Source organism: Nyctereutes procyonoides, unplaced genomic scaffold (assembly GCF_905146905.1).
Source record: "Nyctereutes procyonoides isolate TBG_1078 unplaced genomic scaffold, NYPRO_anot_genome, whole genome shotgun sequence".
Classification (NCBI taxonomy): Eukaryota; Metazoa; Chordata; class Mammalia; order Carnivora; family Canidae; genus Nyctereutes; species Nyctereutes procyonoides.
Window position 1 is genome coordinate 59886593 of NW_026575126.1, and position 240849 is coordinate 60127441.

The window sequence follows — 240849 nt, forward strand, 5'->3', positions numbered from 1 at the left end:
AAATAAAATAAAAAAATAGACTATATCTTTTGGGGCAGCTTGAGGTTAAAATTTTTTTTTTAATTATCTTATAGGCTTTGGGGAATGAGGATACTGAAAACACACAAGGACTCTGGTTTCTTAAGTTCCCCTAGAGGATCAGGCATTGACTGATAAAGTAAAAACTACATTTCCCAAGGAGCAGCGCGACACGTCACAAAGGAAGGACGGCGCATGCGCGGAAGGGTTCGCGCTGCGACTAGCTCATAAAAGGGAAAAAGCGTGTGTGGTTCTCGACGTGCCGCGAATCTTCGAACGCAAGCGCTTTACGGTCCTCAGACTTTGAAAAACATTCGAGGGACGCGCCCGCGGCTGCCGTCGTAATTTCCAGCTCGACGTGCCTATTCCGTGGCTTGGCAGGTGGGGATGGGTCGCAGTCTGGGGCCCCCGGGGAATGGCGGGAGCGGAGGGCCGGGGTCGCCCTCGGTACGTCCCCATTCCCGGGCCTCGCTGGGGCGACTCTCGAGGGGCGGTGCGCACGCGCCCTGGGCGGGGAGAGGCGGGGCTCGGGGAGGGGGTGGGGCTGCGGCGGCGGTCTTTGGGGTCTGCGCATGCGCTGGCCGGCGCGGCTTGGAGGGGAAGCGGGCGTACGCGGTGCGGGGCGCAGAAGCGGCGGCGGAGGCGGAGTCCTCAGCTCAGGTGCGAGAAGACGGCAGCGGGGTTGAGCCCCTGCTAACGAGACAACTTTATTCGCCCTCCGGAGATTTCCACTTGCCTCCTCATCTCTCGGCGCCCGTTTGCAGCGTGAGGCTTCAGCCTCTAGCTGGCGCCTCATCTCCAGGTCTCTTTCGAACCCGCTCTAGCCTAGGCCCCCAGCGCTCCACTAAAATAGCACTTGGTGGAAACCGCCAGTGATCTCTCGGTCGCCAAATCTAGTGTTCACTCAGTTCGTTCTCGCCTCTGTAGCAATGGCTGATGCGCTTCATCACTGCCCTTTCTTGAAGCACTTCTTCGTTTGATTCGTAGGACATTCTCTTCAATTTTTTTTAAAGGTTTTATTTATTTATTCATGAGAATACACAGAGAGGAGAGAGAGAGAGGCAAAGAAGCAAGGCTCCACGCAGGGAGCCCGATGTGGGACTCCATCCCGGGACTCCAGGATCACGCCCTGGGCTGAAGGCGGCGCTAAACCGCTAAGCCACCCGGGCTGCCCAATTTTTTTTTTTTTTTTTTTAAGATTTTATGTATTCATGAGAAACACAGAGGCAGAGACCTAGGCAGAGGGAGAAGCAGGCTCCCTCCCTGCGGGAAGCCTGATGTGGCACTGGATCGCAGGACTCTGGGATCACGACCTGAGCCGAAGGCAGACACTCAGCCACTGAGCCACCCAGGCCTCTTAAACATTCTCTTCTTTAGCTTCAGCTCTCTGGTTTCTCCTCTGCTGATTTCTTGTTCCTCGTCCTTATCTTTAACGGTTATACTCCCCCTCCCCGCCCCCGCCCCGCCCTCATCCTAAGCTCTTCTTTGTGTCCACTTCCTAGGAGCTATCCATTTCAAGACTTTATTTTCTTTTTAAAAATATTTTATTTATTTATTCTTGAGTGCTAGAGAGAGAGAGGTAGAGACAGGCAGAGTCTTGTAGGCTTCCTGCAAGGAACCGGAGGCAGGACTCGGTTCTGGATCCCGAGATCACGCCATGAGCGGAAGGCAGACGCTCAACCGCTGAGCCACCCAGGCGTCCCTATTTCAAGGCTTTAAATAGAAATACTATCTATTGTGCTCTCAAATGTCAATCTTCGACCCAGTGCTCTACCTCCAAAACCAGATTTTTATATTCAGCTTTCAAATGACATCTCTTAAAGTGTCGAGTCAGCATCTCAAACATGTCCAGAACTGAAATTTTGAGTTTTACCCCTCACATACCTTCACCAATTTCCCCAGTCTTCCCATTTTTCCAGTTGCTCAGGCCAACTCAGGCCAAATACTGATATATTCTTGGTGTTTTTTGCAGCCTGGCCCTGCCTCCCCCCCCCCCCCTTTTCCTTCTCCAGTGTATTAGTGTGTATGTGCCCTTAAGGCTTTGAAGTTTCACTACTGAGTGTTCTGTGGATATTCTCTTTGGCACTTGGTCATTTTTGCCTGAGAATTTGTGTTTTCCGTTCTTCAACATTGCCTGTCATTGTTTATTCAAATTTATCCATGTATCTATTCTGTTTTCTATGTCCCTTTTAAGGTATTTACTTCACCCACAAATAAGTATATGGAACTACTTGTTTAATGTCTGTTCCTTTCTGGACTGTGAGTTTTGTAAGCAAGACAGGGACTCTTTGTCTCATTCACTGATGTATATTTCTCATTCCTAGCATAGAGTAGGTATTTGACAACTATTCATGAGTGCATTTATAGAGGGAAGTATCTCTATAATAGCAACTAATTGGGGTACCTGGGTGGCTCAGGTGGTTAAGCATCTGACTTTTGATCTCAACTCAGGTCTTAATCTTGCAGTCATAAGTTTGGGCCCTACACTGGGCATAGAGCTTACTTTTTAACCTGCCCCCCCCCCAAAAAAAAGGGGGCAATTTTTTTTTTTCCTGGGGTTTGAGGGAAGATACTGAATAGCCCAACTTAAGAATTGTTGAGAGACTATTTTAAGAGATTTCCAGGATTCAGTTTGGTTCAGTAATGTATTCTGAAGACTTAGTAGGTGCTAAGCCCTGGGCTAGTTTCTGGGAATATAAAGACGAATACAACTGCATGTCAGTCTTCTAAGAGCTCGTGGTCTGCAGGAGAGATAAGTAAGTGAAATAGTCTCTCAATGTATGTGTGACAATGCAAGAATAGAAGTTTGTATACCATGCTTTGAAAGTTTTGACTGCCCTTGGCATCAGGGCAGATGAGTGGGGCCTGGGGCAGCCAGATCCCCCTGCCATACTTTTCCAGCTGTGAGCAGCTTTGCCTTTTACCTGAGTGTGCCACACAAATGTTACCAGAAGTATTTTGTACTGTGTGTGCTGTGGTGTGAGAAGGTTGACAAGTACAACTCTTGAAGTGTTAACTTTGCTGCCAGTTGATTTGTACCTTGAAAGATGAGCAAATTTGAGACCCAGGGGGAAGTGGGGAAAGGATCAAAAGGCATTTCAGGCAGGCATAACAGAAGCATGGAAGTCTGTGCTTGTTTGGGATGCGGGCACTGACATTGCTTAGTATGATTATGTGGTATTGCTGTTTGAGAGGGGCTGGCTATCCAGGATCTGAAGCATTGCCTTGAAATTGTTTTGTAGGGGCGCCTGGCCTGCTCAGTCAGAGAAGCATGTGGCTCTTGATCTTGGGGCCCTGAGTTCAAGCCCCATGTTGGATGTAGAGATTGTTTAAATAAATAAACTTAAAAAAAAAAAAACTTAAAAGTATTTTGTAAACTACAGTGTATCTTTTATAAATAACTGGCCCAACCATGAGGCACCCTGTTCTCAGTGGGTAGGGTCCATCAGCATCCATAGTTTTAGTGACCCAAATTTCTGGGGCTGGAAATGGGGACATGTAGTAAGTCACAGGCCTTTTTAACCTCATTTCTTAATTTGTATACAAAGACTCTTAAAAACAACAACAACAACAACAACAACAAACACTCTTAAAAAGATTTTATTTACTTTTTTGAACTATTTTATTTATTTATTTGACAGGGACAGAGAGCGTGCACACACGGCAGTTAGAGGGAGTGGGAGAAGCAGGTTCCCCACTGAACCAAGAGCCTGATGCAGGGCTTGATCCCAGGACCCCGGGATCATGACCTGAGCTAAGGGCAGACACTTAACTGACTGAGCCACCCAGGCTCCCCTTACAAAGATTTTAAATGAGTCTTTGAAATGAAATGAATGAAAATAAATCTCCTATAGAATTTGATGTATCAAAAAAAAAAAAGAATTTTGATGTATCTTCTGCATTGGAAAAAAAATACCCAGTTTGCATCATTTTAGGATTTGTGGTCTTGGGATGCCTGGGTGGCTCAGTAGTTAAGCATCTGCCTTTGGCTCACTGCGTGATCCCGGGGTCTGGGGGTCTGTGGATCGAGTCCCCCACATCAGGCTCCCTGTGAGGAGTCTGTTTCTCCCTCTGCCTATGTCTCTGCCTCTCTTTGTCTCTCATGAATAAATAAATAAAATCTTACAAAAAAAAAAAAAGATTTGTGGTGTCTCTGTGTCTGTGGAGTAGAAGCTAGTTTTTTGAACATTGAACTAACAGGATTTGGATGTTGATCATACAAGGGCTGTTTGAGCCTTAAGAGTTAGGTCATAGAGTCAGACAGATCTGGATTTGAATTCTACCTCTGCCACTTATTACTCGTGTGACCTGGATAAAGTCCCTGATTTCTCCAAGACCCTGGCCTCCACAGTGCTAAATGAAGAGTACAGCACTTACTCTGCAGGACTGTTAGGAGAGTTAGATGGAGTCATCAGCATAAAACTGCTTAGTACATAGTAGGTAATTCAGTAAGAAATAACTATCATGATGACCTTTATTTTTCTACCTCTTTTTATCAGATGCTACTATGAATCATCATCTTCTCGGTGATACTCTTTAAGTGCAATCTTAATAACCTAACAGTTGATTGACAATTTCCAGTAGACAAAATGATTCTATTTCCATGATCTCTTTTGCTACTGAATAAGCTGAACTTGTTACAAAGCTTGAAAATGAGAGGGAGAGCACAGATTTTAGAGTTTACAGCTTTGCAACTCCCTGTATTTCCCAAGTCACCTGGCATAATTTAACCAATCTGAACTTGTTTCCCCAGCTATAAAGAGGGTGTGCTTATGGGATTGCTCTAAGGTTTCAGTCAGAAACTCCCTGTGTAAGCTTTGGTCTAGAAGCATGGTAGGTACTAGGGGAAAGGAATCATCATCTCCTTAATTTTTTTTTTCAAACCAGACGATGAAAGTAGATCATTGTTGATGATGGCCAGATTAATAGTATGGGATCTGAGAGTAGGTCTTAGAGGACTTTCTTCCCTTTGATTCAGAACAGAACTCTTATTGTCTTGAGCCCTGTAAGATTAATGTTAGAGGGGTTTAAGTGCAGGATGTTTGGATTTGTTTATATTAGGCTTTGGCTTCTAGAAAAGGAGCTACAGAACAGGTTTTGCCTGGGTGATTAGCAGGTAATACATTCTTTGTCCCTAGAATTACCTATTAGACATCTCAGTTGCAGTTAAGAAAAAGGGAACCCAGACCAGTCCAAGCAGAAAAGGAGTATCTGTTAGACTTAACTGAAAAGCCCTGGGCATAACAGCTTCAGGGACGGTTATATCAGGAAACCTAACTAACGTCACCAGGATTTTTTAATATCTTTCAGCTCTGTTTCTCTCCATGTTGGCTTCTTGGTCAGGCAGGCAAAGGCCTCCATCAGTTCCAGGCTTCGCTGCTACTCTCTTGACAACCAGCTGAAAGAGGTATTACTTTGCAGATGACTCCTAGCTAAAGATCTCAAGTTGATTTGGACCAGACCTGGGTCACATACCCCTTCCTGAGCCAGTCATGGTGGTTAGGGAGAATGGAATACGCTCATGTACGATCATGTACCCATCTTTGGAACCAAGGTGAAGGACAGTTTCCCAAAGAGAAATTGGAGTACTATTACCAAAATGGAGAAAAGGTGATGGGCAGTATGCTCAGAGGTCACTTCCTATAGTGGTGGAGTAGCTTATATCAGGCCAGCCCTTCCACAAATAATGATTATAAACTGCACACACATGCATGAAAACAAACAAACAAAAAACAGCCCACTAACTGGAATAAGTGGAAAAGTAGTTGATACCCAGAAGAAAGGAATGGCACTGATGAGTCTCCTATTTGTTTGTTGTTGTTTCCTGTTTTTTTTTTAAGATTTTATTTATTTATTCATGAGAGACAGAGAAAGAGAGGCAGAGATATAGGCAGAGGGAGAAGCAGGCTCCACGCAGAGAGCCTGCCCGATGTAGGACTCCATCCCAGGAGTCCAGGATCACACCCTGAGCCGAAGGCTGACTTAACCACTGAGCCACCCAGGTGGCCCTGTCTGTTGTTGTTTCTAATGCCTTGTCACGTGATAAAGACTCTTGGAAACAAGATAGCCAGCAGGAGTTCCAAATTTTTTTTTATAAAGATTTTATTTATTTATTTATTTATTTATTTATTTATTTATTTATTTATTTATTTATTTATAGAGACACAGAGAAAGAATGAGAGGCAGAGACACAGGCAGAGAGAGAAGCAGGCTCCATGCAGAGAGCCTGATGTGGGACTCGATCCTGGGTCTCTAGGATCACGCCCTGGGCTGCAGGCAGCACCAAACCACTGCACCACCAGGGCTGCCCAGTAGTTCCAAATTCTTGATATAAAAGTCATTTTACCTAAATGTTCCATCAACTGATGAATGCAAAAACCAAATGAGGTCTGCCAATACAATGGGATATTATTCAGCCACAAAAGAAGCAAAATAGACATGTACAGCATGGATGAACCTTGAAAATATTGTGCTCAGTGAAGGAAGCCAGTCTCCGCAGGCTACATGCTGTGTGATTCTGCTTCTATGAAGTGTCCAGAAAAGGCAGATCCATAAAGTCAGGAATTAGAATAAGCAGTTGCCCATGCGTGAGGGGAAGAGGGACTGAAGAGTGACCACTGATGGGTACAGGTTTTGGAGGTCATGAAAATATTCTAAAATTAGGTAGCAGTGATAGTTGCACCACCTTGGGGATATTCTAAGAAGCCACTGAATTGAACATAAAGGAAGTCGAGTAAGTGCAGAGGTAAGTGCTCAACATCATTAGTCACCAAGAAGTCTGAATTAAAACTACAATGAAAAGTGCTTCACTCTAGCTAGAATGGCTAAAAAAAAATTTTTTTTTAATTTTTATTTATTTATGATAGTCACAGAGAGAGAGAGAGGCGCAGAGACACAGGCAGAGGGAGAAGCAGGCTCCATGCACCAGGAGCCCGATGTGGGACTCGATCCCGGGTCTCCAGGATCGCGCCCTGGGCCAAAGGCAGGCGCCAAACCGCTGCGCCACCCAGGGATCCCAAAAATTTTTTTAATAAAATGAAAATGACAGCACTGTACACTGGCAAGGAGGTAGAGGTACTGGAACTTCTGTACATTGTTGTTGGGAGTGAGCACTGGTACATCTCAGGGAAAGGGTCTGTTCCGGCCCTTTCTTGTAAAATTAAACATCCACCTCAGACCTAAGTACTTAAGGAAAGTAAGTCTACAAAAAGACTTGACATGACTACATGGCAGTTTTCTTCACAGTGGCCCCAAGCTGGGAATAACCCAGGTGCCATCAGGACGGAGCTAGCTAAACAGATTTGTTCAGAGGAGAGAATGCTGCTCAACAATAGAAAGGGACAAACTCCTGATACTTGCACCACCACTGATAAGTCTCTGAAATGAGAATCCGGATGCTAAAGAATGTGGATGGCATGATTACATTTTTAAAAAATTTATTTAGAGAGGGAGTGCATTTGAGTGGGAGGGCAGGTAGCAGGAGGGAGAGTCCCAGACTCCACTCTAAGTGGAACCCAACATGGGGCTAGATCTCAACCTGAGGCAAAATCAAGAGTCAGACACTCAACCTACTACTCAGTCATCCGAGTGCCCCATGATTACGTTTCTGTGAAGTTCTAGAACAGGTGGAGCTCATCTATAGTGAAAAATTTCAGAATGGTGGTTCCCTCTGTGGGTAGAAATAGAAAGTGTGGCTTCTAAATCAGTGGGAAGAAGAGAGTGCCAGGAACCAAAAAGTTGAGAGTGTTGGTCCTTTCCTCAAAATTTGTAAGAAAGCCTAAAACCTTGCAGGGGTTGTCTGGCCTCTGGAGGTTGAGAATCGTGATAGGATCACCAGGGGCCCTCAGACTCTTATAACGGACAGCTTGGACTAGAAGCCACTTCTCAGCTGGGAGCACCAGCCTTCTGGTCACATATGTTTCCAGTGCCCGGTGCTTTGTTCCCTTGGGCTTTGGCATTGAGGGTGTTTTCAGGGGAAATTCAAGTTCCTGACTGAATGGATCTGGAGATAGCAGTAGTTTGTTGTAACATAAAATGCGGTGGTTCTCCCAAGCCAGGCACTACCCAGTGGTATGATCTTTGCATGGCCTATCATCTCAGGGTTGCATCCCCCAGGCTTCCGTGGGTTTTTTGTTTGTTTTTTGTTTGTTTGTTTTGCCTGTGTTTTTGCTTTGCTCCACTTAGCATCGTCCCTGTTTCTTTCCTGGTAGTTCCCTGACCACATTTCCAGATAAGGAGGGGGCAACTCATGTTTACTTAGCATACACATCGCGCCAGACACTGCCTGGACCTTACCTATGTTGTTAATCTGGGTACTCGGTTGAGACTCAGAAAGGTTCAGGAGCTCCCCAAGGGGAGTATATGGCCTCATGAGAACTTAACAGCTGTTCTGCCCCTGTTCCCCTTCTTGGAACATTCCTCAAGTGTGCATGTCAGTTTATTTCTCTGTTGGCCATTTTGCAAGTTGTGTATTTCATTTCTTTATATGACTTAACACTGCTGTGAGTGCTGGGCATGCTGTTTGCCTCTTCCTGTGTTTACCAGAGCAGTTTCTGACAAACAACTGCCAAGCCCTCCCTATGTTCTCGGCTTTATTTTGGGTGCCAAGATACAAAGATGACTATAACTCAGTTCTTATACTCAAGGGGCTGGAAATATGAGAAGTGGACTCCCTCACAAATAGAAAACAGTTTTACAAGAGCATGTGTACTCTGATAGCAATGACATTGCATGTACAGAGAGTAGCACACAAAATGAAAATTGTTTTAGGTTGCTGGGATTTGCTTTAATAATTCTTTAATATTGTTAGACTATTTTTTTTCCTGCTAAATTAGGAAAAAGTAGAAAGAAAAGTGTGGCCAGAGTGCTCTGGGAAGCCAAGAGAGTTCTGACTGCTGAGTGGTTAAAGAATGCCCTCAAGAAAAGTGGGCATTGAGCAAGGAGAACATGAGGTGAGGTTTTCGCATGCCAGCTGCTACCCAGTAGGCAAGGCAGCCCTTCAGAACGTTGTCGCCCATGTCAGCACTTCACAGTATTTCACACTGGAAAGAGACAAGAGGAGATGAAACCATTTTAAAAACCATCAGTAACTGTTCACATGTGAGGGGATCCTGATAATTGGTGTAGGGGCTAAGTGTCAGGGGACGAAGGTCTCCAAAAATGAGGCCCAACAACCCCCCTCCCCCCCGCCACTGCTGCCTGCTTTGGTATTTGATCTACTCACCCTGCCCCAGACCATGTGGGTCAACTTTTCCGCCCAGTGCTGCACATGCCAACCTCCATTTCTCGCATGTGTGTCTGTCTGTGCATCTTCCATTTGTGAAAGGTTTTAGGAAATAACTTGCTTTTCCCCCCCTGTGTATCCATAGGAGATCTCTGGAGAATACCCAAGAAATAATAGCGGTTGCTTCTATGGGTAGGAGATTTCATTGTATTTCTGGTATCATTTGAATTTTATTATTTGCATATGTTTAATACATATACATATATATTAACTATATAAATATAACTATATAGTTAACATGTATGTACATATTTCTAAATTTTTTTTATCTTGAGGGAAACAGGCTTTGTGTCCAACCTCAGTGAGTCACAGAGATAATACGATACTGTGATAATGTGATGAGAGCCCCAACTAAGACAGTGACAGGTGTGGTGGAAGGGAGGGGCTGGGTTTGAGAGAAACTTCTGAGGCAAAATCCCTAGAATTTGAATGAGGTGGACCAAAGAGGTGGGGAGCTGTAGATGATTAAGAAGGGGGAATGGATGACTGGAATTTGCAGCCTGGGAAGCTGGCTGGACAGTGATGGATGCCATCAACCCACCCACATTTGGAAGGCAAAGCAGGGCAGGAAGTATGAGGTATCTAGGGGCATCTTGGTTGAGCTATTGGGTGGCAGCTGGAAATCTGAGTTGGGAACGTTGGGGAGAGATCAGGGCTGATGATCTCCATTTGGAAATTTCAGAATATGGGGCCTTACAGCTGATGAGATGCCCAGTGAGTACCTAGAGACAGAGAAGGGCTTCCTGGGGTGATCGTCCTCTGGGGTGGAGGAGGGAGCAACAGAAAGACCGTGCAGGGCGGTAGGAGAAATAGAGGGGACTGGAGGTCTGGAAATCCAAGGAGCAGGGCTTTGAGAAGCAGTGTGTGGTCAAGTATCAGTGCAGTGGAAGAGTCCAGGAGCTGGCAGGAGATCACTGGGGTCTGAGGGAGAGCCATGCTGTGTTGGGTTGAGGCATGAACACGAGTAGAACTAAAGATGGTGGATACCATGGCCCAGCTCTGTGCTGAGTATGGAAGGTAGAGTGATCCCCACTCTCAGAGACTAGGCAAGCTGGAGAGGAGACAGAAACACACAAAGAATTCTAATATGATTTGGTAGGCACTGTGGTAGAGAGATGCATAGAGAAGGATAACTTTTGAGGACACAGAGAAGGGTAACTTAACTCAGCCTAGGAGACTGGGAGCAGGGGGGGTTCTGACCATGGCTGGTGGAAAGAGAGGACTTGGTAAGCAAGCCAGGTCTTAGAGACTAAATCAAGCAGATAATTAGGGGTGTCCTGTTTGCAGGAAGGGCATCCCAGATAGAGGGAACAGCATGGGGCTAAGAAATCAATCACGTGGTGTATAGTCAAAAGCAGAAGAGTTTTTTTTTTTAAAAAAAAAAGCAGAAGAGTTTGGAATGGCTGGAATATGAAGTATGAGGTGGGCAGTGATGAGAGGAGATGGTATGGGTGGCCTGTGGGTGTAGGTGTGGGAGTGGGATGGTAGGTGTGAAATGGGGATGGAAGCCCCTTCATTGAGCCAGTGTCGTGTGTTAAAGGGCTGGACTTACCTCAAGGCAGGGGTCGAAAGCTTTGTTAGGAGAACATGACTACACTTGCCTTTTTTTTTTTTTTTTTACACTTGTCTTTTAGAGGTTAGTTCTAGGGCCATGCAGAGGATGGATTTGATGGAGAGTAGAATGCAAGAGGGCTGCTGCATCAGTTACAGGGAGACCATTGGTATGGTGGGAAACAGTGTCTGAAAGCCAAGAAGGAGGGGATGGGTTTATGGGCAGTAAGTCAACAGAAGTGGTGACTGATTGGACATAGGGAGATGGCGGTTCGAAACTCACTCTCTTCCCAGCACAGGCCGCTGAGTGGGTTATGGACACATCAACAGGGAAGGGGAGAACTACCACACAGGAGTTTCGGGGGTGGGGAGGGAGAGAGGGTTTTGGACATACTGATTTGGTTTTTTTAAGTTCTATTGAGATATTCACATAGCGTACAATTCACCCAAAGTACACAATTCATTTTTTGTTTTTTAAAGTATATTTGTAGACTTGTACAACCATCTGTTATTTAATTTTAGAATATTTTCTGGACACATTGATTTAAAATCTTTTTCAAATTGTAGAGTATTTCTAGCATATAAAAGTAGGGGGGCTCATGTAAGGAGTGTCTTTGCCAATAGGGATTTGGGGTCTTCTCTGATAGAGCTGTCTAGCTGGCATGAAAATAAGATACTGAATCTTGGGGAAGTCATAGGGCTGGAGGTAGATTTGGGAGTTGGTACCTTGTGTTCATCGTTGATAATGAGGTAGCCTACAGGAGCCAGAGGAAAAGCCTCTCGTTAACAACAAAGTTTGGAATAATTGATATGGGAAATTCAAAATGGACCTAATGGGAAAGATGGGATGGGGGATTAGGGCAGGAGAGACATGGTGTGTGAAGTAGAAAAAATAAAGTTCCTGCCAAGTCCTTGACCCGACCTATCGGTGGTTCTTGGTGTAAGGGGATTGTTGATCAAAGCAGAGGTGTGTGTCCTTGCCTGAGGAACTTCCAGTCTGGTTGGGGAAGAAAAAGCATTTATAAAAGTAGGTTGGAAAGTCTAGGTAGGTTCCAAGAAGAGTCCAGCAAGAGACAGGTTTGGTTTACTTACGGACAGTCCAGCAGGATGCATCTTGAGCTAACATCTGTATCCTTGGTGAGGAGGGAGGTGCAAGCTGGGGTGGAAGGGGAGGAGTGGAATGAGACAGGACAGCCCTGCTGTGTGCGTGTATGTAAGACAGGAGAGGAGATAGAGCAGATGATGAGGGCTGGTGCTGCATGTGTCTCAGGGCTGGAGCCCATTGCTCACCCACCTGTCTCTTCTTCAGATGCAGCCCAGTTCTCAGGTCCCTGATTCTCAGCATGCTCCTGCTGCTCAGCCAGCATATTCCTGTTTCCCCACCTGAAAACCTCCGTCTGCTCTGCCTCCCCCTCAGGCCTCCGCTCTCTCTGGTGCCACAGCTCAGCCAACAGGAAATTCTTATGTACATTTGCTGCTCCTGTCTCTTCCACTGGAGACGTTTTCCCTGAGGTCCTCAGTTCTGTCAGGCTCAGGAGATTGCTCCAAGTCCTTTTCTGTGGCACCTGGGGGCAGGGAAGGGGGAAGCGAGGAGACTTGGAAGCCTGTGGGGCGTGCCAGTGTTTGCAGGACAGGCAGGTGAGGGGCCAGCCCCAGAGACTGGAGGAGCCAGAGTGAGGTGCAGGGTGAAGGCCCTGAAGCCAGAGGTGGTCGCAGTGGGCACCTCTGTCAAGTGAGAAAGAGGCAGGTCAGGTGGGCTCAAGCAGGAAAGGATCTAATGCTTTGACCTGTATTAGCATCATCACTGGACTGGTGAGGACAGAAGCTAGACTGAAGTGGGTTGAAAAGTCAAATGGGGGTGAGGACAAGGGGCACATGCTTGGACGACATCAATTTTTCTGTGAAGAAAAACAGAGTGGGGAGCTGGAGGTGAGTGGGAATTGGAAGCTCTTAGTCTTTTTTAAGGTAGGCTCTCCTAAAGTATGCTCATTTTGCTCATACAGCGCAGGAAAGGGGTATCAGGTGACCCAAGAGGAGACGAGTTCAGAGCACACATGAGGGGCTACTTTTCAGTAAGTCAGGGGAGTAATTCCTTCTCGAGGAGGCAGAGGTGGCAGGTGCTGCTGCATGTAGCCCAATGTGTCGATGGTGGTAACAAGATTTCTGGCTTGTGAGCAAAGTAGAAACCGGGGCTTCAGCTAGCCAGGGCCCAGACCCAGGTCTGAGGGCAGCAACAAACACATTAAGAAAGTTTGAAATGTCTGACAGATTTACTGGGAAGGATAACTGGTTTATGTGACAGCATTGTGGGCACACCTGCTGCCAGTGTTTGTGATGGTGCAATGTAAAGTGTCCCCCCCACACCCCTGTCCGTCCACTGTGGGGCATGCCCCAATTTTATTCTACATAGGTGTGGGCAAGTAGAAGGCAGGTGGTTCTACCTAGAATTCCTGCTTTATTTAGCAGAGGAGAAGAACCTTCTTGCAGAAGAGAAGAACCTTCTTCCATGCTAATCCTTCCCTTCCTGGGATCTTTCTACTGAGCTTGGGGTAGTCTTTCCTCCTTCCTCTTTTCTCACTCAGCAGATCAGTTCCTAGAGTTTAGCAAGGAACTCCATGCTGATAATTCTCAAATTTTACACTTCTAATCTCTAAACCCAAGATCCATCATTTTATGTGGTTTTAGCTCATGCAACTAGACTTCTTTTTTTTTAAGGGACACGTTCTTTATACTGAAACGTATTATATAAAGCTGTGGTGTTACAAATAGTGTCACACATGTGAGAAGACAGGTCTGCGTCCCAAGCAATCAAAAATAGATAAATTGGATTGCATAAAAATTTTTAAAATGTGTTTCAAAAGATAAAACTGAATAATAAAAAAGATAAAAATAACTCAATAAAAACAGACAAAGGGAAGTTCTCCAAAGAAGACACACAGATGGCTAATAAACGTGAAAACATGTTCAGCATTATTAGCCATTGGGGAAATACAAATCAAAACCACTAGTTAACATTTCACACTCCACTAGAATGGCTGGAATCAGACAATAACATGCATTGGTGTAGAGCTGTGGAATCCTCATGCATTGCTGATGGGAAAGTAAAATGGTGCAGCCACTTTGGAAACAGTCTAGCAGTTCCTCATAAGGTTTAAACATAGAGTGACCATATGACCCAGCAATTCTACTCCTAGTTATAGATCCAGAAAATGAAAACGTGTCCACAGAAAAACTTGCCCACAAGTGTTCCTAGCAAACAAAATTCTTTTTTAAAAAAATATTTTATTTTAAAGTAATCTCTACATCCAGTGTGGAACTCAGACCTACAACCCTGAGATCATGAATCTTGTACTCTACTGACTGAGCCAGCCAGGTGCTCCTCAAACAGCATTATCTCAATAGCCAAAAAGTGGATGTGACCCAAATGTCCATTGGTTGATGGACATGTACAAATGTGGTATATGCAAACAAAGGAATATTATTCCACAATAAGAAGAAAAGAGGTACAGAATAAGCAAATCTATAGAAACAGAAAGTAGATTAGTGTTTGCCTAAGGCTGAAGGGGTAAGGGTAGGGAGATATATCTAAAAATAACAAGACTTTAGATTTGGATTCTGGTTATTTCATCTAAATGGACGTAGACAATATTAGTTGTGTGTAGCTTTTACTTAGCATAAGGTTTTCAAGATTCACCTGTGTTGTAGCACACAACAGTACATGACTCCTTTTATTGTTGAGTAACATATTCCTTTGTGTGAATAGAACCACTCTTTATCCCTTCATTTACCCTCCCCGACACTTGTTATTATTTCTCTTTTTGATTATAACCATCCTGGTGAGTGTGAAATGATACCTCCTTGTGGTGTTGATTTGTATCTGCTTGATGGCTAATGATACTGAGCATCTTTTCACAGGCAGCTTGCCCATTTGAATATTGTCTTTGGAAAACTATTCAGGTCATTTTTGTATATGGTCTGAGATCAGGGTCCAAATTCATTCTTTTACATATGGATATCTAGTTGTCCCCACACCATTTGTCAAAAAGACAATTCTTTTCCCATTAAATTATCTTGGTATCCTGGTTGGAAATTAATTGACGGTGGGTATGAAGGTTTATTTCCGGCCTCTCAATTTTGTTTCATTGATGTTTGGGTCTGTCCTTATGCCAGTACCTCAGTGTGTTAATTACTGTAGCTTTGTGTTATGCATTTTGTAATTGGGAAAACTTTATTTTCGAGATTGTTTTGTCTATTCTGGATCCCTTGAATTACTGTATAAACTGTATGATGAGCTTGTTAATTTCAATGATGAGGGACAGGAGCAGGAAGATGTTTACCCTTAGCCGGGAAGGCTGACTTAAGCCTGCACACTTTTGATAGGGATCAAATACGTGCTGGTTGCTACGTTTTTTGTTTTTGTTTTTTTTTTTTTAGATTTTATTTATTCATTCATGAGAGACACAGAAAGAGAGGCAGAGACAGGCAGAGGGAGGAGAAGCAGGCTCCACACAAGGAGTCTGATGTGGGACTCGATCCCGGGAATCCAGGATCAGGCTCTGAGCCAAAGGCAGACGCTCAACTGCCAAGCCACCCAGGTGTCCCACATGTTTTTTTTATTAAATTTCTTTATTCATGAGAGACACAGAGAGGGAGGCAGAGACATAGGCAGAGGGAGAAGCAGACTCCCGACAAGGAGTCTGACACAGGACTGGATCCAGGACCCTGGGATCTCGACCTGAGCCAAAGGCAGACACTCAACCACTGAACCACCCAGGTGTGCCCCAGTTGCTACGTTCTTTAAGGATCTCATGACTGCCTGTACACCTCACCAATAGTTCATGTCAAACTGAATGATAAACACTAGAGGAATCTTGCAAAACTAGTTTTTTGAGTAGAAATTTGAAGAAACTTTTGTAATCTGATACTCCCTGCATGCTTCTTCCCATTGATTGCTGAGTGTATAACCACCAGCCTCACACAGCAAAAATGCAGCTCTTTCTGCCCATAGGTCCTGTCCCTGTGCTACATTTATTTATTTGTTTGTTTATTTATTTATAAAGATTTTATTTATTTATTAATGAGAGACACAGAGAGAGAGAGGCAGAGACACAGGCAGAGGGAGAAGCAGGCTCCATGCAGGGAGACCGATGTGGGACTCGATCCTGGGTCCCCAGGATCATGCCGTGGACTGAAGGCGGCGCTAAACCGCTGGGCCACCTGGGCTGCCCCCCTGTGCTACCTTTAAATAAACTTACTAAGTTGCATTGTCATCAGCTCAAGAATTCTTTCCTGATAGTTGCGCTGAACAACCCCCCACGTAATTTTTGGTGGCCTGTATGGGGACTGTGCCAAAAGAAATCCAGGAGATTCAGTGCAACTTGGTAAGTCTTCTTTACACACACACACATACCTGTCTTTGTTTCTTACCTGTTCTTTTTTGGAGCTGTCCTCACAATAGGACCCTTTGGAACATGCCTTGTCTGAGTGCTCGAGAGAGAACCTCTGTCCTGTGGCTGCAGTACAGGAAGGAACAAACTCCTGCCGCTCAGCTGGACACTAGTACCTTGGCCATAACAGTGTTGGGCTCAGGCTCTCCCTGTTGTGCCTATTCTTTCAATACTCATGCTCTTCTTGGGCACAGGATGGCTATACATTCATTAGGATGGCTGCTGCGATCTTAAAAGACTTCTGTGTAAGGTTTCCTTCTAAATAACCCAGTGTGGTCCCTCTATGAGCATAAAATCTAAGATACATCTGACCATGTGCTTCTGAAAGGAATGGGTGGGAGCTGTCTTACCCTGTTGGGGCACTCCCCTGACAGGGGACCACTTAATCTGAGAGCAGGACCAAGGATGCCAAACAACTCATGGGTAAGCACAAATGAGAGACCCGAAGAAACAAAAGTTTGGGACCTCTCCCTAATCCGATCAACTTTCTCATGAGCTTTAGCCTTAGTCCAGTCCCAAGGGAGTGATCCCCTGTCAGTGCCTAGCACACCTCCCCAAGAGGTCCTGTTTCTTGTGTACTCCCCCCTCCTTTCCTGTAACCAGGTTGCTGCCAAGCTCCCAAACCCTTTGTTTACGTCTTATTTTGTGCATTGGATCTGACGTGTTGTGAGGATTAGATGAGTGGTGCCTGTTTCTTTCTTGTATGTGGGGGCCCCTCATTCATTTCCATGTTGATGGCTATAATTTCCGGTTGTCTGTGGTTAGTCTAACCTCTGGACGGTGACTTTAAGGAGTATTCCCAAGCAGCTGCTGAAACTCCTTTTGTTTCGAGGAGGTTCCCTGTATTCTCACCTGACATGGATTGCCTGTTCCCACTTTTTGTTGATGGGAAGAAAATGTGCATCTGCTCTTCTCCAGGCTGATTAGCTTTAGGACCGGAGTCCTATTTCTTCTGTTTGGGCTTTTATCACCTCCAGCCTTGTTGGCAGCACCTCTCCTGCCACACCTTCCCCCCTGCCCCACCCTCCCCTCTCAAGTTTCTCCACCACCTTCTGGTGAGGCTTACAAACCTGCTCTGGTAAATCCTCGCCTTTGGTGCCATTGGCTCCTGCTCCTCTTACTCGCTATAGAGGAGCAAAGAGCACCCCAAGCTGTTGAGCTATCTCCTCATGTGGTTCAAACTGAAGCACCTCTTGAATCTGCATGAAGAGGCCCAGGAGTTCCCTTGGATTTAACCATTCCCTTCAGATTTCCCCCTGGGTACCCCAAGGAAAATTGACAGTGGGGAACAAATTGACTTTTAATAGGCACAGGTACCACATATTCTGTATTTTTTTTTTTTAAGATTTTATTTACTCATGAGAGACACACAGAGAGAGGCAGAAGCATAGGGAGAGGGAGAAGCAAGCTCCCTGGAAGGAGCCTGATGTGGGACTCAACCCCAGGACCCCAGGATCATGACTTGAGCCAAAGGCAGATGTTCAACCACTGAGCCACCCAGGTGCCCCCATATATTCTGTATTAAAGCTAATTTAAGTTTGTTAGTTTAAGATGTGTCTTTAGACTTATCAGTGTTAAAAGTAAAACTTTTATTCTGCCGAGGTTTATTAAAGGTCAGATAAGCTCATGTTATTTTTGCTGCAATTTGTCAGCAAAAAAATGGCTTAAAATGATGGTTAATTTTACCTGTCTCATAAAGCTTTCGTGCTAATTGTTAAGGGCAAGTAGGTTGAATAAATAAAAAGGTTTCTAGGTTGGGGTGCCTGGGAGGCTCAGTCAGTCAAGTGTCCAACTCTTGATCTCATGGCTGTGGGTTCTAACTCTATACTGGGCTCCATCCTGGATGTGGAGCCTACTTTAAAAAAAAAAGTTTGGGATGCCTGGGTGGCTCAGTGGTTGAGCATCTGCCTTTGGCTCAGGGTGTGATCACAGGGTCCCGGGATTGAGTCCCACATCAGGCTCCCTACATGGAGCTTGCTTCTCTCTCTGCCTGTATCTCTGCCTTCTCTCCATCTCTCATGAATAAATAAATAAAATATTTTAAATAAATAGATAGATAAATTAATTAATTAATTAATTAAGTTTATGGGTAAAACTTTTAAATGGCTTTCAAAATCTTTGGTAACCTGAACCTTTAAAGTTTTGCTAAGTTAAACAATAAATTGGATTGAATTCATTGGCATAATAAAATATCAAATTGGCATTAAATGAACGTAGGTTTGTGCTTCTGGCTTCTTATCCTGGAGAAACTGATAGACTTGCTTTCCTTATCATTTCCATCAGCCTTAATTACATTTAACAGAATTTTAACTTAGAAACCTTAATCTCTAGTGACCCGGGATCAAATCCCACGTCGGGCTCCCGGTGCATGGAGCCTGCTTCTCCCTCTGCCTATGTCTCTGTCTCTGTCTCTCTCTCTCTCTCTCTCTCTCTCTCATAAATAAATAAAAATTAAAAAAAAAAAAGAAACCTTAGTCTCCAGTGAAAATCAAGCAGTAACCAAATGTGAACTGTCTGCTATATCAGAATTCTTTAGATTGGCAAGTTTATGAATACAGTTCATAATTTCTAAGAGCATATGTTTTCCCATAGCACAGTCTTTCAGTAAAAAAGCATATTTACCAGTAGACTCAATTCTGTATTTAGGAAAGTAGGAAAATGTAAGAAAGGCATAAGAAATGAGAATACATTTTGTTGAGGGAAAAAGAAAGTGAATTTGTCCTAAAATGAGACTAGTTAATTTAGAGAGAAAAGACTTAGGACAAAATCTGAATGAAAAAGAAAGTTGTAGGAAGTTTGTGAAGGTCAATCTTTGAAAAGAACTTTGTATGTGGTCAGGACTAAGATTGATAAAAAAGATTTTTTTTTTAAGATTTTATTTATTTGAGGGAGAAGGGGAAATACTCTCCAAGGGGCTTTGATCCCAGGACCCTGAAGGCAGATGTTTCACCGACTGAGCCACCCAGATGTCCTGAAATAAGTGGATCTTTAAAAGTACACTGTATAAGATTGATATTCTGCTTTTCTCTCTGTTAAGAAGATAGTTTTCTTGGATTGTTGGTCTGCTCTTGAGAAGAAATTGTAAACAAAGGTTTATTCTTCCTTATATGACCTGAAAACCAAGGCTTCTATGTTTTATTTCTGTTGGGTCTTTGATTAAAAATTAAAAATTCTCAGGTGGCTCAGCGGTTTGGTGCCTGCCTTCAGCCCAGGGTGTGATCCTGGAGTCCTGGGATTGAGTCCCACAGGATCAAGTCCCATGTCGGGCTCCCTGCATGGAGCCTGCTTCCCCCTCTGCCTGTGTCTCTGTCTCTCTCTCTCTGTGTATCACATAAATAAATAAAATCTTAAAAAAAATTTTTTTTAATTCTCAAAAAAAAAAAAAAAAGAAAAGAAGACTTCTCAATATTAAAGGAGCTAAGTTTTGCTAACAACTGTATAACCTTCTATAGAATCTTACTTCCAGGGATCCCTGGGTGGCTCAGCGGTTTAGCACCTGCCTTCCACTCAGGGCATGATCCTGGAGTCCTGGGATCAGTTCCCACATCAGGCTCCCTGTATAGAGCCTACTTCTCCCTCTGCCTGTGTCTCTGCCTCTCTCTCTCTCTCTCTCTCTCTCTCTCTCTCTCTCTCTCTCGGATAAATAAATAAAATCTTAAAAAGAAAAGAAAAGAATCCTACTGCCAGCTTGGTTAACTAAATACTGAATCTTATAATGATCTGTGATCCTAATTAGGCATGTACTTTGAAACTTTGCGAGATTCAAATTCTGAAGTCTTTTTGACTAGTAAGGCTTGTTTGTGTGGTATTTTAAGTTATTCAGGAAGCACTGTCAAAAAAATGATGATAGGGCACTTGGGTGGCTCAGTTGGTTAAGCGTCTGCCTTCAGCTCAGGTCATGATCCCATAGTCCTGGGATCGAGTCCCATGTTGGGCTCCCTGCTCCATGGGGAGTCTGCTTTCCCCTCTGCTGCTCCCCCTGCTCATGCACTTGCTCACTCTCAAATAAATAAAATCTATTTTAAAAAAAATGATTCTGTTGTTTTGTAGGTTCTGTTGTTTGGGTAAATGCTATTATAACTATTCTAGAAATTATGTGAAATTCCTAAAGTTTTAATATTTTCTGGTATAAGGTCATCACCTGACATTCTAATGATCAACATACAACAGCCACTAGCAGGGTTCTCTTCTGTTCGCCTCCACTCCAGGCACCGCAGACACAATGGCCCTGGTGTCAGCCGATTCCCGCATCGCAGAACTTCTCACAGAGCTTCATCAGCTGATCAAACAAACCCAGGTAAGAAGCCGCAGCCCTTGGCTCCTGGAGGGCCGCATGTGAGCTGCAGAGGGGCGGGTACAGGCAGTGCAGTTAGAGACTTTGGACATTGCAGGGACCCAGGTGACTGATGAATGAGAGAGGAGGAAAATGTGGGGTGTGACTATCCCTCCTGCTGGATTTTCTATCGGCAGCAGGACTTTGTGATTCTCTCTTTTCAGTAACAGCTATATTGAGATAGGATTCACATACTGTATAGCTCACCCATTTGAAGAGTACGATTCCATTGGTTTTTAGTATATTCAGAGTTGTGCAGCCGTCACCACAATTTCAGAACATTCTGATCATCTGACCTTGACACCACAATTTCAGAACATTCTGATCATCTGACCCTGTACCCATTAAGGTCACTCCCCTTTTCCCTCCATCCCCTTATCCTAGTTGAACAAAGATACTTTTATCAGGCAGGATATTCCAAGTGTACAGAGGTTCTCTCCCAAGAGCTGGTCAGGGGCCTTTTCTGGAACATGCAAGATCTGAAAATAAGCCTATCGAGTTCATCTTTTACCTCACAGCCTCTCCCCTCCAAACCCTCTGCCTAGGCTCCCTTACAGCAAAATGGTATTTATTGGAGCATCTGTAGTTAGTGTAGCATTTATCCAGCAGGTACAGCAACCGCATGAGTATGAGGATGCCCAACATTTGGAGGAACTAGTGCAGTGAGGGACAGACTCCAAGAAACAAGCAGTCTGTCCCATAGAGCCATTCTGTACATTTCCATATTTTTATACTAATCTGATTACCTGTTTCCCCCCATTTATCCAGTACTGTTTGTGCCTTATTATAAATTTGTGTAAAACTCTTCAGCATAGAAATTAGTTAACGGTTAGCTAAATCCAGTCCTTTGGGCCAGTTGTTTCCGATCAGTGTTCCAATCTGCAGAGGCTCTGGCTCTGTCTCCCAGCATCAGTACTGGTCATTAATACTGGTATTAGCATGCGAAATCTTTATGTGAGGCAGCTGAATCTCACTAGCCTTGCCAGTGTATGGCACCTTGTTCAGCTATAGTCATGGTAGAAGTCAGTTTCATCATAGAAAAAGTTGGTAAGAATTCCAGAGCTATTTGTGACCCTTCCCAACAGAATTAGCCTTGCCCATTTGTCAGGCATTGTTATGGATGATATTTTTACTTTACAGTATTTTTACTTCAGAACATTTGCTTTCTTCTAGTTGGCCACAATTCAGTCATTTCTGGGTTCTGAATCAGCTGGGGACAAAGCCAGTCTCCCTGTTGCAGCTCACAGGCTTGTGCTCAGACTGCTTTTCATTGTGTGGCCACCTCCTACCTATGGAGAGGACCCAAGTGCTACTCAGAATAATAGTCCATCTCTGCCAGCTATAGCTCAGAATGTCTTAGTTTGATCTGTTCTTGGATCAGGGCAGTCATAGTGCATTGATTTAGATGTGCATAGTGCATTGTAGTGCCCTTGAAGGGCTTCCACACGTTCAGAAATCCTTGCTTACCACAAGTGTGTTCTTGGGGCTCAGTGGCTGTGATGGAGGGCCATGGCCCCCTGGCTGCTTCAGCCTCTGTTGTATTAAAGTAACCCGAGGTCCTGGGGGGTCAGGATGGTAAACCCTTTCCCAATAACAAAGACGTCCTAGAATTATCCAGCACTATTTACTGGGTTGGCCTGACCCACTGCACTAACTCCTCATCGTCTTGGTGCATTGATACCCATTTCTTGTCTTCTTCCTTATAAGAAAACTCACCTCATTTTGTTCATTCTAATTAAGAAGTCTTCCTTTGGGGATCCCTGGGTGGCTCAGCGGTTTAGCACCTGCCTTTGGCCCAGGGTGCAATCCTGGAGTCCCAGGATCGAGTCCCACATCGGGGTCCCGGCATGGAGCCTGCTTCTCCCTCCTCCTGTGTCTCTGCCTCTCTCTCTCTCTCTCTCTCTCTCTCTCTGTCTCCCTCCCTCCCTCTCCCTCTCTCTCTCTTTTTCTATGTCTATCATAAATAAATAAATTTAAAAAAATAAGTCTTCCTCTGAATGCTGTTCATTAAAAGTGTATTCAGTTGTCCCACAATGCATATACCAACACCTATCTCTCTGAAAACCTTTTCCTGTCTGTGGGACAGTGTACTTCCTCCAGCCTGTCTTTTGCTGCCATTGTGTCCAGTGACCCAGATGCAGTTAGGAGACCTGTTTTGTACTCTAGCATACTGGGTGCCCTATACTGGCTGAGTGGTAGTCACACCTAGATGTGATTTGGTTTCTCAGAATCTTCCTTGCCTCAGGGTGGAAGTGTTCCCCAGGGGAATTTGGATCCACCATGTGGTGCTTGCTGCTTTGATCGTATTAAAAAGCCATTTTTTCCTGTTCTAAAAAAATAGCTCTTCATTCATAAAAATAAGGATGATATATATTTGTGCATGGCATATCAGGCGTGCTGCTCCTACACTTTGTCCATTATTATCAGGGACCTTTCTAATAAGCATTCTGTCATCCAGGTTTTTTTGTTGTTATTGCTGTTTTAAGTAGGCTCCACACCCAGTGTGGAGCCCAGTGTGGGGCTTGAACTCATGATCCTGAGATCAAGACCTGAGCTGAGATCAAGAGTTGGGACACTTAACCAACTGAGCCACCCAGGCACCCCTACCCATGTTTATAGTTACATAATGACCCATCTCCTGGGAGTCATATACCACACAGTCCTGTGGCCCAAAAGGGAGCAGTCCTGGAAATTCCTTCCCAAATGATGTCCTTTGTAGTGGAATGTAACCTGAAAAGTAAGGGTCAGGAGATGCTGATAGACATATTTCTGGGGACTCTGGCCTGGGTGCAGGATGCTACAGCAGGATAAAGGGCCACCTCGTGCCCCGTTGACCTTATCCCTGCAGGAAGAGCGTTCACGGAGTGAACACAACTTAGTGAACATCCAGAAGACCCATGAGCGGATGCAGACAGAGAACAAGAGTAAGTCACTGGGCTCAGAAGAGAAAGGGGAAGAGCAAGGGGGGAATGGGCTGAGACTGGGGAACGTGGCTATTAATTAGTTTCAGACAGGACTTCTGCATATATCTACATAATCCAAAATGAACTGCTCCTCAGCCAGAGGGACGGTTTTTCCTTCTGCTGAGTAACTAAAGGTGACCCAGGAAACAGATGACAAGCTACCTAGCACTAAAGAACCTTAAAGTCCCCCAACTCTAGGCACTGGGAAGTCAGTGTAATGAGGCTGCATTTAGGGGAACCCCTTTGAGTGCACAAGCACCCCCAGTTAGCTGGTGTTTTCTAGAAAGAGAGCTTCACTCCCAGCATCTCCAGCACATGCCCCAAAGGCCCTCATGCTCAGCCTACTGGGTAGGTGCTTTCCGACTCTGAGCAGCTTGGAGAACTATGGTCTATTTTCCTATGTGCTGAGAAATATTTTCTTAATGTGTTATGCTATGGCAAAGGTTAGAAAGCCCTCTGCCAAATACAGTGATGGCATCTGTGCCATATGAAAATGAGAACTCGTTAAACACAGGGCATCAGCCTCAGGGGGCACTTCCCAGCCACTAAAGCTCATGTCTCGATCCATGGCCTCTGTACTCTGGAAGTCCCAATTCAGATGTATGGGCAGCAGCACCATAGGACTGCCAGCTGCGCCTTGCCACGCCTCTTCCTCTGCTTACTTTGCAGTCTCTCCCTACTACCGGACAAAGCTGCGTGGGCTCTATACCACCGCCAAGGCTGATGCAGAGGCTGAGTGCAAGTGAGTAGTGTCCCCTCTCCTTTGTCACCCACCCATGTGCTGAGCCATAGGAGCCCACAAACCCTCGCCCCTACTGCCTTTCCTGCCACTTAGAAGCAGATTTCCAGGCAGCCCAGGTGGCTCAGTGGTTTAGCGCCACCTTCAGCCCAGGGCGTGATCCTGGAGACCCGGGATCGAGTCCCAAGTCAGGCTCCCCGCATGGAGCCTGCTTCTTCCTCTGCCTGTGTCTCTGCCTCTCTCTTTCTCTCATGAATAAAAAAAAAAAAAGAAAAGAAAAGTAGCTTTCCACTCCGTGGGCTGTCTCTTGGGGCCTCCTCTTCCCTCCAGCTCTGCTGTTTCCTACATGACAGCAAGGTGGGGGCCAGACCCCAGCACAGCCTTTTACTAGTCCGGTGACCGTGAAGAGTTCATTGCTCCCACTGAGCCCCAAGACCCAGTTATTCCATCATTAATTACAACAGGGATCATAATTACTACAGATTTGTCAACATAGCACGAAATAATATATATAAAGTGCCTAAGACCAGTGATTTTCAAACTCTTGACCATAACCCATGGTAGGAAATACATTCTCTGTTGTAGCTTAATCGTGATATTAAAGATTTAGTCATCATTGCCATAGTAATACTAATAAGGACTCTTGTGTTGTCGTACTGTGCCAGGTACTATTCCAAGTACTTTATGTATTTATCTCCTGTAATGCTCAGAACGACTAAAAGGTGGACATTACCTCCATTTTACGGTTGAGGACACTAAGACACAAGGAGTTCCTGTAATCTGCTAAAAGTCACATAACCAGTAAGTCGGGGAGCCCAGTTGTAAACCAAAAGTCCATATTCTTTAATACCATGCTAGCATGGTGTAACAGTCGCCTTTCCACAGCACACACATGCATTTCATATGTACATATATCACGGAATTGGAACAAGAAGTACAGTTTTTACTGTTACTGGTTATATAGTCTGGTTTTGTTTTTTTGTTTTTTTTTAAGATTTTTTTTTAAGATTTTATTTATTCATGAGAGAGACAGAGATACAGACACAGGCAGAGGGAGAGAAGCAGGCTCCATGCAGGGAGCCCTACATGGGACTCGATCCCAGAACTCTAGGATCACGCCCTGTGCTGAAGGCGGTGCTAAACCACTTAGCCACCCAGGCTGCCCTTTTTTTAAGATTTTTAAATTTATTTATTCATGAGAGACACAGAGAAAGAGGCAGAGACACAGGCAGAGGGAGAAACAGGCTCCATGCAGGGAGCTGGATGTGGGACTTGATTCCGGGTCTCCAGGATCAGGCCCTGGGCTAAAGGTGGCACTAAACCGCTGAGCTACTCGGTCTGCCCTGTTTTGCAAATCTTTGCTGGTATTTACCCTGTGCCTGGTGCTGGGCAGTCCCCATACAGGCACATGAGGATAGAGAGGACCCTGCCTACAAGGGCACACAGTCTGGAAAGGAGAGGAACCCTAAGAAAACAGTGACCAGGGCAGTGTCGTTGGTGGGCTAACAGAAGTGGGCTCACTGTGCCTGGGGCCCTGGGATGGCCACAGGGAGGAGGAGAGACTTGAAGTAAGGGTCAGCAGGTGGACACGACAGAGGCTGTGGAGGAGTATGTGCCACATGTGCACACTGGAGGAATGAGAACCAGTCCTGTGTGACTAAAGAAGGGCAAGGCAGGAGGTAGAGGGCTTCCAGTAACTGGACTTTATCCTGGAGGCCATAGGGAGCCAGCTAAGGTGTAAAGCAGGAGAGAAACCCTTGGCTGTTGTGTGGGGTTAGATGGGGTGAGATTCGAGCTAGTTAGGAGGCCAGACAAGAGATGGTGATGGAATTGAGCCAAGTTAGTGGCAGTAGGGATGGAGAAGCAAGGGTGGGTTCAAGTGCAGGTTCTGGAATAAAATTGGGCGACCATTTGGAAGAGGGGGAGCTGAAGATTCCAGGCTTTATAATTTAGACAGAGGGACCTGATGGGACTCCCTGTGCTGAGCTGGGGTGGAGTTGGCATAAGCAGGAGGAAACACGTGCCTTTTGATTGCTGATGTTGCCTACTGGCTTCCCAGCCCACCCTTCCTGCCCCCTCTCTTCCCTGATTTGCAGATTTGTCATCTGGCCACAGTCAGGCCCTTTCCCACTCATCCATGCTAGAGCAACCTAACTGCTGGCAAACTGACTGCTTCTGAAACTAGTTTGGTGTAAGCTGTCCTCTGGCACTGACCTACCTGGAGTTAAACATTTATAAGCTTAAGAATTGCAGGGGCCAACCCCTTAATAATTCTCCTGACATTTCACTTTTTCAGACTCTCAAAAGTTCATACATTTGTCACTAGAGTCCCTGTCAGCACCGAGTGCCATGCTGGGCATGGGAGCAAGTGACAGAGCAAAGCACCACCTCTGCCCACAGGAGGCTCCAAGTCGGGATGGGAGACACATGTCGCTGTGTTCCTACAGCACTCTTCTTCACCACACATGTCTTAGTAAATTAATTAAAACCCTCAGGAAGGGGCACCTCAGTTGCTCAGTAGTTAAGCGTCAGCCTTTGGCTCAGGGCATGATCCTGGGGTCCTGGGATCAAGTCCCACATCAGGCTCCCTGCAGGGAGTCTGCTTCTCCCTCTGCCTGTGTCTCTGCCTCTCTCTCTCTCAGTTTGTGTCTCTTCTCATGAATACCTAAAAAATAAATAAGTAAGTAAATAAATAAATAAAACCCTTAGGAAACTGAAAGGGCACCAAGAGCCAGCCTCAGGAGCTAGCCCAGGTCCTGTGATGCTCTTGCACATGCTCCAGGGCTTCCCTGGCTGGTTTTCATCCTGCTTTGCAGCAAATGGAAAAAAAACCCCTTGTGTCTTCATTTAACAATTTTGTCTCTCTCTTTTTTTAAAAGATTATTCCCTTTTGGGGGGAGAGTCCTCAAGATCTAGGATGAAGAAACTTTCCTCTAGTGAGGATTGTGTTCACTCCTGCTGGATTGCTTGGGCCCTGGTCATTCTGGAACCCCGTAAACTAACTCTAGAGGTTTCCTGGCGCTGCAGCCTTTCAGAGACAAATTAAATTCCTTTCATCCTTCAGCCTGGTTTGGAGCCCAGAGAACTCCCCACAGTCTTCTAGGGTATCTCCTTTCACATGTCCCAGTTTGGGCAGACTCCGAGCTTTAACTTCTGTCCTCTACATTTCCACACTGTTCCAGGCAGCTACCACTGCAGCGCAGTTTCTCCAGGCTCTGTCAAATGCGTCTCTCTCTGCTATGGTTACCACTCTGGGATCCTCTTGAATTCTTTGCGCCTGCAACCTCTCCCTACCTTGTCAGTTTCTTTTTTTTTTTTTTTTAAGATTTTTTTTTTTTTAAGATTTTATTTATTCGAGAGACACAGAGAGAGAGAGACAGAGGCAGAGGCAGAGGGAAAAGAGGCTCCATGCAGGGAGCCCGATGTAGGACTCCATCCCAGATCCTGGGATCATACCCTGAACTGAAGGCAGACGCTCAACCTCTGAGCCACTCAGGCATCCCCCTATCTTGTCAGTTTTAAGGACCTTAAAATGTAAAAGAGCACAGGGGCCCCTGGCTGGCTCAGTGAGTAGAGCATGCAACTCTTGATTTTGGGGTTGTGTGTTCGAGTCCAGCATTGGATATAGATGTTATTTAAAAGATTTTATTTATTTATGAGAGCCACAGAGAGAGGCAGAGACATGGGCAGAGGGAGAAGCTGGCTCCTCGCAGGGAGCCCAATGTGGGACTCAATCCCAGGACCGGGATCATGCCCTGAGCCACCCACGTGTCCCTAAAATCATAAATATCTTAAGTAATATCCTAAATAAATAAATATCCTAAATAAATAAAAAATGAATGAATGAATGAATGAATTGAAAAAGTACTTAGGGTTTATAGTTTTGGCAGTAGGTCTGGTCTGTTACTCAGCCTACTATAAGCAGAAAAGGAAGTCTGTGCTTTGTGCTTCATCCAGATCTCTTCTCTCCCTTCTCCCCACCCTCAGTATCCTCCGGAAAGCTCTAGATAAGATAGCGGAAATCAAGTCTCTGTTGGAAGAAAGGCGGATTGGTGAGTGGGAGACGTTTGGCACTTCTTGGCCAGGCGGAGTGAGGCCTCCTGAGAGCAGCAGTCATGGCTCCCTGCAGGAGGGAGTCCTGCTACCTCAGCCCCATGTGCTCATTCCGTGGATTTCTGATGGGGAAGCACATCTGGGCAGCCTGGGTCTGGGAGGGGTTGGAGGTCATTACCAGCGCTCAGAGGCAGGGGCTCCCAGTGATCCTCTACAGACTTGGAAGATTGTGCCCCGTCCCCTAAGGCTTCTCTCCCCCTTGTACCTGAGGCAGTAGCCTCCTTCCTGCTACCCTCCCCCACTCACACTTCTTGCTGCGGTAAGCAACCTGCTACTTTGTGAGAACCATCCTTCAGATGGGAGTTTACAGAGGGTGTTGGCTTCCAAATCTGAACTTTTAGACTGCCGTGGCTCTCCCACCTCTCTTACCCTTTCAGTGAACCCACAGTAGGTAGGCTGCTTGCCCATCAAAACGTCACACTGCCAGTTGGCTTTGTGCAACTTTGAGTGTGTTGAGCCATGCCTGAGAAGGTCAGGAGACTGTCCACATTCTTTTTTTTATTGAATGACATCTACTCAGTAGAGAACTGACCTAACTGTACAGAGAGCTTTATGAAATTTTCACTAACCAAGCAAACCGATGTGACCAGTACCTCAGAACCCTTCCTTTGCCCTCTTTGGTTCCTTCCCTGCAAGGGGATCTTGAGAGCAACATCTCCCAGATCTGTGATCTGTGAAAGCAGATTGGGCCTCTGACGGCAAGCATCTGCTGGGGGGCCCTTGGTGGTAATTAAGGAGGTGGGCCCCAGGCTGAGCTCCACTGATGGCGCCGTGCACTGGTACAAACAAGGGTCCGGGGCAGGAGCCCCATCTCTGGGGCCTCAGGGGCGCGCTTCCTTCCTGCAGCGGCCAAGATCGCGGGCCTGTACAATGACTCGGAGCCCCCCCGGAAGACCATGCGCAGGGGGGTGCTGATGACGCTGCTGCAGCAGTCGGCCATGACCCTGCCCTTGTGGATCGGGAAACCTGGTGACAAGTGAGGGCAGGCCCGGGTTCAAGGGGCGGAGCTGATAGGAGGGAGGGGCCGGGACTAACCTCTCAGTCCATCCTCAGGCCCCCGCCCCTCTGTGGGGCCATTCCGGCCTCTGGGGACTACGTGGCCAAACCTGGAGACAAGGTGGCTGCCCGGGTCAAGGCTGTGGATGGGGATGAGCAGTGGATCCTGGCTGAGGTGGTCAGTTACAGCCACGCCACCAACAAGTAAGTGGACACCCGGCCCTCCGTGCACTCTACCATCTGTAGGCTGGGAGAAGAGCCCCCCCACCCCACTCCAGGGTCCCTGTGGGGACAGGGATGATGTGCGACTCCCGCTCCCTGGGATGCTTCCCCTCCTCATCGCTCCCCGGTTCGGACTGTGCATCTCCCTGCATCCTCTGTTTTCTCTTTGTTCTCCAGGTATGAGGTAGATGACATTGATGAAGAAGGCAAAGAGTGAGTGTTGGGCAGGGAGGGACCATGGAAGCTGCTGGGAAGGAGCCCCCCACCTGGCTGTGGGTTGATCTAAGCCCCACTTCCAGGAGACATACCCTGAGCCGGCGGCGCATCATCCCTCTGCCCCAGTGGAAAGCCAACCCAGAGACAGACCCCGAAGCCTTATTTCAGAAGGAGCAGCTCGTGCTGGCCCTGTATCCTCAGACCACCTGCTTCTACCGTGCCCTGATCCACACGCCCCCACAACGGGTAAGGCAACCCCTGCAGGAGAGACAGACCATGACATCAGGACTGGGCTAACTGGATGGTCTTGGGGTCACCTTCCACTTTTTCCCCTCCTGTCCTCATCTGACAGCCCCTCTGAGCTAAGAGAGTCCTGCAAGTTTCTCCCTCTCTCCTGCTTACACTCTGCCCCATAGGGGCCCTCAAGCCCTGTCCCCTAGGGCAGTGCCAGCTAACCCTCAGAGTCCTAGCAAACCCCGAGTGGAACGGAACCAGTGTATCCTCTAGTCTCACCCCACTTTTGCACTGAGATGAGCAGCCCTGAGGTGGGAAGCACTGTGCCCAGGGCCTGTCTTCCCTGCCTTGACTCCTCCACCACTGGCCTTTCTTCATCTGAGGCCATGCTCCCTTTTGCTGGTGACCCGACACCTGATGGCAGCTTCAAGGCTGCTCTGCCTGCTTCCTCCAGGATCCCTGCCTGCTGCCCTTGGTGTTTTCCCTGATCTCCTTCTTAGAAGGTCCCCAAAAGGTACCATACTCTCCATGTAGAATCCCCCCAACGTAGACCGCGAATCTCCCTCCTCCCTGCTCTTTGTCCCCTGGCACTTTGTTGCTGAGAATAGGGTTCTGTCATAGCAGGAACTAAATTCTGAGTGAAGATGGGGACAGGAGAGGCTGGGAGCCCGTGTACCAGAGGTTTCTGTCAGTCTGGGCTGGGGGGCCTTGCATGGGGGTCTCTGACTAGCCCCTCCTGTCTGCCCCCTGCCGCAGCCCCAGGATGACTATTCAGTCCTGTTTGAAGACACCTCCTATGCAGATGGTTACTCCCCTCCCCTCAATGTGGCCCAGAGGTACGTGGTGGCTTGTAAGGAGCCCAAGAAAAAGTGAAGTGGGCTGGCAGACTCAAGATCTCCTGCCACTCCCCCAGGGGAATGCAACAAAAGATTGTGGCAAATAAATATTGTTCCCCTTTGCCCATGTCTCCTCGGTTTTGTTTTTCCAGGCCCTTCTGCCCCTCCCCATACCAGGGCAGGTTGGGGAATTGAAGAGCTGGAGGGAGGGAAGAGAGCTTCATTTGATCCCAGGGGGAATTCCTTCTAGCTCAGGTTTGCTCTTTGCTTGCATTAAAGGCTCTCAGTGTAATACCAATGGAATTTTATTTTTGAGGCTGGGGGCTGGCTGTGTCAGAGCACGGGGCCTTTGGGTGCCTCCTGGGGGCACTGCTCACAGCTGTGTGCGGAAGCTGAGGCCACAACCCTCCATCTTCTTGGCATAGTCGGCATCAAAGCGCTCATTCTGGGCCACAGTGAAGGTGGTCTTCCAGTCCCCCGAGATGCCTGTGGGTGGAGGGGAAGATGGCTGCAGGTCCCGGCTGCAGAGCAGGCCCCAGATGGCCCAGGCCAACTCTTGCCTCCGTTTTCACGTTTGCCTCCCCAGATGGCCATCCTGCATGGGTACTCACCTTTCCTCATGAAGGCAGAAATGCTGTGGTCCATGATGTCAGGAGATAAGGTGCAGTAGTTAGCCATGGAGTTGTTCTTCATCTCCTTGAAAGACGTGTGCTGGACGATGAGATCCACAGTCTCCTCTGGCAGGGAGCGCCCCACAAACTTCAGGATCTTCTGAATCTCCCTTTTGGGGTTCTGGAGCAGCAGAGGGGCTTTTCAGTGGAGATTGGGCTTGCTTACTGAGCAAACAAGAGGAAGGCCACCCAGCTCCTCCCCAGGGGATCTGGCCACTTCCACCTAGAGATCTCTCAGCCTCAGGCTCCTTGACTTGGGTTGTCTTTCCCTGGGGCACATTAGTTGCCCCTGCCCTGTGACCCTGAAACAAGCTCTTGTTTGGGTACTAATGGGTGAGGGCAGGGACAGTCCTCTTTAATAACTGTGGCCCCAGGGAGAGCAACAGCAGGGAATGGCCGGTGTCAATCAGGTCTTGAGATCTGAGCTCCACAGTGTTGCTGCCCAGGTAACACTGTAGCCCCAAGTCTCGGGCAGGAAGGCGGGTGGGGGGACCAGGGCACTGGCTAAGGCAGGTGGCTGAGAAGGCCTCGGCAGGTCCCTGCCTCTCCACATGGGACCTGGAGGGAAGCAGCAGCAGGTAGCCTCACCTCTTTCATGTCCTCATAGAAGAGGTAGAGAACAGGGTGAGTGTGACTCAGCTCCCACCACTCCTGCACATGCTGATACCAGGACCCATAGGACACTGGGGGAGGGGGAGAGACGTGGACACAGAGGCTGGTATTAGTTTTGGTTGGCTGCTGCTCAGCTCCACCCCACTCCTTCCTCCAGACTCAGGCTCACCTTCCCCAGCCATGAACTTCTCCAGGAAGCTGTCCCAGGTGTCAGGGTCAGGGTGCACCTTGGCCATGCGGTAGAAGTGGTAATAGGAGACAGCTACATCTTTTGCGTTGCGGGCGACGTAGACCACCTGGAGGACATCCCACACACACACACAGCCCCCCCAAGCATCATCAATACACAGCAAGCCGGGCAGTTCCACCCTTCAGCGCATCCCTATGAGGAAGTTAGCTCTTGGTCTGGCAAAGGGAGAAACAGGCTTAGAGGCTGACTTGCTTGTGGTCCCTGGAACCTTATTTTATGCTAATCTAATCCCCTCAGTGCTGCCATACCCAGATTTGGAACAAGGTGTGCCAGGTTTTCACCAGCCCTCTCTTCCATGGGCCTGAGGAGGCCTAGAGAAGACTGCCTTTCTCAGCTCTGCACAGAGAAGTCTCACTTCCACTGACTCCCACCACAGGATGAAGCAGACAGCCACCCCCCTTACGGTGAGACCTTCCCAGCAGAGAGGGCCAAAGCTAAGATGGCCCCAGTGGCCTCCTTCCCTAGATTCCGCTGCCACTCACCTTGACCTTCTGATCCAACAAGGTCTGGGGGAGCAGGGCCAGGGGCAGGTGTGTCTTGATGAGTCGTGGGGCTGGTGTATCTTTTAGAACCTCCAAACCTGTGCCATAGGTAGAAAAAGGTCTGCTGAGCTAGAGCCCAGTCCTGCCTCTTCCCTCTGCTCCACTCATCCCCAGAGCCCCACCACACACCTGTGGGAATCCCTGGAACCTTGAACTCAAGGAAGGGTACCCGGATGAAGACGGGGGCCCTGCGACACTTCTCTGCATCACCGTCTTGGTAGATCATGTCCAGGATCTCGCTCACCCAAGTGGTGCCTGGAGAGCAGGCAGAGGGGAGGTGAGCAGGGCCAAGGGCAGGCCCCTACTGGCCCAACGCAGGGGACTGTGGCCCAGGAGAGGGGTGGGTGGCCCTCATCACCTACCAGATTTGGGGTATGTGCTGATAAGCAGGTCGTCAGGCTGGGCTTGGAAGTCCTGCATTGACTCCAGTGCCTCTGCAAAGTACTTGATTAGAGGAATCCCCTTCACATACTTCAGTGGTGGGCGCGAGGTGTCAGGAATGTCCTCCATGCTGCGTCAAGGACCAGAGTGTGGTCTACTTGCCTTAACAACATCACAATATGCCATGTGTTGAAATCTTGCTGTAAGATAAGGAACTGAGGCTGACTTGCCCCTGCTCACAAAGCTAGTGGGTGGTGGGAGCTGGGGTTCGAGCCGAGATGTGACATTCATGCAGTGGGTCATGCAGTTGGCTGCACCTTTGATTTACCTGCAGAGCTTTTTAAAATCCCTGTGCCTGGATCCACACCCCAAACCAATTAAATCAGTCTCTCGGGGCCCAACCTGTTTTCTGGAAGCTTTCCAGGAGACTCCACTGTGCACTTGAGAGAACTACTCTAATGTCTACCTGGCCTAACTCCCCGCCTGCCAGCTTGCTTTCTCCCACTACTTTCTCTGGCAGCCCCTGGCCTACAGTATCAGCCTGCTTTCCCTGCCATCCCCTTGGGCCCCTGGGGCCCCTCACACAGGGAAACATTCCAAAGGCTAGCTGAGCCTGTGATCCCTCCTGCCCAATCACACTCCCATCTTGGCTTAAGGATAAACAGGCAGCTGAGCAACTGAGCTTGTTTGGGAGCTAGAGTCTGGTATGCAGATAAGCAAAAGTGATGAGTCACCAGAAGAAGGGGGTTTCGGTCCAGATTGTGGTTGGCAGATTGAGATGCCCCATAAAGAGAGAAAGGGCAAGGAGGCCAGTACAGGCCAGAGAGAGAGGAGCTAGCTGTGCAAAGGGAGGGAAGCCTGGCCCAGCCCACCCCACCCCAGCACTCACCAGATCTCTTTGGGTCTTGGCCTCCTGACTGCTTTGTGCTGTGGCTTACTGGGGCAGTGTGGGGAGTGCAGAACTGCTTTCTGAGTTGAGGGTTTATAAATCCAAAGTGGGAGGGATCGGAGCCAGCAATGGATCTGGCTGTCTTCCAAGAAGGAAAGGGTGGAGTTTAGAGTGGGAAGGTCCCACTCTGCTCCCCTCCTGAGACCAGCCCTACCAAAGCCAAGCTTAGACTGGCCTGAAAACCCAAGATGTGGGTTTAGGATATAGAAAATAAAAGGAAGACTGAAACTAGGCAAAAGGGCCCAATATGTTTTCATTTTTATTTTGGGAGTGTTTTTTGAGCTGTAATCCTGGCTCCTGACCTGCCCTCTAACTCCACCCCTGCAGGTCGGGCCAACTGACACTTTTTCTAATGGAGCTAGCCAGATTTGAGAGTGCAGAGTGGAGGGGAAAGGTGGCATGCTTGTGAGCAAGCCACTCAGCTTCCTACTGGCTCCAGGCCAGTTTTGAAGATATCAAAGGTTCAGGCTGGGGGTGGCCCCCATGCCCCCAGCAGTTCAAGCATTCTAGAACTGCCACTCTGACCTCTGACCACAAGGCCACTATGGAGCAATGGGAGGGGTGGGGGTGGGGGGGCAGGAGAGGTGGGGCAGGAGGAAAGAGCAAGAACCCTGGGAGTGAGTCCAGCTCCACGGCTCCCGAGGATTGCATGGATTCACTCACAGTGGGTAACAGAACCATGGCCCCCACAAGGTACTTTTCTTTCACTGGGTTTGAAGGGGCTCCGCACAGAGACCAAGAGTTGGGGCCTGGAGAGCCACAGGGCCATGGGGTCGTGTATCCCCCTACCCATCCTGCTCTTGGCGTTTGTCCTTACTATTTGGATTAAAGTTCAAAAGTCAGGGCACCTGGGTGGCTCAGTGATTGAGCATCTGCCTTTGGCTCAGGTCATGGTCATGGGGTCCGGGATCAAGTCCTGCACTGGGCTTCCTGCAAGGAGCCCGATACAGGACTCGATCCTGGGATCACACCCTGAGCTGAAGGCAGATATTCAACCACTGAGCCACCCAGGTGCTTCCCAGTAAGTAAAATCTTAAGTAAATAAAGCTCAGAGTCAAGCTGGGCACTGATTTTGTGTTTTTAAAGGTGATTTCTTTCAGGATATACTTGTTTTTGTTTTGTTTTTTTTAAAAGATTTTATTTTATTCACGAGAGACACAGAGAGAGAGAAAGATAGGCAGAGACACAAGTAGAGGGAGGAGCAGACTCCCTGCAAGGAGCCCGATATGGGACTCGATCCTGGGATCACACCCTGAGCTGAAGGCAGATGTTCTACCACTGAGCCACCCAGGCATCCCAGTAAGTGAAATCTTTAAAAAATGTAAATAAAGCTCAAAGTTAAGCTGGGCACTGATTTTGTTTTTTTAAAGGTGATTTCTTTCAGAATATACTTATTTTTGTTTTTCTTAAAGATTTTATTTATTCATGAGAGACAGAGAGAGAGAGGCGCAGAGACACAGGCAGAGGGAGAAGCAGGCTCCATGCAGGGAGCCTGACTTGGGACTCGATCCCGGGTCCCCAGGACCACGCCCCGGCCAAAGGCGGCACTAAACCGCTGAGCCACCCAGGCTGCCCTGGGCACTGATTTTAGATGGGCTCTAAGTCTCCCAAGTACTCAAAGGACTCTGTGCCATCACAAGCATGCTGGGAAAAGCTGAGGTGTACAGACCTCTAGGAAGAAGAGAGGCTGGTCCACGCTGGTGAGTGACCCCTCCCAATTCTCCTCTTTTCCTCAGGCCCCAGTGACCCGCAGGGCCTCTGCCTCCTAGCACCAGCCCCCCCAAACACCACAAAGTTCCCTTAACTCAGACTCTTTATTGTAATCAAGTAAAAACTGCCCAGACCCCTGGGTGGGGGGGTGGATGGCACAGACGGAGTGGGCAGAGGGCTGGGGCTGCTGAGGTGAGTCAGGGTCAGGTCCCCAGCATGTCCGTCCAGTGTTCCTGTGGAGACAAGAGAACTGGTCAAAGGCAGCCTCGGGTATGGGGTGGGCTAGGGAGTCTGAGGCCCAAGCCACCTCTCACCTCTTCTAACTCCAAGTCCTCCTCTTCCTCCTCGTCGCCCATTCGGCACAGCCAGATCAGGTCTCCCCACAGCACTGAGTTCTTACAGCTACCAAGGGGTACGGTTGGTAGGAGATACAGTCAGGATCACAAGCTGCCTCCAGGCTAGGCCCTGGGTGCCAAGATAAGGACTCAGCTTATCTCAGCTTCAGGCCTGGGCCTGGACTTAGACAACTGGCACCATCTTCCCAGAGCTAGACCAGGCTGGGGTGGGGGTGTTGGACTCACCCAGGGCATTGGCCCTCTAGGGGCAGAAGCTGCCCTGGCTCCTCTTGCAGGAACTCCTCAGCTAGGCAGATCATGTGGGCCCTTAGGCGGCAGCCAGGGTGGGGGCAGCACAGGGGGCCCTCTTCATCCTGTCGGAGGTGGCAGGCGGGTGAGAGAGAAAACCAGCTAACACTCAGGATTTCTATGGACCAGACACTGTTGCAGAGGCTCTACATTAACAACGCTATGACACACATACTATTATTTGCATTTTACAGATGGAACTGAGTCATGGAGTATAATACTTGTCCACAGGGACTAAACCAGCCAATTTTCTCTGAGCATTAGCAGTGATTATATAAACAGCATGACCACTGCAGCCAGACCTATAATTCTTACATGCTAAGTGATCTCAGGCAGGTCACTTAATCTCTGAATGGCAAGTATTCAATTTACACACTTCCTGAGAGCTCAGAAGTCAGGCCCATCATCCCAGTTAATTTGTTAAATATTTATTGGCCACCTGCTCTTTGCCAGACCTTTTTACAGCAGTGAACAAGAACTGCCTTGTATTGGGGCAGGGGAGAAACTGACCATACGATCTAAAAAAAAAAAACATCTATGTTAGTAAGTCCTTAGGCTTTAAAGGAAAAAAAAGGGGGGGGCAGGGGAGTGTACAAGAAAGAAGTGCAGTTTTAGATGGAGAGCCAAGGAAGACCTCGTGGAGAAGGAGAAGGTGGCATTTTATAAAGACTGAAGTGAAGGTCTAGGGCAGAAGCTAACAGTCAAAGGGGAAGAGCAGAGGCCCTGAGCAGGACGGTGCCGGTTTCGAAGAATGGCAGCAAGTACCATCCCCATTTTAGCGAGGACCAAGGTTGTCACTGGGCCGCCCGGTCCTTCCATGAACAGCTGGATCCCAAGCCGGCCCTGGCGGCCAGGTGGGCGGCTCACCTGGAAGGAGCGCGCGCACAGGGCGCAGGAGGCGTCGGCGTCTCGGTCGCGCTCGGGCTCCGGGTCAGCCGAGGGCCCCGCGCGGCGCTCCCGGGCGCGGGGCGGCGGAGGCCCGAAGGCCAGCGGCATGTGTGGCGGCGGCGGCGGGCACAGCTCGCGGCGGAAGTCGGCGCGCAGCCAGCGCACGGTGAGCGGGAGGCGCGCCCAGGGCGGCGCGCGCAGCATGTGCGCCAGCACGCGCAGGTGGAAAGCGAAGGCCGCCTCGCTGCGCAGGCGCGGGCCCACATGCGCCAGGCGGCGCGAGGCCCGCGGGTGCTGCCAGGCCCACTCGAACTGCGGGCGGGGAGTAGGGGCTTCAGGGCCGCCCGGGGGAGGCGCCAAGCCCCGGCCTCCCTCCCACCACCCTCGTCTCCTTTCTTACCCGAAGGGCGGCCACGGCGGAAGGGAAGCCGTGCACGATAAGCACCATCTCCCTGGGGACAAGAACGAGGCCCGTGAGACCCCGCCCCAGCCCGGGTCAAGCCGAATCCCCTCGCCATGGCTCAACCCCAGTCCGACCCGAGAGCGAAGGCCTCACGCCCACCCGGCTTCAAACCCAGTCCGCGGGGCCCTGCCGCCTTCGCGGTCAGTCCCTTCGCACCTGCCAACTTCAGGCCCCACCTCCAGCGGAGGTACTTAAGAGCCCTCCTCAGCTCCTCTCCCTTGGGGGCTCTCTTTTCTAACCCCAGCCTTGCCCATCAGCGTGCTGTCGCCGGGCCAAGCCCAGATCATCGTCCCACAGCTGTTTCACAGGCTCCGCCCCCTCGCCACGCTCCTCCCCTGTGGTAGGCCCGCCCTGCTCACCGGGGCCCCACCCCCGGCCCTGTAGCAGCCACCACAGGGCTCCGCCCCCTCGGCAGGCCTCTCCTCCTTCGAGCCCCGCCTCCTTCTTGAAGCCCTCCCTCCGGATAGTAATCCGCTCCCTCTTACCAGGGCCCGCGTCCGCTGGTCCGCCAGGCCCCGCCTCTTTTGCGGCCCCCGTTGTGCTGCTGGACCCGACGAGCAGGGTTGACGGTGAACCCCACGTAGACGCGACCCCGGTGCCGAGGGTTCAGGCAGTAGAGCAGGTAGACGCCGAAGAAGGGCCCGGGCCTGGCCGCGCCCCCCGCAGGGCCCATCGGGATTTGTGGGTTGACTGCTGGGCCTGTGACCTCAGAGCGGGCTGGGCTGCCTGGGCCGCAAGATGCTTGTCTCGGGGAGAGCGTTTGGGGGCGAGCCCGAGGTACCTTAGAGGCCGCAGCAATGCAGGTTCGCGCACCCTCTCCTGGCTGGAGTAGGGTGTTCAAACCGGCTCGCAGAACCCAGGCTGCGGTGCAGGCGGCTGGCCCCAATTAGCGCCCGAGTCCGTCCTCGTGCAGACTCTGATTGGCTGCTGGATGGTAACCGCGGAAAGCCGGGCTTACGTGAGGGCGGAAGTGCTGAGGTTACGGACGCCCTAGTAAGGGCGGGAGGAGGGACCTCAGCGGAAGTGGCGTCAGTAAGGGCGGAAGGAGTGTGGCTGGGGTCGAAGCCGGGGTTCCGTCCCGGCTGGGCTGCCGCCCCTTCTGGACTGCTGCAATGGAACTCAGCGCCGAATACCTCCGGGAGAAGCTGCAGCGGGACCTGGAGGCAGAGCATGTGGTGAGTTGAGCGGCCTGGATTCGCCCAACGAGGGGGAAAGAGCGCCTGAGGGGAGGGCTTCACAGCCTGCACGCCGTTCTTTCTGCCCCATAGGAAGTCGAGGACACGACTCCCAACCGTTGCGCGTCCAGCTTCCGAGTCCTGGTGGTGTCAGCCAAGTTCGAGGGGAAGCCGCTGCTTCAGAGACACCGGTGAGGCCCCGGGAATACCTCGCTCAGCGCCATCCCAGCGCTGGAGTCACAACCCTGGCCCCTCCCCTAACCCTGACTCCCTCGCCCCAGCCAGCGGGCCCCGCATGGTGAGCCACGGCCCCAGGGATCCCTGTGCTGAGACCGAGGCCCTCTGTCCCTTTGGTTCCCAGGGCCCGGGGACCTCCAGCGTCCTGGGTCACCCTGCTTTCTGGGACCACCACTGAGACTCCGGCCTTCCATTTCCTCGCCCCATCTCTCCCCCAGGCTGGTGAACACGTGCCTGGCAGAAGAGCTCCTGCACATTCACGCCTTTGAGCAGAAAACCCTGACCCCAGAGCAGTGGGCCCGTGAGCGCCAGAAATAAGAGCCCAAGGCCCACACAGCTATTAAATTATGAATCAGGACCAGCTTCTGTGTCAGCGTGTTGTATGTGGGAGGGTGGGAGGGGTGCTGGGCTGGAGTCTAGAGCCTGGTTTCGCCCCGCCCGCCCGCTCTCCATCGTCTTACCTCGGACGAGTCCTTCACACACAGGCCTCTGTGTCCCCACTTACAAAATGGAACTTCCATCCTTAACGTCTTTTTCAGGGCAGGGAGCACCGGCCTCTGTAATTCCTGGCACAGCCCTATTCATTGGCCATTGCTGGGGATTCGTGGCCTCTCTGTCAGTCTTCGGGACACACAGATGAAAAAGTACCCGGGTTTCAGGGTGATGGCCAATTTAACAAACTTCCCCCACTCCAACATCGCCTGATGTCAGAGGCATACTGGAGGATTCGCACTTCCCTGCAGGTTACCCGGCCCTTCAGGGTCTTGGGGTGTGGTGCCCCAGCAGGGACGCCACAGCACCTGGAATGTGGATGCTTTCTGGTCCACTGGAGGAAGTCCAGTGACCCTTTAGCCCAGGGCTTGATGTGGCCACATTGCCCCTGGGCAGACCATGAGGCCTTCAGGAATGGAGCTGTGGGCAGGAGATAGGGATAGGGTTAAAGTGGGAAAACAAGGCCCCTTGAGCCATAAAATTGGGGCGCATGATGCCCCTAGTATCAATCTTTTTTTTTAAATTTTTTTTATTTTTATTTATTTATTCATGAGAGACAGAGCGGCAGAGACACAGGGAGAGGGAGAAGTAGGCTCCCAGCAAGGAGCCCGATGTGGGACTTGATCCCATGATTTGGGGATCACGCTCTGACCCAAAGGCAGATGCTCAACCACTGAGCCACCTGGGCTGCCCCTAGTATCAATCTTAAACACAGGTACCAGGATTGGTAAGGCCTGGCACAGATGGGGTCCCTCAGACCCAGGAGGGCAGCAAGAGACCCAGATGGGGCCAGGGCTCTTGGGTAGTGAGGGTTTGCAGTCTTCAACCACTCCACCACTTTGATCCCGTTTTTCAGGGCCAGTTTTTTGACCCCTAAATAACCATCCCACTTCCTACCTCTCTCTTGTTCCTGTCAGAGGGAGAATGGGCTAGTAAAGCTGTAAGTCATGGTGATAGTGGGTTAACCCTTCTGTGTTCCTAGGATCCTCTCCTGAACTTTCCTCAGTTCCCTTGGGCCAAGAGGAAAACTAGTGGCTAAGTATCCTCAAGTACTACTTCGCTATAAGGGCTCATATACTCACCCACCCCTGCCCCACCCCCTGCCAATGTGCAAGACAGGCTCAGGGAAGGAATGTCACTTTAAGAGGCCCAGGGTCCAGATTTTTGCTGCTCTCTTTTATCACACCTCTGATTGGATCCACTTACTGCATTCAGAGCTACAGTGCTATCCCTTTCCATTCTATAGAGCAGCTGAGACCTGGAGAGAAGTGACTTGCCCAGGTCACATGGCTTGCATAGAGACTGAGACTCAAATGGTTGTTTTTCTCCCTCTTGCTGAAGCAGGGCAGGGGGCCATGAATGAGGCACTTAGTCCTGCTGTGGTCCTGTCAGGAATGAGGGAAGCTCTGCTGTGGCCAGGACACCCATCCCAGTCACCCTGTCCTAGCTTGGGGTCACACACTGAGCTGGGCATCAGAAGCCCACTTCTAAGCCCCGACTTGACAGGGCCTGACGGGTCTCTTCTGTCTGGATCCGAGTAAGGGACTGCAAGGCGGCCACACTGCAGGGAAGACTGGGAACCAGGAAGGGGAGATGGTTCCTGAGCCCAGGTCTGCCTCCCACAAGCCCCTCTACTGCTCTGTGCCTCAGTGTCCTCACCTGTAAGCTTTTGCCTCACAAAAGATTCCCTGATTTTGCTCTCTTGGGCTTGCAGTTTGAAACATGCCGTGCAAGCGCCAAGTGTCATGTGAGTTTTGTTTCCCCACAAGTGACAGTGACAGTACAGTCGTGTGCAGCCTGTTGTGGTTGCCCAAGAAAGGCAAATTCTGAGTAACCGTGGGAATTTCTGAGGCCCCAGGCAAGGGGCCTGAGATGCTGCCAGCTCTCAACCCACAGGAACATGGGGTGGTCCCCGCCTACCACAGCCTGTTCTTGTGGCATCCCCCAGCTCCTGCGATGGACCAATCTCATCAAGGTAACCAAGGGGGAAGTTCGAGGGCAAGTCAGTTCAGCAGACCCACCATTCATGTGACCATCAGAGTCAGAGGTACCAGAAAATAAAGCCATTTTATTATTATTTTGTATCTCCATTGTGGCCTGAGGAGAAGGGTGTGAATGGAGGGAGGGAGGTGATACCGTGGCCCCAGCTGAGGCCCTAGGGTCCTCTACTTGGCCTGGACTGTCTCCTCCAGCCTATCCAAGCGCTTCTGTAGCTCCTGCACTGTGGCTTGGAGCTTCCTCATCTCCTCCTCCAGGCGGGATATGGCATCCTGGGGGATCCAGCGCCACATCAGTATCAGCTCCACCCTGGGCTCCCTCATGCAGGCACCCCCCTTCTCCTCTACCAGGAGCCCCAGGGCTTGGCCCTTCTGTCTCTCAGTCAGCTGCTGCCCAGACAGCTGCAAGCCAGTAAACATGAAACCTGTTCTCTGGGGCCTCAGGATTACCCACAGAGGATCCCCAATGTGAATGTAGCATGGCCCAAACATCAGCCTCCTTCCAGTGAGACAGTGACCACCTCAGTAGCAGCCCCTGCCCTATCCATCTTCCCGTCCTGACTCCCAGGTCCCCATCCACTTCTCACCGAGCTGGGGGTCCCACTGGCCTCTGGCACTATCCTCCTGCGCCCGGTATCCAGGCCTCGGTTGACCCTCAGCTCCCGGCTCTTTGGGGGCACGTAGCCATCCTTGAGGGAAATGAGGAGGGGCCCAGCATCTCGGCCCCCCAGCCACTCCTCAGCCGTGAGGGCAGCATCAGGCCCAGCGGTGGGTGGGTAAAGGTCCTCCTGGAACAGGTCCGACTGTGGGCAAGGCCAAGGCTGGTTAAGAGAGCGTTTGGGCCACACGGCTACCCTGCACCTGTGCAAGCTCAGTGCCTGGCCCAGGGCTCAGGAAGGGACATGGGGGCATCACCTTTCTAGGCACGGTCATGGCAATGGGCTCGCACCTCCGCTCATGCAGCTTGTAGAATCTGTGGGAATAAGAAGGTGAGCGGTGCCCACAGCATGCTCGGCTGGAGTTGAAGGTCCGCATGGGGTCAGCACTGCCCAGGGAGCATGCTCAGGTTGGGGTCAGGGGTCAGTCACCTGGCAATCTCACACTTGTTCACCTCCAGGCCACGCTTGGGCATATAGCCCATGCCCCGCTGGGACTCCTTGGAACTGAACATGGAGAGATAGTGCAGGAATGGGGCTTCGGAAGTGATCTCGAAGTACCGGATAGAGCTGTCTCCCTGCAGGCGGTGGACGCACACCCCAGGATCAACACCAAGATTCCTCCAGCCTGCTCCTTTCCCAGCCCTCCTCCCTCCTCCCTCCTCCCTCCCTCCGGCCGCCCCTGCCCGACTAGGACACCTTGCCACAGAGGTAGACTATGTTGGTGTCAGGGTCAAAGAAGGGCAGCAGGACGCCGCTGCTCGTGTCCAGTTCCTGCAGGGACAGTGGCTCTTCCAGGTGCTTCTGTAGAGATGGATGAGACAGAATGATGAACTAGGCCAAGTCGGGCCTGTGAAGAGCTCTGGGCAGGGACTCAGGGAGGGCCTCACAGAACAACCAGCGGAAACCCCATCCCACAGAGGGTAAATTGAGGCCCATGGCTCTATAGGATCAGGCAAGTGGCAGGGCAGGGATTAAGCCTCCAGCCCAGCCTGATGGCTGCTCCCCACTCGACACTCACCGTGTCCCACAGCGCCACCTGCCGCTCACTCATGCGGCTGAAGCCGGTGGTCAGGATCTTTCCATCAGATACAAAGACAGCACGCACAGGCCGGGTCCCCTCATGGGGACGGTCCTTCTCCTGGAAGGAAAGGGAGGTGGCCAGTCAGGTACACACATCCTAAGCACCAGACTCCAGCTGAGGGCAAGAGAGGGCAGCATCTAGGGACCTGGCTGATGGTATGTGGGAGGGCAAAAGTCTTAGGGTCAGAGGTCACGATTCATGGCAACTCACAGCCACAACAGTGCCTTTGCGGGGCTCGATGATGCGCACGCGCTTGTCGCGGCAGGAGGTACAGATAAGAGCGCCATCTCGGCTCCAGTCCACGCTGTAGATTGTGTCCGGATGCACATCGGAGCCCAGCGTCAGCACAGCTGCACCGGTGCCCACGTCCCACACCAGGATCACGTTGTCACAACCTGGGTGATATCCCCGGTGTCAGAGGCCATGAGCCTCCCACCTTTGCTGTCAGGCAACCAGCCCACCCCTCTTCTCCCCACAGGCACCTGCACTGAGCAGCACATTCTGGGCTGTGGGGTGCCAGGCTACGATGCCCACGCGTTTGGTGTGGCCCTCCAGCGTGACGACAGGCTCCCGCAGGGGCAGTGTCAGGCCCCCATCAGGGATCTCCCACACCTGCAGAGAAGGGGCGAGTGACACATGGGGGCTCCAGATGTCAGCTCCAGTGCTATAGCTCCCCCGGCCCCCCACTACTCACCATGACTGTGCAGTCCTCGGAGCCACTGGCAATGACGTTATCATTGTGCGGGCACCAGGCAATGTCCAGCACGGGGGCTGTGTGTCCACAGACCGTGGGTGCATTCTTGTCCACACGTCCAGTCTAGGGAGCACAGCAGAGCCTCTGAGGGAGGGGCTTTTGCTCACCGAACCAGATCTAACCTCCCCACACCCCTCAGAGAGGCCCAGAGAGGAAGGCAGTGGAGTCCCTGGGAGGTGGGACAGGCCCTAGGGTGGGAGGGTTTGGTCTTCCACCCCCATCCCAGAGGTGTCAGGGCAACTCAGAAGGGCTGGCCATGAGAAGTGCACAACGGGAGTGCAGGGCTGGGTAGCAGGGACACGCTGGGCCCCAGTCCTGCCTTACTGGCCAAACACCTGACATCTCTACCCCCACTTTCTTGCCGATGCCCTGAGGGTTGGCACTCCCACCCCAGCTTCCTTGAACCAGGCTTCCCAGGGGATGATAGGCCAGGGCCCTGGGCAGGGGAGGTTGTATTAAGGTTAGGGTTCCCCAGGAAGTGTGGGAATGGGGATGGGTCCTTCCAACAGGATAGGGACAGGGGAAGTCTGTCATAACTGGCCCCAAGCAGGAGCAAAGGTTTGGAAATGGCTGCTTCCGGGGACAGCTGCCACCACAGGGCTTCCTGTGTGAAGAGCTCACCCAGCTCTCGCCCCACAACCACTTCCTCTTCTCTTGGCTTTCATCAGCCCTTTTAAGGTAACAATTTAGGGCCCATGTCCCCTTCCTGTCTCACCCCTCAAGGCAAAGGAGTGTGCTGGGGGTGGGGGTCAACAGAGCGGAAGGGGGGTTGTGAGCAGCAGGAGCAGAGGGAAGGCAGGTTTGGGGGAGGGGAGAGGGCCTTTCACGTCCTCCCTGCTTGTAGCCGGGGCCCAGAACTGGCTGGAACTCTGGAGGGTGATGGTGGCTCAGACTGGCCTGGCCCCAAGCCCCTCCCACCCTGTGAGCACTGCTGGGTCTGCCCGACCCCATGGAGCCCAGGCTGTACTCCAGAGGGGAGAAGTCCCTGGGCTAAGACTTGGGACACCTGGCCCTGGGTCTGCAGGACTCGCTATATGACCTTTCTGGTGTCACCTGAGCTTCAGTTTCCATGCGACCACTGCATGTTGGAGCTGGAGGAGGCTTAAGGCTCATGTGGCCCAGCTCAGTTTTACATATGACAATGCTGCAGCCCCAGAAGGCCTGGTGACAGTCACCTAATCAGGACCAGAGGCCCCTTCAAGTGGAAGACTACTGCCCCAAGGACTCCAGGGGCTCACCTTGCCCAGGGGCAGCACCAGGAAGGCCCCTCCGCCACTGGCCTCGCAGATCAGGGCCATGAACTTGGGGTTGACAGCACAGAAGCCACTGTCCCAGGTGGTCTGTGAGACACGCACATCCTCATAGCACTGGTCAGCCTTGGCTGGTTGTCCAAACACATGGCGGAACTTGCTGGAGCGGACCACCTGCCGGCTCATCCTGGGTGGGTGGGGGGGGGACGTGGGCTTAAGGGCCTTTCTCCCTTCAGGTTGACTCTGACCTTAGAGTGTTCCCCAGTCCCCCCAGGACACCCCTCAGCTGGTGTTTAGGGTCTCAGCTAACTTCCCCAGCATCTTCTCCCTGGGCTCCCCGCTCCGTCCTCTGTAACTACCATCCTGTTGCCCTCACGCTCACCTTCCTCACCCCTTGTCACTCCTGGAAAACCTGCAAGGCCTACCTTCTCTGCCCACCCAGGCCTCTGGCCTGTACCCTCAGCCTCTATGGCAGAGCCTGGGTGGGGGGCGGTAGCACACCAAGAGCCCATCTGTCGGCTGCTGCCAGACACAGCCCTTCCTCTCCGATGGCTCACTCTCCCACCCTCTGGGGGCACAGCCTGGAGGGTAGCTTCACTCGGTCACAGCAGCCACAGCTCACATTGCTCACACCCACACAGGGAGCTTACTGAAGGCAGGGGCAGGGCTGGCCTCCCTCACCTCCTGGCACAAGGCTAGGCATCCAGGGGGAAGCAGCACGTTGACTGGCCAGGAGGCAGGTCATCAGAGGCAGGGTGGCCTCCCCAGCAGGTGTCTGGGCACCAGAAACAGGCAAATGGCCTGGGTCCCACTCTCTCCTCCCCACACCTCTGCCTCTGGAATCTGCCTGAGCAGGTGCCCCTAAGTGCCATTTCCACCAGCTCTGGAACTATGCACAGGGAGAGGTGGCACTGATTTCCCTGAGGTCCAGCGGGGCTTCCCCCACCTGGCTGGTCAGAGAGCGATTGAAAAGGATGGTGTTGCCTCTGGCTCCCCAGGCTCCAGGCTCCATCCTGAAGCCCGACTGCATCACCTCCCTGCTCAGCGTGGGCGCCAGGCCTCTACCCCCTCCTCGATTTCACCCCTTAGACTGCCTTTGGCCCTGGCCCTTCTCGCGGGGCACCCCGCTGCCCTGGTCGGCCCTGGTCGGATCCGGGAGGCTCCGGGCCCACCTGCCCAGACAGCAGGTGAGGAGCATGTGTGAGGAGAAGCAGTCCGGGGCCAGAGGGATCAGTCCCGGGCCAGACCCTGGGCCTGGAGCGAGGGTAGCCCCAAAGCCAAGGCTGGGGAACAGGAAGCCATCGCCCCACCCCGCCTCCTCCCCCACTGCAGGTACCAGGCCCAGAAACCGCGGAAAGGGGAACTTGGTCTTTTCTTGTTTTGCTCTCAACCCCTTCCTGTCTCGGAGCTCAGGGCAGCCGCTCGGCGCACCCCACCCTGCCCCCACCCCCGCCCCCGCCGCCCGTTCCGGCGCGAGCCAGCCCCCCGCCCCCCACCTCCATCTTGGCTGCGGTGGTCCCTCACCCCCTGCTCACGGCGCCCCGGACGCGCAGACGGACCCTCCCGCGCCCCCGCTGCGCCCCCCGCGAGTCCCCTGCACGCGCGGCGCGCACGGCCCCGTCCCCTGTCCCCGCCGCGCGCTGACAGCCCCGCCGCCCCCGCGGCCGCCTCCCGCGCGGCTCACGCCTGCCCCACAGGTGGCCCAGGGCAGCGATGCCCGGCGCCTCGCCCGGGGACCCGGGCTTACCTGCCGCTGAGAGAGGAGGGACCCCCCGGATAGAGGAGGGAGAGGAGGAGGAGGAAGAGGAGGAGGAAGGCGCTGGCGGAGCCAGAGGCTGCCCGCTGAGGATGCTCTTGTCAAGACAATGAATGAGAAGCGCCGCTGCCCGCCTCCTTAGGGGTGGCAGCGCCCCTTTGGGCGGAGCTCCTGAAGGGGCTAGCCCTCCTCGGGGCGGAGGCACCGCCCCCGCCCCCCAGCCCGCGGCCGCCCTCCCTCCGCCCCGCTCGGCCGCGCCTGCCAACTCCCAACCCAAACAGATGCTGCCGGCCACTCGCTGACAATCTAATCGGCACTTTTGTAATGTCAAAATGCAAAAATACCCTGTTCCTTCTTCCCTCCTTCAGTCCGTCCCCAGCCCACTCACCATCCTGTCCCTGGCGTTCGCAGAAGCGCCCATCAGGCCCCCACGCCCACCCCCAGTTAAGGCTGAGCTGCCTTCCTCCCCCCCCACCCCACCCCCGACGAGGAACGGAGAGGAGGGGAGCCCTGGGGTCTCGTCTAGGCTCCTCCATTTACAAACGGTGGCCTCTGGAGAGTCACTTCTCTGCCATCTCAGGTCTTCACCCTGGAGCACCTCTGCCTCGCCTACCTCACAGGGAACAAATGAATTACTCTGGCATTCTGGAGGCTTCTTCCTGCAGGAGTGGCAGAGGTCAATGAGTCAGGGTCAGGTTCCTGCCCCCAGAGGGCTCTCAGCCTCCCAGAGGGAAAGGAGAGAAGGAGGGCTCCAGGGATGCCAAGCAGAGTAGAAGCCAGACTGCATACTCAAGAGGAAGGAGGAATCCATCGTCGCCCTTGGATTTGTAGAAGGCGTCAGGGAGGTGGCAATGCAGAGGGCAAGAGAGGCATACTCCAGAATCAGAATGCTTTCTGAGTTTGGCTCCTGGTTGTCACACTACTGAGTGACCAGGGCAGGATACTTAACCTCCCTCAGCCTGTTTCTCCCTCTATAAGAGTCCTACCTAACTCGAGAGGTTATGGGGGGGGGGGGGAAGCAAAGCTTTATGCACCTCCTCTTGGGTGTAGCAAGTGCTTAATAAATGTTGGCTCTCCCCATGATCACTGGGTATTTGGGCTGACAGCTCCGTATGAGGGGTGCTGGGACAGTGTATCTGTTGGGTGTTGCTAGCCCACCATCTTACCAAACCCTCTTTACTGATGGCCACCTCTGGATTTTCCTTTGGGGGACCAACCTTTCCTCACTGGCAGTCCCTGAAGTTCAAGAGGGGGTCCAGGGTGGGCACAGGGCCACAGTTCCCCAGCCAAAGCAATCTTTTTTGATTGGTTTAAGGATGGGCACTTGATTCAAGGCTATGTAATCAGAAGCAGACTGGTTGAAGCTGCAAGAAAAAAAAAAAAACCCTCTTTCCACTGGGGGTTAGTAAGCTGATTGGCTATAAGACCGGCACTAGTAGTGACCATCTGGTCACCATCTAGGAAAAGCTGGCAGCAATCATCAGCCCACACAGCTGCAGAATCGAGATATGAAGACTGACATATTCTTTTTTAAAAGATTTATTTATTTATTTATTCATGATAGACACACAGAGAGAGAGAGAGAGAGAGAGGCAGAGACACAGGCAGAGGGAGAAGCAGGCTCCATGCCGGGAGCCCGACACGGGACTCGATCCTGGGACTCCAGGATTGCGCCCTAGGCCAAAGGCAGGTGCCAAACTACTGAGCCACCCAGGGATCCCCAAGACTGATATATTCTTGACATCAGTTGAGTACCTGGATCAAGCTGTGCCTGAACTCCTTAACCTTTCTGTCACAGTGCATATTCTGGCACATAAATTTTTTTTCCACATAAGCCATTAATTTTGAGTTGGATTTCTGGCACTTACAACTGAAAGAGTCCTGATGGGTACATCCACTATGGAGATAGACAGGACTGCCCTCAAGAGGCTGTAGAACATGATGGAGTCAGAGCCGGACAACTGTAGCTTCACAATGTCCTGCTTTCTGAGGAAAGTGACATTTCCTCATCTGTAAAAGGTGGCACAGCGTTGTTCACTTTCTAGAATGTGTACCCATCCCTCAGCTTCAACAATTATCAACACATGGCCAAATGTTGATTCATTTCTTCTTCCACATTATTTTCTTGGCATCCATCAAAACAAATCCTGACACCACAGCATTTCAACTTAAATACATTAGTATTTCTTTCTAACAAATAAATACTCCTTTAAAATCTCTTAGAGGGTAGCCCAGGTGGCTCAGCAGTTTAACGCCGCCTTCAGCCCAGGGTGTGATCCTGAAGACCTGGGATCGAGTCGCATGTCCGGCTCCCTGCATGGAGCCTGCTTCTCCCTCTGCTTGTGTCTCTGCCTCTCTCTCTCTCTCATGAATTAATAAATAAAATCTTAAAAAAATAAATAAAATCTCTTAGAATTTTTCATAAAATTGAATTAACTTTATAAATTAATTGAGGAATGATATTGAGATTTCCATCCATGAATGTAGTACATTTGTCCACATATTTATGTCTTCTGTTATGTCCTTTAAATTTTTTTTTAATTTTTATTTATTTATGATAGTCACAGAGAGAGAGAGAGAGAGGCAGAGACATAGGCAGAGGGAGAAGCAGGCTCCATGCACTGGGAGCCTGATGTGGGATTCGATCCCGGGTCTCCAGGATCGCGCCCTGGGCCAAAGGCAGGCGCCAAACCGCTGCGCCACCCAGGGATCCCCTGTTATGTCCTTTAATATAATTTTATAATTTTCTCTGTAAAGATCTTATATTTCATTAGATTTTTTCCCCAATAGGCATATTATAGTTTTGTTGCTATTTTGAATGGATTCTTCTTATTTGGGTTGTAACCATTTTTTTCCTTCTAAAGATCAACTTTGTTTACAATAAAATACATCTTTCTTTCCATACTACAAAACACACTCATTTTAAGTGCATGGTTCCATAAGTTTTGACAAATGTATATACCCAAGTAATAGTCACCGTAATCAAGATCTGAAATATTTCCATCTCCCTAAAATTTCCCTCATGCCCTTCTACAACCAATCCTTATCCTCAGCCCCAGACAACCACTGATCTGCTTTTTGTCAGTATAGAATTTTCTCTGCAAATAAAATCATACAGTATGGGTCTGGCTTTTTTCATTCAGCATGTTTTGAGATTCACCATGTAACTGTATGTCACATAACGATTTTTATTTTACCCAAGCACAATACCATTATGTAATACGTAATTACACCTAAAAAATGTTAGCAATCGGGATCCCTGGGTGGCGCAGCGGTTTGGCGCCTGCCTTTGGCCCAGGGCGCGATCCTGGAGACCCGGGATCGAATCCCACGTCGGGCTCCCGGTGCATGGAGCCTGCTTCTCCCTCTGCCTGTGTCTCTGCCTCTCTCTCTCTCTCTCTCTGTGTGTGACTATCATAAATAAATAAAAATTAAAAAAAAATGTTAGCAATAATTTCTTATGTTCACCTTTACATGATTACCTAAAAAAAAAAAAAAGACTCAGCAGTCAATCTTAACATCACTTAAAGTAGGATAAGCAGACATTATGTATCTCCTATAAAATGATGCAATAAGCATGTAGTACCTCTGTAGTAGTGTTACCAAAATCATCATTATCATCATCACCAGCATCTTGAATCTAATCAAGCCTCTAGCTCTAACTATTAGCCTGTATGAAATAAGGGGGATAGAATAACAGGTTAAATAATACCATGAGGAAGCAATTACATCTACAATGTGAAAATGTGTGGATCTAGAAATGTGTCAAAATTTTATAGGACAAATTACTTGGTTTCAACAAATAAATGGCATTAAAAGAAAAGGAAGGAAAACAGTAAGTCTTTAAAAATGTCAATCAACTGTCATATTTGGGCTTTCTTTGGATCCTGATTCAACCATAAAAGAAGATTTTTTAAATTAGCATCTGTCACTTAAAACCAAAAGAGTCCTGACTTCTCCAGGCAGCACTAGGTACCCGGTGCAGCACTAACATTCCATTGCTGGGGTCTCAGGAGCCCTGTGAGCTATTTTACTGTTCCTCTTTTCCAGGTGACGAAATTGAGGTTCAGAGGAGATGAATGACTTACCTAAGGTCATGCAAACTGGGATTCAAATACAAATATGTTGACTCTGGAACCCAGGAGTCCATTCAAACTGTCCAGGCAACCCTCTCAGAGCAGATGGGTTTACAAACTGAAGGGCAGGTGGGACGGCAAGCCAGGAAGAAGCACGGTGGACACTCCATAGGTGATGCAATGGATGAATGACGCCATATTAAAACTGGGTCTTAAAAAAGAAAAAAAACTGGGTCTTGGAGATGCCTGGGTGGCTCAGCAGTTTAGTATCAGCCTTTGACTCAGGTCATGATTCCAGGGTCCTCGGATTGAGTCACACATCAGGCTCCCAAGGGAGCCTGCTTCTCCCTCTGCCTATGTCTCTGCCTCTCTTGAATAAATAAAATATTTTTTAAAAAATAAAAATAAAATTTGGTTTTGAATAAAAGTTTGCCAAACAGAGAAGGGAAAGGAGAAGGGGAAAGTAATTCCAGTGAAGGCAAGGAAGAGACAAGGACATTTTAGGGAATGGTGAGCTCTTCACCTTGGCCAAAGCCTCAGGTGCCTGGGGTGAAGGGGAAGGTGGTAAAGCTGGGAGGATCAACAGGAGGCAGATCAGGAGGGCTCTCAACCCATGTCTTCTCAAGGAGTTTGTTCCTAAGACAAGGAGAAGTGCACACAAGTCTCTAAGCAAAGAACTGATGGGGTCTCGCGTGCAAGGGGTCCCTCTGATAGTCTGGTCCCTTGCTCCTCTGGCTCCCCAGCCTCCTCTCAGCTGGTCTTCCAGCTGCCTGTAGGTTCAGCTCTGACCCACATTCAAGAACGAGTCCCTGCAGGAGGCATATAAGGACTAAGCCTTTCCCACAGGCTCAGACCTAAGCCAACCTTGCCAGACGCTTCTGGCTGGCCGTCTGCTCAGGCTGCCTTCCTCACATTTACGAGATTATCATCACTCCTCTTTTATGGAGAAAAGAAGTGAGAACTCCTTCAACCCCTCCACTCCCACCAGCAACAGCACCTCCAGTCCCTATAAATAGTCAGAGACTGTCACCACAGAGATGTCCTACTTGGGCCCTGGGCTCACTCCTCCTTCTTGGGACACACCCCATTTCTTCAGCGGCCTCACTCTGTCCCTCAACCCTTGCACTGCCAAGTTCTACTCTCCACGGACCCCTTCTCTTGGGTGTGTACAAAGGCTCTGCGCCTTTGGGGGAGCCTCTTTCAACTTGGCAGCTTCAAACCACTTCCCTATCTCACTCCTGCCCTTCACCATAAAGTTTCTTGAAAGAGCTGTTTACACTTACTGCCCTCACTTCCTCATCTTCCATTTACTCCTCCACTTATGTGAGTCTGGCTCCAGTTCCCACCATCAGACACAGACTTGCCCTCACCAAGACCACCGATAACCTCCTGATCATGAAATCAACTGTTTTGGTGATCATCTGATGTCCCCTGACTACTTTTCTTGGTGTCCCTCTCCTGCTTCTTTGCGTTGCTCTGCAGCTCTCTCTCTCAACTGCCTGCAGAGCAACTCCCTTTGCTTGGCTTGTGGAGTGCTCCCAGGGCTCTGCTTCTTCTGGTTCTCAGAATCCCCACACTGTCTCATCCACATTTGCAGCTGTGTTCCATAGTTCTGACGTCTCGACCTGCACATCCTGTTAGCACTTCAGGGAGGGCCTCCCAGGGGAAGAGGTCTTGACCTCGAATCTCTCCTTTTCCCTCTGTGCCCAGCACCCCTGTCTGAGTTGTGTTGCTTGGACCATTGCACTAGTTCTCTGACTAGTGACCACACTCTGATTCCTCTTTTATGGCATGGCCAGAGTCACCTTCATGATCATAATATGCCTACCCAACAAAACCCTATCAGTTCCTCAAACAAAAAAGCTGAAACTCCCCCAGCACCATGTATAAAGCCCATCCTGATCTTCCTCTTCTGGTCTTGCTATTCATTGTTACCCAAACCCAACATGCTCCCTCACTCCTCTGGTCCAGAGGCTGGACCCTCAGATGTCTACAAGGGGAGGAGAGAAGGCAGCTGGTCCAGTTACCTGTTGCAGAGTAAAATACTCCAAAATTTAACACTATTAGTGCTCAGAGTTAGTGTTAGACTCTCATTATTCTAGGGTTTTGAGAGGGAGTGTGTTCTAGAGTTTTGAGAGGGAGTGTGCCAAGAGAGAGCACCTCAAGATGGTAAGCCAGGTGATGGACAGGGGTCCTTCTACCACATTCTACTATTAAGCAGTCACATGACCAGCCCAGATTCCAGGGGAGAAGAATTTGACTCTTCCTTTTGATGCAGTGGAGAGTCAGAGATTTTGCAGCCATCTTAATGAATGGGGTACAGAGGACTGGAGGGTAACATGAGCAGTTAATGTGGGTCAGGTGAACTACAACAGACAGTGGAGGGGCTGTGGCTGCACTAGCCCTTTGTTACCACTCAGGAATGTGGGCCCTGTGAAGCTAAACCCAATTTTTCAAGACAAGTTAGAAATATGGATTTTTATATGAAAGCTCCAGATCTTTCATGTTGGCAGCTAATTCAAAAATTTCTAAAAATGTTATATGAGCAAAATTAAATATGTCTTTGGTTTGGATGTGTTTTTTTCTGGCTAGCAATTTTTTGGACTCTGTTCTTTGCCCTTGGCACAGGACTGAAATCTCTTACTCTGTGTTTGTTACCAAACTCTTCTGTACCTTACTTATCCTTTTAAGACACGGGTCCAAACTCCTTTCTCTGTGAAGCCTTCCCCGCCCCACCCTCCCCCACACTGCCACTCCTAGACTGGTTTCTTTTCTCCTCTGTGCCAGTGACCCCTGGTGCCTTTCTCTATCAAGGTAATTCATATATTGGAGTTTTATTTCTCCAGCATAGGGCCCATCATTCAATAAAAAAAAATCTTTCTTTCCCAATACTGCTAATCAACCACCAACTCATATACACTCTACCGTCACCATTTTTCTTTCCTGGCCGGTCCACTGCCATTATCCCTGTTCAACCCCTCCTCACTTCTGCCCAGAATGATTCCAAGAGCCTCCCCAATCCCAATCTCCTCCACTGCCTTCAATCCCTGTCCCTTAGCCAGACTCCTTTTCCTAATACACAGCTCTGACCATGTCAGTCCCATTTCCTTTATTCTTCAGAATAGAATCCACTCCAGGGACTGGGTTAGAGGACCTAAGTTTTGTGCCTGTCCATTATCTCTGGTCCAGGAGTGGAAGTAGCACCAATCAATGTCAGCTTTGGGTGTTTTTCTTCTGGAGTCATTTCTGTCATTATGTGAGGAAAGCCTTCCTGAGAATGAGGCCAACGAAGGAAAACCAAGTGGGAGTGAGGTGTGGGGACAAAAATGATACAGAGTGATTTGATGATTTTGCTGAGCCCCTTGATCTAATTGTGCCTGAAGACAAATACATTCCAGGTTTTCCAGTTCTCAGAGTCACAGTGAGATAAACAGCCTGCTGGCTAGGCTCAGGGGCCTGCTTTGACTAATCTGAAAAGCAGAAGTGATGTGCACATAAAGCAAAGGACATTCAGCAAAGAAGGCCCCAGCTTGATTTATTTATTTCCAACATGCTGCATTTTCAAAGAACCAGACCCACCACGGACCAACTTCCATTTTGGAACCAAATTCACCACACATGGGAGCTCTAGGGAGAATTATTTTATTTTATAATAAAATAGAGAGAGAGAGAGAGAGAGAGAGAGGCAGAGACACAGGCATAGGGAGAAGCAGGCTCCATGCACCGGGAGCCCGACGTGGGATTCGATCCCGGGTCTCCAGGATCGCGCCCTGGGCCAAAGGCAGGCGCCAAACCGCTGCGCCACCCAGGGATCCCTAGGGAGAATTTTATTCCAAAGCCTTGTCAGCCCCAGGTAGGGTCTCTTCAACTGATACAAATCCCTCCTGTAGTCTCCTTTGGAGGTTCTTCAATAGAATTTTGGGACATTAACACTAGAAGGGACCTTTTCCCCTCCTTCTTTTTATGGGTGATGAAACTAAGGCCCAGAGACCAATTAGTTAGAGTCTGAACAAAACTTTCCACAAAGTAAAATCAGGGTGGAAGAAAGAACAGTGCCTGGCAGGTAAAAACACACATGAAACTGCATGATTTAGGTAGGTACAGTCACTGAATCATCTATGTTTCTGATGATATAGGAGTCTCATTGTATATGAATATTAGGGTAATGAGATTTTGGATTTTTTTGGTTTTAGATTTTTTTAAATTTATTTATTCATGAGACACATACACACACACAGAGAGAGAGAGAGGCAGAGACATAGGCGGAGGGAGAAGTAGGTTCCCTGCAAGGAGCCCAATGTGGGATTCAATCCCGGGACTCCAGGATCACGCCCCTGGGCCGGAGGCAGGTGCTCAACCCCAGGTTTCCCATTGGGTAATGAGATTCTGAACGGTAGTTACAAAAGTTGTTCTTATGTTGTTATCAGAATTTCAGAAAAGCATGTGTGCCTTTTTTCATTGCTAGAAGGCAATGTATAAAAATATAAATACATACGTAAATATTTACACACACACAATTGCAGTACTATTTAAAAGCTAGAAAGATAAAAAAATTTTTAAAAAAAGCTAGAAAGACTAAATCCATTTGAAGAAACTGAGGGCTAAAGAGTCAAGTAACCTCTAAACTCACCAATAAGTTAGTGGCAGAGTCCAAAATTCAAGTCAATGATTTTTCTCACCATATCCTAGCTGTTTCTGATGGTGAAGTAGACATTTGTTAGTTTTCCCCGATCATTACCATATAGAATAGATGTGATTCTATTCCTATTCCTAGTCTATACTCTAGTAACAGGAACCAGAATTTCCTTTGGAAGTCTGTCGTGGTGCTATGATGGTTGCCTACCAAAACCCCCATTTTGGGAATCCCTGGGTGGTTCAGCGGTTTAGTGTCTGCCTTTGGCCCAGGGCGTGATCCTGGAGTCCCGGGATAGAGTCCCACGTCGGGCTCCCTGCGTGGAGCGTGCTTCTCCCTCTGCCTGTGTCTCTGCCTCTCTGTGTGTGTGTGTCTTTCATGAATAAATAAAAATCCTAAAAAAAAAAAAAACCCAGAAACATTTTGCTCCAAACGATTCAATCATGGAAACCCTATTGTTCCTGCTAGTGATTGGTTCACAAATGATCATTTGTCTCAAACTAGCCAATAAGACCAGAAGTCATTAGGGGTGGCTTCATGGAAAGATGTCCTTACTCACAAGAAAAGATACACTGATGGGATCCCTGGGTGGTACAGCGGTTTAGCGCCTGCCTTTGGCCCAGGGCCTGATCCTGGAGACCTGGGATCGAATCCCACGTCGGGCTCCCGGTGCATGGAGCCTGCTTCTCCCTCTGCCTGTGTCTCTGCCTCTCTCTCTCTCTCTGTGTGTGTGTGTGTGACTATCATAAATAAATAAAAATTAAAAAAAAGAAAAGATACACTGGTGATTGCTTTCTTCTAAAACTTGTAATTATTTGACTCCTTCCTTATAGTCACCTTAGTAAGTGTGAAATGGAGTCTCATTGTACTTCTCCTTTTTTTTTTTTAAAGATTTATTTATTTATTCATGAGAGAAACACAGGGAGAGGCAGAGACATAGGCAGAGGGAGAAGCAGGCCCTCGCAGGGAGCCTGATGCAGGACTCGATCCTGGACCTCGGGATCACAACCTGAGCCAAAGGCACACGCTCAACCGCTGAGACACCCAGGCATCTCTTGTGCTTCTTATGTTCATTTCCCTTATGTACTTATTGGCCATTTGTATATTTTCTTTTCTTTTCTTTTCTTTTTTTGCATATTTTCTTTGGAGCAATGTCTATTCAGATCTTTTGTTTACTCTCAATTGGCCTTTTTATTATTTTTTAAAAGATTTTATTTATTTATTCATGAGAGACACAGAGAGAGAGAGTCAGAGACACAGGTAGAGGGAGAAGCAGGTTCCATGCAGGGAGCTTGACATAGGACTCGGTCCTCGGACTCCAGGATCACACCCTGGGCTGAAGGCTGCGCTAAACTGCAGCCTGAGCCACCCAGGCTGCCCCTGGCCTGTCTTTTTATTTTTCTTTTATTATTATTATTATTATTATTATTATTATTATTATTTTAGTCTTTTATTTATTTATTTTTAAAGATTTTATTTATTTATTCATAAGAGACACAGAAAGAGAGAGAGAGAGAGAGAGAGAGAGAGAGAGAGAGAGAGAGAGAGGCAGAGGGGGAGCAGGCTCCAAGCAGGGAGCCCAATGCAGGACTTGATCCTGGGACTCCAGGATCACGACCCGGGTCGAAGGCAAGTGCCAAATCACTCAGCCACCCAGGGATCCCTGGCCTGTCTTTTTAATACTGAATTTAAATTTTAGATATTTGGATATATTTTGGATATAAATTCTTATAAGATGTATGATTTGCAAATTATTTTCTATGCTATGAGTTGTTTTCTCACTTTCTTGATGGCATCTTTTGAAGATCAGAAATTTTAAATTTTCATGAAATCCAAGTTATCTGTTTTTTCTTTTGTCGCTTATGCTTTTGGTGACATGTCTAAGAAACCACTGCCAAATTCAAGGCCATGGAGACTTATCCCTATGTTTTTCTCCAAAAGTTTTACAGTTTTAGCTTTTACATGCAGGCTTTTGATTGATTTTGAGTTAACTTTTGTATATGGTATGAGGAAGCATGTCTAAATTCATTCTTTGCATATGTGTATACAATTATGCTAGAACCATTTGTTCAATGACTCTTTTTCCTCCATTGAATTATCTTGCATCCTTGTGAAGAGCCTATTGACCATAGATATATGAGTTTATTTCTGGATTCTATATTCTATTCCATTGATCCATACGCCTACCCTTATGCCAGTACTACATTGTCTTAATTATTGTAACTTGGTAGTAAGTCTTGAAATTGTGAGTCCTCAAAATTTGTTCTTCAAGATTATTTTGGCTATTCTGGAACCCCTTGAGTTCCCATGTGAATTTTAGAATACACTTGCCAATTTCTATATTAAAAAGCCGCTGGGGTCGGGGTACCTGGGTGGCTCAGTCACTTAAGCTTCTGCCTTGGGCTCAGGTTATGATCCCAGGCTCCCTGCTCAGCGAGAAGTCTGCTTCTCCCTCTCCCTCTGCCCTCCTCACGCCCTGCTTGTGCTCTCTCTTTCACTCTCTACCTCAAATAAATAAAATCTTTAAAAAAAAAAATGTGTCTCTCATTCATGAGAGACACAGACAGAGGCAGAGACGTAGGCAGAAGGAGAAGCAGGCTCCCCGTGGGGAGCGCGATGCGGGACTCAATCCCCAGGCTGGGATCACGCCCTGAGCCAAAGGCAGACGCCCAACTGCTGAGCCACCCAGGTGTCCCTCAAATAAATGAAATCTTTTTTTTTTTTTTAAGATTTTATTTATTTATTCATGAGAGACACACAGAGAGAGGCAGAGACATAGGCAGAGGGAGAAGCAGGCTCCCTGCTAGGAGCCCGATATGGGACTCAATCCCAGGACCCCAGGATCATGCCCTGAGCCAAATGCAGACACTCACCACTGAGCAACCCAACCATCCTTAAAAAAATCTTAAAAAAAAAAAAAAAAGCCACTGGGTTTTTTTTTTTTTTTTGCCACTGGGGTTCTGATAGGGTTTGTGTTTAATCTGTAGATCAATTGAACAACATTATGTCTTCTGATCCATGAGAATAGAGTGTCTTTCCATTTGTTTAGATCGTCTTTAAAATCTTTCAAAAATTATTTGAAGTTTTTAGAATATATGTTTTATATTTCTTTTGTTAAATTTATTCTCGATTATTTTATTCTTCTTGGTGCAATAAATTGATTGTTTCCTTAATTTCCTTTTTGGATTATTCATTGCAAGTGACCATACTATAATTGATTTTTGCATATTGACATTATATCCTACAGCTTTGCTGAACTCATTAATTAGTTCCAGGGTGGTTTTTTTTTTTTTTATATATAGTGAAAAAGACATAACTAATGAGACCAACTGTTAACAAATTTTAAGTATATAGTACAATATTGTCAATTGTGACCACAGTGTTGTACAACAAATCTCTTTTCACCTGTATGACTGAAATTCTGTACCTATTGAACAGCAATCCCCTATTTTCTACTTTCCTCAGCCCTTGGCAACCACCATTCTAATTTTTGTTTCTATGAATTTGATTACTTTAGATATTGCATTTAGTGGAATCATGCGGTATTTGTCTTTTGGTGACTGGTTTGCTTCACTTAATGAGTTTAATACCCTCAAGTGAATATAATACCCATGTTATAGCATGGCAGGATTTTCTTTTTTATGGATGGATAATATTCCATTGTATGTATATACCACATTTCCTTTTTCCTTTCATCCATCAATGGACACTCAGGTTGTTTCCATATCTTGGCTCCTGTGAATAATGCTGCAAATGGACTTGGGTGTGCAAATATCTCTTCAAGTTCCTGATTTAAATTCTTTCTGGGTAATTACCCAGAGATGGATTGCTAAATTGCTAAATCATTTGGTCATTCTATTTCTTTTGTAACTTTCTTTTAAATTTTTTTTAATTTTTATTTATTTATGATAGTCACACAGAGAGAGAGAGGCAGAGACACAGGCAGAGGGAGAAGCAGGCTCCATGCACCGGAAGCCCGATGTGGGATTTGATCCGGGGTCTCCAGGATCGCGCCCCAGGCCAAAGGCAGGTGCCAAACCGCTGCGCCACCCAGGGATCCCCTTTTGTAACTTTCATACTGTTTTTATAGTAGCTACACCATTTTACATTTCCACCAACAATGCAGAAGAGTTCTAATTTTTCTACACCCTCAACAACACTTCTCGTTTCCAGTTTCATTTTTTTATAATGATCATCCTAATAGGTGTGAGGTGATGCTTTACTGTGGTTTTGACTTGCATTTTCCTGATGACTAGTGATGTAGCCCTCATTTCTTAGTGGATATTTAAGATTGCCTATATACAAGATAACGTCATCTGCAAATAGAGATACTTCTTCCTTTCCAATCTGGATGCCTTTAATTCATTTTCTTGACTAATTTTCCTGGCTAGAATATTCAGTACAATATCAAATAGAAGTGGCAAGAGTGGGGATCCCTGGGTGGCTCAGCAGTTTAGCGCCTGCCTTCGGCCCAGGGCATGATCCTGAAGTCCCAGGATCGAGTCCCACATCAGGCTTCCTACCTGCATGGAGCCTGCTTCTCTCTCTGCCTGTAGCTCTGCCTCTCTCTCTCTCTGTGTTTCTCATGAATAAATAAAATCTTTAAAAAAAAAAAAGAAGAAGTGGCAAAAGTGGATATCTTTGTCTTATTCCTGAACTTTCACCATTAAGTATGATGTTGGCTGTAGGATTTTCATAGATGCTGTTTATCAGGTAGAGGAAATTCCCTTTTATTTCTTTTAGTTTTTTTTTAAAAAAATATTTGATTTATTTATTCATGAGAGACACACAGAGAGGCACAGACACAGGCAGAGGGAGAAGCAGGCTCCATGCAGGGAGCCTGACGTGGGACTCGATCCCAGGTCTCCAGGATCAGGCCCGGGCTGAAGGCAGTGCTAAACCACTGAGCCACCCAGGCTGCCCTCTAGTTAGTTTCATGTTTTTATCATGAGAAGGTGTTGGATTTTGTCAAAGTCTCTTTCTGCATATATTAAGATAATTATGTGAAGTATTCTCCTTTATTCTAATAATATAGTATATGATGTTAATTTATTTTCAGATGTTAAACCAACCTTGCATTCCTGAGATAAACCTCACTTGGTCATATCGTCTACTATATATTTTTTTAAGATTTTATTTTATTTTTTTTAATGGTTATGTCTTTTCTCTCCCATTATTTTTTTTTTATTTTATGATAGTCACAGAGAGAGAGAGAGAGGCAGAGACAGAGGCAGAGGGAGAAGCAGGCTCCATGCACCGGAAGCCCGATGTGGGATTCGATCCCGGGTCTCCAGGATCGCGCCCTGGGCCAAAGGCAGGCGCCAAACCGCTGCGCCACCCAGGGATCCCTAAAGATTTTATTTATTTATTCATCAGAGAGAGAGAGAGACAGAGACACAGGCAGAGGGAAAAGCAGGCTCTATATAGGGAGCCTGACATGGGACTCGATCCCAGGTCTCCAGGATCACACCCTGGGTTGAAGGCAGCACTAAACCACTGAGCCACTCGGGCTGCCCAACGAATGTTCAAGCCTATATTTTTTATAGTTGCTGGATTTTGTTTGCTAGCATTTGTTGGGATTTTTTTTTTTTTAAGATTCTATTCATTTATTCATCAGAGACAGAGAAAGAGAGAGAGAGAGGCAGGGACACAGGCAGAGGGAGAAGCAGACTCCATGCAAGGAGCCTGACGTGGGACTCGATCCCGGGTCTCCAGGATCACGCCCTGGGTCGAAGGCAGGTGCCAAACTGGTGAGCAACCCAGGGATACCCCCATATGTTGGGATTTTTGCCTCTAAATTCATAAACAATATTGATGTATAGCTTTTTAAAATTATTCTGATATCTTTGTCTAGTTTTGGTATCAGGCTAATACTGGCCTTTTACAAAGAGTTACCAAATGTTAAAAAAAAAAAGTTACCAAATGTTCTCTTCCTCTTCTATTTCTTGGGAGAGTCTAAAAAGAAACGGTATTAATTCTTCTTTAAATGTTTGGTCAAGGGGATCCCTGGGTGGCGCAGCGGTTTGGTGCCTGCCTTTGGCCCAGGGCGCGATCCTGGAGACCCGGGATCGAATCCCACGTCGGGCTCCCGGTGCGTGGAGCCTGCTTCTCCCTCTGCCTGTGTCTCTGCCTCTCTCTCTTTCTCTCTCTGTGACTATCATAAATAAATAAAAATAAATTAAAAAAATAAATGTTTGGTCAAATTCACCATTAAAGCCTTTGAGCCTGGGCTTCTTTTTATGGGAAGCTATTTTTTTTACTAATTCAATTTCTTGTTATAGGTCTATTCAGATTTTCTATTTCTTCTTTTTTTTTCTATTTGTTCTTGAAATTTGGCAGTTTTTGACTTTCTAGGACTTTGTCCATTCCATCTAAGTTATCTAATTTGCTAGTATACATTTGTTCATAGTATTCCTGCATAATTTTTTTATTTCTGTAAGGTTAGTGGTAATGTCCCCAAGGTGTCTGTTTTTTTTTTTTATGATAGTCACATACGAGAGAGAGAGAGAGAGAGAGAGAGAGAGAGGCAGAGACACAGGCAGAGGGAGAAGCAGGCTCCATGCACCGGGACCCCGACGTGGGACTCGATCCTGGGTCTCCAGGATCGCGCCCTGGGCCAAAGGCAGGCGCTAAACCGCTGCGCCACCCAGGGATCCCTCCCCAAGGTGTCTAATAACAAATTAGCTCTAAATAAATAGAAGCTGTAATAAATCAGTTGATCCTCAAATAACTTTTCTGGGGCCAGGCACTATGTTTTAAATCTCTTTCAGTTTGCTGATAAGAAAAGCTATCTGTAAAAATAGACTCGAGGAATTACTAATCAGGTTTAGCAAAAACTTCCATCTGGCTTGTCCAGAATAGGCAAATCTAGAGACAAAAACTAGGTTTCATGGTTGCCAGGGATGAAGGGTGTAGGAAAGAGATAGGGAGTGACTGCTGATGAGTGTGGGGTTTTGTTCTTGGAGAGATAAAAATCTGGAATTAGATAGTGGTGATTGATACACAACTTTGTGAATACAGTGAGGGACAAAAACCACTGAATTGTACACGTTAAAAGGTAAACTTTATATAATATGTATTATATTTTAATAAAACTTTTTTAAAAAGATTACATGTGGTCTTACTCTGTTCCGAATTTTTTTAAAGATTTTATGTATTTATTTGAGAGAGAGGGAAAGAGAGAGCCAGAGAGAGAGCACGAGTGGAGGCGTGGAGCAGAGGTAGAAGCAGATTCCCCATTAAGCAGGGAGACTGATTCAGGGCTACATCCCAGGACTCTGGGATATGAGCTGAGCTGAAGGCAGACACTTAACCAACTGAGTCACCCAGGCGCCCCTCTCTGTTCCTAACTTTAAGGAAGTAAATATTTTGTTTTCCTTCTATTCAATGAAAAGACATAAGCGCTCTCTTGCTGTCAACTTATTTTGTTACCATTTAAAAATATAAAGCCGGGATCCCTGGGTGGCGCAGCGGTTTGGCGCCTGCTTTTGGCCCAGGGCGCGATCCTGGAGACCCGGGATCGAATCCCACGTCGGGCTCCCGGTGCATGGAGCCTGCTTCTCCCTCTGCCTGTGTCTCTGCCTCTCTCTCTCTGTGTGACTATCATAAATTTAAAATATATATATATATATATACATATATAAACCCTTTTTTATAAGAACTATGGAATATGAGGCATCTGGGTGGCTCAGTGGTTGAGCATCTGCCTTTGGTTCAGATGGTGATCCCAAGGTCCTGGGATCAAGTCCTGCATCGGGCTCCCTACAGCGAGCCTGCTTCTCCCTCTGCTGATGTCTCTGCCTTTCTCTCTGTGTCTCTCATGAATAAATAAATAAAATCTTTGAAAAAATAATTATGAAATATATATGAACCTGATTTACAATTAAATTTATGAGATTCCCCATTCAAAATTTCTTTAATTCCTTCAAACTGTAAAAAGCTGGTACAGTTTTTAGTTTTTGAGATAGCCAACACAATTTTCTATCTTCCTTCTGCAGAAGTTAAAAAAACAAGCTTAAATTAAAACAACAGAAACAGTACTTACAGCAGTTTCTAAACCTAAACATATCTTGGAAATTTGTTAATATTTCACGACTACTCCATTCCAATATTTTGTATTGGCCTTGCCAATATTCCTATAACTGGTTTTTTCTTGAAGCTTCTATTTCAAAGACTCAACTAAAGAAACAGAGTATGTCCCCCAAGCTCAAACCCTCTGGTGCTATGACCAGCGGTGGTGCTAACATCAGGTAACTCCCTCTCAGGGAGGTTGATGACTCAGGTCAGGGTGATGACCAGAGAAGTATAAGAATGGGGGGACTTGGTACCTATCTGAGTTGAGGGACATTTCATAAAACACTGGTGCTCCTGTTTCTTTGCATTGGAAGCATTTCTTTAGTTTGGTCAGCCACAGAATAGAAAAGAATTTCTCATGTTTTCACAATGCAGATTTTCTAATCTCAAAAGCAATACATGCTCATTGTATATTAAATTCTGAAAGGGACGCCTGGGTGGCTCAGCATTTGAATGTCTGCCTTCAGCTCAGGGCGTGGTCCTGGAGTCCTGGGATTGAGTCCCACGTGGGGCTCCCCTCAAGAAGCCTACTTCTCCGAACTCTGCCTATGTCTCCGCCTCTCTATGTCTCTCATGAATAAATAAATAAAATCTTTTTTAAAAATAAATACATATATAAATCCTGAAAGACCTGTAAAGAAAAAGTTAATCATTCACCACCAATTGCTTTCTCATTGCCCTGAGGTAACCAGTGTCAACAATTTTTTTCTAACCCCCCCTTTTTTTTAGTATAGTTGACACATGAAGTTAATTTCAAATGAAATGACAGCAACTTAATGTGTATTCTTGCACACCTGGTAAAGAATATCCTAATGTATTTCCCAGATAGCTCCCAAAAGTCCTGGCCAACATAAGCATTCCAATGAAGATAAGCCTAAACAAGAGAATAAAAAGAGAAAGCCAACAGACTGGGGCTCCTGGGTGGCTCAGTTGGTTAATCATCTGCCTTTGGCCTGGGTCATAATCCTGGGGTCCTTGTACCTGCTCAGGGGGGAGTCTGCTCCTCCCTCTCACTCTGCCACTCCCCCTGATGCACGTGCTCTCTCTTTCTGTAAAAAAATAAAATAAAATCTTAAAAAGAAAAAAGGGGGGCATCTGAGTGGCTCAGTGGTTGAGCCTTTGGCTCCGGTCATGATCCCAGGATCCTGGGATCGAATCCTGCATCAGGCTCCTCATGGGGACCCTGCTTCTCCCTTTGCCTGTGTCTTTGCTTCTCTCTGTGTGTCTCTCGTGAATAAATAAATAAAATCTTAAAAAAGGAGGAGAAAGAAAGGAAGGAAGGAAGGAAGGAAAGAAGAAAGCAAGCCAATGGTGTGGCAAATCTTTCTGAGGTGATGGAAATATTCTAAAAGCAGATTGAGGTAATGGTTGCACGACTCCATGAATTTGCTAAAAGTTATCATTAAATTGAGGACATAAATGGTTGAATGTAAATTATACCTCAGTGAAGCTGTTTTTTCATTTTTGTTTTTTAAAGTAGTCAAGGAGATAGGAGGAAAACCAGCATGGATGTGAGAGAAGGACTGCCCTTTGGAAACTACAGAATAATGCCCCTTCAGGGATATTCATACTCAACCCTGGAACCTGTGAATATGTTATCTTACATAGGTAAAAGGACTTTGCAGATGTAACTAAGTCCACAGACATGAAAATAGAGGCATTATCATGGATTATTCAGGCTAATAATGGATTACATTATTCAATGTAATCACATTAGCCTGTAAAAGCAGAGAATTTTCCCAGCTAGAAGCCAGAGAAATGTGGCAGAAGGAGAAGTCAGAGATCCTACATGATGCTGGTGGCCCTGGGATGGAGGGCTCTATGCAAGCATAGGAGTGAGTCCTCCAGGAGATGAGGGGGCTGCCAGCAGCCAGGAGCCAGGGAATGGGGGCCTTACCCCTACCTACAACCACAATGCCATTGACAATCTGAATAAGTGGATTCTTCACAGAGCCTCCAGAGTACAGCAGGCCGACATCTTGATTTCCACCTGGTGAATCCCAGAGCAGAGAAACCAGTTGAGCCAACCCTGACTTTTTTTTTTCACTTTAGACTTTTAATATTTCATACAGCGATTATGGTGCATTCAGGAACCTGCCCCCCAAACCCCACTAGGAGGGCCCCCACCCCAGCTTTCCCACCCCATTTGAGGGCCCTGGATTTAGAGTGGAGGATGGGGAGGTAACCACCTCATCTGGGACTGACCCCAGAGATGTCCCTGCCCGGCCTCACCCTCCCCAGGAGTTAGGGGATAATCCCTGGGCACAGAACCCCATGCACCCCTCTGCCCTTGTCTGTGTACATATACACACTACGGCTCCTTAAAGAGTTGGTCAGTTCCTGGCAGGGCTCCTACTCAGTGGCATCAACCTTGAACTATAAAATTTGTGAGGCAATAAATATGTGTTATTTTAAGTCTTTAAGTTTATAGTATATTGTTAGGGTAGCAGTAGAAAACTAATAGAATACCTAAATTATACATCTGATGGCAGACCCCATTTCAAACCTTTTAATGACTTCTATTGCCTAAAGCCAAGTAAGTCTAAACTCCTTACTGTGGTATGGATGGCCCTCCATGCCCAGACCTTTGAGTCACTCATTAGCCAGAGGCTATATATCCACCCTGCTCGCGCTCTGGTACCTCTCATCTCCCTTCTTCTCCCCCCACACCTTTCTCATTCTTTTGGAATACACTCAAGCATCACCTATTTATTCCAGGAAGACTTTCCTGTCTGTGTTCCATAGCACCCTCTGGATAGTTCCATCATTATAAATAATAATAATAATAATAATAATAATAATAATAATAATAAATAGTATAGTGTATATCTACACTTATAAAGTATTACAATGAACTATTTACGTACATTATTCCCCCTTTGGCTGTAACTTCTTCAGGGCAGGGTCAAGTCTTACACCTTTGCTTCCCCAGGGCCTTGTACACTGTGGATGCTCACCAAATACCATTTACATGTCCCATTTGGAAGAGAAAGTTTTGGTAACTAATAAAGAAGCTCATTATTCTAGAAACAGCTTAGATTCTGAAGTGCTATTCACATATCCATTCATTTGTAAGGAAGTAAGTGGGGGTTGGGCTAGCATTCCTGAGATACATTTCCATGAAACTGGACTATGAGCTTGTTAGAACAAGCCCTCTTATCCTCCTTGCAGATGTCTTTACAGAACATTGTTGTTGACATCTGTGGCAGAAGAAAACCGCCTTCCTTGATATCTTGGGGTCAGAGGTATCTCCCTGCAGCCACACCCATCCACACTTGCCACCTGGTTTTTCATTTGGATGCTGCCTGTGTCAGAAGGGCCTTGGTATATGAACCTACCAGTCAGATGACTAAAGTTTCCACACAGAACCTTAGCCAAGCCAAGCCTGTAAGTTTGCCTACCTAATATCAAGTGAACAGGCCTTGGAGGCATTTGACAATTGCCTTTCCTCTTCTCTTGATGATTAATATGAGTGACCCATTTCTACAGGTGGCATCATTGGTTCATTGTTTTTCAGGATGGATTTCTACTGGGGAGAAATTCATCCCACATACACACTATTCTCCATTCTCTTATGACTTATGATTATTAATTGCTCCCAGCACACTTTCTCCTTAGTACTTTTAACAGTGATGAGGGATGGCAGGGTTCACAACATTTGTAAAACACCTCAAAACCAAGCACAAACCCAGGAAACACACCAAAGATTAAGAGATAATGCTGATGCTGAGTAATGCTAAAATGCTCACACACAACCACTAATCCCATCTGTTGGTTCAAGCAGAGTTGGCACATGCTTTTTCTCGGGTACAGCTTGGTTTTCCCTATAAAGGTTTAGAAGTTGAACAAGTGGAGAAAACTTTGTGCTTCCACTTGAAATTAAAATTGTGTTATCATATTATAGCATGCTCATTTAGAGACAAATGTTCAAAACATTCACCATTAGCTTCCACAGATTGTTGAGAATGATAAATCCTGAACTGACAAGTATTTTGTTTTCTACGCTTTCTCTCTGATCTCCCCTTTTCAAAAAACTAGCAGCAGATAAGCTCTGTCTCAAATCTGTCGTGTAATCTAAAGGTGGCTGCACATGTTGGTAAACGAGTTTCATATTTATGGCTCTGGTATTGCTGAGCCCTTGGAAACATTTTCCTTTTCCTTCAAACGCATTTACAGTGCTCAAACATCAGGTACAATCCTGAGATCCTGAACTTCTACCTTTTTACTCACACTATACCTGGTGCAATCATATGACATCACTAACACCAACCAAGAATGTTCTCAGGAAATGGTACAAATTATCACATTTTATCTATTTTTGTAAATGTCCTTATCAACATTCAAACGTGTAAATGTTTTCCTGCAACACTCTGAAGCTGAGTAACATGATAGGATACTCTCATCTGGCACAAAATCCAATCTTATCCTAGCCCTTGGGATTTCTTTATAATCTGTCCCTTGGGGTCTTCTCCACACGACTCTTATTCCTGACCCCTTCATTTCAGGCAAACTCACAGTCTCTGGCATTTGGTTTTCTCATCACTTCCTTTTACCTATTCCAACCCAGCCCATATCCCTGAGGTCCCAATTTTACCAGAAAGCTATTCCTCTTCTAAACTTCTAAATAATTTATCAAGAATTAGACAATTTGGGATGTGTGGGTGGCTCAGCCAGTTAAGCATCTGCCTTCAACTCAGGTCCTAGGGACAGAGCCCCACGTTGGGCTCCCTGCTCAGATGGGAGCTTGCTTCTCCCTCTCCCTCTGCCTGCCACTCTCTCTCTCTGCTTGTGCTCTCTCTCTCTCTCTGTCAAATAGATAAACTCTTTTTTTTTAAGATTTTATTTATTTATTCATGAGAGACACACAGAGAGAGAGAGAGAGAGAGGCAGAGACACAGGCAGAGGGAGAAGCAGGCTCCATGCAGGGAGCCTGACGTGGGACTCGATCCTGGGTCTCCAGGATCAGGCCATGGGCTGAAGGTGGCACTAAACCACTGAGCCACCAGGGCTGCCCAATAAACTCTTTTTTAAAAAAAGAATTAGACAATTTACTCACAAACAAATTGGATGTCTGCACCTTATACTTCAAGAAAAGGTTTACTGTTAAAAATCGGATTAAAATCAAAATGACATGTTAAATACAGGTATTTACCTCTCTGGTCCTGCCAGATAATAACTGCAGTAAGAAGATTTTTCTAATGCCACAAGCCTACAAGCACAATAAGAATGGAAAAGACGGGATGCCTGGGTATCCCTGAAGGGGGAACCTGAGCTTCTTTCCACCTTTGGCTTAGGGTGTGATCCCGGGTTGGGGGATTGAGTCCTGCATCAGGCTCCCTGTGCCTTCTTCTTCTATGTCTCTGCCTCTCTGTCTCTCATGAATAAATAAATAAAATCTTAAAAAAAAAAAAAGGCTTCAGAGCAGGGTCTTTAGGAAAATAAAACCAATAGAAAATCTAATGTTTTTGAGTGTAATGAGATATTTATACCGCAAAGCAGAGTTTAAGATGGAACTACTGGGGATCCCTGGGTGGCTCAGTGGTTTAGCGCCTGCCTTTGGCCCAGGGCGTGATCCTGGAGTCTCAGGATCGAATTCCACATCAGGCTCCCTGCATGGAGTCTGCTTCTCCCTCTCTGCCTCTCTCTCTCTCTCTGTGTGTGTCTCTCATGAATAAATAAAACCTTTAAAAAAATGGAATTAGTGTTGTACATACAAAGCAAACAAACAAAACAAGAACAGGACATAATTATTAACTCAGTAGGGAAAAGAGGAACAAAAAGTGCAGGAAAAGAAAAGTAACTACCTGGGTCAGCTGTGGATACATTTACATAGTTACAGTGATGTCAACTGGGAATATCTATGTAACTAAAACTGTGTGTGATACAGTAACATGATGGGGGGTGGGGGGAAGACAGGAAGTGAAGGAAAGATGAGTTAGTTTCAATCTCCAAAATGATCATAAAAAATACCTAAAACCAAAAAAAAAAAAAAATCAAGAAACAGCAATATGCACATGCTATTTGTTTTTTTAAAGGTTTTATTTGGGGCGCCTGGGTGGCTCAGTTGGTTAAGCATCTATCTTCCACTCAGGTCATGATCTCAGGGTTGAGACTGAGCCCAGCATCAGGCTCCCTGTGTGTTCAGTATAGAGTCTGCTTCTTTCTCTCTCTCTCTCTCTCTGCCTCTCTCCCTCTCCAAAATAAATAAGTAAATCTTCTTAAAAAAAAAAGAAGAAAGAAAGAAAGAAAGAAAGATTAGTTACTTAAAAAAAAAAAAGATTTTCTTTATTTAAGAGAGAGAATACAAGCGGGGGAGGGGCAGAGACAGAGGGAGAAGCAGACTCCTCACTGAGCAGGAAGCCTGAGGCAGGGTTGGATCCCAGGACCCTGAGATCATTACCCGAGCCGAAGGCAGATGCTTAACCAACTGAGCCACCCAGGCACCCAGAGCATGCTGTTTAGATATTTGGAGACCATAAAGGAATTCGCTAATGAGGTTGAATATGGTGCTTCTGGAGAAGAGGAAACAAGGGATGGAGGACCCAGGTTTTTCATAATAAGCCACACAGAATTCCTAAACATGTACATATGTAACTTTAGAAGATAAGAGCTAAAAAAACTCAATTGAGATGGAGGAGAATTTTCTCACTTGCTGTATGTCTGCATTTTTATAAGAAGCATAGATTTATTTTTATAGATGTTTATAAAGATGCTTTTATTGATCAAAAGAAGAAATTTGTTGAAAATAAATATTTCCAGGGGTGCCTGGATGCCTCAGTCACTGGTCAAGCCCACATCGTGCTCCCTGCTCAGCCAGGAATTCTGCTTCTCCCTCTCCCTCTGCCACTCTCCCTGCTCATTCTCTCTCTCTCTCTCAAATAAATAAATAAAATGAAAGAAAGAAAGAAAGAAAGAAAATAAATAAATAAATAGATAGATAGATAGATAGATAAATAAATAAATATTTCCAGTCAGTGGTTTGGCAACCATACATCCAGAGACATATACTTCACCTTTATATATATATATATATATATATATATATATATATATATAATATATATGTATATTAAAGATTTTATTTATTTATTCATCACACACACACACACATACACACACACACACACACACACACACACACACAGGCAGAGACACAGGTAGAGGGAGAAGCAGGCTCCATGCCGGGAGCCCGACGTGGGACTCGATCCCCAGACTCCAAGATCATGCCCTGAGCCAAAGGCAGATGCTCAACTGCTGAGCCACACAGGCATCCCATACTTCACCTTTATAAATTATTATTTGTAATGCTGAGGCACTTTTAAAATATGGCTATAAATTTTTTAATGGCTTGAAGCAATAACCATTTTATTGAGCTTATAATTCTGTGTCTTGGCTGAGCAATTCTTCTGAACCATAAATTCTTTGACACTTCTCCTGTCATAGGGGTGGTCTAGGGTCTTCATCTGGGCAAGCTGTGACTGCTTCAATAAACAGAGGGTGGTGGAAGGGATGCTAGTGACTTCCAAGTATGGGTCATTAAATGCCATGCAGTTTTTACCCTGCTCACTGGAATGCTTGTTCCTGGAATCTGGAACTTCCAGGTAAAAAGTCCAACTTCTTGGACTTCTTCAAGAATTATACCTTGCCATAATCATGCTAGTTAGGATAACCATTGACACCATGGTTGACAGTCCCATTTGAGCCTGCCCCCAACCATCCTAGGCCAGGTGACCGATGAGTTAAGAAGCTATCTTGGAAGTGGGTGCTCCAGCCATAGCTATTCCAACCCTGGTTGGAAGAGTCATCCCCAGCCATTCAGGTCATTCAAGTTGAGGCTGGACATTGTATAACAGGGTATAGCTTTTCCTGATATGCTTTTTCCAAATTCCTAACCCACAGAATCAATAAGTAAAGTTTAAAAAAAAAAAGTCATTTTATGCTACTAAATATTGTGATGGTTTGTTACATAGTAGCAGATAAATGCAACAAAAGCTAAGTGAAGGGGCCTTTGGCTGGCTCAGCCAGTAGAGCATGTGACTCTAAATCTCAGGGTGGTAAATTTGAGCCCCATATTGGGCATGAAGCCTACTCAGCATGAAAATGACAATGCTTATGACTATTACAATACTAAACTGGATGCTAAATTGATGATGCATAAATTAGATACTGAACACGAAATTAATGAACAATTATCTCATTACATGTACTAAATCTCTTTATCTTCTAACACTAAATTAATATCTGAGTTTTTTTAAGATTTATTTATTTATTTATTTATTTGAGAGAGAGAGAGAGAACAGGAGGGGCAGAAGAAGAAGGAGAGAGAGAATCTCAAGCAGACTCCTCACTAAGCATGGAGCCTGACACAGGGATCCATCCCATAACCCTGAGATCATGACCTGAGCCAAAGTCAAGAGCTGTTTGGTTAACTGACTGAACCAACCAGATATCACAATATGTGCGATTTTAATGACCATTTCAAGAATATCTATCTCTTCCATCTCCTTCATCCCTTTTAGATCTTGATGAAGAAGCAATGGCGGAGCGTTTAAAGGAACAAGAGTGGCTGCATAGGAGACTATAACAGAGACTAGAAGAAGAGCCACCTACTCAGGGATAAACACAAAAAACTATATAAAACTATAGGGCTAGTGTCAGGATGGCTATAACTCGGAATGAGCTGAGGTTGTGAAACATACTATAGACAACAAACAGTGTTTTTATAGCTATATTTGGAGCAAGAAAAAGGAAGAAATGGGCCCATTGCTTAGGGTAGATGGTGTAATATTAACAGATGACCAAGAGAAAGCAGAACCTCTCAACTTTCATTTGGTTTGTCCTCTATAAGAATGATGCTCAAGATTAAAATTGTCAAAGGTTGTAGTGGAGGATAATGACGTCCCAAAGAAGTGAAGAATGATAAGAGAACATTAACTCAATTAAAATGTTAAAGACCTCAGATTTGGATGCAGTCCATTGCCCAAGATACTGAAAGATATGGTTTTGGAAACATTGCAGACAAACTCTGAGAAATTTTAAAAAATAGGAAAAGGACTAAGGATAGGCAGACATCCTGACTTTCAAGAAATTTAAAAAGTAATTTATGACACCATTCACCAATGACCTTGGTTAGTCCACCCTGGCAAGGTTCTAGATACTATATTCTTCAGATCATTTGTGAGCACCAAGTGGCAGGAGCAGTGAGAATTATTCGTGTAAATAAACCTCATTTCCTTTTTCATAGTGTTACAACAGGGAGTCACCCTGTTGTAACTCCCCGCACGGTTAGACGGGAACCTGCACAACTTCATTTGCTTTCTGTCTTGATTTCAAGGAAGAAACGCAGTCTTTTAGGACATCATTGCAGATCCTATCAAGAAACCTGAACACAAGTACAGGAGTTTAGTGTATTTATAATAGTTTGAACATTAATATTAATGAAATGTTGATTTTGGTGATGTCCTCAAAAATAGCAAAGAAAGGACCTATGCAAATTCACTCCTACAAAAAAGCAATGAAAAGCCCCATGAGGGCCTCCTGGCGGTTTGGTGCCGCCTTCGGCCCCAGGCGTGATCCTGGAGACCCATGATCAATTCCCCATCAGGCTCCCTGCATGGAGCCTGCTTCTCCCTCTGCCTGTGTCTCTGCCTCTCTCTCTCTCTCTGTGACTATCATAAATAAATAAAAAAATTAAAAAAAAAGATTTAAATAAATAAAATTTTAAAAAAGAAAGAAAAGAAAAGCCCCACGAAAAGGACCAGGATCAACTTTTTTTTTTAAAACTCTGGAAAGCCTTTGGTTAAAGGCTTATAGCAACCTGAAGAATGCTCATTCAAGAAAAATGGCTGAATCTTGGTAAGAACAGTGAACTTTGTGATATTTTAACTTGTCCTAGTCCTGTCCCCAACTCTCCAGTTCTGTTGCAACCTTGAAAAATAGCCCACATCCCCAGTGCAGACTAGCAGCCAATGAAGAAAGTAGCACAGGGCTGGAACTCTTTTCAGGTCTTCCTCCCAAAGAATTGTCATTATTGGCACTGTCTTGTGGCTCCATTAGAAGACCACACTTACAAGGCTGTCTGCATTTGACTTCAGTTGGAGTTTGCCCAGAGTGAAAAAGCTCCCCAGGAGTAATTTGCTGAAAGCATTTACAGGCAAGTGTTATAACTTTGCAGATGCTGGAGGTACTTTACAAGCTGGTAGGGCAAACAACAGACCAACCAAAAAGTTATAAAAGAAAAGCTGGGTGGGGCACCTGGATGGCTCAGTGGCTGAGCTCTGCCTTTGGCTCAGGTCATGATCCCAGGGTCCTGGAATCAAGTCCCACATCAGGCTCTGCTTCTTCCCCTGCCTATGTCTATCTCTCTCTGTGTGTGTCATGAATAAATAAATAAAATCTTTTTTAAAAAATAGAAAAGAAAAGCTGGGGGAGATAAAGCTCTGAGATAACAATGTGAGGAGCTCTATATATCCAATCCCTCCAAAAACAAAGCTGGCGAAAATTATTTTTAAAAAGAAACAAAGTTTTTGGAAACTGTCCTAATGACATAGAGCCAATGAAGACACATACTTAAGAAAACCTACTACAATTTGGGAAGAATAGGGAGAGTCTGCAGAATGTGAGCCACAACCAATTCTCTCCTTCCTCTTACTCTCTCTCTCCTCAACTCAGCTTGAGGGAAATTCCACTCTGAGTAGGTGTGATCAAAAAGACAGAGTTTCTGGGGTGCCTGGTTGGCTCAATTGGTGGAGCACACAACTCTTCATCTTGAGGTTCCCAGTCAAGCCTTACTATATTTCACCAGGAGGAGCAAGCTGCCTGCATTTCTTATCCTCTCTAACTCCAACTTGAAGAGGTGAAACTTCCAGTGAGTGTGGCAGAAAGGTGGGGGGGGGGGCTTCCTTCTCCCACCCAGACCCTATTCATAGGACAGACTTTCTGTCCCAGGTATGACAGCCAAAGAATACCAGGTTCTGCTTGCTCTCATCGCTGCTTGCTCATAGAGCAGAGATCCCATGCTGGGAGAGGCAAGCCAAGAAGACTAGAGGATAAGGGTACCTGGGTGGCTAAGTGGTTGAGGTCTGCCTTTGGCTCAGGTCATGATCCCTGAGTCCTGGGATTGCATTCTGTATCAGGCTCCCTTCTGGGAGCCTGCTTCTCCCCCTTGCCTATGTCTCTGCTTTTCTCTTTGTGTCTCTCATGAATAAATAAATGAAATCTTTAAAAAAAAAAAAAGAACCACAAGACTAAACCATAGACCATAGACCATTTAACTTAGAGAACCTGGGAAAGATACAGCTAAGAAAAGCCCCCCCTTAAGGTCAGAACAAAGCTCAAAGACCAGCTTCACAACTTACCTCTGGTTGTGGATTAATTAATTAATTAATTAATTTTTTAAAGATTTTATTTATTTATTCATGAGAGACACAGAGAGAGAGGCAGAGACATAGGCAGAGGGAGAAGCATGTGCCCTGCGGGGAGCCCGATGTGGGACTCGATCCCTGAACTGGGATCAGGACCTGAGTCAAAGGCAGATGCTCAACCACGGAGCCACCCAGGCGTCCCTGGTTGTGGATTAATTTAATTGGATTAGAGTGCTGAGCAATATATGCTCCAGGGCACAAACAATAGAGCAATCAGTCAGTAATTGGTGGAGCCTAACAATGAGTGTGTAATACCAAATGAAGCAGATAGCTTAACAGGGAAGTTAGGGAAAGGGACAAAGAGAGCTTGCTACATCCACTCCCATCCCAAAGTCACTGCCCAAGGCTGTGTCCTCTGAGGAGCAACACTAAAGGTTTCACACTGAGGGGAAACAGACTTAACTAAAATACCCTAGTCAAGTCAGAAAATAAACAAACCAAAACCACCCCCTGGGAGGAAGATAGGAATCTGTATCCAGAGTTGCTACAAGATCTTACCTAAACTGTCCAGTTTTCAACAAAAATTATTGGACATGAAAGAAAAACAAAAGTGTGACCCACACACAAGCAAAAGATCAGGTAACAGAAACCACCTGTGTGTGGTTTCTGTGAGAGGAACTAAATGTCAGATTTTTAAAAATATTTATTTATTTAATTTATTTTAGAGAGAGAGACAGAGAGCACGAGTGGGGGGAAGGGCAGAAAGGGAGGGAGAAAGAACCCTCAAGCAGACTCTGCTGAGCAAGGAGCCTGATGCGGGGGTTTGATCCCAGGACTCTGAGATGATGACCCTGAGCCAAATTCAAGAGTCAGCTGCACAACTGACTGAGCCACCCAGGGGCCCCGGGTGTCAGATTTAATAGACTCCAATTTAACTCTTATAAGAATGTTCAAAGAGGGCAGCCTGGGTGGCTCAGAGGTTTAGCACCGTCTTCAGCCCAGGGTGTGATCCTGGAGACCCGGGATCCAGTCCCATATCAGGCTCCCTGCATGGAGCCTGCTTCTCCCTCTACCTGTGTCTCTGCCTCTCTTTCTCATTCTGTTTGTCTCATGAATAAATATAATCTTTAAAAGAGAGAGAGAGAGAGACAGAAATTGTTTAATAAAAATTCCGGAGTTGAGAGCAGCCTGGGTGGCTCAGTGGTTTAGCACTTCCTTCAGCCCAGGGCGTGATCCTGGAGACCCGGGATACAGTCCCACGTTGGGCTCCCTGCATGGAGCCTGCTTCTCCTTTTGTCTGCTGTGTGTGTGTGTGTGTGTGTGTGTGTGTGTGTGTGAGTGTGTGTGTGTGTGTGTGCGCGCGCATGTCTTTCATGAATAAATAAAATCTTTAAAAAAATTCTGGAGTTGAAAAGTATACTAATAAAAAGGAAAAATTCACTATAGGGACTCAACAGATTTGGATGGGCAAAAAAAAAGAATAAACAAACGAATATAAACAGAATGGAATCCAGAGAACAGAGAGAAAATAAAATGAAGAAAAACGAACAGGGGTGCCTGCGTGGCACATTCAGTTAAGCATCTGCCTTCAGCTCAGGTGATGATCCTGGGGTCTAGAGTTCAAGCCCCACATCAGGCTCTCCATTCAGTGGGAAGCCTGGTTCTCCCTCTCCCTCTCTCTGCCTGCCACTCACCCTGTTTGTGCTCTCTCTCTCTCAAATAAATAAATAATCTTTAAAAAAAAAGACAAGAAAAATGAATAGAGCCTCAAAGAAATGTGGAATACCTTTAAGAATACCAACGCATGAGTAATCAGAGTAACCAGAGAACAGGAGAAAGGAGCAGAGGGACGACTGGGTGGCTCAGTGGTTGAGAGTGTGCCTTTAGCTCAGGGCATGATTCGAGTCCCACATCGGGCTCCCTGCAAGGAGCCTGCTTCTCCCTCTGCCTATGGTTCTGCCTCTCTCTGTGTCTCCCATGAATAAATAAATAAAATCTTAAAAAAAAAATAAGGAGCAGGAAAAAAATTGAAGAAAACTTGGCTAACGACTTTTGAAATTTGCTAAGACTTGCTAAAATATGAACTTTAAGTAGGATAAGTACAAAGAGATCCACACTCAGAAACACTATAGTAAAAGTATTGTAGTAAAAGTATTGAAAGAAGCATTAACAGAAGACTTGCTAAAATATGAACTTTAAGTAGGATAAGTACAAAGAGATCCACACTCAGAAACACTATAGTAAAAGTATTGAAAGAAGCATTAACAGAAGAAAGGAGTACATGCAAAGCAGCTACTATAAGATTAACTACCGACTTCTTGTCCAAAACAGTGAGGGCCAGAGGCAGTGGGATGACACATACAAGGCATAGTTGAGTCTCATTGTTCATGGTAGTTATATTCTATAAAGTCACTGTAAACACTGAATTAGCAAATACTGAACCCTTGCTCTTTGGAAGAAATACTGTATTAAGTTCCTGCCACCCTCTAATCACAATATTTTTGTCAACTGATCAACATAAGGTTGACCCTTGAACAACATGGGAGTTAGGATGCCGACTCCCCAGAGTCAAAAATTCACATATAACTTTTGACTCCTCCAAAACTAAATTACTAATAGTATACTGTTGATCAGAAGCCTTTTTTTTATATTTTGATTTTTTTTTTAATTTTTAAATTTATTTATGATAGTCACACACACAGAGAGAGAGAGGCAGAGACACAGGCAGAGGGAGAAGCAGGCTCCATGCACCGGGAGCCCGACGTGGGATTTGATCCCGAGTCTCCAGGATCGCGCCCTGGGCCAAAGGCAGGCGCCAAACCGCTGCGCCACCCAGGGATCCCAAGAAGCCTTAACAATAACATAAACAACACATATATATATATATTTTAATTTTTATTTATTTATGATAGTCACAGAGAGAGAGAGAGGCAGAGACACAGGCAGAGGGAGAAGCAGGCTCCATGCACTGGGACCCCGACGTGGGACTTGATCCTGGGTCTCCAGGATCGCGCCCTGGGCCAAAGGCAGGCACTAAATCGCTGCGCCACCCAGGGATCCCAACACACACACACACACACACACACACACACACACACACACACACATATATTTTATGATAGTCACACAGAGAGAGAGAGAGAGAGGCAGAGACACAGGCAGAGGGAGAAGCAGGCTCCATGCACCGGGAGCCTGACGTGGGATTCGATCCCGGGTCTCCAGGATTGCGCCCTGGGCCAAAGGCAGGCGCCAAACCGCTGCGCCACCCAGGGATCCCCCAACACATATATTTTTTAAAGATTTTATTTAGGGACTCCTGGATGGCTCAGCGGTTTGGTGCCTGCCTTTGGCCTAGGGTGTGATCCTGGAGTCCCAGGATCGAGTCTCACATCAGGCTCCCTGCATGGAGCCTGCTTCTCTCTCTGCCTGTGTCTCTGCCTCTCTCTTGCTGTGTCTCTCATGAATAAATAAATGAAATCCTTAAAAATAAATAAATAAATAAATATTTTAGTTATTTATTCATGAGAGGCAGAGAGAGAGAGAGGCAGAGACACAGGCAGAGGGAGAAGCAGGCTCCACACAAGGAGTCCAATGTGGGACTCGATCCCAGGACTCTGGGATCACACCCTGAGCCGAAGGCAGACACTCAACTGCTGAACCAACCCAGGTGTCCCAACAACACACATTTTATACACTATATATATTATATGTTGTATTCTTACAATAATTCCTTTTTTTTTATTTCAAGGTACATGGTTTGTGAAGTTTTTTAAAAGATTTTATTTATTTATTCATGCGAGACACACACAGAGAGAGACAGAGACATAGGCAGAGAGAGAAGCAGGCTCCAAGCAGGGAGCCCGATGTGGGACCCAATCCCAGGACTCCGGGATCATGCCCTGGGCCGAAGGCAGGCGCTCAACCGCTGAGCCACCCAGGGATCCCCGTCTGTGAGTTTTTAAACTTGCAAATTAGTAAATTGCAATCTCCAAAAAATTTTCCAATGTATTTATTGAAAAGAAATCTGTGTATAAATGGATTCATGGGGTGCTTGAGTAGCTCAGTTGGTTAACCATCTACCTTCAGGGACACCTGGGTGGCTCAGCAGTTAATCATCTGCCTTCCAGCTCAGGGTGTGATCCTGGAGTCCCGGGATCGAGTCCCGTGTTGGATTCCCTCGTGGAGCCTGCTTTTCCCTCTGCCTGTATCTCTGCCTCTCTCTCCCTCTCTCTGTGTGTCTCTCATTAATAAATAAATAAAATATTAAAAAGAAAGCTCAGGTCATTATCCCAGGGTTTTGGGATCAAGCCCAATGTCAAACTCCCTGCTCAGTACAGAGCCTGCTTCTCCCTCTCCCCTGGCCTCCCTCATATCCCATGCTTGCTCTCTCACATGCACTCTCTCCCACATGCTCTCTCAAATAAATAAATAAAATCTTTATCTTTTAATTTTTTAAAAAATATTTTATTTATTTATTTATTTGAGAGAGAGTGAGAGAGAGCATAAGCAGGGGTGGGGCAGAGGGAGAGGGAGAAGCAGACTCCCCACTGAGCATGGAGTCTGATGTGGGGCTCAATCCCAGGACCAAAGGACCATGACTGAGCCAAAAGCAGATACTTAACTGACTGAGATACCCAGGTGCCCCAAATAAAATCTTTAAAAAATTAAATTTAATTTTAAAATGGACTCATGCCATTTAAACCTATGTTCCTCAAAGTTTGCACAATCTTGTTTTATATGTATTTCTGCTTAAAGATGCCTTATCTAATATATATTATTGATTCACTAACATTGAACTCATGGCCAACAGCACTATAATTCATACCTGAATGAACCTTCTCTAGCACATGTATTTTTCTCCTAAGGCATTTCATGGCCTTCTTGCACTTAGAAACACTAGACAGTACTTCAGAACTATGTTTGGAAGCTATTTAAGCAAGAAACACACCACCAAAATGTACAAAAATGCAAAATCACAGCACTAAATAGACCATGACAAGGACGCTTGCTTATAGTGTAAGAACTGAAATAAGGGGCAGCCCGGGTGGCTCAGCGGTTTAGCACCACCTTCGGCCCAGGGCCTGATCCTGGAGACCCAGGATTGAATCCCACGTCAGGCTCCCTGCATGGAGCCTGCTTCTCCCCCTGTCTCTCTCTCTCTCTCTCTCTTTCTCTCTCTCTCTCTCTTTCATAAATAAATAAAATCATTTAAAAAAAAATAACTGAAATAAGAAGGCAGATCATCTAGAGAAACACATTGATAATAATACAATAATAGTAGGGGACTTTAACACCCCACTCATAGCAATGAATAGATCATTGAAGCAGAAGATCAAGAAGGAAACAAGAGCTTTGAATGACATTGGACCAGATGGACTCCACAGATATATTCAAAGCATTCCATCCTAAAGCAACAGAATACAACTTCTTCCCAAGTGCACATGGAACATTCTCCAGAATAGATCACATACTGGGTCACAAATCAGGTCTCAACCAGTACCAAAAGACTGACATTACACCCTGCATATTCTCAAACCAGAATGCTTTACAATTTGAACTTTATTGCAAGAGAAAATTTGGAAGGATGGTTCAACACCTACAAATCAATCAATGTGATACACCACATTAAAAAAAGAAAGGACAAGGGATGCCTGGGTAGCTCAGCAACTTAGCACCTGCCTTCGACCCAGGGCATGATCCTAGAGTCCCAGGGATCGAGTCCCACACTGGGCTCCCTGCATGGAGCCTGCTTCTCTCTCTGCCTATGTCTCTGCCTCTTTCTCTGTGTGTGTCTCTCATGAATAAATAAATAAATCTTAAAAAAAAGAAAGGACAAGAATCATATCATCCTCTCAATTTATGCAGAAAAAGCATTTGACAAAATATAGCATTCTTTCTTGATTAAAACTCTTTGCAGTGTAGGGATAGAGGGAACATACCTCAATATCATAAAGCCATATACAAAAATCCCAAGGGGAATATCATTCTCAATGGAGAAAAAATTGAGAACTTTTCCCCTAAGTCAAGAACATGACAGGGAAAAAAAAAAAAAGAACATAACAGGGATGTCCACTCTCACCACTTCTGTTCAATATAGTACTAGAAGTCCTAGGATTGCCTCAGCAATCAGACAACAAAAAGAAATAAAAAGTGTAAAAATTGGCAAAGAAGTCAAACTCTCTCACTCTTCACAGATGACATACTTTATGTATAAAACCCAAAGACTCCACCAAAATATTGCTAGATCTCATACAGGAATTCAGCAAAGTGGCAGGATATAAAATCAACACAGAAATCAATGGTTTTCCAAATGCTAACAATTAGAAGAAAGAGAAATTAAGGAATCAATCCCATTTACTATTTTACTAAAAAACATAAGATACCTAGGAATAACCCCAAACAAAGAGGTAAAAGATCTATACTCTGAAAACTATAGAACATTTATGAAAGAAATTGAGGGGGATGCCTGGGTAGCTCACCAGCTGAGCGTCTACCTTCCGAGGCAGAAACCTCTTCAACCTTGGCCATAAAAACGTCTTGCCAGATACATCTCCAAAGGCAAAGGAAACAAAAGCAAAAATGAATTATTGGGACTTTATTAAGATAAAAAGCTTTTGCAAACAAAGGAAACAGTTGACAAAACCAAAAGACAACCTACAGAAGGGAGAAGATATTTGCAAATGTCTTATCAGATAAAGGGCTAGGGGCAGCCCTGGTGGCGCAGCGGTTTAGCGCTGCCTGTAGCCCAGGGCGTGATCCTGGAGACCCTGGATTGAGTCCCACGTCAGGCTTTCTGCATGGAGCCTGCTTCTCCCTCTGCCTGTGTCTCTGCCTCTCTCTCTCTCTCTCTCTCTCTCTCTCTCTCTCTGCATCTCTATGAATAAATAAATAAAATCTTTTTTAAAAAAAGATAAAGGGCTGGTATTTGATATCTATAAAGAACTTATCAAACTCAACACCCCAAAAAACAAAGAATCCAGGCAGGAAATGGGCAAAAGACATGAACAGACATTTCTCCAAAGAGGACATACAAATAGCCAACAGATACATAGAAAATGTCCAACATCACTTGGCATCAAGGAAATACAGATCAAAACCACAATAAGATACCACCTCATACCAGTCAGGATGGCTAATATTGACAAGTCGGGAAACAACAAATGTTGGCAAGGATGTAGAGAAAGGGAAACCCTCTTACACTGCTGGTGGGAACAGAAGCTGGTACAGCCCCTCTGGAAAGCAGTATGGAAGTTCCTCAAAAAGTTAAAAATAGAGATACCCTATGACCCAGCAATTGCATTACTAGTATTTACTCAAAAGATACAAATAGTGATCCAAATGGGCACCTGCACCTCAATATTTATAGCAGCAATGTCCACACTAGCCAAACTATGGAAAGAGCCCAGATATTCAATCTTACCATTTGCAATGACAGGGATGGAACCAGAGGGTATTATGCTAAGCAAAATAAGTCAATCAGAGAAAGACAAGTATCATATAATTTTACTCATATGTGGAATTTAAGAAACGAACCAGAGGATCATAGGGGAAGGGAGGGAAAAATAAAATAATATGAAAATCAGAGAGCAAGCCATAAGAGACTCTTAACTATAGGAAACAAACTGAGGGTTGCTGGAGGGTAGGTTGGTGGGGGGATGGGGTAACTGGGTGATGGACATTAAAGAGGGCACGCGATGTAGTGAACACTGGCTGTCATACACAACTGATGAATCACTGAACTCTACCTCTGAAACTAATAATACACTAAATGTTAATTGAACTTAAATCTAATACAATTTTTAAACAATTAAAAATTTTAAAAAGAAGGGAGAGCATCACTGTTCAACCTCAGCTTGGAACATGCACATCTGTTCATCTAAATTTCTTGTTGTTCTTCACATGCCCACGAATGACCATGAAAGCACCATAAGTACTCATTCTGTGGTTACAAATAAGTTTAGCAAGTAAGCAAATTTGCAAATATAGAATTTGAGAATAATAAAGATCAGCTGTATTGACAGAAAAAAAAATCAACCAATAAATCTTATATCCAGCAAAACTATCTTTCACAAATGAAGGCAAAATAAAAATATTCTCAGATAAACAAAATTGAGAAAATGTGTTAACAGACCTGCCTTACAAGAAATACTAAGAAATGTGTCAAGCTGAATGCAAGTAAACCCAGATGGAAATTCAAATCCACACACAGAAAAGCAAAAGTACCAATTAAGGTAATTATGTTCTTATGTCAGTATGAAGGCATATTTTTCTTTCCTTCTCTTAAATGATTTTAGAAGCAATAATATAAAATAATACACATATAATTGTATTGTTGGGTCTATAACATATAAGAATCTAATATATTTGACAACAGCTCAAAGGTGGGTGGGATCAAAATTGTATTGATATAAGTAAATTACACCAGATGGTGACTGAACCCACAGAAACAAAGAGAACCAGGAATGGTGGGATAAACATAAGAAACTCTAAATATATACTTCCCTTCCTTTCTTTCTTTTCTCAACTTCCTTAGTGACATGAAATTATATAAACGTATAGCAATGTATTGTTGGGTTTGAAATATGCAGTAACATGTATAACAATAATAGCACAAAAAAGGTGAAGGGGGAACAGAGTGACAAAGGAGTAATATTCTATACCTCAATGGAATTAAATTAGCATAAATTTAATGTAGATTCTGATTAGTTAATTAATATGTAGATGGTAAGTCCTGGAGCAACTATTAAGCATATAAGTAAAAAATACAGTAAAAAATTAATAGAAAAAATGACACATGAAAATATGTATTCAATGCAAAAGAAAGCAATAAAGGGAATTTAGTTTGAAAGATACAAATAAGTTGAAAGTAAATGAATGGAAAAAGATATACTATGCAAAAGGCAACCCTAAGAAAGTTGGAATGGCTACACTAATATCAGACAAAATAGACTTTTTAAAAATATTTATTTATTTATTAGAGAGAGAGTAAGAAGGAAGAGGAGCAGAGGGAGAGAATCTTCAAGCAGACTCCCTGCTGAGTTCAGAGCCTGATGTGGGGCTCCATCAGAACCCAGAGATCTGTGGGTTGAGCCAAAACCAAGAGTCAGAGGCTCAACTGACTGAGCAAAACAAAGAGTCAGAGGCTCAACTGACTAAGCCACCCAGGCATCCCCAAATAGACTTTAATACCAAAAAGATGGTACTATAGATAAAGAGGGACATTTTAAGGTGAAAAGGTTGGGGCACTTGGATGGCTCAGTGGTTGAGCATCTGCCTTTGGCTCAGGTTGTGATCTGGGGTCCTGGGATCAAGTCCCACATCAGGCTCCCCACAGGGAGCCTACTTCTCCCTCTGCCTATGTCTCTGCCTCTCTCTCTGTCTGTCTCTCATGAATATGTAAACAAAATCAAAAGAAACAAAAGAAAGAAAGAAAGAAAGAAAGAAAGAAAGAAAGAAAGAAAGAAAGAAAGAAAGAAAGAAAGAGAAAAGGTCAACCCATCAGAAGAATGTAGCAATTATCATATGCCTATCTAACAAAGAAATAAGGCAGACAAAATTAAGGGCAAAACAAATTCAGCAACAATGATTGAAGATGTCAATACTGTGCTTTTGGTAATAAATAGAATAGTTAGGCAGTAGTGAAACAATGAACACCCAAACAACACCTAACACAGGACAGACCTAACAGGCATAGAATGCTCTCTCAACAGCAGAACGTACATATCTTCTCAAGTGCACATGGAACATTCTCCAGGAGAGACCATATGCTAGACTGTATTCTCCATAAATGTAAAAGGACTGACATCATAAAAAATATGTTCTCTGATCACAATGAAGAGGGAAATTAATAACAAAAAGAAATTTTGGGAGGACACCTGGCTCGCTCAGTTGGTAGAGTATGCAACTCTTGATTTCGGGGTGGTGAGTTTGAGCATCAACTAGGCACAGAGATTCCTTTAAAAATAAATAAATAGGGGATCCCTGGGTGGCGCAGCGGTTTGGCGCCTGCCTTTGGCCCAGGGCGCGATCCTGGAGACGCGGGATCGAATCCCACGTCGGGCTCCCGGTGCATGGAGCCTGCTTCTCCCTCTGCCTATGTCTCTGCCTCTCTCTCTGTGTGTGTGTGACTATCATAAATAAATAAAAATTTTTAAAAAATTTAAAAAAATAAAAATAAATAAATAGATGGTACACCTGGGTGGCTCAGTGGTTGAGTGTCTGCTTTTGGCTCAGGTCATGATCCCAGAGTCCTGGGATCAAGTTCTGCATCAGGCTCCCTGCATGGATCCTGCTTCTTCTCTCCCTGCCTATGTCTCTGCCTCTCTCTGTGTGTGTCTCTCATGAGTAAGTAAATAAAATTTTAAAAATAAATAAATAAATAAAAGCCCAATCTCTTAGTAATTCTGCTATTGTCTATTAAAAAAAGAAATTTGGGAAATTCACAAATATATGGAAATTAAACAGCATGCTATTTAAATAATCAGTGAGTCAGGAAAAAAAAAGAACTAATGAGGGAAGTTAGAAAATATTTTGAGGGACGCTTGGGTGGCTCAGTGGTTGAGCATCTGCCTTTGGCTCAGGGCATAATCCCAGGACTCTGGGATCGAGTCCCACATCAGGCTCCCTGCATGAAGCCTGCTTCTCCCTCTGCCTATGTCTCTGTCTCTGTCTCTCTCTGTCTCTCATGAATAAATAAGTAAAGTCTTAAAAAAATGAAAAGAAAATATTTTGAGATGAATGAAAATGAAGATACAATATATAAAAACTTATGGTGTGCATCTGAGAGTGCTTAAAGGGGAATAGCTATAAATTTGAACCCATATAAGAAGTGCCCATGTTAGAAAAGAGGAAAGATCTCTAAACAATAACCCAATTGTCCACCCTAAGACACTGGAAAAAGAAGCATAAGCTAAACCCAAAGCAAGCAGAAAGAAAGAAACAATGATTACACTGATGGAATAGAACTGAAAGTCCAAAGATTAAACCCATATATTTGTGGTGAGTTGACTTTCAACAAGGGTGCCAACACAGTTCAATGAGGAAAGAATAGTATTATCAACAAATGGTGCTGGGATAACTGGATATCCACATGCAAAAGAATGAGCTTGGACCTCTACTTCATATCACATGCAAAATATCTAAGAGTGGATCAGCGACCTAAGTATACGAACTAGACCCATAGGAACACCTGGATAGCTCAGCGGTTGAGAGTCTGCCTTTGGCTCCAGGATCAAGTCCCACATCAGGCTTCCTGCATGGAGCCTACTTCTCCCTCTGCCTGTGTCTCTGCCTCTCTCTGTGTGTGTCTCTCATGAATACATAAATAAAATCTTAAAAAAAAACTAGACCCTAAAACTCTAGAAGAAAACACAGACATTAATTTTCATGACCTTGGAGTAAGCAATAGTTTCTTTTTTTTAACATAATAATACAAGGACATAATTTTTAAAAAGACAAATAATAAGAGGTGAGGAGAGAAACTGAAGCTCTCATATACTGCTGGTGGTAATATAAAAGTGTACAGCCCCCACGGAAAACACTTTGGCAGTTCCTCAAGAAGTTAAACATAAAGTTACCATATGATCCAGCAATTATCCTAAATATATACTCAAGAGATTTGAAGATATATGTTCACACAAAAACTTTTACAGGAATTTTCATAGAAACATTATTCATAACAGTAAAAAAAAATGGAGGGGTGGGCGCTTGGGTGGCTCTGTCGGTTAAGTCTCCAGCCCTTGGTTTTGGATCAGGTCATGATCTCATGGGTCATAGGTTGGACTCCTCTGTGCTTGGTGAGGAGTCTGCTTGAGAGTTCTCTCCCTCTGCCCCTCTCCCCACCTCTCTCAAAACAAATAAATACGTCTTAAAAAAAAAAAAAAGAAAAGTGAAGGGGCGCCTAGCTGGTTCAGTAGGTGGAATCTTGGGGCTGTGAATTCAAGTCCCACTATGAGTACAGAGCCCCCTTACGGAAAAAAAAAAAAAACAACAACAACGTAGAAACAACCCAAACATCCACCAACTAATGAATGGATATGTAAATATGGTATCTTTATACAATAAAATATTACTCAAGCATAAAGAATGCTACAACCTAGATTAACCTTGACAACATGCGAAGTAAAACTAGCTAAGTGCAAAAAGCCACATATTATATTATTCCATTTATAAGCAATGTCCAGAATAGGCAAGTCCATAGAGACAAGAAGGAGATTAGTGATCGGAAGGAGCTGGAGGGAGTGAGGGGAACAGGCAGGGACTGCTAATGGGTACGGGTTTCTTTTTGAGGGTGATGAGAATGTTTTGGAGTTAGATAACAGTGATGGTGACATAACCTTGCAAATATACTAAAAATTACTGAATTATACACTTTAAAATATTGACTTTCATGATGTACAAGTTATAACTCAATAAAAAAGCTGGTTTCAAGGAATGAAGTATTAATATACAGAAGAGCACAGATGAATCTCAAAAATATACTAAGCGTAAGTAGTCAAACACTCCATAGTGTATGATTCCATTTACAGGAAACCCTAGAAAAAGCCAAAGTAGAGTGACAGAGGGGCATCTGGGTGGCTCAGTTGGTTAAGCACCTGCCTTCAGCTCAGGTCATGATCTCAAGGGCCTGGGATGGAGCTCCACATGGGGCTCCTTGCTCAGCAGGGAGCCTGCTTCACCCTCTCCCTCTGCCCCTCCCCCTGCTTCTGAGCTCTCTCTCTCTTTGTCAAAACACAAAATCTTTTAAAAAAAGAAAGAAGAATACAATCCAAGCTTCTGCAGGTAAGAGGAGCATACCTCATCTCTCCATTCACAGTTCTGAGAAGCAAATCCACAGAAGCAGAAAGAGAAGGGACCTTGCAGCCCCCACACTGCTAATCACTGCACTCCATCACCTCACAAATCAATCTGTAATGACAAATTGTGCTAAGTTCCATGCAAGAAAAGAACACTGTGAGGGAGGCCTATGAAGAGCAGATATTTCAGATTGGGGGTTCAAGGAAAGGCTCTATGTGGAAAAAAAATAAAATATTGGCCCAATACAAGGGAAGCAATACTCCCACTGCACTCCCACTGGTTAGGCTACATATAGAAAATGGGATTCTATTTTGGATGCTGCATTTTAACAGGAACACAGTCAACCCTGAGCTCATCTAGAAAAGCGCTATCCCAGCTGATGAAGGGTATGGACACCATGCCATAAATATTCAGGTCCCTCATTCAACAAATACCTATCGAGAGCAAAACAATACCTGATTCTGGTAAGAGTTTAAAAGTAAAGATGCCAGCTCTATAGCCTTCAGGACATTTAACAACTTAGTAGGGAGAGCAGGATGAGTCCATAAATAAATATAATAAAAATCTGACATTAGCTCTTTGATATAAGAAGCATAGGTGCAGCACATGCAGGTGGAGGAGACCAAGAAACACCTCATAAAAAGGTGGTATTTAAGCTAATTCTGGAACTGGAAAAGATTCCTTTTATTGAAAAACCCATGCCACATAAAGAGCATCCATAAAAGCAGAGACAGCGAGGCACCTGGCTGGTTCAGTGGTTGAGCATCTGCTTTTGGCTCAGGGCGTGATCCCAGGGTCCTGGGATGGAGTTCCACATTAGGCTTCCCGCAGTGAGCCTGCTTCTCCCTCTGCCTGTGTCTCTGCCCCTCTCTCTCTGTGTCTCTCATGAATAAATAAATAAAATTTTGAAAAGAGAGGGAGAAACAGCATGAGCAGAGGTGCCGAAGCAGGAATGTGTATGGTATGCAAGCCAGTGAAAAATCTAGTTTGGCTAGAGCAAAAGGTTCATCTAGAAAATGAGTGCAAGGAGCACCTGGGTGGCTCAGTCAGTTGAGTATCTGCCTTCACCTTGTCATGATCTCAGGGTCCTGGGATTGAGCCCCCACATCAGGCTCCCTGCTCAGCGGGGAATCTGCTTCTCCCTCTTCCTCTGTCCCTCCTCCTCACTCCTGTGCGCTCTATCAAAAAAATAAATAAATAAATAAATAATCTTGAAAAAAGTTTAGGCCTTAAGAAAAAAAAAAAAGAAAATGAGTGCAAAAAGATAGATCTGGATCAAACTAAGTAGGGCCTCAGAAGCTGATCAAGGACTTTACTTGGTAGTTAACGGGAGGCATTAAGAATTTCGATCCAGAAACATTGTAATGGATACCACTCTTTTGCCTGGTCAATCCTTTCTGGGGCCAGCACCCCGATTTTCTGTAGGAAACCATCCCTCTCCCTGCCCAGTTCATGTCACACAGGTAGAGAGAATTAAACCCCCAAATCCACATTGATTGGTTTAGGGATTCATACAGGTTCCAAACAAAACCAATTGCAATGGGATTCAAATCTCAGGTTTTAGTTACAAGGAGACAGAGCCAGGCAGAGGTAAGCTTTTCCCCCTCCTGGAGTTACTGGGGCAAAAAAAATCAGACATAAATCTGGAATTGCTGGCACTCTTGACACCATGAGAGGAACCACTTGAGGATGGAACCAAGTCAGAAGAAAAGAGAGCTTAGCACCAGGACCAAAATCCTAATGATATTGAGTCCCTGGAGCCAACTGCACCTTAATATCTACCTCTAAACTTTTCTTTTCTTTTCTTTTCTTTTCTTTTCTTTCTTTCTTTCTTTCTTTTTCTTTTTTTTTGAGATTTTATTTAGGGATTTATTTAGGGATGCCTGGGTGGCTCAGCGGCTGAGCATCTGCCTTTGGCTCAGGGCATGATCCTGGAGTCCTGGGATCGAGTCCCACATCGGGCTCCCTGCATGGAGCCTACTTTTCCCTCTGCCTCTGTGTGTGTGTGTGTGTGTGTGTGTGTGTGTGTCATGAATTAATAAATAAAATCTTAAAAGATTTTAGGCAGAGGGAGGAGCAGGTTCCCTGCAGAGAGCCCAATGTGGGACTTGATCCCAGAACCCCGGGATTACGACCAAGCCAAAGGCAAAAGCTCAACCACTGAGCCACCCAGGTGTCCCTACCTCTAGCTTTTCAGGAAGCCGATAAACATCCTATCTTGTTGAAATCGTTTTAAGCTGGGTCTTTGACCTCTTGCTACTGAAAGATGCCTGCTTAATACAAACCTCGTAAGGGCTGAAGAAAGGAGACTTGTCAGTACAACAGTATCAGGGAGAATATAATAGTGAAGACAAAGCGAAATGACAAATCACAAGGAAACATTAGACAAACCCAAACCCAGGGACAGTCTACAAAATAACTGGCTTAGGATGCCGGGGTGGCTCAGCGGTTGGACGCCTGAGGGCATGGTCCTGGAGTCCTGGGATCCAGTCCCATATCGGGCTCCCTCCATGGAGCCTGCTTCTCCCTCTGCCTGTGTCTCTGCCTCTCTCTCTCCAGTCTGTGTAAATAAAATCTTTTTTAAAAAATAAAACGTCGGGATCCCTGGGTGGCGCAGCGGTTTAGCGCCTGCCTTTGGCCCAGGGCACGATCCTGGAGACCCGGGATCGAATCCCACATCAGGCTCCCGGTGCATGGAGCCTGCTTCTCCCTCTGCCTGTGTCTCTGCCTCTCTCTCTCTCTCTCTGTGTGCCTATCGTAAATAAAAAAATAAAAAAAATTAAAAAATAAAACGTTAACATTTAGAGAGTGTTGATGAAGGGTATACAGAAATGCCCTGAAATATTTTTGTAACTTTTTGGTAAGTTCTGAAATTATCTAAAAAGTAAAAAACAAAACAAAAAAAGCAATTGGGGTTTGATTGGTAGGGATGATGGTCTCAGTAACTATGATGATAATAAAACAGCAAGGAGTTTGCCTGGACAAATGAAACAGGACAGGGTTCAACGCTGAGACTGGTGGCAGAAATGCGGCAAGCAGAGTCTGGAAGACAAAGGTTTGAAGTAAAAGGACAAATTTCACTGGATGTGAAAGCATCTGCAAGCCTCCAGGTGAAGCTGTCCAGCAAACACTGAAACTCTGAACTAGAACTAAGGAGAAAGGCAGAGATTTACATAAACAGTTGATACCACCAGAGTATGACATAACCAAGGGTGACACTGTAGAGAAGGGAGCCCAGTGGGGCAGGCAGTGCTGACCACAAAGATTTCAGAGAAGGGATTGTGGTGCCTGGGTGGCTCCATCACTTGTGTGTCCAAGACTCTTGGTTCTGGTTCAGGTCATGTTCTCAGGGTCGTGAGATGGCACCTCGAGTTAGATTCCTGCTGGAGATTCTCTCCGTCCCCCTCTCCCCCACCCCCTGACATGCAGGTACACTCTCTCTCTCAAATAAATCATAAATTAAATTATGATTTTAGAGAAGGGGTGATCTTCAGAATGCTCATGCCAAAGGAGAGATGTCTGAGTAGAGCTCATCTCTAAGATAGGAAAAAGTGATGCAAACAAAAACCCAAACTATATCAGGGGGTTTTGGGGTTTAAAAAAAGGTCAGTTCTTAAATCTTCATAAATTAGTAAGTATGTTCTGATCCGATCCCTGTTCCTGCACATCTGCTGCCTTCTTGGGTTGTGCAGACCAGTTGAGGTGGTTGGAATGGGAATGCTCACTTGTGCTCTTCAGATGTTACTCACTTGTTACCCTGGTCAAACTACCCGCTGGCCTCTCTTGTGACCTTGACATCACAGATAAGAACTGGTTTAAGGGCAGCCCCGGTGGCCCAGAAGTTTAGCGCCGCTTTCAGCCTGGGGTATGATCCTGGAGACCCGGGATCGAGTCCCACGTCGGGCTCCCTGCACAGAGCCTGCTTCTCCCTCTGCCTGTCTCTCTCTCTCTCTCTCTCTCTCTCTCTCTGTCATGAATAAATAAAAAAAAAAATTTAAATCTAAAAAAAAAAATAAGGTTTTTAGGTTTAAGATTTAGTCTGGATAGATCCAGATGATAGAACTAAGCCAAACGGCAGCTGATAGAAAAACTCTAAAGTGCAATGAGCTGTGAGAGAAAATTATTCTGAAAGCTCCTTCCAACTCAGTAGTTCAGTAAGCTTCTGGGGTTTTTTTCTGTAAATGTTCATAGTACTTACTTTATATCGCTGCTATGAGGATGATGGGAGACAAAGTATATAAAAGTGCCTGGCACATGGGATCCCTGGGTGGTGCAGCGGTTTGGCGCCTGCCTTTTTGGCCCAGGGCTTGATCCTGGAGACCCGGGATCGAATCCCACGTCGGGCTCCCGGTGCATGGGGCCTGCTTCTCCCTCTCCCTCTGCCTGTGTCTCTGCCTCTCTCTCTCTCTCTGTGTGTGACTATCATAAGTAAATAAAAATTTAAATAAAAGAATTAAAAAAAAAAGACAAGTATCAATCTATGAAATAGACCAAGGAAGTACCAACCTCAGCCACTAGAGGGCAATCTGAGTCACACTCCTTCGAAAAAGACTAAAAAGCAGCTTGATGTGGCAGGCACCACTCCCGATGCACCAGCCTTTCCTCTGCCGGGAAGCTCGGTCCCGCTCAGGAAACCTGGCTCCACGCTGAACTCCGTGGTGCTTTCTCTGAGTCATTAGATTCTCCCACAGTTGCAAAATGATCTGGCAAAAGTCCCTCAAAGGCTTTTACCGCTTACTGAGTCACATCCAAACTCCCTGCCTGAATCCAAGGCCTTCCTCAATCTGGCCCCCAACCTACCTCTTCAGCCTGAACCCCTTTTAATCCTTTATACTGCAGCCACACTAGACAAATCATGCTCCTGCCTCTGTGCTGGGGCTCACGCTGCTCCTTCTTGATGCCTTCCCTCTATGCCGACCTTCCAAAACCCCACTTCTTTTTCCATCTTGCAAATGTTATCTCCTCCTTAGCTCCCTCCCTGTTTCTCTAAAGGAGGGGGATCTCACCAACCCTGAGCTCACACACCATATACGACATCCATTTATCTTGTATTACAGTGATTTATGTATGTGCATCTTTTCTCTTCAGTAGATTAGAAACTCCGTGGGTAGAGAGACCAGAGAGTAATCTGCCCAGGGTAACACAGCGAGTAAGTGGTAAAGATGAGATTCTAACCCAGGAAATCCAGACAGCTCTTGCTCTTACCCACTAGTTCACAACTATATAGTAATCTTTCATTAGCCACAGTGCCTACCTAGCTAGGAGTTTTGCACACAGTGCAATTCAATTGCTTATCAAATGAATAATTAAAAACAAAACAAACAAACAAACCTACCCTGAAACATTGCTCTAATTAGCATCTCTTAAACCTTCACTGACTTGTAGGCTATTGGGAACCAGCTACTCAGTCTCATTAATCTGAATTAGAGTGCCTGGCTGTAGATCTAATTATGAGCAATTTCAGAATCATAATTACTGTTCCATTTGGTCTCTTGATCTGTAATGCACATAAGGATCTACTCTTAGCTTCTAAGGGATTATAAAAAAAAAAAAAAAAAAACAAAACCCAACGTGATTACTTACTGAAGGCTAGGAGATGTGTTTTGTGAAGCGTCCAGCTCACATCTTCTCTGTGAAGTGAGGGGAATGGACTGGATGGGCTCGGAGGGCCCTTTCCTGGGTTTTAACAGTCTCTGATTCTGGGAGATTGAATGGAATTGAAAAGAGCCTCTGCCTCTGTGTCAAAAGATATCATTTTAAGTCTCAACTCCCCAACTCAGATTACCCATCCATAAAATTTGATTTATCCAGTCAAAAATCTTTGAACGTCTGAGCGTCAGGTACAGGGGAGGATACAGTAATGAGCAAGACAGACATGGCCCCTGCTCATCCTGTTAAGAAAATCGGAGGACACCTATAATGTGCGGTTGTCCTACGGAAGAAACCCAGCTGGTCCAAGTATGGTGTAAACTACAAAATCTTGCATCCCATCAAAAGATGGTGATCCTGCCAGGATTCCAGTTTCACCAAGTCCAATGACAACAAAATCGTTACCTATTTTGCTGTTTTTTGAGAGAAGCCTGATAGTGTATTTTAATTACTGGTCAACACTGCAGGCAGCTTTCCCGCCCTTCTGTTGCAGTTCCACCTAAATGGGCTGAGGTCATATGGGTGCTCACTTCCAGCACTGTACTGTCGCTGGCAAGAGGCCAAGCCCCTAGTCCACTCTCGCAGGCCTGTCAGAAACCCATTAGGCTGAGAGTCTGGACCTGCGGGTTCTCAGCGGCTCCAAGTCACCAGCCTCGGCCCAGGCTTCATTTAGCGCCCTCATCTGTGAAAGGCAGGCCGTATCCGCGAAGAAGCCATCTCCCACGCCACTGGGAAATGCGGATGCGACCGTGTGTCATCGGGCCGAGCCTCGCTCGGAGGCCACACTCCAGAGGGCTGGGGAGGGCTCCCTTGGGGCTCCATCTCGAGCCCCGGGCCGCGACTCGGGCGGCAGCAGAGCTGGCGGGGCCAGGCGACTCGGTCCCGGCCCCAGCTCCCGCACACACTGGCTGGGTGGCTCCGGGAAGGCCATCTGGCGGCCCGGCCGGCTATCCTGCGTTCGACGGGAGGGCGTGGACCGTCTCCCGGTCGCCGCGCTCGTCCCTATAGGCTGCCAGCAGCAGACGGAGCGGCCGGGCACCGGAGCCCCGGGCAGCAGCCGAGGGCGCCCCGGGGGCGCGCGGGGGTCACGTGGTGCGCGCGGGGGCGCGCGGGGGCGCGCGGGGCGCGCGGGGCGGGGCCTGGCGCACGCGGCTCCGCCGGCGGCGGGGCGGCGGGGCGGCGGGGCGCGGGGCGGGCGGGAAGGGGCGGGGCCTCGGGCGGGGCCGCCGGGGGGAGGCGGGGAGGCGGGGAGGCGGGGAGGCGGGGAGGCGGGGAGGCGGGGAGGCGGGGAGGCGGGAGGGGAGGAGTGGAGATGGCGGCGGCGGCGGCGGCTCAGGGGGGCGGGGGCGGGGAGCCCCGGGGAGCCGATGGGGTCGGCCCGGGGGTCTCGGGGGAGGTGGAGGTGGTGAAGGGGCAGCCGTTCGACGTGGGCCCGCGCTACACGGAGCTGCACTACATCGGCGAGGGCGCGTACGGCATGGTCAGGTGAGGGGGCGCTCCGGGGGAGGGGGCGCGTGGGGGGGCGGGAGCGATGGTGAGAGCCCTCGGGGCCGGGGGCGCTCCCGGGGTGCCGAGGAGGCGGGGGCTTCACGAGGCCGGCGGGGCGTCCCGCGGAGCGGCCCTGGGGTGCTCCCTGGGGGAGCGGCGCCGCGTACGTTCTAAGGGGAGGGGGCTTGGGAGGCCTGAGGAGCGACCATTCTGTAGTGAAGGGAGGGGCATCGGAGTGTCCGCGGGGGTGCCGTGGGGGGACCCTGGGGACTCTGTGGACGCGGGAGGAGGCGGAGACACTAAGTATTCTTGGGGAGGTGATATCAGTGAGGACCGAGTGAAGGACCCTACTCTGGGGAAAGGATGCCTTGGATTCTCCCAGTGAGGCCTGCCAAGGAGCTGGGGAGAGCAGAGCTCCGGGCTGGGCAGGGTGGGGCAGGGCTTTGGGCCTGGGGCCAGGAGCCCGGTGACCCATGAGGGGTCCAGGGGTGCGTTCTTGCAACTTTAGAAGGGGTCTGTTAGCTCTCTCGTCCCCACTGTGTGCTCTGGGCCTTTGTTCATCTGGGAACAGCTCTCCTGCCCAGGTGCCTTACCCTGACACCTCATCACTTCTTTCCCATCCCTCCTGACCGCCTCCTTTTCACTGTGCCTCACTGTGCGTCCTGCACTCACCTCCCACTCCCTGGACCTGTCTTGGGTTGAAGGAGCCCAGCCTAGAGAGGGGAGGATGAGAGGTCAGGGCAACTAGAATGGACAGGGTTGAGGAGAGGGGAAGTCAGTGAACGGTCAGTCTCTTCCTCTGTTTGTGAAGTCACTGAAGGGCTGCCTGGCTGGTCCCCAGCTTTCTCCCTGGAGATCCCAGGCCTTCACAGCAGGAAGGAACCAGCATTGTTTATGACTTGGCCAGAGTCCTCTCATGCTCCCTCCCCTCCCTGCTCTGGCCTGGGTAGGGCCACCAGGCCTGGACTCCCCCTATGTAAGGCCACACCAACAACATCTCTCTGACCCTCTCAGCTCAGCTTACGACCACGTGCGCAAGGTTCGCGTGGCCATCAAGAAAATCAGCCCCTTTGAGCATCAGACCTACTGCCAGCGCACACTGAGGGAGATCCAGATCTTGCTGCGCTTCCGCCATGAGAACGTCATTGGCATTCGGGACATTCTGCGGGCGCCCACCCTGGACGCCATGAGGGATGTGTATCCTTCACCTTGGCCAGATGGCTGGCTAGGCATAGCCTCAGAGCCGGGCTGGGAGAACGTTGGCTTTCTTTCTGTTTCCTTCTTTCCTGCCACACTCCAAAACAAACCCAGTAAATGAAACTTTCCTGCAGAAAAGAGACCACAGAGTGTAAGAGGACTGGGAGGCCTGAGGTGAATCCTGGCCTGCTATAGCCAGGCTGTGTGGCCTTGGGCAAGTCTGTGCTCCATGCTGTGCCTCATTTGGGGGGAGGGTGAGAGTTGGGCTCTATGGGAGCTTTGTCTTTTGACATCTGCATTTCTGTGACGTGACCCAGCCTCTGCCCACAGTCAGTTCTTGTTTAACAGATGATGATTCTTTCCTCTCTGGGTCTGCAGACTGGAAGGAAGGCAGGAAGGAAGAAAACTGCCCGTTCTGAAGGGCCTACTATGAGTGAGGTGCAGTGCACGCCAAATGCTTTGACACTTCTTATTCTACCTCCCAGCTGCTGTATGAGATGGGTCTCATCAGCTCCATTTCAAAGATGAGAAAACTGAGGCTCAGAAAGCCCCAAATCAGGTGCTGCTGTTGCTGCCTCCTAACCTCCCCCAGATGAAAACTGTCCTTTCTCTGACATTTCCTGCTCAGAGCCTCACCCCAGTCACCTGTGGACTTGCACTTCGCCCAGGGAGGGACAGTCTTGTCTTTGTTGCCCTCCCCCCCGCCCCCCCCCCCACATTGCTTCCCTGTCGTCCACTTCCTGTCAGGCCCTGTTGTTAGCAGCTTGTAGCACCCATCACCTCTCCCCACCCTACCCACCCCCAGCCAGTCCCAGTTCTCCACCCAAATGTGGGGATTTGTGCTGCACTGTTTGCAGCCCCCACCACAAGCTGTGGGCAGGAAATCTCCACACTCGCCGCTAGCTTGCTGTGTGACCTTAAGCAAGTCACTGCATCTTGCTGGGCCTCCTCACCTCTCAAACAGCATGATCGGCCCAGGTGTCTTCAGAAGGCTCTTTCAAGGCTGATTCTAAAAGACAGCCCTGACTTATTCTTTCAGAGAGCAACCAAATGGCATTTATTTATTTATTTATTTATTTACTTACTTACTTACTTGCTTACTTAACGTATGTTTAATCTTTGTTTTCTCTTAAAATACCAAAGGACATTTACTCTTCCATCTTCTGATGTATGGCCAGGCACTCTTTGAGGAGGAGCATGCTGTTGGGAGTTTCTCCTCATTTGTCTTGCCCAAACCATTCCCCATAAAGTAGGCATTTATTTTTAAGCAAACATTTATTGCATGCCAGATGGTGTTCACACTATCTCATTTAACCCTCTCAACAGCCATGTGGCTCAGGCATTTATCATAGCAACAGTAGTTCATGTTTGCTGAGCACTTACAACATGCTAGGCTCTGGACTGGGCCGGCTGGTTTCCATGGGTCACCTCACTGAGTCTTCATAACTGCTCTCCAAAGAGCCACTCTCTCTCCCCTGCTTTCCACATGAGGAAATGGAGGTGCAGATGGGTTGAGGTCATGAGGCCAATGAGCAGTGGAGTGGGGGTTTGGCCACCAGCAAAACAAGTCCAGAGTGGTTGCTCTTAACTGTGAAGCTTTCCTGCATCCTGCAGTTTATCATCCCTGCTTTTCCCAATAAGGAAACAGAGGCCACGGAATGGAAGTACTTTTGTTCAGGGGGTGCCAGCCGAGAATGCAGCAAGAGGCCCTGAGCCCAACTGCTGAGCTTGGGCCTTGTCCAGCTCATGATATGGGTTGAGTCTTAGAGACACTAGCTGGAAGGGGATAGGAAGCCTAGTTGCCAAAGTCTGTTCTTCTTAACCAAGCGCCTCCCGCTACCCCCACCTGGGGGGGCTCTTGTGCCATCCTCAGCTACATCGTGCAGGACCTGATGGAGACGGACCTATACAAGTTGCTCAAAAGCCAGCAGCTGAGCAACGACCATGTTTGCTACTTCCTCTACCAGATCCTGCGAGGCCTCAAGTATATCCACTCAGCCAATGTGCTCCACCGGGATTTAAAGCCCTCTAACCTGCTCATCAACACCACCTGCGACCTTAAGGTCAGAGGCTTGGGTGCCTGTCCCCTCGTCCCATGGGTCTGGGGCTTCCAGGTGACCAGTAGACCCCTTGAGTAAACCATCACAAGCAAAGGGAACAGTGTGGGCAGAGGCAGGGTGATATGACCACGTGGGCCTTGGGCCTTGAGCACTGAGCTTAGCAGCCTTGGTTGGCTTCCAGATCTGCGATTTTGGCCTGGCCCGGATTGCCGATCCTGAGCATGACCACACTGGCTTCCTGACAGAATATGTGGCCACACGCTGGTACCGGGCTCCAGAAATCATGCTTAACTCTAAGGTATGGGGGACGGCCACCCACCCCTGAAGGGCAGGGGCCAGGTCTCAGAAAGCCCTGGAGCCACTTCGGAGCCAGGCATGACCCCCATGATGCAGGAAGTCTGCCTCCAGGCCTCTGCCCTGCTCCTCCCTGGCTGGTATTGAGCCTAGATTGGAGTAGTGGCTTGGCCCAGACAGCAGAGCCCTGTTGAGGCTGGTCCAGGAGCCCACTGCTTTTTCCTCCTCCCCAGGGCTACACCAAGTCCATCGACATCTGGTCTGTGGGCTGCATTCTGGCTGAGATGCTCTCCAACCGGCCCATCTTCCCTGGCAAGCACTACCTGGACCAGCTCAACCACATTCTAGGTGAGGGGGGCCTGGCCAGCCAAGTAGGAGGAGATTAGTGGGAGGTGAGATTTCTTGATGGTCAGGGTACCACCATGTGTGGAGCCCCTACAGCATCTCACAGTATTTCAGTGAGATACAGACACAATCCCTGTTCGATACATGGGAAGAGCAAGGCTACACTCCACACTTAGGAAGCATTCACATCAAGATTTGAATCTGTGGCTGCCCAAATCCAGACCCCTTGCCCTTCATCACCATAGTATTGGCTGGGAGATAACTGTCAGAGCTTGGAGCTCATTGGAGGGGACTCCTATTTGGGGTTCCTTCTGTTCCCAGGAGGGAGAGGAGAACTCTCAATGAGGCACCCACCTTACCCACAGGTATCCTAGGCTCCCCATCCCAGGAGGACTTGAACTGTATCATCAATATGAAGGCCCGAAACTACCTACAGTCTCTGCCCTCCAAGACCAAGGTGGCATGGGCCAAGCTTTTTCCCAAGTCAGACTCCAAAGGTGAGAGGGACATGGGGGCTGGTACAGGGTAAAAACTCAGTGCAGAGGAGGGTACATGAGCCAAGCAGCTGCCTAAGTAGACACTACCCTGGGCACGAGAAGCAAAGTGATGCTTCTGAGAGCTTCTCCAGCCTTTTTTTTGACCCTGACTCCTGCCCTTACCTAGCCCTTGACCTGCTAGACCGGATGTTGACCTTTAACCCCAACAAACGGATTACAGTGGAAGAAGCACTGGCTCATCCCTACTTGGAGCAGTACTACGACCCAACAGATGAGGTGGGCCAGACACCAGCAACAGGGCTGGTGGGTAGGTGGATGGGGGACCCGGCGTGAGCCTGACTTCTTTGCCACCCCAGCCAGTGGCTGAGGAGCCTTTCACTTTCGACATGGAGCTGGATGATCTACCCAAGGAGCGTCTGAAGGAGCTCATCTTCCAGGAGACAGCCCGCTTCCAGCCTGGGGTGCTGGAAGCCCCCTAGTCTGGACAGACACCTCTGTTCCTTGGGGCCTGGTGAGTGCTCCCCACTGCCCACACACAGATTCACCAATACCAATGTGTCCAGCACACCTCCATATAATCACAGGCTTGTTCACACCCATGAGTCAGGTGCATGGTAGCAACAGAAAGGCTAGAGCCTGCTCAGGCCACAGACCTGTGGGCCATCAATTCTTCACATCCCTCTCCCTTTCCCCCAGCCCTGAAGGTCTCCCACCTCGCAACACCCTGCACACTCCAGCTTCCATAGCTGGAGGTCCCTGAGGGCCCCTCTCCCCATCTGAAGACCAGAGCCAGGTGTGGACAGAGAGGCAGGTGGGGCAGTAATTGCCTTGGGAGGAGCCAGCAGTACCCAGCCTGTCCCAGATGCCAAGTTCCCTCACACCTGGTGCCCGGGTCAGTGGATCCGCCCACACAGATCTCCTTCCTCGAGTCTCTTTTCCGTCTTTCTGGCCAGCTGCAGCCTGATGGAAGGAAGGCAGACACACCTACACTCAAACTCCAGCCCTGACACTTAGTAAGAGCCATGTGACATGTACAAGACACCTCAGCTCTCTGTGCCTCAGTTTCCTGGGGAGTGTCCCAAGGACGAGAGCAAACACTGAGCACTAAGCACTGTTCTCTGGGGTTTATGTGCATTAACTCATTCCGCTCTCCAGCTGTACCCTGAGATAGGCATTGATGCTCTCACCAAGTATGGTTAAAGAACACAAGGCCCATCCCAGGCAGCCATGAGGATGGGATGAGGGAGGTGGAGGTCAGGGCTCCAGCAGGTCCACTGGTGGGTGCTAACGGTTCCTTTCCCTTTCCCACCTGCCTTTTTGTTTAGGCTCTGCCTCCTGCCTGCCCCTCCCCTGCCGGACTGTTAGGAAATGGACACTGTGCCCCACCCAGACCCCTGGTGGCCCAGGTCAGGGCAGAGGGTGCACCTGGCCACCTTCCACGGCTTGTTCTGGCCTCCTGCTCCAGGCAAGCCAAGGCTCCCTCTGCCCCGCCTCCCCTCCCAGGACCTGAGGGGCTTAGGTGGCCCCAAAGTAAATCGCCCTCTGCTGCTTGCCTTCGTCTACCCCAGCTATCCCAGTCTCTGGTAGTTCTGGAATGGGAGGGCTCTGGCTGCCCGGGGACTGACTGAAGGGTCGTGGGGGGATGGGGGACACTGACCCATTAAAACCCCACCCCGTTTTCCCTGAAGGAATATTCCTAAAGCTCCAGGGCTAGTCCCCCTGAGGAGCAGGGCCCAGGCCTAAACCCCCTCCCTCAAAGCTGCCACATCTAACACCCCCTGCTGCCTCTGTGTGTGGGTGAACAGAAGTGGAGCTGGGGGCACGAGGACAGCCTGGTGCCCCTGCCCACCCCTGTGCCTGTATCTAATATATAAATATAGAGATGTGTATATGATGGCCCTGGCTCTGTCTGTATTTGCCGACGCTCCGACCCTCACCACTGCTTTGAGGACTGATACACCTGCCCAGCCATTTCCCAGTTGTGTGGCTTCACCCAGTCTTGGTGATCTTTGGCTCCCCAGGATTGTCAGGAACACCAGACTCCTGGACAGAGTGGGGTCAATTTTCTCCTTAGTCACTGTCCTCTCCCTCTGTACTGGCTTCCTGTCTAACTGGCTGGGGGTGTTTTGGGGGTGACTCAGGGGCATCCTACACACCCCTAGATTCTCTGGAAATGGCTAAGGGTGGCTTGTTAGACACCCAAGCTGCAAACAGATGGGAGGGGGAGGGGGGAAGGTTGTAGCCAACCCAGTGGGGGAGGGGGTTTGTTTCCTGCAGTGTGGCCAAGGAGAGCAGGGTGCTGGGGTCTGTGAAAGGTCTAAAGGTGGGAGAGCCAGGGCTGCTGGAGTCTCTACTCCTGCCTTTCCCCCATCCCCAGCTGAGCACTGCAGCCTGGCCTGAGGCCAGGAGCAGGCTCAGCAGGTCCCAGGGGTGTGGTGGCGACCAGTGGCAGAGCCAGCCTACACCGGGTAGGCAGTCAGCAGAGGCAGCACAGTACATCAGGAGCGTCTGGGTTCACTCGGCGGGAGCCCAGCGAGGCAGCATGACCATGAGCCCTCTGCTGTACTATGCCCTACCCACCCTGGGCGGCTATGTCATGCTCTCCATCTTCTTCCTGCGCCGGCCTCGCCTGCTGCACACACCCTGGGCTCCAGCCTTCTTGCCGCGCCTGGGGGCCCACCGGGCAGGTGAGCTGGGCTCCAGTAGGAAGGGAGGATGGCGATGGTGACTACTGAGGGTGGAGTCGGGACAGCAAGGTGCCAGGGTGGACAGCAGCAGGGGAGGCCCCGGCAGCAGGCTATTAGAAAGCAAGCTGAGCCCCAGGGAGGAGGAGAGCCAGGTGGCAGGGCAGGATATGGAAGAAGGAAGAAGAGGCAGGGGATAAGGGGAGAGGTGGGAGGCCAGGCCCTGGGACCCATCCAGTTGCCCCACACAGGATCTGGAGAGCGACTGGAACACACCATAGAAGCCATGGAGAAGTGAGTGTACCTGCCCCCAAGCTGCAGCCTGAGGTGGTGCCAGACGCGCACTGCATGACACCAGAGGGCGCCACTCACTTCTTAGCCTGAGTGACTGGGGCCCCCTGGAGGTGTGCAGCACATCCTGCTGTGAGTCCTGCCCCCACACTCCCCTAAACCTCCGCACCACCCTGTGATCTGGTCTCCCCCTTTCCCTGGGTGCCCCCCTGCACTGACCTTCACTCTCATAGCTCCATGGCCCAGCGATCCGACTTCCTGGAGCTTGACTGCCAGCTGACACGGGATGGTGTGGTGGTGCTGTCCCACGACGAGAACCTGTCTCGCCAGTCAGGCGTGAATAGGGATGTGAGCAGCTTGGACTTTGAGGTGGGCTTTGCCTGGCCCCCCACAACCCCCAGAGAGCCACTATGCCTCCACTCGAGCCTCCTGGTCACTTGCTCCCTATTCTCCCCAGGAGCTGCCCCTCTACAAGGAGGAGCTGGAAGTTTACTTCTCACCAGGTGAGAGCATGACCTCACCAAGTGGGGTCATGTCCTCACCTCCTGCCCTCTCTTCTCCACTGGGACTCCGTTCCTCCCACCGGGTTCCCACCCCACCCCACCCATCCCCCTCTGATCCCTCTTGCACAACCCACCTAGGACACTTTGCACATGGGTCAGATCGGCGTATGGTGAGTCTGGAGGATGTGTTCCGGAGGTTCCCTCGGATGCCCATGAGCGTGGAGGTCAAAAAGGGAAATGAAGAACTCATTAACAAGGTGGTACTACAGGCAGGGGTGGGGGGAACCTGGGGCCGGAGAGAGGCCTGACTCCCCTTCATCATCATCATCATCCCTCCCCACACCAGATAGCGGGCCTGGTGAGGCACTTTGACCGCAATGAAATCACCATCTGGGCCTCGGAAAAGAGCTCAATCATGAAGAAGTGCAGGGCTGCTGTGAGTCCATGCTTTCCCTCCTCCAGCCACCCCTCCTCTCAGGAGCAGGAGGCTCCAGGGCAGAGGCTGGGCAGGTCTGGGGGTGTGTGGAGGAACTGACTGGCCCTGAGAAGGGTCTCAAAGGGTAGAATTTGGAGAGGAGAGATGCTGGAGAGAATGTGAGCACAGGCATGATGGTGGGAACTGGGGGGTTGGGGAGGAGGGGAGGGGTGCAATTAGGCCTGAACACCTGGCCAAGGTTATAGCTTTTTTTTTTTACATTTTTTTTTTGTTGTTGTTTATGATAGTTATACAGAGAGAGAGAGAGAGGCAGAGACACAGGCAGAGGGAGAAGCAGGCTCCATGCACCGGGAGCCTGATGTGGGATTTGATCCCGGGTCTCCAGGATCGCGCCCTGGTCCAAAGGCAGGCGCCAAACCGCTGCGCCACCCAGGGATCCCGGTTATAGCTTTGATCCTGCAAGTAGTAGAGCTTCTGAATGTCCAGCACTGTTCCCCCTGCAGCCCGAGCCTCCTCTCTGCTTTTCCAGAAGCAGACTGACCCCCATCTCACTTCCCCTTGCCTCCCAGAACCCCGAGATGCCATTCGCCTTCACGATAACCCGAGGATTGTGGTTGGTGCTGCTCTATTACCTGGGGCTGCTGCCCTTCGTCCATATCCCGGAGAGGTTTTTCATCTGCTTCTTGCCCACCATCATCAATAGGTACCCACAGGGTTCCTGTTTTCCTTCCGCATCCTCCCCCAGGTCCCCAGATGCTTCTGTCCTCAGATAAATACCCCACACCTCAAGCCCCAGCTCCCTGGCCATCCTCAAGGATAGCCCCCAGGGTCCTCTGAAGACAGTGGTTCTCAGCAAACATTCATGAATACTGAGCAGGGGCCCACGTACCCCTTGAATCTCTATGCAGATGTGTGTTGATGTGGATAGAGTTTAGGACAAAGTATTTATTTATTCATCCATTCATCCAACAAATATTTATCGAAATGTTTACTCTGTTCTAGGTGCAACTACACTAGTAAATAAGATGTGGGTGGGGTAAGGTCCCTGTCCCCAGTGAGCCTACACAGTCTGGCTGGGAGACAAATATTAATCAGTTATAGTATCATTCTCTGATTCTCAAAAGGAAAAGCAAGCTTTCTCCTGCTGGGAGACCAGGATTAACAAAGTAACAGCTGGGTAAAGTATCAGGAATTTGGATACTTTGCTAGCTCTTAAGCCTGGCCCCTCCCTTCCCTTTTTGAGAACTCTGTGGCAGCTCTAGTGCTTTCTTCTCCCCTCTGTTGCCCTGAGGGAGGTCTCAGCAAGCCCCCACAATCCCTTGCTACAAAGATATCATCGGGCTACTGCTCTCTGTGTGCAGAACCTTATATAGGGTTTGCAAAGTGTCTTCACATCCCTTAGCTGATGAGAGCTTTACCTTGAAGCAGCCCAGAAGTTACAGGAATCGTGACCCCCACAGTACCCCCGGAGAATCTGAGGCTCAGAGAGGTTCTATTATTTGCTCAAGGCCACACAGCTGGAAGTGTAGGGTACGAATTTGCCTGCCTGGGTCTGACTCCAGAGCCTGCACTGGGACATTTATGAAGGGCCCCTAAAATCATCCCTGATGTGGGCCAATCAGGACGATAAGCAGACCCACTGAGCATTGTCTGGCCTCAGGAAGCTGGTCAGGCCCAACCAGGGGACTTTCAGATTGCACATCCAGCTTGAGAATCGAATGGGCTCTGGTCTCAAAAACTGAGCTTCCTCTTTTGTAAAACAGTGAGGGGAAGGCACACTCTCCAAGTGTGCAGGCCTGGATGTCAGGGTAGAATCTCACCCAGCAGCAGAGGACTTGTTCATCTGGGGAGTTGCAAAGGTTCTTCTAAACCGGCCCAGGTAACACTGGCCAGGGGCCGCCAACACCCCACCCCTGTAACACAGTAAGATGCAGGGGACTGACCATGACACTATCTCTCTGCAGGACCTACTTCCCATTTCCCTGCTCTGGGCTGAACAAGCTGGCGGCTATGGTTTCCAAATGGTGAGGGGGCAAGGATGCTGGGTGGCATGTCCCCATAGAGACCTACCACTGCCCTTCTCCCTCGTCCCCTCTCATCACAGCCTTTGGCACTCGCTCCCCACCAGGTTAATCATGAGGAAAAGCCTGATCCAACACCTGGAACAGCGAGGAGTGCAGGTGAGGCTTGACCGTCACCCCCTCAGCAAGTGGGTGGTTCACAATGTGAGCCTAGTACAGCGTTCCAAGCACAGCTCTGCTACCAGCTAACTAGGTCACCCGGGCAGGTCACCTTTAGAGTCTCAGTCTTTCGATCTGTGAAGTGGGGGTCATGTTATATTTAACTGGTACCTAGCAATGGCTTGATAAGCGCCAGCCATTATGATGATGATGATGTATTGAACCTACTGTCCTGATTCCTGATGAGGGGGTGAGTGGGGCTGGGAAAGAGACCAGAGAAGGTAAAAACCAGCCCAGCCTCCTTCCTGCCCCTCTCCTGGGCATCCACTTTACCAGGTCATTTAATTAGCAGACCTTTGTTGAGAATGCGCTACAGTCCAGGCATGGCAGTGCCAGGGAAGGAGCAGGGAACTTACCATCAAATCAGGGACAGTGGAAGGAAATGAAGCAATCACAGGGCACCAAGTGGACAGAAAGGAAATAGCGCTGTGGTCTGTAGGGTCAAAGGAGGCCTTCAGGAACAAGTGAGGAGCTGGCTGGCAGGGAGAGAAAAGGAGAGCATCTTAGGCAAGAGGCTCAGCATATGGGAGAGCCAGGAGGAGCCAGAGGCCATGGCAGTGGGAGGAACTGAAGAGAGGTTCCACTGGGCTGCAGTGTGGAGGAAGTGGTACAAGGGGAGCTGAAGGCAGCAGTGGCTGAGGCAGGAAGCCTGTGAGCGTCAGTAAGGAGCCCAGACATCAGCCTAGAGGAAGGGAAGCTTTTGAGGACCTTAAGCAGAGGAGAGCCCTATCCAGTTGAGTTTGTGACTAAGGGTCACTCTGGTCATCATGTGGAGAAGAGACTGTGGGGGCCAGTGGAGGAGGCAGGTGCTGTCACTGTCAGGTGTCGGGCTTAGGTGGCAAGCAGCGGGATGGATGGAGGAGTTAGCTGACAGGCCAGGACTTGACTGCCCAGATGTAGGGGTGAGTGAGGCATGAGGATGACACCCCTCTTTCAGATTAGCCCCCCCCCCCAATTCTGAGGGTTTCCACCACAACTCTGGAGGTTGGATCATCATTTTCATTGGTCACATTAAGAAACCAAGAGATCCAATGACTTGCCCCAGGTACACATACCATCTCTCCCCATATCCATGCCCACAAGAGAAGACTCAGGCAGCAGGGAAGATGCAGAGCAGACTCAGGGAGACTGGGAGAGGTCCACAGCTGGCTTTGCAGGGGAGAAGAAAAGTGGCTGAATCTGAACCATAGATGATTTCTCTTGCATATGTACTCTCACCTTGTCCAATTTTAGGCTGCCAACGTGAAGTCATTGAGCACAGAGTTTGGGTAACATTTCCACCTTAAACAGTCAACAGATGTGACTAACCTCCAGGGTGTAGGTAATAGTAACATGTAGTAAAATAATGAGGAAGTGATGAGTTTTGAGTATTTATTACATTTTTAAGAGCATTTATTGAATTACAAATTTATATAACTTAGTATTACATAATGGCCGTGTTTAATAACCAACTTAGAAAATTCCTGATGATCCAACAGTCCTCTCCAGCGTCCCACTGCTGGGACGTCTCCACACAGAAGGGCTCCCACCATCTGGATGCAAGGGGAAGTTCTAGGTAAAGCTGTGTGAAACTATGAGCCCCTCCCTCCCCACTCAGGTGATCTTTTGGTGCCTTAATGAAGAGTCGGACTTTGAAGCAGCCTACAGCCTGGGGGCCACCGGGGTCATGACCGATTACCCCACAGCCCTGAGGCACTACCTGGACAATCACCGAGGAGCTGCCCAGGCCTCCTAAAAGCCCAGAAAACCTCACCCTCTTGTCTAGGTCTCTTTCCCAATAAATATCCTCTTTTGAGTCACAGCTTGGTGTTTGGGGGGCACAGATGGGACAAGGTCCTAGCCGACTGCAAAGATGGCCACTGAGGGCAGAAGAGGCCAGTCTATGGCCAGAGTTTGGGGCCCTAACCAGCCTGACTCACTAGTTCCACCACATTCCAGACCCAGAGTAATGCCACACCCTGTGCCAGCCTGGCCTCCACGCTCCTCAGGAATGTCCCTTGCAGGAAGGAGCAAGGCCTCTTGCCCCTTCAGAGCCACAGGTTCCACTCTCTTGAGGCCCTGAAGAGCCCCAGGCACACACAGCAAGGGACTTCATCTAGTCCTGTGGGCCTCTTCACCAGGCTGCAGAGGGTGGACATGGCCTTGGAGGCTGGATGCTCAGTGCCCATTGATTGGCTGCCTCAGCCTTTCCAACCCTCCATACCCACACCTAAGCCAGAAGCTCCCCCAAACTCCTCAGTCCTCTCCAGGCCTAGTACCTTATTCCCAGACAAATCACATCTCACAGGCATTTGTTGACTACTTTAGGCCAGGCTTCTTACTGGGGCCGCTGCAGGGGGGAAGACAGGTCTAGTAGGGTAGAAACCCGTGGAAACCCACAGCAGACCCCTAACCCAGCCTGCATAGGCAAGGGCATCATAGGAGGCTGCCTGGAAGAGGTGATGCTCAGCAGTAGGAACTGGCACGTTCTGAGGCTCCAGTTCCCAGAGGTCTAACGCGGATGGGTACCGTTAGCTCTCCCATTCCCAAAGAGCGGGCGATCGGACCAAAGTGAGAATCCCAACTTTGCCTCTTTCAGCCGTCATAACCTCCGGAGAGCTGCTAGACCTCTTTGACGTCTGCTCCCCTGTAAAATGGGAACAATAGCAAAAGCTGCCTCGTAGGATTGCTGCGGGGATTAAGAGAGTGGGGCACGGGCGGTGGTTAAACGCAGATAATTACGGCGATTATTTCCCCGGGGCGTGCGTCCAGACACCCCCCCCCCCCCAACCCGGCGCAGCTCCGGCACCGCAGAGCCCGGCCCCTTCGAAGCCCGCAGGAGGCCAGACGGCGGGCGGCCTCGGGCCGGCGGGCTGGCGGGCGGGCCGCAGCCGCATTTCCGGGCGGGCCGGAGCCGGGAGCAGGGGGAAGGGCAGCCCGGGCCTGCGCTGGCCGCTGTGTGACGCGCCCCCTCATTTGCATGCGGCGCGCCGATTGGCCACGGCGACCGCCCGGACCAGAGGCCGGCCCCCTCCCCCTCCCGCCGCAGCGGCGGCAGCAGCTGTCTCGGTGTAAACAAGTCGCGGCGGCTGCGAACCCGGGCCGGGGGGGACGGCGCCCACCAGGAGCGCCCCCCACTCCCAGGCCAGGCCACCCCGGCGGACTGGGCCCCCGCGCGCCCAGGCGAGGTGAGGCCCGCATCGTCAGGGCTGCGCGTCGCCCCGCGCCCCCGCCCCGCCAGCGAGGACTGCCCCCTTCCCCCGGCGCCCGCCCCCCACCCCCGCGCCCCAGGTGAGCCCCGGGGTCTCAGGTAAGGCTCCGCGACGCAGGTAAGAGACCCTCGGCACAGACCGGGCCTCGGCGCCCCCCGCCCCACCCCAGGTAAGAGCCCCCCCCCCCAGGTGACTCTCCACCTTCAGTGAGGGCCCCTCACCCCAGGTGAACGCCCTGTACTTCACGTGCAGCCGCTTCCCCGCCCCCCTCCGCCCCCGCCCTTGGCAGTTCAGGTGAGGTCCTAAGGACCATCCAGCTCCTCATCCCTCCCTACTTCCCCCTAAATGAGAACTGACAGCTCATCCCCTGCAAAGCCCCTTCCTCCAGCTTCAGTTACCAGGTCAGCAGGGGTGAGGCTGGAAGTAGATGGGTGACTCACTTCAGGCTCCTCCAAGCCTCAGTTTCCCCGTGATGCAACTTGAGGCCTCCTCAGTGAGTCAAAACTGAGCTGGCTTGGCCCCTGGAGAAGCTGCTGGCTCTGGGGAGAGAAGACAGCAGCCAAGTGTGACAGAGAGAGTCCCCATGGCCCTGGGTGTGCCTGCATGTGTGTGGCACAGGCCCTGACAGCCCACTCACTCCCTTCCCTGCAGGCACTGGGCTCCCTCTGCTCCCCGTGGGCTGCTCCCCGTGTGGGGCCACTGCCCCCAGCCCCCGCCATGGTGCGGATTTCAAAGCCCAAGACGTTTCAGGCCTACTTGGATGACTGTCACCGGAGGTATAGCTGTGCCCACTGCCGCGCTCACCTGGCCAACCACGACGACCTCATCTCCAAGGTAACCAGGTCACATTTGGGGCTAGAATGAGAGGCTAGAAGGGCTACCTGGCAGCTTTCCACCAATAGCCCTGACTCCCTTCCTCTCTCCCTCCCACCCTTTAGTCCTTCCAGGGCAGTCAGGGGCGTGCCTACCTCTTCAACTCTGTGTGAGTATTTGGTCCCCCTTCTTTCTTTTCCTGATCTCTGTCATGACCTATGACCCCTGGCATCATGCTGAGACTCCCAAAGTCCCCTGATTCAGGTTAGAAGATGTGATCGCCCTTCTCTTGGATACTAAGGACAGACACAGTTGGATACAAGCTAGAGGGGGGCTTTGTGATGGCAGGACCCTCCCTGGGACTGCCCCCATCTCCCCGCAGGGTGAACGTGGGCTGCGGGCCAGCCGAGGAGCGGGTGCTGCTGACAGGCCTCCATGCTGTTGCTGACATCCACTGCGAGAACTGCAAGACAACTTTGGGCTGGAAATATGTGAGTCTGTGACCTCTGACCCCAGACTACTCTTTGACAAACCTCACATCACCTCCTCACAAGCAGTCGTGTATTAATCTTTCAGAGCACACAGGCTCAGCTCCCACAAGTCAAACTGTTTTTTCATCCCCTGACTATGTTCTTTTCTGTCACATCCTGCAAGGGGTTTTTAGAATTTTTCTCTCCACCCATCCCTCTCCTCACATGCACATGCATCCCCATTTTAGAGATGAGGCCATCATCAGAATGACCATTTATTGAATGTTTATGGGCCATGCACTCTGTGTGCTTGCCACACATTATCTCATTCCATCATTACAACAATCCTGTAGGTAGAGTCTATTATTAGCTCCACTTTACAGAAGAAAAGAAGGCCCAGAGATGTTAGGTAACTTTCCCAAGGTCACACAATGGTAAGGAACAGAATAGGGACCAGAATCCTGGTTGTGGGTTTTGTTTAACTCCACATCTTTGACAGCCAGCTTCCACTGCCATTCAGAGGTTCAGAGAAATTGCCCAAGAACTCACAGTGACATGGAGCTTGCGTCCATGAGCCTCATTTTCACTGCCCTCCTTGCCAGAGCTGCTGTCCAGGGTCTGATTTCACTACCTTGATTCTCATTTCCTTATCTGGCAGTGGAGGATAAAGCCATTACCTGGCACCCAAAATTGTTATGGGGATCAGATTAGATGCAGCAAGAGAAGATGCTCTGGGGAAACTGCAAGGGACAGGATTCTTCAGGCATCACTTGGAGCTGCAGTGCCTCTGTGGGGTGGATGCCCCAGACAGAGGCAGGCAGGGTGCCTAACCCAAGTTCACCCTTGCCCTTGCCACAGATTTGCTTTGCATCCCCAGACAGGTGATTTGACCTCTCTGGACTTCTGTCAAATAAAGCGATGGCCTAATCCAGAGGCCAAAAACTCAAGTGCTTGCATCTGGAGAGGGAGGGGCCGGTCTGGCAAACTGGAGTAAGCCTGGCCCCCTATATTTTATTTATTTATTTATTTTTTAAATTTTTAAATTTATATATGATAGTCACACACAGTGAGAGAGAGAGGCAGAGACATAGGCAGAGGGAGAAGCAGGCTCCATGCACCGGGAGCCCGACGTGGGACTCGATCCCAGGTCTCCAGGATCGCGCCCTGGGCCAAAGGCAGGCGCCAAACCGCTGCGCCACCCAGGGATCCCCCACCTATATTTTAGTATTTTAAAGTTATTTTTACTAAACCCTGCTGGCCCAACAAAACACACGCATAAATCAAAACTGGCCTTCAGGCTATCAGTTTGTTGTAATCTCTGGGTCTTTAAGAAACTTCCATATCCTCTCTGTTGGAGCCAACATTAGTACTTAAAAAGTCCCGGTAATTCAGAGTTTTGTCTGTCCCATTAGTGAGAAGCCTGGCTCTGTCATTTCCCAGCTGTGTGTCTTGTGGCCAGGTGGTTTGGCTTCTCTGCATGACAGCTTCCTTATAAGTAAAATGGAGCCAGACATACCTGCTCCCCAACCCTAATCTCTTTTTGGTAAAGCCCTTGCGCCAGGGACGATGTCCTCTCCCCTCTTTTCAGGAACAGGCCTTCGAGAGCAGCCAGAAGTACAAAGAGGGGAAGTACATCATTGAACTCAACCACATGATCAAAGACAACGGCTGGGACTGACCCCTGCTCCTGCCGCATGTGGCTCGAGCCTGGCCTGGCCGCCAGAGGGCGCCACTGGCTTCCCTCCACAAGAAGGGAGCCCTGGACCCTCAGGGCCCCCGCAGAGGAAGGATCCAGCTCCTGTACATATATTTTATTGCATGCACTGTGACCTTGGGGGGAGATCAGAAGGTGGACGACACCCCCGCAACTCCCTGCGATCTGGCTGGCTTGGATCTCGTTTTTAACCCCTTCCTGCCCCGCCTGCCCTATAGATATGGCCTGTGTGCTGCTCCCCCGGCCTCAGTGCACCGTCTGCCCTGTGAACTCCCCCCACCGGGCCCCTCTTACCCCACGCGTGTCTGCTCCCCTCGTTCTGTAGCGTTTGTACATAATAAAACAATGAAGTGGAGACAGCCCCAGGCTCACGTGGAATCCGGGAAAGGGGACTCAAGCATACAGACTCCTCTGTAGATCTGTTCTTTTCTGGGCCCCCACATGACACGGGTGGGCGCCGCGGTCAAAGCGGCAGTCTGCGCTCTGGGGGCTCAGCCATCTGAGACCCAGGACCCGTCTCCCTGCCCGTGGAACTTCCCGACACCACTCAGCCTGCCTAGGCCTTGACCTCGGCTGATCTGCGCCTTCTCAGCTCTAGCGTTTGGCCGCCGCCTAGAGGCAAAGCTCTCCTGGGAGGCAACCGCGCCGCCAGGTTCACCGCCCAATCTTCGCGACTACGATTTCCAGCGGTCCCAGCGGCGTCTGTCCGTCTCCTCCGCGTCGAGTCTCGGCCCCGGGCCTGCTGGGAAGTGTAGTTCCGAGGGTTCCCCAGCGCGGGACCTTCTGGGAAAGCCCGGCACCGGCCGTCAGAGACGGTCGAACTGTGGGTGTTTCTGCACTCCAGAGGCTCGGCGCAGGGTGGAGGTTTTGCAGGACGGGAAGCAGGAAGGAAGGACTCCAGGGTTCCGGCCTCACCTGCGGACTCCTCGAGGTCCCCAGTGCCCTGCGTCACGATCATCTCAGGCCGCATCCCTCCAGCCCTGCTCTTTCCGTCCAGTCATGCTTCATCCCTCCAAGTGAAGGAGGGGGTGGGGGTACCTACTAGAAAAGTATGGGGCGCCAAGGTCTGCCCCAGGACTCCAGGCTCCATCCCAGGGTCCAGGCCCCGCCCTTCAGTAGCTTATCCTTAGCCGGGGCTCCCCCCGTGGGAACGGGGACCAGCTGGCCGGAAGCGCCAAACTGCGTCCCTGTGGAGCCCCGAGGATCAATCAGGCCGAGGAGTTAATTATGTAATGAGGGGGCAGGGGGTCGGAGCTAATGAACCCTGGGGGGGAGGGAGAATGGGAGGGTACCCAGGTATCCGGCCCCCTCTTGGACCCCTTTCAGGCCCCAGGGGTCTCCACCCCAGCCCAATTCCAGGGCCCCACATAGGGGAGGGGCTGTGATCCTGGGTCTGTTGGGGGCTGAGCTGTGAGCTATAAAGGGGGCATCTCTCAGCACCGGGAACCGACTCTAGGCAGCGTGACCTGAGGCCAGACAGGACTACTCCATGTACCATCCACGGGAGTTGTACCCCTCCCTGGGGACAGGCTACCGCCTTGGGCCCCCCCAGCCTGGGACAGATTCCAGCTTCCCGCCTGCTCTGGCAGAGGGCTACCGCTACCCTGGTGAGCATGGGGACCAGCTCCTGTGAGGGGCTGCGGGGGGGCTGTGGCCCTCTGCTGGCTCCTCATTCTGCCCACCCCCTTGTCTCCAGATCTGGACACTCCCAAGTTGGATTGCTTCCTCTCCGGGATTGAAGCTGCTTCCTGCACCCTGGCCGCTCCCCCAGCCCTGCCCCCGCTACCCCCAGCCCTGGGCACTGAGCAGGCCCCCCCAGCCCCAGAGGTCCTTCATTCGCTCCCCGGAGTCAGCCTGAGCCTGGACAACCGGGAGCTGTGGAAAGAGTTCAGTTCTGTGGGAACAGAGATGATCATCACCAAAGCTGGGAGGTGAGGGGCTGGGCCAGGGTCAGAGGGCCCACCCAGTGTGTTCCTGGTGGGGGTCTTTTGGGAAAGCCTGAGTTCCTGGTGCTGGGGTTAGGTTTGGGGGTTGCTGGAGGGTCTAGATCTCTGCCTAAGTCCAGGGTGCAAGTGTGGCCTGGGTCAAGGGTTACTCTAAGGCTGGATCAGGGGTCATTCGGTGGCAAGGGCCAAGGGTCAGTCTGTGGAATCTGTAGCAAGGGTCCTAGGTCAGTCTGGGCCTGGGTTGGAAAGTGTGGCTGGTGATAGGTTCTTTTGTGGCCTGGATCAGGGGTCGATCTGTGGTTGGAGACAGGGTTCAGACCATGACTAGGGTCAAGTGCCAGCCAGTGGCCAGCATTCTGGGAAGTCTGGCCAGGATCAGGGTCAGTATGTGGCTAGGTCTGGGGTCACCCTGGAAGCAGGGATGTGGTCCGTGTGTGGCCTGTGTCTTTCTAGGCCAGGAGCTCAGGCCAGGCATGCTAAGTCCTCTGCCCTGCTGCAGGCAGGACATTTTTTTGCCCGAAGCAGGTTTGCCAGCTGTGTAGACTCTGGCGCTGGAGATTAGGTGAGGAGACCAGAGTGGGGAGCAAGATCCTGGCAAGATCTTAGGGACAAAAGTGTGTCCCCACTGCTTCTGTGGATGGAGTTTGAGGGGCTAAGAGTCAGGAGTCCTGGCTCTGCTCCTAATCAGCTATGTGACCCTGGTCAGATCACCTGTCTGTCCTGTTTCCCAAGTGTGAAATGGGATGAGACAAGCCTCCAGCTGGAAGACCTGCCCTCTGAATTCTAATTCCACCTCCCTCGACGTTTCTCTGACAAAACTGGGTGAGCCAATGGTGGCTGTGCCCCTGCCAGCGCTGTGCCCACTGCTGGCCAGCGGGTAGTGCCAGGCCTCTCCCATCCCCCCCTCCCCTGTCCAGGCGCATGTTCCCTGCTTGTCGAGTGTCAGTCACTGGCCTGGACCCTGAGGCCCGCTACCTGTTCCTTCTGGATGTGGTTCCAGTGGATGGGGCTCGCTACCGCTGGCAGGGCCGGCGCTGGGAGCCCAGTGGCAAGGCGGAGCCCCGCCTGCCAGACCGAGTCTACATTCATCCCGACTCTCCAGCCACTGGTGCCCACTGGATGCGGCAGCCTGTGTCTTTCCATCGTGTCAAGCTCACCAACAGCACCCTGGACCCCCACGGCCATGTGAGGCCCTGGCTGGGAGAACAGGCTGAGGGGTGGGGGTGGGGGTGGGGCCCCAGGCAGGGAGTCATCTGGTTCCTTCTCTCCCAGCTGATCTTGCACTCCATGCACAAGTACCAGCCCCGCATCCACCTGGTGCGGGCAGCCCAGCTTTGCAGCCAACACTGGGGCGGTGTCGCCTCCTTCCGCTTCCCTGAGACCACATTCATCTCGGTGACAGCCTACCAGAACCCCAGGGTAAGTGACCCGCTGGAGGGGGGTGGTAGGCACTGCCCAAGCCATGGGAGCTTTGACCCTGGCTGTGTGTCCCCAGATCACACAGCTGAAGATCGCAGCCAATCCCTTTGCCAAGGGCTTCCGGGAGAATGGCAGAAACTGTAAGAGGTAGGCATTGTTCGTTCATTGATTCGTTCATTCAGCACATGTTTAGGAACTGACCGCGATGTGCCAGGCACTGTGCCGGAGGCCAGGAACGCAATAGTAAGTAAAAACATGTATTTGCTCATGGATTCCGTAAATACTCATTTAGCACCTGCTGTGTGCCAGGCACAGTTCTAGCCGCTGGAGATCCATCAGGAAACAAAACCAAAGCCCCTGCCCTTACAGAACTGATACTCTAGGGGACAGAGTAGACAAGTAAAATAAGTAAAATATAAGTGAGCTATAAGTTTTTTTTTTAAGATTTTTTTTTAAATTTATTCATGAGAGACACACAGAGTCAGAGACACAGGCAGAGGGAGAAGCAGGCTCCATGCAGGGAGCCCCATGTTGGACTCGATCCCAGGACCGCAGGATCACGCTGTGAGCCAAAGGCAAACACTCAACCACTGAGCCACCCAGGCATCCCAAGGGATAAGTTCTGAAGAGAAAAGCAATAAGGGAAGGAAGATAGGAAGGACTGGAATGAGGTATTTATTAGATGAGAGCCTTGGAAAAGTCCTAAAGGAAGTATAGTGTGTATCTGAGGAAAGGCGGGCCAAGAAGCAGGAACAGCATATGCAAGGGCCCTGAGGCAGGAGCTTGACTGTGGTGTGGCTGGAGTGGAAGAGGCAAGTCAGAGGCGAAAGGTAGCCACGTTACGTTGGACTGTGAAGGTTTATTTAGAACTTCGGCTTCTGAGTACAGCTCCCTCAGAGCTGTCCTTTGCCCTCAAGGTGTGTGGTCGTGGAGAAGAGGCAGCCATTAATCAAGGGGTCACCCTAACAAATGTGAAGTAGAACTATTGGCAAAAAAATGTTATGAGGGAGGTTGTGGCATGCTATGGGAGAGCGGGAGGACTTTCTTGAGAAAGGGAGACAAGAATGAACCTAAGACAAGGACTAGCTAGACCGGTGAGCAGGGGCAGAGAGAAGAGGATTCCAGAATCCAGTGGCAAGGCAACTAATGATGGCAAGGGCAAGCCAGGCGAGATGAGCTGGGTTCAGACCACACCCTATCCTTCTAGCTTGGGGAGCAGTTTCCCAAATGTGATAGCCACAAGAGGAAACCACTGGAAAATTTTAGGGGGAAAATCAACTCCAGCTCCCCCACTTTCTAGTCACCTCATTCTCCAGACTTTGGTTCCTTCATCTGTAAAATGGGTATAATAATGGCACCTACCCGACAGGGTTCTTGGGAGGGTGAAATGCCTGGCACCTGGCAAGTGCTATTATTACCACCATCATTACCATCATCATCACCATCACCATCATCATCATCATTGTCACTGTTCTCCAGGGAGCGAGATGCCCGTGTGAAGAGGAAACTGCGGGTCCCAGAGCCAATAGCTGCAGAGGCCTATGGGAATGAAGGTGAGTGGCACCTTGATGGTGATGGGGCCAGTCCCCAACTGCCAATCCTCATTAGCCCAACCTGTCCCCTCCATCTCCCTAGATGCGCCAGGCGGACCCTGTGATTCCACACTGGGGGGGGACGTCCGTGAGTCAGATCCAGAGCAGCCCCCGGCCCCTCGCGAAGCTGCTCCCACCCCAGCTCCTCGGTGTGGTGGCCCCAGTGCCGAAGCCTACCTCCTGCACCCTGCAGCCTTCCACGGAGCGCCCAGTCACCTTCCAACCAGGTGAGTGGGACAGGGGCATGGAGCTGGGCTGTTCCAGCTTGGGGGGAGGTATTTCTCTACTCTGTTCTGACTCCTCTCTTTGCTTCAGGAACCCCAGCTTCCCCGAGGCTCCAGACTCAGGGCGTCCGGCCCCCTACTCGGCTGCATTCCTGGAGCTGCAGCCTGGGCCAGGGGGCTCAGGATACCCAGCAGCTGCACCAACGGCACCCTTCCCCTCGCACTTCCTCCAGGGGGGCCCCTTCCCCCTTGCCTACCCCGGTCCTGGGGCTTACCTGGACGTGGGCTCCAAACCAATGTACTGAGCTCTCCCTGGGGCCCCTCTGCCTCCCTGGCTGTGTTCCATCACAGACCTCCACTGCCCTTCCCCCAGGCCTGCGGCCCGCCACTTCCACCGGCCCCATCCCCCACACCAAATGGCTGCCTGGGGCCTCCCCCCACCCCACTTCACACTTTGCTTTCACTCCCACCCACCCTGGCTTCAAAGCTCTGGCTAAGCTGCTGGGAGTCCAGCTGGGGCCGGCTTCCCCTTCCAGGCTCTCACCTCCGTGTGAATGGAGGAAGGCTCTGCGTGGCCAAATGGGGCCACTGCCCTGCGCTCCCGCCTCCTGGGCCTCAGCCCTGGGCTGTGCAAGTTCTAGCCCCTCGGCCCACTGTGAGCCACACCAGTCTGTTCTCAGGACCAGAGTATTTTTGTTAATAAAACTCAAAAGACTTCAGTGCTCCGTACACATCGGCGAGTGGTGTTTAGCCCCGGGGCGGGCTGGGTTAGCAAAGGTGTTGTGGGGAGACCTGGGCCCTCACCTCCTATGCAGACTCGCAGGTTTCCAGCTGCTTGACCAATGGCTCTGGGCTGTTTCCTCTTCAGGGACATGGGGAAATCTGAATGTCCTGACACTGCCTTGTTTTGAGAATGAAATAAGGCTGCTGCCGAGAACCCAGCTCTCTCTCTGCTGGGAACAGTCACTGAGGCGCTGGGGCAGTTCAAGGCCCTCGGTACAGCCCAGGGCCAGGCCGGCATTGCTGCTCATTCCCAATCAAGTCTGACACACACCCAAATACCATTTTTCTCCTTTTATTAGAATTTTTCTTTTTTTCTCTCAAAATTTTTATCTAAAAACAAAAAAAAAAAAAAAAAAGAAAAGAAAAAGAAAAAAGAAAACCAAAAAATTATTGGAAACTCCATGGTTCAAGTGGGGAGAAAGGAGAGGAGCATGGAGCTGAGGCTCCAAGCCTCTCCAGAGAAAGTCCTCACCCTCGGAAGTGCCCTCTCTGGGGGGGGAGAGCAGAGCCGAGACAGCCCGCCCCCCCATGCCCAGCCTCTGTCTGGAGAAGAGGGCAGAGTCACAGTGGTCCGAGGGCCAGAGGGGCTGGAGGGGCAGGGGTTGGAGGGATCACAGGAAATAATCGGCCACGGGCTTCTTGGAGGGGATGCCCCGGGTCTCTTGGGGAGCAGCCTCGAAGATGATGAAATCTTTCTGGAGATGCTCATCCAGCTCCAAGATGGCTGCCACATTCCCACAGCTGGAAGTAGGAGGGCAGCCGTGTCAGACGGGTGGGTCAGCCTGGCTCCCACCCCCACCTCATGGCCCGGGCAGCTCACCGGTAGCAATAGTTGGGTGCAGACCACACAGTGAGCACAGTCTCATTGAAGTGCCACTTGTAACCTTCCATCACCAGTTGATGGGCGCGGCAGATCATGTCAATGTCGTTGGCTGCATTGAACTGGGCCACCACGTCACTGCCAAACAGGTAGCCAGCCCCGCGGGGGCTCACACCCCAGCCTGTTGTGTCTGAGGCAAAAGAAGGTAGGGATGGGAGGAGTGGGTGTCCTCCAGGCTTCTCTGGTGCCCATTGCCCTTTGAAAAAGAACATTCCATCCCCTTCTCCCAATGAGGCCCATGGGGCAAGAGCACAGGGTCTGAGTGTATTCTGGGGGATCCCAGAGTCAACTGCAATTGCTGGAGCAGATAAGCTCCAAGGAGAAAGAGTTTTCTGACCATTGGAGCTACCCCATAATCAGAGTGGCCATGTGATTCACTGGCCAAACAGGCGTACCCAAAAGTGAAAGGAAGCGCCCATTACGACCACACAGGTCAAGCAGGTGTGAATGAGGCCTGCCCTGGCCTCCCTGGGAGGAGTGGCCAGGCAGCTGGGCAGGACAGTGAGAGAGTGGAGGCTGTGTCATCACAGAAGGAGCTTGGTATTCGGGAGACTTGGCTTTCAATCCAGGCTCTGCTCTATTTTAGCTGGGGAGTCCCACAAAATCAGGGACAATCCTCATGGGGCCAGCATTCTGGGCGTTTACCCTCTGCAGAAGCCCCTTCACATTCAGGACACGGATATTTCTGTCCCAAACAAGCCTCTGAGCAACGATCTACATGCCCAACCCCTCAGAGCTCAAAACACCAGCTGCCCCCGCTCCTCCTCTTCATGGACAGGGCCCATGGAAACCAACCTGTTCTGCTCTTCCCCAAGCCCACCTCGCTAGACCCCTTCAACACTTTAACTGTCCCTTTAACCAAAGGACCCCTTCAGTCTCCTGCCAAACTAAGGGGAGAGCCGGCCCGCCCTACCACCCTCACCTTCAGGGTCAGACCAGAGCAGGTCACACATGGGCCCGTCATGGGGCACCTCTTGCTTTCGGTCAATGGTCCGGATCTGGTCCAGGGTCTGGATGGAGGGGGAGAGACCCCCGTGCACACAGAAGATCTACACAGAGACCAGAAAGGAGCGAAGGTGAGCTGAGCCCAGCGGCTCCTCGCCTCCCCACTCTTCCCCGTCCCGGCAGGGCCCAGAGGCCAGCCTACCTTGCCATCGATGATGGCCGACAGGCTGAGGTAGTCAAAGATCTCTGTGCAGTAGCGCCACACAGTCACCGAGCCGTATTTACGCAGACACTCGTCATAGAAGCCATAGACCTGGGTGATCTGGCGGCTCTCGTGGTTGCCCCGGATCAGGGTGATGCGGTCAGGATAGCGAACCTGGAGGCAGGCTGGGGTCTAGGCTCTGCCTCTCCCCTGTCATCTCCCATGCCTCTCTCAGACCCCTTCATGCGTCAGCCCTGTCCCAGCATCACATCATCCCATGCCTGCCTCTGCATGGCGCCGCATCCACCTTGGAGGCCCCAGCCCCTCCTCCAGGGGATCTGAGGCTGACGTCTCTCCGACCCAACTACAGATCCAGCTCCGCTTTCACCACCAAGTCCTGACCAAGACCCTCAGGTGCCTTGTCATCCTGCCCACCCATGGATGCCAGACCCGGGAGAACTCCATGCCCCACCCCCCACTTTCTGAGCACAGGGCGCCTCTATTCCCTCCCCTTCAATGCTGCTGCTCCAACTCCTGCTCCAGGGGCCCCGTCAGATGCCCCCAGGGCAGGGGAAGCTGCCCTGCCTGCTCCCTGGCAAGCTGGGCACTAGCAGCACAGCTCAAGAGATGGGGGCAGAAAGGACGCAGACAGGTCAGGCCTGAGGTGGCCCAGGTCCCCACCTTCAGTGCCAGCAGCAGGAGGAACGTTTCGACGCTGTAGAAACCACGATCCACAAAGTCTCCCATGAAGAGGTAGTTGGTCTCTGGGACGTCGCCACCCACCTGGGGGGAGAAGAATCTGCTTGGTCCCCAAAATGTCCCCTGCTATGGCAGCCCTTCTTTCAGAAAGCCACCAAACTAGAAGCTTCTCACCTACACTCCACTCACCAAATTAAAGATTCCACTCTCAATTCATGCCCCAGGTCAACTTTGGGTCCCAGAGTCTCCCCACACTTACTCTGAACAGCTCCTTGAGGTCATAGAATTGTCCGTGGATGTCACCGCATACCTGCAAAGTGAGGAGAGGTGGGTCGCAACTCACAGTCTGAAAGCTCTGCTCCCAGGGACTAACCTTCAAAACACCCACTGTTTAGCAGCTCCTTATCACTCCTGGCCAAATCTTTACTTCTTAGGGCCAAAATCTCCTCTCCTACCCCGACTCTGCCTGGTTTGGAATCACAACCCATCCCACACAGAGTGCCAACTACTCTGTGGGCAAGAGCTAGAGCCAGGTCTTTCCAGTTAGACCTGTAGCTTCTGGAGGACCTAGCCCGCTCCTCTCCCTGTTCCCCTCAAAGAACCTAGAATAAAGCTGCTAATAACAGAATACACAGGAACATTTGGAGTCAAATCACTCACCATAGTAAGAAGCCTTCTGCCCTGGCCAAGAGTATCCCCCCAACATATTAAAAGACCATTCCCATAACATCTGTTTCATATAGCAAGGCTCCCTTAAAGATGGGAGAGGGAGCAGATACACGGGGCCCCTGGGCTCTCAGGGATGGGGGTAGCCCTCTGCAGCCCGTAAGATCAGGGGGTATGCCCGTGTGCCTAAGACGAAGCTAGGCTCCGGAAGGACAGGTACTCACTGTGACTGGCGAGTCCACCCTCTGTACGTTGCTCTCCTCTACCAAGATCTCTCTGGAGACAGGAGAAGACCAGGGTCACCACGGCCAGGCCAGGCCAGCCCAATTCCTGATCTTTTCCAGGGGAGGATATGAGGTAACCTCTAGGGGGCAGGAGTGAGGAGTGCAATATCCCCAGGATGGGCTGACCAGGCCTGGCCAGGCCTCCCAGAGGCCAACTGGCCAGAGCCCAAACTCTTAACTGCATTCAAAGTTTTTCCAAGGAGGCAGCAGCCTTCTGAGTCCTAACCCTCCCTGCTGCCCTCTTTCACACAACCGGTGCTCATTCAGAAAACACACCTCCTCTCCGCACAGAGACCTCTGCTCACGCTGCTCCCTCAGCCTCGAGTACTCTGAGATTGTGTCCTCCACTGAGCTTAGGGTCCCTCTCTGCTCATCAGAGGCCTTGCACAGACCATCCCAAGGTACCCAGTCATCAGACACATCATCAAAGTGATGCGCTGTGTTTTTCCTTACTTAAAGGGAGTGACAACGTTGTTCTTTCATTTCTCCCTGCAGTGGAGTCTACTACTACTTGCCAGCACATGACATAAAATCACTTTGTCAGTTACAGTCAACTGGAGGAGCCACGCTTCCAGACTTCTACCTTGATGACAGCAGCAGTGACCACTCTAGCTGATATGCCACAGGACCGCAGTAAGAGCTCTGCATCGACGACACAATCAAAGAACCATCCCCAAAGCAGGCATCGTGCTCGGATGAATAAACTGGCTATAGTCCTACAGGTGGGACTTGAACCAAGCAGCCTGGCTCCAGGGTCTGGCACTTTTATCAAGCTACTCTGGTTTTGGAGGGCCCCAGGCACCTGCCTACCTTTTTCTGCCAGCCTCCTCCTAGGAGACTAGGAGCTCCCTGAGCTCAGAGAACCCGTGGTTTTACCTATGTCCCTGAGGGCACTCTCTCAGACAAAAGCAGCTTGAGGGAAGTGTGGTTGCTTGGCTTTCTGGGAATGGGAGGGGGCCCCGGCAGGGGTCTGGGAGGCCATCCGGCCACCAAGCCCTCCCCGCCGCTGGACTACATCATGTGTCCAGCATCCTTCCACATCAACTGCTTGTGAAGACATTTCCAAATGACTCAGGGGGGGTTCTTCTCATCCTCATCTGACACAGAAACTGAAGCTCAGAGAAAAAAGGGGAAGGGCCCGGCAAGGTGGGGGAAAGAGAGCCAGCCTCCGACCCCAGCTCTGTCACTCACAGCACATCACCCGCCTTCTCAGAGCTCACACTTACCCACCTTTACTTCCACAACAAATGTCAGTCCCTGTCCCTACATATGTAGAATCTCATCTGAGCTCCATAATGACTTCAAAGACTTGGAGAGGTACAGTGACTTGACCAGGGTCACACCATTTTTAGGGGACAAAGCTGGGATTCACGATGAAGACCACCCAATTCAAACCCTCTGCTCTTTTACCATAGTGATAATACATTATATATGTAAGTATTTTTTAAAGTAATTTCTACACCTGATGTAGGGCTCAAACTCACAACCCCGAGATCAGAAGTTGTATGCTCTACCGACTGAGTCAGCCAGGCACCCCTACACTGGTATTTCAAAGAGGACCAAGTTTGGTTCACATACTTCAGGCCTCTCTAGTTCCAAGAATTTACATCTATGTACCCTGGGGGCAAGCTGAGGTTCCAAGATGCTACTGGCCTGGGCCTGGGCCCCTTGTGGGTCTCCAGGAGGCCACGGCCGGGTGCACAAGTTGTTCTCCCTTCAGAACAGACCCTGGATAATACTGGCCAACTTAGGTCTCAGCCCAGTACCTCCCAAGCTCTTCTCAGTTTCAGCTGGGCAGGACTCCCCAACCCCTCAATCCTCTATAGCTCCCCACTGCCTTGCTGACTGGTTGGCTATCAGTTTACAGGCAGTATAGTAAAAGACCTGGATCCAAACAATGTGAACCTCTCTTCCAACCAGCTATGGGGCTACAGGCAAGACATTATGTCTTCTGAGGCTGTTTCCTCTTCTGTGAAACACTCTCTCCAAACTGTCCACTCTATAGGGCTGCTGCCAAGAGCAGGTGAGACTGGATACATAACCTGTGTGTCATTCTGAAAACCCCACCATGCTATGCGAGCACTAGCTATCATCACCACCAAATGAATTCAGGCCCTCTGGGCAAGATGAGTCTTACAGGAAAAAGAACAGTGCCAAGCAATAGTTGGTTTAAGTTCCTAAAAATGCTGTCAAGACTGAGGGAACAGCGGTGACTATAAAAACACCTTGGGGCTGGTCCAGTCAGGAAAACTTTCTTTCACTGCCAGAACACAAAAGAGTCACAGACAAGCATTTAAGAGGCCTTGCCTGTTTCCCAAACAGGCCCAGTCTGGCCACTATGGGTCTATCTGAGGTAAAGCCAGGCAAGAGGCCTAGAGCCACAAGGCCGGGACCTAGCTCTGCTACTTTCTTTCTGGGTGACCTCAGTCAAGTCACTAGGTCCCTAAGGGGTCATGTTAAAGGGAGCAAACAGCTTCCACCTCACAAGACTCCTGTGCGGAAAAGAGAGAAGTTCCTTGCCAGTACAATGCCTGTCGTTCAAGGAATGTAGGGTCATTGTGCTGGCTCTTTCCCCACAATCTCCAGCGTGGTACAAGCCACAAACAGTACCTCAGGGGAGGCCGGTAAGTGGTCTCCTCACTGGTGCCCATACATCCCAGAGCTTCCACTCCTGCTCTCATCCTCCTGGGAATATCCTTGGTCCCTGGCCCTGCTCCCATTAGCTACCCAAATTATTTCCATCTTCCAAGGCCACCTTCTCCTAGAAGCCTTCCCTGGTGACTTCGGTCCTTACTGGCAATGCCCCCTTCCTACACGGTAGTAACGTAACACCTAAAGACTGTTGAACACTTACATTGTACCACAGCACTATGCTAAGCTCCTCCGAGACACCAACTTACTGCCTCTTCACCATCATCTTCTTAAATACTATTATTCTCACTTTACAAATAAAGAAACTGCCAGAGACCTCAAGATCACCAACAGGGCCAGTAAGTGGCAACGCTCACATTCCAACCCAGAACCATCACATTCCAAAGCCTGAGCTCTTAACCACTACATGACCCTACCTCCCACGGGCCTCCCTTCATGTCAGGTTTAATTCCATTCTGACTTATTTGCTACCATTTCACACTGAACATGAGGAGATCCAATTCCACCATCTTGCGTTAAGGCCTGAAAAGAGACAGGACATGGAGCACTGGCTTCAGACTCCATCCCTTACTTGCTGGCTGACTCTGAATAGAAGAGTCCTCAGCTGCAAAATGGGGACAATACTACCCACCTTTAGGGGTTGTTCTTGGAATTAATAAGAAGTCTACAAACCATAGAGCCTTTAGCCTTGAACTGCCTTGAACTTTTGTTTTTGTCAACGCTCCCTTTTATCATCTTAATTTTCAAGGCCTATCCCCAAAGTTCGGTTCCTCCCAGAAACTCTGTTCCCCCGACAAGTAGGACTGGCTCCTTGAGCCTCCTTAGGACTTTTTATAATTCTCTGACGCCACTGAAAACACATCACCTAATACTTTAAGTGTCTTTCTCCAGGTCTGTCTTCTCCCAACGGGCTGGTTGCTCCTCGAGGGAAGTGGCCCTATTCTGCTCCTCTCTGGGAAAGATTCCAGGATGAGCCAGGCCCCAAGTTCTCGGCTGGGTCTGCCCCAGGCCGGAACCCTGGGTCAGCGGGGCCACCCGGCTCACCTGGCCTTAGCGCACAGGGCCTTGACTTCGCTCTCTTTGATGAGCTCGCAGCGCCGCAGTTGCTCGATCTGCCGGTCCAGGTCGCTGATCTCCGCCATGGCCCACCCCCCGGCGCGGGTCAGAGCCGGGGCCGCCGCCCCCTCCGCACCGCACAGGGGTCTCCTGAGAAAGGCGAGGACGAGCCCGGGGATCAGACTGTTTGTAGGGGGCGCCGGGGGTGGAGGTGGGGAGGCAACTCTATCCTGGAGCGGGCCCGGCCCCCCCACCCCAGCCTCCCCTCACCTCAGCCCCTGGACCCCCGAAGTCCCACGGCCCTGACTGCTCCCAGCTAACTCCCGTCGAACCCCGTGGTCCCGCGCTCGGGACGGTGGCCTAGAGGAGTCTCAGACTATTACCGCCGCCGCGACTCCGGCTCCCGCTCCCGGGCTCCCTGCCTTCCTCCTTCCCTCGGCTTTGGGCCGCCGCCACCGCCGCTTCTACTTCCGGCCCCGCCGCGGAAGCGAAGGAGGATCAGTTCCGCCGCGCGCCGGATGTGGCGTCATACACACCCTCCCCTTCCCGCGCCGCGCCCCTAGCTCCGCCTCTCGAGCCTAAGAATGGAAATGAGCGAAGGAACCGGATGTCGGCGGCTCGCCAGCCGAGGTGACCGCGGTCCCGGTGGACACCTCAGTCCCCTCCGCGTGGCCGTCTCAGTGAGACGCAAGCTGAGCCGCGCCTCGAGATACCTGTTTGGGTCGGCCTCCCCCAGGACAATCCCCGAGGGTCACGCTTTCAGCCCGTGCCTGGCACAGAAGGCGCCTCAGCGGGTGTTCAGAGGCTGGGGGAATCCCGTCCAGATCCCTCTCCACGGCCCGGGAGAAATCTCTGCCACAGAGGACCTCTGAAGTTAGAGGCAGAAACGAGGCCACCTTGCTCACACTTAGCGTATGCCTCAGGCAACATGACCTCCCGATTCCAGAACGGCCCCTGACAACCCTCAGTTGCTTTATAGTGTCTGCAGTTGTATTTCTTTTTGTACAGAATCAGTTCTTAAAAAATAATAATAATCAGTTCTTGTTTCTCATCCACCTATTGCTTAGACTCGTTCTGGAATTCACTGTTACTAGAAAAGCTCCGAAACCCTCAAACTGTCATTTGAGGAAATGGTCTGTAAGCGTACTTTGCCCTGTATGGGCCTTTGCACGGGCTGCTCCCTTTTGAAGCGTCCTTTTTGCTATCTTCTGTTGACCTTCCATTTTTGCTTGCTTTACTTCAGACTTTATTTCACAGTGAGGTTAGGCACAGAAGTAAGGCCAAAGTTGAGAGAAACACTAAGAGTAGGTTTGGTTCTGCATGTAGTCAACAGATGCAAATGTGCACTGGAGGAAAGGACCAAGTCCTTAAACTCCTAGAAGGCCCTGCACAGCACTATAGGGATCCAGTAGGTCCAGAGATGACAAGTCAAGATTTTTTTTTTTCTAGAGGGAAGCTCAGGCAGGAAAGGGCCCCTTATCAAAAATTCAGGAAATGGCAGGAGTCATGAGGTCCCTGGTTATGACTAGGATCTTCAACAGCTCAGAAGCTCTGATGCAGTTACTACTTTGCCCTAGCCTGGGTGACTGGGTAAGGGCTCAGGGCATGGCACAGGGGTAAGAGCAAGGCCTTCCTTCTGGGTTCATGGAATATCACTGCTGCATTGACTTAGTGCTTAACCTGGAAACTGAGGGCCACAGTTCTGTTGTTGAGGTGGCTGTCAGAAAGGGATTCCATGTTCATCAAGGGGTTCCCCAGCCCAAAGAAGATTAAGAAGCCAGTTATAATCCCATCTCCTGTTAAGTCGGGAAAACAGACAGCTCAACCATGTAGATTAACGACATGTGCATTAATAATCTTGTCTTCATCCAGAAAGTGCTATCTCAAGCAGTATGGCACTTAAGCAGGAGTTGGGAATAGCACATGCTTATATAGATTGTGTCATCTGTCTCATAGCACTCAGGAAATGTTAGCTTTTGTCAGTGTCTTTTTGTGCCAGGGGCCTCCTGCACCTGAATTCTCAGTCTATAAGGGAGACTGAGTGGGAGCACCTAGATGGCTCAGTGGTTGGGCATCTCCCTTTGGCTCAGGGCATGATCCCAGGGTCCTGGGATCGAGTCCTACATCAGGCTCCCAGCAGGGAGCCTGCTTCTCCTTTTGCCTATGTCTCTGCCTCTCTGTGTGGATCTCTGACGAATAAAATCTTTTAAAAATAAAAAAATCAAAGTGAGGCTGAGCCTAACAGTTACACATGTAGTCCCCAACTATGAGCCTTATTGGATACTGCTGGTAGAAGGGGGCAAAGCCCTTGATGGTTGGAAGAAAATGTCACAAGATCTCTTCTTGAAGCCCTCAGCATAAAACAAAACAGGAAGGTTCTCTCTCAACCTGTTCAATTTTTTCCTGCCTCGCAAGGAAAAACAGAAAACAAGGGCTCTTCTATGCTCTGTCACCTCCCTGGGCCCTCCCCTAACCTGAACACCAGACACAGACAGCAGACTCCCCCTTAAATAGTTGTTTATTGGCAGTGGGCTGGAAAGAGCAACGGAGTTAGCATATACAGACAACACCACACACCAATGTCACATGGGAGGCCAAAGTGATGGGAAAGAGCAGCCTGGAGCCCCAGGTGAGGCCCTCTCTTCAAGAGTGAGTGTGGGAGAGGGCGGGGGCTGGAGTGTTGAGGGGGCAGCCTTAGAACACCTCCGCTTAGTAGGCGTGGTTAGAGATGAAGAGGGACTCGCTGGCTGCAGCCCCGGCCTGACCACTTGGGGTGTACTTTCCTTGACAGGCGAGGCTGTTGGCCTAAGAGGGGAGAGGAGCCAGAGTGAGGTCTCATCAGAATCCATCCACCCCGGCACCCGGCCCAATTCCGGTCCCATCCTTACCAGGGCTCGCTTGATATACTCCTCCTGGGCAGCCTTCAGGTTCTCCTTCTTTCCACCCCAGGCCTTCAGGGCAGAAGCCTGTAGGGCTCGGCCATAGGAGAAGGTCAGGGCCCATGGCTTCAGCAGGGGGCACTTGTTGATGGCATTGAGGTTGATGGATGCCTCCTCCTCACTCTGGCCGCCTGATAGGAAGGTGATCCCTGTAGAACAAAGAATAAAGTAGGGTAAGTGGTTATAATCAAAGACCTGGGGATTAGCAGAAGCCTTTAGGAGCTGACCTGGAAATCTGACCAAATGAGCATAAGGGTTGTGGTTACAGTTCATCTACCCTCCAGGGATCAAGATGAGGATGTGGAGTCTCACCAGTAACAGCGGGGGGTACTGTGCGGCGCAGTGCTGTGACAGTTGCCATGGCAATCTCCTCATGAGAATATTTATGGGTGCAGGCATGGCCTGGGGTTACCATATTGGGCTTCAGCAAAGTGCCTTCCAGGTAGATGTGGTGGTCACTCAGAGCCTTGTAGACAGCAGCCAGCACCTAGAGCAGAGCAGGGTCAAAGTGGATTGGGATGGAGTTGGGGGGCAGGGGCAGGGGTCAGCCCCAAAGGCGTTGGCCCAGCTGCCTAGCCCCCACACTGCCCAGCCAGGCAGGCAACTTACCTTCTCGGTTACATACTGACAGCGCTTCAAGTCATGGTCCCCATCGGGGAGGATCTCAGGCTCCACAATGGGCACGATGCCATTCTGTGGGGGTGAGGGACAGAGTAGCCATGAGGCCTCCTAACCTCTAGGTCTCCACAGCCATCAGCCAAGATCTGATCTCCATGACAGAGACTCTGGCTTCACAGCCATCAGTGGACTGTACTCCTACAGGCATCTCCTCTGAGCCACCCACACAATCCCTATTCTGCCCCTCTGCTCACAGAGCCCTCCAGGGTCCTTCACGGGCCCAGGCCCGATGCTTGGTGAGGATCCAGAACAGTTGCCTCAGGGAGTGGGGTGGTATGTATACTGATACTCTAGAAACAAATGAGGTGGAAGGTGGCCTGTTGGGGGACCTGCAGGCCCACCTGCTGGCAGATGCTGGCATAACGGGCCAGAACGTTGGCATTTTCCATGATCGCAAGGGCTGAGGGAGTGTGTTCCCCAATTTTTAGCACACAGCGCCACTTGGCAAAGTCAGCCCCGTCCTTCTTGTACTGGGCACAGCGCTCAGACAGCCCATCCAGCCCTGGAGGGGGAAGAGAGGAGTCAGAGCATGGCAGAAGAGGTGCACTTACCAGAGGGATAGCAGCGTGGAATGGGTTGGTCTGGAGAGCAAGGAGAACAGTTCTCACCTTGGGTGGTAGTCTCGCCATTTGTTCCTGCCAGGGGTACCACACCTTTGTCCACCTGTGGGGGGGGTGGCCAACAACATAAGACAGGGTAAGTGGCCACTAATACTCCACTCTGCCCTCGACTTTCCTTAACCTCTCAAGCAGTATCTCATGGTTTGCAAATATTTTCTTTTTTTTATTTTAAAATTTTTATTTATTTATTCATGAGAGACACACAGAGAGAAAGAGGCAGAGGCACAGGCAGAGGGAGAAGCAGGCTCCATGCAGGGAGCCTGATGTGGGGCTCGATCCCGGGACTCCGGGATCACGCCCTGGGCTGAAGGCAGGCGCTCAATCGCTGAGCCACCCAGGCATCCCGCGAATGTTTTCACTTAGTTACACAACCTGATCCTAGGAGAAAAATACACGGGGATGTGACTGAACAAGAGCCTAGGCTCCTACCACTAACTCGGTGAGCCAAACACTTCCAACTACCCTGAGCTTCTGATTTTTTGTCTGTACAATGAAGGGAATACCGTGCTCTGAGAATTACAAGGATTAAAAATTCCAAGCAGGGGCACCTGGCTGGCTCAGTCGGTGGTGTGTGTCTCTTGATCTCACAGTTGTGAGTTTGAACCCCACACTGGCTGTGGAGAGGACTTAAAAATAAAATGTTAAAAAAAAAAAAAAAGGCCAAGCAGGTTCCAGAAGTTTCTAGCTTTTCTTGCATATGCTTTGGAGGTGATCTGGGGCAGACTCCACCCCCAAGTCTCCAGGCTCCCACCCCAATCCCCCAGCCTACCACTCTGGCCTTTTCTCTCCAAGACTCATCTCAAATCTCACATCCTGAGACCCAGGCTCCTCACCTTGATACCTACAACACCACCCTTGGATTTGATAACTTGGGGGAAGGGACGCCCATCGTCGGTCTTCTGGTACAGTGTCTCGTGGAATAGGATGACACCCCCAATGCAGTGGTTTACACGGTCGTCGGCGGTCAGCAGCAGCTGGCGGTAGAAGCGCCGGTTCTCCTCCGTGTTCTCAGTGCCAATGGACTGCAGCCGCTTGGCGATGCTCCCTGGAAGGGGGAATCATACAGAAATAATGGGATCAGCCCATCACCCTTAACCCTAGCGCCTCCTCCTACTGTGTCCTGCCCATACCAGTGGACTCATCTGCAGCCAGGATGCCCTTGCCCGGAGCCACGATGCGGTGAGCGATGTCAGAAAGCTCCTTCTTCTGCTCCGGGGTCAGCGCTGGATATTGGTAGGGCATGTTGCCAGTCAGTTCCTAAGCAAAGGATGCAGAAAGGGGGAGAACTGGTTAGCTGGGTCTCACCATGGTCTCCCAACAAGCAGGGCCCCTTGCCTGGTGGTCCGGACAAAGGTTCCTTACCTCCCCTGCTCCATACTGGTATGTCTTGGGGCACATTCTGTCCCCAGCCCTCCCCTACTCCCAACTTCCCTATACTAGGCCTGCCTCTTGTACCTCTCCTAACTCTGTTTGTTGCTGGGTGTTTCCCAGCTGAGGGTGGGGTAGCGTACTGTCATCTGGGGAAACGCAATAGGCCAGAGCCATGGACAAACAGGTCATGTAGAAGACGGACCCTTCTGGCTTGCGCTCTGCCATGGGGTCACCTTGCCTAGAAGCAGAACCGAACCAGAGTAGTTTAGAATTTAGAGGTGGTAGGCAGGCAGAGGGCCCAACCCAAGGACCGAGATGAGGGAAAGTTCTGTGCTTCGAGTCCCACAGCAGAAGGGCCAGAGCTGAGATTAGAACCCAGATCTTCTGACCACCAGGGCCTTTCAACCCACCCAAGATCCCAGGGCTGGCCCAGGCTTGAAGGCCTCAAGGACATCCCAAGGTCAAGTTTCTCCCCCCAGGTTTGAGGGAGGGGGTTAGGAAAAGGGTGTTAGAAAAAAGGGCAGAAATGTAATCAGAAGCCCAGGAAAGGGAAGCAGAGGAAGCCCAGCCGGAGGTGGCGGAAAGGGGTAAGGTTTGCCGATCTCACTGCTCATACAGGGTTAAGAGAATTGTAGAGAGGCAAGCGCCCCACCCCTTCCCCTGAAAATGCTCCCGTCTTTTCGCACGGCTGCAGCTGCTCCAGGCTCACAATCAAGGTCACCCGATAAGGAAAGACACGGAAAGTGTTAACGGGTCATCAGGCGCCTCCTAGGGGTTTCCCCCTCCTCGCCGGGGTCGCCCACCTCCCAAGGCAGAGACCAACCACGCTTTCGGAAACCCTAAAGCACTATAAGAACTGGCCCCCACCCCTCGCGGCCTCTTAGGATCCCCGCAGAGGCAAAGGGGTCATAACGCTTTGCACCTGGGGTCTCAGCAAGAAGAGGAGAGGAAGAATGGCCCTTCATTTCGTCCTGCTTCCTCCCCCGCCATGACTCAGCGCGCGGAGCCGCGGCACTGCGCAGCAAACCCGGGGAACTCAAGCCGGGGAGGGTTGCGGAGTCGGGACTGGAGCATGTGGGTGGTAGTGGGGCGTGGGAGATGCTGCGAATGCGGGGTGGGGGCGGGGAGGGCTTCCGATTGCCGCCGGTCCCCAGGATCCTTCTCCATGGTCCCTGACCTTCGCACGTGGCAAGGGGCGCTCACCTGGCACGGGAGGGGGCGGGTTTGCGGGGCGCGGCGGTGGAGGGCGGCGGGCCGGCGAGCGGACTGAGGGAGCGAACGCGGCCGTCGTCACCAGGACCCCGGTCTGCGGCGCGTTCCAGGAGGAACGCAGCCTATTCAGCTCCCGAGGGGGCGGCGCAGGGGGCGGGGAGGAGGGAGGTGGCGCCGGGCCTTATAAAGGCACCGCGCCAGCCTCCGCCGGGTTTTTTCCCTTGAAGCGGGCCGGAGGCGCCCTGGCGGCCAATTGCAGGCGAGGAACAGTGCAGAGGCCGCCCCCGAACGGCGAAGCCCGGAGGCGGCGCTTGGGCGGGGACAGCGCGGCGAGAACACGATCCCTCCCCCCGCCCCCTAAGACGTGACTCGGGCCACATCCTGCGGGTCGCCTGGGCCCTCCCCTCCCTCTCCCTTTCCCCCCCCAGTTGGCACGTTCTGGGGCGCCGTGACTCAGCCCATTTGGGGCACCGGAGGAGGTGGGGAGGGGGAAAGCGGGTGCGAGAGCCTCCCCCCGGCCCGGCCCGGCCCGCGGGATGGCCGCGAGTGTCCCGCTGGGACAGAACCCGGAGGTCGGGCGTCGGCCGGCCTCGCCCGCAGGCTCCGCTAGCCGGTTCAGGGGCTCCGGGGCGTGGGGCCGCCCTCCCGGGGTCACCAGTCCAGGCGGAAGAGCGGCCGCACGGGGAGGAGCGCGAGAGGGCGGCGGGGCAGGCGGAGGGCGGAGGCCGGGCGGCAGCGGTTCCGGGCAGCCGGCCCGCGCGGGTGTGGGCGCCGCAGGCGCGCCCGTCGGGCTCGGGGCCCCGGGGCCGGCCCTGCACCGCTGCGCACGCGCTCTCCGCCCGGGGCCAGCGCGGACCGGCCTGCAGCGGCGCCCGCTCGCCCCGGCGAGTCTGGGAGTGCGGCGCCAGAGTCCTCGCGGAAACGTCTCCCTGGGGCCTGGCTTCCCCCTCCGAATCCAATCTGCCCCTAGCTGGTCAGCCCCAGCAACACCGCGAGCCCCTCGTCCTAGGGGCCAGGCCTCCCTCCTACTCTGGGCCCCTTAGGCCGCACCCCACCCCACCCCACCCCTGCTGCGTCCCGCTGGCGCCCACCTGCGAGGAGGCTGAAGGAGAGGGCAGAGCCTGGTCAGCAGCGAGTGAGCCAGGCTGCTCCCGGGCTGGGTTATAAGGCAGCTCCTGCCCTCCCCCCAGCCAATGTCCCCAACCTCCTCCGGTGACCCCTGCCCTTTCCTTGCCACGGATCCCCTGGCAGGGACCTATATTTAGGGAAACCTGAAGCCCCTGACATTCATGCCAGCATGGGGCCTCAAGTGAGGAAAGGGGGAGAAAACCGTGGGCCTGCCCTACTTGGGGGGCCCTGTCCACTCACCGTACTTCAGAAGAATTTCCTTGGAAATCCAGCCCTCAGAAGGTGGCAAAAGAAATCAATCTTTGCACAGGGATCTGTGGGGAGGGAAGAAGAGGAAAGGAGATTCAGATCTGTGGGCCTCCCTGCCTTCTCCTCAGACCTCCCTCCCCTCTAGGCCCTCAGGGTGGCAGCTGTGATTCTGGAGAGACCATTCTTTTTGTGGGAGAGCAGATACAGATGCTACACTCACCTCAAAACAACCAAGAGTCCATGGATAAGGTGTGGCTGGGGTACCCTATATCCCGAAATTCAGGGCTGAAGTTTGTCCCATAAGGTGGTCAGTGGTGAGCAGTGTCTCCCACCCTCACGTTCAATTATAATAGTTTATGTGGGGACGGGAGAGGCAGGCAGAGGCTCGTGTCAGAGCACTAGCCCCTCTCTCTCCTGGCCCTCCAAAGGGGCTTCGGTCCAACTGGCCAAGGGCTCCCTGAGTCCTGCTCTGCAGAGGGGCCAGGCTCTCCACTGCTGGTTCCCAGGGGCAGGAGCTGAACAGGCCATCTGTGGTTCCAGTGGCCTGGAGAAAAGTGCCTGGAGGCTCATCAGGGATGGGGGCTTGGGGGCCCCGGGGGCTGGCCACTCTCCAAGGGGCAAGGACTCTGGATCTTCATCGGAGCTTGATCTCGAAGCAGAGACAGTTGAGGCTCTGGCAGTCAGGAAGTTGGCACGCACAAGCACAGTCACAGAGTGGGCAGCAGCGAGGGCAGCGAGGGGCCCAGCCCTGAGGGAAAGGAGAAGGGGGTGAAGGAGGTGGGCCAGAGTCCTAGTCCCCGAAGCTGTTTCCCTCTCAAGGGAGAAGGCAACAGAGAGGCCTGGAAAGCCCCATTTGCCCAGTGGAACAAAGGGTACCATCTACCAGTCCTGGAACAAATCAATTCCCTGTGCTGTTGAGAACTCAGCAAAGAAGCAGTGTTCCAAAGAGCTGAGTGCAGGAGCTGGAAGAAATTATCCAAGGGGTTCTTCCCTTCCCATTTTATAGGCAAGGGGACTAAAAGATCAAGTAGCCCTGTTCCATTAGGTCCCAACGTTCAGCTCAAAGATGATTCTACTAAATCCTTGTGGCCTCATTCAGTTCCAAGTCAGGAGACAAGGGGGAGTGCACACACATTTTCCATCCATGATGAAAAGAACCTGGTTCTGTGACTTTCTTCCTTGGCCTAAGACTCAACTGCAGGATCTCCATCATTTCTGAGTACCTACTCCCTGCAAGGCATGGCCTGTATTCATGAATGATTCTGAAAAATCTCAATTGTGTTTGAAAATGGTAATTTGCAGGTGCACCTGGGTGGCTTAGTGGTTGAGTGTCTGCCTTCGGCTCAGGTCACAATCCTGGGGTCCTGGGATCGAATCCCACATCAGGCTCCCAGCTTCTCCCTCTGCCTATGTCTCTGCCTCTCTGTGTCTCTCATGAATAAATAAATAAAATCTTTTAAAAAAATGGTAATTTGCAGATTAAAAAAAATTTTCTAAGATTTTATTTATTCATGAGAGAGAGAGAGAGAGAGAGAGAGGTAGAGGGAGAAGCAGGCTCCATGCAGGAACCCTGATGTGAGATTCGATCCCAGGACTCCAGGACCACGCCCTGGGCCAAAGGCAGGCGCTAAACCGCCAAGCCACCCAGGAATCCCTGAAAAAATGTTTTAAAGAGTCACCTCTCTTCTATTTATTAGAATCTTGTGCAGGGGGCCTCTTTACAAAAGAGGAAATGGAGGCTCAGAGAGGGAGCTCCTCCTCGACCCCACTGCCTCCTAAGGCCAGAAATATCAGCTTCTTTCTGGGTCTGTGGAGACAGGGACAGTTCATCTCATGTCACCAATGAGCTAGCCTGGGGACTTGTGCTCAACAGGTATGCGAGATAGAAATGAATGTTGAAAGAGTGGATGAATGAAAATCATTTCCCCCTCTTTGGGCAAAGAAGAAAGAAGAGGACTTCTCAGCTCCCAGGGGAAACAGAAGAGTTTGTCTCTTGGGGAATAGGACAGCATGTCCCTAGTGACAAGAAGGGAGAACTGGTCTATTTCAGCCTACTCCTCTCCTGCCTGGTGACTGGGGTGATCTGTGACTGCTTTACGCATGGACTGGAGTCAGGCCAAGTGGCTGAAGTGGGCCACACCCAGGATGTGACAGGCAGTTGGCTCCTTGAGGCCTGCGGCAGAGCTAGTGACAGTCACAGTTGCACAGTTCAATCAGATGCCAGGCCAAGCCAGGAATAGGGGAATGACCTTTGAAACAGCTGAGGTTTGGGGGTGCAGTGTCAGATGACTGGTAAGATCAGTTATCACTAGGGGCTCCAGTGAGGGGAAGGGATCTGCTGGCTGCAGGGACCGGGGTCTGAACTGGGCTGGCTGCTGCCAGCAGAACTGTGTGTCAAGGAGGAGGCTAGAAGCCATGGTGGAAGGGAGAGTGAAGTGGTTTTCTTGCATCTAATGAAGGGGTGGTTTGGGGGGGGGTCCCTGGGGAGTCCCAGTTTGGGATGAAGTGGGCTCTGGGGGTTTTTGGAGGACCACACGGTCATTCTGTGCGCAGCACTGGTGGCTGAAAGAGGCTCTGCCGCCTTCACCTCAAAGGAGAGGGTATTAAAAGCATTTCTGGGCTCTGTCCACTAGTCATTAATAACTGTCTAACGGATGTCTCGACTCTCACAAGCAGCCATGTGGCTTCTAGAAGGAATCTGCTACTTCAGTACATAAACAAGAATGCCACAAGCCTCTTAACCCTTGTGTCTCTCTAGGCTCTGCAGGTTCTGCTTTGATTCCTTTCACTGTGATTTTGTGATGGGCTGGCCATCTCTGGTGGTTAGAGCTCAGGCCCAGATTTGAATCAGGCTCAGGCCCAGGTTTGCTAACTCACATTTTGAGCCTATTTGGTCAGCTCTGAAACAGAATGCCAGCATCAGAGGCTCACAGTGGGGAATCAGGGAAAGGAACCCAGCACAATGTCTAGGACACAGTGAGCACTCAAGAAAAGGCAGTGATTCTTGCCACAGCTCTCTGTGCCCCCTGCCCCCTGCCCCAGCTGCCACCTCCAACCAACAGTAGTTCTTAACCCTGGCGTGCAACAGAATCACACAAGAACTTGTTAAAAATCCATAGACTCCAATCCCATCCCACACCTACTGGGGTGTGGGGCGTGGATGCTGGGCTTTGCATCTGTCTCATCTGTGCCTCTGATCACACACATGGCTGAGAACCAACCATCATACTATGTATGTATCATTACATTTCTCATGCTCTAGCCTAACTGCCTATTTCCTCCTCTCTTCCTTCGCTGCACAGTAGAAGCCCCGTGTGGGTTGGGACTGTGTCTACCTTGTTTCGCAGAGCCCCTAGGGCCTAGCACAGTGCCTGAACTGTGACTCCACAGATCTTTGGTAGGTGAAGAAATGCGTGAACAAGTGAATGAGATCCTTGCCACATGCTTGGTGAAAAAGGCAAAGCAGGCAGATGTCTCCCCCAGAGGGGAAGAGAAACCTGGGTTTGAGTCCCAGCCTGAGCCTCAGGTAAGACACTCCAGCCTCTGGATTTGAAGCCCGTTTCTCACAGCTGTAAAGTAGGCAAGAGCTTTGTCATAATTGTGGTTGTTACTGTTACTATAAGGAAACTGAAGAATAGACACTTTACAGTACTTTATGCAAAGACAGCTCAAGGACAGAATGACTCTGCCCTGCCCTGTGCCATTCTAGAATCCTTCCTTCCTGGCTCTGGCAGAGGCCAGGTAGATCAGGCTCTGAGGTCTCCAGGTCTGGAACTCCCTGCACCTCACTCCATCCTCACCCTGACCAAGGGGAGGCCCTGACCAACAGAAGGGGCAAGGGGCAGCACACCCCCAACAGGAGCCAGAAATAACTTTGTAACTGAGCATTTCCTATAAAACAGGCAGTGTTTAGGACCCAGGGCCATCTTCGTTTTCGCCTTTGCCCCCTTAGCCTCAGGCCTGGGATCCCTTTCCCGGCTACCCCTAGGAAACCAGAAACTTTTTTTTTTTTTTTTTTTTTTGTAAGAGGAGAGCTCCTTGCCCCATAATTTACTTAAAAACTCACAACATCTCCTGGGAATTTGACCAACTACAGTCAATCTAAATTATGAATTTGCTTCATCTTTTACCTCCCTTTTTCTTCCTGGGGAAGGTCACAACTTCAAGGGCAAGAACTTTGCTGTCTAGCTTGGAGCCCAAAATAGGAAGGTGGTCAATTACATTTAACATCTTTAAACCCACAAAAGCAAAAATGGCCTGTCCTCTGGGAGCCAGGCTTCTCCCTGAGGAATCTGTTTCGACACACAATGGAGCAATTTGCTGTGCAAGACTCTACTATGTAACATTGCAGAAGTGACTGAAGCTCCCTCAGCCAACTCCTCCCCCTGAAAAAGGAGGATAAAAATACTTACCTATCGGGATCCCTGGGTGGCCCAGCGGTTTAGCGCCTGCCTTTGGCCCAGGACACGATCCTGGAGACCAGGGATCGAGTCCCACATCGGGCTCCCTGCATGGAGCCTGCTTCTCCCTCTGCCTGTGTGTCTGCCTCTCTCTCTCTCTATCATGAATAAATTAAAAAAATCTTTAAAAAAAATACTTACCTATCTACATACATAGGCATGGAGAGGTGGTCAAGGTGTGATGTCAAGTTAAAGAGGACAAGTAGCAGAAGTGATGAAACAGTATTCATGGTATGACCCCATCATTGCCAAACAATGGTATATAACACAGCAGTGATAGTACTCTATGTTAGTATACTGGGGACACATACAAAATGTGGCAGCCTTGATTACATGGCTGCTTTATACGGTGACTGGCACTTTCTGTTTCTTTTCTTTTTTTTTAAGATTTATTTATGATAGACAGAGAGAGAGAGAGAGAGAGAGAGAGAGGCAGAGACACAGGGGGAGGGAGAAGCAGGCTCCATGCTGGGAGCCTGACGTGGGACTCGATCCCGAGGACTCCAGGATCACGCCCTGGGCCAAAGGCAGGTGCTAAACCGCTGAGCCACCCAGGGATCCCCTTCTGTGTATTTCTACATGCACACTTAACAAATGCTTTTCATACTCAAAACTATATATATATATATACATATGTGTATGTATATATATAGTTTGCTTTTTAAAAACATATATACATATATATGTTTTTAAAAATACCCAGCTCTCAGGGTTGTTGAGTAAATGATAATGACGATAAAGCGGCACAGGATCTGGGGTGTAGTACTCACTCAGTGAACAGAAGGAGCTCTGTGCAGGGTTGTTTTCTCTTTTAACCACCATTTTCAGAAGCCATTGTATGCCCTCCATGTTACACACCCATCCCAGCTGCCACCCTGTTTTCTTCTCTCCAAGTTTATGCTGTCTTTGGCTGTCTCCAACCAACCCAGTCCTCTGGAACTGGGCCCAGCCCAGAGTAGGTGCTCAGCAATCAGTGTTGTTGAACACCACCAACAAAAGAATGTGCGGAGAGTGTCCAGGTCAGGGTTCAAGGGGTCAGGACTGGGAGGAGAACTCACAGCTTCGGTGGGCTGGGGGCAGCAGGCATCCAGGCAGTGGGCTGGGCTAGGCAGAGGGAAATCGCAGGCTTCTGCACAGGTCCAGCAACAGTCCTGAGGCCTGGAGGCGCCTTGCTTCCTGCAGGGGGAGCTGCAGTCTGTGCAGCAGCCCTGGGCCTAGGAGAAGAAAAGGCATGGGATCTGAGCCAGGGAGAGGGGGGAAAGGAGGGACCTCGAAAGGGAGAGATGCAGGGACAAATGGCAGAGGAGCCTCAGGGTAAGGACCTGCAGATGAGGGCACTGACTGACCGGTTCCTCTTCCCCAGAGCCCACCCTTCGGCCTCCACCAGGCCCCTCACCAGCAGGCAGTGCCTAATCAGCAGCACTACGCCGAGCAGCAACAAATAGATGCCCACAGCGATGAACACGATGGCAGGGATGGGGAGCAGCAAGGAAGGACTGCTGACGGAAGCCGGGGTTGGATTCCATGGGCTAGAGGAGGCCTGGACAAGCACAGGAGGAAGGGGTGACAAGGAGGTGGGAGGGGCCACGGGACTGGGAACACAGAAATACCAAGGGGGACAGCAGAGGTGTCTGAGATGAGAGGGGAGGAGCAGCCACCAAATGGGGGGTAGAGAGTCATTAGGATTACACTATCCTATTCCCCAAATGTGACTTTTCCCTGTCATTCCCATTTCAGGACCATCAGTACCTGTTGGTCATTGGAGAACTTTCCAAGACTTGTTGATCTTCCGCTCAGAATGCTTTTCCATACATTCCATACATATCTATCATCTCTGATTCCTCTGCACCACGTTGCCATCCCTCAGGCCACATTACTGGCCCCTAGATATCTTCCAACCTGCAATTTTGCCCCTTTCCACACTAGCTGTGCTGTGTATCCTGCCCTTTCTTACAATCCATCGATGGCTCCCACTGACTCAGTCCAAACTTCTTATCTCAGTGACAAAGCGCCAGTCTAGCCCTGCCTACCTCTCCCCCCTCCTCCTCTATACTCCAGCCATATTAAAGTCCTAGCAGCTCCTCCAAAGCCCACCCTCTCTGTTCCCTCAGCCTGGGATGCCTCTTCTCCTTGATGACTTGGCAAGCTTCTCATCTCCCCCTGGAAGAGTGGGAATGTGCTCTCCGTGTGATGTCTATGCCTGGCGCTCTCACAGCTCTGGTCCTGCGCTCGAAGGGTCTAGGTTGGGTAACCAGCCCCCCCTCCGGTTCGGGCTCAAGGCAGGGCGAATCTAAGGCCCTAAGGGGGCCGCTCCTGAAAAGGGTAAGGGGGCCTAGAACTCACGTCCATGGGTCAGGACAGGGCCAGTCAGTCCAGGAGCTGCAGAGGAGAGAAGTCCTGGGTCTCAGAGGCTGAGAGGGGTGAACTGGGGTGTCCACTCCCCCCCCCCATTTCCCGTTTGGAGAAACTGAGGCCGAACGCTGGTTCCTGGTCGGGACAGTGGGGATGGGAGGTCCGGGGATGCAGGGCGGCGTCCCCCTCGCAGGCCCCAGGCTGACCCTGGCCGCACCCCTGGCTGTGCCCGCACCCCGGGTTCCTCCAGCGGCCCGTCCCCAGCACCTGCTCTCTCCTGGCCACGGCCAGTTCGCGGATTCCGCGCCGCGCTCGTCCAATGGACCGCGGCGGCCGCACCGCCCAGGAGCTCCCGCTGCTTCGGGCCGTTGCCATGGGGATTCCAGCGGTGCCGCTACGGCGGCCGCCGAGGCCCAGATTCCTCCTCCCCGCGGCTCTGCCCCCGCGGGACCCTCGGCGGCCACACGCCCCCCTCCTAGCCGCCGTCTGCCAGGCTTTCCCGCCATTGCTGAACCGAAAAGGCGGTTTCCCGCTGCCACCTGCCCGGGTCGGGTCCTCATCCTGTGCCGGGTCCTGCGGCGCTGCAAAGGGAAGACCGACAGCCAGGCTGCACCACCAACGTGCTGTGCTGTGGGATTTTGGTCAAGTCACCAAGCCTCGCGGAACCCATTTACTCCCCAGTAGAACCGGGAAACACCTGCCTTAGGGGGATGTTGTCAATTGTATTGCATTCTTCCTTTTTTTTTTTCCCCTCTCACAACTTTACCCCACTCGTTTGTGTGTGTGTGTGTTTTTTTTTTTTTTAAGATTTTGTTTTATGTATTCATGAGAGGCACAGAGAGAGAGACAGAGAGGCAGAGACACAAGCAGGCTCCACGCAGGGAGCCCGACGTGGGACTGGATCCCAGGTCTCCAGGATCACGCTCCGGGCTGAAGGCGGCGCTAAACCGCTGCGCCACCGGGGCTGCCCTACCCCACTCATTTTAATTGACAGTGCTCCAGCTTCAGACCGGCCCATCGCTTCAACCTTCACGTCTCCCAACCTTCAAAGTGATTTCTTCCCACCCACCTCAGATCTTGTACCTTTTCTATTTTAAGCTCCCAAGAACAAAGTCCAAATGCTTGGCTGTCAACCTCATCCACTCTGGGCCCCTCCTCTCTTCCCTTTGTTCATTAGCAGCATATCTCATCTAGGCTCTGGGCCTCCAGCAGGGAATAAAGCAGACAAATTTCCTGCCCTCATGCTGCTTACATTCCACCGGGACAGAAGGATCAGATCGTCTGTGAACAAGTAAGACTGTTCCGTATTCCATCATTCTTCCAAGCTTCCACCACAGGATCTGTTCAGGGTTCCTGAGCCAGCAACAGGTCCCACAGCTCCACACATTTGCAGATACTGTTCCCTCTGCCTAGAACACTTCTGTTTCCCCCTGAAGTACTCCCTCGTCCTTCAAGCCTCTGCTCAGCTTTGCCAGGGGGAGTTCTTCTCAACTGCCTCAGATGGAGGTGCGGGCACCTTATATGCATACTGTTCCAGCACAGATTACCAGGTATTTGAATTCTCCCCAGTTAGGGACACCTGGGTGGCTCAGCAGTTAAGCATCTGCCTTCGGCTCAGGGCCTGATCCTGGGGTCCTGGGATTGAGTCTCACATTGGGCTCTCTGCAGGGAGCTTGCTTTTCCTTCTGCCTGTGTCTCTGCCTTTCTCTCTCTGTGTCTCTCATGAATAAATAAACAAAATCTTAAAAAAAAAATCTCCCCAGTTAGACAGCAAGTACCTGGGTCCGATTTATCCCCATATCCCAAGCCCTGGCAGTTGGTGTGGTCTTGGGGGTCTCCAGGGAGCATTCACTGATTCTATGAATGAGTCAAATCCAATGCCATCCACCAATGAAGTGTTGTTATCCAAAGCCTCTCAGACATCCTACTTTCATTCCTGATCTTTCAGGTTCTACGCATACATGATTGCACTCTACACACTCACATAAGCACACCTCCCCCACGGAGGCCTCAGACTTCATGATTACTACATCAGGGCATGTTCCCCTGAAAGCTGTGCCACCGTCTACCTACTTCTGTCTGTGTTCTCTGCCCCGATGTACCTCACCATAGCTGCTGTTCCTGGGGATTTCCTGCACCACAAGGCAACCACAGAAACTACCAGGGTTCATGTCCCTGGTTCCCAAATCTCCCTTCTTACCTTCAGCCACACTGACAAAATCGCACCCACCTACCCTGCCACCCCCAGCCCTCTCAGAGGGAACTTCAGGCCCAGGAGACAGGAGGCTGGCTGTCCCCAATGTCACCATGGCTGATTCTAAGGCAGAGTCAGATTGCCTTCGGGGAGCTGTCTTCTTGTCTGCCCCATCTTCTTTGCAGAATCCTGAGGCCCAAGATGAGGCCAGTTCCCACCCCAGCCCCAGGGAAGCCCTCAGGTGACACATACTCCCTCCTCCTGTTCTGTTCCTGCCAACAGAGAGACGTCAGCCTTGGCAAGGCCTCTGTACACGTCCATAGCCTGCAGTGGTCAGACTCACTGCTGATGGTATTCTGTTCCTACCACAGGCTCATACATTATGCAGGATGGTGGACAGTACACTGGGCCTGCTCTCTTCTAGACAAACCAATGGGATGGGTGATGTATGCACCCACTCTGCCAAGGCCACTTCTGCCCATATCACACCATTTGTTGGAGGCAGGGAGAAACTGACTTCACAATAGCCAAATCACCGTAAGGTCTTCCTCTCCCTAAAGTTCAAAGCCTGAGATATCAGATATGATCGTGTGGAGTTTTCCACAGTCCCCAGGAAGGAGAGGAAAAGATTATGTACTCTCAGTCATCCTGGGGTAAGGCAGGAGACCTGAGACCCACCAAACACCCGGGAGATGAAGGAAACCTAGTCAGGCCTGTGCTCAGGCATGGGAACAGAAACTGGCAGCTCCGATTTTGATCCTACTTTCAGCCCCTCCTATGGATATCAGACATTATTGCCTCCTAGAGACTAAGAGGACGTTATTAGCCTCCTTTTAGGAAAATGAAAGGCCTATGCTTAGTCACCCCCAGAGAATAAGAAGTCAAGGTGACCCTCTTCCCAGACTTTATCTTATTTAATCCTCACAGTAGATCTGAGTGGCAGGAACCATTATTTCCATTTTATACATGAAAAAGAGTCCTGATGTGTTTGAAAAAGAATTTTAGGTCAGGTAAGATGTAGGTGTGGATTCTAGTTGTGCCACCATGTATCTGTGTGATCCTGGGCAAGTCAGTTACCTCACCAAGCCTAAGTCTCACTCATCTGGAAAATAGGAATCACCTAAGACCCCAGAGGTCTTGTGATAATTGGAGGAAAGGTATGTAGAGTCCTCGGCATAGAACAAGGGCTCCTGAAAAAGTATAACCAGAACAACTAGGAATGAATATCACAGTGAGAAATTACAAGGTGGCACATAGGAACCATGCTTTACACACCTCTCATTCACTCATCCTAGCAGCCCTGGAGAGTACTGCTCCTGTTCCTATCCTCCTTCTAAGAGGTAATAAATCACTTGCACAAGCTCTCCTGGCTAATGAGTGACAGAACTAGGATTCTAGCCCAGGCAGTGGAACTTTGTGTGTATATAACAGGCTCAGAGAGGTTCTGACATTTGATCAAGGTCACACGGCCAATCTACTGGAGAAAAAAGGGCCTGGCCAGACTCTTCCTTTTCTCATTCCACTCACCTACCGTGCCCCTCAGTTTTTTCTACTGCACAGACAAAGGGTGGCGCTGGACTTGTTTAGAACAGCACCTCACCTGGGACAGGTACAATAAGGGTACTAAATAATAAATGCTCTGGCACGCTGGGCGGGACTCTCCCCAAAGCACGGGTAGGGGGAATTGGACCCTTCCCTGGGTATCATGTGGGAAACAGGCCACTTCTAGCTGCTTATTGTTTACTTATTCACAGCCTTCGATGATATCACACCGGCACACCTCCCAGGGCCCAGGCTTCGCTCCACCCAGGCGGAGAGGATGCGCAAGGCAGCATTTGTACACAGGAGCCTGGAGTCGCAGGAAACGGTAAACTCCAGGCCCCGGGGGAACTGTGAGACAGGTGCATGAGGACTGCGCGGGGTGGGGGTGGTGGTGAGAGACTCACCTGAGCCACCAGACTGGGGCGGGGAGCCGGGACCGGCCCCTAGGGGGCGCCACGCACGCAGCCCGTTTGGGGGTGGGGAGCGCTGTCCCCAGGGCGGTAGAGTCCCCGCGTAGAACTGGAGGCTGGCGGGTCTCCCTTCCTCCTCGGGGAGTTCAGGCACTCCTGGAACGCCCAGACCAGGGACCACCGTGTGTGGCACGCGACTCGGCTCGGGTTTATTTTACACGCTACACCCATCTGCAAGAAAGCCGGCGTGCACAGGAAAGCTATCCTCTTTCCAATTTCTCTTCAACACTTTCTGATTATTCCGGGAGTACGTCTCATTTTGCTGCCAAAAGCCCTTTAACACCTCTGTATTCGTGCTTATCTTACCATGTCTTGTCTTTAACAAAGAGAGTGCAGGCCTCCAGCTCAGAATTCGAAGCAGGTGACAGTATCTAGCTGGAAAGTTAAAATACTTTTTTCCTTTTTTTTTTTTTTAAGATAGATTTATTTATTTATTTATTTATTTATTTATTTATTTATTTATTTATTTACTTATGATAGAGAGAGAGAGAAAGAGAGGCAGAGACACAGGCAGAGGGAGAAGCAGGCTCCATGCTGGGAGCCCGACGCGGGACTTGATCCCGGGACTTGATCCCGGGACTCCAGGATCGCGCCCTGAGCCAAAGGCAGGCGCCAAACCGCTGAGCCACCCAGGGATCCCCAACTTTTTTCCTTTTTATTTATATTTTGTTACCTTCTATTTACAACGAGTGATACTGGTTTTCTACTTTTCGGCAGTGATAAAGAGTCTCCTTTTAAAGTATGTGGTGAGAGTAGGTGCTCAACAAATCAGACAACTAGGTTCAACTCCCAGCTATGCCACTTAACTGCCTGTGAGACCTTGAGCAAATCACACAACCTGTCTGTGCCTCGCCTCCCTCCTCTGTAAAGGGAAAGTAATAATGGTACTTAGGTTGTTGTGATGATCACAAGTTTAGTAAATGTAAAGTGTGCCTGACATCTAGCATGCACTGTATGGATGTTTGCTATTAGGTCAAATAGGGCAAAACCAACCAAACAAAACCCTGAAGTTTAGAGAAAACCTCTTTGGTTCAGTCATACCATCGTCCATGTGAGAAAGCACAGTTTTGAAGAAGATAATTAAGTGGCTGAGCTAAGAGCTCTGGATTCCCAACCCATTCACCAGCCGTTTCAGTCTTCGATAATTAATGTAACCTCTCACTGCATTCATTTGTGGAATGGAACTAATACTACTTCACTGGATGTTGAGATGGTGCCTGTGAAGGTGGCTCAAAACCGGAATTGGTATGATGGCTCTCATGCATTTCGACCAGGGTAATATCGCCCCCAAGGGGACAGAAATAGGTTCTTGGTGGCAAAAAAAAAAAAAAAAAAAAACAAATTAAACAAACCACCCCTCTTTCTAGTTAGTACTAAGCACAGGTAGTGTATCTGTGTTATCAATATTTCATGATGAGTGGTGATTAGGAAACAAAATGTCTAAAAAAGGCTGCTTTGGGGAGAATAATGGAAAAAAATGTGAGAAACACTGCCTTAAACCCATTTTTTTAAAAAAAAGATTTTATTTATTCATTCATGAGACAGAGAGAGAGAGAGAGAGAGAGAGAGAGAGAGGCAGAAGCAGGCTCCATGAAGGGAGCCCGATGCGGGACTCCATCCTGGGACTCGATCCCGGGACTCCAGGACCATGCCCTGGGCCAAAGGCAGGCCCTAAACCGCTGAGCCATCCAGGGATCCCCCTAAACCCAATTTTTTCAACTTGAGTTTTACCTACATTGGTTATGAGCCAGTGTAATGGGTCTTGATCAGATGGTGAGGAGATGGTGGGGAGAATGGCCACAAATTAGGTAATTAGAGGCCTCATCTTTATTTTTTTTTTCAATGTTTTTTTTTTAATTTTTATTTATTTATGATAGTCACAGAGAGAGAGGCAGAGACACAGGCAGAGGGAGAAGCAGGCTCCATGCACCGGAAGCCCGACGTGGGATTCGATCCCGGGTCTCCAGGATCGCGCCCTGGGCCAAAGGCAGGTGCCAAACCGCTGCGCCACCCAGGGATCCCGAGGCCTCATCTTTAATAATTTTATCTTGTGGGGCACTTGGGTGACTCAATCAGCTAAGTGTTTCCCTTTGGCTCAGGTCACAATCCCAAGTCCTGGGATGGAGCGGTGCATCACTCCCTGCTCAGTGGAGACTGCTTGTCCCTCTCCTTCTGCCCCCCCCCCCACACCTGTGCTCTCTCTCACTCTCTTCTCTCTCTTAAATAAATAAAAATCTTAAAAAAAAAAAAACCAAACTTATCCTGCTCTTGGTTTAACCTTTAATTTGATGTTCAGAGATGTTTCCTATCCAGAGGAGGAAAATGGAGTAAAGAAGCAAGAACTATTCACAGAGATAAGCTCTGAAATTGTGACTAATGTCTAAATTGTATTAAAATGATGTGTTTTTTTTTTAACCTTGCAGTTCCTTTAGGAAAATGAGTTTGTGTGTTTTCTATATCTGCATAACATTATAGAGACCAATGCAGTCAGAAACTAAGATTTTAAAAATCCTACCTCATTCACTTCCTGTGTAACCTTGGACAAGGTACCAAACCTCTCTGTGCCTGTTTTCCCATCTCAGTAAAATAGACACAATAATAACCCACAAAGCTGTTCCTCTGTTAATAAGGAAATTAGACACCCAGACCAATTTCTGGCCCATAGTAAATGCTCTAAAAGTAGCTTTTAGTGACCTGGAAATATTATACCAGCTTCACAGAGAAGAATTGAGGTCCACAGAGATTGGCCCACCATCATTCAGAGAACAGAACAGCCTAAATTTGTTTAACATTTTAAAAATTCTAGCTTAAAAAAAATTCTAGCTTAATTTAATTAAAGTGCACACATTTTAAGCGTACACCTTGGGCACGCTTACCTATGTGTAAAGTGGTGATCAAGATAAGGGCATCAAAAAAAAAAAAGATAAGGGCATCAAAAAAAAAAAAAAGATAAGGCATCCCCAACACCTCAGAAGGCTCTCTGGGGTTTCCCCTCCGTCAACACCTCCCCCCAAGTTTAGTGCAATTCTGATTTTTCACCGAAGATATGCTACCTATTTTGAACTTTGCCCAAATGGAGCCATACAGTTTCTTTTATTATCCACAGAGTCTGAATTTGAAGCCAGATGGTCCCACCCTAGAAGTTGCCATCTTAACTATTATCCTATACTGTTCTGCCTTTTAAAGCCACGACTCCTTCGGGTGTTCTTCTGCTGCTCCTTTTCCTTACTCCTCTCTCAGCTCTGCCGGAAATGAAGCTCTCTATCAAGCCATTGACGAGTTCTAATTGGTCAGTTCTGCGTGAGAAGCCCGTCCACAGCCAGATGGGCGCCTCTGGCAGGAAGCATATGATTGGGCACATGTGTCAGGAGGTGAACCAATGGGGGAGAGCATGTTCTAAACCGTCCACCTGTCCACCAATGGGAGCATGGTGTTCCCGCCCCCTTCAACTGCCTCTGCTGCCCTGTCCCAGCCTCGTGCCCTTGCAGTTTGACACCTCCCTTGTGTCCTAAAAGAAGGTCCCCTCAGAGCTGCCTAAGAGATGCAGGATGGCGGGCCCCAACCCCCTGCATCCCCCCGGGCCTTCTGCACCCCTCCCCTCCCTGGACTGGATGGGAGGGGAGGCTTTTCCAGACAAAAATGACCTATATGTAAATATGTATGTTTTCAGGAGTTCTATTGTTTCTCTCCCCCCCCACCTTTACTAATGGATAATGCCTTGATTTTTCTTTTTCTTTTAAAAAAAGTATTATTTTAAATTTTCAAATATCTTTACAATTTGAACACCCACTTTCCTTTTTCTGAGTTCTGGGTGCCGATGAGAATCACCAGCCTTCCTCTGCAGCCTCCACCTTGCCCCTCAGAGGTGAGAACCTAGGAGAAGGGAAAGGTGACTGGAATAGCTTGGGGGCAGGCAGAGGATGGGCTGGGGTGGAGTTAATAAGGAGCAGGTACATCTTTAGGGTTGAAGGATGAAGAGAAGGAATTTTAAGGTGTGAGATGGACTGGAAGGTGGAGACCAACTCCAAGAATTACAGGGAGAATGAATGGAATTGTTGGAATGGGTTGATAAAAAAAAATCAGATGTCCAGCTGTCCTGGATGAGGGATATTTAAAGTGCAACAAAGATACCAAAGGGAGGTGCCTGGGTGGCTCAGTCATTTAAGTGTCTACCTTGGGTTTAGGTCATAATCTCCAGGCCTGGGGTCCTGGGATTGAGCCCCATCTTGGGCTTCGGGCTCGGTGGGACTCTGTTTCTCCTCTCCCTCTGCCCCTTCCCTGTTCATGCTTGCTCTCTTGCTCTCTCTCAAGCAAATAAAATCTTAAAAAAAAAAAAAGATTCCAAAGAGATTAGGGAAGACCAATGCCTGGTGGTTTAGAGATGGATGGATCCCATGCGCCACAGAGTTATGGGGGTAAAGGGAGTGTCCAGGTCTGAGGGGCACTGTGCGTTCTCACATTCTTATCTTTTCTCACCTTCTCTACCTCAGACAGGCATGACCCTGCTCTTTGTACTGGGCTGCATTTTCTTTCCGCTGAGTTTTGCTATCCTCTGCTGGGGCCTGCAGAACCACTCCAACCTGCGGATGGACAGACCAGAGGCTGTTTTGGTGGCATCCAAGTAAGAGGCCAGGATGAGGGTGTCCTTTCTGGGGTCAGGGCTGGTGGAGACGATCTCTTGCTTTCAGGAATAGTGGTGAGAGCAGAAACAGAGAGAGAGCATGCCCATGTGTACACACATATGCGTGTGCCAGGGGGAGATTAAGAGTCAAAAGAAACTGGCTATGAGATCTTTTGCAAGTCTTTAATCTCCCTGAACTTCAGAGCCCCTCCACTTGCGAATGGGTTTACTAAGAACACCTACCTTCCAGTCTTCATCGAGATGTTTTGTGAGGATCAGGTGAATTCATGTCTGTGAAGTAGGTGTGGGAGACTCCTGCAAGGGACAAGGCTATAGGCTTTGCGGGGATAAATGGTGAGCCAGAAAACTCAACATTCAGCCCATCAGATGGGGCAGCAGAAGTTCGGCTCCAGTCAAACGTACGGAGGTAGAATGTGGGCTTTGTGTTGTCTATCTGATTCTTTATTTTTAAAAAAAATTTATGAGAGAGAGAGAGAGAGAGAGAGAGAGAGAGAGAGAGAGAAACACAGGCAGAGGAGGAAGCAGGCTCCATGGTAGGGAGCCTGACATGGGACTCGATTCCGGGTCTCCAGGATCACACCCTGGACTGAAGGCGGCGCTAAACTGCTGAGCCACCCAGGGATCCCCTTTTTTTTTTTTTTTTTTTTAAGATTTTATTTATTTAATCATGAAAGACACAGAGAGAGGGAGAGGCAAAGACAGAGGCAGAGGGAGAAACAGGCTCCCTGCAGGGAGCCCAATGCGGGACTCCATCCTGGGTCTCCAGGATCACTCCCTGGGCCGAAGGCAGGTGCTAAACCGCTGAGCCACCCAGGGATCCCTCATATGATTCTTTCTTAAAAGAAGTTGAGCTCTGATGTGAAATCTCCTAATTTTCAAGCACAACTGAGAATTTAAGAAAGTACCGTACAGGCAACACCATACTGGCTGCGCAAAGCATGTTTGTAGGCTGGATTTGGCCCTGATGCTGCAAATCTCTGACCTGTTCGACACAGCCTAACCCACATGTGAGGTCTCATGGAAACGTGGGTAGGAGAGGAAGCTGACCGAAGGCAGAATTTACTTGGGTGTCTAGGTGGATTACTGGAAGACAGAAATATGTCTTTGCTTGATGAAATTCATGTCATCCAGAGAGAAGCCACATGGCCACCAGGTTTGTTGCCCTCAATCAAGTAGTGATGGTGCCCTCCCATAACCCATGCCCCATCCCCCCCAAACTCGGCTTTGCTCTTTGGCTTTGGAGCACTCCAGTTTTGCCAGTTCTCATAGCTGTGTTATCTTGGGCAAGTTTTTTGTCTTCTTCTTCTTCTTCTTCTTCTTCTTCTTCTTCTTCTTCTTCTTCTTCTTCTTCTTCTTCTTCTTCTTCTTCTTCTTTTCTTAAATCTTTAAACCCATTTCTTGTCTATAAAACAGATATTACCATCTGGGAAGATTAAATAAGAATGAACATACACCATCTTGCCTAATGCCCAGCACCTAGAAAACACTCAAGAAGTTGGGTCCTGGGAATCTCTGGGTGGCTCAGGGGTTTAGCATCTGCCTTCTGCCCAAGGCATAATCCTGGAGTCCCTCATTGGGCTCCCTGCAGGGAGCTTGCTTCTCCCTCTGTCTGTGTCTCTGCCTCTCTGTGTGTGTGTGTCTTTCATGAATAAATAAAATCTTAAAAATAAAAAAGAAGTTGGGTCCTTTTCTCCCCTAAATGAAGCCCTGAGGTCAAGAAGGGAGGTCCTTAACTCCTGTAAAGGCCAGAGACCTCTCAGAGTCTGTTCCTTCCGCATGCCACTAGAGGGCAGCACAAAATTGCAAAATCCAGCCCTTTGCCTCTTTTGGGGAGGAAATGGAATGGTCTTTGGATCGGTAAAGATAAATTGTAGGGTTGCTTATTGAGGTGTACCTTAGGGTGGGCCTGGAAACCAAAGTACGGTTTGGGCCCAGGACTCACATCATGTAGAAGTCCATAGGACAGTTGGGTTCAGGACAGGAGGGCCAAATTTCAGGAAGGCAACACAAAAGGGTGAGAAGCAGCTCAGAGGCCAGTGGGGTTTCAGCTGCACCTCCAACATGCAGTGTGACCCTGGCCAGTCACTGCGCCTCAGTTTCCTTGTGGATGAAATGAAGGGTCTAGACCAGCTGGTCCCTGGGGTCCTGCTGCTCTTTGAAGTCCCTGAGGATGGGGAGCCAGGAAGATAATAAACCTGAAGAAAGAGAAAGTGATCCGTGCTTAGGGGAAGCCAGGAGAGGCCAGGCACCCTGAAGGACAGAGGCAGGAGCATCCTCGAGTTCCAGGTGGGTTTTCACGGAGGCAAGGTTTCCCCACCCTCTTCAAAGCCTGCAACCACTCTGATACCCAGCATGGAAGGGTTCCTGCCTCCTCTTAAGTGATCTTGGGGAGGGCCACTTAGGCTCCAGGACCATTTCTTGACCTGTATAAAGGGGGCAAGTGCTGTTATGTCAGTGCTATTACAACCATTAGACAAGATCACAGGACAAACTCTCAGCAAAGACAGGACCTAGAGGCACTTGACTTAAACCTTGGGTTTTCTTCCTTCCCATTGGAGTGAAGGATGTGAGGGGTCTCTGAGCCTGAAGAATGCTGTGTTGAGGTGTCTTTATTCTCACCCAGTCCTTAAACTCATCCTTCAGAGACAGCAAGATGTACCACTTTGTCTCACTGCCTCCTCCTTTTTTCCTCTCTGGTGGAGTGCCTCCCCTAAACTGGGGCCCCAGCAGACCGCTGAGAAACGAGTATCTGGAGGCATTGAGAGAGGAAGAAACGGTAGCTGTTTGCAACGTGCTGGTGGGAAACAGGGTCAAGCCCCCTCCCAGCTGGCCAGGGAGCCCAACGCCACGGTCCTCCGCAAGAGGAGAGCCAACCCTCTCCTGGCCCATGTCCCCAGGAGCCCCCTGTGCCGCAGCTGCTGTCTCTTTAAGGGCCTCCCCCTCCCTTTTTCTCTGCTCCCCCCCCATCTCTGTCGCAGCCGCTGCTGTGGCTCAGAGCTGCATGGGGAGACGCTGCTGCAGGTCCGGTTTCTTGGTGTCTGGTCGGTGCCATCATTCCCCGCCCCTCCCCCGCCCTCCCCAAGCGGGTGACTCCCCCTCCCCCTCCCCCTCCCCACCGAGGGGGCAGGGGGCTGGGCAGGAACTCTGGATAATGCCCCGTGCAGCCTCCCTCCGGGCCGGGCAGCTCGGTAGGGACCGTGGCGGCAGCAAGAGGCGGGAGAGTGCTGACCGCTGACCACTTGCCGGGCAGCTCCTCTTGTCTCCCTCCCTCCCTCCCTCCGGCCGTCCCTCCCTCCCTCCCTCCCACTCTCCCTCCCTCTCAGGGCTGGCACCACAGTCCCACCCCGCCTTCTCGGGTCCTCCCAGCCTCTCCACGTAAGCCCCCCCTCCCCACCTGCCTCTCCTCTCGTTCCCCTCCCCCACCCGCATCCTCCTCCTCCGGTACCCTCTCCCTCTCTGTCCTCTTATCAAGTCCTCTCCTCCTGTCTCGCTTCCAACCCTCCAGCCAGCTTGCTCCCGCTCCCTTTCCCGGATCTTCCCTCTCCCCAGTCTCTCCCCATTTCCCCCAGTCTCATTTAACTCCCTTTCTCCCTCCGTCTGGTCTGACTCGCCTGCCCCATCCCGTCCCCGCCCTGTCCCTTTTGTGCCCCTTTTTCTTTTTCTCTCTCCTTCCCCGGCTTGGTGTCCCTGCTCCACCTCCAACTCCCTTCAGCCCGGCCTCCCTGTCCCCTCACGGCCACCTGCCTCCCTGCCCGAGGCCTGAGCCACCATGCTGACCCCAATGGTGGCTGGGGGGGTGGTGTTCCCCGGACTCTTCCTCCTCTCCAAGAACACGCTCCAGCGGCTGCCCCAGCTGCGCTGGGAGGAGGCCGACGCGGTCATTGTCTCAGCCAGGTAAACGGCCTCCCTTCCCCTCGGCCCGCTCCCCTTCTCAGGCATCATGGGGGTGGAAGGGACCCAGTCCTCCCCTGGACCCCTTGGCCCACTGGGGCCTGGAGGTTACTGAAGTGGTTGGTGGGCTGTTACCTCCAAGCCTCCTGCCCCCCTTGCTGTCTTACTCCCTGTCCCAGGAGACCTCGTCCAAACCCAGCCATCTGGTCTACTAGTATCCAGACTGCTTTCCTGTCCTCTCCCCCATTCACTCTCCCACCCTCCAAAACAGGACCAGCATGGGACTCAAACATTTCTACCAGATATTAGGGAGTGAGGCAAGGGGCAGAGAGCTGTGTCTCAGGGCATATGTTTGGGGGTACAAGGGACAGAGGAATGAACAGCAGAACTCTGTACAACCTGGAACGAGGGCCAGAGTTGGGGGGGGGCATGGGCACACAGAGTGAGCAGGAAAGTGGCCAGGAGAAGGGGGGACTTGGTGTCAATGAGGAGTGGCATGGTGACTAGATGGCTGAGCATCACGGAACAGGCCCAGGGCTTCCCCTCACCACCCAGTGTTGGCCCTTTGCTGTCCCTCCCCGGGAAGAGACCTTGTTATCAGCATTGTCTCACCTCAAGATGACCTCCCTGGTGTCCTCCTGAGAGGAGGGTTACTCTGTGTCCCCGACTGGCCAAGAAAAGGAAGACAGCAGCCAGGAGTAGGGTGTACATAGTAGTAGTAGCTGCAGCGGGGCGAGTCCTGGAGCCTGAGGTGAAGGGCGAGCTGTGGGCAAGCTCGCCTCAGGCAGAGATGGGCAAGAGTGGCCTGAAAAGTGACTGAGTCTGAAGGGCAGTAATTGGAGAGTAAAGAGGAGGAACAGAGGACTGCATCTCCCTGCTCTACCTCTGTTCCCTCTTTCTCCCCCCAGGCTAGTGTCCTCTGTCCAAGCTGTCATGGCCTCCACAGCTGGCTACATCGTCTCCACCTCCTGCAAGCACATCATTGATGACCAGTAAGTGCCACCAGACCACTTTTACCCAAGTTCCCTCAGCCTGCATGTGTGTGTGACTCCTGAGTACCCCAGGTCTTCTAGAGGACTCTTTCAGTGGTCCCCAAGCCCTTCGCTTGGGACTGAGCAAGTTAACTGCATTAGCTGCAACTCAACACCCAGGGATAAATTTATCCATGTCCTGTCCTTAAAGGTCAGACCAGGGGGAAAGGAGTGGGGATCAAAAGAGATTGTCAAAGCAGCTCTTAGGCTTCCTGGCTTCTCATATCATAGTAGGTCCCGTATGCCCATTCCTCTCCACTTCCTCCCACCCTGGCATCCCTCAGACCCCTTGTCTAACCAGCATCCGATGGGGGTGCCTCCCTTCTCACGCCAGGCTCACCCCTCCGCTCCTCCCAGAATCCACGTGTCCAGTCTCAGCTCCTTGCACAAGAGGGAGACAGAGGAGAGAGATGACAGAGACAGGCCACAAACGGTTGGGCCATGGGGGGTGGGGGAGGGGAAGGGTGAAGAGGCCAAAATTTGGCACTGGCAGCTGCTGCAGTGCCTGGCGCTTGCCAAAAAAGCCGGGGCCTAAGAGGTGGGGCCGGAGGAGGAAGGAGAGGGGCCCTGTCCGTGGTGCTGACGGGCCGGCTCCAGGTGACCCGCGGGCTGCTGCAGAATGGCCTGTCAGGGTGCTGAAGACACCCACGCTTAACTTCTGGCCCTAACCCCCTTCTCTAGTGCCTGTTGGGCCGTAGGAACATTGTCTGGATGACCCTGATCTGGCGGCGCTCCTCTTTCTCTACAGATGAGTTCCCTTCTCTGTGGAGTGAGGTACAGCGCTTCCTGGAAGGGCTGCCCTGAGGAGGAGTTGAACTGTGTGTGTCAAATGCCTAAAGCAGTTCTGGTTCTCACACAGTGGGTGCTTAACTCTTTCTTACGCATTTGGTAACTAGGCTTCCTCCCCCCCCCCTTCTTCACTCCTGGGTCTAATATGAGCCTGGATTCTCAGGCATTTCTTGCCCTCACCTTTTCACACAGAGGTCATCTTTCCACTTTTACATGCCCCCCCCCAAGTCTGTTCCTGTTCCGTCCCCTGTAATCCTCAGGTGGGTGGGGAAGATCAGGGTTAATCCAGGGACAACAGCTGTTCCTGTGTCTGAGCACCTAACTGCTGAGAGTACCTAGCTGCTGAGAGCATGGAGATGGGTTTAACTTTCAAGTTACAGCATGGGGTCCTGGAGGACAGTCCTGGTCCCCCCCACAAACCATACGGATCCTGCAGCTGGCTCTCCCAGCCTCTCTTGCTCCAGCTTACCCTGGGCCAGTTGGATCCCTTTCCATCAGGGTTCTCCCTGCTTGCCTGCCCTGTGTGTCAGACCTGGGCTGCTGCTCCCCCTCCTCTCTCCCTTTCCTGGTCACACGCTCCAGCATGGGTCTCAGGTTCTCTTTGCCCCAAATCATCCCTGCCTGTTCCCTTGCAGGCCATTCTTCCCAGGGCTTGCATTTTGTCTCCATCTCACCTGATCCTTCGCGGACCTACCCCCAGCCCTCATTCCTCTTCTCCCTTCTGCAGCTCCTCATATTTGGTCTCAGCTCCTTTTCTATGTCACTCTGGCTGATTTTGCTTTCATCCGTCCATGTAGCTGGGCCAGTTCCCTGGGCCAACCTCCCTGACCTCGCACCTCCACTTCGGACCTGCCACAGGGCTATAGCATTTAAGAGAAAGCACTCAACATGCTGAGTCAAGAAGAAAAATGCAATGTTGCATATTCATGCACTTTTCATTTTTGTTTACTCTCAAAGTACACAGAACTTTCTCTGCTCTTGGCTCCTTTTGCTCAGCGTTTTCTCCTTAATGCTTGGCTGTACCTGAAAAAAAACAAGAGGTTGGGCCACATGCAGGCAGAACAAGTACACCGACGACACCACCAAATCCCCAGTGAGGCTTGTCGGTGACACCTGTCTGCAATCTTCTAGAGAGAGCGGGACTGAGGGCTGGGGCTTTTGAGTCAGACTTCCTGCAGTTGGCTATTCCTTGGCAAAGTTACCTAGCCTAATTTCCTCAGCTGTAAAATGGGGGTGATAACCATCCTTACTTTGTATAGGGTTTCTGTGGGGAGTGAATAAGTTCATGCTTGTAAAAGGTTTTGGATATTAGAACAGTGACTGCATGGCAGTTGGATGTCAGCCCATACGATCCCTCTCTGCTGCTCTTGCCTCTTCTGCTGTTATTTGCTCTAACCTCAGATGTCTGTCATATAATGCCTGAGTTTGCTTTCCCACTATGTTGCTGCCCTGTGATCTGTGGCTGTCCTTTGGTGTCTTTTCCCCTCCACCATACTGCAGTGAGAGAGAGAGAGAGAAAATTAATGAATGAAGAATGAATGAATGAATGAATGAATATGAAAAATGGCTGGGTTCTGAGATCAGTCTGGGTTTAATTCCCAGCATTCCTGCCTACCAGCAGTGTGACTCTCTGACCTTGGGCTAGTTTCTTGCACTCTACCCTTGAGCTCCATTAACCAGGAACCAGGTTGTTTTGATTATCACTTGGGGTCTGACTCCTGTGGCACATCCAGGGTTGACTCTGGCACCTAGTTGCTGCTCTGTCCATCTCCTTTCTTCTTTGACTCTTCTCTTTCTCTCTTTTCTCTCTGCCCAACAGACACTGGCTTTCCTCTGCCTACACGCAATTTGCAGTGCCCTACTTCATCTATGACATCTACGCCATGTTCCTGTGTCATTGGCACAAGCACCAGGTCAAGGGGCATGGAGGGGATGAAGGGGGGGCCCGAGCTCCGGGCAGCACCTGGGCCGTGGCGCGCGGCTATCTGCACAAGGAGTTCCTCATGGTGCTCCACCACGCCGTCATGGTGCTCGTATGCTTCCCGCTGTCTGTGGTGAGTTGGGGTACTGAATGCCAGGGCCCCCTGTCCTGCTTACACCAGCACTGCCAGAGCCTGGGAAGCCCTGCGGCCAGGTCCCAGGAGCAGGGCAGGCCCAGGATGGAAAGTTCCCACAGAAGGCTCCCCACCCCTACCCCTGCCCAAGCACCCCTGCCCCAAACAGCGGGAGGGTCTGGGGTCAGCCTGGCCTGGACTGGATATGCCCAGCCAGCCATGGTGCCTGGGAGTTGCGGTTGCATGTCTCTTGGCCTCAATTTCCTCATCTATAATGCAAGGTATACAGTCTCACCTGAGGGATGGTTGGAGGGATACAGTGAGGTCACGCCTGTGGCTTTGCTACTGTGCATACGTGTTCATACTTTCAGAGTTAAGCATCTCCAAAATTGGCCGATAGAGAAGGGAGGGAGGGAGTCCAGGGTGAAGCCAGGCTAGTTCCTCCTTCTCCTCCGCAGGTGTGGCGTCAAGGCAAGGGAGATTTCTTTCTAGGCTGTTTGCTGATGGCTGAGGTCAGCACCCCCTTCGTCTGCCTTGGCAAGATCCTCATCCAGGTGAGACTGTACCTGAGGGTATTTGAGCCTGAAGGGAGGGCGCTTTCAGGGACCCGCAGGAATTCTTTAACATGCCAGGTCTGGGGGGGCTACAGGCCTGGGTTAGGGGAGGTGGGGCCTGGAGGGGCTGAGTAGGGGAAGTGGGCAACCCTTCCCCTGCTGCCCCTGCTCTCTGACCTCCCCGCCCACCCACCCACCCACCTGCAGTATAAGCAGCAGCACACTCTGCTGCACAAGGTGAACGGGGCCCTGATGCTCATCAGCTTCCTCTGCTGCCGGGTGCTGCTCTTCCCCTACCTGTACTGGGCCTACGGGCGGCACGCCGGCCTGCCTCTGCTTGCGGTGCCTCTCGCCATCCCGGTGCACGTCAACCTGGGCGCCGCGCTGCTCCTGGCCCCCCAGCTCTACTGGTTCTTCCTCATCTGCCGTGGGGCCTGTCGCCTCTTCCGGCCCCGGGGCTCCCCGCCTCGGTCTCCGTGTCAGACCCAGGACTGAGGGTGGGGCCAGGGACCCGCCCCACCCCGCCCCTTGGGGACTGGGCTCTGGGGCTGCCACGCACTGGGTGGGAGCCAGGGGCCTCTTGCCCTGACAGCCCCTAACAGATGGACTCCAGGGGGGGTGGGACATCTCCCCTCAGGGGCAGAGGGGCAGGGATCAGGTGAAAAGGCAGGCAGGGAGGGGGAGCCTCTTCCCCCAGCAGTGCCTGAGCTGAAGGTAGCAAACCCCTTCCTGCGCACCCTTTCTCCCATTACCAACCCTGGGGCCCTGGGGAAGCAAAGGACAGAGGAAGGGCTAGAGGGCCATGGGGAGACTGACTCAAGGGGACTGGGACTCAGAGAATGTAGGGGAGGCCTGTCACCAAGGCCATCCCAGCCCCCTGCTGCAGACTCCTCTCGGTTCCCCACCATCCAGGAGGGAGGGGGACACCCTAACTCACCCCCCTCCCCCGCAGGCCTTGCTTGGGGCTAGCTGCCTCCACTGCTCCTCGGGGAGGCCAGCCTGAGGAATCTTATTTATTTTATTTATTTGCCCAAATTCATACTAATTTGTGGGGGTGGGGGGAGGGAGGTGGCTGCTACCCCCAACCTTCCCAGTGTTGAGCAATCCCAGGGGCAGGTGAGGGGTGCCCCATCCCTTCCCAATTAGGCTGCACATCTTGCCCTCAGGCCCTGGCATGTCCCTGGTGCTACAGACCTCTCAAGGCTTCCTCCAGTCTGGGGTCAGGGGACCCTGGGAGGTGCTTTACAGACCGCTAATAAAGACGATCTGATCTGCGTGAACGCCACCAAGGCCCTCTTCACCCAGTTCTTTGGTGCTGGGCAGGGTGGGGGTCTGGGGCTAGAGAGCACGGATGACCACAGGATGGGGTAGGACTCCCTGACTGGGTACCAAGCAGTGAGGGAAGAAAAAAGTAGACTTTTATTCATCAGCAGGAGAGGAGGGTCGGTTTGGCACTCAGGGCAGAGTCCAGGGCCTGTGTCCAACTCCTTAGGCCCCTTTCTGGCAGGTCCTATGGAATATGAGATCAGAGGTGGGAGGCCATACCCTGCCTCCCTAGGCTTTTGGGTTCTTCACCTTCTCCCAAGGAAGGCTGAGGTGGGAAGGGCCAGGGGAGAAGGGGGGGCCTTACATGTGTATGAAGAACTGGTACAGGAGGAAGAGGAAGGCCACCACCAGAGCACCCACCAGGATGTGATGGAAGAACTCAGAGTTGGATCCTGTTAGACAAGGAAGGGGAGATGGGGACCCTGGACTCATCTCCAATCAAAGGGCCAAGGGCAGCTCTTCTCCAGGCCCTGGCAAGGAAGGAGGCCCCTTCTCAAGCTGGTTCATACCTGAGTTAACAAAGATGACAGGTTTCTCCCCAATAAACTGGGCCACGGCCAGGATCCTGGCTTGGTCTGAGTCTGGGTAATCAAAGAAGTCAGGTCTCTCTATGAAGAGTAGAGACTCTGCTCCTCGGGCCAAGACATTGGCATTTTCCCGCCTGGGTGCTAAGGAAGCAAAGTCTACGTCTAGAATCCAGCAGACGTCTGCCCTCTACCCCAAGAGGCTGAGGCCAACCCAGGACCCTGCCAGGTCACACAGCCTTAGTATGGCTGTAGAGGGACTTGATTTGGTTCCAGGAATTTCTCAAGGATCAACTGAGCTCTCCATACGAAGGCCCGTGCTGGATGGGGAGGGTGGGAGAGACATGTGGAAGGAGAGGAAGACCCTGGCTTGCCCTCCCAGCTCCTAAGGCCAATTAACCCCTCACCCCCAAGACTTCCTTGTCCCCACTGCTCCCAGGATAGCTTCCCACCTGTTTCTATGGCCCCCAGCCCAACCAGCCACGCCCATGCCCTCGTCCACTGCCACAGCCTCATGACCCTTCCACTCCTGTCACAGGGGTGGGGGCTCTGTGATGTCATAACCTGGAGCCATTCTGAGCACAGCTCTGGAGGGAGGGGAGAGAGAAAGTGCTGGGGATCACCCCCCCAGGGCCGTCATCCTTTGGGGTGATGCTGATCATAAAATAGTAGCTGGGGCAGTCCCAAAATTTAGAAATAGGAGGGGCTTAGCAGGGACTAAGGAGAGCTGCATTTGTGTAGCATGTAGTCTCTCCTGGGCTGAGGAGCAGGGATAAGCTCCTTCAATTACCGCCGCCCCCCAACTCCACTGTCCACATGGACTACAACACAGACAGCAAGCCTGTGCTCATTATACAGAAAAGGGAACCAAGGTACAGAGGGGCAAAGTAGTGGGGGTGACGCACACTTCCCCGGGCTCTGCATTTTCCTCTCTGAGTCTCCCCCTTGCCTTGCGTCTCCAAATTCAAAGGCACAGGGGTCTCAGCGCTCTGCAGAGGACGGCCCTGGAGTCCCGCGCCAGGAGAAATAACAGGCTTGTCCCACTAGGTGGCAGCCGTGTCCACGCCTGCCGGTCCCCCCGCCCCACCCGCCCGCCCGCCCGCCCGCCCTCAAGGGCAGCGCTCCAGCCGCTCCGAGCTCTCCTCCCGCTCCTTTCCGCAGGTGCCGCAGGAAAGGATCGTCCGGGGAAAGGCGCTGCCCACCTCGAGGCAGGTCACTTGGTCACCCACAGCACCCTCGCAGGCTCCTCTTTCTGGGTGGGCTCCCCCAAGGGCCTTACCATTTCCCATTTCCAGTCCGCGCTTTTCTCTATTTGTCACTTCCCAACGGCCACTGGCCGTCCTGCGGGCCCCTCTCAGCCTCCAGGAGTTAGCGTCCCTCTGATTGGCAGGTGAGCCTGTCTGTCATAGATATGTCCCGCCCCACTCAAGCCCAAGGACACTTCAGGGTCTTCTTGGTTTGCTTACACAGATGCCTGTTCAGCCATCCCTGACAGTCCCAGTTCCCTGACTTCCCCCAAACCGGGCACGTGTCTGTGGCGTGTTGGAAGCTCCTCTGTCCTCGGATGGAAGCGCCCTCCTACCCTGGGTCCCTACCCCTCGTCTGTCTTGCCTTCTGGGGGGTACCCAGCCAGTCTCCCCCCAGTAGCGGGGCAAGGTTGCTTCCCTGCTCAGCTGCTATTTCCTGAACACTAAGCCCAGGAAGGAGGAAATGGGGGTAAAGGAGACAGACTACCATCTATGGGACCTCCTGCGAGCTTCCTTCGCCTATACTTCTCTCTTCTGAGAAAGAGGGAGTGACTTACCCAAAGTCACCTACACGTGAGGGGCAGTGGAGAGTCCAGCAACCTGACTCCTTGACTTGAGAGCCCGGGTTCCCACCCCCAGGTCTGTCTGCAGCTGCTGCCTCCTTTAGCTAGGAGAAGGGGTCCAGAGCCTTTAGCCATTGGAGTGGATCTGGCAGTTTCCTCAATCTCCCCCAAAAGCATACAGCTGCCCTCCCCACCAGAAAAGGCCCTTTTGACACAGGCAGTGATTTATCATTCATTCATGCATCCAATCATTAAGTAAATGTATTGCGCTCCTGCTCTGTGCTGGGCTCCATTTATGGCTTAGATAGAAATCACCAGGGCCCGGTCTGCCCTCAGGAGTCATAGGGGAGCGAACTCTTGGATGGTTTAGACGGACAACCTCTAATGGGCTATCTATTGCTGTCTCTGCTCCCTTGCCTTGAATGTATTCTTCAATCTCTTCCAACCTGGCTCTGTCCTCACCACTCTACTGAAACCACTTTTGCCAAGTCTACCAATGACCTCTTAACTTGCCAAATCTAATGGTTACCTCTGTTCATTCTGAGGGCACAGGCCCGTGCCTCTTGGCAGGGGACCCATGCTTGGTGATTTTCAGAGTTCCTCCTTCTACAGCCAGCTCAGCCTTGGACTTTCTCTTCCCTGTCTATATTCTCTCTCTCTAGGTGATCTCATTCAGTCTCATGGCTTTAAATACCATCTATATGCTGGTGACTCACAAATGTATATTTCCAGCCTAGTCCTTTCCTCTGAGCTCCAGACTCCTCTACCCAACTTCCTGCTTCGTGTCTCTGTATGTCCAAAACCATCTCCAACTCAATAGATCTCAAATGGAGCCCTTGGTTCTCCTACCCCAGACTGGGCTCCTGCTTCCCATTGCTGCAAATGGTCTCACTGTTCTGGAGATGCTCTGCTGGATACATACACCCAGGAGTCATCTCAACCCCTCCCTCTCTCTCTCTGGACAAAGCCATCATCAAGACCTCTTAGCTCAATTTCCAACATAAATCTCAAATCCATCTGCCTCCCTCACCCTCCATTGCTGACTATTTCAATACCCATACCTCCCCTGGTATTCTTCCCTCGGGGAGAACAAACCAGAACACTCAGATGCACTACTTAAAACCCTCCAATGGCTTCCCGTAGTACCTGGGTAAATTATGAACTTCTTACCCTGACCTGCAAGACTCTTGCTCAGCCCTGTCCACCCACCCACCTCAGCTTTTGCATGACCTCCCTCACTCAGCACACTGCAGTCTTTGCACACACCTATGCTTAGGACTAGCTTGCATCCCCTTCCAGTTAGGAAATGGTTAACTTCTCTTATCTTTAGGGTCTCAGCTGAGACAACACTTCCCCAGGAAGGGAACTCTCATGGCCTTCTGATCATCCCCTGTCTGTCTCACTGCATTAGACTTGTCTGTGTATTTGTCTATCTCCCCTACAAAGCTACGAAGCTAGAGATCACTGATCGTGGTTATAGACTTGCACCAAAGTATATAGTAGGTGTTCAATAAATATTTATTGGCTGAATGGATGGATGAAAATCTATCTGTGGACAAGCCAGGGCTGAGCACTGTCTACCATTTGCCCTGCAACTGGCTCCAGCTCCAGCTTTATACTCACCTTCCCTCAATAAGGCTTTCTGCAGGTGTGTTGCTGGATCTGAGTGAAGCCTAGAGAAAGGCAGAAGCAGAGGAGGCAGGAATTCATGGCCAGCACCCCTGCCCCCCCGAAGCCCCCACTCCTCCAGCTCTGCCTCTTGCCAAACCCACCAGCTCTGGTCCTGGATGGAGTCTCCCTTTGTCCTGCCTTTTTTCTTATCCTGGACAGTCCCAAAGGACACCTGTTGGTTGCCTCTAAATATATTTTAACATATTTTTTTAACATATTCTTTTGCATAGGCAACATATGTGCCTGGTACGAAATTCAAAAGGTACAAAAGGATGGAAAATAAGCGTTTCCTATTTCTGCCCTACTCTACCCCATAGCAATCTCCTCAGAGCTCAATGTCTTCTTGGGCAGGCTTCCAGGGATAAGTTACACACAAAAAACCAAACACATATAAACTCTTTTCTCCCCATTCCACACATAGTGTTCTGCATCTTACTTTTTTAGGTTAACCTGAGACTGGGAAGACGGCTCTGTGCAAGTGCATACAAGTACCAGGGGCTCTCTTTTTCATGGCTGCATACTATTTCATCACATGAAATTGTGTCAAAACCCACTGAACTGATACCCCACTCGTGGACATTTAGGTTATTTCCAGTCTTTTGTCATTGCAAACATGTTGCATTTCAGAGCTCTGAACTTCTATTATTTTGCTCATGGGCCAGCCTATAAGCTAGAAGTGGAAATCCTTCTATTCTAGAAGTAGAATTTCTGGGTCAAAGAGTCTATGTATTTGGCATCTTGGCATCCACCATCAGAATGGCCTCCGCAGAGGTGGTGCCTGCCCACTTACCCACAGCGTTGCACACATTGTGAGTTAACTGATGCTTTGAGTTTTGTCATCTGGTGGGTGATAAGCGCTATCTCAGTGTGGTCTGACTTTGCATTTCTCTCTCTTTAAAAAAAAATATTGTGGGCAGCCCAGGTGGCTCAGTGGTTTAGCACCGCCTTCGGGGCCCCCAAGGGGGTGGGGGGGGCAGGGGCGTGATCCTGGAGACCCAGGATTGTCTGGCTCCCTGAATGGAGCCTGCTTCTCCCTCTCCCTGTGTCCCTCATGAATAAGTAAATAAAACCTTTTTTTAAAAAAATGTGTACTTTTAAAAAATACGAATAACAATATTTCTATCTTAACCATTTGCAAGCATACGTACGGTTCAGTAGTGTTAACTGTATTCACATTACTGTGCAACCACACTTCTCTTACTTTTATTTTTTTTTATTTTTTATTTTTTCACTTCTCTTACTTTTAAATCACAGTACTTAGGGATGCCAACTTAGTGCTAGGCCCAGCTTGGGGCAGCCTCCATAACACTCCCAGGTGGTGGGGGAGACAGAAATGTAAGCAGGTAGAACTGAGCCTAAGGCAGGCAGCACACTGGAAGCAAGGGGGTGGGGTGGGGATGGGGTGGGGATGCTCCAGGAAAGGTCCTAGGAAGAGGTGACCCAGGATGACCCTGAAGAAAGGGAAGCTCTTTCAGGCAGAGGAGGTCCTATGAGCAAAGGTCCAGAGGCCTCAGGGATCCAGGTCTGTTCTAGGGACTGTAGGTAACCTTCCTGCCAACAGCCACGGAGGTGGGAGTGACGGGATGGGGATGGGAGGAGTCAGGGTCTTGGACCTAAGGGCTTGAAGGCCACTGTAGGTACTCTGTTTTAGGGGGGATGGCGGGTTTGGGGCAAAGAAGAGCAAAGATCTGAGGCTGGAGTTTGACAGGCAGATGGCAGGGTTCAGATGGGAAATGGCGAACTGCAAGGCTCGGAAAGAAGCCCGACGCCTCACGGGAGGGATGGAATTGGACATGGCAGGGGGTGGGGTGAGGAAGGGTGGATTCCCAAGGGAGATGCCATCCCTGAGAAGGGGACCCCGGCCCTTGGGGGCTGGGCTGGACCACAGGAGAGAGGCCTGAACAGCCCCAGAGAAGAGGCGTGGGGGAAGCCACAGCCTCGGACCTGTCCCCTCCGTCAGACTGTGAGGTTCCCCAGCCCGGCTTGGCGGGGAGAGGGCCCCCCAGGGTCCCAGGCCAGCGGGCGCGGGCGGATCAGATACCGTCCCCTGGCCCACCCCGGGTGACTGCGGATCTCTAAGCCCCGCCCCTACGGATTTGGGGAGGGGAGGGCCCAACAACCTATTCCCTCCCCCGAGCGCTCTCCGTGGGGGAGGGGCGTGAGGAGGCGCGGGGGGGGACCGGGGAGGAGGGAGGAGGCGCAGCGTCGCCATGGCAACCAGGCGGGTGGTCCGGGTCCCGCAGGCCCGGGGGGAGGGGGGAAGCGAGGAGCCCGCAGGGGAGGGAGGCGCCGCGGGCTCGGTGCCGGGGCAGGGGCAGGGGCGGGGGCCCGGGGTCTCCGGGGAGTTGGGGAACACCGGGCAATTCTCGCCGCTGCTTCTCGGTGGCGCAGGGAGCCCGTGTGTCCGCGAGTGTGTGCACGCGAAGTTCTCCGGGGTGGGTTAGTGCATGTGCGCGAGCGTGCGCACGTGGGCGCAGGCGTGTGCGCGGGAGTGTCCGTGTGTGTGTGTGTGCGTGTCTGTGTGCGCACTCGCGTGCGCCCCTAAGTGTGCCCGGCGGGCGCGGGCGGGAGAGTCCCGCCCCCTCCCCAGCCTCCGGCCGCCCCTCCCCGCCCCCTGCCGCCTGCGCCGGCTGCATCCTTGCCTCCACCTCGCTCACCCCCTCCTCCCCGCACTTTCTCCTGCTCACCCTCCCTCCCTCTCGACTCTCACCGCCGGACTCCGAGCTCTTCTCGCTGGCCGCCCCGGGAATCGCCGGCCGCCACCGCCCAGCCCGTCCCCGCCGTCCCCCCAGTGCTTGGGCACCTGTTGGAGGCAGAGACACAGGTGCAGAGGGCTGGGCCGCCGGGGGCGTGAGGGTGAGGGCGAGTGTGCGTGTTAGCCTGTGTGCCCACGGGGTGTTTAGCTCCCTGGAGGCTGCAATTTCTGGCTCGTCTTGAATTGCCGGTCTCAGGGCCGGTCTCAGGAGGAGGCATCTGAGGCAGGGGTCCCCGCGTTGGGCTGCAGGGCAGGGGCGCCAGTCAGGCAGGCGGGCAGATCCCGCGGCTGCATGAAGGACAGTGGGCAGGGAAAGCGTAGAGGGGTGCGTACCCCCTGGGCCAGACAAGCGCCTGGTGCAGAGGGATGGACAGCGCCTGTGGGGCTGCTACCGAGGGAGGCAGGACTCCAGGGGCGGAGGGCATCCCGGGATGAGGGCCAGGAGCCGGAAAGATGACACTGGGACCATCCAAAGGTATGTGGGCACGGCTGAGGTGGAGCTAGGACCTGCCAGGGGGAGTGGGCTGGCAGCCCGGCGGGGGGGTGGGGGAGCAAAGCCGGGGGTCTGGGGGGCCCAGGCTTCCTGTCTGCCTGCGGGCTGGTACAGGCCACCTTCTCCCTTGACACCTGGGCAGGGAAGCGCAGGAGGGCCCCACCAGCTGGGGAGGTGGCCTCCTGGCCGTCTGCCAGCAGCCGGCAGGTATGAAGAATCCACCTGGGGCTCACGCTCTCTGGGACCTCCCTCTCGTCCTTTTCGCAGCCAGGGGTGCTGCATGAGGGGCCGCAGGGGCGACCGCATGACCATCAACATCCAGGAGCACATGGCCATCAACGTGTGCCCCGGACCCATCCGGCCCATCCGGCAGATCTCTGACTACTTCCCCCGCCGGGCACTGGGACCAGAAGGCGGGGGCAGAGATCTCAGGGAGGCCCCTGCTCGGCTGGCGCCCCTGGCCCTGGCCCCGCCTGCAGCCCTCCTTGGGGCCACCACACCCGAGGACGGAGCTGAGGTGGACAGTTACGACTCGGATGATACCAGTGAGTCTGGGGGCTTGGATGGAGGGCCCCGGGGCTGAATGGGGGCTTTGGGGCCCGGGGCTCTGCTGGGCGCCGTGTTGGGGGAGGCGGGCACTGCCACCTCAGCTGCAGTCGGGGCGGAGATTACAGTTTCAGAAAGGCTCAATATTCAATATTTCTGCTGAGACACTCAGCCACCCACACAGCCCCAGTTGCGGCCCAGCCAGGGACCCAGACACTGGCACACAGGCTCGCAGGCTGACAGCCACTGCCGACAGGCACACACCTTCACCTGCCAGCACCACAGGCTCCACAGCCGGCCTGCCCGGTGGTCTCTCACACACCTGCCTTACACACCAACTCAGGACTCACGCTATCTCTTCCCTCTTCGCCAGCCGCCCTGGGCATGCTGGAGTTCGACCTTCTCTACGACCAGGCCTCCTGCACTCTGCACTGTAGTATTCTCAGGGCCAAGGTGGGCACTCCCTGCCTCCCCAGCTCCGGGCCTGTGTGCCTCCCACCCTGGGGGTGGGTTCCAGGTGTCCGGTTTGGACCTGTCCTCCTTCCCCTGACCCTTGTCCCCCAGCACCCCTCTTCTTGACTCTCCACACCCCAAGGATCCACTCTGCAGAGGGAGGGAGGGAGGCAGGCAGCAGGGCTGGGAGCTTGCAGCCCTCTTTCCTTCTGTCCTCTGCAGGGCCTCAAGCCCATGGATTTCAATGGCCTTGCTGACCCCTACGTCAAGCTGCACCTGCTGCCTGGAGCCTGCAAGGTAATAGCCTCTGACCCAGCTGGTGGGTCTGTCCCCACCCTTCCCCTGCCCTCAGGCTCTGTATGTCTGGGGGACATATATTGAGAATCTTCATCCCCACACCTCAGGCCAATAAGCTAAAAACTAAGACTCAGAGGAACACACTGAATCCTGTCTGGAATGAGGACCTGACATACAGTGGGATCACGGATGATGATATCACCCACAAGGTGCTCAGGTGAGGGCTCCATTCTCCCTGTTCCTGAGGATTCCAGTCAGTACCTCCTCTGAGAGCTCTTTTTGGCACCTTCTTTGGTTGGTTGATCTGCTTCCCATTAAGCCCTTCTCAGATGCTCAAGAATAATCACTGGCTCCCCATCCCCTTTGGCAGGAAGCCAAAATGTTTCCCTGGCATTCCTGCCCCCCAAACATTTCCTCCTACTGCTGCTCCAGCAGAGGACTGACTTCTTCAGACTGACCAGGTTCAATCAGCCTGACCTTTGCCTGTTATATTTCTTCCACGGAAAGTGCCCCCCTCTCTTGGCCAGCCTAAATACCATTCATTCAATACTTGAGGCTGTGCCTCCTCTTGGAAGCTTTCCCTGGTCTCTGAGAGCCCTCCTCAGAGCCCTGACATGTCTGCCCATTCTGTTGCCTTTGCCCCCCTAACATGCAGTGCTAAGGAGTGAAGGAAACGTGCTCCATCATCCCAGGAGGTGGAGCTGTGGGGGCTGTAGTCCCTGACTGGAGACCAGAGACTGGAGTGATGGGCACCATAACCCAGGGCTTTAGCTGTGTTCTTGGCGATGGGGAAAGTGGGGGAGGGCTCGCACGGGGACAGGGGCATCGTCAGGGTTGTGTTTTGGAGGTCACCCTGCTGGTAGTGAGGCAGAAAGTCTGGCCCACCTTTCTGATGTGAGAGCATTAGGCCTGAGTAGCTGAGTACTCACGGGTGCCCAGCGCTGGGCTCTGCCTCTTTACATCTATTTCTCTTGATCCTGGCAGTTGATGGAGGTGGGTACTCCTATCTCCATTTTATGGATGGGAATTGAGGCATAGGGAGATGACTTGGCCAAAGTCACACAGGAAGCTAGTAGGTGCCAGAAGTGGAAGATAATTACTCCCCTGTGACATAGCTTGAGTGTCACAATGGAAGCACCAGGAGCTGCAGGAAGGGATGAAGAGAACTAAAAATCATTTCTTTCTTGCTGGGCTCCTGTGTGTCTCCCAGGCTGGTTCCCTGCTGCATGCAGCCAAGGCCAGGAGTGCCAGAGGTGTGGGATCCTCGTGTGACTGGCCAAGGCTCCTCAAGGCGCTTCTAGCCCTTGCTCACAGGATCTGACCCACACCCACCAATGTGTGCTCTGGGCACATTGTTCAGTTGGCTCCAATCCCCAGGCTCTGAATGGAGGCTCCAGAGGGTGCTGGTGCTCGGGCTTTGTGAGGGCCTCCTGAAGGAGCAGCGCAGGTCCTGACGGACCCAGGATGGCCTGGACAGCTGGAGAGGGAGGGCCAGGGGAACAGGGCAAATCACAGCGTCCTTCTCACTCCTCCTCAGCTCCAGGCCGGGTGCCCACCACACAGCCCGTGAGACAGGTGAGGCGTAGAGTGTTTGGGGCAGAGCTAGGATAGGCTTCAGGTGCTAAGTTCAGTTGGAGGACCTTTCTCCCACAGGGGAGCAGGCTCAGGCATGCCAGGGGGCCCTGACCCTATAATTCCCCGCCAGGATCTCCGTCTGTGATGAGGACAAGCTGAGCCACAATGAATTCATCGGGGAGATCCGAGTACCCCTCCGCCGCCTCAAGCCTTCACAGAAGAAACATTTTAACATTTGCCTTGAGCGCCAGGTCCCGGTCTGTGTGAGGCTGGTGGGGTGCTGCAGGTGGGGTGTGTGGGGGGGGCAGCCCCAGGGAGACCAGGTTTCCAGAATCTTCTCTTCACCTCCTCAGTTGGCTTCACCATCCTCCATGTCAGCGGCCCTGAGGGGCATCTCCTGTTACCTGAAGGAGGTGAGGTACCTCAGAGGGACCACATCTGGGTGGGAGGTGGCAAGGATGCAGGCTGACCCCTAAGTCTGCCCCACAGCTGGAGCAGGCCGAGCAGGGGCCTGGGCTGCTGGAAGAGCGTGGGCGCATCCTACTGAGTCTCAGCTACAGCTCTCGGCGCCGGGGTCTGCTGGTGGGCATTGTGCGCTGTGCCCACCTGGCCGCCATGGACGTCAATGGCTACTCCGACCCCTACGTCAAGACGTGAGCCCAGCCCATCCTCCCTCTTTCCTCCCCCTCCCCCCAGCCTGACCTCTGTGCCATCTTCCTCTGGGGCCTGATCTGTCCCTAACTGCCCCACTCCACTACCCCACCCCCCCCTCCCCCGCAGGTACTTGAGGCCTGATGTGGATAAGAAATCCAAGCACAAAACATGTGTGAAGAAGAAGACTCTCAATCCGGAATTTAATGAGGTAAGCAAGGCAGGGCCCAGAAATTGAGGGGTGCTGGGGGCAGGGCCTCATAGAAGCTATGGCTGTTCCATCTCAGGACTTCTTCTATGAGATGGAACTCTCTGCTCTGGCCACCAAGACTCTGGAAGTCACAGTCTGGGACTATGACATCGGAAAATCCAATGACTTCATCGGTGAGGGAGGAGCCTGCCTGCTGGGTGGTACTGATGGATGGGGGGTGGGTGGTGGTGTTGGAGGGGGTTGGAGAGGTGGGCATATTGGCAGTGAGATGGGCCCCGATTTTGCCCACCCCTTCCTCCTTCCCAGGTGGCGTGTCCCTGGGACCTGGGGCCCGGGGCGAGGCCCGGAAGCACTGGAGCGACTGTCTGCAGCAGCCGGACGCAGCCCTGGAACGCTGGCACACCCTGACCAGCGAGCTGCCCCCAGCGGCTGGGGCCCTGCCCTCAGCCTGAGTGGGACCGCACCTGCCCTGCACAGGCCCCTCGGGCCGGGTCCAGTACCCGACCTTCGCACGAGTGTGTTGCACGTTTACACGGGGTAGATGCCCCGCCCCCACTACCTGTCTTATTTTGTGAGAGTCCCCGTAACCGTGGGTCTGTCTTCTTGTGAGGGACCGTGAAGATCTATATTCACATATGCAAACTTCCTCCTGCCTGACTGCTACCATGCAAATATGCAAACACCCATCCTGTGCACACCCGCAGGGGGCTGCTGGCTCCTCTCCTGCCTCTCCAGGCTGCCCCGTCGTCCCCCTCAGCCCACAGGGAGGAGGTCGGATTAGGAGGGGTTTGGAGGAGGAGAATGTTTCCAAAAGAGAGAAGGACAAAAAAAAACAAAAACAAAAAAAAAGAGCCACTCCTTTAATACAGAATCTTCGTTAAAAACCAACCAACCTAGCCCTGTACAGCTGCCCTTTTGAATGGGGGGACCACTATGGGGTCTCCGCCTCTCTGAGAGGCGGCAGATGCTCCTGGCCACTCATTTAACTAACTGTCCCCTGGATGGGGCCCAGATGGGAGGGCCCCCCTCCCCAGTGGGGACCCACCTTCCAGGGGACATTCGTGCATGTTTACGCCTTTTCTGATTGTGTCAGTGGCCGCGGCATGGCAACTGGGCGTCAATAAACGTCTCTGCGGAAGCTGGGGGGCTTGTGTGTGCTGGCGTCGGGCGAGGGGCAGGGGCTCAGCCACAGGGGGGCGGGTCACTCCGGGATGTCGATCACCAGGTCATCGTCCCCATCCAGGGCATCGTCCCCGCTGCCCGCGTCGCTGAACATCTGCCGAGGGACGGCGCTCAGGATGGTTGGGGGGGGCATCTTGGGTGGAGGCAGTGGGGCCAGGGCTGCCCCCACCCCAGCCCCGGAACCCCGGCCCGGGAAGGTCAGCGGCCCTCCCACAGGGCAGTCGGGGGGTCCCACCGCCATCTGCAGCAGGGGGAAGAAACACAGGGAGGGCTTGTCAGGGAGGCACTGGACCTCCAGAAGGCTGGTGGGGCCTCTGCAGGCAGTTCTGGGGGCAGGTAGGGGGCAAAGGCTCATGCCGGGGGAGTGGACACAGCTGAGCCAGCCAGTGCTGGAATTGGGGGGGCCTGCCTCACCTTAGCCCCTGGAGTCTCAACCCAGCAAGTGCCTGCAGGTGAGGGGTAGTGATGGAGGCAGTGATGAGGGTGGTGGGGGTGGTGGTGGTGGTGGTGGTGGTGGTGGTGGTGGTAGTCTTATGGGAACCAGGAGGAGAAGGCCAGGCCCTGCCCTCTCCAGGGATGCACCTTGGCTGCCCCTGTGATAGCACTTAGAGCCAGTCAGAGGCAGCCTGCAGCGCCTGCCGGCCTGCCCCTGAGCACCTCAGACCCCATTTGGCAGCACTGGCCTCATCTCCCTCCTACTTTGGGACTCACTGGTTAGGTGGAGGGGGTCCTAGGTCTTTGCCCCCCGCCGTGTGAGGCTACTACCTCTTAAACCTTGGACGGGCCCCTCTTTGGGATCCCCGCAGCCACTGGCCTGGGCCAGGCCCTCCTCTCAGCTCACCTGGGCTACCACGGTACCAGCCTCCTAACTGGACTCCCTGCCTTCAGCCTCTCCCAGAGCCAGTTCCTCCTCCACACTGCAGCCAGAGTGAGCTCTCTAAAACACAAACCTGAGCACGTCATTCCTCTACTCCAGGGACAGGCGGTAAGGAATGCCTGAGAATAGGCCAGTCCCTCCATCTCAAGTGTCCTTTTCTATTTACCAAATGCCCTGCTGTGTCCTCTGAGGCTGGGGAGTGTCCTCTGTCCTGCCCAAGCATCTGGCCCCCGCCCCCTGCCAGGAGTTCTCCCCACAGAGAGCTCTGTGGGCACAACTGTGAGCACCTGCTATGTGCTGGGTGATGTCCATTCCTGATCTCTGACCATTCTGACTGCCCTGAGGGGGGGGTGGGGGTGGTCAGAGGTGGAACCTGAGACTTGCAAATGGAGACTTTCTAGGCACAGGTCCACGGGTGCCCTCCCCGGCCCCCCCGGAGCAGTGTCCCATCTGGCCCCAGGTCGGGGTGGCAGGAGCACTTGTGTGCCTTTACAGTGGCCCTGGGATTGCTTTCACTCCATCGGCCCTCATAGCTGATTTCTGCCTCTTCAGGAGCTTCCAGGCCTGCTGTGTCCTGGGAGGGGGTGTCAGAGTGGGCTTGTCTCTCCTGGTCAAGGGCTCAGGGTACAGGAGTTGCCCAGGACTGGTGACAGACAGGAGGCCCAGTGTCATGAGGACAGCCCCCCGCTCCTCTGGCTGCCACCTTTCCATCCCATCCTAGTCCCTACGTCTCACCTCTGCACGGTCTTCCTCAGTGGCCTCTGGGACTGAGAGCAGCTCCTGTTTATCCACAGCTTACTAGGGACCAGGCACTGGGCTATGTGTTTCCTCTCTCTTGACTCATGTTATCCTACAGTGAGCCCCACCCCTGCCCTGAACGAAAAAGCAAGCCAGGGCTCAGAGGGTGAAATGACTTGCCCAAGGTCACATGGGGAGCTCATGGAAGAGCCAGGACTCAAACCTACTCTGTCTGACTGGGGCCCAGGCCCTTACCTGACCTGTTCCGGTCTTCATGGCTGGCCCTTGTCTCCTCAGACTAATCCGGAAATTTCAGTTACTCCTACCCCTATACAGGACATCCTGGCTCCAGGCACCCAGGCCTTCTGTGATCCCACCTCACCTGATGTTTTTTTCTGATGTCCTCCTTTCTCACTCCTGCATCAGCCTCAACAATACTTCTGTGACATCCTTGTGTTCCTTCCACTTTTGCTCGGTCTGCAATTTCCAAATCTCACTTCTCCTGGCCTCAAATGTTACCTCTTCTTTGAGGCCTTCTCAGATTTACCTCCTCCACCATAGCAGCTGATCCGGGGCCCTCTCTCAACCAATCTTCTCTCTCCTCTATGGTCACTTCTCAGCTCCCCATCACCTCTATGTCAGGACCCTGCAACTCAGAAAACCTCACTCACACTACACCTCTACCCATCTGCTCAGGCTTCACTGACCCTTGCCTTCTGTACCATCCTGCTCTACAGGCCAAAAGCAAAACTCCTGCCAAGGAGAGCACAGGGCTAGCATTATCACCCATTATCTACCCACTTTTCACGTTCAAGGGCCAAGGTCACATATAGAGTAAGAGGGGGAGCTGGGATCTGAGCTCCAGAACCCACACTCCTAACTACCACAAACGTGACCTCCTACTTTGCTTTTGGCTGCAGTGCCTTGTGTTTATAATCTACCCAATTTGAAAGCTGTCTTGTCTAGTCCCAATCCCACTTTGACTCAGAGTTAGAAGGGCAATGTGCTTTCTGTGTCCTCATTGCTCCTGGGGCTCATTCCTTCTCCATGTACGATCTCCCCCAACAATCACACCCGCCTCCATGCTGAGGATTTCAAAACGTGCACCCCACGAGCCCCAGGCTCACGTTCTCCTGTTGTCTCACTGGCATTTCCAGACAGCATCTCAGTATGTCCAAACTCCGTCTTCCCTTGCAGAGATGCTCCTCCCAGACCTCCCTGTCTCAGAGAAAGGCTAATACACTTTTTCAGTTGCTCGGGCCCCAAACCCTGGCTTTGCTGGTCTTCCCACTGCTCCCATCTTCGAAACTGATCTGCCAGCTACTTTTCAGCAGTTCTAGTTGCTTCATGCAGGAGCTTCCTGAGGCCTCCCCACTTCCATCCTGACCCAGCCCTCCTCAGTCTATTCACACAGCAGGGAATCCCATAAATCTGAGTCGACTCCCCTCTGCCCAACCTTTTGCAATGGCTCCCTGTTTCTTTCAGGTTACAAGCAGCCTTTACAACACTGGGGAGGCTCTTCATGATCTTGTCCTTTGGTTATTTCTCTGATCTATTCACCCCACCACCCACCCCACCCTTCCCTCCAACCATGCTGGCTTCCTTCCTGGTCCTTGAACAAGGCAAATACACACCTTCCGCAGGGCCTTTGCATTGCTTGTTCTCCCCGAAACACTTGCTCAGAGAGCCACGTAGTTGGTTCTCATTTCTTTTAAGCCTCTGACCAAATAACGTCCTAGACCATCCACCCATAAGTACCAGCCCCCATCTACTCTGGAGCTTCCCATCTCTCTAACTGGCCCCATTTCTAGGCATTGACACCTACTTATCTTGTGTATTTTCCACTCTCTTGCTAGAATGGGAGCTCTGTGAAGGTGGGGATTTTTGTGTTTTGTTCACTATTGCATCTCTCTGCATCTCCTAGAACAGTGCCTGGTACATAGTACGTGCAAAAGAAACACTTGTTACACATGGTTTGATTGCTCATTTACAGACGCAGAACTGGACCTAGCGGGTCAGAGAGACCTGCTCAAAGTCATGTGGTTTTTAACTAGTGCAGCCTTGACAGGAGTCCACGTCCCATAGCTCCACCCGTTCTAAGGCTGCCTGGCATCACAGGATACCTGGGAACAAGGAGCGTGGCCCCCACTCTGAGTGTCCCAAGCAAGGTTGGTCCTGTCCCTCATTTTTCTCCACATCAAGCCTGTGGACTAGGACTTCTCTGATCCACCCCTCAGTGCCTAGCCCTAGGCTGGGCCCCCAGCAGCCCCAAATCAATCCTTAGAATTTCCTGGACAGGCCCCAGCCCGTCTTGAGCCTCCCTTGCATGGCTGTCCTCCTGCCGTTCTGGCCCCTCCCTAACATCCCCCAATCAGGGTACCTTGAGTTTCCGGGGCAGGCGGGGCCGTTTCTCCCGCTTGGGCCTCAGGGGGCTGGGCTCGGGCAGCTGCAGGGCCAGGTAGTCAGAAGGGAATGGGGGGTAGGGGGGGGAAGCCAGCTGCAGGCAGGAGTGGGGGGATGGAGATGGGAAATGGAGTAGATGGGGTGGGGGAGAGGGAAGAAACGCAAACAGGAGGAGGAATGGAAAAACAAGAGGTGGTGATGAGTGTGGCTCCCGAGAACAGAAGGGGAAGGGACAGCAGCAGGACTGTGTCCTGAGCTCTGCTCTCCTCAGCCGCGCCTGTCCCCCATTCCTAAGCCAGAGAGAAGTGGGCAGCCCCGACCTCACACCCCTCCAATGGAGGCTTGCTGGCCACACCCAGACAGATGTCCCCAGAGTTGGGTTGGCCTTCCCCTGAGGCCCATCTGGCCAACAATGCCCACCTTACTCCCAGGTGGCTCAGTTACCACTTCCCACCCATGACCGCAACTCACCGAGCTCAGGTACGGGGAGGGGGCCGTGGATGCCTGAAGGGGAAACCCCGTTGAAGGAGGCAGGGAGAGACTGGAGGGGGAGGGGGCACCCCCCAGCGGAGGGCTTCTCTTCCTGGAGAAAGGATAGGAGAGGGGGACGGTCAGAGGCAGCCAGACGGCCAGGTGTCCACTCCCACTCCACCCCTAGAGAAGAAGGTTGGCTTCTTCTCACCTCTTGGGAGCTGGCGTGTCCGACAGCTTGGGTGTTCCCTCTGTCTCGCTGTTATCTGAAGATGCAGTGGCATCTGAGTCTGTGAGACAGGAGGGCTGGTCAGAGGGAGGGTGGGGGGCTCTAACTTACCTCAGAGAAGTAGAGTCTCAACTCTACAGAAGGGCCCCGGGGACTCTGACTCCCTAGTTGGCACATATGTGCTATTCTGGGGGAGGCTCACAGCTTCACCAGCTTCCTAAAACATCCTTTTCAACTGACTTCCTGCCTGGATTCCTCCATCGTAACATGTCTGTCAAGCACTTAACTATGTGCCAGGCTCTGCAGGAATGCTCTGGTTCACCACCGCTCCTGTGTTCATAACTAGCCAAGGAGGAAGGTGAGGGCATCACGTTCTCTTTCCTGATGAGTTCATTGAGGCCCAGAGAGTAAGGTGAGGAGCTGGGACTTAAACCCACATCTCTGACTCCTTGACCGCTTTTTTTTTTTAATTTTTTATTTATTTATGATAGTCACACAGAGAGGGAGAGAGAGGCAGAGACACAGGCAGATGGAGAAGCAGGCTCCATGCACCGGGAGCCTGACGTGGGATTCGATCCCGGGTCTCCAGGATCGCGCCCTGGGCCAAAGGCAGGCGCCAAACCGCTGCGCCACCCAGGGATCCCCCCTTGACCGCCTCCTAAGCAACCTTCAGCTACTGCCTCTGTTGCACTTCCCACATCCCGAGTCCTGTTCATCTACCTTCATCTCTCTCCTATCTTTATCCTCGTTCCAACTACCACCAGGTCAGGTCATCACCACGTCAAAATCACCAGCTCAGCAATCTCACTTCTCCTGTCATCCACTGTCTACTCCAACTCCAGAATGATCTAAATGTAAAGCTAATCACAGCCTTCCTGGTGACATCCTCTACAGCCTGCAAGCATGTGGAGTGCTTCTTAATCTGGCCTCAACCCACCTTTCCGGTCTTCCAACCAAACTGTACTCTTCCTTCACATCATGCCCATCTATTTCCTCTAAAAAGACAGTGAACTCCCAGTTCTGCATTTCTACCAAGAAGGCTCATCGTTCATTTAACAAATAACTGGTACCGGGGGTAAATGCCACCCCATTTCTCTGCTCAGATCCTTTAAGAAGCAAATTAAACACCACCATTCTGAGAAGTCTTCCAGAATCCCTCAGGCTCAGTTACTTGCTAGCTCTCCCTAAAACTCAACTCTCACTTGTCAGGGCTCTCCTCACACTGCGCTAAGATGTGTCATGTGTGGGTGTCTCCCTGACCAGACTGTGGGCTTTTCCAGGATACAAGTGGTGGCTTCCGTCCCTGGCTCTCTCTCACTCTTCAGATTTATCCCACTCTGACCATGAACATGCTGTTTTTCTCATGGCTCCTGTCCTAAAGACCCCCTCCAGCAGGAAGATACCTGGAAGACCTCAGGGAAGGAATAGGCAGGCAATGAAAAACAAGAGTATGCCAAATGATTTGTCTCAACCTACATAAGCTGGCTCCTGCCTATTTCTCTGACTTCATCCATCATCTACCATCCCTATCATACATAGACTAATGGCCATTGTGTGTTCCAATAAAACATTATTTACAAAAACAGGTATCCTGGCTGGCTGCTGACCCTGGCTCCACATTAGTGTTTAAAGGCACCACAGAGAAAGATTTGTATGCGCCATGGGTTATAAGGAACCCACGCTGGAACAGGACCACCAATGTCTACCTTAGCACTTTTTCAAACTGTGGGTCTTGATCCATTGGTGGGGCATGAAGTCAATGTATTGGTTTGCAACCAGCATTATAAATTTTTTAAAAAAGGAAAAAGCGGTCTAAAAACCATCAGAACTAATTATGTATGACTTAACATTGTTTCATTAAATTGTCTTGTAAGTATGTATGTATTCGGGGACTTGGTCTGACATAATAAGCAGGGCTCAAAACACAGTTTGGAAACATGCTTTACATGCTTCAGCCCTTCTGCCCTCCAGGCAACCTGACCCATTTTTACCTCAGGGCATCTGCTTCTGTCATTCTCCCTGCCTAGTAATCTTTCACTTGTATCTTCACAAGACTGGTTTCTGCTTCTTATTTAGGTCCCAGCTCAAACATTACTTCCTGAGAAAGGCTTTTCTTGAGCACTCTACTGATGCTTCCTTTATCTGCTTTTGCATGGTCTGCAAACTAAGAATGGGTTTTACGTTTTTAAAGGGTTTGGGGTGGGGGTAGACTCAAAGAAAAAAATACTACATATGACATGTGAAAATTTCAGGAAATTCACATTTCAGTATCCATAAATAAAGTTTTATTGAAACACACCCAAGCTTGTTTACTTAACGTATCACCTGTGGCTACTTTTGCACTACGACAGCAGAACTGGGCAGTTGCAACAGTTCGGCAAAGCCGGAAATATTTTTTACCTGGCCATTTACAGAAAAAGTTTATCAACCCCTGTTCTACTCCAATCACCACCATACAACCCTGATTTTCCTTTCAAATCTAAACTCTTAGTTTCTCTGCTTTCCTGTTACTCCCAGCCAGAATGAATATTCCACTGTATCCTCTGTGCAAAGCAATAAATGCTTGAGGGAAAGAATGGTAGAGGTGAAGGACAAGCAATAGATTTAAGAACCACTGGAGATGTTATGAGCCTCCGAAGCCTATAAGGAAGGGCCCAGGAAGCTTGCTGAACTGCTAGGAGCCACATCCTCCACCAATTTTTCATGACCTTGCTCACCAGAGGAATCTTCATCCACGTTCTCGTACTGCAGAAGTCGGTCTAGGAGGAAACTAGGGTAAGAGGCAGGGAGAACAAGAGTGTTTATTCCCATCTCAGCAATGTTCTCCTGTACCCTGTCCCTTCTAGCTGGCCCGCTGGATCCCCATATCAGCCCCGAGCCAGGCGCCATGCATTCGTGGCCCACTTCCAAGGATGGGATCCGAATGCAGATCCACAGGAGCCACAACACCCGCAGGAATGCAGCCCTCCCGCCCCACCCCCACCGTGTCCCACCTCTTATCCCGGGACACCTTCAGCAACTTCCTCTGCGCCTTCCTCAGCTCCTCCTGGAAGCACTCGTGTTCCTGTATCACAGGCAAGGTGGACGCTGAGCCAACAGCCATCCGTAAAGGGGCCGGGAACCCGGCGACAGCTCACTCCGCTCCCTTTACACGTGGGTAAACTGAGGTTCTACCAGCGCCAGGCCTCAACCCTCACAACCTCCCACCCCAACACTCACGTAGATGAGGAACTTGAGCTTCCGCTTCAGGTTCCGGTATTTTTTCTTGTAGTCCACTTCGCCGTCCGCCGCCCCGTTCATGACCTGCTCCGGGAGCAGTGCCCCGCAGGAGTCGGGCGTCCCGCTACCCGTAGCCTGCACAGCCCGGCCTCTCACGCCTCCACTTCCGGAGACTCCGTAAGGCTGTGTCCGCCGGGACTACAACTCCCGGCGTACCCCGCGCCCAAGGATCTTAACCACAGGGGCTGCCCTGGTAGGAACACCGGAAAAAGAACTTTGCTTCCAGGGGCTGCGCTGAAGATGGTGTCGCATCGACGCGATGATGTCATAAAGATGGCGGACGCCGGAGGCACCTTTACCGATTCTGGTTGTGCTTAGCAAATCGCAAGCCACAAGACTTTCCCCCAGAGACTCCTAGTCTTCAGGCGAGGATATCCTTTTTCATCTGTCTTTCGAAATCGCAGCGGCCTAACTTAGTGCCCGTGACCACGGACGGAAGCAGTGTCGCGGGTTGATTACGTTACACCCAAAGGCTACAGGCGACAAGTCGGTTTCTAATGAGAACTTTAAAAAACGATTGATTCTAAGAAAAGGAAGGAGCCGCGAGACTCTCCAATTACCTGGGGCAAGCAAGTTTTGTCTGGCAAGGTTCTCGGTCCAAGCGACCAGCCACCGACCCCCAACGGTCCCTCCCCTCACGGCGCCACGACCGTACGAGTGCGCAAGCTCCTGTCAAACGCTGTGACGGAGGCCGAGAAGAAAAAAAGGCGGGAGCCACCAATTCCAGGTGGAGCAAAATGGCGCGGGAGAACGAGATGCAGGAGTTCATCTGTAGTTTTTTCCGAGGCCGCCCGGACCTCAGGTGCACTAGAGGCTGGAGTTGGGGTTGGAAAGGGCAGGGGCGGGACGGGGACTCCGTCTTGACACCTGTCTCCGCAGCACGCTCACGCACTCCATCGTGCGGCGGAGGTTCTTGGCTTACGCGGGCCGCGACCACCTGGAACCCGACGAGAAGCAGGCGTTGAAGCGGCTAGTGGAAAAGGAGCTGCTGAAGGTGCAGGTGTGCACGGAGTCTGGGCCACGGGAGGCGGGGTTTGTTGCCCAGGCGAAGGGATCTGGGAGGGGCTAGGGAACGACACTTTGATACACATTTTGCCCTCTCGCGCACGCACAGGTGGATGAAGCAGGTGCCAGGGAAGAGAAGGTAGATCTTGCCAAGAAGGCAAAGAGGCCTCCCACCACGAGCAGCGGCCCCCAGAGGAAAAGGTTCCGTTTCAATTCGGAGTCAGGTTAGTGCCTTCTGCATAATTGGTTCATTCAAATAGCGTTTACCGTGTATGTATTATACCAAGGCATTAGAGATCGGCAGGAGGCCAGTGAGTCAGGAATCGGTCACGGGGGCGGATTGATTGGTAGCTGTTTCCTGTTGCCCCTCTCCATCTGTCAGAGGCAACCAATCCCAAGTGAAGGGAGAAGGGACAGGAGGAACCCATCCCAACCTTCTTCTCTCTCCACATTCCAGAGCCCAGTTCTGCAGCCTCCAGTCCAGACTGCTTTGGCCCCACAGCAGAGAATGAGATGGTGGCAGCAGAAGTCAGTCCAACTGAGGAGAGTCCAAAGCCAGCTTCAAAGAAAGCAGTTGAGGAGAGTAGTGATAAAGAAGAACAGCAGAGGGGCCTGACTGCAAAGACTGGATTAGAGGTGGAGAAGGAGAGCAGTGAGGAGGAAGAGGGCTCTGCCAGAACAAGTAAGGTCTCCAAGGAAGAGAGCGAGGAAGAGGAGGAGGAGGAATCTAAAGGCAGGATTAGGAAGAAACCAGTGACAAAGAATAAGCAGGCACCAAGCAAAACTTCAGCCAGTAGGAAGCAGGCAAGGGAGGAGAGTGAGGACAGTGAGAAGGAACCTACCCAGAGGACAAGAAAGGCAGAGGGAAAGAAAGGTACTAAAAGCCACCAGGAAAGTGAAAAGGATAGCGAGGAGGAGGACACCCTAGCCAAGAAGAAAGACAACAGAGAGGAAGAGGAGCATTGGAAAGCTGGAGCCGGGAGCAATGGAGGGAATAAGCCAGCATGGGAGAGGAGCTGTAAGCAGAAAAGCAGGGCAGCAAGACTGCTGGGAGACTCAAGGGACAGAGAGGAAGAAAAGGAAAAAGCAGAGACAAGTAGTGGAGATAACAGCGGGGGAGATGAAGAGTCCCTAGTGCAGAGAAAGAGAAAGGACAGGACCCCACGGAAGGGTGGGAAAAGGCAGAGTGGAAGCAGCGAGGATGAGGAAGACAGCTGGAGAAAGGTGAAACCAACTACTGAAGGCACTGGAAAGACAGCAGAAGTGGGCAGTATAGGTGAGGCGAGTGACTCGGAGAGGGAGGTGAGTGACAGTGAGGTAGGGGATAGCCCTAAGCGGGAGACAGAGAATCAGTCTTCCAAGAAGAGCTCCAGAAGGGGCAGGACCCGAAGCTTCTCCTCTTCCACAGATGGCAGTCCGGAACCCAAAGGCAGGAAGGTGAGGGTAAAGATAGGGTGGGAGGCCACCTTCAGGGAAGAGGGAGACCCTGACTCAGACCCTGAAGGTTTGGCCTGCAGCTGCCATCTTTCCTTGCCAGGCTGGCTCTGGTCGCTGTGGTGAGGACCACCCAGCTGTGACGAGGCTAAAGCGCTACATTCGGGCCTGTGGTGCCTATCGCAACTACAAGAAGTTGTTGGGCCCCTGCCGCTCACACAAGGAGCGTGTCAGTGTCCTCCGGGCAGAGCTGGAAGCCCTGGGCATGAAGGGTGAGGCCAGGTATGCCCTGGGGGCTGCAGGAGAGGGCCTGGGCTGCTGGGGAAAAGAGGATCACCAATGTCTTTTGCCCCAGGTAACCCTTCCTTAGAGAAGTGCCGGGCCCTGAAAGAGCGGCGGGAGGAGGCAGCTGAGGTGGCCTCCTTGGACATTACCAACATCATCAGCGGTTCAGGTGAGGATTTCCTCGGACTCCCCAAGAGATGGGACTTAGATTTTCTCAGACAACTGATCTCCCGCTTTTCCTGCCCTCCAACCCAGGCCGGCCACGCAGACGCACAGCTTGGAACCCATTAGGAGAAGCTGACCCCCCAGGGGAGCTATACCGCCGGACTTTGGGCTCAGATGATGAGCAGCCCCCTGTCCCACCCCCGGATTGGTCACATATGCGTGGCATCATCAGCAGTGATGGAGAGAGTAACTGAACTCCTACCCTTCCAAGAGGCTTTCCACTTGTAGAAGGCAGATATGGCACTTGCACCCCTCTGCCCCCATTCCAATCTTTGCCTGCAAAGCAGAAACAGCTTTCTTCAAAGACTTTGCAGCCCCCACGGACACAAGTTATTGGGATCCTAATTCTCATTAGTTTAAGGTGTGTGCAGGAGTTTATTTTTTAAGCCTCAATAAAGGAGTTGTTTTAATCACTTCGCCAAAACTGGTCCCCACTTGGGGCGCCTGGCTGGCTCAGATGGAGGAGCATGTGGCTGTTGATCTAGGGGTTGTGAGTTTGAGGTGTAGATTACTTAAAAACCCAAACAACAAAAACCTCATCTCCATTCTCACTCCCTGTACTTTGAGCCAGGAAGGTGAAGAAGGTGGCCAGTGTCCCCACCCAGTCTGGCTCCATTTCCCCCAGGTTTTCCAAATGAAGTCCCAGCCTCCAGCCCCTGCCATCCAGTCTGCCACCAGGTTCTATCAGAGAAGAGTGTGGCTCCTACCCACTTCCTTCCACCCTGACCAGCAAGGCTCATCATCATCCTGCTTTTAAGCTGTGTTATAACCTGATGCCTAGCTGGGAGGAGGGTGTGAATAACTGGCCTTAAGAAAAATGTGAAAAACATAATGAAATAACTTGGGGACAGCTGGTGTTTACGTCTTCTTTCTCTCCCCTTCTGGAAACAGCCACTTAGTCCCTGGGCCAATTCTTTCGCCTTAAAGGGGTGGGTACAGGTTGTAGACCTGACCAATCCAAGTACCCCAGGCCTCTGGCTTCAGACTGAGCCAGTGAAGTCACTTTAGGACTTTGCTGGCATTCTTGCTGTTGAGGCTGCTGCTAAGATGTAGGCTTAGAGCTGCCAGGAGCCTATGTGTGAGGTGAACCTTCTGAAAATGTTTGAAGCCAAAGCAAAGGGAAGTAGAGGCCAAAAACCTGATGAATTCCTTTAAAGTTTTGGATCCAGTCATGCTCAAAGTCCTTAAAATCATTGAAATTTTTAGTTACACAGCCCAATACTCTTTTTAAACACAAGTAACACTATCACTGCTCACCAAGAATCCTTAATACACACCTTAGACAGAAAGGGTGAGTCCTAGAGTCTGTTAGAATAACCAACAGTTTATTAAAAGCTTGCTGTGGGGCTCTGTGCCAACCCCGTAGCTGGGAGGGGCTCCCATGACTGCCCCCAGGCCTGAGAGCAGCCCCTTCCAAGGTCCTTCCCTTGTTCCCCTGCCCCAGCTCTGATCTCAATTAAAAAAAAAAAAAAAAAGGTAAAGGACAAGACGGCACAGGACGTCAGACAGCAACGGGGGTGGGGAATGGAGAGACCAGGCAACCTGACCCCAAGACCCCATCCTAATCCTTCTTCCTAGGAAGGCCTTTTCTTTCTGTTCTCCCCACCCCAGACCTGCTCTGCCACACCCCAGGTCTGGGGGTGCCTGGCATCCCCAGTCCACGGCCCCATTACAGGGGGTAGTATAGTTCTCTGAATATAATATATCTAGACCCACCCTTCCCCTCCCCCAGGGGACCAGATGAATATTTGACACGCACATCTCCCTCCTTTCCCGAGGCTGTGATGGAGAGAGACCCTGGCACCATGGTGGGGAGGCAGGGGCTCCTGGTCAGCCTTGAGGCATCTATGCCCAAGCTGGCCCTGGGCCACTGGCCAGCCCAAGAAGCTCATGAGATGAGGAAGTCTGAGGGGAGCTGGAGCCAACATCCTGTTCCCCACCCTCGGGTGGGCCTCAAGCTTACAGCCCTCCAGGATCAGGCTCCACCCACCCCTGCCCCTGCCCCCATTCATCTGCTCATCCACCCTACACTTCAGGAATAGAAGTGGGAGGAACCATTGAGGATGTGGGAAGCAACACTGGTGCTCCGGCTCAGAGGCCCAGGCACTGCAGCGGCAGGTGGGCCCACGTTATCACTACCACTGCCCCCCGATGCTGCCCGCCGGAGGGGCTGAGGGCTGTTTCTTAGCAGCAGTAGGGCTCCACCACGGGGTGTCCCACTCTGTGTGGGGGGCCCAAGCCAGTTTGGGGGACCTGGAGGAGCCAGCAGAGAGGGCTGACGCCAGGCTGGGGGGGGCATGCCTGGAGGAGGAGGGCCATGGCTCCAATGTGCCCCTGATCGGGGAACAGGACGGGAAGGCCAGGCAGGGGCAGGGGGTGGAGCAGGATAGCCCTGGGCAGCAGCCTCGGCTGGAATGCCCCCCAGAGCCATACTGGAGAAGCCCAGCCTCATGCTCTCAGCATCGAAAGCCTCGATCTCACGGGCCTGCCGCTCGAGCAAACTCCGGATTCGCTCGGAGCGCCCTGTCTGCAAGGCCAGCAGCTCCTCTTCCACCTGGGACACCCAGAAGAGAAGTTAGCATGTCCAGGGCAGGAAGTGGGGAGCCTGCCCTCCCCAGTGCATCCCAGCGTCAGAACCCCCTTACCCGCTGCTCTAGCAGTGCCCGCCTCAGAGCCACCCTCTGCTCCAGCTCCCGCAGCTCCCGCTCATGCTGACTCTCTGTGCGGATCTTGATCTTGCTCTGGTAGGCATTGAGCAGCTCCAGCTCCTGTTGAAGCTGCTGCCGAAGAGCCTGGAATTCCGCCTCCTGGGTCTCATCAAGCCGCAGCTGGCAAACAGGAAGAACTAATTTTAGGGGCCTCCTCTCCCATCCCCACATTCCTCCCCTGCCCCAGGTAGGCCTGGGCCCTAAGGTTTCAAGAAGCAGCCAGTCTCAACATCTATCAAAATGAAAGGTCGTCATACCCTGTGACACAGCAATTACACTTCCAGGAATTTATCCCCCAGGTATACTTGCACATGTGCTCGAAGGTGTTCACTGAAGCGTTGTAATAGCAAAATACTGGAAACAACCTAAATGTCCACCAATAAGGGATGGGTTAAATATATTATGGTACATCCATACCATGGAAAATTTTACGCTGTTTCAAAAATGAGACAGGTGTACTGACATGGAAAGATGTCCAAGAAATATTAGGTGGAAAAAGAACAGTATGTATAATACAAATCTATTTCTGCTCAAAATTTTATGTAATTTTCCAAATGCACATAGAATGAAAATCTAAAATATAATTACCAAGTTACCTCTGAGAGGTCGGATTGGGTGAGAGAATGGCAACAAATAGGGGCACTTTGACTTTTTACACTATGTGTATTTTTTAGTTGGCCCATTCCAGTGTTGTAGTGTGATCACTCTCAGAGCATCAATCTTCAAAATCCTCCAGAAGTTTAAGTAAATTGGCCCGAGGGCCACAATCATTCTGATTTGCTCTCTGTTAACACATTAAACTAACTCAGGCCCAGGAAAATATAGCCACTTTCCATGGTGGTTCTTGGTAGTCAGGCTGGCTTTGTCAAGACCTTAAGAAAATACTTCAGAGACAATAAAACCATGGCAGAGAATACTAACAGTGGGAGAGTATCCAAGATTCCCCCACGAATAAGAGCCCCATCTTTGCCCACACTACCCCATTCCCACTCTCCATAAGTAAGCCAGGCATACAGACGCCAACCTCCACCATGCTCCCTCCCGGGACCCCAGGCCTCACCGCCTGCGAGCTGAGCATCTCTGAGATGGACTGGTCGTACTGCTCAGCTAGGATCGCCAGCTTGCGGGTCTGCTCTTCCTTGAGCCGCTTAAGGAGGCTCTTGTGCTGAGCTTTTGGCGTGGTCTCCAGCAAGTGTGCCCGCAGGGCCTTGTACTGCCGAGTCTGGATCTTACACGTCTCCTGGAACTGCTTCTTGATCTGCAGCTCCTTAGACTATGCAGTGGATGGACCAAGGGGAGATGGGGGCAAGGGAGAGGAGGAGCAGGAGGAACAACCAGGGAGAGGGGGAGAAGAGAGAGAGAGAAGAGGAGACAGAAGCAGAGACAGGGAGAGGGAGAGAAACAGAAAACATGTTAGACAGAGGGGGCGGGGGGAGCTGTATACAGACAGACATGGAGAGATGGGATTGTGTTGAGAGAGATCAGGAAGATTCTCAATGGGCGAGAGATACAGGGTAAACAAGACAGGTTCCAAGAGCATGTTCAAAGTTGGGTAGACAACTCACAAGAAACAGCAGGAGAGTTCATGGACAGGGAACTGAAAATCTTTAGGGTACTGAGTGCACATGAGCAGCTCTGACCATGCAAAGAGGGAGTAAATACAACCCAGAGACAGAGCCAAGTGAGCAAAGAATGTGCATGGGACTGAGAAAACCGAGTCACACAACACACCCATGGAAGAGAGCAACACAGCTAAGGAAAGACAGAGGAAGTCCCAGGTTCAGCACCTCGGGGTGGGAGGGAGGGAAGGAGGATAAGCTCCGAGCAGAGAAGTGGATAAGGGGTAGCCCCATCTCGGGTCACGTCAGGGAAAGGGGCAAAGGAAGTGGCCGGAAAGGGCCTGACAAGTTCAATGGGCCAGCAGCTGCTACCCTGACCAGATCTCCACCTTCCAGCCCGGCCCCTCATGTACTCAGCTCCCACTCCAGGCCCACAACCACTCCCATTTCCATGGTTCCCCAAAACTCACCACCCCCTACAGTGGAGGGTTTGCAGTCCCATCCCAAGCCCTCTAGGGTAAAACCTAATGCCAGGAGAGAAATTCAGCTCCCAGACAGAAGGGAACCACATAGGGAATGGGTTGGGAGAAAAAGCAGGGTATGAGGGCAAAAGGACCCAGAACCTAAGGACTCTCTGGAAAGAATCCACCAATCAAGGAATTCTGGGACCAAGAAGTTCTGTGGAAGCTCAACAGGGGCTGAGACCTCCCAGCTGGTGGTGGTCATGGCACAATGAAGCTATGAAGGCAGAGAGGATGAGGCTGAGGAGTGAAAGGGATTAAGATAACGTAGATGGGGGTGAAGAGGTCATGGGACTGGGGGCCAAGGGTCCAGATTGGGGGCATACCCGGGAGGCTAGGCGGCAGGACAAAGCAGACAGAGGCAGCCTGGGCCAAAGGTACAGTTCCGCTCAGATATTTTATTTATGTTTGTCTTTTTCTTTTTCTTTTTTTTTTTTTTTGGTGGGGGAAAGGGGACAGGTTGGAAGGGAGACAGAAAAACAAAATCAAAGAGAGAAAAAAAAAAAAAAAACATGACTTCCCACCCACGGCCACCCCTGGCCCCAGGCCTGAGTTGATGAGGGTGAGGATGAGCACACACACAGCGGGAGAACAGCAATAATTTAGGGTGGGAGAGGAGTGTCAGGAGAACACAAAGTGTAACTTCTGGTCTCCATGATGGAGGAGGCTGCCTGTCTAGAGGTCCAAAGGACTGGGGTATGGTGGTGAAGTATACTAAGGAAGGAGGGGTGAGAGGGAGGAGAGAATTGGGACTGGAGAAACCTTACTGAGTAGTGGGAGATAAAGTGCTCAATGCTCTAGATTCAGGCTGAGGAGGAGCTAGAGTTGTTTACCTCCAGGGAGGCAGGGCCCGGGACTGGCGGGTTCGGGATCGCCGCCCAGCTAGAGTTTCAGGCGCTGGCTGGCAAGAGGCAGGGGGTCCTAGCCGGCGCTGGCTGCGTGGCAGCAGCCGGGGGATACGGCTGGGCCTTTCACCCCGGAGCAGGCCCCAGCTGGCCAGTGTGTGGATGGCCCATGGGGGCAAGTGGGAGGCTAAACCCTGGCTGGCCCGTGCCAGGCGCCAGTTCCAGCCCTTGCACAAGGTCCAAAACCTCGACAACAGGACTAGTGGGTGACGGGCAGTGCGGGGATTACCCCGCCGGGGCCCAGGGATAGGCAGACGGCTGCGGAAACCATCCTTATTGGTTTTGGGGTAGAGTGCAAACAGGCCCCGGTCCCCCACAGCCCCACAGCCCTGTAGGGCACGAAAGGCCATGGGTGACAGGCGCAGCAGAGCCCGCAACCAGAGTCGAGAGATACCCCGGCGCATCCGGGGGCCCTGCTCCCGCACCCAATTGCCCCCAGCTGCGAGAGCTGCCAGAGGTAGAGCCAGGCCTGGCCAGGCTAGTAGCCAGGCGGCCCCAAGGCCCAGAGGAACTCCCATAAGGCCACGGCGCCAACTCAGACCCAGGACAGCCCCCAGTGCGGTGCCCTGGGCCAGGAGTAGGAACAGACTGGGGGGCAGGTGCAGAGCTGTACAAAGAAGTAGATAGGAGGCCCCCAGGCCCACCAGCCCCACCTCAAGGGCCAGCAGTGCTGCCTGCAGGCCACCCCCGCCCTGGGCTGCCAGCAGTGGGAGCAGCAGCAGAAGTAGTAGGGGCAGGAGGCCAGAGGAGGATCCTACTGCAAAGGAAAGGCCGGCCAAGAGACCATGGGACAGAAGTCCAGGGAGCTGGCTAGCAGGGCCATGCCTCAGATGTGTTGGAGGGGGCTCAGGGGGGATGTCTGGTGAGGGACAGCCATCTCCAGGATCCCTTGGGGTCCTAATCGGAGCACCCTCTTCCTCTTCCTCCTCCTCCTCAGGGACTGGGGTCAATGCTGGGCCTGGGATCCAGCCAAGCTCAAATTCCTCATCCAGGAGGCTCCCATCCTCCTTTCCCCATAACCTCCACTCCTCGGCTGCCTCCTGGCCTACAATGCTCCTCTCCTGGGGTGCCGGAGATGGGACTCTAAGTTCTTCTATCTCCCCCTCAGGCAGACCCCATACTTCCTCATCAACCAAGCTCCTATGTTTTTGTGGACTGGGACTAGGGGTTCCTGATTCTTCCCCCAATATCCTCTGTTCCTCTGGCTCCAAGGAGGCCCCTTCCTTTCTCAGAATCCTCTCTGGAACTGCTTCCTCCTCCTCTCCCAGAATTCTTTGGTTCAGGAGTGCCTCCTGGCCAGATGAGCAAGGCTGCTCTTCTCTAGGGGTGCCTGTGCTGGGTGGTCCCAGAGCCCCAGGAATGGGGAGCGGGAGGCCCGGGGGACGCTGGCCTGCACGTACTTTGAGGCTCTTGGGCTGCTGGCGAACCTGGGCCGCGTGCTTCTGCCGCAACTCTTGCTCACGCCGCTTGTTGTACTCCAGCTGGTTGCCCAGCTCCGTCTGGTGCTGCAGGCGGGTGAGCTCCGCCCGTGTGCGCTGGACGGCCTGGAGCTGCCGTAGCTCTAGCTCCCGCGTGGCCTCATGCTGCCGTAGCAGCAACGCACACTCCAAGTCCTTCTGGGTCTGCTTCTTGTTCAAATCCTGAGGCAGAAGGGAGGCAGGGCCCCGAGTCTGGTCAGGAAGCCTTGTTGGTGTCAAGAGAACCCCAGGACTCCTTGGCAGAGGGAGCCGAGTGGTTTAAGGGAGTCCAGCTTCTGGCTGGCCTGGGAACATAAGCCTAGGGAGCTATAGCAGGGTCTGACAGGCACAAGGAAATAAGGGGTGTGGAAGAGAAGCCAAGCCATAACACGAAAGAGGGCAAAGGGGGATAGAGTGGCTTACTTCCCGCAGCAGGTCCTGGTCCAGGCTGTGACGAGCCAGCAGCATCTTGCGCTTATACTGGCGACACTGAAGCTCAAAGTACTGGCGCTGCCGCCGTAGCAGCCCTGCCTCCTCCTCCGCCTGGCACTGCTGGAGCTGCTCCTTCTGCCGCAGAAGCCATTCAGCCTTCTCCCGCTTGGGTGTGCTGGGGTTCTCCTGAAGCTCCTGGGCAAGGCAGTGGGAAGGGCAGGGAGTCAGGGCGCCTCGCCCACCAGGCCCTACCCACTGCTGCAGCCCCATCCCACCTCTTTTAGCTGCTCCTTCCGAAGTTTGTAGGTTCGCTTCTGTGCCTCAAGGAGGGCGGCCAGCTCCTTCTTCTGCTGCCCAAGGATATGCTGCTGGAACTTACGCTCCTCTGCCTGGGCAGCTCGAGCCTCCTTCTCACCGATGGCCTGATGCCGACGGGACAGTTTTTCTGCCTCAGCCCCAAAGCCAGCCCGCTGGGCTTCAAGCTCCCGCTGCAGCCTTGCGCTGTGCTCCTCACGTTCACCCCTCAGCCTCGACTCCAAGGCCAGCAGCTGTTTCTGATGCTGTCGTCGCATCCGCTTATAGCCGCTCAGCTGCTCTCGTAGCGCTGAGTCCTGCTCATGCTCTTGGATCTGGCGGCTGACCTGGAACAGGAGAGAGGATGAGAAGTGGGACTCAGTCCTGCCCCATTTCATTAGCACACACGATTTTCATGCTCTATCAGAGAACATGTGTTTCAGACTCATGGGTTTATTTATTTTTTTAAAAAAGATTTTTATTTATTTATTCATGACACACACACACACAGGGAGAGAAAAGCAGGCTCTATGCAGAGAGCCCAACGTGGGACTCGATCCCGGGTCTCCAGGATCACACCCTGGGCTGAAAGCGGCACTAAACCGCTGAGCCACCCCGGCTGCCCACACTCATGGATTTAATTCGCATTTGCTGCTTTCCTCACATGTGGCCCCTCTGAGTCTGCCACCTCCCTGGGATGATGGAGATACAGTCTACTTCACAGATTGGTGAGACCCGCACAGGGCCCAGCACAAAAGTGGAAACAATTCAAATTAGTTCAAAATCAGACATACCTGGGCCCAACTCCCAGCTCGGTCACTTACTAACCATGTGACCTCAAGCAAATTCACAACACGAACCCTCAGTTCCCTCATCTGCTAAATGGGGCAGTAATACCTTTTTGTAGGAAGCTGTGGAGATTAAATGTGATATAGATGTAATAGTATTTAAAACACTCTGACCTAACAAGCATTGGCTTCCTCTCCTAGTGTTTAGCAAACACTAAGGACTCATTCATTACATATAGGATATGGAGCTGGGCCATGAGATGTTGGGATTATCAAGAACACTGGGCCTGGATGTCCCCATCTGAGGTTTGGAACTCAGGCCCCATTGTCAAATGGGCATTAATTCCAACTAGTCCAGGTGGCCAAGTCCCTGGAAGTCACAGACCTTTTTGCACAGCACCACAAAGCACTAAGCATCACAGGATCTAAAGAGCTGTCCTAGCACAATAGTCAACCATAAGCATTAGCCTTAAGAACATATTAGACAAACCAACAGCCTCTAAGAAAATAGATGTTGATGCTTGCAGCTAAGCAAATATATAATCTAAGTGTTTATTAGAAGTATAGATGAAAAACTATGTTTTATGAAAAGCCTATCCATCTTTTCCTGGAAATGGAGAAAAACATCAAAACTTGATTTTAGGAGGAACAACGTCCTGCTTAATTTGAGAACCACCAAAGGTGCCTTGAACAAGCAGTACGTCTGAGTCATAACTGCCTCATATCTCTCAAATGGGCATGTATCCTCTCTTTCCAGAGGAGCCAGAAGGCTGAGATAGAGATACGGGTATGGGCCTGAGAGCTAATCAATGGTAGGGGGCAGACACTGGCCACCATTACTTGCCTTCCAGGGATATAAAATCCAGCACACCTATCATCATGCCATTTAGAAACATCACAGCACAGGGATGTGAAGCACCTGGCTGGCTAGGAGCCTCGGAAAGGCATCCCAGAACATGCTACTTAAGCATGTATAAAATGGAGTGAGAGTTTACACCAAGCTAGGAATACCCACATTGGGCAATATGACCAAAACAGTCTGTTGGGAGAAGAGAGTGGGAAGGATTGAGGAGAGAAAATGGTGAGAGACAGCAACAGAAAGTGAAGGTGGAATCTCAACTTAATCCAGTGCCACGGGGGGTGGGGGTGGGGGATCATCGCAGGAGTTTAGGGCATCCAGGCTCAGGGAAAATGGCTGCACTTACCAGGGAGGCAGTACGGATGGTGGCAAAGTGGTCCCGGTTGCGGCAGTAGGCCCGGCGGCGGGCAGAAGATGTGGTAGAGGTGGGAGCCGGGGCTGCTGGAGGCTGAAGAGGGCCTGGGGTCATCTCTGGCTGGTAGGGGTCATCATACAGGTTGTCAGAACCCTAGAGGAAGGGAAGGTGAAAGGAATGCCCAAGGCTCAGAAGTCACTGGGCCCAAAGGGAGTTCCCTGGAGACCCAACCAGACCTAGAGGAGGAGCAATCACTCTTGGGAGGGAGAGCTGGGGGTCAGCCTCATCACTGTCAGGCCTACTGAGGGTGAGATACATACCGGCAGTCGGTGGATGATGGAACTATGGGAAGTGACCGTGTGCTCCCCCTCCTGCATCATGGCCATCTCTCGGGCTTCGGGCCCTTCCTCTTCTTCCTCTTCCTCTTCTTCCTCCTCTTCCTCCTCCTCATTGTCTGAGGCATCTGCTAGGCTGTTGACTGAACTGCTTTGGCTGGAGGCGCTGATGGACATGCTGGGCACTGAGTGGCTACTCTCTAGACTGGTCAGTGTCCCAGCTCGGTGCATGTAGGGCTCAGCCTCCTGTGGACAGGGTGCAGGCTGTTGGGCAGGGAAGGACAAGGGGTGTGTATTTGGAGGTAGCACAGGGAGACAAAGGGTAGGAAGAGGGATAGGGAAGGTGAGCCAAACAGTTGCTAGGAGGCAAGAACAACAGTGGTACAAAAGGGTGGCATGCTAAGCTGGGTCACCTCCTCTTCCTCTGGGGCCTCAGCACCAGGGCCATTGGGTGCCTCTTGGAACAGTATTTTCTTCATCTTTCGATACTGCAGGTTGTCTAGCTCTCGCACAGCATCCTTGGTCCTCTGGATTAGGTCCATGATGACTGTGGGTGGCCGCTCCCGGAGCACAAAGCGGTGCTGAGGGGAGAGAATGCTGAGGCCTGCTGCCAAGCACCTCACCCCTGCATGTCCCATGGACCCTGGAGTTCCCTCTACCCTGAGATACTTCCCTGGGGCCCATGCCCACTAGGAGCTAATGCTAGTTTTGTCCTAACCCTTGCTCCCACATTAACTTTCACCACCCAATCACTACTCCCCAGCCAGGCTCATGTTCCTCCAGGCACAGTTGACAGACAAGAACAGTCAAGAGATCTGGATTGTAGTCCAGGTCCTCCATCAAAGTGCTGTGTGCTCCTGGACACGTCATGAGGCCTCTTAGGACCTCATAAAGTATCCCACAATTATAAAACAAGGAGATCAAATTAGACTGTCTACATCAGTTCCCAACTCATTTGGCTCCCATGGATCTGTGAAGGGAATGCAGGCCCCTCTACTCTCCCCTTTGAGAACTCAAAACACACCTAAGGGAAATCATACATTTACCCATGACAAGGCTACACAGGCTTTTGGCTTGAATTACATCAGATCAGTGTGGTAACCCTGGTTATCGCACGCAGACCAGAAGCTCTGGCTGGCAATTATATACATCTTTGATTAATAAAAGATGGGAAAACAAATGATTACTTAATAAATAAATAAAGGCAGTCTAGTAGACAAAATCTTGCAAAACACAGGGAGTCCACTGGGCACTGGGAAGGGGGGTGGGAATTCATAAATGAAGTTCTTGGTGGAGAAAGAATTAGGAATCACTAATTTCACTGAGGGGTTTTTGTGGTTCTAACAGGCAACAATTCTAGAATACTAGGCTAGTGAGCCCTTACCTTCAGAAGAACCTCTGAGGTTGGTCTATCTTGAGGGATTTTCTGAAGACAGGAGTCAACAAAATTCCGGAAGTACTCAGACCTAGAAGTCATGGGAGGAAAAGGGAGGAGTGGGGAGGGTATGAGCCAGACACCCTTACCCTATATAGCCTAACCCCTGGGCCCAGGAATCCCGGTCCTCACCAGTGTCCTGACTGGAGCACGGGGGACTCGTTCTGTGCAATGTGGTATAAGGCACTCATTGCATTCATGTTAAACAGCGGTGGTTTCCGTTCCGCTACAGAAAAAAAGTCAATAGGGAGAAGGTGAGAGGGGGAAGGTGGGCAGAGGAGGCTGGAATGGAAATCAAGATTTGGGTCCATATTCCAGCTCCCTGACTTCCTCATTGCAAGACTCTGACCAGTATTCATAATCTCAATTAATTCCCTCTATAAAATATAACACCCATCCTTTCCCTGGCACACGGTAGACCAGGGATCAAAGAAAACAACATATGCATGAGCACCTAAGAAGGCAGAAGAAAGCATATTCATCAGCCCACCTAACAGTTATTAGGTGCCAAAAAAGAGCAAAAAAACTTGCTAAGTATTATGGGGAAGGTAAAGAAAAACAAGAGACCAGGCCCTGTCCTCAAGAAACTTCCAGTCTAACAGGGAAGATTACACACATCTGAACAAGTCTATCAGGTTTCCTCTATAAGGAGACAGAAAAATGGCTGGAAGCTGGCTGTGCCTGCTGGGTCTTCCAGCTGGTACATGTGTAGGGGATTAGGGCAGATCTTCTGGAAAAAGGGATATTGGAGCTAGGCCTCAGATTGTAAGTTACAAACTAGAAGCTCCCTGTGGCCCAGACAAATGTCTTGTGTTGTTTATGTTTTTTGGCCTAAACAGTGATTTTTTAAAATATTTTTTTCTTTATTTATTTATGATAGTCACACAGAGAGAGAGAGAGAGAGAGAGAGAGAAAGGCAGAGACACAGGCAGAGGGAGAAGCAGGCTCCATGCACCGGGAGCCCGACGTGGGACTCGATCCCGGGTCTCCAGGATCACGCCCTGGGCCAAAGGCAGGCGCCAAACCACTGCGCCACCCAGGGATCCCCTAAACAGTGATTTTTAAATTCAATTCCAACCTAACAAATTAATAATAATCTAAATTTCCAGTTTCTCCTAAAAAATTAGATCTGGTGAAAAGGAGCCAACATTCCTGCATAATGATGGGCTAGAGCTAAGCAATAGCAATCTGCAGTTTGCCATAGCCTTCTCCATACTGTTTTCTCTGATATGGATTATCAGCTGCCATTTATAATCAGGATTGATGGTTTCTTCAATAGTAGAGAAATAGTTCTCTGTGTTCATGTCTCTACCAAAAACTGGGAATAAAAAGAACAGCTCTCAATTTTTCTTATACCTGGCCTACTTCACATATTTGTGCCTGGCTGTGGCCACAAATGACAAATGAAGACATGTGGAGATGGAGGGAAAGGGTGTGCCCAAATCTTGGACTTTGGGCAAAAGACACAATACAAACCAAGGCAAGAAAGTGGAAAAGTTCATGGCACACTCAAGGTGTGGTGCTCATGAAGGGGAGAGCCAACCTTTAGGAAGCAGAGCTTGGTAGGAGGAAGGGTTGGGATGGTGTCAGTCTTGAAGGCAGTGGGGAGCACTAATGGCTTTGAGGAAGGAAGCGAAGCAACAGCACCCAGCTAGGGCAGATCTCTCTGACATAAGAGAGTCTGGAGGAAAGAAGAAACTAGTGGGATAGGACAAATTACTGCAGGAAGTTGTTGTTAAGAGGAGCTAAAGGCATCTCTTTTTTGGGCAACTATCTACCTGGCACTATGTTGAAGGCTTTACAAACATTACCTCACAAATAGTTGTTTCAGTAGTGTAAGCCGGCAGACACGAGAACCTTGACAGGGCTCCAAGGCCTCATGAACTCACTTCAGCCTAACTCTCTGGCCTTCTCACTCACTGCTTTTTACACGTCATTACCTGCAATATTTCAAACAACTGAAGCTAGTATCAGCTCCCCATGCCTGCTTTTCCCTATAGTCTTCATACAGCTACTATTTGTCTTATGATTCTGCTTAGACCTCTCTGCTATAAGGAGATTGTCCTCAGCCCCTGAACTAGGTCAAGTCCCTTGTTTTATGGTTGTACTGTTCCTGTAACTTCTCCATTCGGCTTCTATCACACTGAGAGAAAACATGCCTATTTCCTCAACTAGAATGTAAATTCCACAAGAGCAAGAACCTTGTTCACTGCTATAACCCCCAAATCTCCTAGCATAGCATGGCACACAGTAGGCACTCAAAAAATATGTAGAACTAGAGTAGTGAACAGGAAGAGAAGAATGCTCCAAAATCTTCAGCTCTAAGAGCTGGTAGGATTTGACAGCTGCCTGAATTGCGGATCAAGGGCAGAGTCAAAATGGACAAGAAGCTTGAGGATGAGATGGTATAGACATGGTAAGAGAAAGAGAAATGAGAAAAAACAGGAGGAAGGAACGGAGAATATCATCCTTACCCAGCTCGATGCAGGTTATCCCCAAGGACCAGACATCCACCTTGCCATCATACTGCCCCTCATCCATTGCCAGGATCACCTCCGGTGCCATCCTGGGAGAAAGGTCAGGAGAAAAAGGCTGATCATCCACCCACTCTGCCAACTCCTGCTCCCAACATCCTGGGCACTCTCTCCACTCACCCCTACTCACCAGTACGGGGTGCCCACAAAGGAGTTGGCAGGTGCCATGATAGATGCGGAGCCAAAATCCCCCAGCTTCACCAAGCCTGGCTCTGATAGCAAGATGTTTCCAGCCTTCACATCCCTGCCAGAGACAAAGCACAGGGATAAGGCATGCATCTGAGGAAGGGTGGACAGGGGCTTTAGCACCAAGTTTCCAAGAAGGTCATAGCCCAGCTGAATGAGGAATGATGTAGAGTGCACCCCCTCCCAGCCATCGTCAGTGCAGCTTGTACCTATGGATCATGTTGTGGGAGTGCAGATAAGCCAGGCCCTGAAGGGCCCCGTGGGTCACAGCTGCAATCTCCACCTCCTGAAGAGGCTTCTTGTGCACTGGGGAGCGAGGGAAAAACATCAAACTGAATGGAATCCAAGGGTAGGACTGGAACAAACTCCTGTGGTCCCTTCCCCTACAGTTTCTTTGCTCTTCTCCCTTCTCCCACTTGTTGGCCAGAACCACTTACCTTCTAGAAGGTCAGAAGCTGAGCCCAGGCAATACTCCATCACGAGCTAAGAAAGGGTGAAGGGTCAGAGATCAGCATATCTGGCCACTCCTTGCCCCATCTGCCTCGGGCAGGGAGCCAGAGAGCTTCTTTGCCTATCCTTCACTCAGGTACTGTCCCCCTGCCCCCCACCCCTGGAAGGCTGGTGGTGGTAAAGACAGAGGAAGGACAACTAAGAACACGAAGTAGTCATGGGAGAGTCCAGAGAGTCAGCACCACCTCTAAAAACAGCCCAAGACACCACCACTCCCCCATCTGAATCCCTTCAAAGCCCAATACTATCTCCATTTTGTCCAGCCCATATGGCCCTTTCCAACTTCTAACAGTTTATGCCACTTCAAACTAGCCTCTCCTTTTAGACAGCCATTGCTGTTCATGGGTTTGTCTGAGGACTCAAGAAGTTGGAGGAAACTTCCTTCTTTCCAAGGTCCCTATAATGACACGTGGAATAGGGCCTGCCTAAGAGACTGGACCAGGACAAGGATGGGGGCAGAGACCAGGTCAGTCAGGATGCTAGCTCACCCAAGCCGTGTGCTCCCTCAGGTAACAGCCCCGGTACTGAATGGTATTGGGGTGCCGGAGTTTCTGCAGGAACCGCACCTCCTTGATGATGTCCTGCCACTTCTAAGAGGAGGTCAGGGGAGGAGAGGCTTACTCAGCCTGAACATTGAGACTGGGGTCCCCCACCCTGCCCCCCACCAGTCTTGTCAAACCTGACACACCTCATTTGACTGCTTCCCACTGTAGGACATCTTCTTGATGGCCACCACCTCACTATTCCGGACATCTCGGGCCTAGAAGACCAGACCAGAAGGTGGTGAAGGCCCCTGGTGAGAACTGAGCAGCAGGAAGACTTGTTGGCCCAACAGGAGAGGGCAGGAAAGGCTGGTGTGGTACAGCAGTGTAGAGGGCTGTTTGGAGGTCCACAGCGTGAAGAATGCAGTGCCCATCCCTACCCCATTTTCCTAAGCCCCAACTCACAAAGTATACGGCTCCAAAACTGCCATGGCCAATTTCCCGGAGATCAGAGAAGAGCTTTTCAGGGTCATCCTTGAAGAAGAGCTCAGCCACATCAGGGTCCTTCAGGCTCCCGGCCCGGCCCCCAGCTGGCATGATGGCCCCTGGGGGCCCTGAGAGTGAGGTCTGACCTGCAGAATGAAAAGGGGGACCCTTAGAGCAAAGATGGGACTCTCAGAGAGAGAGGAAGGGGCCTCTCAAGTTTCTGCATTCTCCTCCCCTAGTTCCCTGATGAGGGGGAGGCACCGCCAAGGAAGGGCAGGGGGGAGATCAGAACATCAAAGCTCCAAAAAAATGAAGTTGCCCTGGCAACCAGAGCACGGGGGCCGGGTCCCTGGAGTCCCTAAAACTGCTAGGAAGACTGAGAGCTAAGCATCCTCACCACCCCCCAGCCCTCAGTAAGATCCATTTCGCTACAACCCTCACTTCTCCCAAGAATAAAAGATCCCGCCTCTCAGCCAGAACCCCAGATTCCCAAGTGTCCTGTCCCACAAGTCCCATACCCCAAATATTTCCAGGCACCTTCCTGTTCCCCTTGGCGTCGAGGCCCCCTCCTCCCTCAACCTCTCACACCCTGGAAGAGAGCAGGAAACAGCCAGGCCGGAGGCAGTGGAAATCCGGCCATTGTTAGAAGTGGGTACTGGCCCAGAAGGGCCAGAAGACTTGCTCTCAAAAAGGGCCTGGGACAGGGAGGAGACCTAGACCGGGATGGACAGGGATAGAAACTGTCTTTCAGGCCTCTCTGTGATCTAGGATGCCTTATTTGCCCAGTCCAATTGCATACGCCATCACGCACAAGTACAGAATATTTGCAGTGTACGAATAACATTTATTAAGCATGTACAGTAAGCACCTTACATGGATCTCTCTCATTCAATCCTTACCGCAACCTTATGAAGTATTACTATTACCCCATCTTGCAGATAAAGAAGTAGGCTCAGAAAAGTTAAGTGACTTGCCCTGGTCCTCTACTGCTATGCTTTTAGAACAGCCCTGTGAGTAGGGCTAGATAGTGATCACCATTTCACAGATGAGGTGACTGAGGCATAGAAAGAAAGCAGGATTTCTCTGTGGTCAGAGAATAGGATCTTCTCTCAAGTCAGGTCAGTGTGCTTATTACTATCTTAGCAGCTCACCTCAAGCTCATCACCCTCCTCCAAGAAGCCTCCCTTGACCATTCCAGCCTTTGGGGAGAGCTCCTAGAGCACCCAGACCAAAACCCAGAGAAAGCTCCTGCAGTACAAGGGAGTCAGGGACCCCGCCCCTACCCCCAGGGAATTCCAGGCCAGGCTCCTGGCTAAGCACTTGTTGGAATTTAGGCACAAAAGAGCCTTCAGCAGAGTTGGACTCCCAGGGCAGAGTTCTAGTTCTTTTAAAGCACCTAACAATTTAGCATGTAATTATATTCTGTCGTGCATTGTTTCCTGTTGTGTTGTTAATTTTGTCTCCTTAGCTCAACTGGAAGTTGGAAGGCAAGAAGTAAGCCTGACTCTCCGGTGGGCCCCCAGGGTGCAGAGGGCTCAGAATAGCCTAGGAGATTGATTGATTGCCCTCAGCCAAGCCCTCAGCAGCTCCCAAGCTGCTCAAAAACAGGCCCCTCTCTCCATTCTCATGCCAGCCACCCTGCCAAGCACCCCTCACCCCATCACACACCCACACACAAAGGCAGGTGCTTACAACTTGTTAAAGCAATCTTCTTGACCTCTTTACCTGCACCCAGCCCAGAATGCCAACCCAGGACCCCATGCCACATGTAAGAGATGCCAACAAAACATCACAAGAGGCCTCTTCTTCAAATAATGAACATTTGCAATTATCAAGGTCTGTGCTAAATCACAGCGGCCTTCTAAAATGGACAATATCACCACTCACCAAAATGAATATCGCCATTCTTCAGATGAGGAAACCCAAGTCTGTCTGTCCCTAAGCTACACTACCAGTACACCTCATCAGCAACATACAACAACAGGGTTTTGAGTAAGTTCCTTATACTTGGTCTTCTCTTTGGTAAAATGGATTATAGCATAGGGCTGTTTTGAGATTTTTTAAATGAGATCTCATACCTAGGAGCACTATGCAGACACTTAGCATACGGTTTTTTATCCTTCCCTGCCTCCAGGGTCACCACAAAAGGATTTAATACTTTGGGGATCATCCTACCCCAGCAGCTTGGCTTTAACTGTGAAGAGACACCACGGCTATCATTTTGTCAAAAGAGCCCTCTCAGGAACCCAGGCCAAAGAAGGGGATCAGGGTAAAGATGAAGGTCACAGTAGAGAGAAAAATCCATGAGACAGAAGACAGGAACCAGAGCCTCCCATCAGGAAAAGCTTCTGAGTATAGCCCTCCTAAAAAGAAAGCTCTTCTCCCCCTCATTCTTAAATCTTACCCCAACTCATTCTCCTCTGGATCCCTGGCCAAGAAGAGAGGTCAAGAGACAAGCATGGAGCAGGGGGGCAAAACTTGATCAAGAACCTGGGTTCCTGATTCTGTCATTGTGTGACCTTGGGGAACCTCTCTGAGCCTCAATATTCTCAACTGTAAAATGGGAAGACAGCAATAAAAGAGGCCCCCACAGGATGAATGGGGGGGGGTCACATGAGAGAACAAATGTAAAGCACTTTGTAAATGACAGATCACTTGACAAATGTATGAGATTACACCATCAGCAAGATGTTGGAAGGTAACGATATAGCTGAGGAAAATATTGCCAGGCATTCCCGAACACAAATACACACACACACTTACTTCCTTGAAAGGACAAGAAATCACTCAGACCATTCCTAAAAAACACTAAGTGGACCCACCACGGAGATCAAAGGCAAAGGAATCAACACCCCAAAGCAATCCAGAGAAAGGTGTATAGTCATGGAGAACAGGTAGCTGTGAGGGGCAAAGTGAACCTGGGAGAAGACCAGAAGAGTGCAAACCCATCTGATTAGCTCAAGCACTCTAGGGCGTGACCCCCATGACATCAAAGACCCTGTCACCTGAGGTCCCCCATCAGACAGATATAATGAAGAGGAACAAGGTGGCTGCAGAAGGCCAAAGGCTGACCACTAGCCCACTGGGCTTCATCCTGAGGAGAGGGCCTGCCCAGGCTCGGTTCCTCAAAAACGAGCACCCTTTCTCCTTAATGCTAGACACAGGGACCCGCGCCCCTGCACCCCGTGTCTCACCTGGTAGGGGTCACTATGGTGCCCCAGCGCTTCCGCCTCCTCCTGGGGTCCTCCAGCGGCTCTGCCAAGCAGGGAGAGGGGCAAGGAGACCTTTCCCCTTGCCACCTCTTCCTCGGCTTTCGCCCTTCCTGAGGGGCGGGCCCGGGAAGCCTCCCCTGGAGGGGAGGGGGTGACAACCTGATCTGACCTCGCGGTCCAGTCCTCCTCCTCCTCGAGGGCGACAATTGCTGAATCCCGGATTTCTGGTTGTGGGGCCTGAACCCCAGATATTTGGACGAAGGGAGGCTGAATTTGGTATCGGAACGCGGGGGCCTGAACCCCGGATACTGGTGCACACACGGGCCTGAACCCCAAATATTTGAAATCCTATGAAATAGAGCCCCAGGTTTAGAGAGGTTGGGACCCGGGTCCTGGATATGTGGAGTCTGAGGGGCTGATACCCGGATATTTGAGAAGCGAGGGGTCAAGCCCGGAAATTCGCGACCGAAGGGCCTGAGCCCCAGGTCCTCGGCCCCCGACAGGGGGCCCACCCCGAGGACGTCCGGCCGCACGGCCCCTCTCACGCCGGGGTCCGAGGGTGACAGCCCTCACTCCCGCCCCGGCCTCCTCCCTTTTCCCTTCTCTCTCCTGAGGGCAGCTGAAAGATTGTAGCTAAGGGCGGTCCCCGCGCCTTCTCTCCCTGTCCGCTTCTCAGTCTCAGTCTCTCTCCGCACCACAGCCCCGATCTCGTCCCGGTCTCCCTCTCCCTCTTCCTCCCAATTCCAAGATGGAGACCGGGCGGGAGCGCGCAGGCGCGGTAAGGACGCCGGGCCAAAGGGGGCGGAACCCCCAACGAAGTAGCCCCGCCCCCCAATCCTCACTGCCGGGGCAGGGAGATGGGCAGCCACCGAGCCAGAGTGCGCGCGCGCTCCGCCACGCGGACCCTGGATGGGAGGAGGTGGACATAAGGGCTAGGCTTGGAGGGGGAGGAGCTCAGCACGCAGTCCGACAACTGGCGGTGGAGAGGACTGCGGCGCATGCGTTCGCCCCTCCTTAGCGCTGAGCCCGAGCTTGTTGCTAGGGGAAGCTTTGAGGGGGCGCCAGTGGAAGGAAAGAAGCAGCCGTGATCTGCGCCTGCGTATAGGTAGCGGTTGGGAGGAGCCAGGGAAGGAGGCTTGCTGGGCGTGGAAAAGGCGGGAAAACGGACTCCTCTGGTTAGTAACCATACTGCCAGGACGTGGCCTCCCAAGTTCGAAGAATCTTTGCTGGGAAAACTCAATCCGTCAAACCCCTTCAGGAAGCAGGCCTCTCACAATTGCATGACCTAACCAAGGTCACACAGCATTTATGTCAAAGCATTCCCATGACCATACCCACCTGATTCTCTCAACTAGTTGAAACTATCGATTTTATTTCATAGAAGAAAACAAGACATAAAGTGGCAGTTCTGTGATCAAAATCAGGTGTTTTCCAAAGGTAAGTCACAATAGAGGACATAGCTGCAGCAATCCACGCCCTAGCCAGCCTGTATCCCAAACTTAAGTGTCAACAAGCAAAAGTCACCCAAACCTGTTTACCCTGAAATTCCCACTTCAACCCAATCCCCAATAAACACCCTGGGCAACATTGGGCAAAAAAAGACTTTTATTCCCCCCACATTCCAGCTCTTCATGTTTTGTAACATCTCTTCCAACTCAGAACAAAGGCTGGAGAAAAAGATTCACACCTGGAGAAAAAGATGAAAAACCAGGGCAGATGAGAGAACCCTTGGGGGAAGCTCTGGGATGGCTGAAAACAGTGAGGAAGGAGCAGAGGAAATGGCAACTACAGATCGGTCCAAGTGCTTATTGGGACTGGGTGAGTGGCTTTAGGACCCCAGGATCCACCAGGAGCCAGAGAGCTTTCCTTTCCCAGTCTACTCAGATCTAAGAAAGGCAAAGAGGATTCCACCATCTCCTATCCAGGTTGGTGGAGCCTAGCCCTGAAGAAAATAAGCAACGTTGATCTTGAGTGGCCAGTTCCTCTGGTCAGAGCCCTTCCCTGGGCTTGGGGTATCTCCATTTCTCCCATGGCTATCTCCGAGGGCCCAGCAACCAGTTGTTGAAGCTGAGAACAGTTTAAGAATTGGGTGATAACAGATAACTCTCAAATTATATGATGTCCACCTGACAGAGTGAGACTTTTTTAGAGAAATTTTTTTTCCCTTAACGACCAGACAAATGAACTAGTTAGCCAATATGTTCCCTGCCCACTGCTACCTTTTTGTGTTCCTCCAAAGATCCTGTTAGCAAAATCACTTTTTTCTAAATGTAATGAAGGCTGATGGAAAAGATAAAGCATGTAAAATTCTTGGGCACTGGGACACGTGGGTGGCTCAGTGGTTGAGAGTCTGTCTTCAGCTCAGGGCATCATCCCGGGATCCAGAATCGAGTCCCACATCGGGCTCCCTGTGAGGAGCCTGCTTCTCCCTCTGCCTGTGTCTCTGCCTCTCTGTGTGTCTGTCTCTCATGAATAGATATATAAATCTTTAAAAAATAAAAAATAAAATGCTTGGGCACATACTATGTGCCTAGCAAATGGGCATCATCAATCCTTTTGCACTGTCCAGGATGAGTTTTACAAAATTTGCATCATAAAACTGGGTATCAGAATTTCAGGGCAAAAGCAAGGTAAGCATAAGTCATATTCAGGATGCATCATCAAATCTGAACTCTCTTAACTCACCACTGTTGCCAAAAAGCTTGGATGTGAACTACAGGTATGGATGAATCTTAAAATCAGAATGCTAACCAAAAGAAGTCAGTCACAAAAGAATATGTATATTCCATCTACATAAAGTTCAAAAATAAGTAAAACCAAACCATAGTGTTTAGGAATGACTCTTCTCACAGGTATACTTGCCACCCCCACTCCATCTCCTACTCCCACAGGACTGGAGCAAAGAACCTTACCTGAGAACAAGATGGGAACTAGGCCAGTGCCCTCAGAGCCGGGTTCTAGACCAGTGGGACTCCCGGCGTGGGTGGAAGCACACAGCAGTGAAACAGCAGAGAAGGCCACAGAAGAAAAGCAGGAAGGAGCCCAAAACAAGCAGTCTGGAGCCACACAAAGCCAACTCCTCCTAAGGATGACCAAAGGGGGGTAAAGAGGAATAAATGAGAGAGAGGGACGGTAGAGAATCTTCTCCTAAGGAGACACCTTATCCTAGGGCCATAGAGAGAAGCCCCTATTGGGGGAGAGGGCTCTCTACAGCCAGGGAACCAAAGGGAAAATCTAATTTCTATATAAGGTAACTGTCTTGATGGTATACGAACTGCTTTCTTGTCCAACCACTGAAGTGAATCCCCATAAAGTCTCCATGAGATAGGAAAGTTCCCTACTATCCTATGCTCAAGCAGGGCCAGGTCTGGACACCAGTATTTTCTCTGATTCTAAGCTCCTAAGTGATGCTCCTTGCCAGGCTCTTTGGTAACGTGTAGGCAAGTACACAGCAGCCTCCTAACTGGTCTGTCTCCTGCACTCAGGCAGGCTCTCCCCACTCCCCTATGGCCTACAGCATCAAGTCGTAGTGTTTTAGCCTCACAATCAGGCCCCTGCATCTCTTCTGTCTCTTCCCTTCAGCCATTCCTAAGGCCCTCATCATGGAGTGCCCTCAAAGACTGAACACTTTTCAACTTCTAGGCCTGTGTGCTCATGCTGGTCCTTTTGCCTGGAATGTATTTCTTCTTCCAAACGCCCTCTATCGCATTCTCTGCCCACATCTTCGTCCTCTTCAAGGGTCACCCTGAAAGGGCAGATAAAGCCTGGGAAGGCATAGGCAGTCAGAAGGCATAGGTTGCAATCCTTGGTCTGCCACTTAACCAGTTGTGTGGCCTTGGGCAATTCACTCCCTCTTTCTAAGCCTCTTTCCTCATCTGTAAAATGGGATAATAACAGCTACCTCAAAAGGCTATTTTAAGATCAAATGAGATAATGAACCTGAAAGCACTTTGTACATTATAAACTACTGTACACAATTCCCTTTCATAAATGCTACCTTCTCTGTGAAGCGCTCTCCATAAATGTTCAAGTTAGGGTTAATTGCTCCTTACTCTGTGTTTGAATAACACTTTGCTCACATCTCTATGATAGCGATTAGCCCATTCTGCCTCTTATTACGCTTCTGCATTCCTTTAAAGTGGAAATCGTATTTTATTCTGTTTAAAGACAATCATTAATAGTAATAACTGTCACTCATCCGATCTCTATTACGTAGCAGGCATTGTACCGGGCACCTGACATTCATTCTCATTCATCTTTATTTGTTGGCATCATGAGGTAGTATTATGTTTTCCATTTTACAGATGAGGAAGCTGAGGCTCAGAGAGGCTCTGATGCTTGCTCAAGGTCATACAGCAAGCTGAGGCAGAATTATAGAGCCTGTGCCTTTTCTACTAGGTAAAACTGCCCCCAGAAGCCTTCGGGACAGAGCATTCAGCATGGCAGTCATGAAACCCCAACAACCCAGGCTCTTACCGAGGTGAGCAACTTGGTGAGCACAAGGCCTTCGTGGCTCCAGACCCTGACACACTCCTCACCCATCCTATGACTCAAGGTGGCATTTCCTGCTCCCTCCTCTGAGCAGGATATGGGTGGCTGGCTGGAGGGCAGGATTCCTGGAGCAGCACTAAAATACATGCAGGTTCCTGGGGTCCTTTCTGTGGTCACCTTGGCAGTAATGAGGACCAGCTCTCCTGCAGAAGATCCTATAAGAGACATAGGAGAGGTGGTGGAAGAAGATGGAGGTTGGGGTGGAAGCCATCCATTTTCAGACTTCCATTCATTCCTAAGGCTTCCTTCAGTAACAGCCGGGTTGGCATTGAGTCTGTTCAATAAAGTACTCTCTATACCATCATTGTGTCGTTGAGAAAGGACAATAACTGTGTACCAATATAAACAAAAAGTGAATTATGTTTGCTTACAATCAATACAACAATCATGCCAATACTCACAAAGTTGCAGTGAAATGGGGTGCAGATACACATTGCCAACGTCAGTCTGTATAAACTAGTCTGTCCTTTTTAAGAAAGCAGTTCCCTGCTAGGTGCCAAAATCCATGAAAAGGTTCACACTCCATTTCAAATTAGCAGGGAAAGGATGGGAAGCCTACTCAGTCAATGGCCTTGGGACAATTTCCATTTGGGAAAAAAAAAAGTTAGACTCATCTCACACTATAAAATAAAGTCCAGATGTGTTAGAGATCTATACAAACAAAATAAACAGAACAAAACCCAAAGAAAATACAGAAGAATATTTTCTAAGTTTAAAGTGGGGAAGGCCTTCCTAGAAAAGACACAAGACCTAAAAGCTTGAGTAAAGGACAATAACAATAAACTTAACTTTTTAATAGTTGAAGGCTTCTCTATGATGAAAGATAATTTAAAAAGTGGGGCACCTGAGTGGCTCAGTCAGTTAAGTGTCTGCCTTTGGCTCAGATCATGAACCTGGAGTCCTGGGATGGAGCCCTTCATTGGGCTCCCTGCTCAGTAGGGAGCCTGCTCTCCCTCCCCCTGCCCCCACTCTTGCTCATGATCTCTCTTTCTCTCAAATGGATAAATGAAATCTTAAATAAAAATTTTTTAAAGTAACAGAATAGATGAAAATACCTATATATGTTTTGTAAAGATTTATTTATTTGAGAGGAGAAGGGGCAGTGGGAGAGATTCTTCAAGCAGACTCCTCTCTGAGTGGAGCCCAACATGGGACTTGATTTCACAACCCATGAGATCCTGACTTGAGCTGAAACCAAGGGTCAGATGGTTAACAAACTGAGCCACCCAGGGACCCCAAAATGCCTATATTTAATTAGCAAAAAGGTTTACAATCCGGAACATATAAGGATCTCCTAAAAATCAGGACGACAAAGACAAATAACTTAAAAGACAAATGAGCAAAGGATTTAAATGGGAAATTCACGGAGGCATGAATGGGGCCAATAAACCTATAAGAACATATTCAACCTTACTAATAATCAGAAGAAAGTAATGAAAAACAATCAGGTAATTCCTTTGTTCATTAAGTTGGTAAAAATTAAAAAGACTAATAATAACAGGAGTTGCTGAACATGTGGGGAAATGGGCACTCTCAATGAATGATACCTTTTAGAAGACAATGTGGCTGTATCTGTTGCAATTTTAAATGGATACAGATCCTGACTGAAAAGATGCCCATCAAACTGTAGACACTGCAGGGGTGAGGTGGATTTTTACATGTGTTTTGTATACTTCCATGTGGTCCAAATCCACAACAAACTGAATTTATCTATTTAAAAAAAAGTCCATACCCTTTGACTCAGTAATATCATTTATAGAAACTCATCCTAAGGAAAGGATTCAAAAGAAAAATGAAAACTATACCAAGATGTTTATTGTGACCACAAATAATACCAAAAAATAGGAAGCAACAGAGATGTTTAACACTAGGAAAAGCATTACAAATGACGGCCCAACCACTTAATGGATCACCTTACATCCATTAAAATAATAATGGTCAAGCCAGGCAGTAATAAAAAAAGTAAGTGAAAAAAAAGAAATACAAATTAGTATATAAATCATAAGAACTAAGAAATGTAACTGTAAAATTTTCTAAGAGAAACTCCCCCTTTCTCTACGTTCCCCAGATTGAATCAGTCACCAAGCCCTGTCAATCCACTGCCAATGTCTCTCTGGGATCAGTCCCCTTCTTTCACAGCACTGTCTTAGCTCGGGTTTTCTCATTATCTTTCCATTGCAATCACCTCCTACCTGGTCTTCTTGCTCTGGACACGCTTCCACCAGGCAGTCAGCCCACAGAGTGTGATCTTTTCAAAAGAACAACAACAAAACCCTATTTTCCTGACTAAAATTTTGAGCTTGCCCAATGTACCAGATAAAGTTCAACTACCTGGGCCTGGCATACAAGATCCTCCAGAGGATTCTGTCTGCTTCCTCAAATGCATCTCTTGCACTCAGTCAACACCGCTTCCCCTGCACCAGTCAAACTGAACCCTTTGAAGGTCTCAAACATGCCAGTATGGTCTCCATCGCACGCCTTTGCATATGCTTGTCCTTCTGCCTGGAAGAGTACACTCCGAAATCTTCCTCAAGCCTCATCTCAGGCACTAAATCCTTGGAAAAGCCTATCTTCACTAACCCTGCTTGACAGACTCCTGAGTAATCCCACTGTACCTTGTGTGCTACTTCACACATTGGAAGGTATTTACTTCGGTTCACATCTGTATCCTTGCTAAACTATAAGCAGCTTGAGGTGTCTTAGATATTTCTATATTCCCCATGCTTGGTACACAATAGGTGCTCAATAATTATTACTTAGATGATACAATCATAGGTGGATTATTTTTTATTTTGTCCAGAATAATCTTTGATGGTATTATTCTCTTTCTAACTGTTATGAAAAGGAAAGGGCTTGTTTACAGAAGCAGGACTTGAGAAGCTGAATCCAAAATTCATATGGCAATTAAAGGGGTCTGGAATAATCTAAACAGTTTTTAAAAAGAACAAAGTTTGAGGACTTATATTTTCTGATTTCAAACTTAATACAAAGCTACAGTGATTACAAGTGTGGTGCTACCATGGATAGATACATATGTCAATGGACTAGAACTGAGAGTCCAGAAATAAACCTATATACACATCCATGGTCAACTGATTTTCAATAGGGCGCTGATACTATTAAAAGTTAAAGAACAGTCTTTCCATAAAACATGCTGGGACATGGGGATCCCTGGGTGGCTCAGCAGTTTGGTGCCTGCCTTCGGCCCAGGGCATCATCCTGGAGTACTGGGATCAAGTCCCACGTCGGGCTCCCTGCATGGAGCCTGCTTCTCCCTCTGCCTGTGTCTCTGCCTCTCTCTCTCTGTGTCTCTCATGAATAAATAAATAAAATCTTAAAAAAAAAAAAAAAACATGCTGGGACAACTGGTTAGTCACTTGCAAAAGAATGAAGTTGGACCCCATCCTCACACCATTCACAAAAATTAACTCAAAATGGATCACGGAGCTAAATGTAAGAGTTAAAACTATTAAATTTTAGTAGAAAATATAGGGGAAATCCTCATGAGCCTGAATTAGGCAACCCCTGCTTAATCAAGACACTAAAAGCACAAGCAACTGAAGAAAAAATAAACTGGATTTCATCAAAAGTAAAACTTCTGTGCTTCAAAGAACACCATCAACAAAGTGAAAGGACAACCCGGAGAATTGGAGAAAAAATCCGCATGTCATACATCAGATAGGGGAAAATATAAAGAACTCTTATAACTCAATAATTAAAAAACAAATCATCCAATTTTTTTAAAAGGCAAAACTCTGAATATATATTTCTTCTAAGATAGACAAAGAGGGATGCCTGGGTGGCTCAGCAGTTAAGCGTCTGCCTTCGGCTCTGGGCGTGATCCTGGAATCCCAGGATCAAGTTCCCCATCCGGCTCCCTGCATGGAGCCTGCTTCTCCCTCTGCCTATGTCTCTGCCTCTCTCTCTCTCTCTCTCTCTCTCATAAATAAATAAAATCTTAAAAAAAATAGACAAAGGTCTTATAAGTGCATGAAAAAAAATGCTCAGTATCATGAACTATGCCAATCAGAACCATGGTGAAATACTACTTCCCAATGACTAGGATGGCTAGAATAAAAAAAGCCAGATAATAACAAATGTGGAGAAATTGGAACTCACATAGTGCTGGGGAGAACACAAAATGGTGCAGTCACTTTGGAAAACAGTCTGGCAGTTCCTCAAAAGAGTAAATATAGAGTTACAATATGACCCAGCAATTCCACTTTTAGGTATTTCATTTCCCCCAGGAGAAATGAAAATGTATGATCACACAAAATCTTGTATGTGAATGTTGACAGCAGCATTGTTCGTAATAGTCAAAAAGTAGAAACAATCCAAGTATCAATCAACGTGATGAATGAATAAATAAGATGTGGAATATCCATACAATGAATATTATTCAGCACTAAAAACACAAAGTACTGATTGATATGTGCTATGACATGGACATGCTATACTTGAAAGAAGCCAGCCACAAAAGAGCACATACTATATGAAATGATATGGGTAAAGCTACAGAAAAAGAGAGATAAGTAGTTGCTGGGTCTGGAAGGTTAAGAGGAAAAGGGAAGCAACTGCTAATGGGTACAGGATTTATTTTGAGAGAATGAAAATGGTCTAAAATTGATTGTGGTGATAGTTGCACACTTCTGTGACTATACGAAATTGTACATGTTAAATGTGTGAATTTTATGGTAAAGCTGATGTATATATGTTTACAAAATAAAAAGAATAGGAAAAATTATCTCAAGTCTGTATATATCAGATACCTTCCTTTATTCTCATTTTTTTTATCACAACACGTACACCTGGACATAAGAGGCCCCCCACACACACACGCAATCTCACAAGAGAATCTTAGAATGGTAGTGTCGGAAAGGACCACAGAAGCCGGGGAGTTCCACCTTTCTCTCCTCTCTTTTCATTTCCCCAATTTCAGACAAGGAACCTGAGGCCAAATCTCATACAAGAGTCAATGGCACCCACTGACTCCCTCCCCTCCCCCCATCATTTTCCCAGGAGACTCTAAGCTCTGTGGGAATGGATGATATCTAATTTTTTCTGTATCCTCCATAGCACATAGAGCTGTGCTAAGAGAGCCTGAGAGCAGGCACTCAAAACACTTGCTTAATTGAACAGGGTATGTTTCTTGAATATCCATGAGAAAAAGAAGGTGCCTCTAAGAGGAGAAAGCAGTAGGGATGAAGAGGGATGATAAAGAACATTAAGTCAAATCTACCCCATCTTATCACACCTCCAAGATTAGGTGCTGAAAGAGGAGAGAGAAAACATAGGGAACCCACAGAGTGTCACTATGTTCACTGAAAGTATCTAGTCCTTACTAGAAGTGACGAAGGCCAAAGGATATTCCCAAGGTCACCAGGTTGGGGAGGTCAGAGACAGGGCCCACCCCTGAGTGTTCTGATCCTCAACCCATAGTCCTCCTCGATCTCACCTTTTTTTTAAAATATTTTATTTATTTATTCATGAGAGACACAAAGAGAGAAGCAGAGACATAGGCCAAGGGAGAAGCAGGGTCCCTGTGGGGAGCCTGATGTGGAACTTAATCCCAGGACCCTAGGATCATGATATGAGCCAAAGGCAGCCGTTCTACCACTGAGCCACCTAGGCGCCCTTGATCTCACCTTTCAATCCCATCTGACTACCCAGGACCATGGCTTGGAATGTCTGTGTCTTGTTCCCTTCTGGACCATCTCCAAAGTTCAAAGTGGTCAGTAAGCCCACGACGTGAGGGCCACGCCACTTCCCTGTGACTGTCCCATTCACGGGGCACAGGGTCAGCTGGCCAAAAGATCTCAAGAAAGAGACCCAGTCCTGTGTGCAAAAGAAAAGTGGGACAAACAGTGTATGTTCTCATTCATTTGGGGAATATAAATAATAGTGAAAGGGAATATAAGGGAAGGGAGAAGAAATGTGTGGGAAATATCAGAAAGGGAGACAGAACATAAAGACTCCTAACTCTGGGAAATGAACTAGGGGTGGTGGAAGGGGAGGAGGGCGGGGGATGGGGGTGAATGGGTGATGGGCACTGAGGGGGACACTTGACGGGATGAGCACTGGGTGTTATTCTGTATGTTGGTAAATTGAACACCAATAAAAAAGTAATTTATTAAAAAAAAAAAACAAAAGAAAAGTGGGAGAGAGGTGAGAGATTAGCAGCATGTGCAAGCTTGTATGAAAAGGATGAGGAAAGTACTCACCTGGGGAATGTCAGGGCTGCGCAGGCCAGTTCTGTGAGTAAGGAGGAAGCCGCCGAGGCCTAGGCCTGAAAGGCCAAGAAGCAGCAGGATCAAAGTGGCACAGACCAAAGGCGGATGGTGGGCCAGACAGAGATGCAGGTTGTGCCCTGCCTGGCAGCTGCCCATGGGGAGGAGAGAGGTCCGGGGCTCCACGGAGAGCCTGCTGGAGGACAGGATGGACAAGAGCCTGCCAGTCAGAAGGCACTTACCCATTTTATTCAAAGGGAAGCTAAAGCATTGAAAAGACCAAGAACTTCCCCAAGGCCACACAGCCACTTAATGATAGAGCCAGGACAAGAATCCAAGGCTCTTGACTTCCAGTGTTCATCCCCCTGCACCACTTAATAAATGTTTGCTGCATTTCATTTCTGAAGTAATCAAGGCAGAAGCAAAGCAGAACACACTGTGCTGGAAAAAAGAACCCAGAACTGTCAAGGGGAGAAATTCAGGAAGCAGCTGTTCTGGGGCGAGGGTCTGGCTGAAGAGCGGTGCCATCCAATAGCCTAAACAAAGGAAGTGTCTGATGAGAACTCCACTTTGGAGCAAGACGGTTCAATCTGTATCCTCCTCTGCCACTCACTGGCTATGTTAGAAAAATCAGTTAACCTTTGTGAGCTTAAGGATCTGTGAAAGAACACCAAATAATGAAGACTAAATGTGACAAATAAAGCAGTTTTGCATAGTATTCAGCCATGCAGGAATTCAACAAATGTCCATTTCCTTTCTATTTCACTGTGTCATACTGATCTTTAAAACCAGGTGAAGCAACGCAAAAAATACTGTGGTGGAAACTGAGGTTCTGGGGACTTTCACAGAGTGGCATGGCCAAGGTCTGAAATCCATCTTCTGTTTCCCTTTTCCAAGCGAGAAGCGACAGCCTGATGAAAAGGAACATCTGGAAACCGGGATAAACATATGGGGTGGGGGGAGAAGGAGGGCTTCGGGGAAATGCAGGTGTCACAAATGCCCAGCCCCTGCCCTGCCTCCCGGCCCCGCACGTCTGGAAAGGGGAAGAAAGCACGAAGGGGGAGGGCAGGGCCTGAGTTCAGCGGCTGGTGGTGCCCCTGGGCCTCCCCTCCCCCCCGCAAAGCCCCTCCTGCAGGAACTCAACACCCGCAACATCCCTTCCCGGTTCTGCGGCGTTGGGTCCGCCTGCCGCTCCCTCTCACCGCTCGGAGCCGGGCGGAGGCCGGCGCCCCCCGCGACGTCACGCGTGGAGCAGCGAAGGGGCGGGGTCCGTGCCCCCCCAACCCTTTCCCCACCCACGCGGTGGGGATTCGCATGCGCAGTGTCTACGCGGGCAGCCGCCCGGCCCTTCCCAGACTGGGTGGGGACGTACCAAGAAGGAAGCCAAGGAAGGGGCAACGGAGAAGAAACTACTCCGCAATCGGTGAGCCAAAGGCAGAGAGGCAGAGGAGCTGATTGTAGTAGGGACGGTGTTAGAACTGGAAAGCCTCACTCCGGAGACACTAGGGCATTTCAACGGGAATCGCGTCGCAGGCATTTTTCTGTTGGCTCGTCCCCCTCCCGCGCCAGTCGCACAGCCCAGCCGCGCCCAGGTTCCGGGTAAGAATTTGGGGTCCGCCCGGGGGCGGAACTCCAGCCCTAGGACTTTGGCCTTCCGGACTGTTTGGGTTCCGCTCCCCTCTGCAGGCCTAACGTGTACACCTCACGCTCGGCCGCGGGTTTTGGTGGACTCCTTAATGCCTAGGATCCTGTGGCTGCCAGACTGCTTAGTAGAGACCATCTCATTTCATTTTTGCCCATATTTTAGAGATGAGGACATCGAAGTCCACCTTACCTGAAATAGCAGGACGCATGGAGCCAAGAACCCAGGGTTCAAATCCTAACTTTGTGCCTGCCTCTGCACAAGCCATAACAGTGCTCTTTTGGGGAACTGAGTTTGTTAAACGGGTTCAGCCCACCTACTTCACTGGTTGTATGGGAAGCTTACGAGGCAAAAGTGTGGGAAAACATGGGCCCAGTGTGCACTGAACACAACCGCGCTGGACAAATACTTCTTGAAACAAAACCTCTACTGAGGCTGCGTTAAGACAGGGACCGCGTCATTCCTGTACCACCCCCTCCTGCAAAATGTATAGCCCCAAACCCTTTCACATACGGTAAAATAATCAACAAGGGTGCCAGGACCATTCAATGAGGAAAAGCTAGTTATCTCAGCAAACAGTGTTAGGAAAACAATATTCTCATGTGAAAGAATGAAGTTAAAGCCTTACGTTACACCATATACAAAAGTTAATTCAAAATGCACAAAAGAACTAAATGTAAGCGCTGAATGATAAAACTCAGAAGAAAACGGGAAAGTTTTGGGACATTGGATTTGGAAATGATTTCTTGGGGTATGACACTCAAAGCACAGACAACAAAAGAAAAAAATTAGGTAAGTTGGACTACACCAACTTAAAAATTTTAAATTTAAAATTTTACCAATTTAAAATTCCTGTGCATCAAAGGACATAACAGACTGAAAAGTCAATCCATGGAATGGGAGAAAATATTTGCAAAGCAAAGCTCTGTAAAGAGTAAATAATATATAGAATATATAAAGAACTCTTACAATGTAACACAACAAAATTCCTGGTTAAAAAATAGGCAAAGGACTTGAAGATATTTCTCCAAAGATATACAAATGGCTAATAGGCATACGAAGAGATACTCAACATTACTAATCATAAGGGAAATGCAAATGAAAACCACAATTAGGGGACGCCTGGGTGGCTCAGTGGTTGAGCCTCTGCCTTGGGCTCAGGGTGTGATCTCAGGGTCCGGGATGGAGTCCCTCATCAGCCTCCCTATGAGGAGCCTGCTTCTCCCTCTGTCTGTGTCTCTGCCTCTCTCTCTGTGTCTCTCATGAATAAATAAATAAAATCTTTAAAAAAAAAAAAAACCACACAATTAGATAAAACTCACAGCTATTAGATGGCTACTATTATAAAAAGAAAGAAAAATAAATGTTAACAAGGCCATAGAGAAATTAGAACCCTTTTGCACTGTGGGTCGGTATTTAAAATGACACAACCACCAGGAAAAACAGAACGGTAGCTCTTTAAAAAATTAAATAGAAAAAAAATTAAATAGAATTATGAGGGGCACCTGGCTGGCCCAGTTGGTGTGGTATGTGCAATTCTTGATCTTGGGTTTGAGTTTGAGTCCCATACTGGGTAGAGGTTACTTTTTTAAAAACCATCATTTGGGGCACCTAGTGGCTCAGTCAGTTAAATGTCTGCCTTTGGCTCTGGTCATGATCCTGAGGACTTGGGATTGAGTCCTGCATCGGGCTCCCTCTCATGAGAGACACCGAGAGAGGGGCAGAGACACAGGCAGAGGGAGAAGCAGGCTCCCTGCAGGGAGCCCCATGTGGGACTCATCCTGGTATTTCAGGATCACACCCTAAGCTGAAGGCAGACGTGCTTAACCACTGAGCCACCCAGGAATCCCAATAAATAAAATCTTAAAAAAAAAAAGAAAAAAAGAAAAGAAAACAATTTTGGAGATGGATAATGGTAATGGTTGCACAAGGTGAATGTCATTAACACTACTGAATTTCTACACTTAAAAATGTACACATAAAAATGGTTAAGATGGTAAATATTTATGTTATGTGTATTTTGTCACAATTAAAAATAATGATTAAAAAAACTGGTGTTGGGCAGCCCAGGTGGCTCAGCGGCTTAGCGCCGCCTTCAGCCCTGGGCCTGATCCTGGAGAGCCAGGATGGAGTCCCACGTCAGACTTCCTGCATGGAGCCTGCTTCTCCCTCTGCCTGTGTCTCTGCCTCTCTCTCTGTCTCTCATGAATAAATAAATAAAACCTTAAAAAAAATATCCTGGTATGTATATGGGGAGAAATTTATGGCACAGTCTCTTAGAGTATAGTGGCTGATGAATGCCATTGATTGACTTATTTGAAATTACAAGTGTAGGAAGTATTTTGTTCTTAAAGGAAAAGTGTGGTTGACAGCAAATTTTCGAACCTAAGAATTGGAAGGCACTCAGGACCGAACAAGTTCACTAATAACCACCCCCACCCCACTTTATTTTCCAGATGCTAAACTGATGTCTGGAGAGGTTAAGGGACTAAGCACAAGTCTCCCAACCAGTTAACCCTCAGTGAGAACTAGAGCCCAAGTGTCCCAACACTGAATCTAATCCTTTTCCACCAAATCCTTCTTGCTTAGTCCTGGCAAGAGATCTCTCCTGAAAGCCTGGAAAAGTCTCTGCCCACCTAACAGTCACACCCAGTCCAGTCTGAGCCAGCGCACTTTTCCCTAGTCTTAGTCTTGTGTCCCCAGCCAGCACCTTTGAACCTGGAAGAGTATGCTCCACAAGCCCCAGGTCTTTTCATAGTTTGAGCACAGTATTTACTCAGTAAGTATTTGTTTAATATATTGAAAATGGCTTCTTACAGGCCACTTTCACTGAGAACGTACTAATTTTCAGTGTCATGTTAAGGTTGGGAGCACATCTGTCCATGCTGAATGTTTGTGAAATTTAGGTTAAAAGGTAAAAGAAAGTTTATTTGGTTGACAGCTATTTTTTAGTGCCCACTATGGTCCAGGCACAAAATTAATATCCATGTAAGTAAAAATTTTCTCAATGTTTCTACTAAATGACAAGTCTAATTTGTAGGGTAAGATAAGACATGAAAGTGCATAGTGTAGTGCTGGTACACAATAGGAAGTCAATAAATGGGAGTTTCCCTTCATTATTCTTGTACTGCAAAGTAATTAGGCATATTTGGACAGCAGTTCTTATAAATGACCATAATTGCTTATTGCATATTTGCTTATGTAGCCCAATGAACAAATTCTACGGACCACTAGAGACAAACTGGTTAAACAAGGAACTGCCTCAAGGCCTAGAAATCAAGGTAAATGGATGTAAACCAATGTCTTACATAGGAAAAAAGAGTTGGGGGTGCCTGGGTGGCTCAGTCGTTTAAGCATCTGCCTTTGGCTTGGGTCATGATCTCAGGGTCCTGGGATCAAGCCCTGCACAGGGCATCCCTGCTCAGCAGGGAGTCTGCTTCTCCCTCTGCCCCTCCCCAATGCTCATGCTTGCTCATTCTCTCTCTCTGTCTCAAATAAGTAACTACAATTAAAAAAAATATTTTATTTATTCATGAGAGACACACACAGAGAGAGACATAAACAGACATATAGGCAGAGAGAGAAGCAGGCTCCATGCAGGGAGCCCAATATGGGACTCGATCCCAGACCCTGAGATCATACTCTGAGCCCAAGGCAGATGCTCAACCGCTGAGCCACCTAGGCATCCCAAATAAATAAAATCTTTTTTTTTTAAAGATTTTATTTATTTATTCATGAGACACACACACAAAGAGAGAGAGAGAGAGAGAGAGAAAGGCAGAGACAGAGGCAGAGGCAGAGGCAGAGGGAGAAGCAGGCTCCGTGCAGGAAGCCTGACGTGGGACTCTATCCCTGGTCTCCAGGACCATGCCCTGGGCCAAAGGTGGCGCTAAACCGCTGAGCCACCCAGGCTGCCCCCCAAATAAATAAAATCTTAAAAAAAAAAAAAAAAAGTTGGAGGGGAAGAGCACAAGAGGACACAAAACTGGTTGTGCACTATAATCAGGCAGCATTATACCAATGTTCTGATTTGGTAATCCACTCACAGGGTCCTGAAGGTGGATGTTACTGGAGAAAACTGGCCTAGACAGCTTTAATTTAACAGGTCATACAGTAGGAGGCAGAAATTGGCTTCTGATTAAAGCCTGACTACAAACAAATGTGAGAATCTGCAAATGTGAGAATCAAAAAGCCAATTGAGAAGGGAATCACCCAGTCCTTTAGAAGGAATGGGGGAAGGGGCTCCTTCATCAGTCCATAATGATAGATTCTTCTCGGAGCTCTGGCCCAGATAAAAGCTCTCAGGGATCTATTTGATTTCTTTTTCTTTTATATTATCAAGCTCTAACACTTTTTGGAGTCACAGACCCCTGTGAAAATCTGATGAATTTTTTCATTCAGTCAGATATCCATTCAAGAAACATTTCTGAGCTACCAAGCAGTATTTTCTCTCTTTTTTTAAAAGATTTTATTTATTTATTCATGAGAGACACAGAGAGAGAGAGGCAGAGACACAGGCAGAGGGAGAAGCACGCTCCATGTAGGAGCCCGACAGGGGACTTGATTCTGGGTCTCCAGGATCATGCCCTGGGCTGAAGGTGGTGCTAAACCACTGAGCCACCTGGGCTGCCCCCAAGCTGTATTCTGTGAGCTGGGAATACAATAGTGGGCAAAGTATTCAGGATCCATGGCCTCCTAGAAAGTAAAATCTGCCTATGGATCTTCTCCCTGGAAAAATACACTTTTGCCCGAATGTTTATAGGCAGTTTCAATCAGCAGAACCTCAGTCCTCTTGGAGTCCATCCTTGGACAAGAGCCCCTACATATTTCATAAGGTTCCTTCAATTGGACTTCAATTTTGTGTTTAGTTTCATATCAGAACTGCTGGATAAAATTTCTTTCTTTCTTTTACTTCTTCTTGTTGTTGTTTTTAAGATTTTTATTTATTTTAGAGAGAGAGAAAGAGAGAGTGCATGAGCAGAGTGAGGGGCAGAGGGAGAAGCAGACTCCCTGCTGAGCAGGGAGCCAGATGTGGGACTCAATCCTGAGACTCCAGGATCATGACCTGAGCTGAAGGCAGATGTTAACTGACTGAGCCAACCAGGTACCCTACTTTTTGGTTTTATCCTATTATTCATCTATTCAATTAACTCCTACATTCAATGAACATTTGAACACTTACTTATTGCAAGGCACTTGGGTAGGCACTGAGGGAAGGCACATTTCCTACCAATGAAAAGCCTTAGTGAAAGAGACAGATGCACAAAAAATTACGATAAAATGTCAAATGCCATAATAGATAGATAATACCATAATACCATAATAATAATAATCGTCTTCTGACTAACTTCTAAATGAGTAAAGCATTTAATGGCCTTCAAATGTCATTTTATCAGTAACAAAGCCAAATCAGCAATATCTCTACTTTACAGGTGCGAAATCCAAGGCTTAGCAATGTTAGAAAACTTACCCATGGTTTTCAACTAGTCAACAGCTACATATAATACACACATACAAGTACGTGCACATCCACACACACACACACGATAAAATATTGAGAAAAAAATAGAATATGTTTGCAAACCTGGAATAAGATACCTTCTAAAGCAAGACATAAATTCCAGAAACCATAAATGAAAAAAAGTGGATCAACAACTATTTAAAATTAAAAGCCTCTGCAGTAATCTCTTTGATATTGGCCTTAGCAACATATGGATATGGCTCCTCAGGCAAGGGAAACAAAAGCAAAATTAAGCTATTGGGACTACACCAAAATAAAAAGCTTTTGCACAGTGAAGGATACCACTAATAAGACAAAAAGAGAACCTAGTGAATGGAAGAAAATATTTGCAAACAATATATCTGATAAGGGGTTAATATCCAAAATATACAAATAACTTCTAAAACTCAGTGTCCCCCCTCAAAACCAATCCAACTGAAAAATGAACAGAGGATCCAGATAGACATTTTTCCAAAGAAGACAGGTGGTGTATACAGATATACAACAGACACATGAGAAGATGTTCAATATCACTCATTATCAGGGAAGTGCAAGTCAGAACTATAAGGAGATACCCCTTACACCTGTCAGAATGGCTAGTATCAAGAAGAAAATAAATAACAAGTGTTGGCAAGGATGTAGAGAAGAAGGAACCCTCGTGTACTGCTGGTGGGAATGTGAATTGGTGCAGCCACTCTGGAAAACAGTCTGGAGTTTCCTCAAAAAAAGTAAAAATAGAAATACTCTACAATCCAGTAATTCTACTATTGGGTATTTATCCAAAAGAAAAGAGAATGCTAATTCAAAAAGATACATGCAGTCCTATGTTTATTGAAGCATTATTTATATAGCCAAGATATGGAAGCAAGTGTCCATCCATAGATGAATGGATAAAGATGTGATACACACACACACACACACACACACACACACACACACACACACAGGAATGTTCCTCAGCCTTAAAAAAGAATGGGATCGGGATCCCTGGGTGGCGCAGCGGTTTGGCGCCTGCCTTTGGCCCAGGGCGCGATCCTGGAGACCCGGGATCGAATCCCACGTCAGGCTCCCGGTGCATGGAGCCTGCTTCTCCCTCTGCCTGTGTCTCTGCCCCTCTCTCTCTCTCTCTGTATGACTATCGTAAATAAATAAAAAAAATAAATAAAAAAATAAAAAAAAATAAAAAAAAAAAGAATGGGATCTTGCCATTTGCAACAACACAGATGGACCTAGATGGCATTATGTCAAGTGAAATAAGTCAAAGAAAGAGAAATACCATATGATTTCACTTAAGTGTGCAATTAAAACAAAAACAAAACCAGTCTTAAATACAGAGAACAAACTGGGAGTTGCCGGTGGGGAGATGGGCAAAATACATAAAGGAGATTAAGAGATACAAAAAAATTAAAAGCCTCTATTTGATGAAGGATTTCATACAAATGAGAAGTAGGAGAAAATAACTACAATATATATTAATAGTCAAGGGATTAGTAGTAGCTAATAATGCCCCCCTACCAGGTGAAATTTACATAAAGTAAAATGCACACAATTTTAAGTATGAAATTTTGTAAGTTTTGACAAATGTAATGCCCATGTAAACCTCCCAATCAAAACATAAAACATTTCCATCACTCCAGGAACTTCCCTCATTTCCCTTTCCAGTCATTCCCTGTTTCCTCTATCCAAAGAAAACCACTTTTCTCATGCTATCATCAAATACTTTTTTCTTAAAGATTTTATTTATTTATTCATGAGAGACACAGAGAGAGAGAGAGAGAGAGAGACTGAGGGAGAGAGAGAGGCAGAGACACAGGTAGAGGGAGAAGCAGGCTCCACACAGGGAGCCCGATGTGGAACTTGATCCCAGGACTCTGGGATCATGCCCTGGACTGAAGACAGCGCCAAACCGCTCAGCCACCCGGGCTGCCCTATCATCAAATACTTAATGTTATTTCTTTAAATGTCCCAATTCTCTTAACTAGATTGTAAGTTCTTTAAAGGAAGACCTGCCTATTTTTTGTCTATTTTTTTAGTGTGATATATTATACATTTATCATAAAATTTGTCATTTTAATCATTTTAAAATGTACAGTTCAGTGGTATTACATTCATAATGTTGTACAACCATCACCACTATTTATTTCCAAAACTTTTCATCCAAACCGAAATTCTGTAACCATTAAGCAATTACCCATTACCCCCTTGACCCAGATCCCAGTAACCTCTTTGCTACTTTTTATTTTTATGAATTTGTTTATTCTAGATATTTCATATAAATGGAACCATACAATATGTGTGCTTTTGTGTCTGGCTTATTTCTATTAGCATAATGTCTTCAAGGTTCATACATGTTATAGTATACGTCAGAATTTCTTTTCTTTTTAAGGCTGAATAATATTCCTTTTTTAAAAAAGATTTTATTTATTTATTTTTTCATGAGAGACAGAGAGGCAGAGACACAGGCAGAGGGAGAAGCAGGCTCTATGCAGGGAGCGACATGGGACTCGATCCCAGGTCTCCGGGATCACGCCTTGGGCTGAAGGCGGCACCAAACCGCAGAGCCACCCGGGCTGCCCGGCTGAATAATATTCCATTGCATATACGTATCACATTTTATTTATCCGTTCATTTGTAGATGGACACTTAGACTGTTTCCACATTTTGGCTATTGTGAATAATGCTGGTATGAACACTGGTGAACAAGTAACTGTTTGAGTCCTTGTTTTCATATCTTATATGCCTAGGAATAGAATTGCTGGGTCCTATGGTGATCCTATAGGACCTCTGAGAAATTGGCAGATTGGTTTCTACACTAGCCACATCACATTCCATCTTCACTAGCAACATGCAAGGGCTCCAGTATCTCCACATTCTCAACAACACTTATTATTATCTTTCTGATAATAGCCATCCTAGTGCATTGGAAGTGGTGCCTCATTGTGAGTTTTATTTGCATTTCTCTAATAACTAATGTCATTGAGCATTTTTCATGTGCATATTTGTCATTTGCATGTGTTCTTTGAAAAAAATCAAGTGCTTTTTGAATTAGGTTGTTTGTGGTTTTGTCATCTGAGTTGTAGGCATCCTTTATATATTCTGGAAATTAATCTCTCATCAGATATGTGATTTGCAAATATTTTCTCCCATTCTGTGTGTTGTCTTCCCACTCTCTTGATGGTACCCTTTGATACACAAGTTTTTCATTCTGAAGTCCAATTTTTCTATTTTTTTTCTTTTGTTGCCTGTGCTTTGATATAATATTTAAGAAATCATTGCCAAGGTCAAGAAGATTTGTCCCTATATTTTTTTCTAAGAGTTTTATAGTTTTAGTTTTTTTACATTTAGGCCTATTATCCATTTTCAGTGAATTTGCGTTATACACAAATAAGGTGTAAGGGTCAAACTTCATTCTTTTGCATGTGGCTATCCAGTTTTTCTGGCACCATTTCTTGAAGAGACTGTTCTTTCCCCCACTGAGTGATCTTGGCACACTTGTCAAAAATCCATTAACCAAAAAAAAAAAAAAAAAAATCCGTTAACCATACAAGAAGCATGGCCACTGGCCAGTGTTTCAAAACTTACAAAATATGGATCTAATGATTTTTTAAAATTTAAATTCAATTAATTAACAAATAGTGTATTATTAGTTTCAGAAGTAGAGTTCAGTGATTCATCAGTCTTATATAGCACCCAGTGCTCATTACATCCTGTGTCTTCCTTAATGTCCATCACCCAGTTACCCATCTCCCCACCCCTCAGCAACCCTCAGTTTGTTTCCTATGATTAAGAGTCTCTTATGGTTTGTCTCCCTCTCTGGAATCTAATAATTTTTCACAAACTTTTTTTACTCCAAGAAAGTCTTTTGTCATCTACCTTGTTTCTCACTGGCTTCATTTAATTTACATAGAGATATTTACCTCTATTCATTAACAATATAAAAACAAAACAACCTTGAATACATCCTGTGAAAACAACCTTGTTAACAACACCATTGTCCAAATCTTTTTTTTTTTTTTTTTTTTTTTTTAGTTATAAAATTTAATTGTAAAGATCAAGCAGTGGTTATTGGTCAAACCAATCCACATTAATAGCTTTGAAGTATGCAGACACTAGTTCTTAAATAAAGGTGACAAATATCAAACAGATTCTTCTAACACTGTTCAAGATCTAAATAAATGTGATTCTGGACATAATTCAATCCACAAGGCTAACTGAATGATAGTGCAGTCATTAATAATTAAACCAAAGGCATAATTTTCCAAATCACTTTTTAGTTAAACAATAAATTCTAGTTTTAAAGTCTAAAGCTACAAAAAAATTCAAAGAAATCTAACTATTTTTCTACCTGAGATCAAAACAAGTTTCTTTTATCCTATCTAAACATAATTCTTAAAAAAAAAACAAACATAATTCTTGGCTTTGAGGTAAATCTGAATTCACGTGATATACTTTGTCAAACTTTTCCAAAAAAATTTAAGCCCTGCTTTAGAGAGAAATTCTCATGTTACACATACATATTTACATATTTTTTTTCTTCAAAGACTAATGACAAATTTATGAGGTTAACAAGCATGTAATGGGACCATGATACTAATAATGTGAAAATAAAAAGCCATTCATTTATACAAAGTGTTCTTGTAAGGTGCAATATGAAATGGGATCACTATGTACATACACAAATCACCAAAAGTTCAGCAACTAAGCTCACTTTGAAAAAATTCTATTTTTTTGGAGCAAAGGTTACCAAGTTGTGATGTATAACAAAAATATTGTGTATAAAAGCTCCGTTACCAAGGATTAGCCTAAACTGGCAATAATTGCAGCTTAAATTAAAAATTAAACCCAGCTAGATCTTTACTGTGGCTATGCAATTTTTGCTTTGTGGCATGCACGTTTTACTGAGGTAACAACGTCTTATCTCTTGCCTCTCCTCCTTATGCTCCCCTTGCCCCCAGTTTCCTTCTTCATGGCTGTCTTTGGCAATGCTTCCAAATCTTGAAAGCAAAAGAACCTGCTAAAGTAAATGAGAAGGATGAAAAATAACACGATATAAGATGTATAAAAACCAATCTAAAACTACGAATCAAGGGAAAAAAAATATACAAGGACAGCCGAGCAGTAGTATACCCTCAAAGGAAAGAGAACATTAAAAAAAAAAAAAAATAGGGGATCTGTACTCCTGGCCCTTCTTGCACATTATCTCCTGATTTAGAAGAGCATGGAACCAAAACGTCAAACTCTGAAAAGGTAATGGCTTTGAAGGAGGAGCTAGAGAAGTGAATACATGATAAAGAAGTACAGCAGCAGCTTTAGCTGTCAATGAGTTTCTTTGCTCTGGCATTGGCAATATCAATACGATCTTTGTTGGTGTCAGCCTTTTCTGTGATCCGGTCTATTTTTCGATTTTGAGCCTCGATCTCATTGCCCATTTCCAGGGCCATGTTTTTTAGGTTTCCTAGGATACTGCCCACTTGAGTCAGGTTCTCTTCCATCTCATCTTCTCTAGCATCATTAGTTATACGTTTAATGTATCCACCGCTAGCTGCTCCAGTGGCTGGTTGTTGAGGCTGCCCATTTGTCACTCGGCCCGGCTGCTTAGATACTACATTACTAGGAGAGTTGTCTTCACCATCTCCCCATGTTGCCTTGTAGGCCTTACCGGACTCAAAGTTCTTTGTCCTATTACATGGACAGACACAAAGGCCACAGCACTTGTTGAGTTCCGTTAAAGTCTTCTCTGCCTCTCTCATGTCTTTATTTATTTGGTCCATGCCTTCTTCTATGCGGTTTAGTTGCTCCCCTTGTTCATCCAGCATAGTGATAGTCTTGATTCCTGCATCCTGAGACTCAATGGCTAAACCCAGGATTCTCCTTGTACTTTCCAGAGACTCATCAGTAACCTGGTGGGCTCTCAGCTGAATTTCTTCTGGTGACAGATTATCCATGATGAATTAAAACTTTTGATAAGCAAAGACACTGAAACGTGGATATTCAAGCAGTTCCGGCCACTCCTCTCGCACAGCAGCGGCTCGGGCACCCCCCAGCCCGGCTGTCCAAATCTTTTTGATTGTGCACTTCTATCAGGAAGAACTTTTGAGCCTGCACCTTTGATACCTATGTATCTATTTACTTGTAAAGTTTTTACAATTTTGTTCTACTAATGCATTCTTTATTATATAAATCATGCAAAAAATAGATAATTGAAGTGTGAAAAAAATCAATTGACCTTAGATGTGAGGGTTTATTTCTAAGTTCTCTGTTTTACTCTATTGGTCTATATGTCCATTCTTATGCTAATACCACAGTCTCCATTACTGTAGTGTTATAGGAAGTTCAAAATCAGGGAGTGTGAGTCTTCAAACTTTCCTCTTTTTCAAGATTGTTTTGGTTTTTTGGGGTCCCTTTCAATTCCATATAAATTTGAGGGTTGGCCTTTCCACTTCTGGAAAAAAAACAAAAACAAAAACACCACTGGGATTCGATAGAGATTGCACTGAACCTAGAGATCTCTTTAATTAGTATTATCATCTTAACTATGTTAGGTATTCCAATCTAAGACACAGGATGCCTTTCTGTTTCTTTAATTTCTTTAAAGGTCTTCTTTAATTTCTTTCACCAATGTTTTGTAGTTTTAAGTGTACAAGCCTTATACCTCATTGATTAAACTTATTTCTAAGAGTTTTATTCTTTTTTAAAAATGTTTTAAAAAGATTTTATTTATATTTATTCATGAGAGACACAGAGAGAGGCAGAGACACAGGCAGAGGGAGGAGAAGCAGGCTCCTGCATGGAACTCTGGACAACGGACAACATCCCGACCCAAAGGCAGACGCTCAACTGCTGAGCCACCCAGGTGTCCTGAGTTTTATTCTTTTTGATGCTATTGTAAATGGCATTTTTTTTTTACTTCCTTTCCTGATGGTTCATTCCAAATAGCAAACTTTTATTAAAGTTTGCCATGTACCAAACATGGTGCTATGGCGTTTATTATTTCATTTAAATCTCAAAAACTACACAAAAAACGTACTACTTATTATTACCACTCCACTTAATAGATGAAGAAAATGAAAGTGCTTTACAAAAGTTACACATCTAATAAATGGTGGAGCAAATATTTAAACTGAGGTAGTCTAAATCTAGATCTGTCCCTTTAACTCTTGAAGTAAACTGTGTCTAGGATAATGTCTTGAATATATTATATAAACTTTACTGATATCTTTCCAAGATATATATATATATATTTTAAAGATTTTATTTATTCATCCATAGACACACATTCATAGAGAGAGAGGCAGAGACACAGGCAGAGGGAGAGGGAGAAGCAGGCTCCATGCAGGGAGCCGGACGTGGGACCCGATCCCAGGTCTCCAGGATCACACTCCAGGCGGCGCCAAACCGCTGCACTACCAGGGCTGCCCCTTTCCAAGATATATATTTAAAAAGCTATCTGCCAAATATTTGCATAAATAGAGGATACAATTTTGTATAAAATTATATATATTTTATGTAATTATATATATGTGTGTGTATGTGTGTGTGTATATGTATATATATATATATCTTTTTTTTTTTTTTTTTTTTTTACTATATACATATATAGTAAAAATAGGTAGTAAAGAGTCTGGAAGAGCACACAATACCAGTCATTAACTTTAGGGGGGCAAGTGACAGTAGTAATTTTGCTTTGTCCAAAAAGGATTTTAGTTATTCTTAATGTAATTTGAAAACACCTTCTTTTTCATCAATTGCTTCAATTATCATCTATACACTGATTACTTAAAAATTCCTGTCTCTAGGCCTTACACTGAAGTCAAGTTTAAGGTCCATTTTCTCAAATGTCTTTTTTTTTTAATTTTTAGTTTTTAGATTTATTTTAGACAGAGGGAGAGACCGTGTGTGGAGGGGAGGGGCAGAGGGAGAGAGAGAATGAGTCCCAAGCAGACTCTCAGCTCAGTGCAAAGCCCAATGTGGAGCTTGATCCTACAACCCCTAGATCATGATGTGAACTAAAACCAAGAGTGCAATATCCAACCAACTGCACTACCCAAGAACCCTTCAAATGTCTTTTTTTTTTAAATTTTATTTATTTATGATAGTCACACAGAGAGAGAAATAGAGAGAGGCAGAGACACAGGCAGAGGGAGAAGCAGGCTCCATGCACCGGGAGCCTGACGTGGGATTCGATCCCGGGTCTCCAGGATCGCGCCCTGGGCCAAAGGCAGGCGCTAAACTGCTGCACCACCCAGGGATCCCATGTCTTTTTAATTTAATTTTCATTTTTATTTTTTTTTTTAGATTTTATTTATTTATTCATGATAGACATAGAGAGAGAGAGACAGAGAGGCAGAGACACAGGCAGAGGGAGAAGCAGGCTCCATGCCAGGAGCCCGACGTGGGACTCGATCCCAGGACTCCAGGATCACACCCTAGGCCAAAGGCAGGCACTAAACCACTGAGCCACCCAGGGATCCCAATTTTCATTTTTAAAAATTATTTATTTATTTATTTATTAATTAAATTCTTTATTAAAGAATAAAATTCTTTATTATTATTTATTCTGCTTCTCACAGAAAGAGAAGCAGAGACATAGGCAGAGGGAGATGCGGGCTCTCTGCAGGGAACCTGATATGGGACTCAATCCTAGGACCCCAGGATCATGACCTGAACCAAAGGCAGATGCTCAACCTTGAGCCACCTAGGCACCCCTCAAATGTCTTTTTTAAAGCTTCATTCATTGGCAACACCTGGGTGACACAGCTGGTTAAGCATCTGACTGGTGATTTCTGCTCAGGTCATGATCTAATGGGTTTTGGGATGGAGCCCCATGTTGGGAGTGCTCAGTGGGAGTTTGCTTGAGGTTCTCTCTTTCCCTCTCCCTTTGCCCCTCCCCCAACTCATGTGCATGTGCATGCACACACACACACACACTCTCTCTCTCTCTAAAGTAAATAAATAAATCTTTAAAAAAATTTTTTAAGTTCCATTAATTCAACAAACATTTGTTGAGTGCCCCCTGTGTACCATGAACTGTTCTAAGTTCTGGGGATCTAATGGTGTGGACACATCTCTGGCTTCAAGAGTCCATACTGTCTATTCTTAGTATCCTACAGGCATCTCAGTGTATTCATACTGAGCTCGTAGAATGACATCACTGAAAAGGGCAGTGTAGAGACCTCTAGCAGCCCATCCTCCCCAGAACTATCAAAAAAAAAAAAAAAAAAACAGAAAAAACCTGTCAGAATTAACATATCAGAATTCTGGAAGATAGTCAAAGATTTATAGCAACATGTGAGTGCTTAACCAACAGAAAGATCACAGAAACCGAGTAGGAGAGCTTTGTGGTATTTTATTTTTTTTTTAATTTTTTTTTTTATTTATTTACGATAGTCATACAGAGAGAGAGAGAGGCAGAGACACAGGCAGAGGGAGAAGCAGGCTCCATGCACCGGGAGCCTGATGTGGGATTCGATCCCGGGTCTCCAGGATCGCGCCCTGGGCCAAAGGCAGGCGCCAAACCGCTGCGCCACCCAGGGATCCCGCTTTGTGGTATTTTAATGTTAACTTTACTCCATCTCCATCCTGGCACAGTGACAGTCTTGATGACTGTTTCCAGTGTGGGTACCTGGTCCCAAAGGGAAGAAGACAATAGACCTTTTCTCAAGGAATTATATTAATCTGTTTAGATCTGCTATGGGTTTCCTGAAGGACTTATTTTGTCTAATTTGGAATACCCTTAGGGCAGAGAAACAGCTACATGGAGGAGCTTGCCAGAAAACATTAAAATCTAAAGGAACAAGCCAGTGCCATCTGGGGCAAAAGACAATAGATGAGGCAAACAAGAGATATACCAAAAGCCAGGAAGAAAAAAAATGGGAAATGAGAATCTTTGGAAAATAGGGCTTTGAAAAGCTCTCTGGGCAGAATACATGCTCAGAAAATACAGGAGAAGATCACAGGTTTCATTTCTGGCTGGTCTTTAGGTTCAGCACAAGCAAAATGATCTCTGGATTCAATGCAATCCCTACCAAATCCCAATGGCATTCTTTAAAGAAACAGGAAACTTAAAATTCATATGGAATCTCAGTGGACCCCAAACAGCCAACACTGTCTTGAAAAGAACAAAGTTGAAGGATTCACTTCCCTGGTTTCAAAACACACGATAAAGCTACAGTCATAAAACAGTGTGGTACAGATATAAGGACAGACACATAAATTAAATCATAAAGAATCCAGAAATAAATCCTTACATACATGCTCAATTGATTTGCAGCAAGGGAGCCAAGACCATTCAATGGAGAAAGGACCATTTTTGATAAATGGGAGAGGAAAACTAGATCTCCACATGCAAAAGAATGAAGTTGGACCCTTATTTTATACCATGCACAAAAATGAACTCAAATGGAGCATCTGAGTGACTTAGTTGGTTGAGCATCTGACTCTTGATTTTGGCTCATTTCATGATCTCAAGGTCGTGGGATCAAGCCCAGTGTTGGGCTCCATGCTCAACATGGAGTCTGTTCAAGATTCTCTCTCTCCCTCTCCCTCTTCACCTCCCCCTGCTTGTGCTCTCTCTAACTAAATAAATAAAATCTTTAAAAAATTAACTCAGAAAGGGATCCCTGGGTGGCGCAGCAGTTTAGCGCCTGCCTTTGGCCCAGGGCGCGATCCTGGAGGCCCAGGGCGCGATCCTGGATACCCAGGATGGAATCCCGCGTCAGGCTCCCAGTGCATGGAGCCTGCTTCTCCCTCTGCCTATGTCTCTGCCTCTCTCTCTCTCTCTCTCTGTGTGTGTGACTATCATAAAAAAAAAAAAAATTAACTCAGATGGATCAAAGATCTAAACTTAAGTGCTAAAACTATAAAAATCTTAGGAGAAAACATAGGGCAAATCTTTGAAATATTGTATTTGTCAATGATTTCTTGGATGTGACACCAACAGCACAAGCAACAAAAATTAAGTTGGATTTCATAAAAAATTAAAAGTTTTGTGTATTCAAGAATACTACCAAGAGAGTGAGAAAAAAAAACCCATAGAAGAAAATATTTGCAAATCATGTATCTGATGAAGGGTTAATATAGAATACATAAAGAACTCCTAACCAGTCAACAACAGCAAAAAGCAACACAACTTTTAAAATGGCCAAAGGACTTGAACAGATGTTTCTCCAAAGTAGATATACAAATGCCTGATAAATACATGAAAAGATGCTGAGCATCATTAGTCATTAGGGAAATGCAAATCAAAATCACAATGACATGATACTTCAAATCCACTAGGAAGGCCATAATAATAGTAATAAAGAAAGGACAATAGAACATGTTGGTGAGGATGTGGAGAAACTGGAATCCTTGTACATGGCTAGTGGGAATGTACAATGGTGAAGCCACTGAGGCAGGTACTCAATAAACTAAACATAGAACTATCATATAACCCAGGAATTCCACTTCTAAGCAGACACCTCCCAAAATTGAAAACAGGTGTTCAAATAAAAACCTATACACTAATGTTCACAGTATCTCTATTCATAATAGCCAAAAGGTGAAAATAACCCAAATGTCTATCAACAGATGAATGGATAAACAAAATGTGAGGGGAATGTGTGTGTGTGTAACAGAATATTATTCAGCCTTTAAAAGGAAAGAAATTCTGACACATGCCACAACATAGATGCATGCTGAGGATATTATGCTAAGTGAAATGAGCCAGTCACAAAAAGACAAACACTGTATGATTCCCTTATATGAGGTACTAGAATAGTCAAATTCAGACAGAAAGTAGAATGGTGATTTCCAGGTGCTGGTGGGAAAGGGGATTGGGGAATCATTATTTAATGGGTACAGAGTTTCAGTTTAGGGAAATGGAAAAAGTTCTGGAGGCAGATGGTGATGATGGTTACATAGTGTGAATGTATGTAATGCCACTGAACTGTACACTTTTTTTCTTTTTAATTTGAATTCAACTAATTAACATATAGCTGAACTGTACATTTAAAGATGGATAAAATGATAAACTTTATGTTATGTATACTTTACCACAATGAAAAAGATGGAGAAAAAAAAGAATGAAGTACTGACACCCGCTACAACATGGATGAACCCTGAAATCATTATGCTCAGTGAAAGAGGCCAGACAAAAAAGGTCCCATATTCTATGATTCCATTTATATGAAATATCCAAAATAGGCAAACCAACAGAGACAGAAAAACAGACACGTGGTTGCCAGGGGCTGGGCAGAAGTGGTCTAGGGAACAACAACAGATTATGGATTTGGGATTTCCTTCGGGGTGATGAAAATATGTTGGAACTAGTCAGAGGTAATGATTGCACAACATTGTAAATGTACTTAATGCCTCTAAAGTGTACTCTTTGAAACGGTAAATTGTGTGTTATATGTATTTGACACATTTTTTTTTAAAAACTGAGCTTATTACTTTTGCTTAGTATAGACTCTCCTGCTGTATCTTCATCCTTGGTAACGGTATCATCATCCACCCAGTCTTCCAAGCAAGAAGGGTCTGAGTCAGCCTTGACTCCACCTTCCCCTCACCCCCCACATACCATCCATCATCAAAACTGGAATCCCTTCCCTCCTTTCTACGGCCTTTGATTACTTCAGAATCTCATTATCTCACATTGGGACCAAGGCAACTCTCTCCTCACCTTTCTCACTGCCTCCAATTTCTCCTCCCTTCAATCTGTCACCCACATTGGGTGTGGGTTAGCTTCCTAAAAGAGCAATCACAAGATTCTGCTGCTCTGTTAAAGACCTCTGCTGACTGCAGGAGTAAGTTCTAATTCCTGATGCATATAAGATCCTTCACTACCTAGCCTCAACCCTGTTTTCCAGCATCACCTTCCACTTTTCACTCCAGGCATTCCACTCCACCGTACTTTTGCTGGTACCATTCTCTTGCTGGTACACAACCTCTTTAATGTTCTTCCCCACTCTCAGAATGGAGTCCCCACCCTCATCAAGTCTCCACAACACTCCACCCATTACAGTACCCAGCATCCCGCATTCCAACTTTCTTGTAGAAATTCTATCTCCTTTGGATTGCAAATTCCTGAAAGCAAAGTCTGTTTCACATCCTCCTCTTGTCTATAACCTCAACACTCACCTGGTGGCTGCCACATCATAGGCAAAATTCTGGAGAGTTCCCTTTCTCAGTCTCCTTAGTAACTGTTTCAAATCTTTCCCACGCTCCTCAAATCCTTTACCCAACCTCTGAAACTTCCATCTGAGCTGTCACCAAAAGACCTCACCAGAAAGAGGCCATCAACCATGAAATCCTTGAACATCCTGCCCCTGCCACACACCCTCATGCCCCATATATATACTTGCCTACATACCCATTCAAACGTTCCTCCTTAAAAAAAAAAAAAAACAAAACAAAAAAAAACGTTCCTCCTTGCCTCTGTTCACAGAGGAACATGCATGTGTCCCTCCTCCAGCCCAAGGTCAATCATCTCACTGTGCTCCAGATGCCCTTTCAACTCCTCACTGCTTCCTCAATCATCCTTTTCCACCTGTATTCATTCAACAAAATTTACAGAGCAACTCTATGTGCCCAGATGCTAGGATTATAGTGGGGGGAACAAATTACATAATGCTCCAGACCTCATAAAGCCTCCACTGTAGTGAGAAAGCTAAATAATTAACAAGTAATTTTGAAATGGATACAGAGGGAAAGGAATATGAAGATAAAGGGACAGGCCACTTTATTTATATTTTTTTAAGGATTTCATTTTTATTTATTTGTGAGAGACACAGAGAGAGGCAGAGACACAGGCAGAGGGAGAAGCAGACTCCATGCAGGGAGCACAACGTGGGACTCGATCATGGTCCCTGGGCAGGCCCTGGGGCTGAAGGCAGCGCTAAACTGCTGAGCCACCTGGGTTGCCCAACAGGTCACTTTAAATAAGGAGGTCAGAGGGATGCCTGGGTGGCTCAGCAGTTGAGCGTCTGCCTTAGGCTCAGGGTGTGATCCCAGATCTGAGGATTGAGTCCCTGAGGATTGAGTCTCTCATTGGGCTCCCTGCAGGGAGCTGCTTCTCCCACTGCCTGTCTCTGCCACTCTTTTTCTGTGTCTCATGAATAAATAAATAAAATCTTTTAAAAAAATAAGTAAATAAGGTGGTCAGAGAGGTGTTTCATTATTTTGGGGGGAGGGTAGTTGTTTTGTGTGTGAAGGTGACTTTTGAGCTGATACCTGAAGTTTTCTGTGTCTGGGGGATGAGCATCCTAGGTAGAAGGAACAGCAGTGCAAAGATCAAGAGAAGAAAGGACTGGCTTGTAGGGAGTCTGGGTGACCAGAATGTGAATGAGGAGAGGGTGGTGTGGAAAGAGGCTGGGGAGCTACTCCAGGGCTGGGGCCTTGTAAACCATTGTAAAGAGATTGGAGTTCATTATTAAAGGGAATGAAAAGCCAATGGAGATTTTTAAGGAGAATGATGATATGATAATATACACATTTTTAAGTGATCACTCTGGCTACTAGAAGGAAAACAGGCCAAAAGGAGGCAATAATGGAAAAGAGGAAATTAGGAACAATTCCCAAGGTTCAAGGAAGATCTGATGGGCTAGTCCCAAGCTCATCACAAGGGGGTGGAGAAAAGTGATTAAATTGAAGATACCAGAGGCAATAGGACTTAGTGATGGAGGGAAAGAAAGAAATCAAGGACTCTTCTCTACTGGTTCCCTTTCCCTCATCCAAAACACACTCATACACATGGTTTTAACTATCCTCTGATGACTAATTCTCATGGACCCAAAATCCCAAGAGCAAATGTTTTGGCTAATGTATCTAACATCCAACTACAGCATATCTGAAAGGACTCATAATGAGCCCATGTTCTATCCGTAGCTGCTCCCGTCCACCCCACTCTTCCCTGTCTTGGTTAACATCACCACCTGTACCCTTGGAATCATCCTTGCCTCTTCCTGACTCCTAAACCATCATATCCAATCAGTCTGAAACTTTACTGCCCTACAGATATTTCTCAAATCTACTCTTCTCTCTGCCTTTCCACTGCTACTGCCTTTGTGCAAATCTTCAAGTCTCTTGCCTGGACTATTGAAACCATTTCTAGACTTGTTCCCCAGAATTCCTTCTCTCAAATGCAGAATAATCACTCTGAAATACCAGTCTGGTCATTCATCTCTCACTGCTTTTGTGGTAAAATTGAAGCTTCTTGGTTTGTCCTATAAGGCCCTTGGCAGTCATATTCCTGCTGACCTCTGCAGTGCCATCCTCTACCGCTCTAACCCCTCTTTCTTTTTTCTTTTTTCTTTTCTTTTTTTTCTCTTCTCTTCTCTTCTCTTCTCTTCTCTTCTCTTCTCTTCTCTTCTCTTCTCTTTCTCTCTCTCTCTCTCTTTCTTTTTCTTTCTTTCAGAGAGATGCAGAGACACAGGCAGAGGGAGAAGCAAGCTCCATGCAGGGAGCCTGACATGGGACTCGATCTTGGGTCTCCAGGATCAGGGCCTGGGCTGAAGGCAGCACTAAACTGCTGAGCCACCCAGGTGTCCCCCCCTTGTACTTTAAACTCCAGTGAAAACTGAACACTGATGGTTCCCTAGACATAAGTTGCTAATTCAAATATTTATGCCTGTGTTCAAGCTGTTTCTTTCACGTGGGTCACTCCCCATTCTCATCTGCCTGAAAAACCCATACTCATCATTTACATGTTGAATTTATATTTCTAGTCTAGACCTCTCTCTCAAACCCCACATTCATATATTTCACTGCCTACTCGACATCTCCACTTGCATGTCAAATGGGTTTCAGAAACTTAACATATCCAAAACTGAATACTTGATCTTTCCCTTTGTAACTTGCCTTACCTTCAGCTTTCTTATCTCAGTTGAAGATAACTCCATTTTTCTTTTCAGTGGCTCAGGCCAAAACATTTGAGATCATTTTTACACCTTTCTTCCTCTCTCATGCCACTTCTAGTTCTATGGCTCTACCCTGAACACATATTCAGAATCCAACCACTTCTTTACCATCTCCATTACTACTATGTTGGTCGAAGCTCCCATCACCTCATGCCTGACGTACTATACTCTCTGCTTCTATCCTTGTCCCCACCCTACAGTGTGTTCTAAATATAACATCAAGAATAATCTTTTTGCTTTTAAAGTAGGCTCCATGCTGGGCATGGAGCCTAATTCAGGGCCTGAACTCACAACCCTGAGATCAAGGCCTGAGTTGAGATCAAGAGTCGGATGTTTAATCGACTGAGCTACCCAAGCGCCCCCAGAAAAATCTTTTTTTTTTTTTTTTCAGAAAAATCTTTAAAAAAAAATTTTTTTTTAAAGAAAGATCATGATACTCTTCTGCTTAAAACCATGCAATGACTTCTCATTTTACCTGGAGGAAAACCAAAGTTGTCTCAGTGGCCTAAAGGCTTGTATTGTCTCTCTGACCCCTCTCCTACTATCCTTCCCCTCTCTCAGTCCACTGGTCTCCTTGCTGCTCTTCAGATATGACCTGAGAGCCTTGTGCTGGCTACTCTCACTATCTGGAAGGCTTTTCCTTAGCTATTTCCTAACTAAATCACTTTTGCCAAGTCTTTGCTTAAAAATCACCTTGACAAGGTCTACCTGACCCCCTTACTTAAAATTGCTATTCACATCATCCTCTACCATAGACACTCCTTATCCCCCTTACCCTATTTTGTTTTTTACTTTTCCATGGGTCCTATATAACTTGCAACATACTATATAACTTATTATGTGTACTAGTTATTGACTCACTAAGACATAAGCTTCATGAGGACAGGAATCTTTGTTTTGTCACTAATATAACCTAAGAACCCAGAAGAGTGTCTTGCACATAGCAGGCACTTAACACAAGTTTGTTATCTAAATGCATTCTTCAAAACTTATCTCAGATATTAGGTTCTTCACAAAATTTTCCCTAGCTTTGAACAAACCCTACTCTCCCTCAAACAGATGAAATTAACTCCTCCCTTCATTGTCCTACTTTTGTACCTTGTACCACTGTTGCATTTTCCAGATAATATGATAGTGTGCATGTCTAGATTATGAGGGCAAGGTTTGGGATCTGTGCTATTAATTTCTATATTCTTGTGCTCAGATCAAAGCCTCATGATAATATATATGCATTTTTTGGGTGAATAAACTACTAAAGCCACACCAAGACTGAATGTCTAGAAATACCCTATTGGTGAGGGTATGGGAAAAGCAGGCCCACTCTCAGTGTTGATAAGAGTCTAAACTGATTTAAGCTCTCTGCAATATCTATCGAGATGAACGGTAACCTTTGACCCAGAAATTCTACCTTTAGGAATTTATCTGACAAACTTACTCATTCATGTATTTCAAGATATATTACAAAGATATTCATTGCAGCATTGTTAATAATATCAAAACAAAGAAAACCAATGGAATTGTCCCATCAGTAGGGCCATAATATAATACGATGCATCTGCTAAATAGGATGAGACATATCTACATGCACAGACCTGAAATAAGCTCCAAGTTGAGCTTATTCAAGTGGAACAGTATAATGTAGGAAAAAATAATAGTATGTTAGGGGATCCCTGGGTGGCGCAGCGGTTTAGCGCCTGCCTTTGGCCCAGGGAGCGATCCTGGAGACCTGGGATCGAATCCCACGTCGGGCTCCCGGTGCACGGAGCCTGCTTCTCTCTCTGCCTGTGTCTCTGCCTCTCCCTCTCTCTCTCTCTCTGTGTGTGTGTGTGTGACTATCATAAATAAATAAATTTAAAAAAATAATAGTATGTTGATATGTGTTTCACAAAAAGGAGATTAGATGCACACATGCTTATATGCATAGTATGTTTTGGAAAGATAAATGAGAAACTCTTAACAGGGGCTGCCTCTAGACAAGAGAACTAGAAGTCAGAGTGGGGGGGAATGTATTTTATACTGCATACTCTGTTATTGTTTGAATTTTTTTTCCAAGATTCTATTGGGGGGGAATGTATTTTATACTGCATACTCTGTTATTGTTTGAATTTTTTTTCCAAGATTCTATCTATTTATTCATGACAGACAGAGAGAGAGAGGCAGACACACAGGCAGAAGGAGGAGCAGGCTCCCCACAAGAAACCTGATGAAGGACTCAATCCCAGGACCCCGGGACCACAACCTGAGCCAAAGACAGACGCCCAACCACTGAGCCACCCAGGTGCCCATTATTTGAATTTTTTTTTACCGTATCAACTTTTCAATAACAATTAAAATTTTTCAAAAAAAAAACACAACATTTTTCTAAATAATAAAAAAAGTCTCAAAGTTGCATATTGGGCAAGGATGGAGAAGAAATAAAGCCCTCCATTATGCCTCCAGTGATTGGTTGATTGATTGATTAAAAATGACATCTTTTTAGGAGCCTCTGTCCCCAATATCTCTCTTTCTCTCCCTCTCTCTGTCTGTCTCTGCCTTTATCTCATCTACCTTTTTGGTCATCTCTTTCAAAATGAACTACTTGGCCAGAGCGACACCTTGTCAGCAGAATGGTCTGGTGATAAAGAGGACAAGACTGGGACTGGAGATCTGGGCTGGGAACCTGATTTGGCATAGAGCCACTCCTTGAATGATGTGGCCATGGCCCACTGAACTGTGTCCAAACATCTTGATTCAGGCTGTTAAGATCCACATAGTACATGAGAAACAGACTCTCTATAGTGGCTATATTCAGAATGGGGTTTGGAATAATGAGTTTTTTTTTAATGTTTCACTTATTTATTCATAAGAATAAATAACAGAGAGAGGCAGAACATAGGCAGAGGGAGAAGCAGACTCTTCACAGGGAGCCCGATGCGGGTCTCAATCCCAGGACCCTGGAATCATGACCCAAGCCAAAGGTAGACACTCAATCACTGAGCCACCCAGGCGTCCCTGAGTAATCAGGTTCTTACAGCAAGGCTCAGCCTCACACTATGAGCACAGGAAGACAGTCTTGACTCCAAGGGCCAGCACTGGCCAGAGTAGTCTGGGATGCCAAGGGGTCAGGGCTAGCTCCAATATTAGGGAAACTGTTTTGACATCCAGGGAAAATGAAGCAGAAATCTTGGTCCACAGAGTAGAGGTAAACAGAAAGGCAGGGATTTGGTGGGCTACAGATTCCCAGGTCTCACCTCAGGCAGTCAGAGGAGACTTGGGCTTTTTGGAGAATAGAATAAAGGACATATTGTGTGAGAAACGGTAAGGATTCAGAAAGAGAATTGAGTTAATGGGGTAAAAACTCCAGCACTTAACCTAAAAGCTTTTCCTGTTCCCTCCCATTTTCACAAGCCAAAGTTGTCACTGAACAGGGTTACTTGCTCCTATGATTCTAGTGCTGGAAGAGTCCTTAAAGATTCTAGCTAATGGTAGATTCTAGCTAATGGTGATGGTAGAATCCTATATTCAAGGCACAATTCATACACTCACAGAACTGGTAAAGCCTTCAGAGACCATAGGACCTGGTATACAAAGCCCCTCTCCTGCTTTCTCCTCAGGAGTAGCATGCCTAGAATAATTTCCCCCACATCCTTTTCCTGCCTGACCCCAGTCCCAGCTCCCAATAAGGAGCCCATACCTGAGACAGCTCCGCTTTCTCCTCCTCCAGAGCCAGCTCAAAGTCAGGAGGCGGCACACTGCTGTGAAGCCCAGAAAGTCCCCCAGATTGCTCTGTAGTCAGACCAGCTTCATTAAAATGAACTTTGTTCCCCAGAGATTTGATCGTGGAGGTGTTATTGTGTACTTGATCACAGTTCCTATGGCTACAGGCTCACAGTGGGAAGAACCGGTATACATCAGCATCTTCCTGTAAAATAGGGATTTGACCTCATTTATAGTCAAACATGCAGCAGGCGACCTTGCAAATGGCACAGCATGAATAGAATTCAGAGCGTTCTAAATGACTTGAGTAGAAAAGAACATTAAATGAAATAGTGCATGTGAAAGTATATGTTCAATCCCTGGTTCAGTTTAGGTACTTAATGGCTGTTAACTATTCATAATATTAATCTTTACATCAGAAGGGAGATCACCCAACAGAAAGGTTGCAAACTGGCAGCCTTTGGGCTATATTAAACCCATAGACCTGTCCTGTATGATTTCAGACTACTTAAAACTTGTTTTGTTACCTTTTTAAAAATCAGTATCTTTCAGTGAAAGAAAAAAAAAAGCCAATTTCCAGTGACAATGCCCTCCCGTCCTGTCAAAGGCAACCAAGAACACACCTATAATTAAACAAAATTGGGTTTATTGACTCATTGCAATAGGAAAACCACACAATATGGGAAACTGTAGGGCATCTCAGTAAGAAGATGTTAGAAATGACTTCTTTTTTTTAATTAATTAATTAATTAATTAATTTATGATAGTCACAGAGAGAGAGAGAGAGAGAGAGAGGCAGAGACACAGGCAGAGGGAGAAGCAGGCTCCATTGCACTGGGAGCCTGATGTGGGATTCGATCCCGGGTCTCCAGGATCGCACCCTGGGCCAAAGGCAGGTGCCAAACCGCTGCGCCACCCAGGGATCCCTAGAAATGACTTCTTATAGGACTTGAGCTTGTATTAGGTTTCTGGGGAAGACTCAAGGAAAGGGGCTTTGCTCTGGTTTGAATGCTATGAGAAAGTGGGGATAATTCTATGATTGGATATCTTAAAAATTTTATCTCAAAAGTAGGAGGAAAGGAGCAAGACTAAAGCTATAATTGATAAAGGAGCATAATTATCATTAGTAGCCAGGATGGGGATATTTGGTCATTTCTGTTTAGATAATGTTCTTAATGTTCATGATAGAATGGTCTTGTTTGGGGATCCCTGGGTGGCGCAGCGGTTTGGCACCTGCCTTTGGCCCAGGGCGCGATCCTGGAGACCCGGGATCGAATCCCACGTCGGGCTTCCGGTGCATGGAGCCTGCTTCTCCCTCTGCCTGTGTCTCTGCCTCTCTCTCTCTCTCTGTGACTATCATAAATAAAAATTAAAAAAAAAAAAAAGAATGGTCTTGTTTTTGTATTGATCCACCACAGTGGTGGCCTTGTTTTATCGTGTTGTGTTTTGTAAAATTGATATGTTATGTTACATTATGTCACATTATGTTATGTTCATCAAGAGAAAACCAGTCTGTGAGTGTCATACCGGCTCCTGTCAACACCAAAGCCTAGATGATAGTGTTAGGCCAGCTTCAGGCTGTCAGAGGATGTTTTCTCTTTCTTGGTCTTCCTCTTAGCCAAGGGAAGAAGGATTTAGGCTTCAGGACTTTAGTGTACTATCTAGTTCTTCACCATTGCCAAAGATTTGCTCATTAGGAGATTGTGGAGAGAACATCCATAGATAGACTTAGGTCAGTTTCACTTTTTCCTTTTGTTACAGCATGAGTTACTGAATCCTCTGACATGATAATGGTTGCACAGTAGCATTTAAGATTATTTTTTTTAAAGATTTTATTTATTCATGACAGACACACAGAGAGGGAGAGAGGCAGAGACACAGGCAGAGGGAGAAGCAGGTTTCACACAGGGAGCCCGACGTCTCCAGGATCTGGCCCTGGGCTGAAGGCGGTCCTTAAACCGCTGAGCCACCTGGGCTGCCCAGCATTTAAGATTCTGAATATGATACATCAGCCAGCCTACACACCAGGAAATTACCAGAA

General features: G+C 49.3%; 20 protein-coding genes across 51 annotated transcripts; 9 read left to right on the forward strand and 11 right to left on the reverse strand.

Annotated features, from left to right (window-relative positions):
• Positions 1-244: 244 nt before the first annotated feature.
• SGF29 (SAGA complex associated factor 29) lies at positions 245-31604 on the forward strand. Of its 8 annotated transcripts, none has more exons than XM_055340399.1 (12): positions 245-399; positions 5329-5425; positions 20508-20596; positions 23481-23556; positions 24265-24337; positions 28322-28386; positions 29294-29423; positions 29501-29647; positions 29843-29878; positions 29965-30127; positions 30872-30951; positions 31104-31217. In XM_055340399.1, the coding sequence occupies exons 3-12, from the start codon at positions 20522-20524 to the stop codon at positions 31144-31146; spliced, it is 888 nt and encodes a 295-aa protein (XP_055196374.1). In that variant the 5' UTR covers positions 245-399; positions 5329-5425; positions 20508-20521; the 3' UTR covers positions 31147-31217. The 8 variants fall into 8 exon arrangements, with proteins under 8 accessions (XP_055196374.1, XP_055196380.1, XP_055196373.1 ...); XM_055340401.1 differs by lacking the exon at positions 245-399 and adding an exon at positions 658-678; XM_055340400.1 differs by lacking the exon at positions 245-399 and adding an exon at positions 2759-2774.
• LOC129519652 (sulfotransferase 1A1) lies at positions 31241-34452 on the reverse strand. Of its 2 annotated transcripts, XM_055340396.1 has the most exons (8): positions 34297-34452; positions 33389-33569; positions 33156-33281; positions 32967-33064; positions 32404-32530; positions 32211-32305; positions 31563-31743; positions 31241-31437 (listed from the first exon to the last, which is right to left on the reverse strand). In XM_055340396.1, the coding sequence occupies exons 2-8, from the start codon at positions 33534-33536 to the stop codon at positions 31325-31327; spliced, it is 888 nt and encodes a 295-aa protein (XP_055196371.1). In that variant the 5' UTR covers positions 33537-33569; positions 34297-34452; the 3' UTR covers positions 31241-31324. The 2 variants fall into 2 exon arrangements, with proteins under 2 accessions (XP_055196371.1, XP_055196372.1); XM_055340397.1 differs by lacking the exon at positions 34297-34452 and having other exon boundaries at positions 33389-33589.
• Positions 34453-36156: 1704 nt separating this feature from the next.
• On the reverse strand, positions 36157-38742 carry SLX1A (SLX1 homolog A, structure-specific endonuclease subunit). Of its 2 annotated transcripts, XM_055340408.1 has the most exons (6): positions 38547-38742; positions 37999-38050; positions 37578-37910; positions 36648-36775; positions 36381-36468; positions 36157-36299 (listed from the first exon to the last, which is right to left on the reverse strand). In XM_055340408.1, the coding sequence occupies exons 1-6, from the start codon at positions 38732-38734 to the stop codon at positions 36270-36272; spliced, it is 819 nt and encodes a 272-aa protein (XP_055196383.1). In that variant the 5' UTR covers positions 38735-38742; the 3' UTR covers positions 36157-36269. The 2 variants fall into 2 exon arrangements, with proteins under 2 accessions (XP_055196383.1, XP_055196384.1); XM_055340409.1 differs by lacking the exon at positions 36157-36299 and having other exon boundaries at positions 36399-36531.
• A 362-nt stretch (positions 38743-39104) lies between these two features.
• BOLA2B (bolA family member 2B) lies at positions 39105-39834 on the forward strand. Of its 2 annotated transcripts, none has more exons than XM_055340410.1 (3): positions 39105-39236; positions 39330-39427; positions 39598-39834. In XM_055340410.1, exons 1-3 carry the CDS (start codon positions 39174-39176, stop codon positions 39740-39742), a joined length of 306 nt encoding a protein of 101 aa, XP_055196385.1. In that variant the 5' UTR covers positions 39105-39173; the 3' UTR covers positions 39743-39834. The 2 variants fall into 2 exon arrangements, with proteins under 2 accessions (XP_055196385.1, XP_055196386.1); XM_055340411.1 differs by having other exon boundaries at positions 39692-39834.
• Positions 39835-42013: 2179 nt separating this feature from the next.
• Positions 42014-47562, reverse strand: CORO1A (coronin 1A). The gene is made up of 11 exons (XM_055340448.1): positions 47454-47562; positions 45695-45893; positions 44397-44519; positions 44185-44314; positions 43913-44097; positions 43640-43759; positions 43318-43422; positions 43051-43196; positions 42878-42935; positions 42550-42765; positions 42014-42235 (listed from the first exon to the last, which is right to left on the reverse strand). The coding sequence occupies exons 2-11, from the start codon at positions 45890-45892 to the stop codon at positions 42131-42133; spliced, it is 1386 nt and encodes a 461-aa protein (XP_055196423.1). The 5' UTR covers position 45893; positions 47454-47562; the 3' UTR covers positions 42014-42130.
• A 47801-nt stretch (positions 47563-95363) lies between these two features.
• Positions 95364-101826, forward strand: MAPK3 (mitogen-activated protein kinase 3). The gene is made up of 9 exons (XM_055339242.1): positions 95364-95536; positions 96554-96736; positions 98610-98799; positions 98978-99094; positions 99324-99438; positions 99801-99932; positions 100099-100208; positions 100289-100443; positions 101258-101826. Exons 1-8 carry the CDS (start codon positions 95364-95366, stop codon positions 100409-100411), a joined length of 1143 nt encoding a protein of 380 aa, XP_055195217.1. The 3' UTR covers positions 100412-100443; positions 101258-101826.
• A 392-nt stretch (positions 101827-102218) lies between these two features.
• Positions 102219-107881, forward strand: GDPD3 (glycerophosphodiester phosphodiesterase domain containing 3). Its single transcript, XM_055340878.1, has 10 exons — positions 102219-102619; positions 102868-102910; positions 103141-103276; positions 103365-103410; positions 103549-103667; positions 103757-103846; positions 104416-104549; positions 105811-105870; positions 105975-106026; positions 107684-107881. The coding sequence occupies exons 1-10, from the start codon at positions 102475-102477 to the stop codon at positions 107819-107821; spliced, it is 963 nt and encodes a 320-aa protein (XP_055196853.1). The 5' UTR covers positions 102219-102474; the 3' UTR covers positions 107822-107881.
• A 1216-nt stretch (positions 107882-109097) lies between these two features.
• On the forward strand, positions 109098-112629 carry YPEL3 (yippee like 3). Of its 2 annotated transcripts, XM_055340880.1 has the most exons (5): positions 109098-109253; positions 109929-110111; positions 110216-110259; positions 110473-110581; positions 112149-112629. In XM_055340880.1, the coding sequence occupies exons 2-5, from the start codon at positions 109995-109997 to the stop codon at positions 112236-112238; spliced, it is 360 nt and encodes a 119-aa protein (XP_055196855.1). In that variant the 5' UTR covers positions 109098-109253; positions 109929-109994; the 3' UTR covers positions 112239-112629. The 2 variants fall into 2 exon arrangements, with proteins under 2 accessions (XP_055196855.1, XP_055196854.1); XM_055340879.1 differs by lacking the exon at positions 109098-109253 and having other exon boundaries at positions 109478-110111.
• A 436-nt stretch (positions 112630-113065) lies between these two features.
• On the forward strand, positions 113066-118184 carry TBX6 (T-box transcription factor 6). Its single transcript, XM_055339305.1, has 9 exons — positions 113066-113308; positions 113731-113881; positions 113971-114205; positions 115138-115405; positions 115493-115639; positions 115716-115786; positions 117119-117192; positions 117275-117458; positions 117547-118184. Exons 2-9 carry the CDS (start codon positions 113764-113766, stop codon positions 117758-117760), a joined length of 1311 nt encoding a protein of 436 aa, XP_055195280.1. The 5' UTR covers positions 113066-113308; positions 113731-113763; the 3' UTR covers positions 117761-118184.
• Positions 118185-118516: 332 nt separating this feature from the next.
• On the reverse strand, positions 118517-126095 carry PPP4C (protein phosphatase 4 catalytic subunit). Of its 3 annotated transcripts, none has more exons than XM_055341160.1 (9): positions 126006-126095; positions 125611-125772; positions 121855-121906; positions 121224-121274; positions 120947-121048; positions 120266-120439; positions 120041-120167; positions 119059-119248; positions 118517-118979 (listed from the first exon to the last, which is right to left on the reverse strand). In XM_055341160.1, exons 2-9 carry the CDS (start codon positions 125706-125708, stop codon positions 118850-118852), a joined length of 924 nt encoding a protein of 307 aa, XP_055197135.1. In that variant the 5' UTR covers positions 125709-125772; positions 126006-126095; the 3' UTR covers positions 118517-118849. The 3 variants fall into 3 exon arrangements, with proteins under 3 accessions (XP_055197135.1, XP_055197136.1, XP_055197137.1); XM_055341161.1 differs by lacking the exon at positions 126006-126095 and adding an exon at positions 125432-125518 and having other exon boundaries at positions 125611-125739; XM_055341162.1 differs by lacking the exons at positions 121855-121906; positions 126006-126095 and having other exon boundaries at positions 125611-125738.
• A 2027-nt stretch (positions 126096-128122) lies between these two features.
• On the reverse strand, positions 128123-133659 carry ALDOA (aldolase, fructose-bisphosphate A). 2 transcript variants are annotated; one of them, XM_055341261.1, is made up of 9 exons: positions 133534-133659; positions 130990-131116; positions 130693-130904; positions 129848-129902; positions 129581-129741; positions 129171-129254; positions 128874-129048; positions 128511-128710; positions 128123-128427 (listed from the first exon to the last, which is right to left on the reverse strand). In XM_055341261.1, the coding sequence occupies exons 2-9, from the start codon at positions 131099-131101 to the stop codon at positions 128332-128334; spliced, it is 1095 nt and encodes a 364-aa protein (XP_055197236.1). In that variant the 5' UTR covers positions 131102-131116; positions 133534-133659; the 3' UTR covers positions 128123-128331. The 2 variants fall into 2 exon arrangements, with proteins under 2 accessions (XP_055197236.1, XP_055197237.1); XM_055341262.1 differs by lacking the exon at positions 133534-133659 and adding an exon at positions 132434-132570.
• Positions 133660-133809: 150 nt separating this feature from the next.
• On the reverse strand, positions 133810-140974 carry LOC129520207 (keratin-associated protein 10-10). Of its 3 annotated transcripts, XM_055341263.1 has the most exons (6): positions 140899-140974; positions 140623-140658; positions 139676-139819; positions 139338-139493; positions 134040-134567; positions 133810-133884 (listed from the first exon to the last, which is right to left on the reverse strand). In XM_055341263.1, the coding sequence occupies exons 2-5, from the start codon at positions 140626-140628 to the stop codon at positions 134454-134456; spliced, it is 420 nt and encodes a 139-aa protein (XP_055197238.1). In that variant the 5' UTR covers positions 140629-140658; positions 140899-140974; the 3' UTR covers positions 133810-133884; positions 134040-134453. The 3 variants fall into 3 exon arrangements, with proteins under 3 accessions (XP_055197238.1, XP_055197240.1, XP_055197239.1); XM_055341265.1 differs by lacking the exon at positions 134040-134567; XM_055341264.1 differs by lacking the exon at positions 140899-140974 and having other exon boundaries at positions 140623-140688.
• Positions 140975-152888: 11914 nt separating this feature from the next.
• Positions 152889-159077, forward strand: TLCD3B (TLC domain containing 3B). 2 transcript variants are annotated; one of them, XM_055340730.1, is made up of 5 exons: positions 152889-153373; positions 154279-154362; positions 157010-157244; positions 157703-157798; positions 158006-159077. In XM_055340730.1, the coding sequence occupies exons 1-5, from the start codon at positions 153249-153251 to the stop codon at positions 158291-158293; spliced, it is 828 nt and encodes a 275-aa protein (XP_055196705.1). In that variant the 5' UTR covers positions 152889-153248; the 3' UTR covers positions 158294-159077. The 2 variants fall into 2 exon arrangements, with proteins under 2 accessions (XP_055196705.1, XP_055196704.1); XM_055340729.1 differs by having other exon boundaries at positions 158062-159077.
• A 158-nt stretch (positions 159078-159235) lies between these two features.
• Positions 159236-160164, reverse strand: CUNH16orf92 (chromosome unknown C16orf92 homolog). The gene is made up of 4 exons (XM_055340731.1): positions 160101-160164; positions 159634-159792; positions 159429-159516; positions 159236-159308 (listed from the first exon to the last, which is right to left on the reverse strand). The coding sequence occupies exons 1-4, from the start codon at positions 160162-160164 to the stop codon at positions 159287-159289; spliced, it is 333 nt and encodes a 110-aa protein (XP_055196706.1). The 3' UTR covers positions 159236-159286.
• Positions 160165-165832: 5668 nt separating this feature from the next.
• Positions 165833-170802, forward strand: DOC2A (double C2 domain alpha). Of its 5 annotated transcripts, none has more exons than XM_055339358.1 (11): positions 166264-166359; positions 166645-166922; positions 167297-167376; positions 167599-167673; positions 167781-167890; positions 169379-169511; positions 169602-169661; positions 169738-169901; positions 170029-170110; positions 170187-170283; positions 170417-170802. In XM_055339358.1, the coding sequence occupies exons 1-11, from the start codon at positions 166316-166318 to the stop codon at positions 170560-170562; spliced, it is 1269 nt and encodes a 422-aa protein (XP_055195333.1). In that variant the 5' UTR covers positions 166264-166315; the 3' UTR covers positions 170563-170802. The 5 variants fall into 5 exon arrangements, with proteins under 5 accessions (XP_055195332.1, XP_055195333.1, XP_055195335.1 ...); XM_055339360.1 differs by having other exon boundaries at positions 169379-169505; XM_055339357.1 differs by lacking the exon at positions 166264-166359 and adding an exon at positions 165833-165953 and having other exon boundaries at positions 170187-170802.
• Positions 170803-170951: 149 nt separating this feature from the next.
• Positions 170952-179362, reverse strand: INO80E (INO80 complex subunit E). 3 transcript variants are annotated; one of them, XM_055339361.1, is made up of 7 exons: positions 179230-179362; positions 179004-179074; positions 178728-178780; positions 175993-176071; positions 175782-175893; positions 175288-175404; positions 170952-171533 (listed from the first exon to the last, which is right to left on the reverse strand). In XM_055339361.1, the coding sequence occupies exons 1-7, from the start codon at positions 179308-179310 to the stop codon at positions 171312-171314; spliced, it is 735 nt and encodes a 244-aa protein (XP_055195336.1). In that variant the 5' UTR covers positions 179311-179362; the 3' UTR covers positions 170952-171311. The 3 variants fall into 3 exon arrangements, with proteins under 3 accessions (XP_055195336.1, XP_055195337.1, XP_055195338.1); XM_055339363.1 differs by having other exon boundaries at positions 171393-172229; XM_055339362.1 differs by lacking the exon at positions 175288-175404.
• Positions 179363-179970: 608 nt separating this feature from the next.
• On the forward strand, positions 179971-182651 carry HIRIP3 (HIRA interacting protein 3). The gene is made up of 7 exons (XM_055339354.1): positions 179971-180091; positions 180169-180289; positions 180404-180518; positions 180752-181731; positions 181832-182000; positions 182084-182182; positions 182269-182651. Exons 1-7 carry the CDS (start codon positions 180027-180029, stop codon positions 182430-182432), a joined length of 1713 nt encoding a protein of 570 aa, XP_055195329.1. The 5' UTR covers positions 179971-180026; the 3' UTR covers positions 182433-182651.
• Positions 182652-183542: 891 nt separating this feature from the next.
• On the reverse strand, positions 183543-202058 carry TAOK2 (TAO kinase 2). 6 transcript variants are annotated; one of them, XM_055339351.1, is made up of 19 exons: positions 201279-202056; positions 198064-198230; positions 197805-197876; positions 197605-197706; positions 197044-197089; positions 196816-196912; positions 196551-196664; positions 196361-196452; positions 194019-194112; positions 193836-193917; positions 192865-193032; positions 192437-192697; positions 192108-192269; positions 190096-190461; positions 189812-190015; positions 189332-189571; positions 186007-186219; positions 184884-185066; positions 183543-184792 (listed from the first exon to the last, which is right to left on the reverse strand). In XM_055339351.1, exons 2-19 carry the CDS (start codon positions 198193-198195, stop codon positions 184271-184273), a joined length of 3150 nt encoding a protein of 1049 aa, XP_055195326.1. In that variant the 5' UTR covers positions 198196-198230; positions 201279-202056; the 3' UTR covers positions 183543-184270. The 6 variants fall into 6 exon arrangements, with proteins under 6 accessions (XP_055195326.1, XP_055195325.1, XP_055195327.1 ...); XM_055339350.1 differs by having other exon boundaries at positions 192437-192715; XM_055339353.1 differs by lacking the exon at positions 183543-184792 and adding an exon at positions 185204-185311 and having other exon boundaries at positions 184938-185066; positions 192437-192715.
• Positions 202059-202883: 825 nt separating this feature from the next.
• On the reverse strand, positions 202884-213409 carry TMEM219 (transmembrane protein 219). 4 transcript variants are annotated; one of them, XM_055341092.1, is made up of 6 exons: positions 213277-213409; positions 212069-212270; positions 211493-211682; positions 205773-206002; positions 204209-204378; positions 202884-202983 (listed from the first exon to the last, which is right to left on the reverse strand). In XM_055341092.1, exons 2-5 carry the CDS (start codon positions 212231-212233, stop codon positions 204241-204243), a joined length of 723 nt encoding a protein of 240 aa, XP_055197067.1. In that variant the 5' UTR covers positions 212234-212270; positions 213277-213409; the 3' UTR covers positions 202884-202983; positions 204209-204240. The 4 variants fall into 4 exon arrangements, with proteins under 4 accessions (XP_055197067.1, XP_055197068.1, XP_055197065.1 ...); XM_055341093.1 differs by having other exon boundaries at positions 212069-212267; positions 213277-213403; XM_055341090.1 differs by lacking the exon at positions 213277-213409 and having other exon boundaries at positions 212069-213256.
• Positions 213410-223467: 10058 nt separating this feature from the next.
• On the reverse strand, positions 223468-225279 carry LOC129519116 (synaptosomal-associated protein 23). The gene has a single exon (XM_055339309.1). The coding sequence runs from the start codon at positions 225159-225161 to the stop codon at positions 224526-224528; it is 636 nt and encodes a 211-aa protein (XP_055195284.1). The 5' UTR covers positions 225162-225279; the 3' UTR covers positions 223468-224525.
• Positions 225280-240849: the final 15570 nt, after the last annotated feature.

Bases quoted from the DNA above. Each gene is read 5' to 3' on its own strand.
- PPP4C (XM_055341160.1), bottom strand. From the start codon at position 125,708: ATGGCGGAGATCAGCGACCTGGACCGGCAGATCGAGCAACTGCGGCGC. The intron at 120,440-120,946 runs GTGGGGACCTGG...GCCTGCCTCCAG, and splicing joins TCCTGCTGCTGGCACTGAAG to GTTCGCTATCCTGACCGCAT. The intron at 119,249-120,040 runs GTGAGGGTGGTA...CTTTTGCCTCAG, and splicing joins GCTCTGGTCTGACCCTGAAG to ACACAACAGGCTGGGGTGTG.
- ALDOA (XM_055341261.1), bottom strand. From the start codon at position 131,101: ATGCCCTACCAATATCCAGCGCTGACCCCGGAGCAGAAGAAGGAGCTT. The intron at 130,905-130,989 runs GTATGGGCAGGA...TCCCCCTTCCAG, and splicing joins GGCTGCAGATGAGTCCACTG to GGAGCATCGCCAAGCGGCTG. The intron at 128,428-128,510 runs GTAAGGATGGGA...CTCCCCTCTTAG, and splicing joins AGTATATCAAGCGAGCCCTG to GCCAACAGCCTCGCCTGTCA.
- BOLA2B (XM_055340410.1), top strand. From the start codon at position 39,174: ATGGAACTCAGCGCCGAATACCTCCGGGAGAAGCTGCAGCGGGACCTG. The intron at 39,237-39,329 runs GTGAGTTGAGCG...TCTGCCCCATAG, and splicing joins ACCTGGAGGCAGAGCATGTG to GAAGTCGAGGACACGACTCC. The intron at 39,428-39,597 runs GTGAGGCCCCGG...TTTGGTTCCCAG, and splicing joins CCGCTGCTTCAGAGACACCG to GGCCCGGGGACCTCCAGCGT.
- TMEM219 (XM_055341090.1), bottom strand. From the start codon at position 212,320: ATGGGTAAGTGCCTTCTGACTGGCAGGCTCTTGTCCATCCTGTCCTCC. The intron at 211,683-212,068 runs GTGAGTACTTTC...TTTTGCACACAG, and splicing joins GCAGCCCTGACATTCCCCAG to GACTGGGTCTCTTTCTTGAG. The intron at 204,379-205,772 runs GTAAGAGCCTGG...GGTCATCCTTAG, and splicing joins TCACCAAGTTGCTCACCTCG to GAGGAGTTGGCTTTGTGTGG.
- DOC2A (XM_055339355.1), top strand. From the start codon at position 166,316: ATGAGGGCCAGGAGCCGGAAAGATGACACTGGGACCATCCAAAG. The intron at 166,923-167,296 runs GTGAGTCTGGGG...CCTCTTCGCCAG, and splicing joins TTACGACTCGGATGATACCA to CCGCCCTGGGCATGCTGGAG. The intron at 167,891-169,378 runs GTGAGGGCTCCA...ATTCCCCGCCAG, and splicing joins ATCACCCACAAGGTGCTCAG to GATCTCCGTCTGTGATGAGG.
- LOC129519652 (XM_055340396.1), bottom strand. From the start codon at position 33,536: ATGGAGGACATTCCTGACACCTCGCGCCCACCACTGAAGTATGTGAAG. The intron at 32,531-32,966 runs GTGAGTGGCAGC...GATGTCCTCCAG, and splicing joins TGTTGGATCAGAAGGTCAAG to GTGGTCTACGTCGCCCGCAA. The intron at 31,744-32,210 runs GTGAGGCTACCT...CTGCTGCTCCAG, and splicing joins TCTATGAGGACATGAAAGAG to AACCCCAAAAGGGAGATTCA.
- YPEL3 (XM_055340879.1), top strand. From the start codon at position 109,881: ATGTGTGTGGCACAGGCCCTGACAGCCCACTCACTCCCTTCCCTGCAG. The intron at 110,112-110,215 runs GTAACCAGGTCA...CCCACCCTTTAG, and splicing joins ACGACGACCTCATCTCCAAG to TCCTTCCAGGGCAGTCAGGG. The intron at 110,582-112,148 runs GTGAGTCTGTGA...CCCTCTTTTCAG, and splicing joins CAACTTTGGGCTGGAAATAT to GAACAGGCCTTCGAGAGCAG.
- LOC129519116 (XM_055339309.1), bottom strand. From the start codon at position 225,161: ATGGATAATCTGTCACCAGAAGAAATTCAGCTGAGAGCCCACCAGGTT.
- MAPK3 (XM_055339242.1), top strand. From the start codon at position 95,364: ATGGCGGCGGCGGCGGCGGCTCAGGGGGGCGGGGGCGGGGAGCCCCGG. The intron at 95,537-96,553 runs GTGAGGGGGCGC...TGACCCTCTCAG, and splicing joins GGCGCGTACGGCATGGTCAG to CTCAGCTTACGACCACGTGC. The intron at 100,209-100,288 runs GTGGGCCAGACA...TTGCCACCCCAG, and splicing joins ACTACGACCCAACAGATGAG to CCAGTGGCTGAGGAGCCTTT.
- SLX1A (XM_055340408.1), bottom strand. From the start codon at position 38,734: ATGGGCCCTGCGGGGGGCGCGGCCAGGCCCGGGCCCTTCTTCGGCGTC. The intron at 38,051-38,546 runs GTAAGAGGGAGC...TCTTGTCCCCAG, and splicing joins ACCAGCGGACGCGGGCCCTG to GGAGATGGTGCTTATCGTGC. The intron at 36,300-36,380 runs GTGAGAGGTGGC...TTGTCTCCACAG, and splicing joins AGGACTTGGAGTTAGAAGAG to GAACACTGGACGGACATGCT.
- INO80E (XM_055339361.1), bottom strand. From the start codon at position 179,310: ATGAACGGGGCGGCGGACGGCGAAGTGGACTACAAGAAAAAATACCGG. The intron at 179,075-179,229 runs GTGAGTGTTGGG...CCTGTGATACAG, and splicing joins AGCTCAAGTTCCTCATCTAC to GAACACGAGTGCTTCCAGGA. The intron at 178,781-179,003 runs GTGGGACACGGT...CTCTTACCCTAG, and splicing joins AAGGTGTCCCGGGATAAGAG to TTTCCTCCTAGACCGACTTC.
- TBX6 (XM_055339305.1), top strand. From the start codon at position 113,764: ATGTACCATCCACGGGAGTTGTACCCCTCCCTGGGGACAGGCTACCGC. The intron at 115,406-115,492 runs GTGAGGCCCTGG...CTTCTCTCCCAG, and splicing joins CCCTGGACCCCCACGGCCAT to CTGATCTTGCACTCCATGCA. The intron at 115,640-115,715 runs GTAAGTGACCCG...GTGTGTCCCCAG, and splicing joins CAGCCTACCAGAACCCCAGG to ATCACACAGCTGAAGATCGC.
- TAOK2 (XM_055339348.1), bottom strand. From the start codon at position 198,195: ATGCCAGCTGGGGGCCGGGCCGGGAGCCTGAAGGACCCTGATGTGGCT. The intron at 192,270-192,436 runs GTATGTATCTCA...CCCTTCCTCTAG, and splicing joins CCATCATCCACCGACTGCCG to GGTTCTGACAACCTGTATGA. The intron at 189,572-189,811 runs GTAAGCCACTCT...CTTCTGCCTCAG, and splicing joins ACCAGGACCTGCTGCGGGAA to GATTTGAACAAGAAGCAGAC.
- HIRIP3 (XM_055339354.1), top strand. From the start codon at position 180,027: ATGGCGCGGGAGAACGAGATGCAGGAGTTCATCTGTAGTTTTTTCCGA. The intron at 180,092-180,168 runs GTGCACTAGAGG...CTGTCTCCGCAG, and splicing joins CGAGGCCGCCCGGACCTCAG to CACGCTCACGCACTCCATCG. The intron at 180,519-180,751 runs GTTAGTGCCTTC...TCCACATTCCAG, and splicing joins CCGTTTCAATTCGGAGTCAG to AGCCCAGTTCTGCAGCCTCC.
- SGF29 (XM_055340399.1), top strand. From the start codon at position 20,522: ATGGCCCTGGTGTCAGCCGATTCCCGCATCGCAGAACTTCTCACAGAG. The intron at 23,557-24,264 runs GTAAGTCACTGG...CTTACTTTGCAG, and splicing joins GATGCAGACAGAGAACAAGA to TCTCTCCCTACTACCGGACA. The intron at 30,128-30,871 runs GTAAGGCAACCC...CCCCTGCCGCAG, and splicing joins TCCACACGCCCCCACAACGG to CCCCAGGATGACTATTCAGT.
- CORO1A (XM_055340448.1), bottom strand. From the start codon at position 45,892: ATGAGCCGGCAGGTGGTCCGCTCCAGCAAGTTCCGCCATGTGTTTGGA. The intron at 43,423-43,639 runs GTGAGTGTCGAG...CCATCTCTACAG, and splicing joins AGGTGGCGCTGTGGGACACG to AAGCACCTGGAAGAGCCACT. The intron at 42,936-43,050 runs GTGACTGACCCC...TTATTCCCACAG, and splicing joins AACAAGTGTGAGATTGCCAG to ATTCTACAAGCTGCATGAGC.
- GDPD3 (XM_055340878.1), top strand. From the start codon at position 102,475: ATGACCATGAGCCCTCTGCTGTACTATGCCCTACCCACCCTGGGCGGC. The intron at 102,620-102,867 runs GTGAGCTGGGCT...TGCCCCACACAG, and splicing joins CCTGGGGGCCCACCGGGCAG to GATCTGGAGAGCGACTGGAA. The intron at 102,911-103,140 runs GTGAGTGTACCT...TCACTCTCATAG, and splicing joins ACCATAGAAGCCATGGAGAA to CTCCATGGCCCAGCGATCCG.
- LOC129520207 (XM_055341263.1), bottom strand. The intron at 139,494-139,675 runs GTGAGGGGCCTG...TTCTTCTCCTAG, and splicing joins TGATTAGGCACTGCCTGCTG to GCCCAGGGCTGCTGCACAGA. The intron at 134,568-139,337 runs GTGAGTTCTCCT...CCTTTCCCTCAG, and splicing joins GCCCCCAGCCCACCGAAGCT to GGCTGGGCCCCTCGCTGCCC.
- CUNH16orf92 (XM_055340731.1), bottom strand. From the start codon at position 160,164: ATGAGGCTGTGGCAGTGGACGAGGGCATGGGCGTGGCTGGTTGGGCTG. The intron at 159,793-160,100 runs GTGGGAAGCTAT...TTGCTTCCTTAG, and splicing joins GCTGGGGGCCATAGAAACAG to CACCCAGGCGGGAAAATGCC. The intron at 159,517-159,633 runs GTATGAACCAGC...CTTGTCTAACAG, and splicing joins TGTCATCTTTGTTAACTCAG to GATCCAACTCTGAGTTCTTC.
- TLCD3B (XM_055340729.1), top strand. From the start codon at position 153,249: ATGCTGACCCCAATGGTGGCTGGGGGGGTGGTGTTCCCCGGACTCTTC. The intron at 153,374-154,278 runs GTAAACGGCCTC...TTCTCCCCCCAG, and splicing joins GCGGTCATTGTCTCAGCCAG to GCTAGTGTCCTCTGTCCAAG. The intron at 157,245-157,702 runs GTGAGTTGGGGT...TCTCCTCCGCAG, and splicing joins TATGCTTCCCGCTGTCTGTG to GTGTGGCGTCAAGGCAAGGG.